General features: G+C 43.9%; 1 protein-coding gene across 19 annotated transcripts; it reads left to right on the forward strand.

Moving 5' to 3' along the window:
* Positions 1–551: 551 nt before the first annotated feature.
* On the forward strand, positions 552–228,845 carry GRB10 (growth factor receptor bound protein 10). Of its 19 annotated transcripts, XM_053260436.1 has the most exons (20): positions 552–1,094; positions 8,973–9,020; positions 44,859–44,957; positions 62,501–62,530; positions 82,008–82,098; positions 114,542–114,758; positions 116,545–116,686; positions 160,940–161,096; positions 185,788–185,903; positions 188,176–188,250; positions 190,832–190,969; positions 198,671–198,769; positions 200,368–200,478; positions 204,762–204,860; positions 206,153–206,230; positions 212,290–212,406; positions 215,224–215,290; positions 218,874–218,961; positions 220,910–221,003; positions 224,924–228,845. In XM_053260436.1, the coding sequence occupies exons 3-20, from the start codon at positions 44,907–44,909 to the stop codon at positions 225,068–225,070; spliced, it is 1,917 nt and encodes a 638-aa protein (XP_053116411.1). In that variant the 5' UTR covers positions 552–1,094; positions 8,973–9,020; positions 44,859–44,906; the 3' UTR covers positions 225,071–228,845. The 19 variants fall into 19 exon arrangements, with proteins under 19 accessions (XP_053116411.1, XP_053116418.1, XP_053116409.1 ...); XM_053260443.1 differs by lacking the exon at positions 62,501–62,530; XM_053260434.1 differs by lacking the exon at positions 8,973–9,020.
* The last annotated feature ends 23,235 nt before the right edge of the window (positions 228,846–252,080 follow it).

Raw genomic sequence — 252,080 nt, forward strand, 5'->3', positions numbered from 1 at the left:
TGAACTGAGAATTGGTCTGTAATGCAGCCATAGAGCTGTACACTTACGAAGCTATCGGAACTTCCGATTGATAGAGAACTGGATCAGGCTGTAGGACGACAATCTCTCTGCACACTTGCCTGGGAGTAAATCTCAGTCTCTCAACTCAGTGGGTTTACTTTCGAGCAAACAGGTTTAGGAGCGCGCTGCACGGCTCTAATCCTAAAGAGCCGGATCTTAAGAGCGCTTCCTTGGAAACAAAGTCCTAACATGTCCAGTGGAGACGACTGTGCAGCCTAACCTCGGATGGAACTTACTAGCAAATACTGTATATAGAGGATAGTCGAGCTGCTCACGCCCGACTCTGCTCCGCAGCTTAGCCGGGGAAGCCGGCAGCCGCCCTTCCCCCGCTTACTACTGCTGCTGAGGCTGTGTGGCTGCCGGCTTTCTAGAGGCAGCAGCGAGACCGGCGCATGCATGCCCGAGAGGCGGTGGCTTGCCTTGCGACTGCGTGCAACAGCACACAGGAGGCGGGGAAGTGGGAGGGTTTAAAGCCTATTAAAGGGGGAGGGGGAGGGCATGCCTCCTAAGCTGGGGAGAGAGAGAGAGTCAGCACAGCAGCAGAGTAATGAAGCAAGATCTGGCTAGCGGAGGCACAGAGCCCTAGGTTAATACCAGACACCTTGAGGAAGGAAGCCCGCGAACAAACACGCAATCGCGCAACACCCCAAATTTCCTCCCTCACGCTCCCCGCTTTTTTCAGAATTCACTGTGTTCTCCTCTGCGCTCCTCCGCTCTTGCACGATTATTTCTAAGGTTGGGGGTTATTTTGGCATGGGTGCCTGAAGTTTCCTCCGTGACTGCCTTCGCCTGCAAGAAAGAGTTATAAAGGAGGAGGCTCTCCCTCTTTTCTCTCCGCCTTTCCCGGTTCTCTTCCTTTACACGACATTCCCAGGTTGCCTTAAACTTGATCAGATCAGCGTGATCAGGAGGAGGAGGAGGAGGAGGAGGGAAGGGGGTCTATACCACTTGTTCGTGTCTTCTGGCTGCAACAGGAACGAGGAGGCCACGAGGGCGAAAAGAGCAGCCGCCGGAGTAAAGGCAAGATCTTGCAGGTAAGGAAGCAGCGGGATTGTAGGTTTGCCTGCAAAAGGGGTGTGTGTGGAGCTAGATTGTGCGGTCCCCGTCTCGTTACTGTCTGAGAAACGAGCTTCTAGTTGAGAGCAAGGCGGGTCGGCCGCGTCGCAACAGTCGCAGCCCAATAGTGGCTCTTTGCAGGCGAAAAGGAGAACTTTTGCCGTACTTTTCTGTGCGCCTAAGCACTGTGGTGGAGGGGAGGGGAAGGCGCTCCTCTGCTGAGATTGCGACGCTGGGCCGCCCGATCCTAAGGGTGTTTACTCGGAAGTAGGCGCCGTTAAGTTTAATGTGGCTTGGGTAAGTGTGCCTAAGATCGCTGCTTTCTCCTTTCTTCTAACTGTATGCGCACGCTTGTCCCAAATAGACTGTTGTGTGGGTGAGGGGATCTTAAAGCGTTTATACTTTGGAGTGCCTAAAAAGTTCAGCGCCGCTTCCTTGGTAACAGAATATTAGCTGTGTGCTTTAAAAATGAGAGTGAGGGGCGTGTAAACTTCACTTCTCCGGAGCCTCTGTCTATACCCTTTCCACATTGCATCATAAAAATCAGGGTGGAGCCACTCTCTCCTCTCTCTGCCCCCTCCTCCAAGTAACTAGATTTGAGGGGCTTGCCCAGCTCTGCCAATCACTTGTGGCTTGGTGCGCTCTCTCTTTCTTTTCTCTCCCCCTCCACCCGCCTTTGGGGAGTCGTTCAGTCCCGAGATCGGATGTCTGTGTTGTCAGAAAGTGAGAATATTTCTAAAGATTTAAGGAGGAGACAAGCCAGGAAGGAAGAGAGTTGGTATTACAGCGTTGCGGTAGGATCTAGATGCCTAGCTATTTTTAATACAGCATATAAAACTTAACTAGAAAGTCCCAAGATTAAAGGTTATGTGAACGTAGATCGCCTTGCCAGTATTGTATCTCAGTTGCGAAGAGTTATTTTCCAAAAATTGCACACATGGCACTGAAAATGTTTTGTGGAAGGAGTTGACACACTTCTGGTTACAGAACAGTTAAGTCTTGGAGGAGATGACCAATTGCTTATTCCATTGGGGCCAGGGCAGTGGCCAGAGGACCTTATCTTCCCCCACCCCTTAGTCAAAAAGCTCCTTTTTAGTGAAAATGGTTTTTTTAAAAAAACAACAACAACCCCAAAAGAAAAGACTGCAAAAGCTGCTTGGTAGCCCTGCACCGTGAACCCTTCTGAGGTCAATTTATTTCGTCTCCAGAGTATGGATGATTCTACTGAAAACTCTTGCATCTTATTACTTACTGTGATGTAGGAGCTGTTTACAAAAGCATGTCTTCCTCCTTTGGCAGCTGCTGCTTTCCTCTATATCTGCTTTTGGTGGTATCCATGGGGGTGTACTCAGAGCACAATTTTGCTGCATGTTGAATGTTAACTGCTTGGGTAGAAAGGAGAACTTGGCTTCCTTCTCTCTCTCCCTGTACGGATATTACAGCAACTCTTCTACCTTGGCACATGTTTTCTTGTAGCTTTATATATCAATTTTCACTGTGTGTGTGTCTGTGCGTGTGTGCTCCTTTTTTTGTGGGGGGGAATTAAAAGATTGTAAGAGCAGTCTGTACTGCAGTCAATCAATCTGACTAAGATGCTACTGAAAAAAAAAAGGGTATGATCAGAGTTGAGATGTTGACTTAAGAGACTTTGATGAGATGTTGACTTAATGCAGACTTCTTTACAAGTCTCGCTTAGTTCAGTGGGACTTATTCCAAAGTAAGTGTACATGAGATTACAACTGGAGCAGGTGGTTTACTGATTTCAGGAAGAAATCATGCCGCATCTGCTTATTTCCAGGGGTGTAACTACCAGTGTTCAAAGGTGTCCAAAGAACACCAGCTGCCACACTCATAGGGGCCCTGCTACTTGTCCTTTGCCCCTCCCCTTCCCCACTCCTACTGCTTGCTGCCATTGTGGTTTGCCGCTCCTCATCCCTGCCGCTCCTCATCCCTGCCTCGCACAGTGGTGGGGAGGGGTTCCCCATGGCTTCTTTCTTGGCTCAGACAAGGAGAGACACTGTAGAACCCCTCGGCACTGCATGAGCCAGCTAAGAAATGGAATGCATGCATGCACCCCAATGCCTAATCCAGGAACATGCGTACCCTCCATTTTGTAGCTAGTTGTGCTACAGTATGGGTTTCTATGGCTTCGCTCCGCATATGAGTGAGGAGAGAAACCATGGATACTCCCCCCACCACTGCACAAACTAACTACTGAACAGTGGGGGCGAGGAGTGGTGGGGCAGGAAGCAGGTGGTGGGGGCAGCAGCAGCAGGAGAAGTGCAGTGGTAGCAACAGTAGGTAAACAAAAGTAAGGTAACCCCTCACAATGTCTCTGGAACTGTGGGGAAAAAATTGCAGGGGGCCTGATGTTCATTTATTGAACACAGCCCCCCTGCTGACCTTGCTGCACCATTGCTTAATTCTTTCTTCCTCCAAATCAGGAGGATTTAGAAGTATTTAACTGGTTGGTGGACTGCCCCATATTTTTTCCTTCTATTTAATCGCAGGTCTATGAAGCTTTATTATACTGGTGCAGTAGTGCCAGTATAGTTAAGATGAGGAGTTGTTTCGGCATTCTACCATGATTTTATATAATACTGAATAGAGACAATGCTGATTAAACAATTAGCTGCATTGACTTTTAACTGCTTGATAGTCTGCTTCTGTGTATTGCAGGGGATTCTGGGAAAGTGTTCCAAGGTGTGCACAAAGTGCTGGCCAGGTGTGTAGGGTCTGTCTATTGCTGTGGATGAACTGAAAGTGCACCCTAGAGAACACCCATGTCTCTCTTTTGTGCACAATATAGGAGACACACAAACTGTGTTTTAGGGATGCTTGTCTGCCATGCCCAGTCTCCTAATTGAGGAGATTAACCTCCTAGGAATCCTGTGTTTCATTGGAAACAGTTGGAAAACTACTGGGCTGTAGAGGAGTTATTCTGCTCTTCTGTATTTCTTAGCAAACAACATTTTGTGAACAGTTAGTAGCACAAAAGAACAATGTGTTAAGAAGCCAAAATTTGGAAAAACTGTTCCAAATATTTTCAAGTGTAGAGGTTCTAGGGCTGCTGTACAGTATGGATTCAGCATTCTAGGCTTTTTCTGCACATCCTGATTCCTGCCTGAATGCATGTCAGATATATGAGCAATTTTAAATAATTTAGAGGCTTTCTATATTCATGGACTAGTCACATATTACAGCACTTGAAAATGTACCAAGAAGGGCAGCAAGGCTAATCTCAGGATTAGGAGTGAGTTATGAGGATGGACAAAAAAGAGGTGCAGAGATTTTCCTTTATATAAAACGAAAGAGGAGTGTGTGTGGTTGAGAAGCAAAACTTAACAGATGACTGCTTATTAACCTTCCCTTGTGAGGTATAGAAGAAAATATGAAGTATAGAAGAAAATAAAAGGAAGTTAACTTCTGATCACATGGCTTGGAAATTCAGGTAGTTTTACCATAGGACTCCCATTGGATTACTTGTAATCTAGACTGAAAGATATTTAGAAAGTCAGTCATTCTTCCAACTCAGACTTGTAGAACTGAGTATGATTTAAACAGCAACTTGATAAGTAATGGGTGTGTGGAAGGAGAACATCTGCTAATGTTTCATTAATAATACCTTAACATTTCTATAGCATTTCTGAGTGTTTGGAGCGCTTTGTATTTATTATCTATAATCCTTGAAGGTAGTTCAATACTATCCCCATATTGCTGTGGTTTTGGAGAACAGTAGCTTACCCAAGGCAACTGGTGAGGGTGGACCAACTGAGGATTTAGCCAGTATGCCATACCAAGTCTAAAAATTTGATGCTGTAAATCTGAACTAGTTTTCTTGACCTCTCTTCTTTCTGGGGATATGATGGTGTCAGCACAACATATTTGTTGACTTGAACCAAGATGTGATTGTGCTTCATTCAGAATCCATTATTTTAAATTGTTTTAATATTCTAATGTTGTGTTAATCTATGGTGTTTTATTGTAAACCACCAAGAGATATGAGTTTTGGTGGTATGAGTTAAATAAAAATAAAATTTGCCAGGCCTTGACAAATTTCCTTGGACTCTAGGAGCCAGTTCAAAAATGTAGGAGGCAGACAATGGACACTTGACAAATTTACCAGACCAGTGATGGACATTGTGGAGGGGGAGGGTAAATAGACTTCTTTTTATCCCCTTGACAAGTGATGTAGTTAGAAGAGAAACAGGGCTGCTTAGGACAAATAAACACTTTCTTAAATAACACTGCTCCTGAATATCCTAGTCTAGGTGCCATGACTCCCTGGCACCTAAGATTGTCAGCTTCTGGCAGTTGTAATTCTGGGGCAGCTTGTCAAACTCTAGACCAGGTCTCAGAAGTGATGACACTAACATGTAGTTTTCCATTTTGGTCCCAAACATCTGCAGTACTTTTGGCATGTAGTAGTAGTAATAAGTTTATTGTTGTAACCACTGGTCATAACACAACATTAAAAAAGAAAGCGGGAGGGGGGGGAGTTAAAATAAAACCCAGCATACAATAAAATTCATCAAATAATGATACAGAATTAGTTAAGCTGAGACCATCACTATAGTCTGGAACAAAGCATAACAGATGTAAACGTCTTTCTAAGTTTAAAGGAAAGCAAGGCAAACATGGCAACTTGGTAGCTAATGTATGGGATTGCATCTGCAAGAAGACATTCCACATCCGAGCCCTTGAATTTATCTATGATCTGCCTCAATGTTTCCCCCCTAATCACATCATAGAAGGGAAAATAAAAGAAATCTTCTATCTATATAATTTCACTAAGATGACAGGAAATGTGTGGGGATGTGGGGACACGTGGGGATGATTGGCGGGCGGAAATGCGGTGGAGGCAGGCCCCAGGAGCCTGGGCTGGGCCCGGTCTGGGTTGGCTGTGGTCAGGAAGTGGCTAGGCCTCCAGGAAGAGGTGGAGGCCTGGTGGGGGTGAGAGGAGGCGGGCAGCAGAGCCACACCCGAGAAGAGCCTGGCTGGCTGCGGTGGCAGGTCTGGGCCAGCCATGGTAAGGCAGTGGCTGGGCTGCCAGGAAGAGGAGGAGGGTGGCGGAGGCCCGGTGTGGGTCAGAAGAGGCGGGCGGTGAAGCCACGCCTGAGGGGAGCCCGGTTGGCCGCGGTGAGGAAGCGACAGCGGTGAGTCCGGGCAAGCTGTGGTGAGGCAGAGGGCAGCGGAGGCCCACTGGGGGTAAGAGGAGGATGGCAGCGGAGCCACGCCTGAGAGGAGCCCGGGCAGGTGCCAGAGCCGCTCTGCGCCCAGCTGGCAGGGAAGACAAGCAAGCTAGCGGCGCAGACCTGGGCAGAAGGTTGTGGGGAGGACAGGAGAGACTTGGGCAGAAGGTTGGGGAAGGGGAAACTGCCGGCCCCAAAGAGCACACAGATGCTCTGTGCAGGGTCGGCTAGTTGTGTATAATATCTTCCACTTGGCCAGCACTGCAAGGATGAAGGTGCTGTTCCACTGGAAGTTCACAGAAGTTTGTGAAAGCCTTTCTCAGTGATATGTGGGTAAGATCAATCAGGTACTGTGAGAAACTTCTATGTTTCTTATAATAGCAGTACCAAATTGAAAACCGTGCGAGCTGTACCACAGCGGCATCTCTGCAAGCATCCCATTCTAGGAGCCATTCTCTAATATTTTCTTTACTCTGAGATCTAAGTTCCCCCATAGAGGACAAGGAATTCAGCTCTAGGATATAAGACAGGAATTTAGACCATTGATTCCTGTCTTTATAGCGTAAAAAACAAAATTTAGCTAAATGATGTTCCGAGAGACTGTCTAATTTCTTGAAGTACCTTAGCAGTGCTAGGTGAACTCTGATGGAAATTGACGCAAACCTTGCTTCAATTCTTAGCCCTGCCTCAATCAGTAAAGGGAGTGCCCTGTGGGAGGCCCAAAATCTTCCTTAGAGGTTGTTCTGAACTGTTTCCAGCTAAGCAACAACCTTCTCATCCCGCTCCCAGATCTCAACACTGTACAACATCTGAGCTCTCACATTGCCTTGGAGTATTTTAAGAGCTGGGGCTATTAATTGTCCCCCTTTAGAGTAAGAGAACTTTAGAATAGTCCTTACAGAGCATCAATTAGTTACTAGAACAGCTTTGAAATGTGCCTTCCAAGTGAGGGACTTAACCGAAGGAAACGCCCAAATATTTAAAGTTTTGGCATGCATGGGACCTCTTGGCAAGATGATGTAGCAGTTTGGTTTCTGTAGTGTTCTCATGACACCCACATTGATCTCTTCATCAAATCCAGGTCCTGCAGTGTCTAGTTATCGTGAGAGATTGGAAGAGACTAAATAAACTGAAGCTGAATTCTAGCTAGAGGTACTGATGGCTAGCAGGCCTTGTGGACTAAAGTGGCACCTGTTGCTGGGGCTCATCTTTTTTCATTCATTGGGGTGCACAGCTTACCTTCAGCTAGGAATGTTTTTGTCTAGTCTCTGAGAAGAGTCTGGCCCAATCTGGCAACCAGAATTCATGCCTATGTATTCTTTAGCCTTGACTATTCTACTGTCTCTGGAGACTATTCCAAAGTGGAATATCTACTGAGCAGGTCTGCTGTGAGAGTGTATTTCCCCAGTTTTCTAGAGTCAATAGCAACAATTCAAAAGGCTGATTGTGGGCTGTAAAACTGAATGGCTTGGTTACTACAGATCTTGGGGATTCTCCCCCCTGCCCCATCTCCCTACAGTTTAGCATCAGTAAAGGAAGCGTAAGTGATTTGCACTTCCCATGTCATAGGTGAAGCAGGGTCTTGTGCTTCTCAGCTCACAAGTGAAACGTGAGATATTCAGAGGTTTGTGGCATCTTATTTGGGGCCTTACGGAGGCAGTGCAAGTACTTCCCTTGTTGCTTGTGTAAAGTTGTTCTTTTGTCTCATTGAAATCCCGAAGACTTATTTTGTGCACATGTTCCAAACATCAAGGCTCCCTGGAGCTATTCTTAGAAGTGTTCTACATTTATCTAACTCCTTTTCCTCGAATTCACTGGAGCCACTAGCCTGTGTATGTTGTAGAACTGTTGCATGACGTGTCTGTTTGGATGGGTATCTGGTAGCTAGGGTTAAAGGGGGTCAATGAGTGATACTTAAACATGTGGGGTGTGTGTGTGTGTGTGTGTGTGTGTGTATTTTTAAATTATGACCCAGAAACTCCTTAAATAGTCACACTGAGCAAACATACAATATTTCAAGGCTGATGGTCTAAGCACATTAACATCTATATAAAGCCACCTTATATAGAATTGGACAATTGGTTCATCTAGTTAATTATTGTCTACACTGGCTGGAAGCAGGCTTTCAAAACTATTTGTTCTGTTAGGGCTTCTTCACATAAAGATGGGCTAGCCTTGGGATTACTCAGGGATGAGAGAGCTTGTACATGTCTCTTGGTGGACTATGTTGTCAAGCTTTGGGTCCCAAGAACCTGTGTGTGTGTGTGTGTGTGTGTGTGTGTGTATACATACGCGCTTTCTCTTGAACACAGGCGTTCGTGTATATGTCAGGCACACCCTTCAAACAAGCACCAGCTTGGTTGGGACTTGTACAGTGCCAGGCAAATTTAAGGAGTACGTTTTGTGTAGCATAGCAGCTATAAGTATGAGCTGGGAAGTTCTTGGTTTAATTCTCACCTTGTCCACAAACCTATGAGGTGGTCTTAGACACACTGCTATTCTCAGCATCCCATTTGCAATATTGGCCTGCTTTCTAAGATTTTTGTTCAGATTACCAAGATAACGAGTGCCAAGTGGTTTAAAACTAAAACTCTTGAAATCCACTCCAAGTTGTGTTGGAGTGAAATTAAAGGAATGTTCTTTGTTTTCTTGTACTTGCTTTAGTTTCCTCCATGAAATCTGGATGAGTCACAGCTGGCTGGCAGAAATCAAGTAATTTCAGATCAGAAGAATCCTGGTGAATTTAATAATCAGAAGTACATTTTGGGGGGTAAGGGTAACGGTCCCATGGACACTTTCAGTGTTCTCTCTAATCTTTTTCATTTGTGTGGAATGAGTTTTGTTCTGGGCGGCAGTATTAAGGCAGTATGTGCACACATGCATTCAAAATGGGGCCTTCCTGATTCAACCTGAGCGGGATCTAAAATTTACTGAGTGCATCAAAAAAAAACTTGTGAGCGTGCACCTGTGTGCATGCCTTAGAGGGAACATTGGACACTTTGTCTTGAGTTATCAGTTTCAGAGTAAGTAATTCCGTTAACAGTGCCTTAAACATAGAAAGGGTTAATGGCTTGCTCTTCAGCTGACCCTTATAAAGGATTTCATGATAGAACTGTTCTTTCTAAAAACAGCATATGCATATACAATTCACTTAAGATGTTGAAAGGGATGCTTTATGCAGCGTGTACAAATATTTAATTCAGGAGATACTTGTATTTGCAAACATCTTGAAACACAATAGTTTCAAGTTCTACATTGTGTATGATAGAGAGAGGCCACTAGGGGCCCAATCAGGCCCCCATATAGCCCCTGATCCCAAAGACACTCCCTTATTAGCTGACCATTTTACAGGCAAAGGACTTCTAAACCCAGTCCTTTTAGTGTGGGCAGTAACTAGGGGTGTGCACGAATCAAAATCTGTGATTTGATTTGAGATTGAACTGCAGACTCCTGAATTGATTCGGTGAAAGCAGCTGGCTTGGCCAGCTGCCTCAAATCAGCCCCAAGTCACCCGATTCACACACCATTTTGAGGCCTGTTTTGCTGGACCTCAAAAATGGAGCTTCTTTCCAGGGAGAGCTGGTCTACCAATTGGGCAGCCCTGTCCTCCAAGGCAGGCTGACATGCTAAATTTGGAACAGAGGGCTGGTCTACCCGCTGATCCCAGTTGGTAGACCAGCTCTCCCCAGAAAGAAGCACCATTTTGAGATATCCCCCCCTCAAGCAAAACGGGCTGCAAAATGATGGTTGAATCGCCTGAATTGATTCAGGTCAAATCGGGGGTGATTCTCTTCTACCCTGAATCTGGCCATTTGATTCAGGGCAAATCACTGAATTGCCCCTAATTCTACCTGAATAAAATTGCACATCCCTAGCAGCAACAGAGTTGACCTTTAATGCATTTCAGGAAAGTTAAGTGGGACTGAGGATAAGGTGCATATGGGTAGGACTCTTCAGACTTGTGATCAGGTCATAACTTTAATGTTGTAACCACAGGTCATAACAAAGAAAAATGAACAAGTGCATACCACAATCACCATATATCACAAAAATAACCATCCTAATGAAAAAGAAATTATAGTTTAGGACAATGCCTTCTGCTTCTTATGACGTGAAGACTGTTGGAAGTTGTGTTGCTCACATTATGATCCACAGCCCCTCTACCTGTGAATGGTTGAATTTCACGGTCAGGGGAAGACTGTTAAAGCTCTCTAGCTTTTCCTGGTGGGCCGGAATGGACCTTTTGGCCTGTTTCCCCCAGTTCCCATGGGAAATAGTTGCTAGGGAAAACTAATACTGGCATACTTGCACTTGCTCGGTTCAAAACATGGTCCCCATTACAAAACCATATGTGTCACTGATTATCTTTAGTGCTGTATTGCTTTTGCCAGTGTATTGGCCCATTGTTCACTTGATTCTTAACTCTTTAAAGAATGATGGGGTAACAATTCATTTAAAGAGATACTTGTAGTCTTACAAATAACAAGTTACTAGGTTGCTTACCAGTGTGTGCCCAGGAGGCAGAGAACTGTATTCCCTAGGTGTTGGGTTGATAGTGGGTATGGTATTTTTGCAGAACATTGATGATCAAATTTTAAAGGGGGAAGAAGGGATGGGCATTGAGCCTTTAAGGCAGGGCTGCTCAACTTTGGCCTGCCTGCAGATGTTGGCCTACAACTCCCATAATACCTGGCTATTGGCCACTGTGGCTGGGGATTATGGGAGTTGTAGTCCAAAAACAGCTGGGGGGCCAAAGTTGAGCAGGCCTGCTTTAAGGACATACTGAAGGACAGCAAGGTTGTGTTTTCTATACGTTGGCCTGGTTTGAATGTTACATTGGGAACATGCTGCAGGTTCATGTGCTCCCTCCTTTTCTCTTGTGCATGCTGATTCTGTCCATCACTTCCTAGTTCACAATAAGATAACCATAGCTTGTCATGACAGCCAAATCTGGCAAACTGTTATGGCTCACCATAATTTGCCTCCAAACCAGAACTGGAAATACACTCTTCAAACTGTTGTTTTTGACTTTGGTTTGGAGGCAAATTATAGCTAACAATAATATAATTTTGCTCAATTTGACTGTTGTGGCAAATGAGGTTACCATGAGCCTGCAGCATCTTACCCGTGGCCAAACAATGGTTTGGCTGTGACGTCTCAACTGAGCCACTGTTTATCATTTTGGTAAATGTTACTGGTTTTCCTGGGTAGCCTCCTAGTGCAGTTGAAGCACCAGTGTGATATGACCAAAACATCCAGTCCTAGTTAATACTGAACAAAAAGAAAAAGCAGCAGCAGGAATAGAATCCTGTTGCAACTTTTTTGGAACAGGGGGACACACTCGTGGTAGGGATGCATGGAACCCCCAGGAACAGCCCTGTGAGAATGCCTACTTAATCTATGGCTGTCTCAAGTACTTCATGATGTAATAGGTCGCCATGTCACTTCCCTTTGACACACTAAGCAGCCAAGGTCTCAGGTACCATCAGTGCTTTGTCCAGAACAAAAATATATCTGGCAGGGTCTAAGGTATAAATGCCATCAAGGTTTTTTGAAGCTGCCAAGTGACTGATCTGTCAATAAATCTGCTCTCCTGTTCCCCAAAGATTAAATACAGGGAGGTAGTGAGCTGGTGAATATATATTGAAGAGGGTCTGAGCAACCATGTATTTGAGGGCCATCTGTCATCCCAGTCTGCATAAATTGTGGGGCTCTTTAGATGTTACCCTAGATGTGAGACCTATTTTTCTATGAGCATCTTCCATGTAGCTGCAATAATGTTAAATTGACCCAGCATGGGGGCTGATGTAGGAGCTGCTACCACATAGCTAGGGTAACGTTTTGAAGGCACTAAAGCATGTGTGCAAATTGAATTTATCAAGTAAACTCTAGATTTGGGGGCTTGGCTGTTCCTTCCCCCACAATCCTTACTCTACTGTCTGGACCCTCCTTTGATTAAGAAGGGGACTGATAGGAGGAAGTACTTGCTGCTTGCTTACAATTGGCATTGATGGGAATGGGGCTGATTCTTCAACAGATTTCTTGTACAATATATTTTTAAGCTGAGTTTAAAACAAAACCTTTTCTTGGCATTCAGTTTTTGGATAGGGTTTTCTAAATAAAACCACAGTTCTTGTAAAAGATCTTGATTACACAGGTCAAGAATGCACCCCCCACCCCGTAGGAAATCTTAAACAGGAACCTTCTTGAACTAAGACTTCTGAATAATAGCTTCTCATAAAACCATGCCCGAATACTTCCAGGTAAACCTAGTTCTGCCAAAGTTTTGTAAATTTTGTTTTAAGCCCAATTTACAAGAAACTAGTTGCCAGAAGACCTCTGGTCAATTTCTGGTGGACTATATAGGGCTTAGTGGTACTTGAGATTCTTGAAAGAAAGAGCACCTAGGTGATACAAGGTTGTGTTTTTAAAGTGAGAACTGGCATACACTCAGTCTCTCTTGACACAGATTAGTTATGCCTTAACTGTTCAGAAATCCCAAGTATGTACTCCTAATCTGTATACTTAACACACCATTGATGGACCATGGGGATTCTAATATTAAGAAGTCAAACACCCCAGCTCAGATACCAAATTTAAGCAGGCACTTTAAGCAGGTTGTGGTGATGGACTATGGCGTAGGGATGTGCACAAAGCATTTTAGCGCCTCTATTTCGAGGCGCCAAAATGCTTCGAGCTGCCCCAACTGAATCATTTTGGTGAGAATGAGCAGTTGCTTTAACAGGAGGGAGGGAGGTCTTACCTGCCCCTCCCTTGCTCCTCTGTTGCCTCTACACGGCACTGTTCATATTAAGCACTACTGCGGTCTGTTTATAAAAGCCATGCCAGGGCTGCTTCTTGCTTTGGAACAGGAAGTTCCCTGTTCCCAGCAGCCTGTGGCAATGTTGGCCAGGAAATGGCATCTGAGCATGTGTGGATGCCATCTTGAGTGGTTGGCAATCCTGGCCGTTTCCAGGCCGGTGCTGCCACAGGCTGTTGTGAACTAGGAATTTGGCATTCATATACTGCTTTTCAGGCAGACATCCCAAAGCAGTTTACATAAAAGCTTCAATAAAAAACCATACATCAAGCCACATGTTTTGATCTCCACGTGCTGAGCCCTTTAGGCTTTGTCATTTTTCTTCTCACCTCAGAGCAATATTATTATTATTAATTCGATTTCTATACCGCCCTTCCAAAAATGGCTCAGGGTGGTTTACACAGAGAAATAATAAATAAATGGCTCACAATCTAAAAAGAAACATAAGATAGACACCAGCAACAGTCACTGGAGGTACTGTGCTGGGGGTGGATAGGGCCAGTTACTCTCCCCCTGATCAATAAAGAGAATCGCCACGTTAAAAGGTTTGGCCTCTTTGCCAAGTTAGCAAGTGTCCCAATATGGCCCCTAGGTAGGCAGATTGAAAGGGAGGGGCCACCTCAATTAGAACACGGGAGCTGGATGGTGGTAGCTTTCCAGTCTGTGTCTGTCTGCCCTCTTCTCCCTTCAGAGCAAGATGGTGCTAGGTAGCTGGACCTCAGCTGGAATATGGGAGCTGGATGGTGGCAGGACAGATTTTTGTGAAACTGACATATCTACAGGTCTCCCCAGATCTGCCAGTACCTCCTACTTGCCTGTAGGAGAGAAGGATCTCTGTCCACAAGGGTCATGACTTTTCTTGCTCTTTTGAAAATAGACATAATATATTGATTAAAAACCTTGGTACCTTTTCAAAAAGTCTGTTATGACTGTACCAATATGTGCAACCTAATGTCCACAGAATGAGAATGGCCTGCCAAAAACCTTTGTGCTTTTAAGCTAATAAGCCTTCTCAGAAGGCTGTTTTTTCAGAGCGTCTCCAATTCTTGAAAATGAGAGGAATGTTTGCTGTGGCTTTGGAAGAGCATTTTGTGGTTTGAAATGGCCTTTCCCCCCCTCTCAGACTCGAGTTATCAACACACATGCCCCCCCCCACAATTTCTGTTGCTTAATAGGAGCAGAGTTAAACAATACTGAGAGAGCCTGACATTTAGTTCAGATATATGGCATGTACACTTGTGTTCAATATTGGAATTTTTTCCCCCTGGAATGGGAGAGTGACATATGTCAGCTTTTTTCTGTACAGGCTGTAGTCAGATACTTAAGTACCCTGCTAAAAATAACACATCTATTTTAGACAAGGGCCCAGTTAGGAGAGAATATCTTGCGGCTCTCCAGCCTGTAATCTGAAGGAGCAGGCTGGTATTAAACAAAATGCAAACAAACATTTTCTTGTAATTATGTCTCTGCCTATTTAGCAACCAGCTTTGATATGATTCGGCTTGCAGCTTTTAGAAGTAACTTCAGATATCTAGTGTGCTTCCTTTCTCTACGCTTTTTAAAAGGGGAGTCCTTTGTAAGTGTGGTGCGTTTCATACTTCGCGTGCTTTTAATAGCATTACAGTGTCTAAATCCTTTGGCAGCAATTTGCAAAATTCCTAGAAGGCAAAGGGTGAAAGCAATGTTGAAGTTGAGTAGAGGCCCTTGGTGTTTGAATTGAAGTAAATAAATAGTATTGTAACTTCTCCATAGCTGATAATACAATTATCCGCTCTAGTTTCCCACATTTCCTTCATGTAAGGTAGGTCTGAAGTTGTATTCCCAAACTGCAGATGTGTATGGAGCAAATGAAGGGGAGAACGTGCTTTGAGGCCGAGATAGAATGGTTGGACATTGCCCTCATCTTGTGGATATGACTGAAAGTCACCGACATGCCTGCACATGCCAGCCTGTCACACATGCGCCGGTGCGTGCAGGTGTACCAGTGACTTCTGGGCATATCCAGAAGACGAGGGCAATGGGGAGGCAGGGAGGTACGCTCCTGCCCCAATGGGCTTTAAAAGAAAAACTGAAGCTGACAGAGGGAATGTGGTGGGAGGGGTAAGTGCACCCTCCTCCCGCTCTTAAAGGGAAACCCCCACCACCTTCAAACCACCCCGCCGTGGTTCCGTGCACATCCGTATCTGGCACACCACCACACACACTATCACCTTGCCCAAAAAGGGAAGGTTAGAAACAGGTCTATATTTGTCCAGGTTGGAGGGATCAAGGGAGGGCTTTTTAAATAACGGTCTTACCATTGCCACCTTGAGGCATGGTGGTATCTTGCCTCCCTTAATGAACCATTGATTGTAACCTCCAACCATCTGCCTGTACCCTCCCTGGCAGATTTTATTAGCCATGAAGGGCAAGGGTCAAGAGTGCCCAATGTCTCACGCACACTGCCCAGGATCTTGTCCACATCCTCAGACTGCAGCAACTGAAAAGAATCCAAAACAGTAGGACCAGATGGTACCTGAGGCACCATCTGCTGGAACTGCCAAAACTCTGGAGTCCAAATCAACACAACAACTTTATCTGCAAAGTGATCACAATGGGCTGTAGATGGTTTCTCTCTCATTACCTGGGGGGATGTGTGGAGCAATGTGTTTGCTACACGGAACAGCTTTGTTGGTCTGCACTGAGCAGATGCAAAGGAGGTGGTGAAAAACATTTATTTGCCCCTCCCCCCCAGAATAGTCCTTAAAATTGGCTCTAGCTCACAATGGGCTGTAACAGTACTTCTAGTGACTGTTGCTGGTGTCTCTCTTATGCTTCTTTTTAGATTGTGAGCCCTTTGGGGACAGGGATCCATCTTATTTATTTGTTGTTTCTCTGTGTAAACCGCCCTGAGCCATTTTTGGAAGGGCGATATAGAAATTGAATGAATGAATGAATAAATGTTTGGTCAGCTTCATTACAACTCTTCCTTCAGTGTTGTTCCAGCCGTCCAAGTTGTTTCATTGCCCTAAGCTCTGAGGAAAACCAAGGAGCAGGACTGGCTCCACCAAGCCAGAGAGTGTGCTTAGGAGCGACCGTGCCAATAACCTGGGCTGTCTCCACATTCCAGAGATTCACCAGGGCCTTGACAGTGTCACCAACTCTGGACACTGGAAACTCCCTGAGGGCTGACTGGAAATCAAGCGGATCCATAAGCCCCGGGGGTGGACCATTCTAATTGGTCCACTACCCCTGCAGAGGGTAGGTGGAACAGTCAAACTAAACCCCACCAGATGATGATCTGTCTGTGACAAATGTCACGGACAGATCACCATCTCAAACTTTCCCACCTCAAGATCATTTATTCTCTGGCCAGCAAAAAAACTGATCCAGAATATGTCCTGCCACATGGGTAGGGCCCGATAAAATTGAGATAGGCCCATGGTTTCTATGGAGGCCATGAAATCCTGAGTTGCTTCTAAAAGAGGGGTCTCAGAGTGGATGTTGAAGTCCCCCAGGACAATAAGCTTGGGGGAACCCAAAGCCACTTCTGAGATCACCCTTGCCTGCTCAGGTAGGGAGACTGAAGTGCAGTGGGTTGATTGGTATGCCAACAGAATCTCCACCTATCTTGGAGGCCCACCATCAAGGACAAGCACTTGAAATTCTGAGATTGCCTAACTGGGCACCTGGAAAGGGAAAGGTCTCAAGGTAGATGACCGCAGTGCCCCCTCACCGACCCATAACATGGGACTGCTGCAAGATCAGAAAACCTGGAGGGCAGAGCTGAGAGAGACTGACCCCACCCGGCTCATCCAACCAGGTCTCCATCATACATACCAGGTCAGCATGCTCCACAATCAAATCGTGGATGAGAGATGTTTTAGCATTTACTGACCTGGCATTCAACAGCAGCACCCTAATCCAAGAGGGAGTGTTTCCAGAATTTCCTGGGGCTGCAAGGATAGGAGAAGAGCTAGAAAAATGAACAGGCCCCAGTTGCCTAGATTGTTTCCCCCTGTAATGGCCTGCCCTACTCCCACTGCCATATCTCCCACTGCCTGCTACCCATGAAATCACTGCTCTGAGACCATCCCCACTCTTCTGCTCTCCTAGACACATCTCCCCAGCCCAACCACCCCCTAATCGTTTCAGTAACATCAGGAACACAACTTCCTTAGTCATGCAGAAGAGCACTGTTACACTTGCTAACTCCTTGTTAAAAGCAAGGGAAGTTCCATCTTTTATTTCTGTTTTGGATGCCCCCATCTGCTCAACTCAAGACTGAGAGCTGAAAGGACGAGAGCCCTTGTGCCGTCACCCTGCGGCTCACACCAAGAGGCACGTTCCTGGCCCAGCCTGCTCTGATACAACAGTCACCTGGAGGGTGTGGAGCAGAGCTAACTGTCAGGGCTTCACCCAACAGAACTCTCTTTTTTAGTCTACTTTCCAGTAAGCTTATGAGATCACCCAGCATTCCGTGTGTGTGTCCCTCACTACCAATTTGGCAGTGCCTGGACAAATATGAACCAAATCAGGTTCAGTTGTAGGAACACATAGGGACATCTCAACGGCGTAGTTTGTGGTAATGTCATCCACCCCAATTCAAGAGGGTAGACACATGAACGTTTGGGGCACAAGAGGTCTAACTTGTGGAATACCTAACTGATTTGAACTGAATTTAGTCCATTTGTAGGGATAATGAAAGGAAAGTAGGCAGTTTTTACTAGAACAACTTGTTTGTTATATAATAAATGATGTGAATGTGTTATACTTGTGCTTCAAATATTGTATTGGCTACTGCTGTACTTCTGGGTGCAGGGTTCTGGACCTGGTTATATGGCACTATATACATATATCTTTCCCCCCTTCCCTTGTAACATGGCCCTAGAGATCTGTTTGGGATACTGTCTATATGCTATCATACACTGTTGATTGATCAAGGAAGCTCAGTGGTACTTTCCAGCTATGGAACTTCCTTCCATGGAGGCTTTTTTCTTTTCATTTTGTGTGGGCCAGGATGATTTCCAGAGGCAAAGCACTACTTCTGTTTTGGTTGACCTTTAGTGGTCATTGACTGTCTCATTAAAAAAAAAAAAGTATATTCACTTTAATATTTCTATTAGATATTGTGATGACTGCAAAATTCCCTTTAACACCCTGTTGGTTCTCCAGGTTACTTGAAAATTGTGAATTTGTGGGTATTTTGAAGAATTTCAACATAGTCAACCAAGTAGGATGAGTTGCTAAGCATACTTAATTGACTAAGCTTATGTGTTCAAAAGCAATAGAACTTCTTTTTCTTTTTTCTTTTGTTTGAGTACAATAAGTACAAATCCCTCCCTCATATCCCTCATATTCTTCGGATAGACAGTTTGGAGAGTTAAATAGCTGACCATCACAGCTGAGACCTATCCTTCTAATAAACTATCTAATAAACAGATAATAATAAACTTCTTCTAATAAACTATCTCTAAATACTGTTAACAGCCAACAAAAACAGTATGAAGACAGAAAGTCAGCCGGGGAAGGGGCACTTCCCAGTGTATTGCACAGAGTGCCACATGTATGACTATTTGCCAGATGGGCAGAAGTCATGGGTGTGTGCTTGGTGCAAAGAGCTCCTGGCTCTCAGGGAACAAATTCGTTCCCTTGAGACCAAGGTAGCGGATATGGAGAAGATCAGAGAGACTGAGAGGCATGTGGGGATGAGATAGAGGCATCTCACTCCAAGGCTGATAGCTCCTCTGCTGTCAGGGAGAATGAAGTTCTTGGGCAAGGAGGACATCAGTCTGAGGAAGAGGGAAATGCTCCTTTAGAAGGGACCCCTTCCATGGGTGATGAGCCCATATCCTCTCGCACAGGGGATACTCCTCTGGGGGGTGGGGGCCTCCTTGTAGTGGGTGATTTGATCAATAGAGGTATAGAGAGATGGGTTTGTGACCCACTTGTTGACTGCACGGTGACTTGCCTACCTGGTGTGAAGGTTGCGGACATCATGCAGTGTCTAAATAGGCTGTTAGGCAGTGCTGAGGAGGAGACAGCTGTCATGGTGCACGTCGGCACCAACAATGTGGGGCAATGTAGTTGAGAGGTCCTGGAAGCCAAATTTAGGCTGATAGGTAGCGTATTGAAGTCCAGGACCCCCAAGGCAGCATTCTGAGAAATGCTACCTGTTCCACGCGCAGGTACAGTGAGACAGGCAGAGCTGATGGGTTTCAATGCGTGGATGAGACGTTGGTGCCGGGAGGAGATGTTTTTATTTGTTAGGCACTGGGATACATTTGGGGGCAAGCAAGGCCTGTACAAAAGGGACAGAGTAGAACCACAGAAAGAACAGACAGAAGCCTGTGCCAGCTGAGCAAAGAGTGAAAAGATAGCATACATCAGGTGAGAAATTCAGCGTATAGGTGCTTGTATGCCAATGCCAGAAGCCTCCGAGCCAAGATGGGTGAGCTGGAGTGCTTGGTTGCTAACACAGAAATAGATATAGTGGGCATAACAGAAACATGGTGGAACAGTGAGAACCAGTGGGACACTGTTATCCCTGGATATAAACTCTATAGAAAGGACAGGGAGGGGGCACCTTGGAGGAGGGGTAGCACTGTATGTTAAAGAAGGGGTAGAATCTAACAAGCTAGAAAACCTTGGTGGACTGGAGTCCTCCACAGAAACCCTGTGGGTGACAATACAAAGCCTGAAAGGGAACGTGCTACTGGGAACGTGCTATCTCCCTCTGGATCAAAATGCTGACAGTGACTGGGAGTTGCAGGAGGAAACCAGGGTGGCATCAAGAAGAGTCAGGGCAGTAATCATGGGTGACTTCAATTACCCACACATAGACTGGGGAAATTCACAGTCAGGTAATGACAAAGAGGTCAAATTTCTAGATACGCTGAATGACTGTGCCCTAGAACAGTTGGTCATGGAACCAACCAGAGAGAAGGCAACCTTGGACTTAATTCTGAGTGGCACCCAGGACCTGGTGCGTGATGTCAGTGTCATCGACCCTTTAGGGAATAGTGACCATAGTGTGATCAAATTCGGCATACATGCGGGGAGAGAATCGCCAAAGAAGTCTAACACAGACATTTTTAATTTCAGAAGAGGAAACGTCTCCAAAACGATGAGTATGGTGAAAAGAAAGCTGAAAGGGAAAACCAGGAGAGTCACTTTGCTCCAGAGTGCATGGAGTTTATTCAAAACCACAATACTAGAAGCCCAGTTAGACTGTATACCCAAAAGGAGGAAAGGTATCACTAAGTCCAGGAGGATGCCAGCATGGCTAACAGGTACCATCAAGGAAGCCATAAAAGGGAAGAAGACTTTCTTCCAAAATTGGAAAGCCTATCCAAATGAAGAGAACAGAAAGGAACAGAAACTCTGGCAAAAGAAATGCAGGGTGACAATAAGGGTGGCAAAAAGAGAGTTTGAGGAACATTTAGCCAAAAGTATCAAGGGGAATAACAAAAATGCATCAGAAGCAGGAAACATGAATGCATCAGAAGCAGGAAACCTGCCAGGGAGGCAGTTGGACCATTAGACAATGAGGAAGTGAAAGGGATTATTAAGGAGGATATGGAGGTTGCAGAGAAGCTAAATGAATTCTTTGCATCCGTCTTCACGGCAGAGGATACTGAGCATATACCTGTTCCTGAACCAGGCTTTTTGGGGATGGAGGCTAAAGAACTGAGTCAGATAGAAGTGACAAGAGATGATGTTGTAAACTGTCTGGAAAAACTGAAAACTAACAAATCCCCAGGGCCGGATGGCATCCATCCAAGAGTCCTCAAAGAATTCAAATGTGAAATTGCCGACCTCTTTGCTAAAATATATAACTTATCCCTGAAATCGGGCTCTATACCAGAGGACTGGAAAGTAGCCAGTGTAACACCGATTTTCAAAAAGGGATCCAGGGGTGATCCGGGAAATTACAGGCCAGTTAGCTTCATATCAGTTCCAGGCAAATTGATGGAAAGCATCCGCAAGGATAAAATTGTAAAGCACATAGAAGAACAGGCCCTGCTGGTAGTGAACCAGAATGGCTTCCGCAAAAGTAAATCTTGCTTCACCAGCCTTTTGGAGTTCTTTTAGAGTGTCAAGTGTGTGGATCAAGGTGATGCAGTTGACATAGTCTACCTGGACTTCCAAAAAGCTTTCGACAAAGTTCAACATCAAAGACTCTTGAGGAAACTTAGTGGTCATGGGATAAGGGGACAAGTACATGTGTGGCTTGCTAACTGGTTGAAAGACAGGAAACAGAGGGTAGGTATAAATGGAGAGTTTTCACGATGGAGGGAAGTAAGAAGTGGGGTCCCCCAGGGATCTATACTGGGACCAGTGCTTTTTAATTTATTCATAAATGATCTAGAAGTAGGGGTAAGCAGCAAGGTGGCCAGATTTGCAGATGATACCAAACTCTTTCGGGTAGTGAAATCCAAAACTAATTGTGAGGAGCTCCAAAAGGATCTCTCCAAACTGGGTGAGTGGGCGACAAAGTGGCAAATGCGGTTCAGTGTTGGCAAGTGTAAAGTGATGCACATTGGGACGAAAACCCCCAATTTCAAGCATATGCTGATGGGATCTGAGCTGTCGGTGACTGACCAGGAGAGGGATCTTGGGGTCGTGGTGGACAGCTCGTCGAAAGTGTCCACTCAATGTGCGGCAGCTGTGAAAAAGGCCAATTCCATGCTAGGGATCATCAGAAAGGGGATTGAAAATAAAACGGCTAATATTATAATACCCTTATACAAAACTATGGTGTGGCCACACTTGGAGTACTGCATACAATTCTGGTCACCACATCTTAAAAAGGACATTGTAGAACTGGAAAAGATACAGAAGAGGGCAACCAAGATGAACAGGGGCCTAGAGCACAATTCTTATGAGGCAAGGCTACAACACCTGGGGCTATTTAGTTTAGAAAAAAGACTGTGGGGAGACATGATAGAGGTCTATAAAATCATGCATGGTGTGGAGAAAGTGGAAAGAGAGAAATTCTTCTCCCTCTCACATAACACTAGAACCAGGGGTCATCCCATGAAATTGATTGCTAGGAAATCTAGGACCAACAAACGGAAGCACTTTTTCACACAACACAAGGCCCCCTCCAGGGCCTTGCCTCCGTGGCTGGGCCGGTCCTGCCGCCTCTGGCCTCCATGGCCGGGCTGTGGCAGCAACAAATCCTCCTGGGTGTGCCTCAGCCAATCAGGCGCCTCTGCTGCCCAGCCAATCAGCTGGGCGCTGGGACGCACATTCCAAGGCACACGCAGGAGAATTAATAATATAGATGTACAATATAATCATAAGATACAAAGCAACAGCAAAGAATGTGCATTTATTTTTACTTTTTTATTTTACATTTATATCTCGTTCTTCCTCCAAGGAGCCCAGAGCAATGTACTACATACTTAAGTTTCTCTTTCATAACAACCCTGTGAAGTAGGTTAGGCTGAGAGAGAGGTGACTGGCCCAGAGTCACCCAGCTAGTTTTATGACTGAATGGGGATTTGAACTCGGGTCTCCCCAGTCCTAGTCCAGCACTCTAACCACTACACCACGCAGGCTGCATTTAAAAGCCTGGGCAAAAAGGCAAGTTTTTACTTGCTTTCTAAAAACTGTGATGGAGACTAGAGAACAGAGGCCGACTGGTAGAGCCTTCCAAAGTCTGGGGGCAATGACTGAGAAGGCCCTGTCCCATGTACATGACAGGCGAGCCTCCCTCATTGTCGGCACAGAGAGCAGGGCCCCCTCTGATGACCTTGTTGAGCGGGCAGGCCCTGGTGCAGCCTGGTTTTTATAGCCAGCAAGGATCACCTGGAGAGGTAGAGCAGAGGCAGACCATCAGGCCCCACCCAAGATGACTTCACTCCCTTCCCTTGAAAGTGTATTAACCTGAAAACATTATTTATCCTGTTGCAGTGTTTGAAATTGGTTTTCTTGGACATAAGACAGCTCACTGAAGCCAGCCAACTAGTTTAGAGTTGGTGGGAGATCAGATATTTAACTTGAAGCATAACAGACCTATCTACTCGTTCTTTAGAACCCACTGTCCTAGTGACCTAATGCTCTCGGCAGGCGAGGACTCGTTTTGGGTAATAATGGTATCTTCAGAATTCTATAGAGGAATCTAAAGCCACAGTCTGTTTTGTATGTGGTGCAAGTATTATGAGTGGCAAGGCCTGGCTTCCTAGCTCTGGTCTGTACTTTCAGCTTGGTGTCACAGGTTTTTCTGCACAGCTATCTAGACAACATTTAAGACCTACAAAACACTGGAGGAGCTATTGTCTGCTGGCTCTGTGTAGTCTTGTTAAAGGTGGCATTATTTTGTAGAGTCTATTTTAGTATTTAATTATGTAACTTGAGTAGTTGTAATGATCTCATAGGTGCAACTTGTGGAGTTCTTGCGCTTGCTCCTTTAACCTTGTTTTGAAGAGTTGCTTGGTAGGCAGGTTTGCTGCTGTGGTGCCACTGAGATGGGGCCTGATCTTGGTAGTTCACATGTGTGTGCAAAATCAGGCTGGGCTCCCTTAACGTGGTTTTGCACGCGCCTCAGTATCTAGTAATCATTAGTTTAACAGGATAGTTAATGTGAGTCAGTTTGTTGTTCATAATATAGAAACTATGGAAAGTGCAGGTTAATGGAGTGACCTTTATTTCCTGGTATATAAACAGGAAACACGTTCTGAACTCACAAATTTTTTCCTTTCAAACGTTATCCTTTACCTACTACATTTATATCCTGCTCTTCCTCCAAGGAGCCCAGAGCGGTGTACATGGTTATGTTATCCTCACAACAACCCTGTAGGTAGATTAGGCTGAGAAATAGGTTTCTGGTCCAGAGTCAACCAGTGAGTTTCATGGCTGAGTGGGGATTTGAACTCTGGTCTCCCCAGTTCTAGTCCAACACTTTAACCACTAAGCCACAGTGACTCTAAATAGATATAACTTATGTCAAGCCTCTTACGTGTATATTACATTAACCAGGAGTCTACTGAAATATTGAGCATCTATAACTTCAAGAATGATTGGATATATTTGATACTGCTATAGCTACTCGATGTCTTTTCTGTGCTGTCATACTGGAGAAGGAGGGGATTTCTAAGCATCTAGACCCTCCTTTTCCTGCAGTTGAAAGCATCAACTTTTGATGTACCAAGTAGGAATGTGCATGGAACTGGCGGCGGCTAGTTCGGCGGGGGTGTGTGTGTTACCTTTTAAGAAGCAGGGAGGGTGCTCCTTCCCCCTGCCGCATTTTCCCCACCGGCATTATCTTTAAAAAAAGGTTTCCATGGGGCGGCAGTGTACCTCTTTCCCACCCTGGTGCACGACGGACCGGAAGTGCCTGGTATGCGTGACATGAGTGCGCATGATCATGAACGTGTGCAATGTCTGCACACGCACCAGGCACTTCTAGTCTAATGTGTACTGGGGTGGCAAGAAGGTATGCTGCTGCTTTGCAGGACTGTTTTTTAAAATGGCGGGGAAAACGCAGCAGGGATGGGGAGAGCACTCTCCCTGCTCCTTAAAGATAACCTCCCTACTATCAAACTGGCGGAACCATTGGTCCTCCAAACCGGTTCGGAGGTCCATAACAGGGCCTCTGAACCGGTTTATGCACATCCCTAGTACCAAGTACTTGGCCGCTATTTGACAGGTCAGTTTCCAAGCTTACTCCCTGCTGTTTCCACTTACCCAGTTTGCAGGTCTGGTCACTTGGTTACAGCCTGCATTGAAAGCTCTCCTTTCACAGCACCCTTGGGCTTTCCACTCAACATTTTTTTCTTGTCACCAAGCCTGGAGCTAATTGACACTAACCTATCTGTAGGTTTTTTTAAAAAGTTATGACCACCAAATATTAGAACCTCCTAATAAAAAAAAAAAATCCACCTGAAGACTTTAGCCCAATTCAGACATTATACTGTATGCGTGTACAGACATCTGTATACATGTTCGTGTGAATGATTGTACCTGTGTTCATTTAAAAAGTGGACCTGGATATTGATTGTGTAAGATGTCCTACTTAGAGGGATGGGGCCACTCTGGGAAAAGCACCCAGAGACTCTGGCATAGGACCTAGTGGTCCAGTGAAAAGACTGGTCCATGTCAGAGAACTGTTGGGTCCAATCTGATCTGGCTCCAATAGTTTGGGGAGGGCAATGTCTGCGAAAAGGCTAAGGCACTGAACATCAGACTGACAAATACAGCCATTTGCTTCACCAGGTGTACTCCAAACACTCCCTCAGCCCTAGATATCAGGACCTTTTATTACCAATGTTTCATACAGGCCACAAGTGCCCAGAACCGAGACTACTACCATGTCCATTACATTGATTTTGGGAAGGAGAGGGGCCTTACAGGTAAGCTGGAATTCCAGCAGGGTTCAGAAATGATAATGGGGAGCTTGGTTGGGGGTTCCACCTACTGGATCTGAAATCATTCCAGTAGTGCCTGTTTGAGGGCATTTTGGGTCTGACATGCCCGCTGGGCTGACGTGACTGCACAGCCCTACCAAACACACACTCTGTGGCTTCCAAGTTGTGGAGCTGTATGTAGTAGCACATGACTGCATTTACACTTCATAGCACAAAGGTTTCACCCATGTCTATTATCATTCGAATGCACCTAGCACTTTTCATGTGTGTGTTACAATGTAACAGAAAAACAGCCAGCTTAGCTGGCTGGAGCCCACCCCCACCCCGCCCCCTTTGGCTTTGCATTCTCTAATTCTGGCAACTGGCCAAGACTAAAATTCTGGCTAGCTGGCAGCCTTAGAACTGCACCACAGTGATAAAGTGTTCTTTTGTGTGCTTGCTTCATGCTTCCCCCAGAGGTCTGTGTCTCTGTTGCTGTTCAGAAATGGCTGCAGCTACATCACATGGCCAGCAGGAGAAGGCAGGCTATCTGGTTTAACTGGGAAAGGGGATAACTTTAGGGAAATAGCAGGAGTGTTGCTTCTAAATGATGCCGGGGAGCAAGGGGCCCTCCCTCCTGCCATTGCTGTTAAATCGATCTATAATTCTGTGTTTTGCTTTTTGCTTTTTAAAAAAGTTGGCTGCTGCTCACTGTTCCCTTTAAGGCGTGCACACATTCACAAGTTTTTGGATGTCCGCTCAGTTCATTTTAGATCCCGCTCAGGTTGAATCAGGAATGCCCCATTTTGAATGCAGGTGTGCACACACTGCCTTGATACTGCCGCCCAGAACAAAATTCATTCTGCAGAGAGATGAAAAAAATTAGAGGGACTGCTAGTGCTGCTGCTTACTGAAAGTTGTACTTGACTTCATTGAATGTTTGAGTGTGGTCAAGCAGAAGATCAACTGACTGACATTACAGCACTCGCAGGGAGTAAGGAAGCAGACAAGCTTGGGCTAACATCTTTTTAAAAGAGATGTGACTTGTTCTACAGTTCAGCTGTCTGGCAGAACACACCAGCTTCTTTGGGCTTTGGAGGGGTGGAAGTACCCTCCTGTTGGAAGTTGCTGAGGTTCAAACTGGGAATTGATTTATGAATTTGTGTGCTGCTGCTGCCCCCCCCCCCAATGTGGTGAGGCACCAGGGCTATACAGGTCAGAGCATTTCCTGGGCTCTGGAGTGACTCTATCCAGGCTGGCCATTGGCTTCTTCTGACCAAGAAGGACACAAGATTTCCTGTTCAGGTTGGGACTCTGCCTAGGCAAGTACAGTATTGGCAGGCTCCTGGCTTGTGCTTTTTGATTCCTTTTTGCCATAGCAGCTGCCTATGGTCCAACTCTGACACCTCCACTTCCACACCTGACTGCTTCAACTATTAAAAAGGAGTTTAGGCTCTGGAAGTTGTAAGGCAAACACAGTGTCCTGCTCATTAGAACTCCCTTCTCAAATTCAGCCAGTCTTTCTCTCTCCTTTTGAACATTGATTTGTTGTGTATACTCGTGTTGCCTTTAGGTAGGTTGCCAGATAGTCACACTTCTCCCTCAGTAGTTGGATTTATTTATTTTAATACTGAGTCAGACCATTGGTCCATCTAGCTCAGTCTTGTCTACCCTGGTTGGTAGTGGCTACCCAGGCTCTTCAGGATTTCAGGCAGGAATCTTTTTCCAGCCTTATTTGAAGGTGCCAAGGGATTGAACCTTTGATTTACTGCATGTAAGCCATGTGCTCTAGTATTAAGCTATAGCTCCTTTTAACCCTGTATTTTGAACCATAAATGACAAATAATGGCTTTTTTTCTGGCAAGAGGTTGACACAGGTCAGCACAAGCCTGTTGGAGAGGTGACTGTAGTAAGGTACTGCCTATACTTCAAGGGTGTGAAAGAACTTTAACAAGACTGCCACTGCAATGGAATTTGGAAATGAACTTTTTCACAAAAGGTAGCAATGGGGAATGCGTTAGGAGCATTGAAGTGAATTCAGTGGCAGCACTTTCAGCCAGGGAAGGGGAGAGAGCCTAGTTGCAAATGCAAAATAACTAGATGTAGAGTTGGTTCCATGGTGTTAACTTCCAGAAATGGCAGGTGCAAGCCACCTCACTTTGACTACAGATTCTTGGACTCTGTAGGTTTGTTGCCAGACCCCATTCTGAGGCACTCTGACAAAACAGGAAATTAGTTCCTCTTTAATGTAGGTGGTTTGGCAAAAAGTCATAACTGTAAGTAAATTATTGGCTCTTCAGCCTGCCTTTTCAGATGTGTGCAGTTTTGGGTGCTGCCAAAAATACCATTCTAATTTAAATTGAAGATAATCTTTAAAAGGCTGCAAACTATTACTTCATCCTCTGTCAGTTTTGCTTTGCCCTTTGAAAGGCTATTCACTGTGTGAGGAAGCCAAAAACATTTTTGAGACTTGGTGTCTTGCCTGACTGTGAGTTTAAGATGGCAAGCCTGAGGAGTGGGGGCAGGGAAGTGACTGTTGCCAGAAAATGTGAAACTACCAGATTTTCTCGTAACCAAAATTGGTGGGAAGGTATAAGTAGCAACAAGTAAAATAACACTTAAGCATATTAAAGTATCATAAACTTGAAATGCTACACATAGGCACACCAGAGCCTAATATTTATCACTGAGAGATATTGGCAGATTCTGGCATTACGAACTCTTAAAAATAAATTTATTGACCAATATATGCGCTTTCTAAAGCAGACCTTGACAGATTTTCTTTGGCTGTAGGAGTCAACCACAAAAATGTAGGATCTAGACTGTCCTTTGTTCCATGGGGCGAGCAGACTCACCACTCACTCCCCCCCCCCCCCGTCCTCTGCTCTGTGGGGTAGCTTGCTCATTCCTCCTCCAGGTTGCATCTGGCCATTGCCTGGCTCAGGCACCACACTTTAATTTCCAGCCGCCGTGGTGAGGTGACACCTGGCTGTTGTCGACAAATGAGCCAGCATGGTGTAGTGGTAAGAGTGCCAGACTAGGACTGGGGAGACCCAAGTTCAAATCCCCATTCAGCCATGATACTTTCTGGGTGACTCTTGGCCAGTCACTTCTCTCTCAGCCTAACCTACTTCACAGGGCTGTTGTGAGGAGAAACTTAAGTATGTAGTACACTGCTCTGGGCTCCTTGGAGGAAGAGTGGGATATAAAATGTTAAAAAAAAAAGAAAAAGGCAAATATACATGGGCAGGTTAGGCTAATAACGTCGGTGGACCTCTTTGGTGGCAGATGGTCTTTCCAAAGCCAGATTTTTCTTCTGGAGTGGGGAGAGGTGTGTGGGGTGGTTACTACCCAGGGAAGAATATCCCAGAACCTACTATGTGGGGGGGGGGGGGAATGCTTTGTCCATGTAGATTAGCTCACTGAAGGTGAGACCTTGAACCCATGGAACTCTGTGTGTGTACCATTTAACAGCCGTCTGAGGCTGGAGTATAGTAGTGGGAAAGCTTCCTATTACATCAGTGGCAGAGAGGCTTGTATGCTGCATCAGTTGTATCAGACTAGTTTGGGCCAAATTAATCATCTGGGAGCACTTAGTCCTTTAGCAGTGTTGGAACAAAAGAAATGTGGGTCTAAAGATTGCTTGGATGGTGGGAGAGCCATTTAAAACCTTTTTTTCCCCCCAAAGCAAGTTTGGATAGGCAAAGAACAACAATTCAGAATAAGTTTGAGCATGTGTCTTTTAACCTGATTTAAAGTATTTTTTGAAAGGGTAACTTTTTGTTAAAGTAGACGTTTGGAACATTTTCCAAGGGGGCACTGGCAGCATTCTGCGTTGGGCTTCAGAGTCAAAGGAGAACTTTTGGTGTTGGAGGTCTTGTAATTATTTTGTGGATGATGGCTCATGACTGGCGGATAGATTAGTGGAGTATTTGGTGCAACATTGGAAAGGTTCAAATAATTCCAGCTCCAGCACACGTGAATAAAGAGGACATGCTCCAAAACGGTGTCCACTGGGATATCCTCCATGGACATCGTGATGCCACAATTGTGTGTGGGCTCTGTTCATCTGAATGCCCCCTAAACACATGCTACAAACTTGTCAGAAGGCCTTCCCAGTGGTCTTGCTCTTGGTACACAGGTTCTGGGACCAGTATCGTTTGTACTGGCCCTGAAACCACAGTAAGCTAAAGTTCTGAACACTTCTGTAAAAGTCTAGTTGTATGTGTTTATGTACCATTCCTGCAATATCAACAGATGACATTAAATATGAAAATTAGCAAATCCTGATATCCGTATTTGGATATAGATCCTATATCAGTAGGAGAAACACAACTCTATAGTGCCACTCCAAGCTATGTTGTGTTGTATGTCTGCTGCCATTCTAGGCAGCATCTTGGCTGTAGACATAAGGAGCTGCCTAGTGCAGAGTCAAGTCAGTGATTGTGTAGCCAAGTACTGTCTACTGTGGCACCACCACATGATTTTAAGGACAGGCTGGTCTCAGATCTTGAAATGACAGGGATTTGACTCAGGAGCTTTTATTGGCAAAGTTCGTACTTTACCTTGGGACCATGATTCTTCCTCTGTGCACCTAATAAATGGCTTTACCTTTTCCAGAATGACTGGAAAATGTAAAATGCCATTCCCCACCTCCTAGAATGGAAGGGGTGGGGAAAGAGGGAGATGAGTGCAGCATTACCTGAGTTCCCACTTTACTTTTTTGTGTGTTGGTCCTGGAGGGATGAAGCAAGGGGTCATTGTTCTCTGGGCTGGAATACTCAGCAGTAGTAATCTTAATATTCCCATCTATACGGTGACTTCATGAGAATGGAAGCTGGCATATAGAAGCTTGCCAAATCCAAACAATTTAAAGAATCTCCAGATGCAAGTCTGCTGAATAGAGAAGATATTTGATCACTGCTTGTCAGGAATTCCAAACAAGTTATGCTTTGGCTGGTCTGGAACCTTGAAGAATACATTTTTGCAAGGGGACTTCACTGATATTTTGGCTCAAAGAATATTGCCTTTTGTTCCTATAAATAGGTGTCCCCTGTTGTATACAAATATACTTGGTGTGGTTTTGGTTCTGAATATAATGGCTTTATGAACCTAAATAGGTCTGCATGCTTTTAAACAGTAGATTGGGACTTCGGCTGATTAGTCAGTAGCGATCAACTATAATTGTTGGGGCCTCTGAGAGGTGCATGGTAGAGGGAGAGAAACAATTAAGGAAACTTTCCCACCCCAACAGTGCAATAATGTGAGACTGATGAGCTCTGGGACTAGATTAGTAGCATCCTTCTCATCTAGCTCTGAACACTTGCAATGTAGCACTATAGCACAGATTTCTGAGTGTTGGCATCAGGTGAATAGGAAATGAGCTGCTCAGCTAGCCTCAATCATGAATGAAATCGTTCAGAAGGGGAAGTATTACTGCCTCCTTATGCCAGGCCTTGACCAATTTTCTTTGGATTTAGGAGTCTCGCTCCCAAGTTTTGGGGCTGGCAATTAACTTCTGACAAAATTACCAGATGTAGTGATGGATACTAAATGTCCATCTAAATAGATTGCCTTCTCTTTATCCCATTTACAGGTAACAGAAAAGAAGCAGGGCTGCTTTGGACAAATATTTTCTTAAAATAGCTCTACATCTGAATATCGTAGTCTAGGTACCATGGTTATTTTTTTAGGCACCATGGCTCCCTGGTGCCTGGGATTTGTCAAGCCCTGCCTTATGCAGTATGGAAGAATGGATGGGGGTGGGGAGTTGGAGTCAGGATGGCACAACTGGCATTGTGTTCCCACAGCCCTGTTTTTTACCTCCCTATTAAGGATCAGTTGTGAAGAGGGTAGAGTGTCTAACAACTTAGTCTGGGGTGGCAGCAGTTAAGTGGATCAGAGGAAGCTCTCTTTCTTCAATCCTAAGAAATCCTACTCCCCAGGGCTCTTTTGTTTTAAAGGAGCCAGAGGCTTTAAAAGAGTTTATCATTCCTGATGTGAGAAAAAACCAGGATTGAGGGATGTATGCCTCATGCCATAGACATTTCTCCCACCTTTCTGAATATGTACATTCTTTGGGGTTTGGATTCTATCCCCCCTACCCCAGATGTTCACTTTGACCCCCCCCCCATCTCCAGAGTTTAGGGCTCTTGGAAACCAAGGATCATACCAAGCCCATGTACTTTAATATTTCTGCATACCTTGGGCTTTTCCTCATTGTCTTTCAATATCAAACTTGATGATATGGCAGTGTTGTTTTTTAAGGCTTTAGCCAGCTTGGAAAAGTGGCCTGGCAGCACTATCTGCAGTAAAGTACACAGGTTTGGGACTGACTGCTGGTCCCAAGCCCAAGCAGTTAAGCACCATATAATAGCATAATGTGAGAGACTGAAAGGGAAAAGATGTCATTTCTTCCCTCTGCCTCAAAAATTCCTCGTATAGTTTGGGAAATTGAGTGTCTTTCTCCACTCTCCAAACTATGTTCCTCCAGCACATCCTCTGACCTTAGTCCCTACCTCCAGGATCTTTTCTATAAGCTATTAGAGGCATCTTCTCTGTTCCATGTTCCTTCCCCCTCCCAATAGATATCCTCAACATTTCATAGGCCCTGGAAACTTGGTGATCCTTGTTGGGCTGTTTGTGGGGGGAACAATTTATTTTTAACTTACAAAAGAATATACTTCATACCTGGAGTCCCTAAGCTTATAGAAACCAGTACTTCATTTTAGTGTGGCCCAGTTTTTCTTGCAAACTGATAGGCATTTAACCACCAGAGTACCTTATTAAAGGGGGGATAACTTGTGATGCTGGTAAAATGCTCCAGGAATTTTGGGTGTACAAAAGAACTTAAAAGAGAGATGAGCTCTTTCAATATCTATGATTCTTCTCCACTCACAGAGGTTTCCAAGCAACATACTCACCACCAGCTCCTCCTTTAAGAACCTCTTCCATCCCACACTTTACTTCATGGTCTTCAGGATGGCGAGTGGGAACAGCAGCTGCTGCTCTTCTCTGTATTAGCAGCCTCCCTGTGTAAAAGACACAACAGTAGACCTTTTAAAATTTGATTTGATTTATATACCACCCTTTCTCAAGTGGTTCAGGGCAGTTTACACTAAAATTCACACAAATTTTAAACTTTGCTTCCTCCCCATAGGCAAAGGAAAGAGAGCTGGTCTTGTGGTAGCAAGTATGACTTGCCCCCCTAAGCTAAGCAGGATCTGCCCTGGTTGCATACGAAAAGGAGACTAGAAGAGTGAGTGCTATAGATATTCCCCATAGGGGGTTGAGCCGCTCTGGGAAGAGCATCTAGGCTCTTAAGTTCCCTCCCTGGCTTCTCCAAGATAGGGCTGAGAGAGGTTCCTGCCTGCAACCTTGGAGAAGCCGCTGCCAGTCTGTGTAGACAATACTGAGCGAGATGGACCTATGGTCTGACTCAGTATATGGCAGGTTCCTATGTTCCTATGTTGGCCTATTGAGATTACTAGCCTTTTCTACTTTGGGATTAGTAGTCTTTTCCTACTGTCCCACTTACTACAGTAGGAACCATAAATAAAGGGTGTGGGGAGCAGGCAGAGAGGGACTGAATTTTTCTAAACCTCTGACTTGCTCAAGAAACCATCCAATACTAGCCAACCTTGCACAGAGCATCTCTCCCCACCCCAACCTTCTGCCCCAGTCTCTGCTTCCTAACCATGGTCAGCCCAGCGCCTCTCCTTCCCAGTGCCACTTCTGCCCCCACCACTTTCTTTCCCTCCTCCTGGGCCTTGCCTCCGTGGCCGGGCTGGGCCTGCTGCTGCCTCTGGCCTCCGCAGATGGCTGCCGCTGCCATGGCAAATAATCCTCCTGGGTGCGCCTCAGCCAATCAGGCGCCTCCGCCACCCAGCCAATCAGCTGGGCGCTGGGACGCACATTCCAAGGCACACCCAGGAGAATTAATAATATAGATATCTCCCTCAATTTTGGGGGGAGAAATTGGATAGTTCTTAAGCAAATTGGAGATGTTTAGGGTCAAACAAAACATTGACCTGTGATTGTGTTTGACCATAAATAGTTCGCTTTTGGGGACTGGGAAATATCTTCCAAGAAGCCCTTTTACCTTTTTGTGAATGCTCACTTTCTTTTTTGAGCCCATGTGGTGTTCATCCCCCCATCTGGTGATATTCTAGTGCTGTTATTTCCCTCTCGCTTAGTGATTCTTTCTCCTTCATGGAATGATTGTTGCCAACCAGGGGATATAACAATGCTTTGTACCCAATCAGGTTTGGCTACATGTTGAGATTAGAGGACAAACAAAACTAATTTAGTTAGGACAATGCTTCCTTGATTAATTATGTGGGTGATACTAGTCAATCAGAACTATGGTGATGTCACTGAGGACAAACTCGGTGAGGTCTATTCAGAGCAGTACATTGCGAATAATAGGTGAACATGTCACCTCCTTTTGCAGTGATTCCTGCCTTTCAGCCCTGATGAAAAGGCCTTTTCTTCTAACAATGAGCAGCAGCTTTGGTTTATTGAATTAGGGTACACATCAGTATCTTAAAGACTTCTAGAGGCTTTGCTGAATTTGTATATGGATTTAATCTGTTACAAGGTTGATTAATCAAATATAACTCCTTTAAAAAACTTATATTTTTCAAAAACATTTATACAGTTGTAATTAAAATAACATACAAAAGATGCCTAATGAATACATTTCCAGATTAATCATCAAATTCTTAAAAACCTTTGGAATACCTCCAGCCTTGCCAGTAGGTCCACAAAAACTGCTAGCCTGCAACATGTTATTAGCTATCTGCTCTATATATGCAGTGCAAGTCATTTTTGGCATTCATTTTACAGAAACTTCACTGCATCATTTTCTTGGTGATCACTCATACTCAGGCATGTGGTTACCATTGAGCATGGGTGGACAAGCGTCCTCTAGCCCCTGCAGCCCTGGTATTTCTGGGTGCCACCAGAGGCTTGTCCCCTGCTCCTCCCCATACCATAGAGGGGCTGCCAGATGCATGTCCACCCCCACTCTTCCTGCACTGGGCACGTTTGTTTCACTGGGCTTTTTGTTCACTCACCGTTGGAGTTGGGTCAGGTTCATTCTTTCTCTGCTCAGAGTGGGGCAGAGAAAGAACACATCTGACCCCAGTGATGCATGAATGAAGTGCCTAGTGCAAAAGGCAGAAGGGCCGTGCATCCAACTTGCCACTAGTGGCCACACCCCCTTGAGTATGGTGTCATATGAAGGGGTGTGGCTAGTGCATGCTAGCATGCACACAAATCAGTATGGGAAGCCACCAGTCAAGCAGATCCCTCTGCCACCAGTGAACTCTTACGCCTCTGCTCATACCCGCTGGTGGCAAGTACAGTAACTGTTTATAAACATGGATTATAATACAGTCATCCCTCATCCCTCACCACGATTGGGTTCCCCAATAGTGTATTTGAGTATCCACGACTGAAATTGTGACAGGTCTCACCAACTGCGACCTGAGTATCCGTGGTTTGGTGATTTTTCTTTTTGAAATTTGGGGGTTTGGGGGGCCTTTTCCAGGGGTCAGGGGGGTGATTTTTGGGAGTCAGGGGATTTCTTATATTTTTTTTACTGTATTTTTCTGTCACTTCGCAACCACGATTCTTCTAATCCTCTGTTTTCAATTATTCCCTATTGCTTCCCAATTGCAAATTTGCCAGCCTTGAGGATTTCCCAGAATGGAATCCTCATGGTTGTCGAGGGATGACTGTCTTTCCTAAAAGCAGTCGCTGGAGCTATTGTTTCACTATATTAGATTGGCAAGGTAGTATCAGTATAGTGAAGATGAGTTGTTTCAGCATTCTACTACTATGGGAAACACCTATATTGGGCAGCAGTGATATAGGAAGGTGCTGAAAGGCATCATATTATATTGTGCAGGAGATGGCAATGGTAAACCCCTTCTGTATTCTACCAAAGAAAAACCACAGGGCTCTGTGGTCGCCAGGAGTCGACACCGACTTGATGACAGACTTTCTTTTTCCAAACTGAACTTCACATCCAGATACTGCCTTGACTCTTGTTTCCTGCTGTTACTGGATCATAATTTCCAGATGAAATTTGGGTGCTGTTTAAAAACTCTGTCATAGCATCCTTGTCCTTCATTCTTCATATAAAAAATTGAGCAAAAGGTCTGTATCTAACATTGCACACTTAATGATATATACATTTGACTTGGAAAAAAGATTTATTTTATATTATGAAGTATAAATGTTAAGACTACAACACACTAGTAATTTGGAGGCTGTTGCTACAACTGCCAGCCTTCACCATTTCCTAATAAGGTAATTAGGCATAATTATAATTTCCTGAGGTGCCATTTGCTACAGTGGCACCTCCAGGCTGAGGGCTTCAGAAGAAAGAACAGCATGAGGTAAACACTCCTTACCTCTGTGCCGCAATCCCAATCCAGATTGGGCCCTGAGTTGATGCTATTTTAAAGTAAGGTTAAGCACTTCGCTGAACTTTAACATTCTGTCCAGTTTGACCCTAATTATGGACAAGTGTCTTTAAAACTTGAAAAAAATTACAGAAATGCTTGCCTAATTAAAAAAAAAGGCATGAGAAGGAGACCTTGAGTCTCTTTGTCAGGGCTGAGAACTGTGGTGCCATCATGTGTTCCATCTAGGACACTTGAGCAGAAAATCTCAGAGGAAAGATCTACACAGCAAATCTATACTAGTACAAAAGTGGACAACTCTGGCTTTTCTCAAAGAATCCTTGGATTCTTGTGGAGGCTCTAAGCTATGTAAAGCTTGAGGCCCCATAGCATTAAAAACAAAATAGCAACATAAAAGATAATACAAATAGAAATAATAAATGTTTGGGTTTTTTTATACATTCGTGGCAAAGATGCAATAAAAAACTTATCATCTAAGCAAAACAGCTATCTTGCAATAAGTCTATTTGCATTAGCAATATCTTTAATTAAAAATGCTTTATGATTTCTTAAATCTTTTGAGATGCCAATGTACAAAAACACAAGAGCAGTTATACAGTTCAGCATTACCAAACTGAAAAAAAGCAATGGGGAGAGATATCCCTGGGTCTGTGAAGCACCCCCCATTCTGCATACCCCATTCTTTGCTTTCCCCTCATACCTCTCTGACTCAGTGGCAAGCTGCTGGCTCCTAAACAGAGTGTGAAGAGTGAATGATATTATTTGCACTGGAGTGAGAGAAAGGGCATGCCAAGAATGCTTCCCACCCTCAAGTCTATCTAGGTCTTCTGCAGCAAAGACATGGGGTGGGGGGGAGAGAGAAGGAGGCAAGGGACAGAGGGGCTCCATCCCCACTTCTTCCCCCAGGGCCCACTTCAACCTTGCTGTGTCCCTGATACACGGAAGTTCAGTGTTGTGCTTGCCAAAAATGTATGTATGGTAACTAATACACACTTTATTTACAGTTTCAGTCACCAGACTGTTAAGGCCTCTGTGTTTTTAACCAACAGACTGAACACTCTTACAGTCTTCTGTCTCCTGGCCTTTGTCCTGTCTCCCTCTGCATACCAGGATGTTTCCCTCCTAAATGTAACATTATCTCTTAAAACAACACTACCTCAAACTCACAGTAATAAAGCACACCCCCTTGAATGCTGTTTTTCCCCTTTCTCGTTTATTTTACAACCAATTATGTAAAACTTGCATTTTTAGACATTTTCTGTATTCAGAAGCCCCTCATAAAGTGAGGCCCTAAGCTGTAGCTTACTTAGCTTGTGCTTAAATCCGGCACCGCTTGGAAGTGTTTGACAGTGTTAGATCCGTCGCTCTCCTCACAGGTCTACATTTGTCTGCAGTGTAGCTGAGCCTAGAGCTGAGTTTTGCCAGTTTAGTAACTTGGTCCACCACCTGATAAGAGCTTGTGATGTTGCACTGATAAGAAAATGGAAATGTGTATTTTGGATGTTTCCATCACATTTTGTCTTTTGAAGTAACTTAAATTCTGTAATGTTGAAAGACTGTGATATGTGTGTGCGAGTGGTGGTGGTGGTGGTGGTAGTAGTAGTAATGTCCAGCATGTAAGATGTGAGCTAGTAATGTTATAAAAATGATTACAGCCAAAGGAGGAGTGAATGTCCATGTTGTGTGAGAAGTCATTGTTTGTATGACAGATATAGCAACCTGTTAGAGTCCGAGCTCCTATGAAGTTTCGTTCAGCTTCACATTTCTGGACCAAAGTTGTGGTAGGCAGGTGAGTGAAAGGCAATAATCTTGGAGAGGAGAGCTGGCCTTGTGGTAGCAAGCATGACTTGTCCCCTTAGCTAAGCAGGGTCTACCCTGGTTGCATATGAAAGGGGGACTAGAAGTGTGAGCAGTGGAAGATATTCCCCTCAGGGGATGGAGCTGCTCTAGGAGGAGCAGAAGGTTCCAAGTTCCCTTCCTGACTTCTCCAAGATAGGGCTGAGAGAGATTCCTGCCTGTAACCTTGGAGAACCCACTGCCAGTTTGTGTAGACAATACTGGGCTAGATAGACTCAGATAGACTGGGCTAGGTCTGACTCAGTATATGGCAGCTTCCTATGTTCCTAATGCTTAGGATTATATTCAGATGCCAGGTTTAAGGACAAAACAAAAATGGAACAATCCTATATGAAAACTACTGGCACTCAGAACCCAAACATTTCATCTGACACGGATGCTTGTGATATAAGCACATATTGTTGCAGTGTTTGTCATGTACTTGCATATCTGTTAGTGTGCTTGCTTGCTTGCTTATTTATTTATTGATTTATTTGCATCTCTATCCCATCTTGGGATACTGGGTTATAGTCATATATTTTCTCTCTTTTTCTTAAAAATAAATACAACTCTGAGGGAGGTAAAGTTGGGAGAGGGTAACTAGCCAAACATGGGGCCGTTCACATGTGGGTGGGGAAGCTGCTCCAACTCTCCTTCCCCCACCCTCCAGCAGAATATAAAAGAAATGCTGCTGGGAGTGTGGACCACATTCCCAGATGATCCACACGGTGCTTGACAGCATGGAGCTCCAGAGGCCGGGACAACGCACCCCAGCCTCTAGTTATCCCACAATGCACAGCACCATGAACATGATGCATTGATGGGATCCTCTGTAGGAAGGGCGCTCTAGGCGCCCATCTCTGTATCTCAACTGGCTGTGTGCAGCCAGGTTAAGGGAGACCTCACTCCCTTTAACTTGGGCTAAGAGCCAGGCTTAGGAGTGGGGTTAGGCTGGGTGGGAGTGCTGGGATCTGCATGGATCCCAGCACTCCACACGAGCAGCCTTGCCCAGGCTAGGCTGCTTGTGAGAACAGCTTCATGAACTTCTGTTTGAATATTTATATATTCTTAGTAGTAGTAAGCTTTGTGGCTAAATGGGGATTAAAACAAAGATGTCTCTGATTCAAGTCCAAACACCTTTGCAGCAAGGCTGGGAGTGCAGTTCCTCACATGCTTCCTAATGATAACCTAGCTTGGTGTATGCTAAGGATGTGCGCAAACTCTGGTTCATGCACTGGTTCAAATATGAATCTGTTCGTGGTTCTGCTGACGCAGGAACTGGTTTGGCGATTCAAGTGTGGCACCAGAGGGTGGTAAGTAGCACCTTTTTTAAAAGTGAGCAGTGCAGGTCATCCATGTGCTTGCACTACACATGGGTCACTGGGAGGGGGAAGCGCTGCTGCCGCAGGAAGCTCCATGGAGTAGTGGGCATGCAGGTAAGGACCTGCACTACTCACTTTTAAACATGCCGCTCGCCCCCTGCCACACTCAAACTGGCTTGTGGGTAATTCGAACTGGTTCACTGAATCATTAACCAGTTTATATTCGAACCAGTGCACGAGCTGTGGTTTGCACATTTCTAATGTATGCTCTCTGCTTGGACCTGTCATTGGTTGTCATCTGACTTCCATAATTAAATAACTTTGTATATATCCTGCATTTCGTCAAAGGTGGCTGCCAATAATTGACACAACACTTATTATACTTTTAAAAAAGCCATACTAAAAGTCAGTGCAAATTAGGGGAAATCTACAGACAAGTAACATTTTTCCTTTTTTAAATTTACGTGTCAAGCACTTTTCTGTTTGGAAAGTTGGGTTACTTATTGAGCAACCATATAGAATACAGTTTGAACACTTAACTCTGCAAGTTAGAGGGTAAAGATGTTTGACTTTTCCAGGCTTCATTCCATTTCAAAAAACAAGATCTGGTAAGAACTAATCTGTCTACTTTCCTATAATATTAATTGATGATTACCATCTTCACAAGTTAATCCACTTCAGCTTTAAATGTCCACCACATTGAATTGGGGTGGATGACCTCACAAACTACGCCATTGTGGTATCCCTATGTGTCCCTACAACTGTACCCAATTTCATTCATATTGGTCCAGGCATTGCGAAGTTGGCACAGGCAATGCTGCCCATGTAGACAGTTCTGAGCTAGATGGACCAGTGGTCTGATCCAGGAGAAGACAGCTTTGTATGTACCCTCCTAATGCTATGACCCATAATGCTAACGCTATGACCCATCCTCTTCTGCTTGTCTCTTACTTGTGTGGGCTAAAACAGCTGAAGACACTCTCTGCCTCCCTCTTTCAGTAACTATGGCTTTCTACAAAAAGCAGTTGAACCAGAGCATTGTCAGGAGCCTAGTGCCAAAGAGGAAATTCGTTTCTGATTGGACAAAGCAGCAGTGTTGTGTGGAGAATGAACCAGTACCAAAGCTGCCTAGCAAAAGGTGATGCACATACACTGAATTCTGTGCTTTTTTAGGCTACTTTCCTTAAGGAAAATAAGCTTATGAAATTGTCCTGCAGTGTGTGGGTGTGTGTGTCCATGTGATCCCCCTATTAACTTTGCGACCACATCTTGAGTACTGCGTACAGCTTTGGTCACCATATCTTAAGGATATTGTAGAACAGGAAAAGGTGCAGAAGAGGGCGACCAAGATGATCAGGGGCCTGGAGTACCTTCCTTATGAGGCTAGGCTACAGCATCCGGGGCTCTTTACCTTGGAAAAGAGGTGACTAAGGAAAGATGTGATCGAGGTGTATAAAACTATTCATGAAGTGGAGAGTATGGACAGAGGAATTTCTCTATCACACACACAACACTAGAACCAGCGGTCATAAGAACAGCCCTGCTGGATCAGGCCCAAGGCCCATCTAGTCTAGCATCCTGTTTCGCACAGTGGCCCACCAGATGCCGCTGGAAGCCACAGACAGGAGTTGAGGGCGTGCCCTCTCTCCTGCCATTACTCCCCTGCAATTGGTACTCAGAGGTCATCCAATGAAACTGAAGGTCGGGAAATGTAGGACTGACAAGAGGGAGTACTTTTTCCTACAGCACATAATCTATGGAATTCTTTGCCATGGGATGTGGTGATGGCTATCAGCTTGGATGGCTTTAAAAGGGGCTTAATACAAATTCATGGAGGACAGGTCTATCAGTGGCTACTAGTCTGGTGGCTGTGGGCCATCTCCAGCCTCAGAGGCACAATGCTTCTCAATACCAATTGCAGGGGAGCAACAGCAGGAGAGAGGGCATGCACATAACTCTTGCCTGTGGGCTATCCAGAAGCATCTGGTGGGCCACTGTGAAACAGGATGTTGGACTAGATGGGCCTTGGGCCAGATCCAGCAGGGCTATTCTTATGGTGGACACATGTGTGTTTGAGGTTCAAGTGGGCTAACCTGTGAACTGCTTAACCAATTTAAACCAAATTTACTGCAGCAGTAGGGACACATAGGGACAACTCAAGGGCATAGTCTGTAATGATATTATCCACTCCCGTTCAATTTGGCACTTACGTGAACGTTTGAGATGCAAGTGGGAACCTATTTAGACCAAATTTGGTACAGTTGTAGGGGTGCATAGGGACACCTCATAGGCATAGTTTGTGATGTCATCCATCCCAATTCAAGATGGCAAATGAATGAACATTTGAGGTGCAAGTGGGAAAACTTGTGAAATGTCTAACCGATTTGGACCAAATTTAGTCCAGTTTTATTATTACATTTATATCCCGCTCTTCCTCCAAGGAGCCCAGAGTGGTGTACTACATACTTGAGTTTCTCTTTCACAACAACCCTGTGAAGTAGGTTAGGCTGAGAGAGAAGTGACTGGCCCAGAGTCACCCAGCTAGTTTCACGGCTGAATGGGGATTTGAACTCGGGTCTCCCCGGTCCTAGTCCAGCACTCTAACCACTACACCATGCTGGCTCCCGTTTTACTTACTTACTTTACTTATTCGATTTCTATACCGCCCTTCCAAAAATGGCTCAGGGTGGTTTACACGGAGAAATTGTTGTAGGGATAGTGAAAGGAAAGTAGGCAGATTAGTTCTTAACAGAATTACTTGTTAATTAAACCAGAATTCCTATCTCAGCAAAATAACCATTGAAGAGCATGTGAGGCTGAAGACCCTTTAGGCACTCAAACCAAGAATGCAGTCAAAATGCAGATCCCAAGCCAGTTATGTAGATTTGGCATAAGAGACCCCTTTTGTTTTGCACTTCCACTGATACACCCATACCAGAATAGTCCAGAATGGCTACTGAGCTAAATCACTATCCTTGAGGTTTGTTGCATGGGTCTGCTGTAGGAAGACTTGAACTGGACTGCCTTGGACACTCTAGGAAACCAGAATCCTTTGGTCACTCTCTGCATGGGCTTGCCATGGGACCACCCCTGTGCCTGATTGTCTGAATGCCTCTAGATTTCTGAGTGGAACCCTAGAGAGATCTTGAGGCTGGGTCATTCCATATATGGACTTGCTGTGGGCAAATGTTGGAGCCTGGCTGCATGGTCACCATGCAGGTAACCACAGTAAAATGATACAGTGTTCCGAAACACCCAGTGTTTCAGTAAAATGTGCATGGGGGGGGGGGGGACTCCTCAAAATGCTTAGGGGGATCTGCACCCCTGAACAACATATTGCTTTTTCTCTTGGCATTCCTTGATATTGCTACCACACTTCCTTTCTATGCTTGCAATCTTAGGACTGGTTCATATACATAAAACACTTCAGGGCTCATCACTTGAAGACTTGCAATACAATGTATAAACCAACATGAAAGAAACATTATATTTGAGTCAATGTTGGGAGCTATGAAAGCTGTGACTGGCAATGGTTCTGTGGCAAGTGTGTTCAACTAATTGGTGGCTACTGCAATCAAGTAATGAATATGCATGTGTGAACTAGTCTCTTTGTTGTAAACCACCCAAAGATGGAAGTTTGGGGAGGCCTACAAAATTTGAAAGATAAAATAAAAAATAATAATACCACACCATCATTACTTAAAGATCTTGGCCTAGATCCTCCTAAATTAGAAAAGCATAAATCGTGTAGATTGAATCTTAATGCTGCAACTAGCAGCAAGGGGAGAAAACAAGATGCGGGTTCAGCATTTTAGACTTTTAAAGGCACAGTTTTTCAACCTGTTAAGTACTAGTGAACGTATGGAATCCTTTTTGGAGGGCAGGGTTTGGGAAATGACCACTGCTACTTGATGATATATAAGAATAAGTACATAAACACACACCCTCTCCCCTCCCTCTGCTGATTTAGTTTCAGGCCCTTTTACTACTGGCACTGTGGTGCTGAAGTGTACATAAATCCTAGCCAAAAGAAGAAAGTTTAAGTGGGGAAGGATCCGCCAATAAGAAGCCATCTATAAAATGCGTTGTGCTCTCACTGGGGAGATGGGGCAGGGGAGCAAACCTTCTCCCCCTCATCTTGTCGCACTTTAACCTAGTTTAATGAATAGTGCATCTCCTTTTGCCACAATTCTGTAATCTTGTTTTATGTGTGATGTAATTTTAATGGTGTATATATATATTATAATGAACATGTGTATAACAAACCTTCTCCAACCAAACCATTCAAAACCCATGAGCATTGTTAAGCAAATATTAGGCACAATAAACATGCTCTTTAGGGGATTGGCAGAGCCAGGGCCTGGGTGAAGTGTGGTCCATTCTACCCATGAGTGCCCATAGTTGAAGCTTTTCATAGTTTGGTAGTGATGAAGAGTGGAAGATGCTCACTCTACTTATTTTGAGTTCTTTGTCTCTGAGGCATTGTGATATGCAATACATTAAACTGTGCATCCAAAATATATATTGCTTTTTAGTGTCTCAGGGGTCTTGTAACTCTTGAAATTGATATGGGATCTATACTGACCGCTTTCTGCAGCAGAACAAGGCTACATCTCATGTGTGACACATTGCTGTCACTGAAAATGGCAGCCTCGTATTGTCATTTCCCCCCACCCCTGGCACCAATTAAATGGACTTACCATTTTGTAATTCCTTTGTATGCATTTCCCCACTCCCCTATGAAATTGAATATATGCCTGCATGTTACGGGCGGGGGCGGGGAGTGGGTTTATTTGATACTGGGCTGCCATCTTCAGTGGCAATTCTATGTCGAATGATATGTAGTTCTACCTGTAGTGCTTAAGACTGGAGGATACTGTTGACTTTTTAGTGACGTGACCCTGGGTGCTCTTTTGTTCTTTCTTCATGTGGTGGCTGTAAGTCATAATGACTACTGTGCTTATGCTTCATACATAAAGCTCTATAAATGTTTGTGGCTTAAGAGGACTGAATTACTTTCCTCCACTTGAGGAAGATTTATTCAGTTGAGAGCCATGCCAGAGAAATGGAGAAGTGTATTCCTCTGTGCCATAATTACAAGCTCAGAAATGACTTGCTTTTTTAAGCAGAGAGGTGAAAAGCTGCTGAGGGGAGTTTGTTCCTTAGAGTTGATGATCGGCCCAATCAAATATGTTTATGTTCAATTTTGAATGCAGGTAGTTAACAGATACCATATGGTGCACAATATGCTGCCAAATAACCTCATTTTTACTCTTCACTAGCTATGTGCACAAGCCAGTTCAGTGCCTCCTCTGGGAAGCGCCAAACTGGCTCAGACGCTGGTGTTCCAACTGGCTCAACGGAGCAGGGAACAGTTCCTCAAAAAGCTGGTAAAGAGCTCCTTATCCCATCCATCCCACCACTTTCCCACTGGCAGCGCCCACTCTCGGGGCTGCTGCACTGTCCCCTGCAGCCTCTGTTGCATGGAACACAGCACAGGGATGTGGTGTGTGTGTGTGTGTGTGTGTGTGTGTGTGTGTGTATCAGTTGTAATACTGAACTTTTATACAGGATGGTAATTTTCATGGGTTTTGTAAGGCATACTCCAGAATGGCTGTTAGAGGATGCCGTAGAACCTGAATGGCATTAACCTGCCCAGTAGACTGCCAGTACCTCTGCAGTAGGACTGCACAAGTTCTCTCCCCCCCGCCCTGCCCTCTGTTCCTCTATCTGCAAATTGTTTGCCATGCTAACAACTGTAACACTTCCAGGATGATTTTTCTTACAGTCTTGTTTTTATACTGCAGGTGCTGTGAAGCAGTAGATGTAATTGGGAAGCAACTCTGAAGGCACAAATGGCTTTAGCCGGCTGCCCAGACTCCTTTTTGCATCATCCTTACCGGATAGTAAGTTTTAACTAAATTTGTATTTAAAATATATATGGAATTTAGCTGTGGTTGTGGAATAAAATATCTTCTCTGAGTTGAGTGCCTGTTTACTGTTTGGGCAACGCACTTGGCTTGATTCAAGTGAGCACTCAATTGAGTGGAAAGTTGAATTTGTTGTACTTCATAGCTGATGCTTCTATTTAATTCATTAACCATCCCCTGTAGCATCTCTTGCAAATATCATAAGTGAAGGCTAGATATGTGTGTTAGCTAGTGTAGCCTGGTATCTAAGGGACTGATCCATGAACCAAGATGTCTCACCTCTGCCATAAACTAACTAGGTGGCCCTGAGCAAGACACTGGTCCTCTTTTCAGGAAGCCCTGCATTCAATAAATGTGGGAAGTAGGACCTTGCCTGCTGGCCACAGATCACTAATGTTGATACAGCTGCTGGTCACAGCCCTGGCTGCTGTGTGTTTAGCTTTAATGAGAGAGGGGCTTTGTACACCCCCAGGGTGGGAACTCCTAATTATTCTATTCTTCTTCTGAAGTAGATGTCCACATGTGTACAATTCAGTGGGTGCTGAATTGGGGTGGGAGGGCAGAATTAGAGATGCCCTATCTAGTACAGTTGTTAGCTGCCTTAGTGATAAGATGCAGTAGAAGGTTTAAAAAACAAACAAACTTCGGGGGTGGGGTGGGAAAGTGCTCAGGGGAGTCGCAACACAACCTCCTTCCAATATTCTGTGGGTGAGGAGTGGATGTGATTCCCTCAAGCTTCCTGAATTCCCAGTAGCAGAGGGCGAACACTAGCATAGGGGTTTAGAAAGCTGCCATAAACTGAGACTGACTAGCTCAGAATTGTCACTGTCACCAGCTATCTGGGATTTCGGGGGGGGGGGTGTCTTGTCCTACCTGGAGATACCAGGGATTGAATCTGAGACTGCATGCACAGCACATGCTTTAGCATTGAGCTGCAGCCCCTCCCTTCCCATTTGGGACAGGGAAGGGACTGCAGAGAGACAAGGGCCTCCCTTTTGTTGTCACTGCAGTTGTGAGGGAATGGATGGCATTGGGCTCAAAGATCATGCCCTCTTTTTGCTGTGTCTGAGTTAAATTCTCCCCTCCTTTCAAACGGTTAATTTATTGCAGGGGAAAGGAAAGTGATAGTTCTCTTTCCCCCTTACCTCTGTAACTATTTGTGGGTTCCAATTTGTAAACCCTTGGTTTCTCCAGTTAAACCTGTCTAGTATACTATAATTCCTTTAGAGCTTGAGAGAAGTGCAGCATGGCATGCCTTTGGAAAAACACTGGATTGTTGCATCCAGTGCCAATAGATTACTCGTGGTGGTAAGGGTGAGGCTAGTGGAATGCATTTTTATTCTTTGGTCCTATAAATACTGAGTAGCTGTTTTCTATCTTTGCAAATGGTACAAATTAGTTTGAAATTAAGAGGCTTTAAAAATACACAAGTGGTAATTAAAGTTGCCAGGTTGGGGAAATGCAGATCTGGACAACTGTATTTCCTTGTTATATGGATAAAACCCACTTTGCCTAATTTAACAAGCAACAAATGCCTCACATTCTGCTTCTGTTGAACATCAAGAGGTGACATGACAAGGCAATATACTCCTGGATCACTCTTCAAACACACACTGCCTGCAGTTCACAGAACTGGCTACAGACAGTGTTTTTAAGTGGTAACAGGGGGTTTGATTTAGCCACAGAAACATTCCTGTGTGCACCTTGGCAACCTATCACTGTGGCTGATAACTTTGACTGTACTTGCAAGATGTGATCACTCCTGCAAGGGGCAACATGGGTGTACAACTGCAGTCTTAATTAGAAGAGAAAAATGTCGGCTGCACAATCCTGTGTAGTGGAGAAGAGTGATGGAAATCAAATGGAACGGTCATTGACTTTCCTCAAAGGCAAAGGAGTACATGGCCTAATTTTTTAATGTTAAAAAGTCCTACTGCTGATATTTGAGACGTTTGGATTTTTTATATATGATCCTCAAGACAATGAGGAGAGTTGGGAAAAGTCTCTGTACTGTCTTCCCCAGTTACATATCATCTAGTTTTGGCTTCTTAAGCCAGGATGCAAATGTAGTGACAATAATGAAACATTCCAGAGTTTGGGGAAAAAAGACTGAACTTGCTGGAGAGAAGGACCCCCAATCTCTCCCCCCCCCAGGCCTATTTTTAATAAATTTGAATATTATAAAGCTGCTCTTCTGATAGTTTGGGATTGACTCATGATTTTTAAAAGCTTGAAGTTGGCAGCTCTGGACTAGGTTCTGTGCCAGGGAATGCTGTCTAAAGTTCACGATGTGCTAGTATTCCGGCAATCAACATATGAAACCATAATAATGCCTGCCTTTGGGAAAACATTTACAAGTAGCATGCCTTACTGTGGTGGTGAATCTTCTTTTCTTGCTTTAGAAAAATTAATTTAACTCTCTCCCAAACTCTAACCGCATGTATCTGGTGGCTCTGATGTGCAGTGCAGTTTCTATACAAGTGGAAGCGACTGCCATTCACTTCATGGCTGGAGGAAGGTCCACATGTGCTCTCTGTATCTATATATATGTGTGCAAAGCATTACATAACATTACACTGGAAGTGAATGGAGCAGTCTCTGGTTATGTGAAGCTCCGCATGGGTGTTGAGTCCCAGTGGCTTATGCAAAAACCAGTCTATGGAAACCAGTGATATTTAATTCCATGCAGTGTGCTTAGGCTTCCAGCTGTACATCTTCTGTCACTTTGCTGACTCTGCACTTTCCCCCCTAGTGCTGTGCAACTCAAGCCTTTGGGATTTCTTTTCATAGGAGAAGGTTTCCAATTGTTTCGAAAAGTAACATACAAATCTTAACCAAATTCACTCCATTCCAATGGCGTTGATGTGTACACAATTTTTCACACAAGTGCCTTCATTTGAGAAATTCACCAAGGACTATGGATTTATTGGTTGCATCTTTGGAGTGGTGAGTGGAAGGCAGAAAGAAGAAAACCACCAGGGTTTGGCCACATGGTGTGCTTGCTCTGCAGATGAAAAGTGGCCTTGGCTCTCCCTCTTGGCACAGTGCCCAAAGCTGCATAACGCCTGTGAGGCAGCATGTCAGAAAGAGCATGTTGCATATATCCTATATGTGAAAGATGAGTATCTCTTTTTCTGATCAAATATATGAAGGGGAAAGGTTTATGTAGCTGCTGTGACTAGAGGTGGCTGCCTTCATGTTTTGGATTGAAAGGGTATCTAGACTTGTGCTTTTTACCCCTCTAAGTGTTATATGAATATCTGTAGTAGCAGTAAGAAGCTGCCAACAATTGCCCAGTAGTAAAGCTGACTCAAGAGATCTCTGAACTGGATCAGGCAAAAGACATCCCTTCTGAGAGTTTTGTCCCAGTGCTAGGACTGCCTGTTTGCCAGATTTCCGTGCAAATATTAGGCCTGTGCTTTGATGACTCTGAAGTTGAATAATCTGTACCACCCCTTTTGGAACCACACAATCAGCTGCTCTCTGCATGGCTGTCTCCATGCAGCACTACACACTTCTGGTATGGGGGTGGGGGTCCTTATACAGCCTCAGTACAGCTGGGGTGGCACGCAGGGTGCAGCGAGAAGTACTTGTGGGGAGTCCTTTCAAGCACTTCACCCCAGAGCTCTATGGGGAAAGTGCTTGAAAGTAGTAACCCTATTAATCTTCAAGGCAGCTGTTCCCTGCATCCAACCATTTTATTTTTTTTTAAAAATGCATAGAGTGCATGTGCCCACATATGTGGATGTATCTCAGGCAGTTAGGCCTAATGTGCTGTGACAATGCCCCAGCAAAATCAGTGGTTTGCTCCTCTGGATTATGATTGTTCAGCCTCTTCTGTTTTGATGGTATGCTGTGCTTCAGTTGACTTGGGGGGGCATAAGTCAAAATTCCCGAGTCTCTGAATAGGATCTTCTTGCTAAATAGTTAAGGGATAGTGGAGGAAAAGTGTGTTGTCAAAGGATTTTTTTTTTTTAATGAAAGTTCTGTCTGTTCACTCTAGGTCACAGTGGCCAACTTGTATATTATCTTTTTTTCTGAATAGTTGTTTGAGGACAGAAGTGTATTTTGCCACATTGCTGTTTGACCGCTCTTGGAAAGGTCAGGCTCTATAATAGTTACCAGCTGAGGCATTAAACGTATGTTTGTTTTTTAAATCCACACTACATTCCCCACAACTTCACTTATGTTGTTGCATCTTGATAACATTTAGTAAAGTTATATATGTGTCTTTGGGGGATTGATTTGGCTGGCAGGTTGCCAGTTCACCATCCCATGATCTTTAACTTACAGACCAGTTCAATACATATTTACTTAAAAACCCCATTTTATTCAAGCAGTCTTACTTGCATGTAAGTGACCATGGGGTTGAAGTTTGGTGCGGAAATGCTATGTACACTTACCTGGGAGTGAGCCCCATTGAACACAGTGGGACTTGCTTCTCTAGAAGTATGCATAGAATTAGGAAGGAACATAGGAAGCTGCCATATACTGAGTCAGACCATTGGTCTATCTAGCTCAGTATTGTCTTCACAGACTGGCAGCGGCTTCTCCTAGGTTGCAGGCAGGAATCTCTCTCAGCCCTATCTTGGAGAAGCCAGGGAGGGAACTTGGAACCTTCTGCTCTTCCCAGAGCGGCTCCATCCCCTGAGGGGAATATCTTACAGCGCTCACACTTCTAGTCTCCCTTTCATGTGCAACCAGGGTGGACCCTGCTTAGCTAAGGAGACAAGTCATGCTTGCTACCACAAGACCAGCTTTCCATGTCTTGCTGTTCCTAATAATTCTTGTTCTCACCTGCTGTAACTAATTTGTTTGCCTTGTTTTTTAGTCAATACAGTACTGCAAGTTTATCTCCGTGGTTATGGTACACACCTCTCTAAGTAGTCAGCTGAACCATACAACTTGCTACAATGTGTTGTCAGATGGGATAGTCCTGTGTCTTAGTTAAACATAGGCTGCCAGTTAAGAGTTGAAAACAGTGTTGAGGCTGAATCCTAGTTCTAAGTGAGTCCTTGAGCTAACTTCTGTGCATACTAGTATGTGCTGCTCTTCCTAATAGCCTTGCTTACTGATCCAGGAACTTGCACTTAATCTGTTCACTGTTCAAATGCATTCCCTTGGAAACTATCTCTAATCTTGTGGGGGTGAAAAAATAAGTCTTTTGCACTACATTTTTAGGAGACCTTTCCAAAAATTCGGACTCTTTTTGTTTTGTTTTGTTTAAAAAACAAAAACAAAAATCCAGCAGTGAGAATTGGCAGTGCTTATCTTGTGTTCCTGGAAGTTCAGAATAGAGTTCCAGAATTTCTCAGAAAAAAGGGATGACTTACTGTTTGTGCATTCCTATTCTTATGCAATTGGGAGTCACAGAAGTAATCAAGTACAGTCACTTGAACTCGTCGTTCAATTAAGATGGAAATAAAGATTTTTATGTTCTGCTGCTAATGAAATAATCCCTGGCTTTCAGACTAAGTTACTCATAAGTAGTTGCACTGAAAACAATTGCAAGTTAATCAAGACAAACTTTGTCTATTAATTTCAGTGGAGCTACTCAATATAAGGATTCATCACAAAGCTAGTAAAACAAGCCTAGAGGGAAAGGTTCAAAGTTCAGTTGGTCTGTCCCTTCTACCCCATGCCCCAACACTGCTAACACAGAGGAAGTACTTGAAAGCTTACTGTTTGGTTTTGAAAGTTTGATGCTTTAGAGTGTGTGTGTCGATGGTGGCGGGGGGGTTGGATTTTGGATTTTCCTTCTAATTCAGGGATTGCCAGCCTTTTTAACCAAGTGTATCCCTTCTGTTGCAAACCTTCACCTCTGGTATCCCATAGAGATAGTGTGTGTGTGTGCGTGTGTGTGCACACACGTTGCAGTTAATGATGCAGGCTACTCCGGTCACTGGCTACCATCCAGACTGTTATTCATGAGTACTCCTATTGAAATTAATAGGACAAGTAAACATGTCCCACTAATTTTAGTAAGACTACTTATGAGTAACTAAATCTGGATGTAAGCCAGTAACAGAAGTAGTCCATCTCATTATGTAACATTTTAAATTGGTGTGGGTATGTGTGCGCTCATGTGCATATGTACACACACACATCACACCCAAACATGGATCTGGTACAGTTCGGGAGAACTGCTACTTTCAGTCACTGGCTCACATCCACACGATTACTCATAAACCAGTCTTATTGAAATTAATGGGACAAGTTTACTTGGTGGGGGGGAGCCAAGATAGTGACCGGTTAACAGCTTAACTCACGAGCTCCTGCCCCAACCTGGGCTTCCCTCCCTTCCTGTGGCATGTCTTCCAGGGGCTTGGCTCTCCCCAGGGGGGGGGGAGATCTTGTAAGAGCACTGCCAACAAGAGTCTGGTCGATGATAGTGGAGGACGCATTGGAAAGAAGAAACAAATCAAGATCAATGCCTTCCCTCCCCCACCCCCCAGAGGTGGCTGCGGGAGAGGCGTACACTGCGAGTACCAAGAATAGACTTACAGCTCTGGGCATGGACGCCCCCTCCTCCTCAGACAAGGAGGCTGCTTCACACAAGCTGGCTATTAAACAAAGTGCATCTAAGCCATCTTGGAGGGCAGCTCCCCAGATTGGAGAGATAGGGGCCCCACACTTTCCAGCTACACATCTTGCCCCTCATTCTAACCTTTCAAAATGTAGCACTGGTGACAAAATTGATACGCCAGCCAGGTTGCTTGCTTTTTTATGCCTACAAACTTATTCTTTTTTTTTCTTTTTTTTTTTTGGGTAGACCCTGTAATTAGAGATCTTATCTCTGGTCAAGAGATTTATAGCCCTACCATTAAACCAATTAGCCCCAATGACAATAAATCTCCTAGCTGTGGCAAAGCCAAGCAAGCTACCACCAGTTTGATTGGGGAATTCCAGCTGCATAAAACCATTCAGGCTGAACTGAATCACCTAAAAAATCAATTGCTTAAAGTAAAAAACTAATACCGTACTAAACCTCTGTTGGCTTTAACGTTGCAATCAGGGCAGAGGGAGAATGTCGCACTCACAGATTCAGACTCCGACATGGATATTCAACTCCCAAAAGCAATATCTTTTTTTGCATTTTAAAATTTTATTGGTTTTTACAAAATCTTAACAGTCCAATTACATTTAATTAAGTAAATGTTGACTTCCCGCTTACCAGTCTGCACGGTTCATATTAGCTATACAAATCTACCATTGCTATAATAATTCAAAACACATATATTCCACATTGCAAACTCGATTTTACCCTACCCAATCTGCTGTTGTTACTAAATTTCAAACCCTGTTGAAAGGTCCGTATTGGAAAAATAGTTCTTTAGGTAAAGTAAGAATGGCTCCCAGTCTTCTTTGAAACATTCCAAGTTTTCATCCCTTTGAGTGCTGTAAGTTTTGCCATCTCAGCATATTCCAAAATTTTTATCAACCAATCTTTTGAGGGCATTTTATTATCTTTCCATTTCTGCGCATATACTATTCTAGCTGCCGTGGTTGCATACATAAAAATGTTAAGTTTCTTCTGGAGAACTCTCCTTGCATTATTCCCAGCAGGAAGGATTCTGGCCTCTTAGGAAATGTCATTTTAAAAATTTTCTTCAATTCATTATATATCATATCCCAAAAGGCCTTTGCCTTCCCACATGACCACCACATATGAAAAAAGGTTCCTTCACATTGTACACATTTCCAACATTTGTTTGGAACATTTTTATGCATTAATGCTAATTTTTTTGGTGTCAAATACCACCTTTACATCATCTTATAATAATTTTATTTTAAAATATAATTTGCAGTGAACTTTAAATCAATTTTCCATAATTTTTCCCAAGCTGCCATATCTATATTATGACCCACATCTTGAGCCCATTTTATCATAGTTGTTTTAACCACTTCATCTCTTTCAAACTATTCCAGCTACTCAACTCCAAAATCACACCACGCTTCAGCTACTCTCACACATACTCAGATTAAAAGAAAATTGTTGGTGCATTTGTCAGACCTTTGTTCATGTTCTGAAAGTGGTAGGGAAACAGATGATGTAGGGCCCTCCTTCAACAAGCCCGCCATGGCTTGCCGGAACTTGTGGGTTAGCCTTACAGACACCTGACATTAGGGGTGTGTCCGAACCGGTCTGGAGGCCATTCTAAAGGCCTCCGAACTGCCGGACCGGTTCGGACCTGGCCGGTCCGGGTCCGGGTGGGGGGGTCTTCCTTTAAGGGCGGGAGGGCTTGCTTCCCCCTCCCGCCTCTTTGCCCCCGCCAGAGGCTGTATTGTACCTCGTAAATGGGGCGCTGGAAACCAGCTGCCCCCGCAGCCCCCCCCCGGGAGCGGATTAGGGCCAAAAATTAGTAAAGTACTGCCACCGTCCCGCCCTCCCTCCCTCCCCCCACCCCCCGAATGCTCATCGCATTGTTTCCAAAAAAAGAGAGGAGCTCGCGAACAGAGCTCCTCTCTCGGCAAAGTCTGTGGCCCAACTGGGGCCTGGGGCGCGCGCGCGATACAACGTCTAAAGGAACTTCCGCCGGAGGCCCGGTCTACCCAGTGGGACCAGGTAGACCGGCGGGACCGGGACCATTAAAAATAATAATAATTTTTTTTTTAAATGGCACCCCGCCTTCAAGTGGCACCCAGGCCACGTGCCCTGCCTGCCCTACCCTAGATATGTCCCTGCCTACATGGCTCGCTACACTCATTCTCTGTTGAATCAACTCTCTTCTTTGTTGAACATCCACCTCAGAAGGAAGCTGCCCAGACCTTCATCTCTGAGGGATTGAGGATATCAAGACAGCAGCTACACTCAGACAGTCTGCAGGTTGTGGTGCCAGAGCTGTTGCTACAGGTGTCTCGCTAAGAAGATATGCCACAACATCAACTCCAGAAGTCAGATCCAGAATTGAGAATCTCCTGTTTGATGGAGACATCCTCTTTGGAGAGAAGACCAATGACACTTTGGAATGTGTCCACAAACTTTGTTCCTGTTAATTGTATAGTGTGGTTAAATGTATGACATACAGGCAAGCCTCATTATACACGGAACCGCTATTCACGGTTTTGTGTATCTGCGGGTAGACACCCAACATCCATGGATATGAAACCGTGTTTTTTAAAGGGTTTTACCACATTTCCTAAGTCTAGGGACCTAATCTCTGCGATCCAATTGCCTCATTATCCGTGGTTTTGTTACCATTGCTAATTTGTGGGAACGGAACCCCCATGGATAATGAGGTCCACCTATACCAACCCTCGGTGCCTACTAAAGACAAACAATGGTTTTGACCGTCCACTTTAAGACAGCAGTCTTCATTACTCCAGGACTGATAGCATCCACCCAAATACCAGCCATTTCAGAAGCCTATGATGTCGGCTTCCACTAAGACACAGACAGAAAACTTCAAGTGAAAGCCCTCATATACTAAACTATCCTGAGTCCACCTTCATCAGTGGCGCAACAACCTCAAATGCATAGTTACTTTCTGTTGTCTGATACAATACAGAATTTATCAATCCTTCTGAGACATCCACACAATTCCCTCTACCTCTGTTCTCTACACCCTATCATCCAAAGACACTATCCAACCTGTTTACGCAAACTTTCACTCAGGATTCTACTCCAAGTATTTTATTGTCCCAACCGGGATGGAGGCTTACATCCTCTACTCGATCTCGGGAACCTGAATGTTTTCGTTCATTACCACTGCTTTTGGATGCTCACCATTTCCATTAATTCTAGAGCTCCTTTCTGAGGGTTTTTAGTTTCCCTCCCTCGATCTACATGACACTTCTATTCCATATCCCCATCTTAATAGTCAACTCTACCTTTCAGTATACTAACAATGTATTATTAATAGGGTGGCACTTTCAGTACACTGTTCTCCCACTCACATATTCAGCCTGGCCTTAGCATTGAGGGTCTTTACCAAATGCATGTCTGTAATCACAACACATCTTTGAGATCAAAGGAACCAGGTCTTTCTGGCTCCTTGTACAGCAACTAACCCCTCCCAAACATCAACTTGTTCAAGACATTCCTTTCACTCTAGCACAGACTCATCAGGTAGTGCAGGCAGTGTCGTTGAACTGTGTCCAGCAATGCGATTCTCACAGCTCACTGGCTTCAAAGAACTCTGGGCTTCATGGCTTCCACCATCCCTGTCCTTCCACATGCATGTCTCTGCATGCGTATCATCCACTGATGTTTTCTAGATATGTTCTGCCCCCGCTCCAAGCCACAATCTTGAAGACGACACCTACCACTCCGGGTACATTGCATAACCCGGTGGTGGCAAAATCTAAAACACTTCCAGGTTGGCCGTCCTTTTATCATTACCACTGGCACATCCATGATGGATGGGGTGCTCACTACAAAAGTCTCATCCTCTCGGGAACCTGGACCCATTCAACTGCAATGTGGTTGTCACATAAATTACTTAGAAGGGCATCTTCTGAGCCCTTCAGGATTTCTGTCATCACTTCTTAGGAAGGCACATGCTGATCATGACGGACAACTCTACAGCTGCTGCCTACATGAATCGCCAAGGTGGCATCAGGTCAAGACATATCTTTGTGCTTGTGATCGGAATCTGGGAGTGGTGCATCTGCCACAGTATATTCATCTCGGCCATCCATATTTCTAGCAAGGAAAATTGTTGGTGGATACCCTAAACTGCTATCAGTTCCTGGCTCATGATTGGTGTCCCACCCTGAGACTGTACACTACTTCAACTTCTGGGGGACACACTTAATAGACAGCTTCACTAACATTACCAACCGGCATTGCCATTGTTTCTTCAGTTGGGGAGGGACTCGCACAGAAGGAAGATTCCCTTTTCCAAAGCTGGACACTCTACCTGTTCTTTCCTCCTTCTACTCATCTTGAGGGTACTCACAAGATTTCCCTTGACAGGGCTAGGTGCATACTCATTATCCCTTGGTGGCCCAGACAGGTGTGGTTCTCCACCCTCCTCAATATGACAGATGGGGATTAATCCCCCTACCTCATCAACCAGACATACTCTCTTGGGAAGAGGGAAACACCTCCATCCTGACATTCCGGGCCTGAACTTGACAGCATAGAACCTAATGCCAGCCTGGTGTAGTGGTTAGAGTGCTGGACTAGGACCGGGGAGACCAGAGTTCAAATCCCCATTCAGCCATGATACTAGCTGGGTGACTCTGGGCCAGTCACTTCTCTCTCAGCCTAACCTACTTCACAGGGTTGTTATGAAAGAGAAACTCAAGTATGTAGTACACCACTCTGGGCTCCTTGGAGGAAGAGTGGGATATAAATGTAAAAATAATAATAATTATAATAATGAACCTGAGTTAGACCTTCCATCAGAAGATATAATCTCCTTAACTCTAGGAAACCTACTACCCTTCTCTCTTATGCTTTCAAGTGGCACCGTTTTTCTCTATATGCCACTTGTCACTCTACAGACCCTCTGAGGTCATCAACTAACTTTTATTTTTAAATTTTATTTATTTTATTTAACATTTTTATACCTCCCAAAACTTACGTCTCTGAGCGTAACTTCATCCTCACTTGCTAGACCTTCAAAAAGGGGGTCTTTGCATTTCTGCACTGAAGGTTCATTTGGCTGCCATTTTTGCTCATCATAGCTGAGGCTTCTTACAAGATTAAAAGATTCTTCAGGGATCTAGTAAGACTGTATCCTTTGCTACCCAAAATTATACCCACCCTGGGACCTACCACTGGTGCTCACCCATAGACCTTCTGAGCCCCTTGCCACCTTGGGCCTTAGATTTCTTTCTTTCAAAACAGCATTTTTTGGTGGCAATTATTTCTGCCCGCTATATAGGGGAGCTCAGCACCTTATGCTGTGGTTCCATGATCTTCCATGAGGTTATTCTCAGACCTGATGTAACGTTTCTCCCCAAGATTGTCTTTATGCTCCATCTCTCTTCTGGTTGTCTTTCTATCACTTACCTCACTGGAAGAAAGAGTATGCTATTGCCTAGATGTTCGCAGAACTTTGTCTTTCTATGTTCACTGTACAGCAGACTTCCACAAATCGCCTTCACTCTTTGTCACTCAGGCGGTTCTAAGGGCTACCCTGTAGCCCAGCACCTATCCACATGAATTTTGTGTATCATCAGGTTGGCCCACAAGCTTGCATGGAAAACCCTGCTGATGAGCCCCTGGTGGCACAGTGGTAAAACTGCCGCCCTGTAACCAGAAGGTTACAAGTTCGATCCTGACCAAGGGGTTCAAGGTTGACTCAGCCTTCCATCCTTCCGAGGTCAGTAAAATGAGTACCCAGAATGTTGGGGGCAATATGCTAAATCATTGTAAACCGCTTAGAGAGCTTCGGCTATAGAGCGGTATATAAATGTAAGTGCTATTGCTATTGCTATTCTGTACTGCACATTCTACATGAAGCATAGCCACTTCCACTGCCTTTCTCAGTGGCCTCTCCTTTGGACACTATCTGTAAAACTGCTTTGTGGTGGGCAATAGTGGCAGAGTTTTTAGGAAGAGAGAATGTTTGCATTTAAGCTTCAGGAGTGTTCCTTTAGGCAGGATGGAAAAGCTACAAATCTGCTCTGCTTCTTACTGAAATGGTAAATGTTTGCCTTGTCTGCATTCTTTCTGACTGTGGTTGAGGATTCATATGACTGACTGCTCCATATTATTGTAGTTATTAATAATAAATAAAACAACATTGTGAAAGACCTACTGTAGCTGTAACCAGTTTGTCTCATGAACTATTCAGGAAGTTATCAACTTATAAATGGGTTGTATTCCAAAAGTTTATCTGCAAATCGGATGTCCATAACTTGAAGCACATGTAGTTCCCAAGTGCAAAGACTTGTTTGTATGTGTGGGTTGGTGTTTGTAAACTGGGAACTTCCATTATGAAATATGTTATGTTTTGTAAGTTGGATGTTTGTAATTCGGGGAATACCATAGTACAACTATGACTTTAATATTGGAAATATATATAGGTTCTGTCCTGAAGCTTATAATGTTGGCTTCTGGCTGGTTCATGTATCATGAAAAGTGGCAGTCTTGTGTTCTGCTAGTGAATAACTAAACTTCCTAGAACGGCCACTCTGAGAAGTGAGCAAGGGCCAGCTCCTCAACAACAAAGAAGACGATAGAACAAGCTGTTGCTCTAACTAGACCTGTTAAGTGGTGAGCATGGACCCACAAGATCACCACAACAAGCTTTTGAGGGTGGAGCTCTTGGCTTCTGCAGTCCTACTTTGCATATAGAATGTATACCCTAATGAGTAGCATTTTCTCACTAATATACTTGATTATATTTAGCATCTGTGTTGGCATTAAAAAATTTTTTGTTGCTCTTCTGTTACAAAAGGAAAACCTTCCCCTCCTTTTTTTAAAACAAAAGCCATCAACCACTTGATATCTTCCCTCAGCAGGAGTTTGGTTTGTGTGGTGTAAAATAACCCAAGAGATTAGAAGGCAGCCTTTCCAAGTCAGGATATGGTTTTTAACTAAAGCTGAAATATTACTGGGATTTCCCTGTCATAAACAAGGTCGGGAATTGCTGTGCTATATTCCAGTGGCTTACCAAGGTGGAATCTAATTGCATGATTTCCTTTAGGACTGTATTGGGAAATGCACTTATAACCTGATCTATCTGAAAGGCCCTTGGGGTTCGGATGCAAGGCAGCTTCGCAAATGGGAATTGAGAGAGGTGGTAGTTCATCTCTGCCCTCTTCTCCCCTGCTTGCCTTGGCAAAGGGACACTCTGTAGTGCTTAGGTTTGAAAGTGTGTAGACAACATCTTACTGATTTTCCTCCTTGGCCCTGGCTTTTGAACAGAATTACTGTTGGTCCGGGAAAAGGATTTTGGAGCCCTTAGGGAAGCAGAACAAGCACTCCATGTAATAAGTAGAGGTAATTGTTTGTAGCATAAATCAGTATTAGTGTGTTAATTTTGCAGATGAAGTGAGCTGAGACAGAGTGGATACTACCTTTCCTAAAGCTACCTGGCAAGTGTTTGGCTGAAATAGGATTTGAACTGGAGCCATTGCATCACACTTGGTCTGAAGCCTTGGCAATTGCTTAACTGCCCAATTGGAGACAAGTGCCCAGGTGCCTTGGCTTCTGGTGACCCTTCCCTTTTTTCCTGGGCTGTGCTGCAACAATGTGAGAAGAGTGGAAAGCATCACTTTCTTACCTGGGCAGCAAGGTCATGCTTCCCTCTCCCTCCAGCACAGTTGCAATCTTGCTGGCTGATGTAGCCAAGTTATCCCAGGAAGCTGGCTTTCTTAACCATACTGGTTCAAGAGGAGTCTGCAACTTAGGGTCAAGTTGCAGCACAGAGCTTCCTAAAGTTCTGCTTGCTTTTGATGTGCCAACCTTGATTTTCCTTGCGCTCTGTACAATCTGAACTACCTTAAAGCCGTCAGATACTGATTTTCGTGGTTTTCAGCAGCTGGCAGATACATCCCACTGCTTGTATGAGTTGTCTAATCATATGAGCAACATGATGTTGGAGAGCACCTATTGGTCAGGAGATCATAAGCTGTCTGAATTGAGATCTCTATTGATGGAAGCTTACCTGCAGAGCCTTGTAAACTGCCTTCCTCCAATGTTAAGACTACTTCACATGAGCAAACTGCTTCCATGAGCAGTATTGTGCATATTAGCAGGTAAAAATATTTGAACCAGTTCAGTCTCTAGATCCCCAATACTCCCAATGCAGCCCTAATTTGTGCTGGTTATTGCGGTGGGGCTGTGTAAAATTAATGCTAGAAGCAGTGCCTGCAAATTGAGAGCAAGCCCGCCTCCCACATCCAGAGCAAATTATCTCTTCCCTTCCTCTCCTTGTCTGCGCTTATCCAAGCTTTTACATTGTGTATGACGTTAGCCAGGGCTCCTTCTTCCAAACATGGTTTTCATGTACATTTCAAATTGTGATTTATGAGGGAATCATGATTAGTGTTGGCACACAGATAATGTGGGTTAACTAGCTGATCCGCACAGAGCATCTGTGCACTCCTTGGGGCCGGCTGTTCCCACCTCCCTCCTGCCCCACTCACCCTCTCCCTCCCTACCTCCTGCCCCACTCTCTTGCCCCCTCCCTACTTCCCCACTCTCTTGTCCTCTCTCCCCCTCCCACCCCATTCTCTCCCTCCTGCCCCCCTCCTGCCCCGCTCTCTCTTGCCCTCACCTTCCTGCCCCACTCTCTGGTGTGGCCCAGCCTCTCCTTGGTCCGGTAAGTGCTGCCACCTGGCCTCTGCAGCCGGGCCCGCCGCTGCCCGACAATCCTCCTGGGTGCGCCTCAGCCTATCAGGCACCTCCACCGCTCAGCCAATCAGCTGGGTGCCAGGATGCACATTCTAAGGCGCACCCAGGAGAATTAAATATATAGATGCTGCTGACATGGGAAAGGTTGTGGGGGGGGGGGTAGAGGGGAGAGAACTGGCTTTAGGATAGGGGTTCCCAACCTTTTAAAACAAGTGTACACCTTCTGTTGTAAGCCTCCAGCTCGGGTACCTCATGGAGATTGTGTGTGCGTGTGCACACACATGTATGTAGACACAAATTTAAATGTTACAGTTATAAAACAGGCTATCGCAGTCACTGGCCCACATTCACACTAAGTTACTTTACAGGCATCTTACTGAAATCAATGGGGCAGGTTTACTTGGGAGTAAAGGTAAAGTGTGCTGTCGAATTAGTGTCGGTCCTGGCGACCACAGAGCCCTGTGATTTTTCTTTGGTAGAATACAGGAGGGGTTTGTTTGTTTGTTTATATGATTTATATACCACCCTTCCAAAAATGGCTCAGGGTGGTTTACAACAAAATAAATACAATTAAAACCAGTTAACAATTAAAATCAAAACTATAAAAACAGAATAAAAGCAATTAAACATTCAAACAGATTAAAAACCCTGGAAAACCAAGCCAGACAGATAGGTTTTAAGGGCTCTCCTGAAAGACAATAATGAACTCAAATTACGAATTTCTGCTGGGAGTGCATTCCACAGCCAAGGAGCACCTACAGAGAAGGCCTGCCTCTTAGTCGCCACCAGAAGAACCAGTGGTAACTGGAAATGGACCTCCTCAGATGACCTTAACGTGTGGTGGGGATCATGCAGAAGAAGCTGCTTCCTAAGGGGTTTCCATTGCCATTTCCCGTGCAGTATGAGATGATGCCTTTCAGCATCTTCCTATATTACTGCTGCCCGATATAGGCATTTCCCATAGTCTGGGAAACATACCAGCAGGGACTTGAACTGGCAACCTCTGGCTTGCTAGGCAAGTCATTTCCCTGCTGCTTATTTTCTGAAGCCAACCAGGCTGAGGGGAGAGATATGCTGAGCTTCAGCATATAGCTAGCCAATCAGGAGTAGAGGAAGAGGGTCATTGTCCTCCCTCCCCTTTGCTGAGGATGCATCAGCTTCAAAATGGCGGTCCTTAGATGGCATGGCTGCAGCATGGGGAGACAGGAGGGCTCTGAGTACCCCCTGTTGGGAGCCCCTGGCTTAGGAGATAAAGAAGGAAATTCCTGAGGCTGGTTTCCAGAGAGAGCGAGAATATGCATGCATGCTTTGGAAGAGATCTGGGCAACCTAGGGGCCAATGCATTGCATGCATTTTTCTTCTGTATTTTATGAAGCTCTGTATGCCAGTGCACAGAAATGCCTTAATCTGCTATTGGCATTACTTTAGGGAAGGAAGAAAGGTTATAATTGTCCATCCTTTGTTTTGTATGCAGTAATACATTTGTAACTACCAACACACAAGAAAGCATCCTGTCCAATAACATGTTGGCAATTTACAGGAGCTTTTTGATCCTAGAGGACTCTTAATGCAGTCTAGTGTGTTGGTGTACTTGCACAGTACTAAAAGAATCATTGTAGTTTGCTTCTGCAGACATGCTGGAATGTACTTCCCCCAAAGCACTGCAGTAATTTAATTTTGTTCCAAGAATGTCAATAGTACTGGTTTGAGGGGAAAGGAACAAAGATATAAAATAAGCTGTTGGGTATTTTGTTATTCACACTGTAGTGGAGTAGAAAATGGAAGCATTCCCTGTGAATTTGGAGGTGACTGGCAGAGGGAAGGACTTGTCTGTCAACAGGAGAGGATGCCAGTTCATTAAAACTCTCTCACCCTCCCCCTGAACCATGAGGACTTCTGGGGATGAATTGTAGTTTTCATCTAATTTTGGGCAGTATTTTAGATGCAAACTTTGCTGGGCCTTTTTGACAGGTTTTTCTTCTTTGGAAGAAATAAACCATTATAAAATGATTAGAATAAACCATTATAAAAGCACTCTACTAGTCTGTGCAATGTTTGGTAGGACTTCGGCCTATAGTTGTTAGATCTGTCTTGAAGAGAACTTCCTTCAAAATACATGTTCATAGAATTAGCAGGAAGTATTGGTTGTGAAGCTCATGAAGTATTGGTTGTGAAGTTGGAGACTGGCCCGGTAAAATGTAATGCTGCCTTGTGGATTCTAAGGGCTTGCCTGTTTTTTCCTTTTCTCTTCTCTCTCATACAGGTCATTTCCCAGGGATGGCATTTCCATGAGGTAAAGTGTGGAGCTTGCCTCAAATGTTGGGTTTTTTTGGGGGGGGGGTGGCGGCAACTTAGATGTTCCTGGCCCCTACCTCATCTGCTTCCTTCTGCTGCCCACCACCTTTGGTGCAGTCCTTCACTGAGCAGTGGCACAGCTACCACTTGGCAAAGAGCTGCTTCCAGACAGTTTTCTTCTTCCTTCTTGCCTCTGGTGGTACTTTGACTTAGTGTGCACCCTTCGCGACCTCCCCTGCCCCCCTTGTATGTCTCTGGGTTAGTTAGGAAAAAGAGGAGGAAGAGCAAAGAGGAAATGTGGAAAGGACTGTTTGACACATTCTTTCTCTCTTCATTACTAGCCCAGTGGTGCACAAGAAGATGGAGGAGGGTGTTCTGAGTTGGATTGAGGCTATTGCCACTGTGGAGGAGTGTGCATGTGACTTCCCATGTGTGCTGAGTAAAGAAAAATTCAAGTGAAAGAGGAAGGTGTGCATGAAAGAGAAGATGGGGTCACATTTGTTGCCCTGTCTTGGGCTGTCACTGGCTGCCAGTCCCCACCGCCTCCATTTTTCTGACTAACTCTGGGGCAGTGATCAATCTGCACCAGAACTCTTGCTAGCTAACATGGCTGTTTCCACACTACAAGGCTACAAACAATGGATTGGAGTGATCCATGGCAAAAACATGGTGCTGCTGTAATAGTCCACCCCAGTGGACTCCAAGAGCAAATGTTGGGGGGAATTTGCACCCCATTGATAAGGAGAGAACATGAAAGCCTCAGAGCCTGTATGGTGTTCCTGATCTCCCCCTAATCTCAGTTTGGAGATCAAGCATCTTTGTGTCCGTGTTGTGTATGTTCCTCAAGACAGAAGCTTTAGCGATTAACAGTTCTGTTCTACAGATTATACCCGGGGCCTACTTTTCACTTTCAACATTCAAGTCAAATTAAGGGTTTAAATTGAGATTCACTTGATAATTTTTTTATTACTGTTTTTTATAATTAGAGTTTGTCGGTGTGTGTGTGCTCAATTCCTTTTTTAAACATGTACCTATTATGCATGGCTGCCATCTGATTTCAAAATGTAACAAAATGTAACAATAGGACCTTCAGCAGGTTACCTCAGGACCCCCCTTTAGGTGCTGTGAATTTGGCTTGCACCAAATATAAACACAGGCATTTATTAGTGGGATACACCCAAACGCAGAAACAGGTACATACCATGTGCAGGCATACATGGGCACACTGGAACAGAGATGTGCACAGACACCCAAATATACATACAGATAGCCATGGTGACCTCATAAGCCTTCTTTCCTTCAGAAAGCAAAATAAAAATGATGCTGGAGCAGTGTTCCCCCAAACAGGGATTCCCAGATATTGTTCACTACAACTCCCAGCATCCCCAGCTGCAGTGGCCTTTGGCTGGGGGTTGTGGGAGTTGTAGTCAACAACATCTGGGAATCCCTGTTAGAGGGGACACTGTTCTGGAGCAAGGAACTCTGAATCTGAATGTGGCATGTGCTGCAGATAAATAAGCTACAATGTTCTATAACTGCTCTATGTAGTTTCAACGCTTTTCAGGTCAAGTCAGTTTATAAAGTCTCTCCTCCACTCATCCCCTACCATCCCATATTTCTCAGATGCAAATGCTGGGCAGTCACAGTGCTCCTCTAAAGCTTCAGGAAAGCACTCAGCAAAAATGATGAAGGAAGATACCTTGACTTCAGGGTAAAGATGCAGAAAACTGAACTTCACGCCAGTACCATGTAGTGGTTACACCTTCCAGATCCCCTGGGAGGATTGTTAACTCTCCACTTAACTGAACTCACAGGGCTCTTGTGAGAGGGGAGAGAACATTGCACTCTGCCCTGAGCTCTTTGTAGAAAAGGAATAGAAACGTTATTAATAATAACAAATATGCTTGCTGAGACAAGGGAAGAATATAAGTTCTACTTCCAGGAGAAAGATGTCAATTCCTGCTCTCTCACCAGAAGCAGAATAGGTGATTTTGTTGGCTGAGGATTTGGGAAAGCAATTCCCCCCCCCCTCCCCTTGCATTGCCAGCATCCAGTTAACATATACTCTCCTGCATAGATCAGGCCTGTGCAACTTCTGGTCCATCCAGCTGCAACCTGCCAGCCATGCACTGTGAGCTGCCAGGTGGTTGACAACTCTCCTCAGGTTTACAGTTTCAGGGAGGCAGCAAAAGCAGGCCTCCTGGCAGTTTATCAAGGCTGTGTGACCATGAGTTGCAAGCCATTCAGACAGCTGTAGATGGATTTTATTGTAAAAATAGGCTAATAGTTTTCACATTCTGTGAAAGGCTTTAATTTAAGAGCACCTACTGAGAGCTTGTAGGGGAAGGAAATGTATTTACAATATGTGTGTTAATTTTGCGAGTATGTACAGAACTAAATTTCATGTTTAGCTTCAAGTTTTAGCTCAAGCACATGCATCTTTTTAATGCAGTTCAAATTGCATTATTTTCCTGTTCAATTGTTTGCTTAAAGCTGACCCTTCTTCTTGTATAGTGCAGTATTTTTGTTTAAGCATTGGTTAGAAGTGAAGCTATTTGTCTGCTGCCTGAGCCACACTGATCAGTTTGGAACATCATACAGTGATCACAGCTATTTATAGGAAGGATTAACAAGCATAGATAATGCTGACAAGAAGGATGCAGTTTTAAACTAGTTTCTGTAACTACCTTGAAGGTTTGGGACTAGAATAGCTTGTTCCTTCTCGGACCCATCCATATATTTTCTCCTAATTTTAAATGTGTTTTTAAAATGTTACTGTATCTGCTTTTTTTGGTCTGATCAGAGGAATTATTTCTGTCTAATGTACTACTTCATGTACCCAGCTTCAGAATAATGTTCATAGGGGCCAGAATCCATTTTCCTGAGGAAAAATTTATTCCTTCACCATGTCTTACACTTGTAAGATCCTGTTGGATACACTAGTGTTACAGGCAGCTGGTCATGAATGCTGGGCATTAGTTCAAACACCAGACTAATAGCTTAATGGACTGAATTTGGAGTAGGTAGGCCTGGGTTCAAATTTCTGACTGGCCATAAAGATGATTGAATGCTCTTGAATCATTCTCTCTCTCTCTCTCTCTCTCAGCTTCATGTACCTTGTGGGATTGGAAGGTTATTTCATGTGTACCACCCAGAGCACATTGGAGGAAAGGAGGCAGATTAATGTGATGGCAATCTTCTCTCCCCCTCCCCTTTTGGGAGGATCCTACATCTGTTGATCTGCACATCCTAATTGGAATCTGACTCTGGTTTTATTCTTCTGGTCATGTTCAAGGTGCCCTGGAAATCCAAGTAGCTACAATCTGTCCTCTAATCCTTCTGGATTTGTAAAGTAGCAGGAATATTCTTTACTAGCTTAACCCGTACAGAGCATCTGCACGCTAGTAACTTGATTTCTCCCCTCACCTGTCCACCCTCACCTGAGCCACACTCCTGTTCCTCCTCCTCCGTCCGGTTGCTTCCATCCCCTTCACCCCTCTTGGTCGCGGCTGCAGCGTTGCTGACACCCATTGGCCAAGTTGCAGCCTTGTATCCCCAGAGACCTCTTCACCCAAGCCTCGCCCCTGCTCCTCCCCACAGAAGCAGCAGCAGTTGACCAGGCCCTTCCTCACTGCTGCCATTGCCATAGCTACCTGTTCACCTCAGGCCTCTGACAGGCCCGGGCCTGTCCCTTGCCTGCCTGCCTGCCTGCCTCTGCCAATGGCCTCAGTAGCCCTAAACAGCAGCAGTAGTTGACTGGGCCCTTCCTTGCTGCCGCTGCCTCCGCCATAGCTGGTCTCTCCCCCCCCCCCGAGTTAACAGATCTTGTTCATCTTGTTTCTTCCTCTAATTTGCTCAGTGACAGGCTCCTTCTCCTGAAGGGGCTCTTTCCTCCCTCACAACCCCTCTCTTCGCAGACCCCTGCCCACTATCCTCCATATATATATGTGTGTGTGTGTGTGTGTATGTGTATATATATATATATATATATTCTTCTCCTGTACAATCAAGAACATCTTCTGACCAGTAACAGTTGCATTCCAACTGACCTTAACCATCACAGGCTGCTCATCTCTATCAGCATATGGAATCCCCACTGCCCAATCACCATGGTGCTTCTGCTCTCACAGGCTCCTCCTCCCTATCTGCATATGGAATCTCCACTTCCCAATCAGGTGCTTCTGCTCGTGAACTCTTGAGAGAGCTGCCACACACGGGATTAGCCACGGGTACGCCTTAGAGAATTAGATAGATAGATAGATGTTTCTCAGACTAAGGGAAACACCTATATCAGGCAGCAGCGATATAGGAAGATGCTGAAAGGCATCATCTCATACTGCATGGGAGATGGCAATGGTAAACCCCTCCTGTATTCTACCAAAGAAAACCACAGGGCTCTGTGGTCACCAGGAATCAACACTGACTCGACGGCACACTTTACTTTACTAGTACCAACAACTATATAAAGGGTTCTTCATAGTAATATATGCACTCTATCCCTGAGTAGCTTATCTAAATAAATATAAGAAACATAGGTTTATCTTGCATTGCAACAATTAGAGGTGGAGCCAAGCTCTGTGACAGAGCACATATTTGACAAAGGTAAGGCTCAGTGTTATATTCCTGGAATCTAAAGTAGCTGAGACCCAGGAAAGCTGTTTCTAGAGAGACAGTACTGGGCTAGATGGATGGAGTGGGTATAAGGTGCATTCTTATAATGAACCATAAAGCTGAAAAGCTTTCAAAAGAAACATGGGGTGGGGGGGCAGTAGAAAGCCTGATTCATCCTTTAAAACAAGTTGCTACTATAGAATATGGCGGGGAAAATGTGGTCCTGTATTTTAGCGCTGTAAATTTCCCACTACAGTTAGTGAATTTATGTGGATAGCAACTTTTGGAAGCATGGCATCAGTTGGAAATCCCAGGGACTTTCCTTTCAGAACGGAAAAAAGGTTCTATATTATGGGGCCTACAACTTATTTACCAATATTTTATTGATTATAGTTGCTTTAAGAGGTCCCTAAGGGTTTAGTTCAGGCCTGCTCAACTTTGGCCCTCCTGCAGATGTTGGCCTACAACTCCCATAATCCCTGGCTATTTGCTACTGTGGCTGGGGATTATGGGAATTGTAGTGCAAAAACAGCTGGGGGGCCTAAATTGAGCAGCCCTGGTTTCGTTGGTGAGTTGACATCAGACTATTAAAAGTGAAGTATAGTCTAAGATGCTCATGCAGCCCTGTACAATTCTCTTCACAATCCACCAGTCATGTACTGTACCTTGCCAGGTAGTTGATGACCCCCTCCTATGTTTGCAGTTCCAAGCAGATGTTGCTAGGTGGGGCTCTGGTGGGCTGTGCTCAGTTTTGTGGATCACAAGTTGTACAAACCTGTACAAATCTATGGGTGCCTTTTCAGACCATAGTTAGAACTGTTAATCTGGACAAGATCAATATAGTATTGGTAACTTTCTGTAATGGATTGGTCTTGTACAAAAGGGGCAGAGGCTTCGATTAGTGTGGACACATAAGATGGGCGAGACCAGTAAAGAAAGTGACGTGGCTGTGGCTCTGATCTGTTTGTATATGTGAGACAGGAAAAGAAGAGAGAAACTCAACAAAATTCTAATAGGTAGAATAATCAGTTTTATCAGAAAACTGATAAAGCTAAAACCTGCACAGGCCCTTGTTTCAGACCTGTTATTAAAGGTGTCTTGTATAAACAGATCAAATAGTTAATGCAAACAAGTTTTATAGCGACTAGTGCTTAAGATAGTCTAAAAATAGCATCTTGCTTATAGCAATAATAAGGGAAGTCAAAAGCATGCCTTGTGTTTTGGACTGAAACTCGTTCGTTGGAAGACAGTAAGGGGCCAAACTAAGTGTAAAATATTAAAAGCATGGGGTGCATGTATGTGTACAAAGTGTTCTGTTGCCTTTACCAGGACAGAGAATGACATAGAACACTTACCAATCTTCTGACCTTGTTCCCATGTCCAGCTAGATTGCTGTTGCAGTTGGCAACCTGCCCTTATTTGTCTTTAAACACCTTGTATAAATAGACAGTGTAATGATATGTGACTTCAAACTGCACAGTGACTGCCTCCCTGTCTAATACTGCTTTTAATGGTGCAATTGCCACTTAAGCATCTGTATCTCCCCCTGCCTGCACACACTCCTTTTTTTTTTTTTTACTGCTGTGAACGTTTGGTACAATCAGGTCTACTTTGGCTAACGTGCAGGTGAGTGTGTAAGCACCACACAACTTCTTTGGCAGAAAGCTTTTGTTTTCTGACAACAAAATGAGGCCCATTTCAAATTAAAAGTGGGATTTAGGGGGTCAGGATTAGGCTGTAAATTGACATGTGCCCCTTTCTCTTGTTCATTGTGATCACTGCCAATCCAGACTAAAACAAAACAAATCAGGCTTGTCCTGTAGGCTCCTCCCCACTCATGTTTTATTTCTTCCCCCTTTTATTTTTCAGTGCTTAACCATGGCTAGCTCAAAATACAGTTTGCAAAAGCACTTTTTATCGTGGGCGTACCGTTAATGAGACAAAGGGAGATGCATGTCTCCTGGCTCACAGCCTCTGAGGGGGCCCCCAAGGCCAGCCCTTGACCTCTCTACAGCCCTGTAGCCAGGAGTGTGAGCTGCAGTCCCCACCAAGCAGGTTCTCTGTGACTCCCGATTTCCCTTTTGTTATTCAGAGTGGAGGAGAGCAGCAGTGGCTGTAGCAACATCAGCAGCAGCAGAAAGGCTTTTTGAGCTCCTCCCCTGTTTGGCAACTGAGTGTAGTTAGGAAGGATCTGAGACTGGGAGCTAGCAAGCTGTTCAAGTGGAAAGGAAAGTCAAACAAACCTTATGTGTGTGTGTTTTGGTTGTGATTTGTTTGTTCTCCTGCTTCCCACATTTATGGAGGGTGTGTGTGTGTGTGAGTGAGTGAGAGAGAGAGAGAGATTGCGCCTGAGCTGTTTCTAACTTTTAAAAAATGATTTTTAATGATTGGATTCTTCCCTCCAAGTCCTGATGACCCATGTGAAGTGATCTTCCAACTTGTAATGAGTCATTTTCCTCTCTAAGGAAAGGGTGTGTGTGATGGCTGGGGGTTTATTGATTGGTTCTTTGATGGTGCCATGGCTGTTGAAAGTATGTTCAATTGTGTTTTAACCAAACACATTCTCTTGCTCCCAGAATGGCTCACAATACTTGAGGGTTGGGGAAGAGTGGAGCTAGCCAAGCATCCTTCTTGATTGTTTATTAATTTTTAAGCTGGTTTGCCGGGATATCCCTTCACCTGCCTTTTCCAAATGAAAAATATTGTTGTTTTTTTTAAAATCCCGCCATGGTACAGCCCTGACAAAAATCGTTAAGCTTGGGACAGAAGCTTCCTTTGGAACCCACAGAAGCGGAGGAGAGCTGGTCCTGTGGTAGCAAGCATGAATTGCCCTCTTGTATTTCACAAAGGTGATACTGTTGTATTAATTGGTTCTGCTTTTGTTGACACCTTGTAAATGTAGTCTCATGTCCTCTGTTAATCTGCTACACTATATTGCACATATCTTTAATGTTCTTCTACAGCAGAGACATGGGGCCAGGTGAAGGAGAGGAAGGCAGTGAGGGGTCTATTTTAAAATCTCCTCTCTGGGCCCACTCCAACCTTGGTACGCCCCTGCTTTTAGCCATCTTATTTGTTTTATTTCTCTTTGTAAACTGCCCTGAGTCATTTTTGGAAGGGCGGTATAGAAATCGAATTAATGATGATGATGATGATGATGATGATGATGATTGTAGCAAACTATTCAGCACTATTATTGAGAGGAGGAAGGAGCGCATCAATCTGTGAGACTGTTCCTGGTCTTTCCGCCATAGTTAATGGGGCAGCATTATGTCTACATTGGCCTTTGTTCTTTTGTTGCATGCACGACGCTAGCACTCCAGGCTAAACCTGACTGTGGTGACAATCTGCTGCCTTGGATGTTGGGCTGCTTGCCTGAATCATACATCCATAAAGAAAGATGTAGAAGTTGGGCAAAGAGTTCTGAATGGAAGTCAAATGGAATATGTAAAGTTGTAAAACTATGCTTGTGTAAACTTCTGTGATGTTTCATTGACCTCACTCCTGCTTTTGAGAAGTTAGGGCTACATTTACAAACTTTGGACTGTAGTAGACAACTTTTATTCCTTATCTATGGTCTGGAAGAACTGCAATATTGGCACTGTAAATGTAACCTGGTTTTTGTCAGCAGAAGTTGCTTTTATATAAATACTAGAGTTCTACATTACAAGTTTATAGCTAGCTCCTAGCCTCCAGTATTTTGGAAAAATACTTTTCCAGTGAGAGAGAAAGAGCGTTTGGGGTGGGTTATTCAGTCTATCGACAGCAACTATAAATTGCAACTGCATTTGAGGAGTTTGTTCAATGAATATGTTAGTAAGCAATTCTTAAAGCATTCTTGGAGAACATTCTATTCTGTTCTGGAAGCCCTTTTCTCCTAATCCCAGACAACTGGTGGCAGGCTGTAGTTATTCAGTGGTGTGAGAAATGCATTCAACGTATGCTTGGATCCCTGACCCGCTGGGACTTAGCCTTGGCATTTCGAATGGGTTCCAGGGACTGAGTCTGCACAAACTGTTAAATGTTGGGAAAGGCCTGTTTGCTTATCGTCTAGGGCAGAGGTTCTTAACTTGGTGTGAGTGGACCAGGTCCAGGTAATCCATGGAAAATTAAATATATAATTAAAAAGTTACAAAACAAGTTCTTTAATGCACAAAAACAGGAAGTTAAAATAAACTTAGAAACATGTAAGAAAAGCAGGTGTTTCGGTATAAAACACCATAATCAGTGTTCTTTTCAGCATACCAGTTGGTAACACTTCAAGCCTTAAATACAGTAGCCAAACCCAAAGTAGAAACAAATGTGGGGTGGGGGAGAAGAAAATGAGCTAACGAGCAAACCTTTTAATCCTTTCAGTGACCAATATATCTCATGGCTTTTTTCATCTCTTCCTTTACATTAATATTGGCCTGCAACTGATCTATAAATGTTCCTTCTTTAATCTTACATCTCATTAAATTTCATTCAACTGCCAGTATTGACATTTCTGTTTGTGTTACTTCTTGATGTTTTCCCCTTAAGTGCATCGCCCACGGTTTTTTTAAAATAATATTCTTAGGATTTATAACACTACAAGACCATATCCCTTCCAAAACTTAACATACACATACAATGTAAAATTTAAAAAGGTTGTACCATCCAAGCTTCCATAAAGAAAAAAGGAAAAAAGAGAGATTACGTATGGAATATAGGACTATTGGACCTACTTGGACTATTCCCCTCTACTTAGTTTTCATTTTCTCTTGGCTAGCTGAAGTGACCATCTTTTAAAGAAGTAACCATATAATAATTTCTCATGCTATTGGCAATATTGTTTCGCTCAAGTTTTCTTGTCTGTACATATTATTCCAAAACTTTCTAAACTTATTCCTCTCAGTTTCAGATATAGTCATAGCTTTAACTTTGCCATTTTTTATTTTAATGAGTGCACTTATTTCCTCCATAAGCATAATCCACCATAGCTTCCTATGCCATTTTTCAATGCTTGGCAGTCTGCTTGACTTTCAATATTTGGCTGTCAGTAGTTGTGCTGCAATCAGTTACCTACCATCCTTCAATTTACTTTTTTTTACTGAGCTTCTCAAATCCGTTAAAAGTAAACATTGGGGTTTACAGTCCAATCTCCTGTGATTTCAAATATACTTTGTATTAAAATTAGCCATTAAAAAAACCTGTCTTAATGTCCCACCATATATGAAGAAATCCTGCCCAATGTAATTGGCAGTGATAGAGCCAGGAAACGGAGGCCTGGGTTCTACCCCATCCCCAGCAGTCCCACTCACCACTCACCGTGTGTGCCAGTTATGCCCCTTGTATGTGATGTCACACTCATTTGAGTGTAGCCTGATTGCTAAAGGGCCTGTGCAAGCCCTCTGGAGTTCATTCCCAGCTGCATTTATTTCTCTTTCTCTCCCTCACTAGAAGAAGAGGAAGAGAAATAAATGCACCCAGCCAGGAAACACTGGCTGGGGATGAGCTTCGGTGGGCTCATGTGGGCCCTCCGGAGACTGGGCCACGCCTACGTGCATGTGATGTCATGTGCAAAAGGGGCATGGCCAGGGCCGGATTAAGCTAGTGTCGGGCCTGTAGCATATGTTATGAAGGGGCCCAAAATTTTAAAAATGCACATAAATATTGGAACATAAATTATTTACTTGCATAGTAAAGTAATTCAATTCACATAAATATTGAAACATAAATTATTTACTTGCATAGTAAAGTAATTCAATTTTTTCATTTGCCTAGTGTCCCCCCACCAACCACCCCATGCCTCCACTCAGCTGAGCCAGCCAGTCAACAAAATTTGCAAAACACCCCCCCACACACACACACACACTTTTGTGACTCCTGACCGTAGGTTCTCCTCTGGAGTTATTTTCACAAAGAGAAAGGGGGTGGGGAACAAAACTCTGCACGTTTAAATTAAAAGGTTCTTAGGAATTCTGTACTTTGAGAAATCTGAACCTATTAGCAATTTTGGCACACAACAGTGGATGTTTGATTCCAATGTGTGCAGAACATATTGGATCCCAGCAGCCATCACATTAAAAGGGCCATTTGACAATATTAAGAATATACGTTTAACCTCTTGTGCAAGCCTGACAGGAAGTCAGATGTATATTTAAAATAGTTGATGCATTGCAAATGAATGTGATTATGATGAGGTGCATTAGCAACTTCCATGAAAACAGAAGTATCCAAAAGACAATCTTTTTGCAGGAGGCACAGCCTCTTTCAATCTAAATTACACTAGCATGCTTAATATTAAAAGGAGGAAATGTACAAATCATTCAGTGCAACCCTAAGCATGTTTACTCAGAAGTAAGTCCCACTGAACTCAATGAGCCTTACTCTCTAGTAAGTGTATTTAGGTTTTCAGCCTCCGTTTATCTTTGGACAATTTCAACGGGCATCCCAATGTAAAGCTAATGAAGTTGGCAACGCAGCAGTAGTTATTTCAGTTCTAGAGGAGAGGAAAGGAGCTCACCTTAAATTTGGCAGTTCATTGAAAAGCAATGATCACAAATTCCCTCCCAACAGCACTAGATACTAAAGGAGGATATAAGTGACCTTACCCAACAAGACCATAATATAATCTCCCTCCAAGCTCCTCTCAATTGATCCACTAAACTTTGAGACTCCTCTTGCCGTGCATCTGAGTTACTTCCAGCTTTCTTTTTCCTCTTAAAAGTACACGTTCTCATTGTTTATCTTTACCCTCTCCCAGTCAGTCGGAAAACGCTGGCAACATTCAACTAGCATCTTCTTTAGCTTCCTTTCTTCCGCCCGGCATTAAAAGTTAGTTGTTTTTTAATCTAAACTGCTTTTATTTCTTTTACTCTCTCTGTGTATGTTTTTAAAAACTTTTACAGTTTAAACAAATAAGGACCAACTCCCTGGCGATTAAGTTATCTTTGAGACCCCTTTGCAAGCTATCTGTTCCTATTGTTGTTCTTACTACTTCCTCCCGTGCAGCTTAACATAATAGATCACCCAATCAACACCATGGTGCCAGGAAGACCTTGCTTAAACACCCTCGAGCGAGGCGAGATGAGAATGGGCAAGAGCAGGCAATGAGGAGAGTCAGCAGAGAGCACCAAATAGAGAGCAAAAGAAGGGGCAGACTTTCAAGCCAGGCGTGCGGGGCCCTAGAAAACGCGGGGCCCGTAGCAAATGCTACATTTGCTACTATGTTAATCCGACCCTGGGCATGGCCTGGTCTCCGGAGGGCAAACGCAAGCCCTCCAGAGCTCATTCCCAGCCAGTGTTTGGCTGGGTGCATTTATTTCCCTTTCTCTTCTCCAGCAAGAAAGATAAAGGGAAATAAATGCACCATATATTTTCCCCTAGCTAGACCCCGATATCTCTGCATGGTGGGACCTGTATAAAAACTTTGATTTGGGTTGGGTTTTAGAGAAGGAAAGTATAAATATTCCTTTAAAATATGTTAAAAGACCAAATATACTGTATATATAGTAAGAAATTCTATAGAACATATATGGGACAAATACACAGTAAATCTCATTCAGGGCAATCCATTATTGCATCATTTTTGTAACACAAAGATTTTGCTGTGGCCAAACAGGTATCTGACATTTCTAACTGGGAACAAGTGGAATATGTTACATTTGAAAAATTCTGGAGCAGGAGTAGGACTCTTGGCCTTCCTTCAGTTGAAGAAAGTAGCCCCCCAGATAAAGCTAACTTGGTTTCAGTACTTGCAAGTATGAAATCTTTTTAAAAGAGTGGCACAGAGAACTGAATTAGGTTGTAGTAAATCCTAGTTAGGATCATTATTAATATCTTGGAACATATGCAAAGGGGATTTATCAAAAGTGTATGGATTGCTCCCTCCCTGTTGGCCCCTTGGAGTGAGGGAGATAATGAAGGAAATAGGGAGGGGTGGGGGCCCCTCACTAGCCTGGGTTCTTTGAACCCATCTGCTCAATTATAGCTATACCCCTGCAGACATAGCTGTGAGAATAGCTGCATGGTAATATTTAATCCAATCAGTAATTCCCACCCACCCCACCCCTACATTTAACTTCTGCTACCTAATACTTACTTCTATCCTTGGAGGTTTATTTTTCCATATAAGTTGAGGTGTACATTTTTGTGTTAACCCTAACTTTTTCAGTGGGATCCTTAATGGCAGATCTAGAGAATAATATATAAATGTTCGAAGAATATTCATCTTAATAGCTGCAATTCTCCCTATCCAAGATAAATTCTCCCAGGGGTTGCTGCCCGCTTGACAAGGTCATCTGAGGGGGCTCTGCTCCGGGTGTTGACAATGAGGGAGGCTCGGTTGGCGTGCACGCGGCACAGGGACTTCTCTGTTGCTGCCCCCAGACTCTGGAATGCTCTTCTGGTGGCTATTCGCTCCTCAGTTTCCATCACAGCTTTTGGAAAAAATGTAAAATCTTGGCTTTTTGCCCAGCCATTTATTTGATTCTCTGCTGCTGTTCTTTATAATCTTTATTGCTTTTTTGCTTTTTGTTTTAAAATTTTTAATCAGATTTGTTTAATATCCCCCCCCCTTAATATTTTAATTGTGTCTTTTTTACCATCTTGTGTTAAAAAATTTTTTTGCTGCAAACCGCCTTGGGATTGCTTTAATGAAAGGCGGTATATAAATTTAACAATAAATAAAATAAAATAATTTTTTTTAATTTATCTCATTTCCACTTGCATGATGTTAAATTAAAGGATCTATATTTTCCTTAATTAAGTTTTTAGTGTTAATGGAACTGCTCCGAAGTCTAGGCTAAACACTCCAATTGGACTTTTGGGCTAACATGGGGAATCAGCTTGACTATATGAAACAGTCCACCACGGTTACAATTTCATCAAAGTTTTGGTCTGGAAAATGAGGAGGTGGACGTGCAATGCAATCAGATTTATTTAAGGGTAAAAGGGGTAGGGGAAGGGGAAAATGTGATTAGGCAAAGCAATAAAATTTTAACTGGCAGTAATAACAAAAATTTCACATAGAGCTGTTTTAGCTAAAGATCCAAATTTTCAGTGTATCAGCTTAAATCTTACTGGAAAAAGGACTAAAATGCAAGCTTAAAGGAAGAAAGAGAAGAGGGAGAAGAGTTTTAAGGGATAGGAGGTTAGTATTACTGGTCCCAATCCATTGGTGTGTTTGCTGCACTTTCAGGGAAATACCCAGGCAGACCTCTTTGCAGGGGTAGAACAGAAAGGCAGGAAAAAGAAGAGGCAAGTGGTGTAGTGTGATGACCTGCGGGCTGAAGAACCAGCATGGTGTAGGTCTGTGTAAGTGTGAGAGCAGGGTTCTTTCTCTTTGGGTCCAGGATAGATTCTGAAAATTCTCTGGTATCTTTATTCTAACCATTTGACTGGATCTGGGGCACTGTTCTCTCTAAGGTGTGCGTGTGCGCACTCCCCCAGGCTCTCACACAGCAGTTTTGCCACCGCCACCCAATCCCTCTCCCTGGCCAGAAAGCACTGCCCCATTTTCCCCTCTCCCTGACTGCGCCGCGCCACCTCCTCCCTCTTTGGCTGGGCTTCTCCTTTTCTAGTTCTGGCTGGCGGAGGCGGGCAGGAGGTGCGTGGCGGCCAGAGGAGGATGAGAGGTGAAGGTGGTGGCAGGAAGGGGATGGAGGGAGGAGGATGGGAGGCGGCAGCGGCAGTAGGAAGAGGAGGACGGGGAAGATTTATTTAAGTGGGCATCAGCCCTACAAATCATGAAAAGATCCATTTCCATGTAGCTGCTCAATATTGGTTAGTATTTTCACAGCACTCAAAAAATATTGCTACAAAGAATCCTGCACAGTTGCTGAACCTAAATTTCTCTGTGAGACCCTTTGGAGCAATGCCCGAAGGAACGCCACACATCTGAACTATGTATTTGCTTTCCCTTTTGCCACCTTCAGTGCAGGTCTGCTGATTCAGGATTCATTTATTGTTCAGCAGGTTACTTATGCTGCCATCTCAAGTTACGTGACTTTTTAATGAGTGTCTTAACTTAAATCAGTTTCAGATCGCCAAGTCTTAACTAACTGATAAAATCTTGATTTTTGAGTAATAATTTCAGAGTGATCAGACACAAGTCTTACATTTAACTTAAATGAACAAGTCTGATTACTAGAAGGAAAAGGTTAATGACCATGGAAGGAAATGGTACAGATTAGATTTTTAGCATAGGCATCCTTTGTTTTTGGTGCAGTTCAAGGTGCTATGTATTAATTGCACAGCTTTAAATAGCTTGGGACCAAAGTACCTAAAGAATAGCCTCTCTCCATATAAGATCAGAGGTGGAGCCACCATTGGGCAAACGGATTCAAAGAACCTGGGCTGCCACCAATCGGGCCGCGAATGTGGCCCCAGGCACCCCCCCCATCTGAGGTCGGATGTGGGAGCATTATTTCAGTCCCAAACGGGGCTGCATGGCAATGCAGCATGAGCTGATCTCCCTTCCAAACGGGGCTGTGCGTCCCCGTTTGGGAGGGAGACCATGTCTCTTGTGTCTGATGTCCAACATGGGGGCGTGGCTAGCTGGGCCTCCGCATCTGATGTCAGATGCAGGGGGCAGGGCCAGGGGACCACGGTGGCAGCTGCATACAGGCCGTGGCCAGCCTCCCTATGCTGCTGTATAAGATGGCCCATCCCCTAAGATAAATAGGTAAGGTAAACGCTCTTGAATTTTCCACTGCCTTTAGAGGTACTATAGGCAGCAACAAGCGAGAGGACCTTTTCCATGCAAGCACCTTGTATGTGGCACACATTGCTATTGGAAGTTAGAATCATCCCTTTTGTGACCTATTTGCTATTGATTCTTGAAACTTTATTCTAGCAAGCATCTTAATTGGTTTTGCTGCTCTATCTTATCCCAGTGATTGAGTACTGATGTATTGTCCGTTGATGCAGTATTGCTTTATTAATTTGTTATTTTTAGTGTGTTATTGTTTACAATTTGATTGTTAGCTGCTTTGGACATCTCTGCTGAAGAGAAAAAGCGATGTATAAATATTTCAAAGTGGGGGTGGGGCATTCGTCATGAAATAGTTAATTTTGAACATATAACCAACAGGAAGGAAAGCATTACTCAACAATACAACTGAGCTACAACTTTAAAAGGAGCGGGGGACCATGGAAGTTAGAGTTACTGCATTATAGCACGATCAGAAGGAATATATACATCTGTATTAGAATGAAACGGTGGATGGGAGGAGGATGGGAGTGGCGCAGTGGCAGCTCTCCCTGGTGCAGAATGTTGGGTGGGGGGCAGCTAATCTTTGCACACTCTTTCAGTGTATATATCTGTGTGTGTTTGTTAGTGTGATGTGTGCACACTGACTTGATACTGCCACCCAGAACAGTAAGAGGGTGATTAAAAAATTAATGTAAACATTGAACAGAAAGGGAGCTAGAATACATCCTTGCTTAACCCGCTTCTACATAGCAACAGGTTCAGACAGGTGGCCTTTATTATTACACTTTACTCTCACTCAGTGAGGTGTTTTCGTATAGCATACGGATGAGGAAGAGTAATCGTGGGTCTATGGAGGTATTGGCCAATTTGCTCCAGAGTCGAGATCTAGGTATAGAATCAAAAGCAGCTTTGAAATCAATAAATGCCACATATAAGGAGGAGGAATTGTTGATATATTTTTCCGCTAAGTGTCTTAGAACCAGGGTCTGATCCAATGTAGATCGACCAGCTCAAAAGCCAACCTGTTCGTTTCTAAGGAAGTTATCTTTCTCTGCCCAATCAATAAGCTTGTTACAAAGATGTCTAGTATACACTTTGCTAATTATGCTCAGCAAGCTTACTGGGCAAAATTAGATGGATTGGAGTGCTGACCATTCTTATGAATAGGGACAATAACAGCTGTGTTCCATTCTTCTGGTATACAATCTACCCGATCAATATAGGAGAAGAGATTTGCCAAAACTGCGGCCCACCAATCAAGATCTTCTTTTAATAACTCCTCAGGGATCAGGTCCATTCCAGGTGCCTTGCCTGGTTTTAGTTGGGCCACTAAACTAGCAATTTCTTGAGAGGTGACCGGAGGCCTATTGGGAAGCGCATCCAAATGTCATTGTACCCCCTAATACAGTTGGCCAGATATAGAGTCTTAAAGTATGTCACCTAAGTGTCTGCCGAAATACAACTTCCCAACTTAAGGGAGCTCCCTTTGGGACTGGCCGACATGATCCTCCAGAATGTTCTCGAATCTTTCATTCTGGAGGCAGCATACAACCGTTCCCAGGCTTCCTTTGTTGCAGTTCTCTTCCCCACCTTATCAATGTTTTCTACCGCTTCTTCCAATCTAAAATTTCTTGGGCTGTCACCGCATCTGCATTGGCGGTGACAGAGTTTAAATTTTGTAACCAGAACTTTTTGGGCTAGAATACAATCACGATCAAACCAGCTATGGGATTAGCATCCTCTATTGGAGTCCATTTTAGCAGCCTGGGCCAAACAATGCTGAATCTTCTGGACAAGGGTTTGATAGTGGGTAAGGATGCCTGCATTTGGGGGCTCTGCCAAAATAAGTGTATAGAGATAGATGTAAGGAGTCATCTGCTGCCAAAATATCTTTGATTTACTTTTCTATCCGGGGAGACCAATTGGCTCTTATTAACCGGGAACCTTCACAATGGTCAAACTAGGGAACCTCCTTAAGGTGAACTCCTGGTTTCTCTAAGACAGCAGGAGATGGTCACTATCCATTCGTCCCTTGATGCTAAATTGAATCAGAGACTTAAGCACATTTCATGATACAAATACATAGTCCAGAACACTCGCTCTTAGCCCAGACCAGCAGGTAAACTCACCCACTGAATTCTTATCCATCGTTCCATTTAGCCCAAACATATCTAGTACGTTCCTTGTATGAGCCAAATACAGACCCGCTAGGTTGCAAACCTGGTCTTTAGACTGCCGTCTTTGTAATGGCGGTGGGCAATCTTTTTCTGGAGGATGACTTGGGCAAGTTGTATACAAACAAACATCATTTGTCCCCATTCTAGCATTAAAATCACTTCCAGTTATACAATAAAAATTTGGGAATTGCGCCAAGAGGTTATCAATATAATGTTTAAGGACTTCCCAAATCTCCTTAATACTAGCATGCAATTTCTGTGGTGGAATATACACACTTATAACCAGAATATTATATTCTTTCATCTTAATAGCAATAGATTTGGCAAAATGGAGATATGATGCCAATTTATCCATCTCCGCTCGCAATTTGGTGGAGACCCCCTTTGGCTCTACCTTGAGGTGGAACAAAGGAATTCATGTTTGCATGAATTCATCAACTTGGGTGTAAACCCACTGAACAAAAGACTGAAATGACTTGCGTGAAGTGTACATGAAGGGTTTGAATGGGTGAACTTAAAGCTTATCTACCAACCAAGGTTTCTCCAGGTGGAGAGAGATGGTTCTTTTTAATTTTAATGACTTCACTTCTGGTCCTTGCCAAATCATTAGCATGTTGATGGTGGGGTGTGAATGCGTCATGCTTATCTGATTAATGAAGCTACTTCTCTTTTGCAAGAAGGGATTTAACAGTTTCCCTTTTGAAGGTCTCCTTGACCTGGGGTCTACTTCACTAGCTTTCCTTCTTTTTTGAAAGAGTCTTGTTATTCTGACCTTGGGTAGCATTGCCCCATATGTGCTTGTGCTAAGCGACCATATTACATAGTTTGCCAAACATGGGCATGTGCAAAGTTCACAATCCCATGAGCTCAGGTATCCAAGATGGAGGCTGTGAGCCCACAGTTCCAAATCACATAGAGGGGTGCTGACTGCCACCCCAAAATGGGCTGTTCTGGCAACAGTGTTCTTAGAAAATTTAATTCCTAAGTATCTAACCTCCTTATCTCTCCACCTTGCAATGTGGAGAGAGAGCCATACGTTGCCTACCCCAGCTCTAGGGACACCACTGGCCTACTAGCCACAAATGATGGTGGGACTTGGAGCCCCTGATAGAAAAATGTATTAGGCTGCAGTCTTGTGCCTAAATCCTGTTGGATTTATATCTCTCATTGGAACTATGTATGTATGACCATTCACTAGGCTGCATTCGTAATTCTGTTGTGCATCTCTTTACAGATGATAAGCTGAGGCTATTGCTTAGTAGGGATTGGCCACAATGGCTTTTAAACTAGCTCTGTTCTGTGGAAATCATGTTGGCTTTGCTGCATACATCTGCTCAAGTGGTTTGTGGATCAGTCATTTAAATCTCCTGCTGCTAGAGAAATTCTTCTGCTTCCTGAAACAAGTGATGCCTGCTATGCCACTTGGCAAGACTAGACTTTGTAGCTTGTGTGAAAGCTTGTGGGAGAGCATGTGTGAAAATTAAGCAAAACTTCTAAGGAAGTTTTGAATGTTTTGGGTTCTGTTTTTTGTTTTTGCTCTAAATCATGGTTTCTCAAATGAGGTTAGCAGCAGCTTCCATGTGGTCACTGAGCAACCAATTTGCTCCATCTGCTTGTATGAGGTGTGTGTGTTCTGTGGCTGTCATCTGTGTTCTGTGGTTTTTGGCCACATCTAAAGCCCAGTTTGAGAACCACTGTGTTAGATCATTTTGATGGCTAATAATAGTGCAAGTTTGTATTTAGAATTGCAACCAACTTTCAGCTTTGGGACAGAATAGTTAATATTTTAAAATGTACACCAATATGAGAAGACCTTTTGGGTAACTGAAAATGGTTCATAACTCATGTAATAATTCCTAACTTTTGACTGTTGTGACGACTTTGCAACACTCATATTGGCAGTTATTGCTTTATGTTTGAACTGGAGAGCAGTTATCCTAACTTGAGGGACAAGGCATGTTCACATAAGTGCTGAACAAAATTTTCTGCTGTTTTTGTGCTTGTTATAGGACAGTGTAGATCAGACAACACACACTCGGCGGGATCTGGTGGAACCTGGATTCCAAGAACAATCAAGTCGCATCTCATTAAGTCACCAAGGTAAGAAGACAAAAGATGCAGGAGCTGTGTTGATCTTTTAGAAATAAAATATCCAAATATCAACTAAAAGGTTAGAGTAGTAGACAAGCTCTTATGTTCACCAGAACTTTTATTTCAACTGGATCTTAAGTTGTAAGCAGTGGTAAGAAGAGAATAATGTTGCTGAACTTGAAAAAGTCTGTAGTGCAGTTAGTAATAGTCTTTATAAAATGGAGATGTCATGCATACTTAGATCATGTCTGATTAAAAGAAAAAAAAAGACCTCTGGCTGCAGAAGGCATGCTGTGGTGATGGGGAATCTGAAAACAACAAAAGTCAGTAGTTAGAATATGTTTTGAGAGCTAAAGCCATGCTCTTCCCCAACTTGTGGCACACCAAAGCAAATTGGTGTGTAGTAACTCTTTCTGCGATCTGTTTAGAAATTGGTAGTTTGTAATCTGGGGGCCAAATAATTCTCAGTGATCGTTCCCCTATTTTATGTTTGTTGCCAACAAAACCTATACAAATGGAGTTAGGATACAATGCAAACACCTTTACTTGTCTTGAGTATGTAGGCAACTAGTTTGCATACACAGCTATCTACTTTTATATCTACTCAAAGTTACAATTGATTCATCAAATTTACACTTGAGTATTCCAAGGATAGATACACAATATGTATCCCTCCTCTGCTACCTGTGAACTCTAGATTTGTGTCTTCATTTTTTAAATAGCTAAATAGCAAGTGCTTACATATACTTGTATAAGAATGTTGTATCACATGGCATAAAAACATCTCCCAATTTAATGTTTAGTGAGCACTATTTGAACACTGGCCTTTAGATTTCTCATATTTATCATCTTAAAACGTTTCTCCTAACATTTGTACTGCAGCCTCTTCTAATGTTTGCATTGTTGATGGAGTTTTTTAAAAGCTCCTTTTGAGCTTCCCTCAGGATCTTTCTGTATATATGTAACTATTAATGCTGAACAGACAGTGCAATTGGGCCATTTTAAAATTGATTGCACATCTTGGCTTGTGAAGGTCTTACATTGAAATTACAGATGTGGGAAATGCAAACATTGATTCAGGTGTCGCTTGTAGACAATGGCCTAAATGTTTAGACATTTGCCATATGCTACTCTTTGGCCTGACCTGTGCACCAGTTGGAGAAACATCTAGAGGGCCTTGTGGGGGGTGAGAAGGGGTAAGCCCTGATAGAAAATAGATTGCACTGCATCACACTTTTTCACAGTTCCAGACAATAGATCAAGGTTTTTCCTATAGCTCTTACATGTAGTAGTTCCTCGTGCAGCTGACTGCATGAGATGGGAAGGCAAATTCTGCCAGGCAAAACAGTTCTCTTCTCTCCCTACTTCCTTTTTTCTGGTAACTGAGTGCAGTTAGGCAGCCCACCTCACATGTACTGTATAAAGCCCCACTTCAGACATAGTGACACAGAGTGCCTGCCTGGCATAAACCTGCAATTAAAGAGCATGGGCAGGGCATAACCTCACACCCAAATATTGGTTGGCACAGGGAACCAGGAACCCTGCTGTAGCACTACAAGGCACTGTGCTGGCTTCACTGGCACTATTTGAAAGGTCTGTGGGGGAAATCTTATGCAATGCTGTTTTGACTCACGACCAGTGCCAGACCACTGGCTATAATGCTTAATAACTCTGGGTTTAGCATAATGCAACTCATGACTTCAGATCTCTAATATATGTGGTGTTCAGTTGCAAGCCAGTCATTGTTTTGAATCTGGAGCTGAATCATCTCATACTTAAACTTTTGTAGTAAGGTCGTATGCAATTTTTGTAAAGTCTTGCTAGAATATGTTCTGCTCAGCTTACCAGTGCTGAATTAAATGCAGTCAAACACTCTAGTTCTCCTCTGCTCTGACTAAAGGTGTACACTTAGCTTGTGATCCTTGGTATCACAATGATCCAAACTTACTACCTCTTGCTATTGGGAATAAGTACTCACCTCCAGTGTGTAAACAAAACAAACTTCTCATCTTCCTTCTTCAAAGGAGTAAGTAGAGTTCTTCCACTAAGCTCCTCCCTACCTCTGAAACTCACTCACATAGACCTAGTTTATACCAGGCTAGTCTTTGGCCAAACATGAATTAGCCATGTTGTTGTTGTTGTTGTTGCATTTATATCCCGCTCTTCCTCCAAGGAGCCCAGAGTGGTGTACTGCATACTTGAGTTTCTCTTTCACAACAACCCTGTGAAGTAGGTTAGGCTGAGAGAGAAGTGACTGGCCCAGAGTCACCCAGCGAGTTTCATGGCTGAATGGGGATTTGAACTTGGGTTTCCCCGGTTCTAGTCCAGCACTCTAACCACTATACCATGCTGGCTCTCGTATATTCCATAATTTATCACAATTGTTCTGATAGCACAATAAATATAGAGTGAATTTCTGCAGCACACTTGGTGAGAGAAAAGAAAAATGCAACAACAGTTGTGTTTTAGAAATGCAAAAATATTCACACTCACACAGTTAGGAGTTAAAATGGAGTGGAATATCCAGGATTGAGATTAGAAAGGGTGTGATAAATATCCACTCTGTCCAGTCTGAGAGACTTCATCAGTAGTTATGCTGCTGCTGGCACCAGTCAAATTCAAGATACCTCTGTTTCCAATGGTGCCTTCAGCTGCTGGATTAGCAAATTGTCACTGACAGTAGTGGTCTTTCATACTTGAGCCTAGCAGGAGCAATATTTCATTTAAAAGAGGGTGTGTGGAAGAAGAATATCAATATATGAAACTATTTCAGGTAGTGTGCACCCCTTTCTTTGTTAGTCTACCCACACACTCCCAATATTCCCGAGTGTGATAAACATCTTTGGCTATAAGGTAATGCAGGAGCAGAGCTGTGTTGTGTAGATGTTCTAGATCAACAAGGTGTATGCAGCATTTAGTGATGCTGAGGTACCTCCCTTAGAGAAGCAGCTTATGTCACTGACTGCCAAAGGGTAGACATGCAAATTGCGTGTGAATTGTGAGATTGTGACTTGCAATATTTGATGGCTTATTCCGCATTGCTGATCAACAATAAGATCATATATCCTTTATTTCTTGTCTGTCTTGCTAATGAACAGACAAAAGGGGAGACAGTAGTGTGTGATTAAATTAATTTCATTTTGTACACTTGTCTCCTGCTTGGCTATGATTTGTACATAAGGCTCTGCAATGATACTTGCTGAAGGAGGAAAAACACCTCCCCCCCACCCCAAGGTGTTTACCTTGCAGTGTTGCTTTTAAAAGTTAATGAAGCTGTTCTCATGAGCAGCTAAGCCCAGGCTTGGCTGCCCGTGGGAACCACCGGAAGCCACGGGGCTCCTGGCGGCATCTCAGCTGCAAACCCTGCTAAGAAGGCGAGCAGTTAAAGGGAATGAGCACTCCCTTAACCCCATTTACTTGACCATGTGTCAGTGTCGGCTGTTTTCATCCAGTGCTGGAACACTGACAGGTGCCCATCCTTCACTGGGGGGGGATCCCCACAAAGCAACTTGTGTACTCGCACGTTGCATTGTGGGATGTCCAGGGTCTGGGATGACGTGTCCTTATGACCACAGCTCCGCAACTGTCTGAGGCAGCATCGGATTGTCTGGGCATGCAATTTGTGTGCCCAGCAACAACATGAGGATCATCTGCGGGGAAGGCAAGCTTTTGCTCTCTTCCCTCGATCTCTCTCATGCAATCATGAGAAAGGCCTCAAAGTTTTGCTGGAGTGTGTGTCCTGTTCATGTCTGTTTGGATTTTTTTTAAAAATTAATGTTTGCCATTTTTTCCTGCGAACTCTGCTACCTGATCTCCATGCAAAATATGGCCCTTGCTCAGTTGAAGACACTGAGTCTACATTACTATGTAGACCCAGTGTCTTCATCTATTCTCTCTCTCATACTCTCACATCTGTTTTTCCTCCTTTTAAGACAGTGAGACTTGATGAGACTTGATTGTTGACTAAAAGAAGGAAGCTGTGTTGGCTTAGAAAAGAAATTGAGACAACTGCTTATAACATATTGAACATTTTTGTGCAACATGGCCTAGCTGTTGTGCCATAAAACCTCCAATGGACCTGGACAAGAATCCAAGTGATGGTGTGGGAGCAGCAAAGCTTATGAACCATCAGTGACCAGGCTCAACTCAATTTGATCAAAAACAAAATGTACATTGAACCTATACTTATTTATTTAATTAAAAATATTTCTATCCTGCCCCTCTAGTACAATAGTGCTTGGGGTGGCTCACAACAGTAAAAGTAATATAAAATATAAAACACAACATAGAATAAAATCAACTGAAATGAACCCAATTAAAAATAAAAACCCAATAATTAAAAGATTTTAACATCCTCTTTAAGCAGGTGGGTTTTGAGAACTTATTTAAAAACCCTAAGGGAGGGAGCATGGTGAAGTTCTTCTGGGAGGACATTCCATCTTCTGGGAGGACATTCTCTTGTCCCCACCAACTGAAACTCAGTCAGTGATGGGACTGTGAGCAGGGTTTGAGATGATGAGACCTGGACCTCTGCATTAAAATCACTGGGATGGCAAACAACTCCAAATATCAGCCAGAAACAGTGACGAACTTTAAACTAACTCATTGCACATAATAATGTTCTGATTGTAATAGGATATGGATGATTTAACCAATGCAGAACTAAATGCTTAATTAATTGGGGATGCTCTGCAAGAAGTGTTTAGAATTTAAAATGGTTGTTGGGTTTGTTTTGCTTGGTAATCGAAAGAGGGGGTTCTTTTGGTAAAGAATTGGCCAATGCTATTATAGCTAACTCAGGTTAAGCTGTTTAGCTCAGACAGAGCTGGTGTAAAAATATCCTTTTCAACATATTAGCCCAGTTTCCTAGAAGCTTATTTTCTAGGAGACCTTGGAAGTATCAATATAGATGAGTAATGAAACTTGGCTATCAGCAGAATGGAAATAAAGCTTAAACCATTAACCTTAAGTGTGACAGGACACTAACTTCATAGTGGGAGCTTCCTTAGGAAGCTGCTTCAGAAATCCTTTTTAATATTAGCAACCAAGTAACTTTTTAATGTGTTGTAAATTTCTGCACTACTCAGTTCAACTTCAACTAGTTGAACTATGCTACTCATTTCATAACCTAGTGAATAGAAATTAAAAGCATAAATGGAGACTAACTTGTATGAAGAGCCCCACCTGTCTAAGGCTGTAGTTCTGTATATAAACTGGGAGTAAGTCTCGGTAATCCCAATGGGACTTACTTCTGAGTAGACATGCATAAGATTGCACTGTAAGATGTTTTAAACTTAAATTATGAAAGCAGCTGAAAACAGTATGGACCATTCAGTTTCAATGGAGAAAGTAACTTCAACTTACTTTGAATGGGATATCAAACAATAATGAAAGCTGTATCTTTGAAAATTATGTAAACTTAAAAAAAAAAATCATGGTAGGAGGCTCATGCAATTTGACTTTCACAGCTGCAGCCCAAAATGCTGCATTGGCTACCCTTTGTATAGAAATAATTAGGAAATTGACATAAACACAATGCGGATCCCAACTACTCTTCTCAATTAGGAATGTGCATGAACTGGTTCAGTGGTCCTTTTACGGACTGCTGAACCAGTCCAGTGGGCAGATGGTTCGGCGGGGCGTGTGTGTTTACCTTTTAAGGAGCAGGGAAGGTGCTGTTACCCTCCCCCAGTGCTGTGCCCCAGATTACTGTGCAGGGTGGCACCGTACCCCATTGCCGCCCCAGTCAGTGTCACACCAGAAGTGGCCGGTGTGTGTGTACATGGCATGCATGCACACCAGCCACTTTGGGCTGGTGTGCTGGGGTGGCAAGAATGTATGCTGCCGTCCCACGCAGCAATTTTGGGCATAGCACTGGTGGGGGAAATGCTACAAGGCAGAAGAGCACCCTCCCTGCTCCTTAAAGGTAACGCCCCCCGTCGCTGAACCATCTGCTCACTGGACCTTGCACATCCCTATTCTCAATAGGAAGTTCACAGTAGGATGATGGGTAGGAAGTAGGAATTCTTTTGAATTCCACCTTTCACATTTAAAAAAAAAAATCCCACAAGTTATTTATTCGATTTCTATACTGCCCTTCCAAAAATGGCTCAAGGTGGTTTACACAGAAATAACAAATAAATAAATAAGATGGATCCCTGTCCCCAAAGGGCTCACAATCTAAAAAGAAACATAAGACAGACACCAGCAACAGTCATTGGAGGTACTGTGCTGGGGGTGGATAGGGCCAGTTACTCTCCCCCTGCTAAATAGAGAATCATCATGTTAAAAGGTGCCTCTTTGCCAGGTTAGCAGGGTAATGCCTGGTGAACAGCATGTGCATAATGCCTGGTGAAATTTTTAAAAGGCATGGGCTGGTTTAGATGATTCTTAACATCCAGGCATGTGATGAGGAACATTTTGTGTACATCTTCCCTCCCCCACACTTGAAGCTCTGTTCCATTTTGATGTAGTCGCATGGTGGCAGACCAGCTAAATGACCTGTAATTGCACATTTAAATGCTACTTTAAAGTAGCTAAGTGTGCAGTTAGGGGTGTTTGTACATCTTCCCCATAACTATGAGAGGATGAAATGGCATAGTGGATGGAGGAAGAAGAGTGTGAACACTCTTGTCCTCATGTGACTGGTGGCCAGTTGGATTGTATCATTTGAACTAGCCCAAAGAAGTTGCTGAATTCCATTTCTGGGGGTTAAAGTGATGTATACAACGTCTTTACCTTTAGCCAACCTTGGCTAGCAGAAGCTGAATAGATTATGGTATGTAAAATAGTAAGATCTGCAAAATAAAAGTACACACAACAAGGGAAATAATGGAAATTTGCATGTTTAATAGAGGTTGCATAATCCATTCAGTTTTGTACACAATAGCATTTGGGTTACCTTGGTGCAAATTTCTGCCCCCCTCCCCTCAAGTACATCCATATAACCCTAAAAATAAGGATCCACAAGTGCCTGTTCTTGTAAAATGGAGTTACTTCTGCATAACTGCTTATCATGTTTCAGTTCCACTCTGGGTGTTCCAAAATTTCTTGATTCCATATTGGCTACATATGTACAGATTTTGGCATTGACAGGTCTAGTAGCTGTATTATGTTCGAGGAGAAATTTATAGTAAAGTAGGCAGTGAGAACAACAGAAGTAGTCGGGTGGGATAAGGGGCAAGTCATTGGAAACTGCACCAGATAACGATTACATTCTGCAAGATGTAAATGTTAATAAATATGCTAATAGAGAAAAAGTCTCAAGTTAGCAAGATTACCTAGGAGAGCTCTTTTGGTCTTGGACCATAATAAATCTCATCTAATCTTACCTAGGACGGCTATTATTGGGTGAACACCCAGGGAAAAATAGATTTTCTCACCTGGGAAAACAAAAATCCTTCTAAAGTAATCTATTGATGCACACATAGTATTATGGATTATTTTAGTCTTTAGTTACATGAATAAATGCATAAAACACTAGATTCATAATGCTTTAGATCCATATGCTTTAGGATTATGTAAAGTAAAAATCAGATATAGAGCTTTAGACAGTCAGTGGTCTGTACAACTGTGAGGTTGTCTGTATCTCTCTGAAGATGTCAAAAGTATTAAACCAAAATCATTTAACATATACAGTATAAACAATGTTTTTGATAAGCAGTATCTTCAGAGTCTAGTTCTGGTTGGTTTGTCTCTAGTTTGCAAAATCATTTTTCATAGGTCTGTTGTCTCATAAACTTCTTTATGTGTTGTTTCTGCATCCCAGATATCTGTGTATATGTTTGTATTTGGCTGCCAGTATCTGAGTACAAAACATGAGCATCACGTTGAACAAGGGCACATACTTGTATAAATATAATCATTTTTCTCTTTTGAAATTCCGTATAACCTGATCAATTCAAGGTTATGTATTTCAAAGGGCAATGCAGTGATCTATACATATTCCTGCACCCTTTGCATCTGACACAGTAGGGCTTATCCACAGTTGTATGCACATTGAATATAACTTGTGAACAGAATTAATATGTCCACAATACATGTATGTGGTACCTAGGTAAGGAAATTGAGAAGCAGTTGGAATCTTCTCCATTGCCTGTAAGAAATTGATGAAAGTATTTGTGAACTGGGTCAAGCAACCTTCACATTTTGCTATAAATGAAAATATTTGACTGGATTCACTGTACTGCTGAGTACAACTGCTCATGTTGTAATCCAAAAAATAAGGTTTAGCTCAAATTGTTCTTAAAACTGAAAACCAGTATTGTGGTTTTTACACTTTGCTTACTGTATTTGCCAGCTTGCAAAACATTTCAATAAGTATGCAAACTTTAGTTCTTCTCATTTCTGAAAACATTGCATTTATTATGTAAAGCTTCTGTCATCTACTTCTGGAACAGAAGCTTTCTTTTGAGATTATTACTTTTATTGGCCTGTTTAACACACACTTTGATATTTAGTTATTAAGTACTGAATTACAGTACACTTGAAGAATATAGTCTTGGATCTTGAGAATAACATGAATAGTAAATATAACTTTCAAAGCAAGCAGTGCCACCTACTGTTTTTGGTTTATCATGGCATACATTAAATTTAGTTTCTGTGTAGTCATACTGCATTGAAAGGTACTTGAGGTTTCTTGCGTGGGACTGTCTCTGAGGTAACAATTCCATTTAATCTAGCACATAAAAAGCCATTTAACAAGTAATACAGTGCTGTTTCTATATCTTAATTCTACCATTCTAGCAACGCTGTTAAAGGATAAGCAATGTGTTCTGTTCAGTAATGTGTGGCTGCAAGTGATGATCAGACAAATTAGGCTCTTTGTAGCCAGATGTTGCCTTTCTATTTCACATCCACATTAACTGCCCCAAAATAGATGAACTCAAAAATTCAACAAATAAACCTTCAGTAAGCAATGGTAAACCACTCCTGTATTGTACCAAGAAAACTACATGGCTCTGTGGTCGCCAGGAGTCGATACTGAGTCGATGGCACAACCTTTCCTTTAATCTCCTTTATAGACCAAATGATTGCTGCAAAATATGTATACTTATAGGTACACCCATTTTTGGTGCAGTTAATGTGGTTGTGAAAGAGGATAGCCAAGTTGGCTGTACAGAGACTGATTTTTATAGGCAGAATAATGTACAAGAATGTTTGAAGTGTGTTATGAGTGGGAAGTGAAGGTGTTGGTATGAATTCTTATGCTTGGTAGACTATGAGTAAAGGTGGGACTTTACTTGAGTTTTTTCTTAAACCAAAGGGTGGATAAACTTTATTACAGTCTTTGACCAGTACAGAAGCATAAAAAAAGAACACAGTGTCATACCTGTGCAACAATATAGCAACAACATAATTTTATGAATATACAGTGACGTAGTAAATTATTCCATTACATTAGTCATTGGGTGTTGCTGTATATTCATTGTTATGAAACAGAACATAGCCATGTTATAAGTAAGATTGGCTTGATAGTCTGACAGGAGAAATTATATATATATATATATATATATATATATATATATATATATATATATATATATATAAAATTTTCATTCATTCATTCATTCTTTGCCTGGTATATCCTTAATGAAAGGTAAAATTAATGACTCACATGAGTCCCTATTAAAAAAAAATTGGTATAATAAAACATGACCCACATTCAATATGGCCTGTCTTAAACCAAAGGTTTTTAGGGATTTAAATTTTTCTGTTTAAAAAAAAATAAACACATTTGATGGGATTGTCTTCACATAAGTGTTGGAGGTTTTTTGTGTTGCCTACATTTTACAACTCAGGAAACAACAAATCCGTGAAACAGTCTAGAACAGGAATCCCCAAACTGTGGCCCTCCAGATGTTGCTGAACCACAATTTTTTTGTGGCTGGGTATGCTGGAAGTTGTAGTTCAATGTATATGACACAAACATATATGTAAACATACACTTTGTATGAAACTGTATGCCAAACCATTCATAAAACCAGCATTTACAATGATGGCAAAGATGGAACATTTGGCAAATATGAATGTTCAACAGGCATCCTAGGTTATCTTCGCCAGTTTCGAAAACAATCTTCCTCAGAAATGTGTCATATCTTCTATCCGGAACAGCCTTAACAAGTATCTGCACGAGCATGCTTGCTTGACTCTTCCATCTAGGTCCTCTGTTCCCAGCTAGCTGGTTCATTCACCCCTCTTAGTGTTGCTGGTAGCTGCATTGGCGGACATTTGGTTTAATCTCATTATATCACAGCCCTGAGTGAGTCTAAATTTTATTGATGCAGTGATGGAGGAATGGCCTCTTCCCCTTTACTACCTTTTTGATGTTTTTTCCTCTGCATCAGGAATAGCCTGGCATCAGAAGAAGAAGCTTCCTTCTTCCTCCCATCCTGATTGTGGCTGTCTTGCAAACTGGATACAGTCATGTCACATGGCCAGTGTGCCAAGCTGCATCTTGCCCCATGCTTTGCTGATGGGGGACAGGATGTAGGAAAGGGGTGGCATTCTCACCATTGTTGGGTGAGCAGAATTGCAGTTTCTTCTGGTGACAATGTTTTCTGAGATATTGTGGGCACAGTAGTTAAACACTGCCTTTGCTACGTGTACTGTGATCGGTTGGGGTTTGCCTAGACACTGACCCTGAGGAGAGTGAGTCCAAGTAGGTGGGGAGTCTGCCCCAGCCTGAATCCCCACCTCTGATGGCAGTACTCATTCATTCATTCATTTGATTTCTATACCACCCTTCCAAAAATGGCTCGGGGCAGTTTACACAGAGAAATAATAAATAAATAAGATGGATCCCTGTCCCCAAAGGGCTCACAATCTAAAAAGAAACATAAGACAGACACCAGCAATAGTCATTGGCGGTACTGTGCTGGGGGTCGATAGGGCCAGTTAATCTCCCCCTGCTAAATAAAGAGAATCACCACGTTAAAAGGTGCCTCTTTGCCAAGTTAGCAGGGGTAGTCCAGAGACATTGGAATTTGACGAGTCAGATTTGACTGCTCCCTTGGAGAAATCTTGATGCTCTGGGGACCCAGCACCCCTAGTGGGGTTTGGGCCCTTTCCCTTGAGTCTTCTCCATTGTCTTCAAGTCTCCAGGAGCAGAGGCAACAGCAGGCCAGGACCAAGTTCCAGTTCTGCAAAGGGAACATATGCTTGGCTTCTCAGGCTCTCTCGCTAGGAGGATTTACATACAGGGCTTCTATCCCAAATCTCCTTCAGGAGAGAGTGTGTGCGTTCACACACCAGCCAAATTTACCTTGAAGTCCCTTCAAGATCCTTGGACCCACTCCACACACAACTTGGGCTTTGTCTTGCAAATTCTAGCTTATCTCAAGGTATTTCTGCATTTTTAAAATGCTGGTTTTAAGCTACTTTTTCTGAAAATGGGAGAGGCATTGCTGTAGAATCATTAGCATGATAAGAGGGACACTCTCTTTGAAATGCAGATGTAGCTCTTTAGTAATCTCAACCCTCCCCCACATTGGTTAGAAGGAAAACACGGACGCCTGCCATGTGAACCTGTAAAAACAAAACCTGAGAGCAGAGGGGGAGGGGCTGCTTCCCTCAATGCCATGAGTGTGATTCGACGTGGCTTCGCTCAACATTTACCCCGCAGCATGAAGCCATGTGCTAATAACTCCCTGATGAGCCTGCTCGGGAGAAGGGGCAAACCAGCCTATCCATTTCCTTGAGGGGAAGGCTGCCCTTAAAAGTTCAAGAAAGGGCAAGGCCCCTACTAGCTATAAAAAAAAGTCCCCAGTCTGCTTCTTGCTTGTGCAACAGCTCTCCTAAGAGCTTCTGCCTCTAACTACTTGCCTTGCCTGACCTGGGTCTGAACATGATGTGACTGCCCACAATTTAATGAGATGTTTAATGGGGAGTAGTAACTACCAAAATAGTGAAAGAATTGCTTTCAAAAACACAAAAATACCTATTGTATGATGCACATGAATCTTTGAGTACAACCTGGGGGATTAAATGAGGAAGGGATATACTATGTAAAACTGATGCAATTTTAAGTCGCTTAAATAGCAGAAAATTTAATTTGCAATATCGCAACTATTTTTTTGACAACCAAATTAGGGCACATGATAGGGCTTGTTACCTACTGCATCTCTACCAAGGTGCAAGACAATTAGACTGAGAGTGTAGATCTTAGCATTAGAATGTGAAAAGTTCAGCAAAATTAACATAGGAAAGGAGCCCCTTTCTCCCCCTGCACTTTAAGTATAGAGTGGAGCTTGACTAATTCCAGACACTAAAGAGCCATGGCACCTTTAGGCACCTGTGATGCCTAAAGTAGGGTATTCAGAAGCAGAGTTGTTTAATACAATCTATATTTGTCCCACACAGCCTTTTTTCTCTTAAAAGTAGGTTACTTGTAAAGTGGAAGCATATCTGCCCTCCCCCACCCTCTGTCACTAAGTCCAGTTTCAAGAGTCCATTGTTAGGCTCCTAAATCTGGGTCCGATTGCTAGATTCAAATAAAATGTGTCAAGGTCTGGTAGAGAGGAACTTCTATACCTCTATGATACCCTTTCCTTTTTGATATGAAACTTTATAACTGTCAGGGAGAATTCTCTTTTGGGGTAGGGAACAAAATGACTACCCCTGACCATATTGCGGACTCTCGAAATATATATAGTTTTTTAGATAAATTCAAAATGGATATTCAGTCAGATAGTGACCATCTGCCAATGGAGCTTTCAGACCTTTTGATACACTTGTTAACAGAGTCAATAACATACCCTGAGTTAATATCTGAAACTGGCCCCCTATGCCTTAGGTGGTCTAAACTGGATAACTCTGCAATTGTCTTAAAATCTGACAGTTGCCTCCAAATTTGTTCCTTACTTATTTTAAATGATCCAGAGAGTAATATTCTAGAACATTATAGCAACCTTTTTCAGGCCCTCCAACTTGCTTTAATAATATCTTGCTCAAAGAAACCCACCTCTCAAGTATCTGGCTCACAGTACTGGTTTGAGCAGGAATGCCATAATGCGAAACAATCACTTGTTAATGCATATGCTAATTATAGAGAGAACCCCTCGTCAGCCCCCTCTCAGACAGAACCTTTTACATTTAAAAAAGCAATTTCTATACTGCCTTTCATTAAAAACAACCCCAAGGCGATTTACAAAAGTTAAAAACATACAATAAAAATGACAATTAAAATGTTAAGCTAAAAATATAAAACAAATCTAATTTAACAACTATAAAATACAAGCATAAAAACACATAGACACAAGAATAAAAATACATAGAAGCAGCATAGAAACGGTCATGTAAAAGCCTGGGTAAAAAGCCAATAAATTGCTTCTGAAATCCAAAAGGAGCAATGCTCAGAGAGCTGCATGACAGCGACTGATAACTACTACCCAGTCCAAAGATTCTACTCTTTTCTGACACTATGTTGCCCAGAATTCTGTTTGTGGTTCGTCATGACTGGATTGCCTTATTACAGCCACAACATGGGAGAATATACTTCCGTATGCTTTATGCTAAGGAAGAAGACCAAGATTTTGACTTGGAGCTGACTTCTGATTCCCTTCCAGAATGGCTCTGGTAACATATGTTGAGGTTTCTAATTTAGTTATGTCACTGCTGGGAAGGCCCCCAGAAATGTATCTTCCGAACTTATAAAGAACTTCCTCTAATGGTGGGCACCAGTTTTAGCTTTGCTGTTTATACATTTAGATAGGACTGCACGCATACCCAAAGACTGGGGTACAGCTGTCATAATCCCGATCTACAAAAAGGGCAAGAGGGACATACCTGTAAATTACCGCCCTACAAGTCTCCTGAGCATTATAAGTAAGCTTTGTGCAAGACATTTATACAGGAAGCTGTTAGATTGGTTTGACTCTCAAGATATTCTTGCACCAGAGCAGGCAGGTTTTAGAGCTTGCCACTCCTATAGCCCAGGCTTTAATTTTGTAATATTTGGCAGAAAAAAATACACCTCCAGATCTAAGATGGCCCTTTATGCAACGTTCGTTGACTTTAAGTTTGCCTTTGGCCTTCTATTAAGGGAAATGTTATGGTGTAAACTGCAGGCTTCCACAGTTGATCGCCGTTTACTTATTCTATATATAGTCTGTATCAGAATACCTGTTTGAAAGTAAGGTGCTCTGCAGCAGGTCATTTCTTTAAGGCAGGCCTGTTCAACTTAGCCCCCCCCCAGCTGTTTTTGAACTACAGCTCCCATAATCCTGAGCCACACTGGCCAATAGCCAGGTATTATGGGAATTGTAGGCCAACATCTGCAGGAGGGCCGAAGTTGAGCAGCCCTGCTCTAAGGCAATTTTAACATAGAGAGGCGTTAAACAAGGTTGTATTTTAGCAGCACTCTTGTTTAAAGTTTATAGAACCTCTCTTGTTGCCTTTTTAGCTAATTCTGATTTCCACCCTTCAAAAGTGGCCTCCAAACCTGTAGTGATACTCCTTTATGCAGATAATGCCATAATTCTATCCCAAACACTAATTGGCCTGCTGCAACAAGGCTGTTTGAAACCAAAGGCCTGGCTCAACTGCTGTATGGTGCCCAACTTGGTCCATATTTCAATTTCTCAGTATAGCGGTGCAATCTAAATTCTTTAGGAAGCTATTCCAAACAGCTCACAGTGCCCCAGTGCAGCCTGGTCTTCACAGGGTAGAATCCAAGGTTTGGCTTTCTATGTTTAAGTTCTTGCTTAAGTCAAATCTTTATCCCCTGGGGCTGACATCATTGATGCTGGTGGGTGAATTCACTTCTTCTTCTTCTTCTTCTTTTTAAAATATTTTTATTATTTTTCCAACAAGATAACAGAAATAGGAAAGGAACATAGAAAAAGAGGAAAGATAAAAGTAACTTTACAGTTAACATCTCTTGGACATCTCATAATTACATACATTAATCGTGGGTTCAGCAGCCCTCTGTTCTCCACCTTCCAAACACACACACAGACACACACACACACACAACCACCCTTGCCAAGGATTGTAAAAAACCCCAGAGATAACACTTTAATTGGTCATCTATTCTTGAAAGAAAAATCAAATCTTGGATGAGGGTGTTGACCCTGTGCTAAATTGTAAATTATGAACGGTTCCCAAATAGAAATAAATGTTTCATTTGAAGAATTTCATAAGAAAGCAGTAACCTTAGCCATAGAGGCATATTCCCATAGCTTTAATAACCACTCTGCAGTCGGGATTATTTGTTGTCTCCATTTAGCAGCATATAAGATCCTGGCTGAAGTAATCAGATACAAAGACAGCTCTGTATACTTGATAGGAATATAGGATTTAGTCATACTTAACAACAACAACAACAAACCCCTCTGGAGAATAAGGGAAATTTATGTTTAAAATTCCTTGCATCTTACGGTTATCCCTCCTGCCCCCGAATTGTTGCACTTTGCTACATGTCCCCTACATATGATAAAACGTCCCCTCATGGCTCTTATACTTCCAACAATCTCCAGAGTAATTAGTATCCATCTTTGCAATCATCATGGGAGTAATATACCAGCGAAAATACATTTTATACCAATTTTCCCTTAAGGTGCTATTTGTTGTAAATTTAATGTTCATCTTCCATTGATATTCCCATTGAGGAGCCAGTGTGGTATAGTGGTTAGAGTGCTGGACTAGGACCGGGGAGACCCTGTTGGAGATGAACTTCCAGTGCATCGACCTTTTGTACCAATTGTCCTAATGTCCACTAGGGGCATTGGGAGTAGAGACAGTAAGGGTCTCCCTATCTGTCCCTATTCTATGACCCCTGAACTGACTCTGCAGCACTTCCTGTGCTGAATCACAATCCTTCCTTTCTTCCTAGAGAGCAGATGAAAACATCTCTCTCTCTCTCCTTACCTATCCATTATGTAGTCCTTTAGATTAGATATAGGTCTTTCCTATCTAAGTGTATTTAACCAATACATATTTAGTGTGTGTTTGTTTGTTTGTTTATTTAACATATTTTTATATTGCCCAAAACTTATGTCTCTGGGCGGTTTATAACAGATAAAAACAACATTAAAACATGGTTAAAAACAAAACAAGAAATTTAAAACACAACAATTTAAAATTTTTTAGAACAATGCTCTAAAACATTAAAAACAATATCAGTTGAAAGCCTGGGTGAACAGATGTGTCTTTAAAGACTTTTTAAAGGTTAGTTTTTAAAGGTTTAGTTTTTAAAGGTTTTTAGTCATACAAGGATCTCCATGTGTTTTCTCTAAATAGCTGCAATATCCAAACCATCCTCTGCTACCTACTCTGTAACTGGAGTGTGTGCTCATTCCTTAGTGCTCTGCTGTTTTACCTGTTGTGGGTAAAAATCAACAACCTCTAACAGACCGAGTTCAAATCCCCATTCAGCCATGATACTAGCTGGGTGACTCTGGACCAGTCACTTCTCTCTCAGCCTAACCTACTTCACAGGGTTGTTGTGAGGAGAAACTTAAGTATGTAGTACACCACTCTGGGCTCCTTGGAGGAAGAGCAGGATATAAAATGTAAAGAATAATAATAATAATAGCCTATATTCTCCGACGGTATCTATAACAACAGCAACAACATTGACAATAAAATTCAGCCATCCCAGGTCCTTGGGAAGGACTCGATGTCTGGATAAAACAAACCAGTCAATAACACCTGTCTGACTGTGTAAATAAACAAATAAATAATAATAATAAATTGTTGCACATCAGTTGTCCTGTTTAATTTTTGCATCCACTTAATCATATACCTGTTCTGTTTCTGAATCATATTTCAATAGCAACTTTTATATCAATCCCAGTAAATGATCAGTATTTTTAGTAACTAATACTTCAAATTCTTATTATGTAATTCAAATGAATACTATAAAACAAAAACAGGCTTAGGGTGGCAGAAGATTAAATGGATACAACATTCTGCCCAGGCAATTAACGACTGGTGCAATTCAGAATTAGGGATGAGGATACGTGATTTTTTAATGGGACATCTGGTAACTGTGGAATGCTCCCCAGGTAAATCTGCAGGCTATTCACTAGTAAACCATACAGGGATGATTTCTAACTATGAATCTTTAATTTCCCATCTTAAGCCCTTATTGGCGAAACCGAGTATGAGGAGAGCGGACAGTCAGGCTAAAAATGACAAGAAATGGTTTGACCAGGAGTGCATTCTTGCTAAAAGAGCCTTAGTTCAACTTTCAAACTGCCTCAAACAAAATTTTTCACCATACCTAGAGCAAGAAATGGCACAGTGTAAAAGAGAATACAAATCGCTCTTAAGATTTAAACAGGAAGCAGCCATGAAAGAGCGCTGGGCAGCGGTTATAAATGCTGTCAAAAACAATGACTCGATTGGCTTTTGGCGGTTAACCACGCCACATGCTTACCCCTATAGACATATTCCCATTTCGGCTGATCAATGGGAGAACCATTTTGCGGCATTGTATAGTGAACCAATACCTTCCCTGCCATTGGATATCTCATTGACTTCTTTGTCACACTGGCCCTCGGTCACAATTCATGAAGTTAAATGTCTAATTACACAGCTAAAGAGAGGGAAATCACCGGGTAATGATTTCATTTCCCCAGATTTTTTGTTATCTAATATAGATTGGTGGGCCCCAATTTTGGCAGCTTTGTTTACATACATAGACCGTATGGCCCATATTCCTAAAGATTGGGGGCTTGCAGTTGTCGTCCCAATCCACAAAAAAGGAGTATGGGACGACCCTATGAACTATAGACCGATAAGTCTGCTTAGCGTAATTAGTAAACTTTACTCAAAACATCTCTGTGTTAAACTTTGTGAATGGATGGACCAGGAGGGCATTTTAGAACAGGAACAAGCAGGGTTTAGACCAGGTAGGTCAGTGTTGGACCACTGCATTGTGTTGCAGTATTTAATCAAAAAATATGTACATGTAAAGAAAACCCCACTGTATGCTGCTTTCATTGATTTTCAGATGGCATTTGACTCTATTTCAAGAGGCATTCTTTGGGCAAAACTGTTTCAAACATCAATTGATAGGAGGCTATTGTTATTAATCCACAGACTTCATAAAAACTCAACTCTCTGTGTACGCCTTGATTACATGGGTCATCTCTCAAAGAAGATACTCACAAAAAAGGGAGTCAGGCAGGGCTGCATATTAGCCCTCTTTTTATTTAATTTCTATGTGAATGGCTTAATCCAGCGGCTACAAGGTACGGATACACCTGCCCCCAAACTGGCTGATAAGTATCTATCAATTCTTATGTAAGCTGATGATGCGGTGATCCTGTCCCAAACCAGAATAGATTTAAAGAAAGCTCTGGGAGTGCTGGCTGATTACTGTAAAGAAGTGCAGCTAGTAATAAATTACACCAAAACTAAGATTCTCCGTTTTAGTACAAAAAATCGTAGCTTCAACTGGTCAATCGATGGCCGTAGAATAGACCAGGTAAAGCAATTTAAATACCTAGGGGTAGTTTTTCAGTTCAATGGCCATAAAACTGCCCATATGAGATCTGTTGTAGATAAGGCCAAACGCAGTACTACAACTATACTGAGGTTTTTTTGGTCTCAGGGGGGACATTACATTCCAGCTGCCATTAAACTTTACATGGCCAAAGTAGTCCCTCAACTTCTTTATGGGACACAGTTGGGGTCATATTCTAACTTTAACGAACTTGAAAAAATCCAAACGGGTTTTTTGAGAATGCTATTTGGTGTACCTAATTGTGTGCCCAATGTGGCAGTCCGCTGGGAGTCGGGCATACTCAAATTGGAATCCAGGGCATGGCTAATAAGAATATTTTACTGGATTAAACTCCATCTTTACCCGATGGGACTAATTCCTAAATTCTTATCGGTTGAGCCGCAATCATCCTGGAGTAGGAAGATAATAGACAAACTTAGTCAAAGTGGACTATCTCCTGCCCTACTGCTGGAGGCCGGTGAAAACATGGCCCGTAGACTGGTGAGACAGAGATTGATAGACATAGATTTACAAACTGAGAAGACCAGCTTACCGCTTTTCTACAAATCAATCTATGCTAAGGCGGATTTTACTCCGGCAGCATACTTATTTACAATCACCTTAAGTAAATTTAGATGGGCCTTCTCTAGGGCTAGGTTCAACGTTTTCCCATCGGCTTTACTGTATGGGAAATACACAAAATTACCCTATGAAGAAAGGAAATGTCCTTGTGATCAGGCGGTCGAAACTATGGCCCACATTTTATTGAAATGCCCTATATATCAGGACATAAGGCATCAATTAATTGGTCCATTATTAAAAGATCTGAATGGAAAAGGCGATGACCTGGTGGTAACGTACTTATTAGATGACAAGGATATATCAACTTCTGCCGCAGTAGCCAAGTTTTGTTATGTGGCCTCAAGATTACGGCCTTCAAAGGAATAGAGTCTCTAAGGCTTCTGGGAAGCTACAATATGCACATGTACTCCATTTTAAGTGATTAACTGGTTTTTATTTAATGTTTCAAATTTTCTGAAAGTATGTTTTGTTTTCTCTTTTTTGTAAATGTGTTGTATCATTTGGTCAAAGACCGTAAATAAATACTAAACTAAACTTCAAATTCTGTTAAGTCTCTAAGTTTGCCGCCTTGTCTCTGTATTTCTTTCTGTACTATCGTACTAATTTGTAGATATTGAAACCATGAGGGCTTATTGGACCATCCCGAAGCAAGAGTCTGGATGGGTTCATTTATGTTTTTCCTGTAGTTAAACTTTTCAAGTTGTATGCCTTCTCTCTCCAGTGGGCAAAATTTCTAGAATTTTCTTCTCCATGAAAAAAGATGTTTAAGATAGATACCAAAGACGATAGCTCTGGACTTATCCTGTTTTTATATTTGTCCCAAACATGTAATACACTACTTCTAATTGTATGGGATTTTATGTCATGATATTTCCTTTTTATATTAGTCCATAAATACTTATGTAACCCTTCTGGAAGGTCAGACCCTTTCATAGCCATCATCAAACCATATGATTCTCTAATCCAGTCTGAAATCCATGGCAAGCAACTGGCATGATGATATAATTTCAAATTAGGAACATCCAGTCCTCACCATTCTTTTCCATCTTGCATGACCCTGAACCTAATTCTTGGTTTTTTATTGGCCCAGATAAATAATGTATATACCTCTGCCATATATTCAATGTCTTATCCTCAATTTTAATAGGGATAATTTGAAATAAAAAGTTCATTCTTGGTAAAATATTAATTTTGACAGATGCTATCCTTCCCAGCCAAGAAAGATTTAATTCTTTCCACCTGGTTAGATCTGCCATAATAAGGCTCCAAGACGGTAAATAATTATTCTTAAACAGGTCTTTGATATTTGCTGTTAAATTAATCCCCAGATATTTAATTGGTTTTTCTGTCAGTTGAAATCCAGTCTTGTCTTTCAAATATAATCTGTATCTGTCAAATTCCATGTAAGGATCTGTGTTTTGTTTTTATTGATCTTATATCCTGAAACCATGCTATAATGATTTATATGCTCCATTATTGAGTCCAAAGAGTCCTTTGAGTAATTGTAAGAACCACATGATCTGCATGCAATTTTATTTTATGTTCTTGCTCCGCCATTTTAATTCCAGAAACTTCTTGTTCTTGCCCTATCTTCATCGCCAATGGTTCAAGAGCTAGGATAAACAACAATGGTTAAAGGGGACACCCTTGTCTAGTATCTTTTGTAATAGGCTATTTTTTTGATATCGTCCCATTCACTATTATCTTTGCTGATTGTTCCTGGTAAATGCTTTGAATTCATGAAAGGAAATTCAGACAACAGTTCATTTTTTCTAATAGTTTAAACAAGAAAGACCAGTCAAGATTGTCAAAAGCTTTCTCCACATCTAAGAAAATCATCGCTGCTTTACTCGTATTCTTTGAAATGTCATCTATTGCATTCAATATATATCTCAGATTGTCTTTCATGTATCTCTTTGGAACAAATCCTGTCTGATTCAGATGTATTATATCAATTAAAAAACATTTCAGCCTTCCTGCCAAAATCGCCACAGAAAGTTTGTAATCCACATTCAGCAGAGAAATTGGTCTGTACGATTCTGGTCTAGTTGGATTCTTCCCTTTATGAATAAGAGGTAAATTCACTTCTAAATGGGAACGCTTACTTAAGCAGAATTTGCTTACTTATGGCCTATCACCACAAGCATTAATAGTGATGGGCTTTGATCAGGCCAAGTTGGTATCTTTTTTACCAAAGTGTCTCAGATGTAGAATGGTAGACTGATCAAAGCCTTATCCCAAGGGGAGTAGTGTTGGGAAATCAAATTTTGATTACACGCCCGGCCAGATATCTTAACTAGATCATGATTGCCAAGTATTGCAGGGTGTTTACTCAGGCATGGTTCAGTGTGCTGCATACTGCAATGCTCGAACAGATTTAACAAAGTCGCCTTTGAGGAGAGATTCTGCCCCTGCAACTCCAAGAGCTATTGAAACAGTGCATGGGTTATTATATTATAGCTTTTACAGGGACATTCACAATGTGTGTGTTACTCCACATTTATCAAATCTTCTGGGCTGTTCTGATGCTTTTTATATGTTATCTTTTGTCAGACCATGATGATAAGATTTCCTAAGTTCTGCCTAATTGCCAATAGAATTTGTAAGACTATGTTATATAGTTGAATGGTTGAGTATTACTATCTACTGAAGATAGTGATTATAAACTGTGTTTTTAAAATGTTTTAAATGAATCTTATGTATCTGTTTCTCTCTGTATTTTTGCTAGTCAGTGCCCGAAAATAAACTACTCCTACTACTACATCATCATCATGAACCTTCCTCGTTGTTTTTGTATTTATTCTCTGAATTATAATTTCAAACAATTTTTTAGTCTTCAAATTCTTAGTAACAGTCATTGTTCTCTTCTCCCCACTCCCCTGTTTTATTCCACAAAACTTTAATGGACTGGTACATATTCTCCCCTCACCCCACTGCAAATCAGCCTATGTGATTAGGAATGGGTGTGCTGAGAGCCAGACATCCTCTTCTTTCTGTATCATATTGGAGGGTTGGTTTCCCCAAACCACCATTCTACATGTAACTCAGATACTGGTATTAGAGTAGCGGTTTGGACAGCCCCTCCTCCCACCTCTGCATACGGTAAGCAAATGTGTTGGGATATCTGGGAAAGACATTGGAATGGGCATGCTCTCAATTGCCTCATTCAGACATTATAAAACTGAGGCTGTACTCAAGTACAGCCTCTAAAGAGAGTCGAAAGTCCCGCCCAGCATGTCAGCCACTCTCCTGCTGCTCCGTCAGTTGCAAGTCCATCACGCAGCCTTGTCTGAAGAGGCTAAGGCTTTAAGCATGATAGAAGGCATTTCCATGAGCAGGAGGCTCTTGCGCCCAAGCCTTTCACTCATGGAAGAGCCCTCCATCACACTTACAGCCTTTGCCTCTTCAGACAAGGTTGCAAATGTGATTAACCCACCCAGCAGGGGAGAGTGATTGACACATTGGGTGGGACTTCTGTCTTGTTTCAGGCCCATGTACTCTTGTCGAGTACGATCTCAGGGTTTTTTTATAGTGTCTGAATGAGGCTAATATATCCCGCTTGTGTGGGCTAGTTGGGGTGGGTGAGGGAAATAGGCCCAAAGTCAGCCTGTCTTGTATTGTTAATTACTGAATTCCCCTTCCTTTTAATGTATATAAGAACAGCCCTGCTGGATCAGGCCCACGGCCCATCTAGTCCAGCATCCTGTTCCACAGTGGCCCACCAGATGCCGCTGGAAGCCACAGACAGGGGTTGAGGGCATGCCCTCTCTCCTGCCATTACTCCCCTGCAACTGGTACTCAGAGGCACCCTGCCCTTGAGGCTGGAGGTGGCCCACAGCCCTCTGACTAGTAGCCATTGATAGACCTCTCCTCCATGAAGTCATCCACACCCCTCTTAAAGCCATCCACGTTGTTGGCTGTCACCACATCCTGTGGCAGAGAGTTCCACAAGTGGATCACGCGTTTGCTTAATACATTCCTGCTTTTTTGGTAGGGTGTGAACAAACTTTTTTTTATTTTTTTTGTATCTACTTTCTGGTTTATTTCTCCCAATTGTTATACATTTTGTTTGCGTCAGGGATGTAGATATAACTGAGCAGATGGGTTCAAAGAACCTGCCCCCGCCCAGCTCCACCCCTCCCTATCTTCTTCATTCTCCCTCACTCTGAGGGGCCACTGGGGCAGAGGGGCAGACATGGGCCTCCTCTCCCCTAGCTATGTCCTAGGTTTGAGTTGCTAGTTGTGCCTTTTATTTCAGTGTGGATAACTTCTACCAGTATTCTCTTTACTCACAGGATTTCTGTTCTAGTGCTTGCATTCCTCCCAACTTTTTTCCTGACCATTAACTGCTACTCTAAGGTTAAACGCTTTCATGGTTTTCCAGCTGCCAGTGCTTTATTTTTCCATCCCTGTACAAGGTTTCTATCTCTTATCATTTTGTTCTTTCCTTTTGCCCCCTATATTGTATCACTCTGCTATATTTTGTTCCCCCTCCATCTCAGAAATTTGTCTCTGGTTCAGAGAGAAAGACAGGGTGGGGGGCGGAGAGGGAGAGAGAGAGACCGGGGTGGGGGGCAGCTGCAAAGTCTGACTTGGTTATGAATGGTTAGCTGCAGTTTTTCAAATATGTACATGTCTCTCTACCCAAATATCCCAACATTCTTCTTTTTGCCTGAACCTCCTTTGTGCACTTCTGAATACATATGGTCACGTGCATCTACCATCCCCCCCATTACTGTTTCCCTTTCTCCTTGTTAAAAAAAAAAGTCAGTAGTTCAAATATTAACTGAGGAGAGTGTCACAATACTTGTTCCTGTGGTAGCTGAGTGGAATGCTTACTTTGCTCTCATTGGAGTCAGGCCCCACCCCTCCATTTTGTGATGCTTGGCAGAAGCATTGCTTGGCCTGTCTTTTATTTATAAACTATCTATCTATCTATCTATCTATCTATCTGTCTATCTGTCTGTCTATCTATCTATCTATCTATCTATCTATCTATCTATCTATCTATCTATCTATCTATCTATCTATCTAATATCCTGCTCTTCCTCCAAGGAGCCCAGAGCAGTGTACTACATACTTAAGTTTCTCCTCACACCAACCCTGTGAAGTAGGTTAGGCTGAGAGAGAAGTGACTGGCCCAGAGTCAACCAGCAAGTATCATGGGCGAATGGGGATTTGAACTTGGGTCTCTCTGGTCCTAGTCCAGCACTCTAACCATTCTAACCAAATATATGCTGCTGCTTCGGTCAGAAAGTACCCAATGTGGCTTACAATTTTAAAATATATATAAAAAATAATTACAGTATTGAGTAGATATGTTTAATAGGAATATAGCCTCAGAAGGAAGGGGACTGGCTGATGTAAAGACGTCTGCAAAAGCAGCCCCCGTGGAGTCTTTTGCTCTCTGAAGGTTGGTGGATTCCAAGCTCCCCCTGCCAGAGCAACGAGAGAAAAGGAGCTGCTGATGGGTTCTAGGGTGGCTGACATTAAATATGATTTTTAGTATTCCCTCTCCCCCTCCCCCACTGTAATCTCTGTCCTCTGAATACAGTCATCAACAGCTTGACTTTGGAATCCTTCAACTGCACAGTGCAACTTAAAGTTTCCCCCTTGTTTGATTTGAACAATGGGACTCCTTCTCCACCTTCCCTGCTCCCCAATCCGTGATTCTGCTGCTTATCTAGAATATCCCTCCCCCTGATAGGAAGACCTACTCCTGTTCTTGCCCTTGGCTCACTTTGACATCAACACATAGGGTGCTCCCATCATTAATATTAATTAATTAATTTATTAATAGGGATAATGATGATTTTTAGAGTATGGTTTATTTCTGAAAAATTGTTCGTGTTTGTCAAAAATATAAAAATAGATACACTTGTAGAACACCTGTTCACATGCAGAACAAAGCCACCTTCTCTTGTGCCAACCCAAGCAAAAATCCATACCCCTGGAAGCTTGCCAACTTTGATCCTGGCAGGTTTCCCATGCATTTTTAAGAGCTGAAAGACAAGGAAAAACCTAAACAAGTGAAGCTTTTTCTTATTACTGCATGAGGCAGACAAGGAAAAGCTTCAGTGGCTAAATTTCTGCTTCTCTTGCAGTTCTTAAAGGTACACAAAGCCTGTCAAGAGAAAAGTTGGCAAGCTCTAGCCTTTGAAGCATCTATATATCATTTTTTAACAATAACAAAAAGTCACAAAGTGGTTTACATAGAAAAAGAATATTCACCTGTAAAAACCTGTGATTTTTTATGAGTTTGCTTTATGTCCTTTTTGAGGGAGGAAATCTACTTTAGATTTTGTTTAGCTTCTCCATTATTAGATGCCAAATGTCACTTGGCAGGGGAAGAGGGGAAATCCTCAAAGCTTATTTTTCCTCCTAAGGTGCACCCAAGACACTCTTCTGTAATGTCAATGTAAAAGGCCTACAAAGGGCCATCTGGGGAGTTAAGGGAATGGATTAGCTGCTTAGCTTGTATGCAGGGGCATTGCTATAATTGAACAAGGTGAGACAAATATCCCTGTGCCCCTGAGGGAGCCCCCCCCCCCCCGCTGGCCAACAGTTCACTCTTTGCTCCCCGCCTCTAACAACTAACATGTTGCTGGCTCCTGCCAGACAGAGAGGGACAATAGTCCTATTCAGACATTACTTAAAGTGACAGGTAGGAGAGCTGGTCTTGTGGCAGTTGGTTGGTTGTGCCATCGAGTCCTTGAGGACTCCTGGTGACCACAGAGCCATGTCGTTTTCTTGGTATAATACAGGAGTCGTTTACCATTGCTTTATCCTGTGCAGTGTGAGATGATGCCTTTCAGCACCTGCCTGTATAGCTGCTGCCGGATATAGGAGGTCTTGTGGCAGCAAGCATGAATTGTTCCCCTTGCTAAGCAGGCTCTGCCCTGTTTTGCATTTAAATAGGAAACTACGTGTGTGTGAGCACTGTAAGCAGAGTTCCCTCTAACTTTTTTTTCTTATGTGTGCGGAATGATTTTTGTTCCGGGCAGCAGTATCAAGGTAGTGTATGTGCATGTGCATTCAGAGTGGGGTCTTCCTGATTCAATTGTGCAGGATCTAAAACTGAGTGAACATCAAAAACCTTGTTTCCGCACAGACATGTGCGTGCCTTAGAGAGAACACTGACTGTAAGATATTCCTCTTAGGTGATGGGGCCACTCTGAGAAGAGCATCTGAATGCTTGTATGCAGAAAGTTCCAATTTTCCTCCCTGGCATCTCCAAGATAGGGCTGAGAGAGACTCCTGCCTGCGACCTTCTAGTCCGGCAGTCCCACCCAAAGTATGTCTCACCCCTCTTCATCACACTGCTCATGGTTATCTTGCCATTCATTTGTCACGGGAAGCTCTGGAATTATCATGGCAAGTGCTTCTGTGATCTGCTCAGGCACCAGTGTAACCATGAGCAGAGCAGCAAAGAGGTGTGAGAGACATGCCAGGTGGGACTTCCAGACTGTCTTTTGACAGTGAAATCATGCACACAATCACTTTAAATAGCATCTGAATAGGGCTGGTGTGAACAGATGAATAAGAAAAATAGAGGCATTGTTAATACTCTATGAATTTGAGGTTATTGTAGTAGGTATATGGTTTTTTAAAAAGTTTCTAAGCCAGGGGAATGTATGTGTGGGTTAGGGATCTGCACAAAACTGATTCTGTGTTTTCATTTCAAGCTCAAAGTGCTCAAAACATGTGAGTAAATTTTGAATGTTTTGGCCATAGGGAAGAATGGGGAAACTCGAAACACCCCATTGTTTCCCATGGATAGCTCCTCGGGACACCAAAGTGGATTGTGTGTTAGGGCATGATGGGCATTACCTATCACCTAACCCACAAAAGAAATGGGCAAGTGGGAGATTAAAACTTCTGTTTTAATTAGAATCCCTGCTAACTTGGCAAAGAGTCACCTTTTAATGTGGTGATTCTCTTTATTTACCAGGAGGAGAGTAACTGGCCCTATCCACCCCCAGCACAGTACCTCCAGTGACTGTTCCTGGTGCCTATCTTGTGTTTCTTTTTGGATTGTGAGCCCTTTGAGGACAGGGATCCATCTTATTTATTATTTCTCTGTGTCCACAGCCGGCCACCTTGAGCCATTTTTGGAAGGGCAGTATAGCAATTGAATGAATGAATTAATAAATCAATATTTTTAACCTTTCCCCCAAACCCCCCATAGGATTCTATGGGGAAAGGTTAAAATTGTGTTTAAAATCACCTGCTTGCCAATTTCTTTTGTGGGTTGGGTGGTAGATAGCACCCATTGTGCCATACCACCCAACCCACTTTTGTGTCCCTAGGAGCTGCATATGGGAAACAATGGGGTGTTTTGAGTTCCCCATTGTTCCCTATGGCTGGAACAAACAGAGTGCATAGTTTTGCAACCCTGCCTTGAAAAACACTGCGAGCACACAGTAAAAGGGGATCTGTCCCTCCTGACATAGAGCATGCATTTCAAACACAGTCCCAAAATGGCCAAAAAAGAATCACTGAACCAGAATCCACAGCCGGCCACAGTTTTTGCTCTACGGTAACATCACTGGCACTCACACACAATTTTGATGCCTTAATTCAGCATTGCAACAGCTGCCACAGCACAGCAGCACCCTTAGCATCAGCAAGCATAGCCATAAACTCAGTTAAAGCAATGTCTTCAGTCACATTTTGACTGAGTACACCTTGCAGTGCAGATTGTAGACCAGAGCAGTGAGTGAAGCACAAGTTAGTCTTAAGGTCAGATATGGCGCTCATCTCACAGCAGTCACCAATAAAATATTGCGCAGGCACCAAGTTCTGCCTTTGTCAGTCTGAGATCCAGCAAAAACAGTTATAGCAGCAATGGCACAGCAAGCATATTATACTTAGTGGTGAGAAAACAAATGAATGAAACCAACTTCTTTCCATCCTGCCTGCCACAGAGAGACAGGAGGACAGAGCAGTCATGGCCTGATAGACCAATGGTCTGACAAGAAACAAAGCTTCTATACTTTGCTTGTGAGAAGAACTTTTTTCTTCTCTAGCATATATCCTTCCCTGCCTGCCTGTATCTGGATAATTCCATGGCCCTTGGATTGGTGCTGGGGCCCAGCTGACACCCTAAGCATTGCCTCAAACTGGATTTGCTCCATCTCCCGGCTTGCCACTGGCTTCTGCAGGTACTGCAGAACACACTGCTTTGCACTGCTGCAGGGCTCAGTGGACTCCTCCTGTACTCCTGGCAAGACGCCAAGGAAGCCCTCTGACCAGATGGAATGCTCAGGTGTAACTACCGGCTCCCTTGGCCCTGCCAGGGATATTATGTTGCTGGACCAGGAAGTGATGGTGATGCTGCTGCTAGGGGTAGACTGTGCACTATTTATTTATTTATTTGTGCGTGCATGCATGCATGCATTCATTCATTCATTCATTTGGTCAGTCCTCCAGCATCCTGCTCCTGGTTGTGTCCCAGTGTCCTCTCCTCTGCTCACCTAACATCTTCAACCAGGAGGGATTTCCTACTGGTCAAGGGTGACCACATTGCTCTTCATCCTTGGGTCACATGAGCAGGACAAAACATGCACTGCCCATGCACCCAAGGGTGTCCTGAGCCAATCCATCACTCCAGGCATCAGCTGACCTGCAAAGGTGATTCTTTCCTCGATGGTCATCATGGAATGGAGCTCACCCATTGTTTTCTTGAGGAGGAGAGTGGTGGGCAAAGCCTGGCTCAGCTTTGCTGTCTCGGCACACAAGCTGTTCGTAGGAACAAAGAACGACTCGAGTGTCAAGACAACTTTGGAAATGAGAGCCTATTCCTGGTTGGATAGGTTGCACACTCCAAACCATGCCTCCTTGCCAGGGCATGGATGGCCAGCTCTTGTTCTTGCAGGCACTGGAGCAAGAAAAAGATGGTGTTCTACTGGGTCGGAACATCCTGAGGGATCAGGTGTTCAGGTAGCTGCAGCTCGGGCTGCTCCTTGAGTATACATCCTTTTCACTCCAGTGGAAGAAAGCAGCTATCTTATGGCACCTGTCCACAAGGAGCATCTGTGGCAGCAGCAGACTGAGACCCAGCACCTTCAGTGGGGATGTCTCACCTGGCCACAGCCCTAGAAAGGCCAAGCACATCCCTCATGACCAGGTTGAGAGTGTGTGCCACACAACGGATGGATGCAAATTGAAGCTACTTGGCTGTCCTCTTTACATCCACAGCATTGTTGGTCACCATGAACCCATGGCAAAGGTCTGGCTGCCTGGACAGCCTGGCGATCCGTGACCACTCACTATTCATCTGCCCTGTGGTTACTGTCCAGCATCTCTGCATGCAGCAGAACCCACCTGTGCTTTGCTGTATGGGAGGGGCTGGCCACAACACCACCAGCAGATATCCCCTTGCTCTCCTGCCCCCACCAGTGCACTGTGAGGGACAGGAAATGTTCCTCACAGAAGTGTGCCTTCCACTGCAGCTGGTCCAAAGATCCACAGTGAATTGCATGCTTGTGTCAGGCATTGCTGCATGCAGCAGTCCCAACACAGCCTCCCTGCATGGCAATCCAGGCACCCAGCAGCAGCGAGGTGCAGCTTAGGGCTGTAGAAGAAAAAACAGTCAGCATAGCACTCAGTTTTTAAAGCCACTGGTGGCGGACAGGCTGGCTGGCTAAGAAGAAGAGAAGAAAAGAAAAGAAATCCACAGTAGCAAAAAATACTGAAAGCAACACCCAGTTAAAGCCATTGATTGGTGCTGCTGGCACAATAACAACAACAAAAAATTAGAAAAGGAAAAGAAAAGCATTTCTTGGCACTGCAAATTAAAAGGAGAGAAAAAAGAGAGATAAGCCATAGGCACTCTCAGAGGTCATTCACACAATCAAAAATTGTGTCCTACCCAGGTTTGGGAGCCGTGCGTACTCCCAATTTTTGATTGTGTGGAAGCAAGGAAACATGCCCTTTATTTTAAAGGTGTTTAGTTTTGAGTTTGAAACACTTGAAATGGCCGTTTTGAGCTCGAATTGTTTCGAACTCAAATAGATTTGTATATCCCTAGTGTGGGGTGTGTGTGCATGGTATCTGTAAAAGAAAGGCATGCCAAAAATATCTTTTTGTTCACCATGTCCTCACAGTTCTTCTGCAGCTATGACATAGTGTGGGGGGAGAAAAAGGAAGGAGGCCCAGTGGCCCATATTCACTTATTGTCCCAGGGCCCACTCCAACCTAGCTATGAGCCTGCTTTTAGGCACCTCTCCTGGGAAATTGGCGGGCTGCTAGCCAGGTCAAGTGCTCTTTTATTCTGGTACTTGTGGCTGCTAATAATAATAATTAATAATAATAATAATAATCTTTATTTTTTAGCTGCCACATAACAAATTGTTCTCTGGGTGGCATGGGGAAAGAAATCAAGGTGAATCTTGGGTGCAGCCTCTGGGCTATCAGCTGGCCTTCTCTGGTGGCAATTCAAATCTGTTTTTAATCCTGACATCTCTTGGATATAGTAAGAACAGCCCTGGATCAGGCCCAAGGCCCATCAAGTCCAGCATCCTGTTTCTCACCCGATCCCACCAGATGCCGCTGGAAGCCTACAGGCAGGAGTTGAGGGCATGCCCTTCCTCCTGCTGTTACTCCCCTGCTACTGGTACTCAGAGGCATTTTGCCTTTGAGGCTGGAGGTGGCCTATAGCCTTAGTACCCATGCCTTTTTTAAATGGACAGAAGCATTGTGTCTTTCATAGTTATGTAGCTGACTGATCAGGGAGAAAGTTGCACCTGTTTGTTTGTTATGTAGCTTTGAAAGACATGGGGACCTTGACAATCAAAGGTGACAACCCTCCTTTGAATACAAAGTCAATTTATGGAGGATATCCAGACAAGAGACACTCGAAAAAATATTTTAAGACCTGTGCCCTGCTAAACTTGGCTCCATAGAGCCCTCCTGTAGACAAGAATATAAAACAGTATCAGTTTTTAAACTACGTGAATAAACAACATAACATATAAATATGAACTGGCAGCAGCAGAGTGAAATATTAAAAAAACCTGTCTAGCCGGTTATTGAAAACATACACCAGTTCAGCCAACAGTTTGCTACTTATTTTAAACGGTATTAAAACAAGCACCTTTCAGTGGTTCTGGGCAGTGCTTGACCTTGCTGAATGTAAAAAGCAGTTAATAAGTGCTACTTCACGAGTTTCATCTTTTTAGATTATGTGTACTTCTAGTAATGGAAAGTGGCTGAGGCAAACTCGTTAGAGCGCTAGTGTGGGAACTCAGTGAATGAGGTGTACAGTACAGCCAAACCCAGTTGCTAGTGTGAAATGGCCTTTAGCGGTTGCATATTTTTGTTCAGGCTTTAAATTTTAAATGCCAGTGTAAGGATTTAAGGCTTCTTCTTGCTTAGCATGTTACAAGATCCCGCCTGTCCCCTTTTTCCTTTATGGGGCTGCAGTGAATATTGGACTTCCTTAACAGGACTAAAGTGAGCTGAATTTAGCTGAATTGCAAGGATCATTTGCTTGTTTGCACTTCATCAGGGAAAGCGAAGCTTATAGGAAAAGGGGATTGCTGGTGATTATGTAACAGGCATCCTGTATCTTTAGTCCAGTGGTTCCCAACCTGGGTTCCTCCAGATGTTGCTGAATTACAACTCCCAGAATGCCCAGCCATAATAAATTGTAGCTGGGGATGCTGGGAGTTGTAGTTCAACAACATCTAGAGGAACCCAAGTTGGGAACCACTGCTTTAGTCTTTCAGCAATATCTGCTGCATGTTACTCCCTCCTGGGTTTTATAAGAAAATTGCTCTCCTATCACTCAGTGATAGTGTCCTTGCAGTGACACCTAGTAGCCTCCTGGATGTTTGTGAATGCATGAAACTATGAAAAAAGGTTGATTGCTCTTAGAAATATAGAGGAATGTCTGGTTATCCTATTTATAAGTCCAGGGTTTTTTTTTTAATATCTAAGGGCCGGTTCCCATGCTTACCTGGCCAGTTGCCATCTTTGTATGATGAAGAAGCAGCCAAATGCCCTTCTCCCTGCCCACAAACACTTCAGGTAACTTCTGTGATAGGTATAGCATCCAGAGACTTGTTGGTACAAAGGCAACGATGCACAATTTCTCCCTCACACATACACTCTTCAAAGGAAAAAGGATGGGAGAACAACATGTGAATTGAAGCTCCATGTGGAGCCTCCACTTGATGAGTTATTTTAGGTGTGAAGGTGGTGGAGGTGGAGATTGAGTGCCAACTACTCCACTACACAGAGAATTGTCAGCTGGGTAAGTGCATGAACTGATCTTGTGAACTGGTTCACACAATGTGTATTTCATCCAAGTGTGTGCTTTTAACCTCTTCCTCCACTGCCAAATAATGCCTGCTTCTGGCAAGTTACGTTGCTTCTGATCTTCTGTGTGTTTATCTCTTCCTTGTATCCTTTCAGATGATGATGTGGACTTGGAAGCTTTAGTGAATGATATGAACTCCTCATTTGAAAGTCTTTACTCCACCTACAATATGCATTCGGAAAGCACACCACTCCTTCAGAATGGCCAGCTTGATCGCAGTCAGCTGCCAGCCTCAGGAACAAATTCACTTCACCCTGTGTCTCCTAGACAAAAAGTACAGAGGTCTCAGCCAGTACGCATCATGGCAGTCAGGTATGAAAACAGAAAAGCAATTATCCTTTCTTCCTTTCTTCTCTTCTTTTTTGATGATCCAGGATCCAACTGGGCAAGTGTGCGTGTGGTGGAGAAATTGAAAGATTGCTATACTTGGACCTGGATTCTGATTACAACCAATAACTCAGTGGGTTGCGTCCATTTCCTCTGGTTCATTTACTTGTTCTGTGAAATGGAAATAATATTGACCTTCATGGGTGGTTATGTAGCTGAAGGGATGCAGAAGATGCCATTTTGTGACTGGCTCTGGCTCCCCAAGCCATCACTTTGTGACTGACTCTACCTCCCCAAGCTGCTGTTTCATGCTAGTAGTTCTCTAGGCTTTGGCAATAGTACAACAAATGCTTGGAAGCCTCACCCCTGCCCAAGCATACCATTTATAACCACTGACTCCAAAGGTTGTAGTCCTAACCGCACACACTAGGGAGTAAATCCCATTGCACTTGGAGAGGTCTGCTTCCAAGTAAATATGCTTAGGGTTATACTTTTAGCCTTTATGTAGTGCCTTTTAAGTGTTCTGAGCACTTAGAAGTCAATCTGCCAATTAAGTTAAACTCTAAATAGTCATGTCTGCTTGTTAAAAGTAAGGGCAAAGCCAAGCCAACTATTATTCATTTGTGAGAGTGAATCATTTACAGGAGATGCAAAGAAGGCCATGTTGCATCAGTTTTCTTTAGAAAGGTGGATTGTTAATCCAGGTTATCAGGAAAAATCAAGATCACAACTAGAATATAAACCTTGTTTTTGCTGTCTCTTTATAAACTTGAAAGTACCAAAGATTATAAAATAAAAAGTATAAGTACCTTTACACCAATCTAGACTAGAGGGTGTACTTCTAATAGCCTCTGGGTGTTGCTGGTTATAAATGTCAAGCTGATCATAAACCTATTTAAAAAGGTTGCCTTGTGCCATACTCTACCGGCAGCAAACTACAAGCTCTGAGTAGCCCTTGCCTAAAGGTGTTTTGCCACAGTGCAACCATTTAATGGCCTTTTGATATGGTCCAGCTTTATAATATCAAATTAGCAGGGCTGTGGTTAGTTCAGGACATATAGATCTTATTTATTTTATTATCTTAAATAAGATTACCATCTTATTTATTTATTTCTCTGTGTAAACCGCCCTGAGCCATTTTTGGAAGGGTGGTATAGAAATTGAAAAAAATAAATAAAATAAAATAAATAAATAGAATGTTCATGTCAGAAGTATTCCCTGAGATAACTGAGCCTAGATGATTGTGTTTTGATACACATTTAGTGTCTTTGTATAGCCATGTGGTCCACGTTGAAATCATTGCTTATAAAGTGCCATGTACACCAATGGTGGTATATGAATAAATTTCATATATGTATTTGGTAAAGGACACTTGCAAAATGTTTGTGTATGCTTCAGGGTTCTTACTCTTGTGTTAGACCAGTTACTTGGCTCCATGGATATTCACAGTAGTGCTCACTAAGTCTCTATTCCAATGCTTGTTTTTCTTTTCTTGCATTTGATGTCTGCCTGCTGGTTTGAGCCTCACCTATTATTTGGCAAAAGTTTCTCTTAACTCCAGTGAAGATGTAATGGATCAAATCTCTTAACCATGGTTAAGAGATGGAGAGCAGGCCATGGGATGCAGTGCTCTATCCTGTCTAGCGCATGAATGTATTCTCCCCTCTTAACCATAGCTGGATTTCATTTCCACCAGCCTTAAATAAGATCAGTGCTGAACAAGTTCCATCTTAGCTGGTGTTTCTATCTGAAAATTCTCTCTGTTCTGTAGACGCCTACAAGAAGAGGAGCAACAGTTCAGAACTTCCTCTTTGCCTGCCATACCAAATCCGTTTCCTGAGCTTTGCAGCCCCACAAGCTCACCTGTGCTGGCACCTGGATCTCTACCTCAGAGTCAACCTGCAAATAAACAGGTAAATCTTTCCTCCCTGTTGCATTTTTTGGAAATTATTGGATGTTTTTGTACTGCAGAATTCCTGTTTTTGGAGTTTGGCAGTTGATTTCTTCATCACGACAGGGCAAAGAAAAGCCATAACATTTTATTAAAAATAAAAATCTTTCCCCCTTGAGCCGTGTAAAAACTCAAGAACAACAGTCTTCAGACAGACTTCAAAGCTTTTGAAAGGCTTATAAGTATAAAGCACATCAAAATTCTTCTTCCAGTTAATGAAGACTGCTTGTAGTGAATGGAGCAATAAAAGTTCTGATCTCCTTTGAATTTTATAACTGTAGGCAGTGACTCATTAAATCTGAAAACTAAAAAAGTGTTGCTTAAAGTGATCAGTAACCTGTCTGTTTATAGAGCATATCTAGAGTCCTCACCTTCACCGTGCTGATTTTAATGTTAAGCTTCTACAGTGTGTGTGTAAGTGTGTGTGTGTGAGAGAGAGATAGAGCGCTGCCACTGTCCATTTCTTGCTACAACACTGTCTCACAAACAAAACAAAACAAGCCTGTGGGCTTCCCAGAGGCATCTTGTGGGCCACTGTGTGAAACAGGATGCTGGACTATATAGCCTTGGGCCAGATCCGGCAGGGCTTTTCTTGAGGCTCTTCACATGATTAGTGTGAAGAGTTGTAAGGGGGCTTGCGGGGCACCCTCTCTCCATGCAGATGATCACTAGCCCATTGCTGGGTGGGTGGATCACCCGCCCAGACGAGTAGCAGCTTCACTCAGGCGCTCCTGTGCCCGAGGCTCTGAGGCTCAGGCAAAGGGAAGCGCTCCACGCAGTGCCCCCCCCCCCCCCGGAGCCCCAGGAATGAGATTCATAAGAGGGTCACTTAGAGACTGGTCAATAAGCTGTTGGTGGTGGATGTTGGACAGTGGCTATTGTAGAAACTTGACATTAAAGTCTTCAAGGGGCAGGTGAGGACTCAAGGTATGCTGTATTAATCCCCTCAAAAGGTATTGGGCAAGTACTTCTGCATAAGGAGGATGGCAAGAGGAAGTCCTGCCCTGGTGACGCAGTGGTAAAACTGCCGCCCTGTAACCAGAAGGTTACAAGTTCGATCCTGACCAGGGGCTCAAGGTTGACTCAGCCTTCCATCCTTCCGAGGTCGGTAAAATGAGTACCCAGAATGTTGGGGGCAATATGCTAAATCATTGTAAACCGCTTAGAGAGCACCGGCTATAAAGCGGTATATAAATGTAAGTGCTATTGCTATTGCTATTGCTAAGTGTTTCCTCCTGTTAGTGTTTTCCCATGGGTATGGAAACGACTAGTTTGAACGTCATCTTGTGTACCTTTTCCTCCAGCTTTCCCCATATTTTTATAGGCCGAGGGTGGCTTTGCCAATGTGGTAAAACATGTGTGCAATTTCAGAAGTCTTTGTCAGATATTGTGTGTTGAGCATTTTAAGACTATTTCACATTTTGTTGTAAACCGCCCAGAGACATTGGGCGGTATAAAAATGTTAAATAAATAAATAAATAAATGTTACTGATTTCCTGCTTAGAAACTGCTCCCATCTAGGAAATGGTATACAGTAGAACCTCATTATCCATGGATTTGCATATCCACAGTCAAAAAGGCACCCAACATCGGCATATGGGGAGGAAAGAGGGGAAAAACACATTGACCTTGCATATCCGCGGGTCGGGTGTGGCCAGAAATGACCACAGAGGTAATTTCCAGCCGCCAGAGCCACAAAATGGCTCAGTTTGAGTGTGAGAGAGAAATTGGCAGTTTTCAGCCCATTTTGGGCTGATTCGGGGGCATTCCAGGACACAGCGTGATTCGGGGGGAGCAGCAAGGCAGAGTAAGGTGCCCCCCCCACCGTTTCTTCCCAAAAATTGGCCGATTTCCAGCCTTTTCCAGCTGACCGGGAACCTAACCCCTGCAAACCCATTGCTTTCATGCCTCAATATTTGCGGTTTCCATATCCGTGGCTGTAGCTGGAACAGAATCCCCATGAATATCAAGGTCCACCTGTAATTGCCATACATAGATCATAATGCAATACATTTCTAAATGATTTCATGTACATAGGTTGAGAATCTGTGGCTGGTGCTGGCTTCCAAGTGCATCAACTCACATACAAGTAGGACCACTACAATACATAATCTAGATGGATAAATTGTACTATCTCCTGTATAAAATTAGGTAATGGTGTCAAGCAGCCCTGATTTATCAGTCTTATTGGTTATCTGCTATTCCTTATTATATGTTCTGAAAACTAAGCAAAGCAATTTGAGAGCATTTAATGTCTGGATACAACTTTCTTTTTCTTTTTTTAACAGTGTGTTTCCTACAATAGCACTTTGATGTTTGCAAAGTAATATAATTTTCAGAAGCTTAAACTACACTATCTAAATGAGCAGGGCCTCAGCATACCGAGATTCTTGGGGAGGTTAGAATTACACAAGAGTTCCTTGGGGTGGTTCTTAAAAAAAGAAAAGAAAAGAAACAACGGTGACTTGAATGCACAATCTAGAGCTTGAGGAATGTGTGAGCTGCTGGAAAGCTTGATCAGCAACTTGAGGGATCCTTTTTGTAACAGCAGACAAAGCTGCAAGCGTGAACCTACTGAAACAAAGCTCGTCTCTGTCCCAAAGCTCTCAAGGCTTGGAAGGGAAGCCAACTGAGGGCAGCCTGAAAAGCAGATAGACACTGTAAAAGGAGACTGCAGTAAGGTCAGGCAGGACGGCAACTCGGGTGGTCAAATATTTGATGTGTCAGGGACGAGCAGAACTGACTGGTAATTGGACGGACATGGTTCCATGGAGAGTCTTTAGTAATGATGTAATGTTGGCGCTTGGTGTGCTAGATGGGAGAGAGCAGGCAACTTCTTTTGAGGAGAGCGAAATGGTGTGAGGTCCCTGATGTAATGGAGAGTTTCCATAACAAGTCTAGCACAACAAAAGGTTTGGTGAGCAATTAAAGTTGTGAATATTAGGGTGGAGTTGAAATATTCCCCCCTCCCCCTATACTCCATAGGTTTGCACTGTGCGTGTGGAGGACAGACAGGTCCAAGCTAACAAATATTTAGGAAAACTGCTATTTTGTCATAGACATCTAGTGTGCTGGATTTCTATAACTATTATACATGCTTTAACATGTTTGCTCATTGATTTGTATTTCAAATGCTATCCTAAAATTTTGGCATACATTTTGGTATTGAGTTAGACTTTATTCCCATGATGGTTCTTTTGAGAATGCTAAGCTAACTGGCCTGTAATTTCCTTGATTCCCTCTGGATCAAGGAAAATAGGTGTTACTTTGGCTACTTTCCAGTTCTCTGGTACAGAGCCTGATTCTGGGGACAAGAAGTGGTTGGTATCTAAGCTCCCCTCCGTTCAGAGCTCGCCAAGGTCTTTAATTCCATTTTCTTCAAATGTTATACCTTGAGGGGAAAATGAACTGTAGAATGGGATGGGTAGTGGTATGAAAGCTTTTAGGTAAATTATGTCTAATAGTGTTAATGTGTGTCCAGGAAACTGTAACCAGAAACTGTAACCACCAAGACCAAACATTCATCGGGGTGGGGGGGGCGGGATTGTTTTCATTAGCATCTAGACTACCATAACTGAAGTCTGGCTTTTCTGTAAAAGGTATTAAACGGAAGTTTAACCAGTTATGAAAGCTGTAATTTCTGGTTGTGTACACACATTTTGGAAGAAGCTTGCAATAATTACATGTAGGTCACTGTGATGCCACAGGATATTAGTCGAAAGTATCTTGTGTGAGTCAATGAAGCTTTCAGCTGTAAAAATAGGGCAGACTTCTTGCAACCTCACTCTAAATAGCTCCAAAAAACTTCAGATAGCTGTCTCATGTACCCAACCTAGTTCTTAATAAATTCTGTGAAGTTATATGTGCTAATGTCACCCTTGATTTTTAACGTAGTGGTTTGAAGCAAGTCCTGTAAACTAGTTCTCTGCTCCAGGTGGTTAGTTGCAGCATAGCATAGAAAGACTTAAGGCCGGGGTTCCCAAAGGCCTAGAATCCATATATATAATTCGCTTATGGACAACCGAATTGAGGACTACGTCCGAAGGCATCCGGAGCCGTGTGGATGCCTGAAGCCATTGCCTTGGGAAGGGAGGGGCAGCGAGCTAGGGAGGCAGGGGGAAGCGGCAGACTCAGGAGACAGAAGAAGAAAGGAGGAAAGGCAGAGGGGAAAGGAGGAACCATTGCCTGGGGAGGGAGCAGCAGCGAGGGAGGTGGGAATCGGCAGACTTGGGATGGAACAGAAAGGGAAGGGAAAGGAAAGGAAAGGCGGAGGAAACCGACCACAGAGAGGGGGCGGCTGGCGGGTAAATGACTAACCAAATGAAGCCCAAAATCACTGGGACAAAAGGGGCCGTAAAAACTGGGACTGTGAGGGAGAGGGAGGGAGAGCGGCACAGGGGGGAGAGGGAGGGAGAGCGGCGCGGGGGGAGAGGGAGGGAGAGCGGTGTGGGGGGGAGAGGGAGGGAGAGCGGTGTGGGGGGGAGAGGGAGGGAGAGCGGTGTGGGGGGGAGAGGGAGGGAGAGCGGTGGGGGGGAGAGGGAGGGAGAGCGGCGCGGGGGGAGAGGGAGGGAGAGACGGAGCGAGCGAGCTGTGGGGTCGCAGCAAGCAAGAGAGCTGTTGTGGGGGGACAGAGCGAGTGTGAGAGCTGTGGGAGGGAGAGCAGGGAACAGGGTGCAATGCACGGCTACAAAGGGAGCACCAGCCAAACAAATTCTCCCAACTAAACTGAAAAAGGAATTAAACTACCGCACAGATGCTCTGCGCGTGTTCAGCTAGTCATCTATAAAGCTACATCTCTCGTGTGTGTGCGTTCTCTCTCTCTCTCCCCCCCCGTCTCCCCCCAACCTTGGAGAAGCTGCTGCCAGTCTGTGTAGACAATACTGAGCTAGATGGAACTATGGTCTGACTCGGAATATGACAACTTCCTATGTTCCATGTTTAAAGCTACTGGCTGACATCCTGACTAATGATGTGTAGACCAGAAACATGTTGCTGAGGATCAAGCAATGTGTTTCCAATCTAGCAGACAGGGGCGTAACTAGGTTAGAGTGGGCCCTGAGACAAGATTCTTAAATGGGCCCCCAAGGGAAATGGAGCGGCAGTTCATTTTTACTTATAATGAGATAAAACTGGTGTTCATGATCACCAGCTTTATCTCACCATAAGTAAAAAAATAACTGGTGTGATCTGAGCTATAAATTCCTCCCATTAATTGAAAATAAGGGACAAACGGCATCTCATAAGGGATAGACAATTTTGGGATGAAATAAGGGACGTCCCTGCTAATAAGGGACGACGGTCGCTAACCCTATTAGTGGGGGCAGGAGCTAAAAACATCTCCCCAAGCAGTCCCGCACTCCAGTGTTCCCTTTAAACTACTTTTACAGCAAAAAAAAAAAAAAATTCCCGAAAGATATAATAGTTTGTTCAAAAAAAAACCCCAAAAAACCCTACACCGACAGCAGCCAGCCTCTTTACATTCACGCCCCTGCAAAACCTCTGTCTGTGTCTGCTGCAACAAACATGCCTCCCTGCAGAGACGTCCCTGGCTAGTTAAGTCTCCCGAGACATCCGGGCTCCGGCGGATTCTCGTCGTGTTTCCTGCCGTTACGGTAGCGCGAGAAGGAGAGACCCAAGTGCCGCGTGTTCTTCCTGTGGACCCCGGGAGGGAGGAACAAGAAGTCGCGGCTGAGAAGAGTCCGGGTGACTTTCTTTTACTGCCCCCTGCCCTGGCAAGGAGTCACAGCCCCGGGTTGCCGCTTTGTGTGGGAGGGGGCAAGCAAGCGCCGGCAGCCCGCAGGGTGTGTGTGCACCACCCCCGCGAAGGGCACCTAAGTTAAGAGCTGTGCTCGCTCAGGCTGCGGAAGAAGCAGAGCTGCCGCCGCCGCCCCCCGCCAGGTACACGAGGAGCCCGCCGAAGAGGAAGCTGTCTTCCGCGCTTCTCCCTGGGCTCGGGTGGGGCGTCTCTCTTGTGCACGCTCCTGTCCACGCTCCTAGCGGCGGAAGATCGGGTAGGCGGGAGAGCCTCTGAGGGCCCCCCCCAAGGTGGAGGGCCCCTAGATAACGGCCTCCCCCTGCCTAATTGTAGTTACGCCCCTGCTAGCAGAGCACTCCTGGAGTGCTCCTAGAGCACAGACAAACTCTGAAAAGTATTTGTGCTCTTGCACAAGAGTGGAAGAGTGTGTACGCTTTGGAAGCATGGCAGATCACCACAGGGGCTAGTGCTTCATTGATGTTAGGAGCACACACACTTTGTTAGTCAGGATGTCAGCCATTTAAGATATTTCTATACTGCCCAAAACTTGCATCTCTGGGTGGCTTACAATTTGATTAGGTAGAGATAAATAAAGCACATTTACCTTTTTAAATGAGGATGACTTTGTTTTCTGTTACTTAGTTTTTCAAACTTGGGTTTTATGGCGGAGACTGCCAATCTAATTTTAGATTCCAAACTATTTTCAATAGGTATTTGCTTGTTATAGCAGCAACTGCTGAAAACTCTGATACACACAAGTAGGAATTCAGCAGTCAGTATTTCCATGGCTTTCTCATTTAATGCTTTGTACTCAGCTTGCACATTAATCCAAAATTCAGGAAGAGATGCTGCCGAGAACACAAAGCAAAGAACTGCTGCAGCTTCTTCGAGACATGAAGAGGTGGACAAGGGGACAGGCGCTGAAAACCCCCTGGATCCTTCACTGCTCACAAAGCCAAGGGCAGCACAGCTATGGCACTTCTTTGGCCACTCACTAGAGGAGCTCTAGCAAGTGTCTCCCAAGAGGGAACTCTCCCCTGGCCTGTCAGCCAAAGAAGTGCACTGCTGTGCCTGCCCTTGGCTTTGTGAGCAGCAGAGGAGCCCAGTAGTTGTTGGCTTCTGTCTCCACCTGCCTCTTATTGTCCCTATCTCCACACCTTGAATAGTATCTTTCGATACTATTGACAGTAGTATCCTTCTGGTGTGTCTGAGGGGATTGGGGGTGGGAGGCACTGCTTTGCAGTGGTTCTGCTCCTTCCTCATGGGCAGATTCCAGATGGTGTTTCTTTGAGACTGTTCATCAAAATCTGAACTTTAGTATGGTGTCCCTCAGGGCTCCATATTGGCTCCGATGTTGTTTAACATCTAGGGATGGGCCTGGACCGGTCCGGAGGCCAATAAAATAGCCTCCAGACCGGTCCGGACCTGGGTGGTCCGGTTCGGGTGGGGGGTCCCTTTAAGAGCGGTTTTACTTACCCCTCACACTGCTTTCCCGCTCTGGTGTCCGTAATCCATAGAGTAATTGGGGCAGCAGGACACCTCCCTGTCGCCCCTTCCCCAATGTTGCTTGAAATCCCAGGAGTCCTTTGCATGCACGCGCAGGTCACAGACGAGCGCGCGCACATCTCTGTGACGTGCGCGCGCGCAAAGGACCGCAGTTGGCAGTTCCGTGCACACCCCATTAACATCTACATGAAACCTCTGGGAGAGAGCATCGGGAGATTTAGTGCAGGGTGTTATCGATATGCTGATGATGCCCAAATCTCTTCTCCGTGTCAACATCATCAGGAGAAGGCATAACCTCCCTAAATGCCTGCTGGGAGGGAGTAATGGGCTGGATAACTGAGGCTGAATCCAGATAAGATGAAGGTACTTATTGTGTGGGGTTGTAACTCGGGAGATGATTTTGATCTGCTGGTTCTGGATGGGGTCATGCTCCCCTGGAAGGAATAGGTACGCCATCTGAGGGTGCTTCTGGATCAGAACCTCCCCCTGGTGTCCCAGGTTGAGGCAGTGGCCAGAGGTGCTTTTCATCAGCTTTGGCTGATCCAAACGGCTGCATCCGTTTCTTGAGATGAATGACCTCAAAATGGTGTAATATATGCTGGTAACCTCTAGGCTGGATCACTGCAATGTGCTCTATGTGGGGCTGTCTTTTGTACATAATCTGGAAACTGCCATTGGTCTAGAATGCAGTGGCTAGGTTGGTCTCTAGGTCTTCTAGGAGAGACCATATTACTCCTGTGTTGAAAGAACTACACTGGCTGCTGATATGTTTCCAGGCAAAATACAAGGTGCTGGTTATTACCTATAAAGCCCTAAACAGCTTAGGCCCTGGGTATTTAAGAGAACATCTTCTTCACCATGACTCTCACGATCTGTTAAGATCATCTGGAGAGGTTTGTTTGCGTTTGCCGCCAACTCATTTGGCGGCTAATTGGGAACGGGCCTTCTTTGTTTCTGCCCTTGGACTTTGGAGTGCGCTCCCTGTTGAAATAAGAGCCTCCCTATCTCTGGCAACTTTTTAAAAGGCCCTGAAGACACATTTATTCACCCAGGCTTTTAATTAGATTTATGGTTTTAATTTTTAATGTTTGTTTAGATGATTTTAATGTTTCTTTAAATAGATTTTAATTGTTTAGTTTAATGTTTTAAATGAATTTAATTGTAAACCGCCAAGAGACACAAGTTTTGGGCAGTTTAAAAACATGTTAGTTAGTTTATTAATTGCATGTCAGGTAAGGCCCATTGCTCTCCTGACAGCTCCCTCCTGCGTTCTTTGGGAGTCCTGATCCCCTGGGAATCCTTGAATTTAGGTTTTCTTTGATCTCAATGGGTGGTGGAGTTCATAACGAAGAAGACGTTCTCTTAAATACCCAGGGCCCAAGCTGTTTAGGGCTTTATAGATTATAACTAACACCTTGTATTTTGCCAGGAAACATATCGGCAGCCAGTGTAACTCCTTCAATACAGGAGTAATATGGTCTCTCCTAGATGACCCGCAGACCAGCCTGGCTGCCGCATTCTGAACCAACTGTAGTTTCTGGACTACGTACAAGCGCAGCCCCACATAGAGCGCATTGCAGTAATCCAGGCTGGAGGTTACCAGCAGATGTACCACTGTTTTGATGTCATCTATCTCAAGAAACGGATGCAGCTGGCGTATCAGCCGAAGCTGATAGAAGGCATCTCTGGCCACTGCCTCAACCTGGAACACCAGGGAGAGACTTGGATCCATAAGTACCCCCAGACGGTGTACCTGTTCCTTCTGGGGAAGTGTGACCCCATCCAGAACAGGCAGATCAAAATCGTCTCCTGAGTTTTGACCCCACACAATGAGTACCTCGTCTTATCTGGATTCAGTCTCAATTTGTTATCCTTCATCCAGCTCATTACCGCCCATTGTTATCCCTCATCCAGCCCATTACAGGCATTTAGGCAGGTTATGCCCTCTCCCGATGATGCTGACATGGAGAAATAGATTTGGGCGTCATCAGCATACTGATAACACCCTGCACAAAATCTCCTGATGCTCTCTCCCAGAGGTTCCATGTAGATGTTAAACAACATCGGAGACAATATGGAGCCCTGAGGGACACCATATAAAAGTTCAGATTTTGAAGAACAACAATCTCCAAGGGACACCATCTGGAACCTGCCCGAGAGGTAGGAGCGGAACCACTGCAAAACACTGCCTCTCACTCCCAACCCCCTCAGACGCTCCAGAAGGATACTATGGTCGATAGTATCAAAAGCCGCCGAGAGGTCCAAAAGGACCAACAGAGTCACACTCCCTGTCAATTCCCTGTTGGAGATCATCCATCAGGCCGACCAAGGCAGTCTCCACCTCATAGCCAGCCTGGAAGCCAGTTTGAAATGGGTCTAGATAGTCAGTTTCCTCCAAGTCTGTCTGGAGCTAGGAGGCCACCACCTTCTCAGTTACCTTGCCCAACCACAGAAGGTTGGAGACAGGCCTGTAGTTGCTCAACTCTGAGGGATCCAAGGTATGCTTCTTCGGAAGCGGTCTAGTAATTGCCTCCTTAAGACTAGGAGGCATCCTACCTTCCCACAGAGATGCATTTATAATCTCTACCAGGCTTTCTACAACAACCGCCCTGCCAGATAGTATAAGCCATGTCAGGCAAGGGTCAAGAGAACAGGTGGTAGGCCGCACTGTTCCAATCAGCTTGTCCACATCCTCAGGAGTCACAAACTGGAACTGATCCAACCTAACCAAACAAAAGGAGTCGCTAGACACCTCCACATCAGACACTGAAGTAATTGTGGAGATGGAGTCTAAGTTGGCCCGAATACGAGAGATTTTTTACACAAAGAATTTTTAAAAGCTTGTGAACACTAGGGGTATGCACGGAACCATCTGGCCCGGTTCGGTTCAAGGCTGGACCAGCCTCGAACGGAACTGGGCCCGTTTAGTCCGGCCCCCATCGAACAAGTACCTGTAGCCCCTTTGGGGGGGGCTTGCTGTAGCCGCAGGGGCAGGGTCCACGCTGGTTCCCTCTCCCCCCGCCAGCCTTCCTCATCGCTGCGGCCGGGTAAGCAAAGCCTTTTTGGCCCTTTTGGACCTCTGTAAAAGCGAGCGGCCACCATTTTGGTGGCCGCCGCACATGTGCAAATGCCCTCTGCGAGGCTACGGCCCAACGTAACCGGGGTAGTGGTGGTGGTTCAGTTCAGTCACGAACCCCCGGACCGAACCATTGGACTGCGGTCCGCCAGACCGGTTCCGCACATCCCTAGTGAAGATACATTCATCCATCCAGGTTTTTAATTAGATCTATAGAATCCATCACTGTTCTTAAATTTTTTAAATTTTGTTTTTATCTGTGGTGTTTTATTGTAAACTGCCCAGAGACATGAGTTAGGGGTAGTATAGAATTTGCTAAAATAATTAAATGAAAATCATATTGCCCCGTGTAGAGCACGTTGCAATAATCCAGACGTGACAAAGGCAGGTGACAGAGGCCAGACCAGCCCTCTGAAGCAAGGGTCGCAGCTGGTGCACCAGTTGAAACTGAGCAAAGGCACCCCTGGCCACAGGTACCACCTCATTTTCTAGAAGCAGCACTGGATCCATGAGAATCCCCAAACTGCTAACCTGCTTCTTCAGTGGGGAAGGAGGGGAGGTCTTCTACAAATGCCTCATTTCCTGTCAGTTGTTTCCTGGCTTTTCCCTCAATCGTCTTAGAAGGCATGGGGGGGGGGGAATTATAAGGGGAAACTGGCAGGGATGATAAGGGTTAAGCAGCCCTCTCTACCTCTCCTCCCTGCATGCATCTCCCCCACTTTACTTTCTTAGCAAACATACATTATCCTCAGGAAGAAAAATCTGGACTTGAAGTTCAGTTTCAAGACTTGGAGCAACTCTAAATATTACCTCATTAGAGTGTTAAGGTGCATGGTGCTCTCTCTCTCTCTCTCTCTCTCTCTCTCTCTCCTTTTTATTTAAGTTTTTCAGAAATATACAAAAGAAAACAATGACAAAGAACAGATATAACTCGGTTCAGGGACAAATATAACATTTCAGGTTTTTTAAATTATTACTTCAGTCCATTCAGAATATTTTAAAATACAATCATAAAATATAATTTTAACCCTTTCAGAACTTGTATATGTGATGTTTTGGGTTTTTGTTTTTGCATTAATAAAAATGTAAAGATAACCAACACTAAAACAAACGACACAATAATAAACCACTTATAATTGGGCTGAGCAGAGGCTTTTTGTTGGGAAGAGAGCCTGTCTTGTATCAGCAACTCCCAAAATTTTTATAAAACCAACATTTAATTTTTGAAGGGTTCCTCCTTTTCCAGTTCTTGGCAATGAAAAATTTTGCTGCCAATAATAAAAGTATAATCAATTCCCTGCATAAAACACACTGGTGGATCCTCAAATTGTTTAGCAAAATTATTTCAGGTTTCCGTGGCAACAGTTCAAATTGTAACTTCTGTAGCATATGGAATTACTCTATAACAAAATAATTTAAGTTGTGGGCAGGGCCACCACATATGAAGATATGACCGTGCTTTACCACAAAGTCTCTCAATGCTTATTTGAATATTCAGGAATCATATGGGAAAGTTTTGCTGGAGTTCTGCTAGGCATAACCTTATAAGCAGATTCCCTTACATTTAAGGAAGAGGAAGAAAACAAACCACATATTTTCTTATATAGACTCATCAGTCTCAATCCTAAATCTGTTCTCCAAGCTCTCACATAACCATGTGGAGCTTTTTCCCATTTTAGCATAACCAGAGTTGTAAATTAGGAAATAAAACCCTTATACCCTTATGATCCCTCTAGTAATTTTTCAAAATCTCTTAAAGCTCTCAAACTGCAATAAGATGTTATCTCCTAAAAGATGTCTAACCTGGAAATACTCAAACTAGGGAATATTTTTTTTACCTACCTTTTCCATCAAAGCACCTCTAATTAGAAACCATCTTTGTCTATATTGGAATGAAAACCATGTAAGGAATTATGTCTATAGGACACAAAGGTTTTTGGATCCCTTCCAGGTGGAAAGAAATGTTGATCAAGAAAAGTTGAAGTGACAGACCATTTAAGAGCAAGCAAGTTCTTCCATCTATCCCAGACCCATAAGATTGAAGAAAGAAAAGGGTTTTTACATACATATGTCTCAACTTTTTTTTAGTTTGTCACATTGATTTTTCTAATGCAGGATTGCACAATCCTGCAGATTTTAATTATAACTCCCATCATCCCTGACTATTGGCCATTATGGTTGGGGATGATGGGAGTTGTGAGAGCTGAAGCTGTGCAACCCTGTTCTAATGAGTAGCCTCCTGTGTAATGGAACTCTGTGTCCAACCCTGAAAGATTCTTCTCTTTATGATCAAAAAGTTAAAATTTCTCAGTTGACATGAATCATAATACAGTTGTGAATCAAGAACTCGCAGATCACTTGTTTGGTATGTCTTCTCACTAAACTAGTAGCACTCCTGGTGTGTGTTTCCCCATACAAAATTATCCAGTATAATCTGCCAGTTTGCAATTAAAGATGTTGGAAGCAATATGGAAATAGTCTTGAAAAAAGATAGGAAGCTTGTATAAAATCAACATTGCTAGTCAAAATAGATGAAGTTTTGACCAATGCAAGAAATCTTTCTTCTTCTTTTAAAATAACTCTAAAATTATCTGAGACCAATTGAAGCATCAGTGAGGTAAAGTTGATGCCTAAGGATGTCCATGCTCCTTCTACCCATTTGATTTTAAATGCTGTGTTTAATAGAATAGAAGATGACTCTGAATTTAAGATGACTCCCTTTAAAAAATACAGATTATACTATATGTACTTGAAAGGAAGAGGATTCTGAATTTAAGATGACCCCCTGATTTCTAACATTAAAGAACTTGGAAAAAGCCTCATTTTGGATTCAAGTAAATACAGTAGTGAGATTATGTTCTTAATGACATCTTGGGACAAATTAGTTGTTGCAGACTCTGGTTTTGAATAATTTATTTTAAATCTCGACACCAGCTGGTATATCTGGACAATAGCCTCAATTTTAAAAAGTTCAGAAATTGGATTTGATAAATATGTAATTAGCAAATACACTGATATGATGGGAAGTTTGTCCAGTTCTCACTCTTTTTAATCCAGGGGGGTTTCTTGTCAATACTGCTAGTGGTATTGATGCAAACAATAGTGGAGACTCTGGACATCCTTGTTTTGTCCCCCTATGGTTTACAAAATCCGGAGACCTGTAATTATTGACTTTGACATGTGCTTTGTTTGTGTAGCTCCTAACACTCCAAGACAAACACTCCCAACTTGCATTTTCTCTAGAACAGGAGTTAGATGTTGCTGGACTATAACTTCCATCACCCCCAGCTACAATTTATTGTAATTCAGCAATATCTGGAGTACCACAGGTTGGGAACCCCTGCTCTAGACATTTAAATAAATAGGAATGATCTAAACCCGTGGTTGCCAACGGGGGCCTCCAGATGGTGCTGAACTATAACTCCCATGAGCCCCATCTACAAATTATTGTGACTGGGGATGATGAGAGTTGTAGTTCAGCAACATCTGGAGGCCCCCAGGTTGGGAATCACTGCTTTAAACCATCAAAAGCCTTTTTGGCATCCAGTGCTGGTATCATTAGTGGGCTGTCCTTAATTTTACAAACACACAATTTGTTTCGCCTGTGTCGGACATTATCTGATGTGGTTCTTCCCATGACAAAGCCACTTTGATCTGTAGATGTATGCTCTAATGAGTGAGTAACTAGCATGAAATGACCTTTTGGCTTGTGAAAGTAGGCTGAGGGTTGCTTCAGTTCTTGGCAAATTGCCCATTTCATCTTCTAGAGATATATGAACAAGCATGCACATTCTTTGCTTATGCATGTGGCAGTCTGAAAATAGGAACCATTTGACTCTCTTAATAGGCATTAATGCCTGTCTGACCTCTTAAATCTGAGCTATTGTGAAACATTATGTCCACATAACAAATCTGGAATGAGGTATCATGGGTCAGGAATTTTGTACCTTCCTAAAAATGTTAGTATGATAGACCATGCTGAAAGACATATTAGGACACTTATACTGTAATGAATTTGCTTTTTCATGTTAATTTTGTAGGCTGCCAACATTGTAGATGATTGTGTGTGTGTAAGTAAATAATACATATGAATAACACAACCATTCTTCAAATAAAAGAAAGTCATCTAAACGTGCAGTTCAAAGTGAACTAGCCACACTGGTGGTTTTGTCACTCACTTTTCACCTTTTCCACTAGACCACCTCTTTACAAAATGGCTATATAAATAAAACCATTTTTAAAAAGAGCAAATCTTTAGAATCAATGTTTTCTTTAGGTGAGATAGATGTCCAAATTGAAAATAGGCCTTGTACATCTAGGTTGGTAACTCTTCTTAGAACAAAATTCAGATAAAGGAGAAAAATTAACATACTTTGCTTACGTAACCTCTCTTTTAAAAAACAAAAACATCTAATGTTATGTGTGAAGGGAGGATATGTAAATGTGTGGAGACGGTAACAGCTAAAATTGTCATTCAGATGGCCTTATCTGGTCCTCAGGGTCAGTCAGTTTGAGCTCAATGCTGTTTAGGGATGTGCATGAACTGGCAGACAGGGTGTGTGTGTTACCTTTTTAAGGAGCAGGGAGGGTACTCCTCCCCACCCCCACCCCCGGCTGTGTTTCCCCTGCCAGCACTTTGCCCAAAATCACTGGTGTGGGGTGGCAGAGTGCCCTCTTGCTGTCAGCATCAGTCCGGGAGTGGCTGGTGCACGTGTGCATGCGCACAGGCTACTTTTGGGCTGATGCTGACCAGGGCAGCAAAAGAGCACACTGCTGCTCTGTACCACCGATTCTGGGTACAGCACCGGTAGGGAAGTGGGGGTGAAGAGGACACTCTTTGTTCCTTAAAGGTAACCCACCACCAAATCGGTTTGTGCATATCTCTAATGCTGATTGCTGTGTAGTTGAAAAGATGAATAGAACTAAGTGAATTAACACATTAGGTAAGTAATATCTATTTGTGTTTGTGTTCCCACCCACTCACCCATCTTGGAGACATCTTAACAACTCAGTATTCTTCAACATGCCCCCTTGGTTTTCTAGTATCTTGCTGATGTTGTGAAAACTTAAGCAATTTTTCCCCCACAATGTTGCCATTTACTGTGCAGTTCAAGTTAGTGTTTACTCTCCTGGAATTTAGAAAAACAGGATTTTAATGTCCTGGGCATCTTAAAATTTTATGCTGGCATTTATGTACATGAAGATTTGGTAGACCTTGTGCCTGAAGTACTGAGTAGCAGGGGACAGAAGAAGACTGTGCACCTGAATATTGTTTCATTCATTTTCAGAGAAAGGTGACTTAGTGATATTGGGCTTATTCTTTTCCTCTTCTCTCCCCCTCCTCACTACTTTGGAAAACAAACATCTCATTGGCAGTACTATATCCTCTTGTGACCATTGCCTGACTCTTCAAGAATTCTATGAAGTTCAGTTACTATATTGATACAGCTACAGAAATAAAAGTAGAGCTGTAATCCAGCATAGTTTTCAATGGGCTTTAAACTCATTGATTCAGTTTGGTTTTAGCATGCTGCAAAACTTTGATGGAATGTGGCCCAGATTTTTTTCTCTCAAAAAAGAAAAATAGTTTTTTTTCCTGTTTAGGGTCTGGTGGTTCATTCACAATAACAGACTACATACACACTATTTTAAATATAGTTATAACATATGTAATAATAATGCATACTAGCTGGCCCAGGTGCAGAGCATCTGCGCTTCTAGTTCCCCCTCGTTCTCAGCCCCTTGTTCGCAGCCCTCCCCATTCCTCTTCCCCCCCTCCAATGTTTTTTCTCTCTAGCTGGCCACCTGGCCAGCCGCTTTTTCCAGCTGCCTGCTGCTTTCTTCCCTGCTGCCACTTATCTGCCCCGCCGCCGCCTTTGCTTTCTCCCCCCCGCCACTTTAGATTTCTCTACCCCACCATTTTCGCTTCCCCCCCCATTTTCGCTCCCCTCCCCACTGGCCACCGCTTTCACGTTCTCTGCCTGCCTGTCCATCCATGGTCTGTCCATTGGCCTTATGTTCCCCGTGGCTGTCATTTTCCTCTTCCTCTCCCCTTGTTCACAAACTCTCGCAAGAGCTGCCAAGCATAGGATTAGTGACAGGTATGTCTAAGAGAATTATATATATATTCAGTGATGGCGAGGGAAAACCAGGAACCTCCATTTTCATCTACCTGCATTCTCCAAGTTACAAACATCTTGCATACAAACAAAGCTCCACACATATTATATTAATGAAGTCGCCACCTTTCAAATACCAACCCACACATAGAAACAAGATGTTGCTCTTGAGAACTAATATGTGCAGGGGTGTAACAAGGTTGGTGTAGGTCCTGGGACAAAAAGTGAAGATGGAGCCCCTGTCCACCCCACTTACTTTTTCAGAGAGCCACCAGGGAGAGAGCAAAGCGCAAGCTGTCACCCAGCAGGCTGCCCCCCCCTCAGGTCCCAGAGGCATTTGTTCCCCGCTGCTCACCCCTGTATATGTGTTCCCTCTGAGTTATGAACATCTGACCTACAAATGAACCTTTGGAACACAATCCATTTGTATCTTAGGGACTTCCTGTATACAGGTTTGTTCAAGAGGTTGCACAACAATTGCAATATGTTGTGCTTATGCAAGAATTAGTCTGGAGCAGAGCTGAATTTCTTTGCGCTATGTCCTTATGCTTTATGCTAACACAAGGCTAGTCTGGATGCTACCCAATATATGTTTTCTAGGCTGAATAAAACAAATTTTTGTTTTGAAAATGTTGTAATTTCACTAAAGAGTTTTTAAAAGTGACCATATCTAGTTTTAAGCTATGTTGAAAGATGAGATAAGAAATTGTGTTTGTCTCATATACTGCAGTATGTAGTATACACTCAGGCTATTTTTTGTTTTAATGTGCATACTCAAACCTCAGGTGGTTTGAGGTGGATGATAATGACATAAAACTACCTCAGCCAGTCTTAGTCAGTTACTGATATCTGTCACAGATCTATTGTTCTCAGCTTCCTAAGAATCATTGCAAGATTTTCAGTGAACTTAAGTGGTTTCTGCACAGTTCTTAAGATGAGTTTCTTTGTGCCAAATTACACAAAGCTTAGCTATTTTCTTTTATTCATAGCACACTTGTGGGCTCTCCAAAGTAGATCAGGACTGTGATGTGATGTGGTGGTTGCACTTTGTCCCTGCTGTGGTTCTGATCTAGTTTGGATCCCTGAGCATCAGTGTTTGCTCTAAGGCGTGCGCACGCTCACAAGTTTTTTTAATGTCTGCTCAGTAAATTTTAGATCCTCCTCAGGTTGACTCAGGAAGGCCCCACTCTGAATGCATGTGCGCACACACTGCCTTGATATTGCCGCCCAGAACAAAACTTATTCCACATACAGATTAAAAAAATTAGAACACTACTGAGCATGTGCTACTTACAAAAGCAAACAGCTCTGGTGTGCTTGCAGTGACATTAACATTGCATGTCTTCTACTAATCTTGGCCATAGAAAACTAAAAAGGCCAAAGATGCAAGAAATACTGTACTAGGTACATAAATGCTGTTCAGGTGCTGCTTTCCCCCCTAAGCCTCTCTGATACCATTCTCGTCTGCTGTGTGGGGAGATTCCATGTTTATTTGAATGCAGGATCTCCCTGACCTTGCAACACAAGTTCCAAAACAATCTATCTAGTAGTTCTATGCAGACAGGGTATTTTAAAGTATTATTGCACAGCTCGCATTCCTTTCAGTGGGGCTTATGTAGAACAGCTTTCCAGTAGATTGTGCAATTAAGTCAGCTTACCATCACCATAGTTGGTAATACTGTTGAGCACCATGTGCAATTTCATAGTGCTTTACAGAGTCAAATAAGCAACAACAAAAATATTTCCCTGTTCCACTGAGCTTTCATTCTAAACTTTTGACAGAGAGGAGAAGAAGGGGAAACAAATGACGAATAGCTGGAAAAAATTGTTACGATGTGCTACTTAGATTGGGTATCCATTAGAAGTCTGCCCTTGATGTTGAGTCTTTTGGCTGCAATCCAATACAATGTTAAGCGCACTTAAGCCTATTGATTTGCAATCATAAACAGGATGTCCTTCATTCTTTGCCCTTTTTTCTCGTTGATTTCTGATTGTTCCAATATTGTGGAAAGCTAGACTTCCAAGATAAATGATAATGTTGTCTAATAATAACATTGATTTCAATGAGTTTAAACTTTAACTCTGGGTCATGGCCGTTATGTTCGAGAAATGTCTTCAAGATAAGCATCACAGGGAACTGGATAATCTGCACTGGGTTTGGCCTTCTGTTGCTTGGTGTCTGATAATATTTCAGTGTCCTAGTCCCCTCTCCCCCTCTTTCCAAAGTAGTCCTTCAGAAAGGACCATGCTGCAACAGTAGTATCTTCAGAATTCATTGAGTAGTTGTTGCCAGGAAAAGAATAAAGTTTCCACATAATGAACCGTGCCTCCAACTTTCTGGCTGTTGCCTACAGGTAGGGAGGCTTGCTATACTGAAGGTCATCTTACATGCTGTAAAAAAGTGCATTGCTAAAGAGCAGATCGAGTTTTGCAGATTATAAAACAAAACCTGGCCACTATATTAATAATTTTTTCATCTGGGTTAAGTAATAAAAACTTCCAAAAAAAATAATCAGTGTGTCCTAAAAACTTAGACAATAAGGGGGAGATTAATCTCAAGCAGGCTTCCTTTAAAAAATCACAATGTAAAATTGAATGTGTACTGGTCTCCAAGTGGCCAGAACCGCAGGCGGGGAAAGGGTGGATTTTAAAATTTAAATCCAATTTTTAAAATGCACTAAATTTCAAATTTTCATTTTAAAAAATAATTAAATTTTATCACAAACAAGCTACACTAACACTTTATGGCGCGGTTCAGACATAGCATGGAACCACGGGCCCAGTGGACCCGCAATTCTACCCCCCGCCCTGACTCACTCGCATCCGCATTTGGACATTGGGGATAGCAGCCTGCCTACCTGCCTTTCCTGAAGGACACCCCACACAGCCAATCAGGCCAGTGTGAAGGAGGAGCTTCCTCCCTCAACTCTGGTTCTGTGGGGCTCAAACTGTGGTGCCAGCGTTTGGATGTAATGCTGGCACTGCAGAAATGGAGTTTATAGTGGCAAAACTCCACTCTGACCAAAGGTTGAGAGTGGAATTTGGCAAGGGAAACTGCGGGTTGCTTTCCCCCTCAAACTGCATTTCCCTGAATTTAGATGTTCAGGTTAGGAAACCAGAGGTGAAGGGATCTCCAGTTTCCTGTTACGTCTAAACCGGGCCACAGTCTCCTAAAAATGAATGAATGACTCTATCACACACATTGAGTTACCTACCAGTCAAACATGGGCATTCATTTCATTTTCATTTCATGAATGTGAAAATGCCTCTAGTCTGCCCAGTAACTACTAGCTCTTGCTTCTAGAGAATTCTTTGCTTTTAGTTTCTAAGCAGACTAAAGTCACATATGTAATGGCTGGATGGCATGGTTGTGTTGTGCTTCTGTGGTGGTGAGGACTGGGCCAAGGGCAGGCAGGCAAAGGAGTCAGTTGAGAGAAAATAGAAAAAGAGGTAGAGTAGAAGAAATAAATAGTGGAATTAAAAAGGAAGACAATATTCTGTTCACACTTCCTATATTGCCCCACACTTTGCCACAGAAAAACTGTCATGGCTGTGTAAGGGAGACCCTGACTGGGAATATTTTGAAGAAATTCCTTCCCTATGTTAAAAAAAAGTATCGTGTAAATAGTGCAACAAGGAGATGCAGGGCAGCTTTATGCAGGTAGACACAGGTAAGGAGTAAAGGTATCCATTACATAAAACACCGGGTATTAGGACAATTTTCTAAATTAGTAAATATCCATTTATCTAAAAGGTTGAGCTCTCTCTCTCTCCTCCTAGATGCACCATTGTTTAAGAAACACATTAAGAAGCATCAGTGGGAAACTTGATTTAAATTAATGGTTTTAATAGAGGTTCTTTTGATTCTTTAAATCATAATTTTAAATTGATGATTTAAATAGCCTTGATTTGAATCAGTCCACTCAGGGCACAAAATGTTCACAGAAGCAAAGCAGAAATGTGAAAAGCAGGATGCACTTCCTTCTTGGAAACCCTAACACATACCAGCCTGCATTTCAGGAGTTCTTTCAGAAGGGGCTACCTCTACCTCCAAGTGAAGCAAGGATCGAATCATCTAAGCAAAACAGAAATGTGAAAGGTGGGGGTGGTGAACCTGGTTTTCACCTCTACATGAAACTGAGGTGGCAATCAATCATCTTTATTACAGTTCAAGACCAGCATAAGATAGAACAGTAGGGCATGATTCAAAATTTTAAAAGTCAAATTATGGAACCATAAAACTATATTATTTTAAAATTACTACTCTAATAACATAAAGCTATATTATCATACTATAAAGCTGCTATCCTTAGAACAGAGGGTAGTTATGAGATTATTAAACAGCTGTATTAAAAATATGAGCATATAAAATGTGAAATATATAAAATGTAATAAAATAAAATAAGGCATCTAAATAGGGACACTAAAAAGATAAAATAGTCAGCAGGTTAATACTATGCAGGGCAATGGAATGGCCTGACAGTCATGACCCGGCATATCCTACATGTTGCCTGCAGAACTTGGTAGTGTTATACATGAAGGCCGGGTGTTCGTCCAAAAGCAGCAACCGGGTATAGACATGGGCAGCCAGGGTACTTGCAAACAGTGTTCCCTCTAACAGGGGTTCTCAGATGTTGTTGACTACAACTTCCAGTATCCCCAGCTGCAATAACCTTTGCTTGGGCATTATGGGAGCTGTGTAATCAACAATATCTGGGAATCCCTGTTAGAGGGAACCCTGCTTGCGAAGTAGTGGAAATATAAGCTTGGCCCAAATGTCTCTGTAAAAGGGGCAAAAGAGGAATGATTTTTCTATATTTGCCTTCCAATATAGTGGAGGGAAGGGCATGACAACGGGCGAGGGTATAAGCCCTTCTGTGGCTTGGGATTTCTAGCTGTGACAGGTACGCAGCAGGGGAGGCAGAGTATCTGAGCCTTTCCAAGGACAGAAAGGATGGAACCCCGCCTAGGTCACCCCTGGTGCTCAGTGTCCATTATCCTCTGTTTGATTACTGGTTTTGCCTGGTCACAGTCCATAGCAAGGGGGGTGGGTGGGTAAAGCCCAGGATCATCAATTTAGTACACTGGCCCCTTTCCAGGAAGATGGAAAATTGTCTTGTAGGGTCAGAGGGGCCAAGCCCTGAGGGTTGAGGGATAATTTAGGCCAGAGGTTGAGAATGGACAACCACACTCTGGCCTCAAGCCTTTATTATGCCTGTTTCCAAGCGTAGTGTGGCATTTGAGACACAGTGAGGCACTTGGAAGGCCACTCTTAGAAATTTGGAGTGCACCTGTTCCAAGGGGGCAAGATTGGAACCCCCCCCCCCCGATTAGGCACCATAGAGGAGTTGTGCCAACATCTTGGCCTCAATTAATTTGAGCGCTGCTGGTACATAATGGCCATAGGAATTTTAGGATGGCAGTGGAGCTCCTCTGAGCGGTGAGGGTGACATGGTTGCATTAGGCCTTTCTTGAGCCAGAGGCATGTAGGGCCACTCCCAGATAATTTGAAACAAGCTACCTGTTTGACCATGAGGCCAGTGTTCCCTCTGAGACGTGCGCGTGTGCACGTGCTCACAAGTTTTTTAAGGTCTGCTCAGTAAATTTTACATCCCGCTCAGTTGGAATCAGGAAGGCCCCACTCTGAATGCATGTGTGCACACACTGCCTTGATACTGCCACCCAGAACAAAACTCATTCCACACACAGATGAAAAAAAAATTAGAGAGAATACTGCTTGTGGCCATTTATACTCCAGGGACGGGTCTTGGGTCTTCTGGTGAAAGCCATAACTTTAGTTTTTTGATATTTGGTTTCTAGTTGAACATTCTTTCAGTACTGAGCTAGATCCATCAGCACTCTTCTGAGACCTATAGGAGTCCTAGAGAGGATTGCAGCTTCGTCGGCATAGAGCAGGGAGGAAATGCTTCTATCCGCCAGCTTGGGAGGGTGAAAGTCTGAGCTACTAAGATGTCTCACCATGTCATTGATATAAAAGTTGAATAGGAGCGGGGCCAGGATGCATCCTTGTTTGACTCCCTTCTGTGTTGGGACAGGGTTCATGAGGTACCCTTGTGGGTTTCACCTTACCTTGAGGGTCGTGTTGGCATAAAGAATGTGGATCAGATAGAGCAGACATCGGTTGATCGAGGAGGCTTCCAACTACCCTCATAGCTTGACTCGGGAGATGGAATTTGAACCAAATTTGGTACAGATGTAGTGATACATAGGGACACCTCAAATGGTAGCGTGTGTGAGGATGTAATCCACCCCAATTCAAGATGGTGGATGCATGAACATTTTGAGGCAGAAGAGGGCTAACTTGTGAAGATGGCAATTATCAAATAATATTATTGTGAAAGGAAAGTAGGCAGATTAGTTCTTACCAGAACTACTTCTTTTAGTGCTCATGAGAGTGCAATTCTGTTGAAGTCATGCTTTTATATTGAATTTCTATTATATATACATTCTTGTCCACTTTGATTTTGCACAGTGTATAAAAACAGTTCCTATTTTCTCCCAGTGTTTCTGCAGTTGGGAAGAATGTTCATACATGCCCTACCAGCATTTCCCTTCTTTCACAAAATGACTGGAACTTCAGTAGTTGGCTATTCAATGGCTATTCTGATGCTAATTCATTCCAAATGACAGGCATGAACCTCAAGAATATTCATCAATGAATATAAGACCTGGAACACGTTTTTCATTCAACACCATTCACCAAAGCTCAATACCTAGAGTCCCACTGAAATCTGTGGGAGAGCTATGCATCTGCCTAACACAAACGTGTGTACACACACACACACACACACACACACACACACACACACACACACACAGAGAGACTCTTACTTACTTCATGGGTCCTAAAAGCATGTAACTTGAGGGTTAAGGCAGCTTGATTAACCCACATTCTATATGCATCTGAAGCTTAGTGCCACACTTGGAATGCATACAGAATACATTTTTAACTGAAAATGTGCCTGCTGCAGCTGGGACATATTGCTCCCAAGAAACTCTTCATTCTTTAATTTATTTCTTATTATCCTGGCAATTCTCCACTTAGTTTCAATTCATGTAACACGTGAACCCTGTTCACATATTGTGTTCAATGCATGTACAATTTGTACACTGTGTACACAGACATACAGATAATTGCACATTGTTCAGTGCACGTACTGATACTTTCTACTTGTACCCTGCATTTGGAACATAGGAAGCTGCCTTCTGCTGAATCAGACCATTAGTCCATCTAGCTCAGTATTGTCTACACAGACTGGCAGCAGCTTCTCCAAGGTTTCAGGCAGGAGTCTCTATCAGCCCTATCTTGGAGATGCCAGGTTCACTTTTTAAAATGAATGTATGTATACTGTAATCATACATACAAACACCTATATGCACATAACATAATGTGTGATTAGGGCTTTAGTATTTTCCTGGACTTCCACACCTCATGGAGAGCCCCAAGGGAGCAAGTTGATCTCAAGGAGTCCTAGCTCCAAGTGAGCCCTTTTATGGCTCTTGGCCTGATGTATCTCCTTCAGTCTCCATCCCTTTGATGCAGAGTGTGGATACTTAAAGGTGTGCTCAGTTCCGCTGGGCATGGAACTGAGCATTCCACTGTCTCATGGAGCGGGCACTAAAAGGAAAGAGGTTTCTTGTATGGCCAGGTCCAATCCCTTGGGTAAAGCTAACTCTGGAGGAACCATCCCTGTGAATTTGTGTAACAGCAGCATAGTACTGGAACTCTCATCTCCCTCTTTGTCTCATCAACATGGGGTACAATCCAAAATGGATCAGTTTCAATACTAGCCAGACTGTTTCTGTTGATATCACCAGCCATATTTCATCAGGTTGGCTATTGTGTAACTTAGATAACATCATTTTCAGGTCTTCTTAGTAGGAGACAGAAAAACTATATATCATCTGAGTAGGTCATATGGTTCTTCCGCCGCTTACTAAGATAGGCCTGAAAAGGATGTTATCTAAGTTCAGTAACTATTGCCAATGAAAGAATTAACAATAAATTACTCAAGATAGAAGTGGTTGCCTTTGACAAAAGAACCCAAACCATAAATGGCTTTTAGATGGCCAGGAGATTAAAATGAAGGCATTCCTTTAAGTACTGGGGTACACATCTATCTGTTTGTCTTTCTATCTATCTATCTATCTATCTATCTATCTATCTATCTATCTATCTATAAGGCATACCCGTGGCTAATCCCAATGCGTGGCAGCTTTCACAAGAGTTCGCAAGCAGAAGCACCTGATTGGGCAGGGGGGATTCCATATGCACATAGGGAGGAGGAGCCTGTGGCACCATGGTGATTGGGCAGTGGGGATTCCATATGCAGATAGGGAGGAGGAGCCTGTGATGGTTAAGGTCAGTTGGAATGCAACTGTTACCGGTTGGAAGATATTCTTGATTGTAGAGGAGAGGAATCTATCTATATATAAGGACTAGTGTTTTCAGGCCCGTTGTAATAACGGGCGCTAGTAGGGGAGAGTTTCCCCCCCCGCCCCACTCCCTCTGGCCTTTGCCCTCCCCCCCGCCCTCCCAGCTGCCCGAGACCTCCTTACCCGAAGCAGCCCGCGACAGTCGGGCGAACTAAAAGCAGTTTTTGCGAAGAAGAGAGGAGCTCCCGAACAGAGCTCCCCTCTGTGCTAAGCCAATGCCCAAACTGCTGCTATGGACGCAAAGGACGCAATAGGTGTCCTTTGCGCCCAAAGCACCAGTTTGGGAAGAGGCTTAGCACAGAGAGGAGCTCTGTTCGGGAGCTCCTCTCTTCTGCGCAAAAACTGCTTTTTGTTCGCCTGACTGTTGCGGGCTGCTTCGGGTAAGGAGGTCTCGGGCAGCTGGGTGGGCGGTTGGTGGCGGCGGCGGCAGAGGCATTCTCCTGGGCCATTTTGGCCCTTAATCATTTGGGGGAGGGAGCGGGGAAGGAGAATTTGGGCAGCTGGGAGGGCGGGAGAGCGGGCGGCGGCGGCGGCCGAGGCGGGAAGCATTTGGGCAAGGGCCAGGTCAATTTTGGGGCCGGGCTAGGGCTCCATAGTGTTCAAGCCGCCCATCCTCGGCAGCTCTGCTGCCACCTTGGCCGGCTTCCCCGTCCCCCGTCTCCCCGTCCCGGTCTCCGTCTCCTCCGGCCGAGGCGGCGGCTCTGCCGCCGCCTCGGCCAATCTCTCCCGCCGCCTCTTCCCTGGCTTTTTCACAGCGGCCGCTTCTGGCCGCTCAACATGGCCGCCGGGTGCTGGCGGTCGTGTCTCCCTCGGACTGTTCTGAGCATGCGCTCCGCGCATGCTCAGAACAGCCGAGGGAGGCACGGACACCAAGCCTTTTATTAGAGAGGATAGTGGGCAGGGGTCTGCGAAGAGAGGGGTTGTGAGGGAGGAAAGAGCCCCTTCAGGAGAAGGAGGTTGCTGTTGTGTGAATTAGATGAGAAAACAAGATCTGTTAACTCAGGAAGGGAAAGAAAGAATGAGAGAAAAAGGGAGGGGAAGAGAGAAGGAAGGAAGGGTGAGGGATGGGCCTGACTCTGTCAGCAGCCTGAGTGGAATGAGCGGCCATGGCGGTGGCAGCAGCAAGAAAGGGCCCAGTCAACCACTGCTGCTGCTCCTGTGGGGAGGAGCAGGGCTTGGGTGAGGGTGGGGAGGTCTCTGGGGATAGGGGGCCGCAGCTTGGCCAATAGGCACCAGCAACACTGCAGCCGTGACCAAGAGGAGTGAGAGGGATCGTAAAGGGATGGAGGAGTGACCAAGAGGGGCGAGGGGGATGGAAGCAATGGGCTGGAGGAGGACAAGCAGGAGTGTGGCTCAGGTGAGGTAGAGAAGAGATCTCTGAGGTGAGGGGGGCTGTGGTGGGGGTGAGGGGAGCAATCCAGTACTAGCGTGCAGATGCTCTGTGCGGGTTAAGCTAGTTCTAATGAATGTCTTTCCTGGAATACGAATAGATCAACAATTGTCTCAATTACCAAAGCATTGCAACAGATACTTAGATTTTTAATGCCAAATGCAAACAACTTGTTAAGTCCGTATTTTAAAAATGTATATGGAGAAATGTATGTGGTTCAGAGAATGAGGTGTTAGGAATAGGAACTAAAGATCTGGAGATGTTAGAGATGGGTTTACCATCTGTCTTGGCAAAGACCGAAACATCTGTTATGCAGTATTGTGGAAGAGTGATCTGGAAGCCAGATCTCTCTCTTATGTTATCAGATTGCTATTTTATGCAGCCAGGTTTTTGTCCTACCTCAATTAGCAGCTGGGTAGGACAAATCTCTCCTACCCATCTGCTGCTTCCCACATGATCGCTTCCTCCCCCTACAATCCTGGTTTTAAGTTGTAGATGACTGGCAAATGGGAGCATGCTCAGTCCCCAATTTAGAGTAGAGGTTTCTCCTAATCAGGGGTGGATTAATCTCTTTGCCACTCATAGGCAAACAGGCTTTTGCTGCTGCCGGGGGGGGTGCGGGCGCAAGGGGAAATCCCCCCCTTCTGCCTCTAAATATTGCTGCTGCTGGAGGCGGGATGAGGCGTGGTGTTGGCGATTGGCTGCAGAGAGCAGGGGTGAGGAGGGAAGAGTGCCCCCCTTTTTAACCTTTCAAAGCACCAGGAACAGCAGTGGCCTGTCTCTGGCCCTCCAATGAGGGATAGAAAGGGAAATAAACACTGTTAGGCAGCAAACGCTGCCTGAAAAGACAGGGAGAGAGCTCGCTCGGCTCTGGAGCCTGAGCAGTGAGCCATACTCCTGTGAGTGGGAAGTTACTGGAGGGGCCACTGGCAGGGCCAGAGACAGGCCACTCCGGGTGCTTTAAAAGGTCAAAAAAGGGGACACTCTTTCCTTCTACAGCCAGCCGCCGACACTGCTCCCCATCCCACTGCTGGCTGCTGCAATATTTAGAGGCAAAGGAGGGGGGTTTCCCCTCGCACCCCCCTCCCTGAGCTACCATTGCCTCCAGAGAGGTATGGCAAAATTTGAGGAGTGGCAAAAGTTGCTGCTCCTCAAATTTTGCTGCTGTAGGCAGATGCCTCCTCTGCCCCTGCCTTAATTGACCATTGATCCTAATCCTGATCGTGTGAACAAGCCTTTTGGCTGACATTCACATTAGGTTACTCGGTGGTACTGCTCAAGAGTTATGCTGAAGGACTACTTTAGTAATTTAGTCAGCTAATTATTATTGAACTGCACTAAAAAATCATCGAAAGCAGACAAGGTCTTTACAAATGGCAAGTCTAGGTTTATTGTAGGAATCAGGAGTGGATCTTGCTTGACCCATAGAATGTTAGCTGGGGGCTGAGCAAGGCAAACTTAATCTAGCGTGCACACACACACACACACACACACACACACACACACACACACCCGATGTCTTGAGATACATTCTCCCTATGTGGGGAAGATGAAGCCTACAAGAATTATCATTCACATGCAAATGAACCAAAAGACTGCTCACTACTACCTTTGCCAGCAACATGCATACATAGGGGAGTGTCTGCTTTAGGGGTTCATTTTCAGTTTGTGGGCTGGTAGTAAGACTCAAATGGCCAGTACTCTAGCTGACCTGAATGTGCATTCTAGGACAGTGCTTCCCAACCTTGGGTCTTCCAAACATTGCTGAACTATAACTCCCAGCATCCTCAACCACAATAAATTGTAGTTGGGGATGATGGGAGTTGTAGTTCAACATCTCGAGGACCCCAGGTTGGGAAGCACTATCCTAGAATATTCTTCAAAATCCTCTGCAACATGCAGGGGTTTCTCTATGCTTGCCAGACTGACATAGAAAGTGTTTCCTGGACGTGTAGACAGTGAAAGCTACTGCCCTAAATAAACCAGCTCTAGAATTTTCATTTGTGTTCCTTAAAATAAACTTGCATTTTTAAAATGGAACAGTCTTTGCCTGAAAGCAGGTGCCTTTCTTTTTCTCAGCTTGCTGTTGGAACACTTACCACAACAGCCAACTAACTTTGTATTCCTGATGGCACACTTCCAGGTATTGCATCAGAAAAAGGTTTCCACTTAACTGCTTCTTTCGAGATAGAATTGAAAGAGAACCAGACAGTGTGCTCCGAGTGATTTCTTTTTAAGCCACCCGGCACAAATCATTGGAGCAGTCCTATTTGGACTTTTCAGGTTAATGAAAGGCCTCTTCCATTCTGGTTAACAGGAGGAGTTGGTGGCATCCTCAGTAGCTCAGTTTGTAAAAGCTTTCACACATAAAAGCTCTCATTTCCATTTCAACTTGGAGACCACTTTGGGAGCAGAATTGAAGAAGGGAGCTGCTTGTGCATCATCTGGGCATGTTGTCATGGATACCTTTCAGCTTGTTCATCCTGATGACATTGACAGGCTACTTGGGAGAATTGAGACCAATCACATACTTGATCCTTGCTGATTAGAGGTTGATCTTCCTGACTGGGTCCTAAAGGTGACCAGTGCCTTGTGGAAGGGCATAACTCCTATTCCTCTGAAACAGGCTGCTTGGCAGGCATGTTCTGGATCCAGGCAATATAAATAATGGGGATTTCCCCTAAATTTCAGCATTCAGTGTGTTGTCAACTGTTACTCATACAGCAGTGTATAAAGTGTGTGCTGTCAAGCTGATTTCAACTCCTGGTGCCCACAGAGCCCTGTGATTTTCTTTTGGTAGAATACAGGAGTGGTTTACCAATGCCGCCTCCTGCGCAGTATGAACTGATGCCTTTCAGCATCTTCCTATATCGCTGCTGCCTGATATAGTACCAGTGGGGATTCGAACTGGCAACCTTCTGCTTGTTAGTCAAGCATTTCGCCAGTGTCTTATTACTCATACAATACCTATAGGAAAAAGGAATAATTGCTATACCTGTTATAGTTTTCCTTTAAAAGTACTTTAAAGTTAGCTGAAAACAGCAATCCTGGGAAGAAACTGAAAGCTCACCATTGGCTGATGTGATTATGACATTACTCGCCTGTTCACAGAGACACCTCAACTTATTCTTCTGGTTTTTCTCTGCTGTTTCCTTCTAACTTTGCTACCAACTAACAGGCCCCAAAGTTATTAACGTGAACAAACTACATTGGGGCAGGGGGAGTTGGGGGATTCATCCAAGTTTTCTACCAACTACTAAGGAGGTGGTTGCAGCTCTGATTTGGGTGGGAGAACTCTTTCCGATACTACAGTTTTTGGTATATGAGGCAGTTGCAGCACTGATTTGCCATTAAGTTTACTATTAAGGTCTATTTCTTTTGAGCTTCAAGTGAAGTGTCATAAGGAAGAGATCTAACCTGAAATTTGCTATCAGGCAGAGCCCAAGAATAACTAAGAGTGGTACCGACACATCTGCAGAGTGTCTTTTTCTTTCTACTACCATTAACTGCAGAGTGTATTTCTTGAATTACTGTTAACTGCAGAGTGCTCTCCCTCCATATACTAGGGATGTGCACGGAACTGATGCCCTTTGAGCCAATAGTGGTGGGGGATAGCTTTAAGGATGGGGAAGGGTGCACTTAGCCCCCCCCCGCCTGCTTCCCCCTCCTGCCTGCTTCCCCCTCCCGCCTGCTTCCCCCTCCCGCACTCTGTGTAAAAAATAGTCCAGCAGGGTGGCAGCATACCTCCACACCACCCTGTTGATCCCCCCCAACTGGAAGTGCGTGCGCCGGTCACTTCCGATTGGGGATCATCGGGGCAGCAAGGAGATACTCTGCTGCCCTGCCAGACTATTTTTACACAGAGTGTCGGAGGGGGAAGAGCACCCTCCCCCATCCTTAAAGCTACCCTCCCCCATCCTTAAAGCTACCCTCCCCCTTCAAACCAGTTCAGAGGCGCATAAAAAGGCTTCCGATCTGGTTCGTGCACATCCCTACCGTATACCCATGATTAAAGAGCAGAGATTCCTAGGCAAATGGAATCTTCCTTGGCAGGGGTGATAGGGATGCTTTTATCCCTACCTTAATTTAAGTGGTGACACAGATCTCCCTGATATGCCTTGAGCTGAAGAACAATAAGATCAGGGTCCTGTCCCCTTGCCCCCGCAAAAAAGTAAAAGGCACATTCATCTCCCAATTCACAGGATCACTAGAGATGGGGATAGAGAGTGTTCCTCAGTCCCCCTCCCCAGAGTATCCCCCAAAATCAAAGCAGCAACCACCTCATACACCAAAGGCCTGCTGTATCAGAGAAAAAGAGAGTTCCCCTGCCCCAGTATCCCACCCAAATAAGGGCTGCAACCTCCTCAATAGTTGGTAGCAAAACTGGATGAATCCCCCAACTTCTACCCAACCATGTAGTTTGCCTGTTAGTTGGCAGCAAATCTATCTATATATAATACACTAAGGTCATACGTGGCAAGCCACACCCACACCGTGCTTTACTGATCAGAGGTAGCAGAACAGAAGCACTGTGGTGATTTGGCAGGAGATTTCATATGCAGATTTGGAAGGGGAGCAGGTAGCAGACGAGTGAGTGAGCGAGTGGCAGAGAGGGAGCAGGTGAACAGTGGGGAGGGGTTGAGCATCAGGGAGGGGGCAAGTGAGCGTGGGTGGCTGACACTGAGCAATAATCAGAGGCTGTGGCAGGGGACAAGGAGAGCAACAAAGTCTTTGCATACAGATAATCTGTGTTGGTTCAGCTGGTATATGTCTAAAAGGCTTAAGTGGTCTATGGCAAATGGTGCATGGCAAGCCCCACCCACTCAGTGCTTTACCTGTCGGAGGTAACAGAGCAGGAGCACTATGGTGCTTGGGCAGTGGGAATTCCATATGCAGATGGGGAAGAGGAGACTGTGATGGTTAAGGTCAGTTGGAATGCAGCTGTTACTGGCTGGAAGATTGTAGAGGAGAGAAGAATCTGGATAGTGTATCTGGATAGTGTATCTGGATGTATCTGGATAGTGGGCAATAGTCTGGAAAGCGAGGGGTTGTGAGGGAGGAAAGAGCCCCTTCAGGAGGAGGCTGCCACTGTGAGAAATAGATGAGGAAATAAGATGAACGAGATCTGTTAACTCAGGAAGGAAGAGAGAGAGAAAGAAAGAAAGAAAGAAAAAAGGGAGGGGGAGAAAAACAGGGGAAGGGCGAGTGGAGGAGAGAGAAAAATAAGAGAGGGGAAGAGAGAAGGAAGGGCGATGGAAAGGCCTGGGCCTGTCAGTGGCCTGAGGGGAACGAGTGGCCATGGCGGCAGTGAGGAAGGGCGCAGTCAATCGTTCCTGCTGCTTGGCGCTACAGAGGCCATTGGCGGAGGGCGGCAGGCAGGCGAGGGACAGGTCCGAGCCTGTCAGCATCCTGATGCGAACGAGTAGCCGCAGTGGCAGTGAGGAAGGGCTTGGATCAACTGCTGCTGCTACTCCTGTAAGGAGGAGCAGGAGCGGGGCTCGGGTGAAGGTGGGGAGGTCTCTGGGGTTAGGGGGCTGCAGCTTGGCCAGTTAGCACCAGCAATGCTGTAGCCACGACCAGGAGCAGTGAGAGCATGGAGCAACGGGATGGAGGAGCAACCAAGAGGGGTGAGGGGATGAGGGGGATGGGATGGAGGAGGAGGAGCAGAAGTGCAGCTCAGGTGAGGGTGGAGAGAACTCAGAGGTGAGGGGGCTGTGACGGGGTGGTGGTGAGGGGAGCAATCTAGTACTAGCACGCAAATACTCTGCACAGGTTAAGCTAGTTTAGAAGGAAACAGTAGAGAAAACCAGCAGAATAAGCTGTAGTATTTCTGTGCCGAAGGACAGCCAATGATGTGCATTTTCAGTTTTCACTGTTGCTAGGCTAATTTTTAAGTATATTTTCTTAAACTATAAACATTACAACTTGTTTCTTGTTTCTCTACCAACTGATTATGTGAGTGAATGTAGTTATCGGCCTGATACAAGAATCTGCGAGTTAGGAAGAATCCCCATTATCCTGTTACACGTTTTGCCTTATTTGGGCAAGGTGTTTGAGCAAGTGGTGATGTCTCAATTCTAGGTACTCCTGGATGAAATCACTACATTCCAGTCTTCTTTTAAGCCCAGTTTTAGATCTGAAGCTGCCTTGGCTACCATGGCTACCATGGCAGATGATGAGGAGTCTACCTATGTTAATTCCCCTGGGCCTCTAAGGGTTTGATGCCATTGACTATGGTATGGGCTGCCAGGCTAGGACAGGAGCATAGAGCACCAATAGTTACATAAGAACAGCCCTGCTGGATCAGGCCCAAGGCCCATCTAGTCCAGCATCCTGTTTTGCACAGTGGCCCACCAGATGCCCCTGGAAGCCATAGGCAGGAGTTGAGGGCATGCCCTTATTCCTGCTGTTCTAGTCCTTCCTGGAGAGTGTCATATGTGGGTGGGGCAGGTGCATCAGGAAACACAAAGTTGGGGCAAACCAAGCGAAAGTCACCACAGCCAAGAGCCAGGAATCAGTATCAGGATTAAGCAAGGTCAAGGTCACAAGCAACACGGGTTCAGAAGCCAGGAATCAATCCATCAAGAGAAGGCAAGATCAAAACAAGCAGTGGGTCAGAAGTCAGGAGTCAATCTGTTAGGAACAAGGATCCAGAAAAAGGCAGAACATATCCACAACAAAGTTGCTTCAGCAAGGAGCAAAGGCAAATGCAAGCCTTAAGTCGTATCTGGAGATGCAGCCCTGCCTGCACCTGTAATGTCTCTGGCCTTAAAAGGGCCTGTGTCCTTTTTTCCAGATCTTGGCTGTGGCAGAGCTGGGTGGTGGATGTTGTGGTGCCTCTGCTTCATTCTCTGAGTCCACGGACATGGATGGGGTGGGTGTTGAGGGGGTCAGCAAGCCCAAGGGACCCTGGTGATGGAGACAGAGACCTCTTGAATCCTACCTTATCTTGTGAGTCCTCTGTGTCAGACTCTGGTACCATGGTGTCAGGCTTGCGGTTCATGACAAAAAGCTGGCTCTAGAAGGTGGTATTGGGAGACTGCGGTTTTACCCTATAACCTTTGGCTTGTTGTATGCCCCAGGATCCAGCTTGTCATGAAACTTTTGGGACAAATCAAAGGTTTGGGCTGAGGTGTCATAATTATGCTGATAACACAGCTCTGTTTCTAACATTTGATCATAGGGAGGTAGTAGAGATGGATGGGGAGAACAAGTGGAAACTAAACTTGGGAGTCTAGTTAAGGTAGAGGTTCTGTTGGTTAGCAGTACAGTACTGGTTGTGAACTGAGAGAGGTTGTACAACGTGTTCTATATGGGCTTACAATCCACCCCACCGAAGGAGCAGGTATATAGTTTGGGAGTGTTCCTTGATCTGGTACTTACTTAGGATATTCAGGTTGTGACAGTGGCAAGGAATTCCAGCTACGACCTTTCAGGTGGTTTGGCAGCCCTTCCTGGAGAAAATAGATCTGGCTATAACTATCCATGTTACTTTCAGGCTTGATTTTTTGTTTTTTATACCACGTAAAACACAAGTCTCTGGGCAATTTGCAACAAAACAATAAAAACAGATAAAAAGATTAAAACATTACAACAGTTAAAATGTAACACATTAAAACTATTAAAAACACAATGAAAACTATCTAATTAAAAGCCTGGGTGAACAAATGCGTCTTGACTGCCTTTTTAAAAGTTGTAAGAGATGGGGAGGCTCTTATTTCAGCAAGGAGTGTTTTCCAAAGCCTCAGGGCTGGTATGGAGAAGGCCATACCTTCTGTTCCAATTCTTCACCAGGGCATCAATAGGATCACCTGGAGGCAACACTAGCTTCTTGGAACCCTATTGGATCCAATAACTTCCTTGGGCGGACCATTCTAATAGGCCCCTCGCCCCTGCGAAGGTGGGTGTGACTGTGAGTCCAACCTTAACCAGATGGTGGCCTGTCCATGACAATGGGGAAATCACAGGAGTCCTCACCCACGGAACACCACCCTGATTAGAGTGAAAGACCAGATCAAGTGTGTAACCTGCAATGTGCGCCGGTCCCGAGACCCTTTGTGATAGGCCCATAGTTGTCATGGCTGCTATGAATTCCTGAGCCGCCCCAGACAAATTGGTCCCAAAGTGGACATTGAAGTCCCCCAGGACCACAAGCCTGGGGGATTCTAATGCCAAACCTGAGACCAAGTCTGTCTACTCAGTTAGGGACTCCATCGGGTAGCGGGGCGATCGGTACACCAAGAGAAGTCCCAGTCCATCCCTGGTCCCCAAATTTAGATACACACATTCAATATCAAAATCAATCAATCAATAAGGTCAGACATTTCAACAGGGATCCTGGGCAGGGAGAGGTTATTTTCATACACCAAAGCCACTCCATCTCCCTACCCATGTCCCCGCACCTGCTCCTCAACAGAGTACCCTGGAGGGAGAAGCTGGGACCAGACTGGGCCACCAGCCTCCCCGCAACCAAGTCTTGTAATACATACCAGGTCTACCCCTTCATCCAGAATCAAATCAGGGATGGTTTCCGACTTATTCTGGACAGACCTGGCATTACAGAGGAGCAAGGTGAGGTTCTGTGGGAGATTGGCACTGCTCTCCAAGGTCAAAGAGCTTGCAGGACAGCCGGAATGGGAAACAGCTAAGAGATTTCTGACTTCCTTCCCCTGTAATGACTCACTGACCTGCCAGCTTCTTCAAATCCCCACCACGACCAGAATAGCCACCCCACAGTCAGTGGACACACCTCCCGTCTCCCCATCCTCAGACAAACCAAGACACATCTGAAACACCTAGGACCTAAAAAACAGAAGCCAAAAAATACGACCTGGCCTTCGCCCTTGCCCCCTGAAGTGGCTCCCCCAAAGGGGCAACCCCCTTTGGTGGTGGGCCTGCCACCACAGGGCAGCAGCCCTTTTATAAGCCCAGAAAGGTGGCTAATCTGGGCAGCTGGTCCTCAAGAACTGCTGACTCACTCCCTCTGGCCACGATCCCGCACAGACTCACCTACAGGGCAGCAGCCACAGCCCCAACCATTAGGTGGCACACAGGCTGGCAGGTTGACAACAGCAGATGGCAGCTACACAGGCTCTCACCATTGAGCAGCAGCTGTCTCTGGGAAGCAGATGTTAAACATCCTCCTTCCTGTAAGGCTCCTGGCAACTGAGGCCAGAATTATTGCAATATTCCCTACATGGGCTGTCTTAAAAGATAGTTGAAAACGCTGTTATCAGACCTTTTTTTAAGGGCTGAAAACCCAGATCACATAATGTATCTACTTGAATCTGACTAGGTTTCCCCCAAGTTCTTTGATGTTAGAAATCAGGAGGTCATCCTGAATTCAGAGTCCTCTTTCTTTTAGGTAAATATGGGTATAACCTGTATTTAACCTGCTAATTTTTAAAAGGGATTCTTCTCAAATTCAGAGTCCTCTTGTATTCGGGTAAATAGGGTAACTTTGGTTTTGTACCATGTTTCTGGCTGTCTATTTGTTTCCAGAGCTGTGTTTAGCTTTTAAAGCTCTGAATAGCTTGGGACCAGGATACCCAGGGAACCATCTGCTCCCACATGAACCTGCACAACACTTAGTAACAGCATCAGAGGCCCTGCTCTCTGGATCTTGCCCTTCTTTATATCAGATTGATGGGGGGGGCCCTTTCAGTGGTGGTGCCAAGAAATAAAGAATGCCTCCTCCTCCCCCGCCCCTGGTGGAGATCTGCCTGAAGCCATCTTTGGATATTTTTTTAAAAAGTCACTCCTGTTCTAGTAAGCTTTTGATTAGTAGCTTAATACATCCTGCATTTTTGTTTTAAAATGCTGCTTTATTTATTTGTGAGTTGTTTGATTGCTATTAGGGGTGTGCACGGACCGGTCCGGGGCCATGCAAGAGGCCTCTGGACCGGTCCGGAATTCGGCTGGTCCGGCGGGTGTGTGTGTGTGTGGCTTTAAGGGTGGGGGGGTAGTACTTACCCCCCGCCCCCGCCGCTCTTCCTCCTCCGGCGCTGGACTTTGCTAAAATGTTTTTGGGGCAGCATAGTTCCTTCCTGCCGCCCCTGCCCCCGTCGTTGTCTGCAGAGTTTGCAAGCAGTAGAAGCTGCGCCACGCATCGCACCTCAACGGGCGCATGTGTGGCGCCAGCTTATACTGCTTGCAAACCCTGCAGACAATGACGGGGGCGGGGTGGCAGGAAGGAACTCTGCTGCCCCAAAAACATTTTAGCAAAGTCCAGTGCCGGAGGGAGAAGAGTGGCGGGGGCGGGGGGTAGGTACTACCCCCCCCGCCCTTAAAGCCACACTCCCCCCAATGCTGGACCACGCCTCTGTGGTTCCATGCACATCCCTAATTGCTATGACTGCCAATAGTATTTCTGTTATTTTATCAGCCTTATGGTATGTTTTAAAAATTTGTCAGATGCTTTGCAGAAAAGTGAGAATGAAATAAAGAGGCAATTTCTCAAAAGTTTGCACTTCTGAATAGATGGTCATGTCAGGAAAATTGGGGTGGGAAGAGGGAAAGGTCATGAAATTGGAAGAAGTCAGTAAGGAAAGTTTGAGAATAGTACAGTACCATTACCAATATTGAAGTTACAATTCCCAAGATGAACTGGAGAATGATCAAAATGTCTATATTTTACCAGATGTTTGTGTCTGGCATTAGGGAGATGGAGTGTGGAGAGATGCCTGTGTGAGTGCAGTCATGAAAATGTTGTGTACAGTTTAAATAGCTTTGGGTCCTTCTGATATGGTTCAGTAGAGAGATTCTGCATCTTTCATCTCTAGACTGGCAGCACTTGTTAAGAGTGATACAATTATGATCCTTTTGTAGTTTCTATGTTTCCCCCCAGACTGCTGCATCTGGATTTGGCATAGTAGAGGATAATATTGGGCCAAGAAAAAGTGTAGCCATTGGACAAACCATATAAGAGTTCCTTAGTTGTGTAACTTGATGCATGGTACAATAGCAGGTGCTCTGCAGGGCAATGGAGCTTCTAAATATTAAACAGTCTTATTCAAAATGCAAATCTGGGGCCTATATTTGACATGGTCAGGAATAGAAATGTAATGATTTGACACTCATATTTCAACGCTTATCTTCTTAAGCCACACTTGATTTTGGCAGAGCAATTTTGTAGGAAAATACTACTGTTTTCAGTTTAGAAATGGGCTCCTACAGCTAGTGCAGTGTAGTGACTGAGGTGCATAGCAAGAAACCCTCTGTTTAGATTTCTACTCAGCCATGAATTTGCTGAGTGCTGCGGACAAGCCACACTCATTTGCTTTGGTGCCACTCCCTCATCCTTGTAATATGGACATATAATGCTCAGATAATAATACTTTCTTGCCTACCTTCTTGTTGTTGTTGTTGTTGTTGTTGTTGTTGTTATTACATTTATATCCCGCTCTTCCTCCAAGGAGCCCAGAGCGGTGTACTACATACTTGAGTTTCTCTTTCACAACAACCCTGTGAAGTAGGTTAGGCTGAGAGAGAAGTGACTGGCCCAGAGTCACCCAGCTAGTTTCATGGCTGAATGGGGATTTGAACTCGGGTCTCCCCGGTCCTAGTCCAGCACTCTAACCAGCCCTAAGTACACAGAAACCCTCTTCACATGTTATGTTCTGTACATATATAATCTGTCTACAGTGTATGCGTGCACAGATCGATTATTTATACGTTATGTTGAATGCATGCACAACAGAACACTTCCTTTCTGTATCATACATTTCAGAGACCTGTACCCAGGTTCTCTTTTTAAATGAACTTGTGTACAATTATATACAAAACTGTGAACCTTTGTACAGTCACATACAAAACAGACACATTACAAAACTGTAATGTCTAAATAGAACTGCATTGTATGTGTTCAGTGTAAATGTATGTCTAGGACTTTGTTCACATGTTCAATGCACATACAATCTGTTCAGTGTACACACACATGTCTTGCATTCAGTGAACATTCAGTAGTAAATTTCCTATCTCTAATCTACATTTGAAGGGACCTAGACCCAAGTTCACTTTTAAAGTGAACACATGTACATTAATTCACATTAAAAATGTGCATATGTACAGACATCTGTGTGCACGTACAACTTAATGTCTGAATAGGATTAATGTATGTGAAACAACTGGAACACACTCTAGAAGCACTATATAAAGGCCTGCTATTCCATGAGGCCTAAAGAACGTGTTCTCTACTGGCCAAGGGTGTGAGCCTGGGAGCCTCTGATTCAAATCTTGTCTCCGATGTGAACTCACTAGGTCATCTTGGACTAGCTGTTACTACTGTCTAGCAACTGTACTATAGAGAAGCTAATGCTGACTGACCATACAGGGCTGTTTTATTAGGATTATTAGATGTATGTGAAGCATTCAGATTTATATACTGCATTGCAAGCATCCCAAATAGTATTACTTAAGAGTACTAGGGATGAGCAGTAGCCACCTAATGGTGGAGTGGGGAAATGACCTGCCTAGTGAGCAAGAGGTTGCTGGTTTGAATCCCCACTGGTATGTTTCCCAGAACATGGGAAACACCTATATCGGGCAGGAAGGTGCTGAAAGGCATGTCATACTGTGTGGGAGATGGCAACGGTAAACCCCTCCTGTATTCTACCAAATAAAACCACATGGCTTTGTGGCCGCTGGGAGTCGACACCAACTCAAGGGCACAACTTTACCTTTAGGGATGAGCAACTAGTAGGCTGAGTCAATTTCATCTGACCCTTGATGGCCATTACCATATCTTAATTAAAGTATGGTAGAAAACCTCACTTCTTTTCTTTACTAGTGAAATTATAATCAACTAGTAGGCGAGGTCCATCATTGACCAGGCAAAGTTGTTTTGCGTAGATTATACTTCTAGGAAAGTTCAAGAAATTAAATATATGTAATATAATTTGTTATTAATGTGCTTGCAAAAGGGAAGTAAAAGGACAGTTTGGAATTTGTAGGATTTCAACTTCAAACGTTATACATTGTATGGTATATGCAATATGGTGTGTGTGTGTGTGTGTGTGTGTGGTAAATTTGAATCTGAGAAACATCTGATTTTCTTGGGCATTATGGTGTTTTGGAATTATCAATTTGATTATTGAGTGTTAAGAATATATTGAAAACAATAGTGGTTAAATTTTTATTTATCATATTTATATTTTGCCTTATATATACATCTCTAGGTGGTATACACAATTCAAATTGCAATATAAAAACAAAATAATTTCACAGGATAAAAACAATTAAACAGTTTAAAATTTTAATTAAAAGTCTGAGAAATCATTTGTGTCTTAAGGATCGTTTTAAAAGCAGTAAGAGATTGAGCTCTTGTTTTGACAGGGAATGCATTCCATAGCCCTGGGGCAACCGCAGAGAAGGCCCAGCTTCAAGTCACCCCCAGAAGTCTGCAACCATAACTGGACCTTCTCAGATGATCTTAATATTTATCAAACTTGTATACTGCCCCAAACTTCTGTCTCGGGGTGGTATCACAACAGTAAAAACCTTAAAACAATTTAAAACCATGGTTAGATTATAAAACTTGGGTGAAAAGACAAGTCATATTAGGAACTTTTAAAAGGTTGTCAGAGATGGTGTGGTTCTTATCTCAACAGAGAGTGCTTTCCAGAGTCTCAGGGTAGCAACAGAGAAGGCCTTTCCCTGCGTTGCCACCAGATAGGCTGGTGGCAGCTACAAATTATTATTATTATTTATTATTATTATTATTATTATTATTATTATATTTATATCCGGCTCTTCCTCCAAGGAGCCCAGAGTACTACATACTTGAGTTTCTCTTTCACAACAACCCTGTGAAGTAGTTTAGGCTGAGAGAGAAGTGACTGGCCCAGAGTCACCCAGCTAATTTCATGGCTGAATGGGGATTTGAACTCGGGTCTCCCCAGTCCTAGTCCAGCACTCTAACCACTAGCCCACGCTGGCTCGCCAGCCAGCTGGATGGACCACTACACCAGATGATCTCAATGGACAATGGGGTTCATGGCAAAAGAAGACTCTCTTAAATACCTAGGGCCTAAGCTGTTTAGGGGTTTATAGGTTATAACAAGCACCTTGTATTTTGCCCAGAAACTTATCAGTAGCCAGTGTAGCTCTTTCAACATAGGAGTAATATGGTCTCTTGGAGATGACTCAGAGACTGACTTGGCTGTCTCATTCTGTACCAACTGCAGTTTCTGGGACACGTACAAAGGCAGCTCTACATCGAGTGTGTTGCATTAGTCAAGTCTGGAGGTTACCAGCATATGTACCACTGTTCCGAGATCGTTCATCTTGAGAAATGGATGCAGCTGGTGTATCAGCCGAAACTGATAGAAAGCACCTCTGGCCACCGCTTCACCCTGGGATACCAGGGAGAGGTGTGGATCCAGAAGCTCTCAGGCTGTGTACCTGTTCCTTCTGAGGAAGTGTGACCCCATCCAGAATGGGCCGATCAAAATTGTCTCCCGAGTTCCAACTCCACACAATAAGTACCCCCGTCTTATCTTTATTAAAAGGCGGCAGGGTTCACAAAGAAGGTGGTCTCTTAAATACCCTGGACCTAAGCCGTTAAAGGGCTTTATAGTTAATGACCAGCACTTTGTATTTTGCTCAGAAATATATAGGCAGCCAGTGCAGTTCTTTCAGAATCAGTGTTATATGGTCCCTTCGTGTTGTCTCAAAGACCAACCTGACTGCTGCATTCTGTACCAGTTGTAGTTTCTGAACTACATACAAAGGCAGCTTCATGTAGTCAAGCCCGGAGGTCACCAGCATATGTATTAAGGTTATTTACCTGCAGAAATGGGTGTAGCTGGCATATCAGCTGAAGCTGATAAAAAGCACTCCTGGCCACTTCTGGAGAAACCAGAGAGCGCTTTGAATCCAGGAACACTCCCAAGCTATGTACCTATGTACCAGGAACACTCCCAAGCTATGTGCCAGAATGGGCAGATCTAAACCATCTCTCAGGTCTTAACCCCCCACAATCAGTACCTCTGTGCTTAAAATGTAATTATTATTTCAGAATTTCTGGGGGGGCCCCATTATTTAAATATGTCCCCAAGCACATTTGGGTATTAGTAGTGCATCCAGCTAACTTCAGTGACAGGATTGTGTGTGTGCAAAATTTGGTATCTATAAGTCATTGGGAAGTATGGCTTTATTTTGCACAAAGTCTTAAAAATACATAACAGATGCACCTTTGTGTGCATTTCATATACAGCTGAAAAGAAAGTACTGCTGCCTGCTAAGCTCTGTCTCTGGAATGGCTCTTTCAAGAAACACACACTTGTTCCTCAGCCCCACCCACACCAGTGACCTCATATCATCCGGACACACGTGCTTCATACCTGTGAGGGAGACGAGACGCTGATGTCACTAAAGGAGCTGGCGGTATGAGATGGAGCTGGATTATTCTAGCATCTGGACTAACAGTTAGCAAATGGAGCGCTTCCCGCCGCCCCCGAGAATGCAGAAGTTGGCTATCCCTGACGTAATGAAAAGTACTTGCCTAGGGATACATAAAACGAGGCGGCAATAAAATAAAAGACACGTTTGTCTCCAGACTAGGTTTTCCGTGGCTTGCTTGCGCCTAGTTGAGCAGGAGTTTGTGTGCCGCTGGGGCATTGTGTGGACCGCACACCTTCCAGAGAGCTACAGCAAGGATTTCCCCTCTCCTGTCTACTTCTGAAAGAGCTGGCTCATCTCTGCTGTCAAAAGAAGCCATTTCCTGAATGCACCAGTTTCGAGTCACTTTTTTTTTGCTCCCCTTTGAGTTTTAACTCCTCCCTATCCGTGTCCGTGCCTCTGTGCGGGTACGTAGCTGTGGGGCGAGGAGAAGAGCGTAGACGGGGGAAGAAGTGACTGGGGACCTTAGATTAGTGCAGCGGCTGCACCTCATGGGCAATATGGGGTGTCGGGTTCTTAACTGCAGCACAAGAGCCGGCCCTTTTCCGCTCGTAGTCGCACTTACTGAAATTACCGGTCTGTTTTAATGCGAGCTCCTAAGCCCTCAAAAGCCAGCGCTAAACTTAAAGGGAGCAATGGGGGGAGGGGGCAAGCCTGCCAGAGGGAAGGAAGTGGCGGCGGCGGCGGCGGCGGCGGCAGCAGCAGCGAGCTTCGAAGAAGTTCAAGTGCTTAAGTTGCTACGAGATGACATCAGCCGCTTCCGTGAGGTGGGCTATTGAGAGAGATTTGGCAAAGAAACCGGCAATCTAAGGAGTGTGCCTGGTTTGGGCTGTGGGATTTCTCTCTCTCTTCTCCCCGTTTTCCTTTTGAACTTTTCAGTACTAGAGAGTGCTTTCTGAGCGGGTGTGCTTTGTGTGAGCGTGTGTTTTTAACGCATGTGGGTGGTCATAAAGCAATTTTTTAAAAAAATCTTCCTGGGGGGCATAATTTGGAAGTCTGTGAGTTGTGTGGGAAATGATTACATCAGTCACAGGGAGGGCTAGGATTGGTCTGCACCGTGTGGTTTGATTCACTACCTAAAAGATTGTGTGTAACCCTTTGAGTGAAGCTCTGGGAGAGTTCTCTGCCTTCCCCAGAAAACGGTGCGCACACAACAGGAGCTGGGTGGCTGGGTCAGGTACAGTGATCCACTGAAACAGCAGAGCAACCCAGGCGTTGCAGCTTGGAGTTGCAAAGGATTGGAAGAGGCATAGAACAAACTCTCTCAAGAGAGGGTAGATCTATATTTTAAAATGCCATCTTGTTCTTCTGACTGCTGCCTCTTACATGCTGTTGAGGTAAGATTCCTTTCCTTTTCTCTTCTCTCTCCCCCCCACCCCCATCACATTACCGCCATTCCTTTTCTGCTGAAATAATTGCCCTATCTTGCTGGAAAGTAAAATGTGCCTTTTTAATATGAGGTTAACATGGGGTTAAATCTTGGCGCTGTGCATTTGATCCTATGGGAATCTGTTTTTGCAGTGAGAATACTGTTTTAAGGCCAGAACAGGGACACATCTACCTCGTTTATTAGGGTCATGGAGAGCTTTCTGACCATAATCCCCTCTTGTTAATATCAGAAGTATACAGACTATCCATGTTTAATTGCAAGATAACATTGGATGGGGGGGAGGGGCTGCACTAGGAAGTGTGAATAATACTAACTGATCTTTTGATTTTTAAGCTTCAAGTGGAACACCCAAAAGTGAAGCAGTCAAAAGTTAGTGACAGACAAGGGCTATATTTGCAATAGATAAATCTTTAGCTGGGTTTTGCTATGAGATAATGAAAGGCAAAAGGCTCCACACTGAAGGCTGTTAGATTAATTCCTTCCCCCCTCCCCAAATGTTTCTAATGCCCGAGTGTTAGCTGTAGTTTGTGCTACTACTAAAGTACTTTTTCCTTTTCATGCTTTTTTATATGGCTGCATAAGTCCTGTCTGGTCTTCCTGGTGGTCAAAAGCAACAATTTTGCAAAATAAACTATATGCTGGAAGCCTTGGTAACTAAGGGCTGTGGAGAATAATCTGTGGGGCTGTATATAGCACAATGATTCTGTGGGCACACAGAAGAGATGCAGAAATGTTGGTGTAAAGAGCACAGACATTCAGCTTCCTGAGAATCTTGGCTTTTGAAGACACATCATGTTTCTAGCCCTTACGGCTGTAAAAATATTTGTGTGGGCAATACCCTCTGTAACCTGAGAAGTTAAGAGGAGTGTCTGAATAAGACTTCTAGTGGTTGGGAGTGGGGTATCAGTCCTGCCTAATTTCTTACCCTTTGGCATTATCTCAAAAGTTGCTAATTTTGTATAACTTATACCAGTTAAGGAATTCAGCTGATTCTGGTGCAGAATTTAATTGTCTTCATGTAGACAGCCCTAATCACGTGTAGTAAATATCCAGTTTCTTTATTAATGTTGGGTGGGGAGGATTATAAGGCTGGTGATCTGTAAAGTTGTCCTTTTTGTTGCAGGATGTTAAAGTCTTTAGTGAAGATGGGACATGCAAAGTGGTCGAGATCCTAGCAGATATGACAGCCAGGGACCTCTGCCAGCTTCTCGTTTACAAAAGTCATTGTGTGGATGACAACAGCTGGACTCTAGTGGAGCATCACCCTCTTCTAGGATTAGGTAGGGAGCCTTCTGAAATGGAACCTGTTCAAATTTGAACATTTAATATGCAATAACTATCATGGACCCGCTTCTTCCAGGTGATCTGTTATGAATAAAATTATGAATTTTTGTCTGTAAGAAAAAGGGGGGAAAGTAACTTAAATGATTCAGTGCAACTATTTGGATGCTATTTGAACTGTTTTAAGTAAAGGGAAGGGCAAAGTTTGATGCTTATAATTATATGTAACAGAAGATGTCCAAAATCAAGGGCACCTTGACATTCATGTCCATTCCATGTGACTGTTGTGAGTGCCTGAAAACTGGTATCTATGTCTTGTCTTTTTTGGACATACAGCAAAGTAAATGCTGTCAGACACACTGAAGTGACAATATTCACTGATTGTGTGTGTGAATTTTGGGAGAGGTGCACAAAAATAACCTGGAATTGATAAAAATTCACATAAATATTGCTATTGATCAGATTTCAGACATTCACTGTAACATGTACTATGTTGTTGATACAAGTTGAGTTGAACTCCTAGCAAAGAATTGGCTTCCTCATCAGCTTAGCTGAACACTAGCTGATAAGCCCAAGTATATTGCATCATTACCATCTCCTTAAGAAAAGCATGATATGGATGAGGGATGTGCTTCCTTTGTTTCCAGGAGGTAAAAATGGCAACACCACTTCACTCTGCATCATGGGCAATTTTTGCACAAACCTTGCCATCTCTCTTTCCTAGGCAGCAGCTCTTACACCTGATTGAAATTAAAATGCCATGGTTACAGTTGGCAAGAGGTAGAACCGTGGGGAATTGGTATAATGACTTATACCTGCAAATATCTTGCTACTGCTTGATGTGTCTCTTCCTTATATTCTTTCAAAGTTAATGGTTAGTGCACAATACAACTTCAGCCTTTTACTCTGAAAACATTTTAAAGGTTACAGAATATGGCCTCTAATATGGGATTTTTAAACATTAATAGTGAATTTATTTTGTATGAATGCTACTAAAGTGGCGAGGGGAAGCTGTGATAAGACAAGGGGGAAAGTAGGCAGGGTGTTAGCAGATGTCTTGATATCTTTGTTAGTGTAATAAAAATATATATTTTAGAAATCAGGACCGTTTGATACAGAACTTTTACCATTTTCTATAATTTTGGTATCCTAAATGAACATCATTAAGTAAAAATCAGTTGGACGTAGCAGAATTTATATACTTAAATCTTGCAAATTCATGCAAGTTAAAAATTCTTCTGATCTGGTTGGACTTTGAAAGAAATAGGCGACCAGTGCAAAATAAATGTTGTCAAGACACTTGTAGGGATGTGTATATATGTATCAATACAAAAAGCAGTGCAGCAGTTGTGTTCTGTATCCAACTAACTTTTGAATCTGCTATATTATATTCCTATCAATGTTTTCTTTCCTGATGTTCATTTTAAATTCTAGAACCTCTTTCTCTAGGCCCTTTCCCATCCGAGATTACGAAGGTATTGTGTAAACAGAGGCTTTTCTTCTTTGTGCCCAACATCCTTCTCCTGCCAGTTTCATTCAGTGATGCCACAATTCAGTGTCTGTGACATCACAATAGCTTCCATGGTGACTAATTGTGCTGTCAAACTTTGCTGTGTGACATCTCTGAATGAATTGGGCAGGAGGCTGATTAGGAAATCAAAAGCTTCTGTTTACACACAAATAACTTGGTAATTAACAATGATGGGAAAGGAGCAATATACTTATCAGTCAGTATTTTATTTCAACTGCATCTTGAATTTAGGAGAAATCGATTTTGATGGCAAAAAAGGCAATGCAGATCCAAGAGTCATATAATGTGTAAATGAGAGCTGTAGTACCAGTAAAAATTTCCTTGTGGGGGTGGGAAATGATCATTTATTGGTTCCATGATTGTCAGTACCAAATATCTGTGGCAGTTCTCACTGATTTAAACTGAATGTGTGATTAAATATTCCACCAAAGGCATATTAATTGTTTTATTTTCTGTTTTTATTTTGTTGTAAACTGCCCAGAGATGTGAGTTTTGGGCGGTATAAAAATATGTTAAATAAATAAATACATAGAGTGTACAAAGCAGTTTATATGTATTTGTCTCAATAATTCTTATAAAAATGAGCTCTTATAATCGCGACCTTATGTGGCTCCATATTGTAGCAATTTCCATATTGCACCACCCATAAAGTGGTGTTTCCATATTGTAGCAGAGGGCTGATGCTGAGAGATATGGCTTGCTTAAGACCACCTGGTGAGGTTAACCTAAAGACAAGTTTTGAAATAGGGACTTCTGGTTCACGAGCAAAGTCACTTAGCTGCTATGCTATATCAGCTGTCATTTGTAATAAAAGGAAGATAGAATGTAGGAGTAAATGACTTGTGTGTCTAGCTGTTTCCCTCCTGCAGTCATTCTTCAGGAGAACTGCTTCACATGTTGCTTTCCAATATGCTTTAAGAGGCACGTCTGCCATGGCCAGAAAAGATAAGTCTTTGTCACTCTTCAAATTCATATCTTATCTCCCAGACAAACATTCAGCCAACTGGCCCCTAGGAGGCTTGTCTCCTAGGTGTCTGCAAGATGTCATGACTATTCACAAATTAAGAAGATGAACATTTGGCCCTTTGGCTTCCAGCAGGTTTGCCAAGCATAAGGATGCTTATGACATGGAAGAGGGGAATCTGCTCCTAGAAGGGACTATGAGGGAGAACATGTGTCCCCCAGTTTGTTGAGAGGAGCCAGTGTTACCTCTGCGCCAGTCCATTTAGTTATAGGGATGAACACTATACGTTTCATAGTTACTCTGAGCGGCAGCCAGTACTTTTGGATATGGCTGGCACAGGAAAGGTTCTATGAATGTGATGCAAAATCTGCCTTTTACGTTGGCAATCCATTTTTATTTGTTCCACCCATTTGATCATTGTGACTCCCTGTTTAGAGGCGTTAAGACTGGTAACCAATTTAGTAGGGAATATGTTCGTACTGAACTCAGTGATTCTTGGCAACCATGTGAATGAGTTTAGGATTAAGCTGTTAATTAGCTGAGCCTTTCTATGTTCACCTTTGGTGATGGAGGCATGAGATTTCTTTTTATTGTTGTTATTTTGTTTTAAAGTTTACAGATCAGTGAACTGGTTCACTGAGGCATGGCTAGCAAAATGATTTATTTTGAAGTGTTCATGCAAGCTGCTTTACTATTTTGGTTAATATGCCTCCCTTCTTCCTGAGAGAAGACTTGAGATTTGATAAGCAGAGCTGGTATCCTTGGTCTGTGTGTGTGTGTGCGTGCATGTGCATCTTGGCAGCTGTAACATGCATTAACCTTTCCTAAACTTGTAGGAACACTTCTGTATCAAAAAAACCTAATATGAAGAATTATCCTTAGCATGAATACTCTGCATGCCCAGATATAATCTAGTCCACGATCTGTTATTGATCCGGGTGGGGGGATGAGATGTGCAGGGAATCTTGAAGTTTAGAAGCGTTTCAGGTCCATGTAGGAACACATTTATCTTGGGTAGACATACCTATTCTGCTGCATAATTTTGTAGCCACCATTTTCCAAGATGGCTGATATATGAATGGGGATATGTGGTAACTCATGAACAAATGCATTAGAAAGCTCATTTTGGTGACAAAATTTAGGTTTTGTTAGTGAAGATACGTAGATACGTAGAAGAAATATTAGTCGTTACTATTACCGGCTGTATGATTTAAGGGATAGAATACTGAATTAGGAACAAAAAGAGCCTGGGTCATATCCCTCTTCAGCTCTGTAACTTATCAGATGCCCTTTGGTCACTCATGGTCACTTGGCTTTGTCTACCTCAAAAAGATTCTTGTGAGGATAAGAGGAGGGAGGAACACATTCTCTGCTCTGTGTTACCACAGTTGTACAGACTCATGTTGGCTATCTTGATCTGTGACTTTGCTTTTGCTTGAATTTGAGGATTTAGTTCTGAAGCTAATTTGCAAGTGTGAAATAACAAAAGATTGCACTCCAGACACAGGGAATATTGGCATTAGAGTACTCTTATAGAAGCAACAGAGTGAGAGACTAGGCTTATGAAAACAGAAATGGAGGTTATTGGAATGACGTGGCATGCCCACGTTGGAAGGATTCAATCTCAAAAGAGTTCTTTCTGGGTTTTCTGCTCAGGGAATGCTGGGTTTCTTAGCCAGTCAAAACACAAGTTAAGTCTCATAGAAGCCTAGTACTGAGAGTTCCCAACCAACCACAAACTGTGTCCTGACCAGAGCTTCTGAGCCACTTTAAGAAGGGTGATATAGGAATCAAATCTAATAAAATAAATAAATTGTCCAAAGAGGGACTGAATCTTTTATATGGTTTTGGACTTGGTGCAAACCTAATTGCAGGAAAAGCTTGGAGGTTCAGTCCCCTGCTCGGGTGCCAGGGGCTGGAAAAGATGGGGACCCCAGTGTCCATTCAGTTGATGACCACAACAGGACAGTATTGTTGCCAATCAACATACTTAAAGAGAGTTCCTAAGGCTGATGATGATTTGAAGCTTTTATGACTAGGCAGGGAGGTTCTTATAGCCTTGAATGAGCTTGGCACATCAACATTTCCTTTGACCATCGGAAACTTGGCTTTCCTCTAGGAGGCAACTGATTCAGCAGTGGGTGAGCCTCCCATTTCCCGTGGACTTTCCACTTGGCCAAGCTCCCACTGCCAAATAATGTTTATCTGACCCTATCCAAGAGTAAATTTTTCAGGCACCAAATTTTTCTTCACAAAATTTTGAACTAAAATAATGGACTTCTTGAACTTCCTGCTTGTCGCTGCTTTTGTGTATTTCTGCAGTGACTTGTTACTGAGGTTCAGCATTTAATTGCTTACGCCAGGGCTTGACAAATCTCAGGTGCCATGGCACCTAGACTAATATAGTCAGAGGTAGAGTTATTTACTAAAATCTCAATTTACCCCAGGCAGCCCTGTTTTTGTTCTCCATATGTTACTTGTAAAGGGGATAAGGAGAAGCCTATTTATCTCCTGCCGCCTCAATGTCCGTCACTAAGTCCAGTAATGTTGTCAAGAGTCCATTGTCTGGCTGGCTCCTAGTTTTGGGGTCAGCTCCTAGATAGAAAGAAAATTTGTCCTAGCCTGGTTTACAGGCAAGTTGTTGCAAGATATTTGGACAAAAATGTCTGTTTGGACAAAAATGGGTGGATATGAATTGATACAATTTAACTCAGTAGTGAGCCAGTTTGGACAAGAGTCTGCTGGCACACATGTTCAGGGTGGGGACGTGCCAAGGGTGTACCCGCCCTGATGTCACTAAAGGACATCCTGAGGAATTGTCAGGGAGTCCTTTAATCATGTGTGGGGCATTTAAATAGGTGTTTGAAGCATTTAAATAGGTGTTTGGGAGTGATTTGGATTATTGCTCCTCTCATGTCATTAAAGGACATCCTGACAGCGTGTTGAGATGTCTTTTAGTGACATAAGGGCAGGTGCATTCTCAGCACATACCTGCCCTGATCTCACGATAGGGCCATTGTGCATTTGAACTGGCTCAGTGCCAGTGTTGGCTGCTCTATGAAGTCTTTCTGATTCCTTGACTGAATGGAATAGCTATCAAAGACAATGAGCATCCCTTGTGGGTGACAGACTGATTTTGAGCTTCAGACCATTGTGATTACTGCTTGACCAAAGGTTGGTTTTTTAGAGCTCTTATGCATCATTCTAATTCGTTACATGAAATCAATGAGGACTGCAAAATGGAAGGAGGAGCTGGAAGTGTAAATGGGCCTTCACAATTGCTGTTGCCTAATGTAACCTCTTGTACAATGCTGTGGAGAGGGTGGATAGAGTTGTTCTCCCTCTGTTATAACACTAAAACTTGCTGCTCCCCAGTAAAAGTGACTGACAATAGACCTGGGACAGACAAAAGAAAACCCTTCATGCAATGCATAATTAATTTATGGCATTGGCTGTTACAGGATTTGGTGATAGCTAAAAAGCTTTAAAAAGAGTTAGAGGATATGATAACTAACTACCATGATAACAAAATAGAATCTCAGGTTTTGAGAAAGTATACCATCAAACAGCAACAGAGGGCAATTGCATTACAAATGGTGATGGACTGTGGAGCAGATCCACAGGTGGGCAGATTTTAATAGGTGGGCAAAATCATGTGTGAGTAGGGAATCCTTTTATATACCCTGATCCCAATTTAGGGCTTTAAAAGATATAACTAGCACTTTGACTTGGGCTCAGAAACAAACTAGCAGCCACTGCCAATCAAACCATAACAGAGCTGCATGAGTCATGTGCACACGGCGGCCTGGCATCAGCATTCTGCACCATTCATATTTTCTGAACACTCTACAAAGGCAGCCTGCATATAGCAGGTTGCAGTAGACTAGTTAGGATGTGACCAAGGTGTGTGACTGGCAAGATCTGCTTGTTTCAAGAAAGTTTAGGCAACATCTGATGCGTTAGCCCCTTCAGGGGAAAACCATAGCTCTGTGGAAGAGCATCAGTTTTGCATGCAGAAAGTTCCAGGTTCAGTCCCTGACCTTGCTGTTAATATTATTAAAATATTTATACCCCGCCCCTCCAGTACACTACTGCTCAGCGCAGCTCACATTATTAAATGAACAAAATACAAAGTAAAAAATTAATAAATATTATTAAACAAGTTAAAAGACCAAACTAAGACAACATTTAAAATTACCATTTTAAAAAGTTTAAAATTAAAAGTTATTAGTAAAAAGCTAAGAACTAAAAAGCTAAAAACTCTCCAGATGGGCCTGTGTGAAACCCCGGAGAACTGCTGCTAGTCATAGTAGTAATGAGCTAAATGGATCAAGGATTTGACTCTGTACTGCAGCTTCCTATGGGAATATTTCCCATCTTAAAAAGGACATTGTTGAACTGAAGAAGTTACAGAAGAGGGCAACCAAGATGATCAGGGGCCTAGAGCACCTTTCTTATGAGGCAAGACTACAACACCTGGGGCTTTTTAGTTTAGAAAAAAAGACAACTGCGGGGAGACATGATAGAGGTCTATAAAATCATGCATGGTGTGGAGAAAGTGGAGAGGGAGAAATTCTTTTCCCTCTCACACAACACTAGAACCAGGGGTCACTCCATGAAATTGATTGCCAGGAGGTCTAGGACCAACAAACAGAAGTACTTTTTCACACAGCGCGTGATCCACTTGTGGAATTCTCTGCCACAGGATGTGGTGACAGCCAACAACCTGGATGGCTTTAAGAGGGGTTTGGGTGACTTCATGGAGGAGAGATCTATCAATGGCTACTAGTCGGAGGGCTGTGGGCCACCTCCAGCCTCAAAGGCAGGATGCCTCTGAGTACCAGTTGCAGGGGAGTAATGGCAGGAGAGAGGGCACGCCCTCAACTCCTGTCTGTGGCTTCCAGTGGCATCTGGTGGGCCACTGTGTGAAACAGGATGCTGGACTAGATGGGCCTTGGGCCTGATCCAGCAGGGCTTTTCTTATGTTCTTATGTTCTATGTATCTAAATGTGCTAAATAATAAAATTTATATACCCTGCGGGTGTTCCTTCAGGATCCAGCTTTGCTTCTGGATGGTCTGGTGGCAGTTGTAGCCAGATATAGATATAGATATATCTGGCTACAACTGCCACCAGACCATCCAGAAGCAAAGCTAGATCCAGGAGCACCCTAAAGTTCTGCCTTGTCCATAATAGCTTTGCCCTGATACAAACACAAGCGAAAAATTCAAATATAGTAGGGATGTTCACAAAAAGGATTTTGGTAGAAACATTTCATCGAAATAGCGGTTAAACCAGCTGTTCCGATGAGACAGACTTGAAATGTTTCGAGTGTTCTAGCCATAGGGAACAATGGGGAAACTTGAAACACCCCATTGTTCCCCATGGGGTGCTCCTAGGGACACCAAAGTCGGTTGTGTGGTAGGGCATGAAGGGTGTTATCTACCACCCAACCCACAAAAGAAATGGGCAAATAGGAGATTTTAAACAAATTTCTAACCTTTCCACACACACCCACCCAAACGAGCTTGAAATGTTTTGCACATCCCTAATATACAGGTCGGAAGGGTATGTACAACTTTTCAAATTTATAGGCAAAACCCTCCATTTTCCCCCAGTGTCCTTCGGTTTTCTTCCTCAAAGAAACAGGTTGAATAAACTGAAATCTTGCACAAGTTATTCTACTGCAGATCAGTGTAGGCATAATGGGGACAACCAGCCACAATTAAGAAACTGGTTATAGGTAGTGCAATTGTGCATCCCCTTCTTTGGCACAAATGCACTGCTATCCCTCAACAACCATAGTTAAGGCCAACCAATTTTAACTGTGATTTTGAAATTATCTTCAAATCCTATTTATGTAGGGAACCTGGTTAGCTTTATGAAGCCAACTATGGTTAAAGCAAGTGAGGGAGAGGAATACATAACCTCGTGGATCTCTTACCTGTGGTTATGAAATTGGCCTATTAACCATGAACCAGCCCACTGAATATTTAACTTGGTTATATCCTTTGCAACCAGAAATAATCAGCACTACTCACATACTTATATTGTAGGAAGCTTTAGGGGTTCTGTCTTCATTTGAAATATTGCCTATATTTGGCCTAGTCTGGTCCCAGATCCTCCCTCCAGGGTTCTCTGTTGTAGAGCAGGTGCGGGGACGTGGGTGGAGAGGTGGAATGGCTATGGTCTACAAGAATAACATCTCCCTGACCAGGATCCCTGTTGAAATGTCTGACCATATTGAATGTGTGTACCTAAGTGAGGACCATAGGGAACAATCGCCCTGCTGGCCAATTGAGTCCCTAACTGAGCTGACAGACTTGGTCTCAGGATTGGTGTTGGAGTCCCCCAGGCTTGTAGTGTTGGGCAACTTCAATGTCCACTTTGAGATCAATCTGTCCAAAGTGGCTTAGGAGTTCATAGCGGCCATGACAACTATGGGCCCATTGCAATTGGTCTTGGGACTGACACACATTGCTGGTCACATGCTTGATCTGGTCTTTCACTCTGATCAGGATGGTGTTCCATGGGTGGGGACTCTTGTGATTTCCCCATTGTAATGGACAGGCCACCATCATGTTAAGGTTGGACTCACAATCATATCCCACCTTCGCAGGGTGAGATGCCCATTAGGATGGTATGCCCAAGAAGGTTATTGGATCCAACAGGATTCCAAGAAGCCTTGGAGGGATTTAGTATTGGCTCTGCAGATGATCCTGCTGATGCCCTGGTGGAGCCCAGGGCAGTAGACATGATCGCTCCTAAGCGTCCTCTCCAGCTGGCTTCAAAATTGGCCCCTTGGTATGCGGAAGAACTAACAGGGGCAGAAGCAGCAAGGTAGATGACTGGAGAGCAAGTGGAGGAAGACCTGACTCTAATTCGACAGATTACAGCATAGAGCACATTCGAAGATATATGCTCTGGCAACACAGGCGACAAAGAAGCAATTCTTTTCATCCTGTATTGCGTCCGCAACTTCATGTCCAGTTGTTCAGGGTTGTGAGAGGGCTAGTAATGTGTCCCTCCTTCCTTGAATCAGAATTTGGAACCATCTATTACCTGCTGTGATGTGGATTGTTGTTGTTGTTCACACAGTCAGACAAGTATTATTGACTGGTTTGTTTTATCCAGACATCGAGTCCTTCCCAAGGACCTGGGATGGCTGAATTTTATTATCAATATTATTGCTGTTATTATTATAGATGTCATCGCAGAATATAGGCTGTTCCCAGTAAAGTTGCTTTTTGTAATTGGCTGGTGGTGATTTCTGTGGCCCCTATGGTGTTGAGGTGCTCTTCAAGGTGTTTTGGAATTGCACTTAGGGCGCCAATTACTACTGGGATTATTTTGGTCTTCTTCTGCCACAGCCTTTCAATTTCAATTTGTAGATCTTTGTATTTGGTGTTTTTTTAATTATTAACCACCCCCCCCCCCACATTCTGCTATCACCTGGTATTGCTGTGTCAATTATTTTAACTTGTTTTTCTTTCTTCTCGACTACAGTTATATCTGGTGTATTGTGTGGCAGTTGTTCGTCTGTTTGTAGTTGGAAGTCCCATAAAATTTTGCATCTTCATTTTCTACAACTTTTTCAATTTTATGGTCCCACCAATTTTTGGCTACAGGTGGCTTGTATTTTTTGCAGATGTTCCAGTGTATCATCCCTGCTACCTTTTCAAGCCTTTGTTTGTAGTCAGTCTGTGCGATATCTTTTTACAACAGCTGATTAGGTGGTCCACTGTTTCATCTGCTTCTTTACAAAGGCGGCTGTTCTTAGTGCCTGTTCTTGTGCAGCCAGTATTAAACCCTCTGTTATTTTCTTCAAGTTGCCATTCTTAAGCCATTGCCAGGACTTGGTGATGTCTGATTTTCCACGTATATTGTGCAAATATTGACCATGCAGTGGCTTATTTTTCCATTTTTCTGCTCGGTTCTTTACTTATTCTTTCTTGTAGGCCTGCTTTCTTTCATTGGTGTTGAATAGTTTCTCATTATTGACCATTTAAAGTGCATCTTCTTCACTGTCCTTGATATATTCTTCAAGGCCTCTTTTCTCCTCCTCCTCTACTGTTTGATGGACTTGCAGCATTCCTCTTCCACCTGAGCTGCGAGGGAGATATAGCCTATCTACATCACTGCGGGGGTGGAGAGCATGATTGATGGTCATTATTTTCCTGGTCTTACGATCTAGCGCAGTGATTCTCAACATTGGGTCCCCAGATGTTGTTGGACTTCAACTCCCATAATCCCCAACCAAGGGCCACTGGGGCTGGGGATTATGGGAGTTGAAGTCCACTAACATCTGTGGACCCAACATTGAGAATCCCTGATCTAGCATCTCTAGCTCTGCCTGGGTCTAGTCTATTATTCCTGCAGTGTATCTGATAACAGGTATAGCCCAGGTGTTTATGGCTTGTATGGTGTTCCCGCCATTGAGTTTGGACTTGAGGATTTTTCTAACTCTCCTGATGTATTCACTCCCAATTTTTCTTTTAACTTCAGTATGTGCAATGTTATCAGCCTGGAGAATGCCCAAGTATTTGTAATGTTCTTTCTCTTCCAGGTTCTTGATGTTGCTTCCATTGGGCAGTTCTATTCCTTCCATTTTTGTTGTTTTTCCTCTGCTTATTATTAATGCAGCACACTTGTCTAGTCCAAACTCCATTGCTACATCGCTACTGAATATACGGACAGTGTTTAGCAATGATTCGATTTCTGATTTGAACTTTCCATACATACAACTTCAAATCGTCCATGTAGAGCAGATGGTTTATTTTACTTGATGTTTAAGATGTTTGGTATCCGAGGCCTGTTTTGTTTAGTAGTTGTGAAAGTGGAGTCATGGCGATTACAAACAACAGAGGGGAAAGTGAGTCTCCTTGGAAAATACCTCTTCTAATGCTAACCTGTCCAAGTGTCTCGCCATTGATTGTTAACTGTGTACTCTATGCTCATTGCTTTTTTATATAAATATCTGAATGTTTTTGCTGACACCAGTTGTTTCTAAACAAGTATCTATTTTAGTATCCATGTATGAGGCAATGAGTCGAAGGCCTTCTTGTAGTCAATCCATGCAACACTTAGATTTGTTTTTCTTCTCTTGCAATTTTCTAAAATCATTTTATCAATCAGCAGCTGGTCTCTGGTGTTCAGATTTCCTTTCTGTTAAATTGGAAGCTGCTTATTAGTTAATAAGTGTTGCATTAGTTCATCTGCTGTTATTCCAGTTAATACTTTGAACATGGTTGGCAGGCAGGTTATCAGTCTATAATTACTTAGAACTGCACCTTTTGCTGGGTGTTTCATTTTGAGTTGAGTTTTGCCAGTTGTTAACCATTATTCAATATCACCTCCTTGCAAAATGTGATTGAACTGTTTTGATAGTTGTTTATGAAGGCTTGTTAGGTGTTTAAGCCAAAAGCCATGCAGTTCATTGTTTTGTGGTGCAGTCCAATTTTTAATTTTCTTTGATCTTTCACTTATTAATTCTGGTGTTATTATTAGATCTTGCATTTGTTGGTTACATTTTTCTACCACTTTTACCCAGCCTGCTTTTTTTATTATAATCTATTGGATTGTCCCATAATTTCCCTCAGAATTGCACTGTTTCTTTATTTGGTGTTTCTATGTTTCCTGCAGTTTCTCCTTGTATGCTTTGGTAGAAACATTTCTGATTCGACTGGAATTGGAGATTCTGCCTGTGTTGTGTAATTATGGCTTCATATCTGCTAATCTTCTTTGACACTGCTATTTGCTGCTTTATTGTTTCCAGTACTTCTCTAATTTTTCTTGAATCTAGGTGGTATTTTTGGATCAGATACTGTTTTCATTCTGCAGCTTCTTGTCTTTCATATCTTTCAGTTTACTAGCATCTGATCTAAGCCTGGCGATTTTATTTTCTAATCTAATCTTCCATTTAGGTGATGTACTACTTTCTTTTTTGACAGGTCCACTGATCTTATATCCAAGCTCTTGTGTTGTTATTGTTGCTGCACTGTACATTAGTTGGTTTGTTTCTTGCAAATTATTGGTTGTTATTTCTGCAAGTGAAGCATTGACATCTTTTAATGCCTGAGCAAGTTGTTTTTTGGCATCTGTTTTTAGAGCTGGAAGTCAAACCCTGGTGTTTGTTTGGTTCATGTGCTCAGTTATTTTTTGCTTTAGTTCTTGTTGCTTTTCTGTTAAATGGCATTCAGGTTTTTGAGGTGAAGGCAAAAGGGAGGTTGCCTCCCCCTATCATCATCATCATCATCATCATCATCATTGTTTGTTAATCAGATTTGTACACCACCCTAAACTTTTGTCTCTGGGCAGTTAACAATAGCATAAAACAAGTTTAAAACATATACAATTTAACAATTTAAAAATAAACTAGAGATTAAAACCTAAAAAATTAAAAAAGCTGAGAAAGCTTGGGTGGAGAGGTGGGCTTTCAAGTGCTTTTAAAAAATTGTCAGAGATGGGGAGGATCGTATCTCAGTAGGGAGCTCATTCCACAGTCTCGGGGCAGCAACCGAGAAGTCCTGTCCCCGTGTGGCCACCAGCCAAGCTGGCGGCAACTGGAGACAGACCTCTCCAGATGACCTCAGTGGGCGGTGGGGCTCATAACGAAGAAGACATTATCTTAAATACTTTGAGTACTTTGTGGATGAGTACTTTGTGTATAAAATCTCGTGTATTTGGGCCATCTCAGATTTAGACCCCACAATTACTATGGTGTCTGATGCAGAGGTGTCCAGCAACTCCTCCTAAGTGGTTAGTATGGATCAGTTCCAGTTTATGACTCCTGAGCATGTGGACATGCTGCTTGGAGTGGTGTGGCCTATCACCTGTTCTCTTGATCCTTGCCCAACATGGCTTATACTATCTGGCAGGGAGGTTGTTGTAGAAGGCCTAGTGGAGATTGTAAATGCTTCTCTGAGGGAGGGCAGGATGCCTCCTTACCTTAAGGAGGCAAATATTAGATCTCTTTTGAAGAAACCTGCCTTGGATCCCTTGGAGTTAAGCAACTATAGGCATGTCTCCAATCTTCTGTGTTTGGGCAAGGCCTCCCAGTGCCAGGTGGTCTTGGATAAAACTGATTATCTAGACCCATTTCAAACTGGGTTTCAGGTGGGCTGTGGGGTGGAGACTGCCTTTGTCGGCCTGATGGATGATCTCCAATTGAGAATTGATAGAGGAAGTGTGACTCTGCTGGTCCTTTTGGACCTCTTGGTGGCTTTCAATACTATCAAACCATAGTATCTTCTGGGAGCATCTGATGGGGTTGGGAGGCACTGCTTTGCAGTGGTTCCACTCTTACCTCTCAGGCAGATTCCAAATGGTGCCCTCGGGGACTGTCGTTCTTCAAAATCTGACTTTAATATGATGTTCCTCAGGGCTCCATATAGTCTCCGATGTTGCTTAGCATCTACATGAAACTGCTGGGAAAGAGCATCAGGAGATTTGGTGCAGGGTGTTATCAGTATGCTGATGACACTCAACTCTATTTCTCCATGTCAGCCTCATCAGAATAAGGCATAATCGCCCTAAATGCTTGCCTGGAGACAGTGATGCTAGATGAGGGATAACAAACTGAGACTGAATCCAGATAAGATAGAGGTACTTATTGTGTGGGGTCGGAACTCAGGAGATGATTTTGATCTGCTTGTTTGGGTGGGGTCACACTTCCCCAGAAGGAACAGGTATGCAGTCTGGGGTGCTCCTGGACACAAACCTCTTCCTGGTATCCCAGGTTGTGGCAGTGGCCAGAAGTGCCTTCTGTTAGTTTTGGTTGATATGCCAGCTGCATTCATTTCTTGAGATAATGTCCTCAGAATAGTGATACATCTGCTGGTCACCTCCAGACGTGACTACTGCAATGCGCTCTATGTGGCGCTGCCTCTGTACATAGTCTGGAAACTGCAGTTGGTCCAGAATGCAACAGCCAAGTTGATCTCTGGGTCGTCCTGGAGAGATTACATCACTCCTATCTTGAAAGAGCTTCACTGACTGCCCATATGTTTCCGGGCAAAATACAAGGTCCTGGTTATAACCTATAAAGCCCTAAATAGCTTAGACCCTGGATATTTAAGATATTTAAGGATATTTAAGAGAACCATACCACCCATTGAGATATCAGGAGAGGTCTGTCTGCAGTTGCCACCGGCTCATCTGGTGGCTACTCAGGGACAGGCATTCTCTCTTGCTGCCCCAAGGCTTTGGAATGCGTTCCCTGCTGAAATAAGAGCCTCTCAATCTCTTACAACCTTTTAAAAGGCAGTCAAGACACATTTGTTCACCCGGGCTTTTAATTATATATTGTTGTAATAGTTTGTTGTTTGTTTTTAATAGTTGTAACATTGTTTTAAAATTAAAAATAGTGTAATGGTTTAATATTTTCATTTTGTTCTGTGAACCACCAAGAGACTTGCATTTTGGGCCGCATACAAATATGATATATAGATAGAAAGATAGATAGATATTTCCCTAGAAATATCTCATAAATTTTGGCAGCACATACTGTAAGTTTGAAAGTGAAAGAGAGAGAAATTATTTTACAAAATTGAGTCTGAAAGCATTTCTTGTACTGTACAGCTTCCGACCTCAGGTAGGAGTTTGCATAATGTTCCTTAGGGGAAACAGCATGTTGATGAGCAGAGTTCAGCCTAGTCTCCTCTCTGATATGCTATTTGGATAATCTCCAATTAGGAATTGACAGAGGGACTGTGTCCCTGTTGGTCCCCTTGGAACTCTCGGCGGCTTTCAATACCATCAACCATGGTATCCTTCTGGATCGCCTGAGAGGGTTGGAGGTAGGAGGTACTGCTTTGCAGTGGTTCCGCTCCTACCTCTCAGGTAGATTCCGGATGGTGTCGATTGTTGCTGTTCAAAGCAAAAGCTATTGTATGGAGTCCCACATGGCTCCATTCTGTCTCCAGTGTTTTTTAACATATATATGAAACCACTAGGAGAGATCATCAAGATAAAGAGCCCCTGGTGGCGCAGTGGTAAAACTGCTGCCCTGTAACCAGAAGGTTACAAGTTCGATCCTGACCAGGGGCTCAAGGTTGACTCAGCCTTCCATCCTTCTGAGGTCGGTAAAATGAGTACCCAGAATGTTGGGGGCAATATGCTAAATCATTGTAAACCGCTTAGAGAGCTCTGGCTATAGAGCGGTATATAAATGTAAGTGCTATTGCTATTGCTATATTTGGTGCAGGTTGCTATTAATATACAGATGACACCCAGATCTATCTCTCTAAATCAATTTTGTCAGGAGATGGCTTAACCTCTCAAAATGCTTGCCTGGAATCGGTAATGGAAGGGATGAGGGAGGACAAACAAGTTGAATCCAAACAAGACTGAAGTACTTGTTGTGGCAGGCTGGAACTTAGGAAGTGCTTTAGATCTGTCTGGTCTGGATGGGGTTACACGCCCTCTGAAAGATCAGGTACATAGCTTGGGAGCACTTTTGGACCCAACCCTCTCCTTAATATCTTAGGTTGAGGCAATGACCAGGAGTGCTTTTTATCAGCTTCTGCTGATACGCCAGCTACGTCAATTTCTTGAGACAAATGACTTTAAAACAGTGGTGCATATGCTGGTAACATCCAGGCTTGACTACTTGAATGTGCTCTACATTGGGCTGCTTTTGTACGTCGTTCGGAAACTGCAACTGATACAGAATGCGGCAGCCAGGTTGATCTCTGGGTCCACCCGTAGAGACCACATTACTCCTATTTTAAAAGAACTTCACTGGCTGCCAATTAGTTTCCGGGCGAAATATAAAGTACTAGTTATAAAGCCCTGAATGGCTTGGGCCCAGGGTATTTAAGAGAGCACCTTCTTCTTCATGAGCCCCACCTCTTACTAAGATCATTGGGGAAGGTCCAGTTGCACTTGCCACTGGCTTGTTTGGTGGCGACCCAAAACCCGGCCTTCTCTAAGGTTGGCCCAGGGATCTGGAACACACTCCTAAATGAAATCAGCGTCTCCCCATCTCTGGTTTGTTTTTAAATGACTATTGAAAATATACCTGTTTTATCAGGCTTTTTAGTTTATGAGGTTCTTAAGTTTCATTGATGGTCATTTTAATGTTTATGATTTTTAGGTTCTTTTAGTGGTCACCTGTACTTCTACACAAATGGGCTATGCGCCTGTGCAGAGACCTCGTTGGAACCTAACAAGATCAATTCTCCTGCTTTGGGTGGGAACCCCGCTCACAGCCACTATATGCGGCTACACCACTCCTCATCCCCTCAGTCTTTCATCGTCCACGCTTCAGTAAGCATCGTGGAGTCTGGAGCTTGACAACGAGTAGGATCTATCTATCTCCTTGTAATTTTTTCTCCCTACATTTCCATTTTCTTTCTTTCTTTCTTTCTTTCTTTCTTTCTTTCTTTCTTTCTTTCTTTCTTTCTTGTAGTAGTTGTTTTTTCGTGGCATTTTGGTTTTTTGTGGGTTTCCCTCTTCTTCGGAGCTCAATCCCGGCCGGTATGGAGCGTGGTGGCCTGCTGGCCTACGACGTTTATGCCGGGCACGACAAACTTCAAAAAATGTGTTTGTTGTGGATCTATGATCCCTTCCCACGATACTCATACTGAGTGTCTCCTGTGCCTGGGGGAATCCCACATTGCTGAGACCTGTCTTCATTGTCAGAAGTTTACGAAGCAGGCATGCAAAAATAGGGCTTCTCGCCTGCATGCAGCCCTGTGGTGGCTCTCCATTCTTCGGAAGCCTTATCTGTATCTGCTCCTGTGGAGGCCGGAAACCCAGCCCCGATACCAGTTTTGGCACCTCCTAGTACTAATCCCTCAATGGCTTCGAGTGAGCTGGTGCACTCGAAAGACCTCCCTGAGCATTTTGCGCCCATGGTACCGAAATCTTCCCTATTCCCTTGGTGTCGATATCAAAGAGGAAGAAGAAGTTGAAGTTGCCTTGTGATTTGCCAGTGGGTCAACACCTTCTTCCCATACCAAAGAAGAAGAAGGTTCCGTCGGTTCCTACATCAGAGGCCTCTGTGACCAAGAAGCCTAAAGTGGATTCGGATCATCCTACACCAAAGTCGTCGTTTCAGTTTGGCTTAGCTCACCTTTGGCTGAAAATTCGTTGGACTTGGCACCTGATCGGGCTCACTCGAGTAGTGAACTCTTGGTGGCATCGGATGAACCTGGGTACGCTTCCTCAGAAGAGGAAGCCTATTCCCCGGCCAAGCCCACAGAAGATGCATTGTGGCTGCCTAGGCGTCGTTCGCCCCCTCGGAGGCGCCAGGAGCACGTCCCTCTTAGGGACTGAAGTGCCCGTTGGGACTCGGAAGAGTGCTCCTCTGATTACAAACAAGATCGGGCCTGGGACTGTCGTGAGCCCGCATATTCAGATCAGTACCGTGCGTCAGAGCACCATTCTCTGGATAGTCCTGTGTATGGGAAACCTGGAGCTGTGCGGGGTTGGTGTGATCCTCCCTCACACTCGGAAGAGAGGCCACGTTTCTGCTCACTGCAACACTTCCCTTGGGATCGAATGGAGCGACACGACCCTCCCTCTTCAGCGCCTGTGCTGAAGTTGCCTACTGTGTTGCCTGTCCAGGTACTGCCAGCAGAGCTTCCCACTTCGGTACTGGACAACCCAGGAAGCAAACTGGGCTCCCGTATGGGTTCGACACCCTTGGCCCAGGACTCTTTGGCTCCTCCCAAGTCGGACTATGAAAGTAATACTAGATCTCAGAAATCTGAAGGTGTTTGCCGGGGGTCATGCCCGCTCAACATACAGTCGGATTCCAAGCCCATATCCCCATTAGAGGACCTTAAATAGTACTTTACATATGTGGCTGCATAGCCCCGCATGGCTTTGGCCCTAGGCGTGAGCCTTGGTATGCAGCAGAAAGGGGAACTGGACCCACTGTTCAGCCTTGTCGATGCAGAGGCCAAGGTACTGGCCACTTTACCCCGCAACTCAGCATTGTTGGGGGTCATGCGGGGTCATTGGAAAAAGCCAGCAACTCTTTCTCAGCCTAATAGGTGCCTGGAGAATTTTTATAGGGTGCAACTACAGGATGATATGGCCTTTCTAAAGAATCACCCCACCCCTAATTCAATCGTCATAGAGGTGTCTCTGCAAAGGACCAGGGGTCACAGCCAATCGGCACCAAGTGACAAAGAAGGCAGAAAATTGGACTCCTTCAGGAGAAGGCTTTACTCTGCCTCAGCTCTCCATTTAAGGGTGGCCAACTATCAAGCTGATAATGCCTGCTATAACCACTTTCTGTGGGGAAAAGTGGGCCCATTTTTGGACCTCCTGCTGCAGGACAAGTGGGATCCGGCTAAGGCATTCCTCCGTGATGCTATTCAGGTAGCCAAACAGGAGCTCTACTCGGCGAGGCACTTGGTGGAGTGCGCGGCCAAGGTGATGACCACATCCATGGCTCTCAAACAACATGCTTGGCTGCGTTCGTCTGGACTGAACTATGAGGCCCATGCTATGGTCGAGGACCCTCCCTTTGAAAGCTCTAGCCCAGGGATTCTCAAACTTGGGTCCTCAGGTGTTATTGGACTTCAACTCCCATAATCCCCAGCCTCAGTCGCCTTTGGTTGGGGATTATGGGAGTTGAAGTCCAATAACATCTGAGGACCCAAGTTTGAGAATCACTGCTCTAGCCTCTCTGTGGAGCAGACAGACGACATGTTCCAAAAGGTTCAAAAGCTGAGGAGCACAGCACGATCCATGCCATATTTGCCTGCGACCACCAAACCACAGAAAACTTCCAGGTGGTCCCCTTATCAAGCACAGAAGACCCCTTCTCAACAGCAATCTCCATCCGAACGTTCCTTTCGTGGCAGCAAGTTCTAGTTGAGATACAAGTCGTGCCTCCAGCCTAGTAAGCAGCCTTTCAGAAAGAAGCACCTGAACACCTTCCAAATGAAGTAGTGATTCGGGGCGCTTCCGGACTCGCCTGGCCTCATTTTCTGCGAGCTGGGACAGAGTGACTACGGACCAGTAAGTCCTTACAATCATACGTTTAGGCTATGCCCTCGGGTTCTGCAGGACTCCACCCGTGTTCGGGGTCATAACTACTTCATGCACTCCAGAGTTGGACCAGGAGGTCGCCGCTCTCCTGTCGAAGGATGCAATCGAGAGAGTCGCCAATTCAGAGAGTCCCGGTTTTTATTCCCAGTACTTCATTGTGCCAAAACCAGATGGCAGTTGACATCCTATCCTGGACCTCAGGGCCCCGGTGTACAAATGCTTCTGGATGCTGTCGGTACCAACCATTATGACCATCTTAGAAAAGGACATGTGGATGGTCTCCCTAGACCTGAAGGACGCGTATTATCACGTCTTGATATATCCTTCTCATTGACGCTTCCTGCGCTTCCAGATCGGGGGGATCCCCTATCAATTCAGAGCCTTGTCGTTCGGTCTCACGATGGTGCCAAGGGTTTTTACAAAATGTCTGGTCCCAGTGGTGGCTTTCCTGCAGGAGCGAGGGTTGCAAGTACTACCATATTTGGACAATTGGCTCATCCTGGCGAGCACCAGATGGGTGGTCCTGGACGCCCTCGAGACGGTCATGGATACTCTGCAGGTTCTGGGTTTCCAAATCAATTTTGAGAAATCTCAGTTCGAACCGACCTACAGGATACAGTTCATAGGGCTGATATTCGATACGACTTTGGAAAAGGTCTTCCTTCTGGAAGCCTGCATGCGTACTCTCAGGAGGCTGGCCATTGCTTTCTTAGCCAAAGGCCTACAGACTATGTGCTTAGTACAGTGCCTATTGGGGAATATGGCGGCCACCACTTACGTGCTGCCTCAAGTGCGCCTTTAAATGCGCATTATTCAAAGGTGGTTCTTGGATGTATTTTATCCCCTTCGGAATCCGGGCCATTTGGAGCGCACGCCCCCTCGCTGGGTGCGGGTGACTGCGGCATGGTGGGCCGAGTTTCGACATCTAAACATCAGGGCCTCCTTCCAGGCTCCCCAATCTCGATGGGTGATTACGACCGACACATTGGAGCTCGGTTGGGGGGCGCACCTGGAAGGGTTTCGCCTGAGTGGGCACTGGTTCCCCAGGGAGAGGATCCAGCACATCAACTGTTTGGAGTTATTGGCCATTTTCAATGCTATCAAGAGGTTCTTGCCCGTGATTGTGGGTTGCTCAGTGACTATCCAAACGGACAATATGGCGGAAAAGACCTACATCAATTGACAGTGCAGCACGTCTTTGAGGACCCTTCTGTTCCTGTCTCTGGACCTTTGGCATTGGAGCATGGCACATGTGGTGTCACCTCAGGTGGTCTATATGTAGGGTTATCTGAATGTCCAGGCAGACACCTTGAGCAGGATGACAGTGGTCTCCCAGGAGTGGGCCTTCAACCGACATGTTCTCAGGGACATATTTGTAAAATAAGGAGTCCCAACACTAGACCTTTTTGCTTCCCGTGTCAATGCTCAATGTGTCCTCTATTGCTCCAGGGGAGAGGAAGGCGAGGGCTCTCGAGGTGATGCCTTTGTCCTATTTTGGACTGGCCCTCTACTGTATGTGTTTCCCCTGTTTCCTCTCATTATGAGGGTGCTGCACAAACTGAGGGTAGATCGGGCCAGGGCCATCCTGATAGCCCCATGGTGGCCCAGGAGGCCCTGGTTTCCGGCCCTGAGGCGGCTGGTGGTGGATTGGCTGCGCCTTTCCACCCTACCAGACCTGCTGTTGCGGGAGAGGGGATGGGGTGCCTGCCCAGATGTTCGGCCCCTTCATCTGATGGCCTGGAAGGTCCTGCCAACTTCCCACTGAGACTCAAGGAAGTTTTGGTCACAGCCAGAGAGCAGTCCACGCAGAAGTCCTGTGATCACAACTGGACTCGTTTCTGTTTGTTTGCTTCTTTGCATGAGTTTGAGGCATTTAAGCCTTCTGTACAAGATATATGTACATATCTGCTGTCCCTTAAGGAGTCTGGATTAAAGCTTTCATCCCTTAACATACATTTGGCTGCCATTGTGGCACATTCCCCGATGACCAGGGCTTTGTGGTTTAAAGACCCGGTGGTTAAGAGTTTCTTGAAGGGTTTGTCCCATTTTTTTCTGGATGATCCTGTCATGTCACCAGCCTGGGATCTGTCTGTGGTTTTGGCCAGTCTGCTATGGCCCCCCTTTGAGCTTTTGGCTTCAATTGAGCCCCATCTCCTGACCTGGAAGGTCACCTTTCTGGTGACCGTTATCTCCGTTAGGAGGGTGAATGAGTTGAGGGCCCTGAGGGTTGATCAACCATACCTTCTGTTCTACAAGAACAAGGTTGTGCTCAGGCCAGATGTCCAATTCCTTCCTAAAGTGGTCTCTATGTTTCAACATTTATCACCACTTACTTTACCTGTGTTTTTCCAGAACCCTTCCTCTGATGCGGAGCGAAGGCTGCATTGTTTGGATGTTAGGAGGGTGTTATTCTTCTATGTCCAGAGGTCCGCTGAGTGGAGGAAAACTCCTTCCCTGTTTGTTCTTTATGATGGGCCTCGTAAGGGTCTCCAGGTTTTGGCCCAATCCATGTCTAGATAGATAGTTTCCACAATTGAACTTTGCTGTCAATTGGCTCATGAGCAGTTGCCTGCAACCGTTAAGGCGCACTCAGGTAGGTCCATAGTGGCCTCTTTCGCCTTTGATCGTGCGGTCCCATTGGACACTATCTGTCAGGCAGCTACCTGGGCTCCGCCCCACTCGTTTATCCATCATTATGCTTCTGATGCCAGGGCACGGAATGATGCTGTATTTGGCAGGAGTGTCTTGCAGTCTATTTTCAGTTGATGTACTTGTTTCTGAAATAAATACTTCTGGCAGATTATATATTGCCTCTGTTTCTTCTCTCCTCCTTGGGTGCTAGCTTGTTATGAGCCCATTTGTGTAAAAGACAGAGACCATGTCGAAGAACTGCAGGTTGCTTACCTGTAACTTTGGTTCGTCTAGTGGTCATCTGTCCTTTTACATGCCCTCCCATCCTCCCCACGGGGTCTACTGAAGCTAGACTCCATGACTGAAGGGATGAGGAGTGCCACAGCCTCATATAGCGGCTGGGGTCAGGGTTTCTGCCCAAAGCAGGAGAATTGAGCTTGTTAGGTTCGACAAGGTCTCTGCGCAGGCGCATAGCCCATTTGTGTAAAAGGACAGATGACCACTAGAAGAACCAAAGTTACAGGTAAGCAACCTGTACTTTTGGTTGTTTGGATTATAAACTTCCCTGAGATTTTATACAGGGCACTATATAAATGCAACAAATAAACTAACTAAATATTTTTCTGTATCCAGGGTACACTTTTTGTGCTGGAGCATTTAAACCACTTTAATCCCGCACTTGCTGCGTACCACTTCTTTCCCAGTGTCTAATTCAATAAAAGCTGTTCTCCATATGCTTAATTGATTCCAGTGTGATTTGTGCAGTCGCAATTTTCTGTGGCTTGCACCCAAATATTTTTTCCAGTCCCTACTACTTTTATATCCCAGATTGCTGGGATCAATGGCTTAAATAGTTTGTTGGTTGAGGTTTACTCCCCCTGCCAAAACAAAAAATCCACCTGGTAGTATCATTGAATTTCACTGTACAAAATATTCATATCCTGACTTTCCTTTCTCTTAGTGCATCTTGCAAGAATTAAAATCCCAAAACTAATTGTCAAAAAACACAAACAAAATACCTAATTAATACACATCAGCAAAAATAAGAGCCCCCCCCCGTAAAGTTTGTTTTTTAGTGTGCCCCTCTTCCACTCCGGACACTGTACATGGTCACTTATCCTCACAACAACCCTGTTATCATTTAGGCTGTGAGAAAGTGACTGGCCCAAGGAAATCCAGTGAGTTTCATGGTTGAATAGGGATTTAAACCTGAGTCTGCCAAGTTCTAGTCTAATTTATTTTATTTATTTTATTGTTAGATTTCTATACTGCCTTTATTAAAACAATCTCTAATGCTCTAACCATTTAATGCACCAGAATCACAGCTCATTCAAAAGTCTGGTCTAAAATCCAACCTGTTCCTACTGCCAAAACTGTACAAGAAAAAGAGCTTTTAACTTTTTTTCTGAAGGCCTGGAGTAAGAGACTTACACTTTCTCTAGGAGGTCATTCCAGAATCTTGGGGCTACAGCTGTGAATGACTTGTGCCTCCTTTCAGATTTTCTAGATTAGCTTGTTTATATTCAAAATAGGTTTTAGCATTGTAGTTTTAAAATATATTTTCGTCATAAGACCAAAGGGACTATCCAGCCTGAGCGAAGAACTTTAAAGTCTATTGTTTCACTGCAAAAGAAGTGAGTACAGACTTATTTCTTCCATTGTAATCAGACTGCATCCCCAAACACACTAGTACTGTACGAAGTAAGTCCCATTGAGCTCCATGAGATGCACATCTGAGTAAATATGCTTGGGCTAGCACTGCATGTATGATTAACCTTGGGTTGGATTATGCCTAAAATATTTACTAGTATAGACAAGGCAGATGTATTAATTGACTTCCAGTATTCCATGGTCACTGTATGTCTCACATGCTATTCTTTGTCCACTCTTCCCCCTGCTACCCCCAAATGCTTATATTTTCATAGATTTCAGGAAAGCCACATCAACATATGTAGCTTGACACATTTCACATATATGCCCATTTGAAAAGTGTTCACATACGTACGTATTTATGACCTTGGAACTCTTCATATTTCATTTCCCCTGAATTCTGAAAGTATGTAAAAGGGAATTAAAATAATTTTGAGGTGTTAGTTTATTTAGATTTTTAAAATTATTGAAGGTTCTTCAGAACTGTAGAAGCTTAACAGGGCTTCAATGGAAAGATGAATAATGGATGAGCTTCCCTGACGTACAGCTTGCTCATTGTTGCAGATCGTGTTCAGCAGTGCACAGAGGAGAGTGCTGTGTGCATTCCACTCTGTCATGTGGGTCTTTGGTGAAGCCCAGCAGGATGAGGCAGCATGCATCCTCTGCATGAACTGAATGCAAGTTTTAGATCATCCCCTACAGTCCTATGCAACATGGACAACAGATACATACATACAGGGGTTCTGCAGCAGATGAGTTGATGTGGAAAGCTACCTTTGCAAGCAGGAAGTTTGAGAGCCATTGGTTTAGAACATGGATCTATCCTCTTTCTCCTGCAGATTCAAATACACATCTTCCCTCAGCCCTTTCACTAATTTGAAAACATCTGTTTTATCTTTTGTCTCTAGAGAGGTGTTTGGAAGATCATGAACTTGTTGTTCAAGTTGAGTCTACGATGGGAAGTGAAAGTAAATTTTTGTTCAGGAAGAATTATGCAAAATATGAATTTTTTAAAAATCCTGTGGTGAGTATTGGTGCTTTCCCCCTTTATAGCCATTAAATCTGTGGTCTTGAAAAATCTATGTTTCTGTCTGTGGTTTGAAAAGTACATGAAAAGCTAAGCTGTTGGGTTTTTTTTTTAAAGATTCTAGCTAGTATTGTGACACTTCTATTGAAAGGATTCACTTGGCTGTACATGTGGAACAACCCCAGCAGCAGCCTGAAAATGGGATGGGGGGAAAGCATGAAGCCCTTCTGCTCCGGTGTTGCAGTCCCAGTCTGAACTGGAAGCTGCAAGGCTGCATTTAGTTGAAAACAAGACATGAAATAATTCCAAGTATGGGATTCAAAGACGTGTTACATGTCCTATCCATGGTCATAGGTTCACAAGTCTACTGTGTACCTAAAAGCAGCTTGTGTTGCTGGTGTGCTTGGTATATCTATTCCCTATGTTTGTCCCTCTGGAAAGAAAGTCTGTCTTGGATAGTGTTTGCTCAATATTTTATTATATGGGAAGTGAATAATTACATAGAATTTTTTTTATTTTACATTTTATATCCCGCTCTTCCTCCAAGGAGCCCAGAGCGGTGTACTACATACTTGTTTCTTCTGACAACAACCCTGTGAAGTAGGTTAGGCTGAGAGAGAAGTGACTGGCCCAGAGTCACCCAGCAAGTATCATGGCTGAATGGGGATTTGAACTCAGGTCTCCCCGGTCCTAGTCCAGCACTCTAACCACTACACCACACTGGCTCTACATAGAAGGCAAATAGAATTAATCAAAATCTCTCAGAATGAAGAAACTTGAGACATTTCTAACAGTTTATTCCTACAAGTTCGTTCTAGTTATAGCAGTTAAATAGATATGTTCTGGTTAGTGAGCAGGGGGATGGAAAGCAATCCTGCTCTACAGCATTTTCTATTGAAACCTGTCAAGATACACCCACCTTCAGTTGCCTAAAACCACAGATGCAGGCCTGTCCAGATTAAGGTTTTGAGAGTCACATAAGATGTCTCTTAGAAAGTTTATGGGACCCTCGCCAGCCCTAGGCAAATATCTGTGTGGCACTACAAGTTGCATCAGGAGCAGGGGTCACACATTGCTTGTGTCTACGTGCTGGCACTGAACAAGTCCTACGAGCTGCTCTGTCACCACAGGGAATGCAGAGTATTAGGCTTTAAAACCTATGCTTTAAAACCATGCTTAACTTCTTAAACTGAAAAATTCTAGGATTCACATTGTGTACTCTATGTATAATACTCCAGATACTCTGACCTAGAGGCCTTTTCCCCTGACCCCCTAATCTGTCAGTATTGGTTGTGGTTAAGTGAAGGCACTCTGCGTATGCTCAAAGGCACTCATCTTGTTTATGCCTTGATGTGTTCCAGGGCTGAACTTTTGAGGAACTCTGATTCACGTTAATCTCTGCTCTTTTTGATAGTTTCCCATTTTTCCATTAATGTGTTAATCCATGATGGACTTTGTTTATTCTGAACTAGGTTTAAATGGTCTTGTATCCCTTTTGGTCTTGTATTTGTACAAGCAATTTCTCTCAACTTAACGCTCTTATAGGACAACCAGATTTCACTTTGTGTTAACAAACAATCTTAGATAAATCGTATCATGCTTTAGATTGTTGGTTGTTTTTAATAACTGTTTGTGAGCAAAATTTAAGTTGCCCTTCAAATACATGCATTATGAAAAATTTCAGTATCTCATCTTGGGGGCTGCTTTGCTGTGGGTTCATTCCATGGTGTTGTGACATTTAAAGGCTTGTGTAACCATGTAAAAAGTAAAGTGTGCCATCGAGTCGGTGTCAACTTCTGGCGACCACAGAGCCCTATGGTTCTCTTTGGTAGAATACAGGAGGGGTTTACCATTGCCATCTCCTGCACAGTGTGAGATTATGCCTTTCAGCATCTTCCTATATTGCTGCTGCCCAATATAGGTACATGCGGGGATTTGAACTGGCAACCTCTGGCTTGCTAGTCAAGTCATTTCCCGCTGCGCCATTAGGTGGGGCTAATTGAACAAGTCCTTAGGATGAAATGGTTGCCCTTCAGTCTCAGCGGAGCAACATTTTTGTAGTAAGGACCACACAAGTGGCTCCATACATGTTGTTGCAGGTCCTTGGAATGTTACAGCAGCATTATTAGATGAACCCTTAGGAAAGTGACTCCCAATGCTGCTGTAACATTCAAAGAATACCTCGGCCATGTACACAATAGGTTAGATGTATCCTAATGCCAAATTGTCATATTTTATGTCTTTCTCTTCCCTCCTCTGGACACAAAAGAATTTTTTTCCAGAGCAGATGGTTGCTTGGTGTCAGCAGTCAAACGGCTGCATCCCACAGTCACAGCTTTTACAGGTATGCATGTGTTGTATGTATTTTTATGTATTAAAATGTCTATCTTCTGCCCCAAGGTAGTTTATATTACATTATAAAACACTCAGTTTAAACTTGTTAATCTTTATTTTTAGATTACATTTCTAGAATGCCAACTTATATAAACTTGTGGTAGTTTACAACAAAATCAGTAATAATAAGAAAACAAACAATTACAACAATTAATTAAAAGAAAACTTGTAAAATGGCAAAAAACAAAACAAACAAGAAAACCACCAGCAACAAACAAAATTAAATGCACAGCTTCTCTCTGCTTGCTAAAAGACTAGCAATGAGGTAGCTACATGGGTCTCCCTTTTGGAGGATGGGGCGGGGGTAGTCAATGTCTCTCTATGGCAGATAGGAAAGCCCTGTATTGTGTGCCCACTTTCAGAATTTCAGACCAGGATGGGGGGCACAAATAAGCTCAGCTGTTTGAATGGAGAGCCCAAACAGGCTCATACAGAATGAGATAGTTCTTTAGATGTGCTAAAGCTGAATACAGTATGTAGTTTCCTTCCATGTTCAGCAAAGGAACTACTATGTGACTGAACAGACTGGGTGGAGAAAAGCATACTTTAAGACTAGCCCACCTTTGAATAAATATGATGCTGAACACTAACTTAAATCAGTGTGGTGCTGGCTTTTTATTAAATCTCAGTATTTCTGTTTAAAACCTGCTAGACCCATTCAAATGTTACCATTTCTGTTCTGACTGTGTTTTACTTTCTTTATAAAGAAAATGGGATATGATCAAGTCATTAGTTTTCCTGGGGGCTGGCAAACCTACAAAGCCAGTAGAACAAGGCCCCATTGCTTAACTGGGGCCATCTAAGGTTTCCAGATCTCCTGAGCCTTGGAGAGGTGGAGCCTGGGAGCTCAAGGGTGATGCCTTCTGGTGAAGAGGGCTGAGCCTGCTGGTACATGATCTCCTCAAGCCAGTGCTGCAATATTGCTCTTTTCCCAAACTATATTCGTTATCTCTCTGGAGCCTCTGGATGGGGCGGGTTATAAATGTAATCAGTCAATCAATCAATCATAATAAATTAGTCTTCTGCAGAAACAGATACCAAGGCTGAAAATATATGTTGGAGAAATAGACAGTGAGAACAGGCCTGGTGGAAAATATCTTGCCCTTTTGTTTCTGTCTTCTGAACTTGAGGTTTAATATCTTTTCCTGAGGAGTCTGAAACTTGGGGCCATACTGAGCAATACACTTACTGCAGATGGGGCCTGTAAGCTTGACTTTTCTAAAATAAATTTCACACACAGAGAGGCTAATCTTGATTTGGGAAGTAGCTGAGGGAGCGGAGTTAATCATACCACTCCACAGTCCGTATCCAGATTTGGGAGCTTTGCAGCTGCTATATGCTTGAGGAGCAAAGCTCCTATTAATGCCAATGAAAACTTTTTCCTCTGGGGCAAACAGCCACAGGGAAGGTGATCAAATTGGGACCATGAGAGGCAAAGGACAAAGCTCTAGATAAAACTGTTAGATGCCCATACAGATTTACTATAATTATTGGACACATTTTTGCTTCAATATGAATCCATACTGTAAGAAAAATCGAATCTGGAATGTCTGTGTGCATATATGTATGTAATATTTTTAAAAACCAATAAATGTTGTCTTTAGTGATATATTATCTTCTCATTCTCCATGCCCCATGATTAGTTTTTCTAGACTTCTCTGTAGGGATGTGCATAGAACCGGTTTGGCGCTCCTTTTCTGGAGTTGGAAATGCCAGCATTCAAGCCAGTTTGGAGGCGGGGGATGGTTGCTTTAAGGCACGGGGGAGGTGTCCTTACCTCCCCCACCTGCGCTGCTGCCAAAGCCGCTGATACAGCACAGCTGAGTACCTTCTCGCTGTCCCGGTCCGCGTTAATACTGGAAGTGGTCGGTGTGCATGCCACTTCTGGTATTATGCTGGCCGAGGCGGCAAGAAGGTACTCAGCCGCCCCATGTCAGCGGTTTTGGCAGCAGCGCAGGCGGGGGAGCTAAGGACACCTTCCCCACACCTTAAAGCAACCACCTCCCGGTAGTGAATGGAACTGCACTCTTGAAACTGTGCAGCCAATGCATGGGGCAGTGGAGGATGCATGTGCAAAGATGTAAAGTGTGAATGCAACAAACACGAGTATCATACAGGTGCACACAAGGCAGGGGCCATGACTTGCTGCAGCTTTGAGTCTTTCTTTGGTTGCAAACCCTGCTCTGCCCCTCTTTTAATTAATGCAGTGGTGTCATCTCTGTCCACTGTCGGTGCAGATTTCCTCCATATTGTGATGGCAGTTCTGAACTGTGAACTTCTGGAGCTGCTTATTCTCATCCTCCATCTTTTTTCCCCCTTGATACAAGTGGTGGGCAGATTAGAAAGTGTCACTTTTCTACAGGAGTACTTGACTATCATTTTTAAAAGGTGGCACTTTTTTAACAAGACTTGAATTCCTACCAATGTATGTGAGGCACAAAGCAATTAGTAGCCCATGCTTAGTGCTCCTGTTGGGGGGGGGGGGCGGTTTGCCTGTAAAATTGTTTTTCATTTTGTTTAATCTCCAACAGAATTTTTTGAACTCAAGTAGCTGTCCTGAAATTCAAGGGTTCTTGCATGTGAAAGAACTGGGGAGGAAGTCGTGGAAGAAGCTGTATGCTTGTCTGAGAAGATCTGGACTTTATTGCTCTACAAAAGGATCTTCAAAGGTAGGAGAGGGTCCACAGCTCATTCCCAGATTCAGTCTCTGGCATCTCCAGGTTGGGCTGGATAGCCACTCCTTTAAGGGATGTGCAAGCCGGCTTGCATCGGTCTGGGCTCGACATTGAGCTGGCCCGGTTTGGGCAATCCAAGTTCGAACCGGACCACCCCCCTGGTTCAAAGAACCAGCTCAGGAGGTTATGCTTGTAAAGGGGGATTCCCCAGACTAAGAAGGGGGGGCAGCAGGAATATTTACCTTTTAGTTTCCTGCAGAGGCGACATCGGAGGGGGCAGCCCAAATGATAGGCTGGGCCGAGCAGGGGTGGTGGTGAAAGGGGGATATTTTCCTTTTAGTTTCCCTCCACTCCTCCAGCAGGGAAGGCTGTGGTGACATGGGAAGTGGCGGTGGGGGCTCCTTCAAGCCCCACCCACCCCCCAAATGACAGGCCGGGCCGGCTGTACATGCACAGAGGTTGCTTCCTACCCCTCCGCTGCTTCCCATATCACTTCCCATATCACTTCCCATATCAATTCCTATTGCTTTTATTACCATTATTTTTGCACGGTCTCACCCATTTTGCTCCCATATCACTGCGGCTATCCCCGCTGGCAAGAAACTAAAGGTAAATATCCTCCTTTTGCTGCTGCCTTCTTAGTCTAGGGACTTTGCCTTTACAAGTATATCCCCCGAGCTGGCCCGTGAGCCGATTCGGCCAGCTTGATGGCCAGACTGGACCCAGTTTGGCTGAGCCCGGGCCGGGTTGGTTCAAATCTGGTCCAGATTTGAACCAAGCTGGCCAAACTGCTGGCTCACACACCTCAACTGCTGACTATCCCTCGACAGCACTGGATAGCTACTGTAGATGATACTGAACTAGATGCATCAATAATCTGACACAGTAGAGTGTGTGTGTGTGTGTGTGTGTGTGTGTGTGTGTTTACGTACACACACGCACACGCACACACACGTGTAAGCTTGCTTTTAGACTTTTTAGCCATTATTACTGCTTTCTTTATTGTATTTAGGTACACTACACAGACAAGATCTGGTACTGGATCCGTTGATACGCATTAGAATGGGTTCTGCGCCTGCGCGGAAGCCTCTCAGTGTCGAGTTTATACAGCTCCTTTTAGGCGCCTGCGTCCCCGCCCCACGTGACTACGTGGCTATTTACGGCAGGAGAGAGCGCAGGCCGCTCAGTTCCTTTGCGACCGCCTTGGAAATCACTTGGTTTCTGCGGCTCCTTCGCGCTTGTTTCCTTGGCTACTTTCGGTTTTGGCTTCATTGGATATTTGACTCGGACTGTTTTTGACTACTCTTGCGGCTTCCTTGAAAACTTCGTTTTGACCTGGACTTGGACTGTGTTTGGCTTCTCTAATCTCCTCTAACTTGACAAAAGATCGGACTGTTTCTCTGGCTACTGACCTCGGATAGTGAGTAACATGGATGCCCCGGTGGGAAAACTGAACTTTAAACGCTGCACGGAGTGCAAGGCTAAATTACCCTCCCAAGATCGTCATAGCTTGTGTTTACTGTGCCTGGGGGAAGCCCATAAAGCTCCTGCTTGTAAAATTTGTCAGTCCTTTTCGAAGCAGACCAGAAGGAATCGTGAGCTCCATTTACGAGCTGCTTTGTATGATGATGCTCTGGCGGTGCCTTCCTCGAAATCTCCTCAGGCGCATGGCTCGAAGGACCTGGGTTAGGCCCAGTCTAAAACTTCGAAGCTCTCCGTCTCCGTGAAGTCCCCTAAGTCCCCCAAGAGGCTGGGTGAGAAAATGGCTGCCGCGGGTGTTCCCGCCAAAAAGGCACGGCATTGAACCCAGTCGGAGTCGACGCCCTCTCCAGGCACTGCCCAAGACGTGGTCTTCGTCTCGGCGTCAAGAGCGCCAGTTCCAGGATACTCGACTGCGACCTCGATACCGACGCAGCCACCAGTATCGACGGCTCCTTCGACATCGGGGGCTCTGCCTAGACCTTTGTCGACACCGAAACCTCCATCCCACTTGATGTCAATGGCTTCAGTATCGACAGTCTCGATACCGACTGAATTCGTAGAGACTCGTGTGACACTGGGTGCCTCGACGTCGAGACAGGCCACCTCTGCGTCGATATCGACGGACACTCAGGATGAGCCTTTGCATGCACCAACCTCGGCATCAACAGTGCTGCCAGCTACTTTTTCGATATCGGCCACCAGGGATCTGGTGCCGGCACCTACTCCGATCTGCTTGCCATCCACCTCGAGAGATGAGGACCGTATATCCATGCTAAATACACCGACAAATGTTACCGCTGTGACCCCGCGATTCTGAGCGCCGATGACTTTCGCTATGGACGGGGCCAATGCGGAGGACGACCCACCACAACTAGATCCTCTGCTGAGAATGCTGGACTCCTCTACCAATACGCTGTCTACTTTCAGAGGTTTTCTGTGTTCTGAAGAGGATGCTTCCACCTCTGACCCGTGTATGCTCACTGCTGTGCAACTGGCAACTCCGACACCTTGGCACACTTGTGGGGTTAGCCACCGGGCATCGCCTTCTGTGGAGACTGCTTTGCCAGGCACCGCATCCCCTGGTGCAGAATATGACTTGCAGGAGCACTGTGCTTGGCAGGGTGTGTTGGCCTTGAGACAGACTCCTGCCTTAACAGCGGGGACAGCTCCGCCTCCACAGGATAGGCTGTTTACTAGTGTGGGTACCCAAACGAAGAATCATTGCACTTCGGCTCAAACTCAAACAATTTCAAGGCATTACGCTAACGCCAGCTCACAGACTGACCCCTTACCGGCACCGTTTGAGCGGAGAGAGATGTCTCCTAGGCTTCCGTCGCACCACTCTATTTCGGACCTGGATTCAGAAGAAAGTCATCATGGATCGTCTGATTTCGAGTCAGACACAGAAACTGTGGAATTGGACCCTTCTCCAGATGTGGCAATGCCTTCCCATATGTCACCGACGGAAGAATTAAAGGCATATCATTCCCATGTAAAACGCATGGCCAGTGCGCTAGGTCTGGATCTTACTTCACAACTTAAGACTATAGATGCTCCGGTCTATAATTTTATGCAAAGGTCACAATCGGCGCAGCCTGTGGCGCTTCCATTGTTACCGATCATTTCCAATGCTGCCCAGTGTGCTTGGCAGGTTCCCCATACTTCGACACCGACATCTAAGAGGCTGGAAGGTCTGTATCGGGTTCAGGAACAGGATAATACCTACCTGTTTAAGCACCCTGTCCCAAACTCTTTAGTTATCGATTGTGCTACCTCCTCCAAGTCTAGTCGACGCCACATGACTCCTGCTGACAAAGAAGGCAGGAAATTGGATGTTATGGGGAGAAAGTTATATTCTACTTCGTGTTTATCTGTGAAAGTCGCTAATTACTTGGCTTGTATGGCTAAATACAGCTACTGTATTTGGGAGGAACTGGAGAAGGTCATGGATACGTTGTCCCCAGAAGAGATGAGACTGCGATTTCGAAAAACTTTGCAACAGGCTGGTGACCTTACCTGTCAGCAGTTGAGCACGGCGAAGCACTTAGCGGAGTCTGAATCCTGCTCCATCACAACGGCAATCACCCTACGTCGTCATGCCTGGCTGCGGTCGGCCACCCTGCAATAGGACATGAAAGATAAGATAGAAGGTCTACCGTTTGATGGTAAAGGTCTTTTCTCAGAAGAGACTGATGCCACGATGGAAAAGTTAAAGAAATCTAAGTTTACCGCTAAGACCTTCACTTCAGCGGCCTCCCCTGCTACATCTTATGGGGGAAGACAACGTACCTCTTACCGTCCCAGGTCTACGTACAGACAGCAAGAACGAAGGGACTTCCATAAACCTTACTACCCGTTCACAAAACGAGCAAACCAACAGAAGGGAAAATTTTCCTCAGGTCAGCGCACCAAACAGGCTGACGGAAATAAACAGCGTCTTTGAAGTGCGGAGCAGCCCATCGCTCCCACATGGTACTTCCCACTACTTCTACTCCCCGAACACCAGGGAGAATTTGAGCCCGGTTAACACCACCACGCAACCGGACTAGCCACCAACACCATCAGGTTGGCAAGTCATGCGGACGCATGGCGCAAACATAACATCGGATCAGTAGGTTTTAAAGATTGTTCAGTCAGGTTACGCGATAGAGTTCAAGACCCGACCGAAATTCAGGGGCCTGCGTTTCACGAAGGCTACACCAGCCCTTCTCCAAGAAGTTCAGGAACTCCTGCTCAAGAAAACAATAGTACCAGTGCGATGGGCAAATCGACGGGAGGGTTTTTACTCCCGTTATTTTCAAATTCCGAAGAAGGATGGTGGTATCCGACTTATCATGGACTTGAGACATCTAAACAAGTTCATCCTTGTGAAAAGGTATCGAATGACGATGTTACAGGACATTCTACCTCTTCTCCATCAAGAGAGGTGGCTTGTGACGTTAGACTTAAAGGATGCCTACTTTCACATAGGAATCCGGCCCTCCTTTCAGAAGTATCTACGGTTCATGGTCGGGACGTCCCTATACCAGTATCAGGTGCTTCCCTTCGGCCTGTGCACGGCTCCCCGTGTTTTTACCAAGTGTATGGCAGTAGTAGTCGCCCACCTGCGGACAAGGGGACTGAAGCTGTATCCGTATCTGGACGATTGGCTTCTGTCCTCGACAAGCAGAGAAGAGTTACTTTCGCAGATAGAGTATATGTTGTGACTTCTCCAAGACTTAGGCATACAAGTAAATTGGAAGAAGTCAAATCTGACGCTGGTTACGACCATATCGTACATTGGAGCTCAACTCGATGCTACACTGGGGAGGGCGTTCTTACCAGAAGACCGTTTTCAGACCATAGCTTCGCTGGTTCGAACGTTTCAGACTACACCGTCACAAACAGCGTGGCATGTCCACCGTCTATTGGGTCTGATGGCCTCTTGCCGGACAACGGTGCGGTATATGCGCCTGAAAATGAGGAAACTGCAATTATGGTTCCTGTCCTCTTTCAATCTACTCAGGGACAACCCCAGGAAGTTGCTGACGGTTCCGCTTCCAGTTCTGCAGTCCCTCTCCTGGTGGACAAAACGCTCCAATCTGCTCAGGGGGGTTCTGTTCCAAGCCCAACTTCCGTCGGTTTGGGTCACGACGGATGCCTCTCTTCGGGGCTGGGGGGGGACACTGCAATGCCGCCACAACTCAGGGCCTCTGGACCCGCAAACAAAGTCTCCTACACATAAACTTCCTGGAGCTGTTAGCTGCTTTTCAGGCCATGAAAGCCTTCCTTACCATGCTACGCGGAAGGGTGGTCCACTTGCAGTTGGACAACACCACTGCCATAGCCTACCTCAACAGACAGGGGGGAACAGTCTCCAGGTCGCTCTGTGCACTCAGTATTCAGATCTGGCACTGGTGCATCAAGAACAGCATAACGCCTATAGCAATACACATAAAGGGATCAGACAACGTTTGGGCGGATGGCCTCAGCCGCTCGTTCTCCAGAGACCGTCACGAGTGGGAACTGAACGACCTCTACCTTCAAGGGATCTTCGACCTTTGGGGTCATCCGGAAATAGACCTGTTCGCCACGACACAGAATGCGAAATGCATACGGTTCTGCTCCAGGGCGGGACACGATCCGTGTTCTGTGGGCGATGCATTCCAAATCGACTGGTCGCTTCACCGTTCTTATATGTTCCCCCCCTTGCCGCTTGTGGGCAGGGTGGTAGCTCGTCTCCTGCAAACTCCGGTGGGATGCATCATGATTGCCCCGTGGTGGCCACGACAACCGTGGTTTCCACATTTCCTCAAACTGACCTCACGAACTTACCAGAGACTTCCGAACTGCCCGGACCTACTAATTCAAGACGGCGGGAGGGTGTTACACCCAGAAGTTCTCACGTTGCAGCTGACAGCATGGCTGATCGACTACTAAATAAGATCCTGCTGAACGAACGTAAACCATCTACTAGGTGAAACTATGACAGCAAATGGAAGAGATTTGCATCCTACGCGTATACGCATGGGTTCCATCCTAAACGTGCTACCATACGGGAAGTCCTGCTTTATTTGACGAATCTTAAGACGTCCGGCCTCTCTAATGTGTCCATAAGAGTGCCTCTAGTGGCCCTTACGTCTAGGCAGCCTGGATGGGACGGCAAGACTCTGTTTTCTCATCCGGCCTGTAAGAGTTTCCTGAGAGGACTCACGAATCTCTATCCTCCTGTACGCAAACCATTTGAACCCTGGAGCATCTCTCTGGTCCTCTCTACACTATCAGAGCCGCCATTTTAACCCATGAGTGCGGCTTCTCTTCGACATGTTTCCTTGAAGACGGCCTTTTTGGTGGCTATCACCACTGCCCGTCGGGTAAGTGAGCTGACGGCTCTCCGTATGGACGTACCTTACACCCGCTTTTATGCTGATAAAGTTCTCCTGCGTCCAGACATCAGGTTCACGCCGAAGGTGGTCTCAGTCTTCCATGTCAATCAAGACATAGTCCTACCCACCTTTTTCAGTGCTCTGTCCACTCCCTTAGAGAAGGTTCTCCACTCTTTAGACGTCCGCAGAGCACTTCTCTATTATCTGTCCAGGACCAAACTGTTCCGGAGATCCAGGAAGTTACTGATATCGTACAAAGGATCTTCTCGGGGCCAGGCTCTGTCTAGACAACGCTTGTCACATTGGCTGGTCGAAGCAATTCGCCTTACCTGCTCAATCCAGGGGATACCAGCGCCAAAGACTATTAAAGCACATTCCACCAGAGTGTCCGGAACTTCTGCAGCTTTTTTGTCAGGAGTGTCCTTTCCAGAGATCTGCAAGGCTGCTACTTGGTCCTCTGAGGAACCCTTTATAAAGCACTACGCTATTGACCTGCGGTCCGCTGCGGATGCGAACTTTGGGAGAGGCGTTCTTAAAAGGGTGTTGCAGTAAGCACTGCTCCCTCCTCCTTCTGGAGCTAACTAAGCACCCATTCTAATGCATATCAACAGATCCTGTACCAGATAAACAGGTTGCTCACCTGTAACTGATGATCTGGTAGAGATCCGTTGATATCCATTAGACTCTCCCGAGCCTCCCCTCTGCAGTGCACCTTAGGTCTTTAGAGTTCTATTGGCCATATCTTCGACTGCCTCAGCGGTCTCCAAGGAACTGAGCGGTCTGTGCTCTCTCCCGCCTTAAATAGCCAGGTAGTCACGTGGGGTGGGGACGCAGCCGCCTAAAATGAGCTGTATAAACTCGACACTGAGAGGCTTCCGTGCAGGCACAGAACCCATTCTAATGGATATCAACGGATCTCTACCAGATAATCAGTTACAGGTGAGCAACCTGTTTTTCTTCACCACAGTCTCTAATGAAACATTGCATGGATTGAATGGGTACATATCTCCTTGAGTTCAATATCCAAGTTTTATTAAAACAAAATGGAAACTTGAGACCCTATCCACCCCCAACACAGTGCCCTCCAGTGACTGTTGCTGGAGACTACCTTGTATTTCTTTTTAGACCCTGAGCCCTTTGGGGACAGGGAAGCGTATTTTTCTTTTTCTATGTAAGCTGCTTTGAGAACTTTTATGTTTAAAAGTGGTATGTAAATAGTAGTAGTAGCTTACAATCAAGTAAGATTATTATATTAATTGGCAAAAACAGCCAAATGGAATAGTGTTACACAACAATTAAGCAACTTATTTTTATTTTGTTTAACTCATGAGAATTTCCTCTGAAACAGAAAGGAATTTGCAGCTTTCCAAAAAACCTACAGAGCACAGGCCAAACAATGGAACCCATTCCACAACAGACATTGCCCTGCTCCTTGTTATCAGCTGAGGTATTTGAAACAGGACCTCCTCATATTTATTTAGCACATTTTTATACCTCCCCATACAAAATTCCCTGGGTGGTTCACAATCTAAAAACAACCATTAAAACATAACACAATTAAAACAATTTAAAATACAAATAAAACCTCTAAAACCTGACGCTTCAAAACTATACATTAAAAGCCTGGCTAACAGGTATGTTTTCAGGTCCTTCTTAAAAAAACTCTAATTTCGATAGGATGCGCATTCCAGAGTCCCAGGGAAACTCTGGAAAAGGCCTGGTTCCAAGTCGCCACCAACTGAGTCAGTGGAAAACGCAACCAGATCTCCCCAAATGGTCTTAATAGGTGGAGGGGTTGATGAAGAAAGTGTTCTCCTAAATATCTTGAACCCAAGGCGTTCAGCACTTTGTATTTTGCCTGGAAACCTATTGACAGCCAGTGTAGTTCTTTTTTTCTTTTTTTTAATGTGTGTAATGTGATCTCTTTGGGCAACCCTGAGACCAGCCTGGCTGCTGCATTCGGTACTAGCTGCAGTTTCTGAACTACGTACAAAGGCAGCCCATCATAGAGCGTATTGCAGTAGTCAAATCTGGATGTTTCCAGCATATGCACCACTGTTTTAAGGTTCTTTATCTCCAGAAATGGATGTAGCTATGTACCTGCTTTTTCCAGGGAGTGCAACCCTGTCCAGAACAGGCAGATCTAAACCACTTCCTAAGTCTCAACCTCCCACAATGAGTTCCTCCATCTTGCTTGGATTCAGCCTCTGTTCTCAGTTTGTTCTCCCTCATCCAGCCCATTACCACCTCCAGGCAGGCATTTAGGGAAGTTAGGCCATTTCCTGATAAAGCTGACATGAAGAAATAGATTTGGGTGTCATCAGCATATTGATGACACCCATATTGATGACACCCTGCACCAAATCCCCTGACGATCTCTCAGCAGTTTCATGTAGATGTTAGAAAGCACTGGAGATAGAATGGAGCCCTAGGGGACCCCATACAATAACTCTTGTTATGAAGAGCGACAATCTCCTAGGGACACCATCTGGAAACTAACCGAGAGGTAGGAGCGGAACCACTGCAAAGCAGTGCCTCCCACTCACAACCCCCTTCAGGCACTCCAGAAGGATACTATGGCTGATGGTATAGAAAGCTGCCAAGAGATCCAAAAGAGTGTGTGTGTGTGTGTGTGTGTGTGTGTGTGTGTGTGTGTGTGTGTTTCATATGAGAAATGTGTTCCTTCTTTGTGCACCCTAAAGTACATAGAGATTGATTGGGGGACGGAGGAGATTTTACAGATAATAAAATGCCTTATATTGTGCTTATATCTAACTGGCAAGTGAAGACTACAGATGTTTAGGTCTGTTAAGTCAGAATACCTTGAGGTTTTGTTTTGTTTTAAAATAATTGTGATATGTTGGATGGTCTGTGGTTTGAGGTTTTGTATAATAATTGTCCGAAGCGGCTGGAATAAAGAGATGTTTGTGCTCTCACTGCCCTCTTGTGGCTGAATTCTTACTTTTCGAGAATGCACAAGTTAAAATGATGCAAAATCTAGTGATTTAATGCTGTATCTTTAATTGTTGTAACCATCCCCAATAGGAACCAAGGCACCTGCAGTTATTAGCTGACCTTGAAGACAGTAATATCTTTTCATTGATGGCAGGCAAGAAATTGTACAATGCTCCTACAGATTATGGCTTTTGTATAAAGGTAATACTTTACTTTTTAAAAAAAATTCAGCAAAGAATTGCAGCTCAGAGACCTTATAACAGTGGTGATGAAACTTCTTGTGGTATCTCATGCAGTCTTTTAAAAAACTAATGCTTTAATTTTATTAGTTATTGGATTTTCTTCCAATGGGCAAGATTATCTAAGATCATTGACGCAATTTAAATGCATTCCAACATAGTTCCTTGATCCCTTGTCAAGTATGAGTGGCGGTTGTTAACCCCACCAACTATGTATTTGTGCTGTGATAGCTCCTCCCATTAAAATGTGTTGAAGAATTAATGGAAAGCCAGGGTTAGGTGTTTCCAGTTTTACAGTCCTCTCCCTTGAATTGTGGCATAATGTTCTGTGTTTCTTCTCTTCCTCTGTAATGAATCTTGGGAAGTCATTTTGGGTTAAGAGCATCAGGCCTTCTTATAGAAACATAGAATTGAAAATACTTCGATTAAGAGATACATTCACTCAATAACCACAGAGAGCTGATGTAGCATAATGACTGAAGTGTGACCTGGAAGTCTCATTTGAAATCTTGTCTGAATCATAAATTTACTAGGTTAACTTACGGAAGCCACTAGTTTCTTGGCCACCTTACCTGTACTATGCTGCTGCAATCTGGAGGATACTTATTGCTTTATTTTCTGCAAATAAACAGTAAGCTAGCTAATCCCACACAGAGCATCTGTGCAGCAGTCCCCTCCCCACAAGCCTTCTGCCCCAGGTTGCTCCCTCCTCCATTTTCCCCTCTTTTTCTCTCTCTCATTTGTGCTCCCCCCCACCCGCCGCTTTTTAGCCTGCTTGTGTTTTCCCCACTGGCCGTTGCCACCGCCTCCTTCCTCCAGTCCCTGGTGCATCGGGCGGCCAAGCATTCAGCCGCTCCTTTCTGCACGGCCCTCCCTCTAGCGAGCATCTTCTGAAGCGCCCAGCCATTTGTCTCTGCCCAGCCAGGCTCTGCCGCTTTCTCTCCCCGCAGCTTCCTCTTCCCTTCTGCCCCAGTCAGTTCAGTTCTCCTCTCTGCTTGCCCGCTTTCCTTCCTTTCCTCCTCAAGCGGCCACTTCCCTACGCGGCTAACGGCTGCCCAGCCAATCCACTGGATTGCCGGGACGCATCCCCATAGAGGCATGTCTACGAGAATTAATACTTCCCTCACAAGTGGTCATGTAAATATTTTTGACATCTTATAGGTGAAGTGCTCTGAACATACTGCGAAGCACTATAAAAATGCTAAGCATTTGTTTTGTTGGAGAAGAATAAATATTCAAGGTGGTTCAAATAAATAAATAAACCTAACAAGAAAGAAAAAAATAATCTGTTACAATCATCAGTAAAACAGCCAAAAGAGAGAGAGAGAGAAGTAGCAAGGGGAAAAACCATTAAGGAACCGATAAAGAGTAATCAGTTATTTAAGCAGAAAGCAAGTTAACAGTTTGCAGAAAAACTAAACTCTTCGGGTGGTAGCAGAACCTTGGCAAAAAAGGAGCCAAACATACCTTCTGGGGCAGGGAATTTTACATTTTGACTCCACAACAGAAAAGGCCTTTTTGCACATCCCAGCCAACTGTACCTCAGAAAGTGGCATTGTATGTATCTTATTATATTTTACACTTGTACTATACAGGTGAAACTTGAAAAATTAGAATATCGTGCAAAAGTTCATTAATTTCAGTAATGCAAATTAAAAGGTGAAACTGATATATGAGATAGACGCATTACATGCAAAGCGAGATAAGTCAAGCCTTAATTTGTTATAATTGTGATGATCATGGCGTACAGCTCATGAGAACCCCAAATCCACAATCCCAGAAAATTAGAATATTGTGAAAAGGTTCAACAGTCTAGGCTCCAGGTGTCCCACTCCAATCAGCTAATCAATCCATAACACCTGCAAAGGGTTCCTGAGCCTTTAAATGGTCTCTCAGTCTGGTTCATTAGGAATCACAATCATGGGAAAGACTGCTGACTTGACAGTTGTGCAGAAAACCATCATCGACACCCTCCATAAGGAGGGAAAGCCTCAAAAGGTAATTGCAGAAGAAGTTGGATGTTCCCAAAGTGCTGTATCAAAACACATTAATAGAAAGTTATGTGGAAGGGAAAAGTGTGGAAGAAAAAGGTGCACAAGCAGCAGGGATGACCGCAGCCTGGAGAGGATTGTCAGGAAAAGGCCATTCAAAAGTGTTGGGGACTTTCACAAGGAGTGGACTGAGGCTGGAGTTAGTGCATCAAGAGCCACCACACACAGACGGATCCTGGACATGGGCTTCAAATGTCGTATTCCTCTTGTCAAGCCGCTCCTGAACAACAAACAACATCAGAAGCGTCTTACCTGGGCTCAAGAAAAAAAGAACTGGTCTGTTGCTCAGTGGTCCAAAGTCCTCTTTTCTGATGAGAGCAACTTTTGCATCTCATTTGGAAACCAAGGACCCAGAGTCTGGAGGAAGAATGGAGAGGTAGTAGTGTGCCCGAACCGGTCCGGCGGCCATTCCAAAGAATGGCCAAACTGCCGGACCGGTCCGGCCCTGCCTGGTTCGGGTCCGGGTGGGGGGTATGCCCTTAAGGGCGGGAGGGCTTGCTTAGCCCTCCCGCCTCCTTGCCCCCGCCAGCGCCCGTATTTCCTAGTATAGGGGCGCTGGAAACCAGCTGCCCCCCCCCCCCGCCGCCGCTGCGGCGGCGAAAGAACTCCCCATGCCAGCCCTCCCTCCCTCCCAGCTAGCTGGCCGCCCGCCCTCCCGCCCGCTCGCTCACCGTTCACCGGATAGAAAACGAGAGGAGCTCCGGCACAGAGCTCCTCTCGTTTAGAAGGCCTCCCGCAGAATGGTGTTTTGCGCGCGCGCGCGCCGCAAAGCACACCGTTCGCCGGAGGCCCGGTCTACCCGCCGGGAAAGGGCCGGGTAGACCGGGCCTCCGATCGCTGGGTAGACCGGGCCTCCGATCGCCGGCGGCCCGGTCTACCCAGCGATCGGAGGCCCGGTCTACCCGGCCCTTTCCCGGCGGGTAGACCGGGCCTCTGATCGCCGGAGGCCTGGTCTACCCAGCGATCGGAGGCCCGGTCTACCCGGCCCTTTCCCGGCGGGTAGACCGGGCCTCCGGCGAACGGTGTGCTTTGCGGCGCGCACAAAACACCATTCTGCGGGAGGCCTTCTAAACGAGAGGAGCTCTGTGCCGGAGCTCCTCTCATTTTCTATCCGGTGAACGGTGAGCGAGAGGGCGGGCGGGCGGCCAGCTAGCTGGGAGGGAGGGAGGGCTGGCATGGGGAGTTCTTTCGCCGCGGCGGCGGCGGGGGGGGGGGCTGGTTTCCAGCGCCCCTATACTAGGAAATACGGGCGCTGGCGGGGGCAAGGAGGTGGGAGGGCTAAGCAAGCCCTCCCCGCCCTAAAAACAAGGCCCCCCTTCGGTGCCGGTCCGGACTTCTCCGGACCTTGCACATCACTATGGAGAGGCACACAATGCAAGATGCTTGAAGTCCAGTGTGAAGTTTCCACAGTCTGTGTTGATTTGGGGAGCCATGTTATCTGCTGGTGTTGGTCCACTGTGCTTCATTAAGTCCAGGGTCAACGCAGCCGTCTATCAGGAGATTTTGGAGCACTTCATGCTTCCTTCCGCAGACGAGCTGTATGGGGATGCTGACTTCATTTTCCAGCAGGACTTGGCACCTGCCCACACTGCCAAAAGTACCAAAACCTGGTTCAATGACCATGGGATTACTGTGCTTGATTGGCCAGCAAACTTGCCTGACCTGAACCCCATAGAGAATCTATGGGGCATTGCCAAGAGAAGGATGAGAGACATGAGACCAAACAATGCAGAAGAGCTGAAGGCCGCTATTGAAGCATCCTGGCCTTCCATAACACCTCAGCAGTGCCACAGGCTGATAGCATCCATGCCACGCCGCATTGAGGCAGTAATTGCTGCAAAAGGGGCCCAAACCAAGTACTGAATACATATGCATGCTTATACTTTTCAGAGGTCCGATATTGTTCTATTTACAATCCTTGTTTTATTGGTTTCATGTAATATTCTAATTTTCTGGGATTGTGGATTTGGGGTTCTCATGAGCTGTACGCCATGATCATCACAATTATAACAAATTAAGGCTTGACTTATCTCGCTTTGCATGTAATGCGTCTATCTCATATATCAGTTTCACCTTTTAATTTGCATTACTGAAATTAATGAACTTTTGCACGATATTCTAATTTTTTGAGTTTCACCTGTACATCTCTTGTCCTTTGCTATGAGGGAATAAACTTTTGTCTTTTATATTGTAGCCCAACAGAGTGAGAAATGAAACTAAAGAATTAAGATTGCTGTGTGCTGAGGATGAGCAGAGCAGGATGTGCTGGATGACTGCCTTTAGACTCCTCAAGGTACTGGTTTCCCTCTTGTCTTGGGGTCAATGCGGTTTATAGTGATCCCCATACAAGGGCCACTACTGAGCTTGTGGATAGGCTCCAGTCACATGGATGCACCATTTGTGAGAACTATCTGCAGTTCTATATGAGTGCTATGCATATGTCCCCTGCAATATATGCAGCTGTGGATTGAAAAGGGTATTCTATCTACAGAGATCATGCCAGTTGCACTTATAATCCTTATTAGGAGCTCTGTTTCTCAGAAAATAGCACCTCTGCTTTCCAGGTACATGTGTATGGAGACCAAACGTAAATAGGGCCTAATTCAGATAGATATGGAGGCTATTCACATGATGGGATGGAATCGGGCTAGCCTCCGCTAGCCCAGTTTCGTCCTACCGTGGGAACCACAGGTCTTGGCTGCGAGCCTGGTGGTTCCTGAGTGGGTAACCTGCTCAAATAGCCCACCCCTTAAACCGGGTTTGCAGAGCGAGCGCAAACCTGGTTTTTGGGATCGTGAGTAGCTGCGGCGTGGCTCTGCGCCACGGCTACTCACGAGTAGACCCTCGGCGGGAAGCTGAAAAACAGCCTCCCGGCTTGGGGGTCTCTCCAGTATGCCCTGTGCACTCACGCAGGTCATACTGGAGCTTCCGGGGGCTGTGCAGATCCCGAACTCCCCAGCCCCTGCCGGCTCCATCACGGAGCCAGCAGTCGTGTGGGTGGTCGATCCGGCCACCCAGGCAGGTCTGCTCGATCGTCTGTAGGGAGAGTGGACTTAGCACGCTCTCCCCGCAAACCCGGCAAAAGCGGGTCTCACTAATTGTGAGACCCACCTCATGGTGTTTCTCAGTCTTTACCGTACCCCACAACCCGTTCCTTCTGTTTTCATATAACTTACTGGGAATATATCCTCTGGGGTGCTGTTGGTTGGAAACCCAACTTGTAGCCCTGTTGTACATTGATAGCCTAATAAATCAATCCCTAAATCCCAGTGACCAGGCCAATGCATCTCAACGGCTGTTTCTCAGCAGTTACATCTATTTTTAATGTGTATGCCAGGGCTGCACAACTTTGGCACTCCTGCAGATGTTGGACTACAACTCCCATAATCCCTGACTATTGGCTACTGTGTAAACTGTTTTGAGAGCTTTCGTTGAAAAGCAGTATATAAATACAGTATTAGTATTCATCGTATCACTTGTTAACATTCTGACTTCTCTATCTGCAAGCATCGTTACCATATAATCCTGACTATTACAGTTGGATCAAATTAAGTAGGGGTGTATCTTTTTCTCTCCAATCTGCAGTACGGGATGTTGCTGTACCAGAACTACCGAATTCCACAACAGAGGAAAGCTCTGCTTCCACACTTTACCACTCCTGTAGTAAGTCTGGAATTTAAATATGAACGTATTTATATTGCAGCCAGTTCACAGTTCTGTCAAGAAGTTTCTTCCTAGCAGTAGTGACTTTGGAGTCACCAAATGATGAATGGAGGAGAATAATATTTCCTGGAAATGGCTGAATGAGCAGTGGACTGTAGCTGACGCCCATCTTTTGCTCATTAGTAGTGCTGAAACCATGAAGCCATGTACTTAAAGCCTAATTCTATTTGATTTCCACCACTTGGTGTCTGTCACAGTCAAGGCTCTTTCAGGAAGACTTGATTCCGTGCAGCCATATAGAACTAGCAATTTATTCATGATTAACTAATTTTGGAACTACAGTTGTACATGACATGGAGGGCATTGCAGGCCCAAAGAACATCTGTTTCTTCAACGTGGTCTCTGTCTTCTACACAAATGGGCTATTTGTCTGCGCAGAGACCTCATCGGAACCTAACAAGCTCAATTCTCCTGCTTTGGGAGGGAACCCTACCCTCAGCCGCTATATGCAGCTGCGCCACTCCTCATCCTCTCAGTCTTTCGTCGCCCGTGCTTCAGTTAACATTGTGGAATCTGCAGCTCAGCAACGAGTAGGATTATTATCTACCTCCTTGTTTTCTTCCTGCTTTCCTTCTTATTTCTTCCTTCATTTCTTATTTTTCGCGTACTAGTTTTTTTTAATTCTTGGTGTTTTGTTTTTTACAGGTTTTCCCTCTCTTTGGAGCTCCGATCCCAGCTGGGACGGAGCATGATGGCCAGCCGGCCTATGGTGTTTATGCTGGGCATGACAAACTTCAAGAAATGTGTCCGTTGCAGATCTAAGATCCCTTCCGCCGATACTCATACCGAGTGTCTTTTGTGCCTGGGGGAATCCCACATTGTTGAGACCTGTCTTCATTGCCAGAGCTTTACAAAGCAGGCTCGAAAGAATAGGGCTTCTCGCCTGAGCACAGGGGACTTGGCTCTCCATTCTTCAGAGGTCTTATCGTTGAAGAGGTCGATTAAGATGGCTTCTTCGGCATAGTTGTAGCGTTAGAAATCCGCTCCCATAGAAGTTGAAAACCCGGTCTTGATACCGGTTTTGGCGTATCCTGTCATTGGTCTCTCGATGGTTTCAAGCGCTTTGGTGCGTTCTGAGGACTTGCCTCAGTGTCCTCTGCCTGTGGGGCCGGATCCTTCTCCAACTCCTTCGATGTTGAAGCCGAAGAAAAAGAAGAAGCCGAAGTTACCTCATGATTTGCCAGTGGGTCAACACCTCTCTCCTATCCCGAAGAAAAGGAAGACTGCGTCAGTTCCTGTGTCAGAGGCCCCGTTGGCCAAGAAGCTTAAGTTGGACTCGGGAATGGACCATGTGTTCCTGGATCGCCCAGCAAGGGCTTCAGCCCCACCGGTACCAAAGTCGTTGGTTTCCATTCAGCCTAGCTTACCACAGGCCAGGGACTCTTTTGCCTTGGCACCTGAGCATGCCCACACAAACAGAGAACAGTCGGTGGTGACTGACAAACCTGGATATGCTTCATCCGAGGAGGCGGCGTATTCTCTGGACAAGTCCTCTGAAGACACGCCATGGCTGCCTTGGCGTCATTCATCTTGACATCAACAAAACGTCTCCCCCCTAGGGATTGGAGTTCCCATTGAGACTCTCCTCTGAGTATAGACAGGAGCAGGACTGGGACTGTCGTGAGAAAATGTATATGGATCGGTACCATATGCCAGAGCGACATTCCCCCTTGGATGAGGTTGAGCCATCCTCTTATGGTGCTTAGTGCTGGGACTCTGGGACATATGGACGTTACCAAGTGGACTATCATTTGGACTACTCAGACTATGCTAAGCCCCGTTACGGCTCTTGATACCTGGAGAGCCTCACATATGGGAGACCTGGAATGGGAGACTAGGTGCTTAGAGAACCTCTGTAGGGTGCAACCACAGGATGATACAGCTTTCTTAAATAATCATCCCACGCCTAATTCTATTGTCGTTGCGGCGTCTCTGCAGAAGGCCAGGGGTCACAGCCAGTTGACGCCAGGTGAAAAGGAGGGCAGAAAGTTGGACTCCTTCAGGAGGAGGCTTTACTCGGCTCTCCACTTATGGGTGGTCAACTATCAGGCCTACAATGCCCGTTATAACCACTTTCTGTGGGAGAAGGTGACCCCCTTTATGGATCTACTGCCACAGGACAAGCGTGAGCCGGCTAAGGTATTCATCCGAGAGGCAACACAAGTGGCAAAACAAGAACTCTACTCAGCTAGACACTCAGTGGAGTGTGTGGCCAAGGTGATGGCCACGTCTGTGGCTCTCAGGCGGCATGCCAGGCGGCATTCCTCTGGACTGACCTACGAGGCCCACATTTGAGGGTTCTAGGCTCTTCGCGGAACAGAAGGATTCAAAAGGTTGCTTCAAAAGGTCCAGAAGCTGAGGAGCATGGCGAAGTCTTTGTCTTATTCTTCTTTGACCCCCAAGCTGCAGAAGCCTTCCAGAGGGTCCCCTTATCAACAACAGAAGGCCCCTTCTCAGCAGCAGTCTTTGTCCAAATGTTCCTTTCGTGGCAACAAGTACCAGTCCCAATACAAGTCAGGCCCCAGCCTAGTAAGCCAGCCTTTCAAAAACAGAGCCCAAACACCTTTCCAAAGAAACAATGACTTGGGGAGCTTTAGGACTCACCTGGCCCCATTTTCGGCAAGCTGGGACAAGGTGACCACGGACCAGTGGGTCCTCATGGTCATACATTTGGGCTGTGCTCTCGAGTTCTGTGTGTCCAGGGTCATGACTACTCCGTATACTCTGGAATTGGCCCAGGAGGTCTCCACTCTTCTGTCGAAATATGCAATAGAATGGGTCACCAATCTGGAGAGTCCCGGTTTCTGTTCCCAGTACTTTATCGTGCCAAAACCGGATGTTGGTTGGCATCCTATACTGGACCTCAGGGCCCTGAACAGGCACCTGGTGTACAGGTGTTTCTGGATGTTGTCAGTACCGACTATACTGGCCATCTTGGAAAAGGGCATGAGGATGGTCTCCCTAGACTTGAAGGACGCGTATTATCACGTCTCGATACACCCTCAGCATCAGTACTTCCTGCGCTTCCAGATAGGGGGGATCTCCTATCAATTCAAAGCCTTGCCATTTGGTCTCACAATGGCGCCGAGGGTTTTTACAAAATGCCTAGCCCCGGTGGTGGCTTTCCTTCAGAAACGAGGGTTACAGGTCCTGCCATTTTTGGACGATTGGCTCATCCTGGCGAGCACCAGATGAGCGGTCCTGGACGCCCTCGAGATGGTTGTGGATACCCTGCAGGGTCCGGGTTTCCAGATCAATTTTGAGAAATCTCAGTTTGAACCGACCTGCAGGATACAATTCATCGGGCTGCTCTTCAATACGGCCTTGGAAAAGGGCTTCCTCCTGCATACGTATTCTTGCCATGGTCTTTCTAGCTGGGAGACCACAGACTATGCACTCGGTGCAGCACCTTTTGGGACATATGGCTGCCACAGCATATGTGCTCCCTCAAGTGTACCTGCAGATGCGCATCATTCAGCAGTGGTTCTTGGACATTTTTGACCCCCTTCAGGATTTGGCCCATTTGGAGCTCATGCCCCCCTCAGCGGGTGCAGGCAGCAGCAACATGGTGGGCTGAGACGTGCCATCTGACCTTCGGCGCCCCCTTCCAGGCTCCCCAGCCATGATGGGTGATTACGACTGACACGTTGGAGCTCAGTTGCGGGGCTTACTTGGACGGGTTTCTCCTGAGCGGTCATTGGTCACTCAGGGAAAAAGGCTGACACATCAACTATTTGGAGTTACTGGGAATTTCCCATGCACTCAGAGGGTTCTTGCCCATGATTGCAGGTTGCCTGGTGATGGTCCAGATGGATAATACGATGGCAAAAGCCTACGTCAATCTGCAAGGCAGCACATCTTTGAGGAGCCTCCTGTTCCTGTCAGTGGACCTTTGGAATTGGTGTGTGGCACATGCAGTGTTGCCTCATGTAGTTTACATGCAGAATTCACTAAATGTCAAGGCAAACACGTTGAGTCAGATGACGATGGTCTCCCACGAATGGACCTTGGGCCACAGGGTCCTAAGGGACATATTTGCAAAGTGGGGTGTTTCGGCTCTGGATCTATTTTTTTCCCGGGACAATGCTCGTTGTGCCCTCTATTACTCCAGGGGAGGGGAAGGCAAGGGCTCTTTGGGCGATATCTTCATCCTGTTTTGGATCGGCCATCTACTGTACCTGTTTCCTCCATTCCCTCTCATACCGAGGGTGCTGAGAATACTGAGGGTGGATCGTGCCAGGGCCATCCTGATAGGCCAATGGTGGCCCATGGGAACTTGAATGTGCCTCCCTGCCCTACTGCATCTGCTGTCATGGGAGGGGGGATGGGTGCTCCATCCGGATGTTCAGCCCCTGAACCTGATGGCCTAGAAGGTACTGCCAACTTCCCATTGAAACTTAAGGACATTTTGCTTGCAGTCAGGAAGCAGTCCACATGAAAATCCTATTACCATAAGTGGTCTCACTTCTCTTCCATCTCTTCCCTGCATGGGCTCGACGCGTTTAACCCATCTGTGCAGAATGTATGTACATATCTGCTTTCCCTTAAAGAATCTGGTTTGAAGCTTTCATCCCTTAAGGTCCATTTGGCTGCCATTGTGGCTCACTCCCTGACTACCTGGGCTTCGTGGTTCAAGGACCCAGTGGTTAAAGGTTTCCTGAAGGGTCTGTCCCATGTTTTTCCAGACGACCCTGTTATGTCACCAGCCTGGGACTTTTCTGTGGTTTTGGCACGCTTGCTACAGCCTCCCTTTGAGCCTTTGGCCAACATCGACCCCCGTCTCCTGACCTGGAAGGTTGCCTTTCTGGTGGCCCTCATCTCCACTAGAAGGGTGAGTTAATTGCAGGCCCTGAGGGTTGATCTGCCATACCTTCAGTTTCACAGGGACAAGGTTGTGCTCAAGCTGGATGTCCAATTCCTTCCTAAGGTGGTCTCTAAGTTTTATCATTCTTTACCACTCACTCTTCCTGTGTTTTTCCAGGACCCTTCCTCTGACACAGAGCGTAGGTTACATTGTTTGGACGTTAGGAGGGCTTTATCCTTCTATGTCCAGAGATCTGCTGAGTGGAGGAAAACTCCTTCGTTGTTTGTTCTGTTTGATAGGCCACATAAAGGCCTCCAAGTTTCTGCTCAATCCATGTCTCGGTGGATAGTTTCAACAATTGAGCTTTCCTATAAGTTGGCTCATAAGCAGTTACCTGCCACCATTAAGGCCGATTCAGTTAGGTCCATGGTGGCCTCCGTTGCCTTTGATCGTGCAGTTCCCCTGGATGCTATCTGTCAGGTGGCTTTGTCCCACTCGTTTATCCGTCATTATGCTTCTGATGCCAGGGCATGGAATGATGCTTTTTTTTGGCAGGAGTGTCCTGCAGTCCATTTTCAGTTGATGTATTCATTTCTGTAATAAATATTTCTGGCAGATTACATATTGCCTCTGTTTCTTCTCTCCTCCTTGGGTGCTAGCTTGTTATGCGCTCATTGGTATAAAAGACAGAGACCACGTTGAAGAACTACATGTTGCTTACCTGTAACTTAGGTTCTTCTAGTGGTCATCTGTCCTTTTACATGCCCTCCCGTCCTCCCCACGGGGTCTACTGAAGCTGGACTCCGTGACTGAGGGGATGAGGAGTGGTGCAGCCTCATACAGTGGCTGTGAGCAGGGTTCCCGCCCAAAGCAGGAGAATTGAGCTTGTTAGGTTCCAACGAGGTCTCTGCTCAGGTGCATAGCTCATTGGTGTAAGAGGACAGATGACCACTAGAAGAACCAAAGTTATAGGTAAGCAACCTGTAGTTATATCAAATTAAAAATCTGAGAAGTTCTAATGCATCCAGCTTCTCTATACCATTACAAGGATGTGTTCCAGTCATAGCTGCTGGTGAACTTCAGATTCAAAAACTAAAGTTCAGCTATTAAAAAAAAAAGTCTGGAAATTCGGAAAATCTTGGAACTTTTGAAATAATAAAAATAACCAGTAGTTATTTCTTTTTTTCTTCTTCAGAGAAGTGTGTCTGAAAATTCCTTAGTAGCAATGGATTTTTCAGGACAAATAGGAAGAGTTATTGAAAATCCAGCAGAAGCACAGAGTGCAGCCTTGGAAGAAGGGCATGCTTGGAGGGTAAGGGAGCTCCTTCCTATATGGTACATCAACCTTTATTTTGTGACCAGAAATAGCTTGTAGTACTGCAACACCTAGACACTGCCACTGACTTAAACTTCATTATTCATGTAGGTCTGATGAATGAAAAGATGGATATGTTATCTGCAGCAGTATAGGATCTGCTGTGATATGGCTGCTTTCTTGCTGTTGTTGTTGTTGCCAGTAATCTTTGAATCTTAATCACATGATGGGGGTTACTTCCCATGCCAACACTGCTGGACCCTACTAGCACGCTGGTGCTAGTAAGGAAAGTAACCACATCACTGGTCACCACCCACAGGATACAATTTTCTTCAGATACTGCATGTGAACAGTTGCATTGCATCTGTTCCCACAACTCCCACAGCACCCTCGGTAGCATCTGAATTGCCTCCGGACCCAAGGTCTAGCTTTTGCATTTACAACTTCTGTTCAGCAGTGTTCATAGGAACATAGGAAGCTGTCATATACTGAGTCAGACCACTAGTCTATCTAGCTCAGTATTGTCTTCACAGACTGGCAGTGGCTTCTCCAGGGTTGCAGGCAGGAATCTCTCTCAGCCCTTTCTTGGAGAAGCCAGGGAGGGAACTTGAAACCTTCTGCTCTTCCAAGAGTGGCTCTATCCCTTGAGGGGAATATCTTTCAGTGCTCACACTTCTAGTCTCCCATTCATATGCAACCAGGGTGAACCCTGCTTAGCTAAGGGGACAAGTCTTGCTTGCTACCACAAGACCAGCTCTCCTCTCTTCACGGTACAGTGGATGTGGGTGTGTATAAGGTGGCTATGTTTAAGGAGGCAATAGGGGCGCACTCTCGCATATGTTTCAGGCTGTGTGTATTCTTCAGGAGAACTTGCACCTCTAGCCAGCTCACGGTTTCTCTAATACAGATGGAGTTATTGTTGCTACTAGTTATATACAATTTAAATTGGCCTACAATTCCAGTATGCTGTAGTGGTTAGAGCGTTGGACTAGGACCAGGGAGAGCAGAGTTCAAATCCCCATTCAGCCATGAAACTCATTGGGTGACTCTGGGCCAGCCACTTCTCTCTGTCTAAACTACCTCACAGGGTTGTTGAGGAGAAACATTACCCTGTACACTGCTCTGGGCTCCTTGGAAGAAGAGCAGGATATAAATGCTTAAATAAATGTAAAAGTATGCATGCCAAAGGCTCTCATTCCTTTACAAGATGTCAGTTTGTATTGTATTCATAACATTGTTATATTTATTGCTTCTAAAAATGTAGCTTTTTTGGAAACTTAATCTTGTATGTATTCAGGAGTGGCCTTTGCTGAATCGCATACCTCACCCACCCCAATAGAAATCACAGATGGGGGATGAAGTGACATGCTCTGCAAAAACAACTCAGTCTGAGGAATATCAATTTTTGTGTGCTGGATGTTTTAATTCTTCTCATTCTCCAGAGAGCTCAGGGCAGTATGTGTTGTCATCAACCTACCCACCACTTATTTTCGGAATAGACTAGATTGAGAGACAGTAACTGATTCAAGATGGCCCAGCAAGCTTTCTAGTTGAGCGGGGATTTGAACCGGCATCCAAAGAGGATGGTCCATGGCCTTGACTGACTCATGACTAAGGCACATAGCTTGTGTTGTGTTTCATTTCTCTGTTGAATACCCAGCAGCTCCTCATGTGATTAAAGCAAGTTTCATCCTGTTATTAATCCATGAGGACCAAAGGTGATCCCCCCCCCCCGCCCACCATCTGCATCTCATTCTTTGAGGAGGAGAAGTAGTATCTGAAGCCATTGTATCTGAAGCCATTTGGCCTCTTAGCCCTGTGTGGTCCCTAGTTTTGGCATTGGTGCTTTTTTCAGATTGACAGAAGGATGCCAGCAATGGCCATTCTGATACTGTCACTCATCTTTCAAGAACTTATTTTATATGAGCGTCTTTGAACACTTGTTCCCCCTCCCCTTCTCCACATCATTGCAAGAACCTTGTGTGATCAGTTAGACTTTGATAGTGACTGGTTACCCAGTAGGGATGTGCACAGAACTGAGCGAGGATGGCTCAAAGGGTGGGGTTGGACTTTAAGGGCAGGGGAGGGTACACTTACCCCTTCCCCTGCTTTCCCCCCCGCTGGCGCTGGAGTTTTGTAAAATGCCTCAAGATGGTAGCATACTTCCCTGCCGCCCCTTCTTCTTTGGCCAGAAGTAACTGGAAGTACTGGGCGTGTGTGTGTGTGCACCAGGCGTGTGTGTGCACATTGCACGCGCACTCGTGCCCATCAGATGGGCTTGTGCATGATCACAACGTGCACATGCGCTCGACATGCACACGCGCTCCCGGTACTTCCGGTCACTTCCAGCCAAAGGAGGAGGAGGGGCAGCAGGGAGGTATGCTGCCACCCTGAGGCATTTTACAAAACTCCAGTGTGGGGGGGAGCAGGGGGAGGGGTAAGTGCACCCTCCCTCGGCCTTAAAGACCTACCCCCCGCCCTTGTAGAATGTTTGAACCAGCCAGTGTTCAAACCTGTTCGGAGGCCCATAAAAGGGCCTCCAAACAAGTTCATGCACATCTCTATCACCCAGTGTGGTTCATGGCTGAGTGAGAATTTGAACCTAGGTCAGGCATTTAGTACCAATCTTAAAACAAGTGCCAGCAGAAAGATAGCCGAAGTACATCACCCCTGATTGGAAGATATGCCATTTTCCTTGCATGGCATCAGGAACCTGGAACTAGAACAAGCTTCATTACATAGTTCTTGTACTCCATATATCCAGTAATATTAAGGGTTTGGCTGGAATTAAATTCTGATACTTTCATTTTGTAGAAACGCAGCACAAGAATGAATATCCTAGGCAGCCAAAGTCCACTACACCCATCCTCACTAAGCACAGGTAAGAAAAACTGCAGACAAAAATTGATGGGTATTTGGACAGCTAGATTGTACTATTCATTTCAGTGGGAAAATTTAAGCCTGTGCTTCTTGGTTCTGTTGAATTCAATACAGCTTAAGTGCTTAGGTTTGGCTGCATTATGTCCAATAATTGATTAAAAGTGATTGATTAAAATTAACCCAAAACTGTGTCAAGCCATGGCCACTCTTTAATTACATTAAACACATAGTTTGGCCCTACATGATTGTTTTTTGTAACTTAAATAGCAGCCTGGGGAGAGATGTGGTCTGCATCAGAACCACAGTGGAGAGGAAAGAGTTAAAGGCCCTCTCACCACATGCTGCAATTTTGATCTAGATCACCCTAGGTTAAAAAAAAAGTAGGCATACTGAACCAAACTACATGCATAATTTAACTTGCAGTTTGGTCCTCAGTAAAGTTCAATTCTATCTTGGTGGCCTTAAAATTGATAATTAGGATTTAATTTGAGCCTGGCTTAGCCTCAGAATTGTAGTCAATCCACTACTATTACTACATGGTGTAGTAGTCATGATGAAAGAACCTTTCATGTTTTCAGGGCTCTCCTCCACACTCTATGGATGTGTGTGTGTGTGTGTGTGTGTGTGATTGTGTAAAAAATGTGTATTTGTTTAACAGCTTATGCTCCCAGAAGATAACACTTCTGTTGCACTGATACTGTATTTTTGAGCATTCAAAGCCTACTTTGCACCTAGAAAAATGCAGAACATCCCGTATATAGTCCATTCATGTGCTATATGAATATGGTTGCACGTGGTCATGTATTGACCATGTCATATTGAACATGTATGTCCTTGTGTGCTTTTTCAGTTCCTGCATCTCCAAGCAGAACTGGGAAAGACCCCATTTGAAACTCGGGAGAACTGCCTCCAGTTAGCACAGAAAATACTAAGATAGATGGCGTGTTAATGTGTGAGTTAGTGACCATGGCAGATTCATCTGTCTCTCTATCCCCACCCCTCAAATGTGCTTCTATCCTTTTCTGAATATTTGTCTTAGTTTGATTTGCAGGGTGTTTTTAAATTATTGGGAAGTTCTGTTTTAAATTATTGGGAAGTTCAGGAAGGAGAATAAAGAATGTGTTAAAAGGTGACAAACAGCACCATCTACTACACCAGGTGCCAGAGGTGTCCTGGTGGCAGTAGAGAACACTTGTGCTTGCACCAGGCATGCACCGGATTCTTCACATCTTGGCACCTGACATGCAGTAGAATGTTTAGGCCATTGTAACTGCAGAAAAACAGGGCTGTTTGTTTATTTGTTTTCACACTTGTATACCGCCCCAAACTTGTGTCTCTGGGCGGTTTACAATGATAAAACAGTTAAAAACACATATAAAACACATAAAAGCAATTAAAAACTAACAATTTTATGGCTGTTTTTAAATTGTTGCATTGTTTTAACTTTTATATTTGTTTTTATTGTTTTTATGTTAACCGGCCAGAGAGGGAAGTTTGGGCAATATAGAAGTTTAATAAATAAATAAATTTAAAAATCAAGCAGAGAATTAACATATACATTATCAAGAAGCTGAAAAAGCCTTAGTAAAAAGATGGGTTTTAAAATGTTTTTTAAAAATTGTCAGAGATGGGGAGGATCGTATCTCAATAGGAAGTGCATTCCATAGTTCTGGGGCAGCAACCAAGAAGGCCCATCTCTGTGTGGCCACCAGACGAACTGGTGGCAACTGGAGACGGACCTCCACGGACGACCACAAAGGACGGTGGGGCTCATAATGAAGAAGACGTTCTCTCAAATACCCAGGGCCTAAGCCATTTAGGGCTTTATAAGTTATAACTAGCACTTTGTATTTTGCCCGGAAACCTATAGGCAGCCAGTGTAAGTAAATGAATAAGCCATTTACTTATTCATTTACAGTAAATGAAAAAGCCATTTACAGTGGGTATAGGAAAGAATCACCCCCTTTGATAGACCTTAAATTCTGGTTCCCTTACATCCTGAAATGAAAACACAAAGAAAATTCCCTTCACCAGCTGTACTTATCCAATGCAACCTATAACATCCAACTGAAAAACATCACAATTACAGTCCAGAAAAAGTGTCAGAAATAAAAAACAAGAATTACTGAGATCGAAAAAGGATCACCCCCCCAATGTCAATATTTTGTTGAACCACCTTTTGCTTTAATAACAGCTTTGAGTATGTTGGGATACTTCTCTATCAACCTTGCACATCAAGACGGAGCAATATTTGCCCACTCCTCCATACAGAACTGTTCAAGTTCGGTCACATTGGATGGTAGGTGTTGGTGGACTGCTATCCTCCCTGGATCCGGTAGGCCCTCCAAACTGGATGGAAGAGCAAGGAGGAAACTGGTAAGAGAGGTTACCAAGAGGCCAATGGCCACTCTGAAGGAGTTAAAGGACTTCATGGCAAAGAGTGGTTGTTCTGTGCATGTGACAACAATTTCACGAGCGCTCCACAGATGTGGCTTGTTCAGGAGGGTCGCAAGGAGAAAGCCACTTCTCAAGAAAGGCCACATTAAAGCTCATTTGAGCTTTGCCAGAAGGCACCTTGAAGATTCTGATTTCAAATGGAAAAAGGTCTTGGTCAGATGAGACCAAGATTGAACTATTTGGCCTCAACACCAAACAGTACACCTGGCGTAAATCCAACGCAGCTCACCATCCACAACACACCATACCTACAGTGAAGCATGGAGGTGGCAGCATCCTGTTGTGGGGGTGTTCCTCTGCCTCAGGGACTGGGGCTCTCGTTAGGGTAGAAGGAAAAATGGATGGGGCAAAATACCGTCAGATTCTGGAAGAAAACCTGCTACCCTCTGCCAGACAGTTGAGGATGGGCAGAAGATTCACCTTTCAACATGACAACGATCCGAAGCACACAGCAAAATTGACCACACAGTGGCTGAAGGAGAAAAAAGTGGACGTCCTCATGTGGCCCAGTCAGAGCCCAGACCTAAATCCCATAGAAAATCTGTGGAGAGATTTGAAGATAGCAGTCCACCAACACCTACCATCCAATGTGACCGAACTTGAACAGTTCTGTATGGAGGAGTGGGCAAATATTGCTCCGTCTAGATGTGCAAGGTTGATAGAGAAGTATCCCAACAGACTCAAGGCTGTTATTAAAGCAAAAGGTGGTTCAACAAAATATTGACATTGGGGGGGTGATCCTTTTTCGATCTCAGTAATTCTTGTTTTTTATTTCTGACACTTTTTCTGGACTGTAATTGTGTTGTTTTTCAGTTGGATGTTATAGGTTGCATTGGATAAGTACAGCTGGTGAAGGGAATTTTTGTGTTTTCATTTCAGGATGTAAGGGAACCAGAATTTAAGGTCTATTAAAGGGGGTGATTCTTTCCTATACCCACTGTACTTATTCAAATAGTTATATCTCCCTGTTTTGAGGGGAAATGCTCAAGGCAGCTTTAAGCACACAGTCATTAGAAGGGTTGGAAGTAAGTGTGTGTGTGTGTGTGTGTGTGTGTGTGTGTGTGTGTGTGTGTGTGTGTGTTTTGAACCCTATATAGTAGAATCTATAGTGTGTATTTTTTCTTCAGTTATCCATAGGACACAGCACTGGTTTCATGGCAGGATCTCAAGAGAAGAATCACACAGGATTATTAAACAGCAGGGTCTTGTGGATGGGTATGCTTTTTTCATTGATTATTTAATATTTATTACTGTGCCTGGGAGTTCCAGACATAACCATGGTCCAAGTATCTTCATACATCTGCACCTATTTTATTTAGCCTGAAAAGCCTGTGTGACATTGGGTACTTAGAAAATAAACTGTAATAGCATTTTGTTTTAATGAAAATATATTAATTTTTCTATGCGGATGTTCAAGCATACCAATGTTCAGGAGAATGAGCATGCATTTTTGTGGTTACTTCTGACATTTTGAGTGAACCAATAGGGAAGGCCCGGAACACACACTACGGAGCCTTAAAAACTTGTTTGGTATTTTGCCCTGAGCATTTGCAAGGTCATCACAATTTCATTTTAATTGTGACTTTGACAGGAATCCACAAATTGAGCCCCTCACAAAGAAAATTAGTGACAGCTAAGTACCATTTAAACTGATGATACTACTACCACTTTTCAACAAAGTTTCCAAAGTGGATTACATATAAAAATAACTAAGATAGTTCCGTTTCCAAAAAAAGACTCACAATCTTAAAAAGAAAGATAAGGTAAATACCAACAACAGCCACTGGAGTTATGCTTTGCTAGGGTTGGATAGGGCCAGATGCTCTCCCCCTGCTAAATATAAGAAAATCACCACCTTAAAAGGTGCCTTTTTGTTCAGTTAGCAGAGATTCTGAACCAATGAGACAAGTTAGTTGTGACTAATTTGAAGGTCATTAATTTCAGTGTGACTTAGTCACGACTTGCTTTGGATAAAGCCCAATACCTGATTCTGCTAAGGCCTGTCTATGGACTTGATGGACCCCTTCTGATTGATTCATTTATAGTGTGTCTGGTTGCAGGGTGTTCACAGGTTTTTCTTTTAATTTCATCTTGCAAAATAGCTCTACCCTTCCTCCCTAATCATTTGTGTCTATCTATGTTGTCCATGCATCTGGAAAAGTAGGCTCTTCCCTACAAAATCTCATGTCACAATAAATTTGTTATTTCTTTAAGTTTCTAAAAGATGCTTGAGTTTGACTTTGAATTGGTTCAGAAAGGTACTGGTATTTGCTTCCATATACAAGGGCACAGAAGCAAATTTCAAGGATAAAATCCTGCTACCAGCTACCATTTCAGTCTAAATAAATAATGAAAATCATCCCACACTATCCTGAAGGCAGGAAGTGTTCTAGTATCCAGGCTCACATATTTACACACTATACCACCTTGATGTGCTCTCCCTCCTTACAGTAAAGGCCCTCCTGATCACCTAATCCCCTCTTCTCCTCTTTCTAAAAAGAAAAAAAAAAACTACACTGCAGCTCAGAAACTGTTCTCACGTGTAGGCAAAACCGGGCTGAGGAAGACAAGCCCGGTTTTGGTGTGTAGGAGAACTGCTGAGAGCCTCATGGTTCCCAGCTGTGGCAAACCCGCCAAAGAGCCCCGCCTGTCAGCCAGGGTCAAGGGTGTGAGCGCACCCTTAGCCCAGACTAAATGATCTTGTGTCAGTGCTGCATGGCCTCACACTGTGTCGGCACAGCAGCAGCCTCCTTACTAGTGCTGGTGGTATCCCCATAATGCACCGCACACTCGCGTGGTGCATTATGGGAGTTCCAGGGGCCGGGGCGATGTGTATGAGCCCCCACCCTCCGCACTGCCAGAGGAGGCAGCTGCACGTCTGGGCAAGCGATCTCCATGTCCAGCACGGATGGAGGGATCATCTGCGGGAGAGGTAAGCTTTTCAAGGCTTCCTCCTCATGTGCCCCGAGCCCGTTCTCACTGATCATGAGAAAGGGCTTTTAGTGTTTGCAAGATATCCAGAAAACCAGTCCAGATTAGATTATTATGAAAAGGCCTAGATTCTGGCATGCTGTGATGAGATAGAATAGAGTTGCATTTTCATCATTTGTCCAAGGGTGTTTTTTTTGTTTTGTTTTCACATCAGTTTTACTTTGTCTCCTAGACTCTTTCTTCTCCGGGACAGCCAGAGTAATCCAAAGGCATTTGTGCTTACACTGTGTCACCATCAAAAGATTAAACATTTTCAAATTCTGCCGGTAAGTAATACTCTTTTAGTTATGGTACAAATGTTATTTATTTATTTATTATATTTATAGAACCACCCTTCCAAAGGCTCTGGGCAGTGCACAACAAGTTTAAAAAGACATAAAACAAACAGCATCTAAAACACAATATAATTTTGTATATTACCTAAAACAATATAAAAACAATTTTAAAGCAATTCAAAACCATTTAAAACACCCCAAAACAATTTAAAAACCTTAGGCCATGCCAAACAAGTACTTTTCCAGGGCACTCTTAAAGGCCAACAGCGAGCCTAAACTGCGGGTATCTGCTGGGAGTGCATTCCATAGGCCAGGAGCAGCTACAGAGAAGGCCTGGTTCTGAGTCGCCACCAGACGTACCAGTGGTAACTGGAGATGGACTTCTGCAGATGACTTCAACGTGCGATGGGGAACTGTTTTAAAACAGGCATAATATGGTCTCTCCGGGTTACCCCAGAGACCAGTCTGGCTGCCATATTTTGAATTAACTGAAGTTTCTGAACTACATACAAAGGCAGCCCCATGTAGAGCACATTGCAATAGTCAAGCCTGGAGTTTACCAGCTGATGCATAGCTGGTGGTGTTGTCATAGAATATCTTAGTTTATCAAAGACTTCTTAGGAATCTTTCGGTTGATTCAAGGTAATGATAGCTTTCAGATACTGGATTTTCTCCTTTTCCCTAGAATGTTACGTGAGCTGAATTGCACTATATCTCTCCTTGATCTGGCCCTTCACGCAAAGGGATGTGTCTGCCCTGCCTCTGCTGTCCCTGCACACCTATGTGGAGATGTAACATCAGAATACAGCCTGTGTATTTACACCAAAATCCCCAGGAGAAAAGTGGTTAATGGACCATACAGTTTTGACCTCTGTGCATTGGATTTTACACAAGAAGACCATATTCAGATGTTCCATCTCCATAGAGATGTGGCAGGTGTCTACTTGCATCTCCTCACACAAAGGGCCAGACTGGGGAAGAGATATGTTCAATTTGACTCTAAAAAAAATAGATGAAAGCAAAAATATCTGATTCATGCTTCTAATAGCATGTCAATTGGGTGTAATGTCTTCTGTCATTCTTTGTGATAACAGTTCAGGAATGTTAGGAGAACTGAGACACACTGTTCTGAGAATTTAAATCTATTTGAAAAAACAGAGGCTTGAATTTTAGAATGTAACCCTTATGTGTATAGTTGGGACAAGGCATTTGTGTACCCTAGCCAACATTTGAAAATTATGCCCCCAATGAAAGTCTGAAGTACAGAATTTTACCTAACTGATTCCTGTGCTGATTCCTGATTTCTGCCAGAGATTCTCCACTCAACTTGTCACCAACATCTGAAGTTGGGTGGGGAATCTATCTATATATCTATATTTCTCTTAGGCATACCATTCGCTAATCCCATGTGTGGCAGCTCTCGTGAAAGTTCACGAGCGAGCTGCCGGCAGGGAAAGAGGAAAGCAGGGGCTGTCTGACAGGCAGGTGGGCAAGTGGGGAGAAGATGACAAGCGGGGAGAAGATGGCGGACAGCAGGCAGGGGGAGAGAATGGTGGGCAGGAGAAAACGGCAGTGGCAGGGGGACAACTAGAGGCGCAGATGCTCTGTGCCCGGCCCAGCTAGTTTTGGGGGAAAGGCAAGCAGAAATTGGGAGCCAGCACAGGAAAGGAGGTTAGTGGGTTCCTGCAACATGCCTGCCAGAAATGTGTTCTCCCCATCTTTCTTTCTTTTGGGTGGTTGTGTGAACCAGACACACACACACTCCTGCTTTCCCTTTCTAACATAACTTTAATAGCTTTCTTGAGAAGCAGTTGTATTGTGCATACGTTCCAAGCTGTAGGATTAGTGATTACTATTGAAAAGAGGCTGGGAGGTTTTGTTTCACACTTTAGCCATGTCTGGTTTCCTTTTGTAATGGTTCAGGTAACCCCTTCCTCCCCCACATCGCTAGTTGATCAAATATCTATGTGGTTCTGTCCACTGAAAGGCTTTGGGCCTTCATTTTAATGACCACAGTTTGAAGCATTACAAAATATATGCCACCAAGGGAGGAGTTTTCCAATATTTAAAATAAGTTTATAAAGTATAACACTTATGTAGCGGATTTAACCCAGCCTTTGTCATAGAGCAAACTCACGTGAGGGGAAGAAAAATGCTGAATCATCCTTTCTCATGCTTTCACCCACAAAGGCTGTTTCTTTAAACTTTCCTATACCTAGTAGCTGATTCGCTGCCACCACCACCCAATTATTACAGAGATTTTTTAAAAACCCTGGATTCAGGTGGAATTCCAGGGAACTCTCCTTCTCTTTACCAATGGAAAAGTACAAAAAAAACCTTCCACGTGCAGCCTACATGTGATGAGAAAACTTGGTAGAGTTGCTGAACAATCAAATTGAGGGGTGTTTTCCCCAGAGTAAACGCCTTTCTAGCCCTGCTTTCCAGCGTTAAAAATCCACTCAAAGAGGCTGGTTAAAACTGCAAAGAACAAAAGAAAAATGAAAAATGAACTTATTCAAAATGCTACTGTTTCTGTCTGAGGCTTTCCTAGCTTTTAGTTACAGGTACAAGGAACACTCAGTAGCTGCAAGAATACTTCTAAAAATACCCTCATATGATATTGGGGAGGCACACTTTAAAAATTGTGGTTACGCAGTCACAAAGTACATAGATGTAAGAAAATACAAAAGTACTCTTAAAAAGCTTGCAAGGTCTCTTACAACGTCCTGTTGGATTAGTGCAGGCTCAGTTTTTCTTAGCTTAGTTACATTCTAGATAGACAAACTTAGAACAATATCAGGGATGAACAATGCACACAGAAGAAAGATATGTTTCTAATGCCACATCTGACTCACAAACTGTTCCCTAGTCTAAACTCTCTCCAAAGCCAAAAGCCCTGGCTTCCTTTGCCTTGAATTCACCAAAACTATGGTAGAGGATTCAAGTTTCCTTCTCTCCTGGCTTCCCCAGATTTGCAGAGAAATCTTCCTGCAGCCACACCTCATGGCCACATCTCCTGCCCTCCAGCCAGCTCCTTCTTGAGAGAAATCTCCAAGCTAGCTTTTGACCATGAGGGAACAACATTCCATTGCTCCTCACTAAGCCTTTCTTTGCCTGTGCTTCCCTCACCTCCCACTGCTCCTTCTGAACAAAGACATGCTTCTCTTCCTGCCTCATGGCCCTCTAGGTCCCACCCACTGTGTGCTGAGTGGCTGATGCCTAGCCTGTCAGTCAGGAGAGGGTATACTTCTGGTTCACTCTTTAGGGGAAAGGAGGGGCTGTTCAATACAACTTAATTAAAATTGTCTTTTGTTGCACCCCTTAGATTGCTGTGCTCTAGCCAGCTGCCTTGCTCACTTCCCCCTTGTCCAGGGTCTGCATACAGGCATGCTGTCTCAGATGTGTGGCTCATCGTTCGCAATACTTGTGGGTTTACTAAAAGCTTGCTCTCTATAGTATTTTCCACATGGGCAACAGAAACTCCTTTATTTCTTTGCTGATACCTTGGACACCAAATCACATTCACTTACGGCTGGTCTTTAGAATTTTAACTTTTTTTAAAAAAAAATTTAGGTACCAAAGGTCATTATTTCGCTGTAGGGGAAAAGGAAAGTGTGCAAGGCACACTTTAGATAAAGTTCAAAATGTCAGACTGACAGTGGGGTCCAAGTGGGAGGGGAAGACATTCTGGCAACACTTTTTATAGTTGTGGATGTGGACTAAGGGGTTGAGAAAAGGTAGAATTTTGTTTTGCCCTACATTTGGAATTTCAGTTTTGTTGGAATTAAACACAAAATAGACAATGAAACTTAGTTCTGGACTGAGATTACTTCTGTTAAAACTTCCTCCTTTGATATTGTTTGCTACCTAACTTGGAAAGAATTTGAATTTTTTTCTTTTGATTTCCCAAGTGTGAAGATGATGGACAGATGTTTTTCAGCCTGGATGATGGGAGCACCAAATTCACTGATCTAATACAGCTTGTTGAGTTCTACCAACTAAACAAGGGAGTGTTGCCCTCTAAACTCAAACACCACTGCATCCGTGTGGCCTTATGACCTCCATTCTGATCTGTGCGGAAGACTGGCTTTGCTCGAAGACTGGAGTTTCTAGAGAAATATTGTAAAAGAAAGTTGACACTAGGAAAATGGCAGACTTGTAGGTTGGTGGGTTTTTTGTTTTTTGTTTTGTTTTTTTAAAACACAACATTTTATTTTGTTTTTTAAACACAAGCGTTATGCACCTTGGGGACTCGGAAAGGGATGGATTGAGCTGGTGCCAACAGACCAAGATTTTGCTGGTTTGTGTAACACCTAAGCGCAGTTGTTGCTGAGTGTCCCAGCAACCCCCCAAAATCGGGAAAGGGTACATAAAATTAGTAGACAAATTTGGAACAAAACTGGAAACTGTCCCTTGGCTGGTCCACTTAGCTGAACCAAGTTTGTGAAGCGAAATGATTGAAAAGAACTCTTGCCCTGGAATAATCTTGACAATTAAGACTTAGTGTGTTTACTTTTTTGTATTGATCTCTCTGTTTTGTTTTTTGTTTTTGCACTCCTGTTTTTGGATATTGCATACAGCCTATATTAGGAGCTGATACAGCTTTTACATTTATGCAGGATTTGGGTGTTTATTTCAACCCTGTAGTGCATGAATTGCTTCAGCCTAAGAAGGATCTAGAAGACAAAAATGTGTGAATTATCTGGAGACCAGAGGCTCTGTCATGTTCTGACATTCTTGAAGAAACATAATATGGATACAACTCTGAAAAAACCACACATACTCTCTAGTGTTGACTTTTTGACATAAAAGGCCGTAGCTTGTGTGCAGTATATTAGTGAGATACCCAGTCATGCAAAAGACTTGGATTCTATGCACAAATGTCTTCAATCGGTTTTATTCTGGATGTATGTTTATTTCTCTATTTTTCTCCCCAAGTTTGTTAATCTTCCACTCTGCTCCCCACCCCGATAAAATCCACTGTCAGTAGGCAGAGCAGGGCTGAGTGACATATATGTATTTGTACCAAGTGGTTTCAGAGTTTTGTGTGAGTCAGGTGAAGGGGTGGTCAGTGGTTTCATCTACCTAATATGACACAAATTCAGTGTTTACTTTAACACAATTTTATTTGAATCTTCAGACTCTTTATCACAAAGCCACAGTGCAGATGTCCAATCCCATAACCATGGTTAGGAGCTTGGGAGTGCTTTTTATGTTCTTGTGCTCCTTGGCCCCACCCCAGGGATTTCTGTGACCACCAATAGCACCAAACGATAGTTTGGCACCGAACCACACATGCAACCAGGATTAGAAGGTTGTGTGCAATGCGCTTAATAAAATTTGCAGTGGGGATGCAACACTAAGTGTAATTGACTGTGAAACTGAAAGGGAGGGGGAAATTCTCTTGAAGTACTCTCTTAGCTGTGGCTAAGAGATCAGATAGTATTCCATCTGCAAGACTGAGAGTAGTGTTTGTGGTCGTGATATCAATGAAACAATGACTCCAACCAAGTTAATTTGGGAAATAACATCTACAATTGAACTGTATCCTCCTTGTATTCTGAAGGATTGCCAAAGCTTACAGTGTGAGCCTGTACAAAACTGTAGGCACAGTCAATAAAGCACTGCCATGCAGCCTCCATCCATTCAATCTGGCTGCAAAGGAATTTGAAGGAAGTGCCACCGGAATAATTTGATGATGATGATGTGCTTGATGGCTTGCAACATTTATTTGGAATTTAGATGTTCAGCCATCCTTGCCATGGTTGGATTTACCATTGGCAATTAATCCTTGGGTATAATATGCATTTAAATATTTGTGCCAGTATCTGTTTATCTTGCTTCAATTCTGGTTCACCATCTGACTATAAAGTCTGGTTTAGGCACTTTTAAATCTTTCCATGTGGAACATCCCTGTGGATACAGCTGTTTGGAACCAACTTTGACCCACATTGATAGGTAAGTTTAAAAACAAAAAATGGGAAAGTGGAATCTGTCAGTATAGTCATGCTGGGTCAAATAATACTTGCTCCATACCGCTGTGTCAGCGGGGGCAGTTTTACAACATTTGAACCAAAACAATCTCATATTATCAATTATTCCATGTTTACACAGTAAGGGCTTCCTCCTTCTGGTGATAGCTAGCATTAAGGTAAGGTCAATGTTACTTTGGTCTCCCGTTGGACTGCCATACTGCTCATGACTCTTGGATTTGGGGGATGGTTGAGTACATACAGGAAGTACTTCATACAGTACTTAACACGATTTATAAAGCAAGAAGTATATTCACCCTAGGATTATTTAAGATTACTGTTGCAAGTTGGGTATCTTCTGTCTTTGGAGATCTCATGAAACCATTTTATACAGATCAGATTATACTGATTATCTCATTTAACAACTAGTCTATCCAAATGGCTGAAGTTGGAAACACAGTTCTTTATTCATAAGGTTATTCATATAGTGTTGAAAGTAGTTTAAGATAATGTAACCAGTGAAACATACATATCAGCTGAATTTATCAATGGTATAGAAACACTGTATTTTAGTTTACAGGATACATTTTAATAGTCTCCCCCCCCCCCCCCCGAACTGTTGACATATACAATGAAGAAACTTGATTTAGTTTTTACTAGGAATTCCTTGGTTTTAAGTGTACATATTAAATTTAAGTGTGTTTGTCAATATTTTTTAAAACATCAGATTAGGCAAATGTGTCTCTGACTTCACGCTGCATGTTTCTGTTTATTCCTTCCTAGATTTAAATAAGTCTTTCGTTAATTTAACATTCTTATTCTCCAGTTTCAGTTAAGACCATTTAGACTTAAAAAAATTAAGATCCAGTGTTTACGTAGCTTAGTTCCAATAATGCATTTCCCCAGCAAAATTAAATAAATCATTTTGCATTGTTCCATATTTATAAAATTTGCATTTTTATTTAAACTGAGAATAAAAGTTTTGACTATGAATTATGATTTTGTATGTAGGTGGACGACTATTTTGTACACCCATTCCCAACTTTAAGATGAGCTGTTTTATGAAAACAAGCCCACATCAAAGTGGTAGCTATGTTACTTGAGCACATTATTATTGCTTTTTCCTTTTTTGCTGGAAATACAATCAAATTCATCCCCATCTGAAATATTTCCAACAGATACAGCTGGCTGGCAGCTTAGAATCCAAGGACTGAAGGATATTTGACTTTTTATTTTATCTTCTTTTGGTATTTAAATGACATGAATGTAATGAGGGATGCTCAGGGTTGTTTCTGGAGCCTGTTGAATTTTTATCTTTTTTTCCCCCCTTGCCTGTGATTTTTTTCCCTAAATATAAATACTTCATGTAGCAATCTTGGAATATGTTGAGAAGGAAAATGCCAAACCATTTTGGTTAAATAAATAAAAGTTAGTACATATTACAGTAGGTGTTTTTTAAAAGTACAACTTTTTATTTTTATTTTTTTGAATTAATCTTGAAGAAACATGTGCCTCAGTTTTTAGATGTTTTGTCTTGTCTTTTCTGCACTAAGTACCTGACCATTTTGACCAATCAATGCACCTTTCCAGTGGCAAGACTTGCTTATCGTAAATTATATTGTCACAATGCAAGACTTTTAGTGACTGTAAAATGGAATAAAAGTTAAGTTTTCAGGGAATGCAAAAGGTATTAACTTAAGAGACAAAACCTCTTATTCAATATGTGTTGCTTCATACTGTAAATAGCTTTTTGGGGGCTAGTAAACCTAATTGTAATCTTTCAGGTATTTTTGTACAAATGAGGGACTGATTCTGTTTCTTGTAATTAGAAATAAACATTAATACAATTGTATTCATTTTATATTGGTAGTCATGTTTTGTTTTTAGCTTTCCTGGGTGGCTGGCAGTGTCAAGTTAACAACCATTTTAGGAATTGGGGACTTGGAAACAAAGCTCGTTAATATCACTTTTTTAGTACCCAGTTCTGTAGACCCAACATGGGTGGCATCAATATCACGCATTTGTTCAATAGAAATATGTCACTTTTAAAAACTGGAAATGTAGAGTTCTACTTCTTTATCATAGCTGCAGTAAATTATCTATTTGCATGAACAAATGGTCAGCATTTCTGGCTATGTCCCAATAAAATTAATGGGGCTAAAGTTAGTTATGATTCACTTCTCATATTGCTTTCAATGATACTTACTCATGACTAAATAGTCTAGATGTTGCCCCATGATAATTGATCTTGCTCCTATAAATAGTGCTGCCAGTTTAATTTTTTTTTTTTTTTTGAGTGGGGGGACATTTCTTTTAATAATAACAAACTCAGGTGGATGAGTGCTTTTCAGTTTGGAAGCGAAATGGGTCCACCTAACAATGCTGCAGTGGTGTCCACATACTCTGAAAGTTCCCCCAATACACAGAAGTATATACATATGTTAATTAGTGCAAGAGATTATAGACGAGATTATATAGGCAACACACATTAAATTCTAACAATTTTCTACAGTGATTTGGATCTCATAATATTGATAACATAGCTCATAATATTGGTGTTAGCACAAACAGCTTATCACTTGCTCCCTCACTCTGATGCATAATTGACTTTGCAAAAAGGATGAGAAAATGTACACGAAGACAGGTATATTGACATCTCTTGCCTATGATAACTAAATGAAACCTCCATGTCCAGAGTATACCTATGAATAGATACTGGGGAGAATCCAGGAGTGCCTTCAGGCCCTGCTTTGTGGGCTTCCTAGAGGCATTTGGTCATTGTTGGAACAGGAGGCTAGATTATGAGGCTGTTCTCACACACAACCTAACCCAGGCTAGGGACGCCCAGTCTGGGTTAGGCTGTGTGTGGGAACTCCTGGGATCGGGCCCAGTCCCGGTGGGGCAGTGCCACCTAGCCTGGCTTTTAAGCCCAGCTGTTAGCCGAGGTTAAGAGAGCAAGCGCTCCCTTACCCCTGGCTTTCTGCTCATATGTGAGCACAGCTGCTTCCAGCCTAGTCACCCACAGACACAGGGGCGTCTAAAGGACCCATCTCTTGGAGGAATCCCCCAGTGCATCACGCGTGATGCGCTGTGCATTGTGGAATTCACGGAGGCTGGGACAAGTTCCGGCCTCAGATCCATCCTCGCTACACAGAGCAGGGCTGATGGTCTGGGAGCCTGCAAGAACTGTTCATCTGTGGGGAAGGCACGGTTTGGGAAGTCTTCCCCCACCAACCAGGTCATGTGAATGGCTCCTCTATGGGCTCTTGGTGTGAACCAGTAATTTCATTTTTAAGGCAATATTCAGCAAGCTGGCCAGAGATAGATTGTCCTGAGCGAAAGGTATATGTGGCATTAAAAATGAGAGAGGAGGGAATTGTGCTCCCACTGTAGGCATATAGCTTCCATGGCCACATGCAATGTACTTATGGATCTGTGACTCAAATATGTGTGCATAAGAGTGACATGATTTGGTACTTGGGTTAAGTTAAATCTGGATTTTGAAGAATCTGCAGCGCTGCATGGTAGTTATTTCATCATCTCCCGAAGATCTAGTTTGAGCAATGGAAGAGGAAATGTTCTCATCAGATGTTCTGCTTCTGTGACCAGCCAACAATGATTGGCAAGAAGTCCTGAAGTCCTGCATGCCAAGATGCATATATTCTAGATAATTCACTAGTAGTTTCAACTATAGTATGAACTTAGCATCCACATTTTCATACAAAGTCCTACATCAGACCAATCCTATTTAGTATTCCAGCATATATACATGAAGCCTGATTTCTGAGACTTCTGGATATTTTATTTATTTATTTAACTTATTTTTATACCGCTACAAACTCACATCTCTTGATATTTGAAAAACGGGGTACAAATTTAATAGCCAGCTTTCCTCCTCCCTGACTCAAAATCATCCCACTGGCTTGCTAGCTGATCTAGTGGGAGAACAGAGAAAGTGAGGAGGATCTCACCCCTTTCTAGTGACTGCCATGGCTTTGAATGAAAAGCAACCATAATGCTGAGAAAACTACATTTGCCAATGTGCCTGATGCCAGGTAATGGAGGAGAAAACAAACCTTTCTCCATTCCACTGCTGCCAGAGCAGCAAGCCAAGTAAGAAGGGAGGGCTCAAGTTCTTCTCAGGCTCAAACTATAATCCAAGTTATGGAAGATCTGAGGGCTATAATATTTGCTTTGCAATTGAAATACCGTAAGCATTCCGAACTGATGAATTTTGTATATTTCTTATCCAGAAAGCAGGAACCTTAGCAACAACACTAGTCTGGATCTTCCAGGAACCGTCATTCCAAAAAGTTTCTTATTTGTATAACTCAGGACCTAGTTCATGTATTACCAGTGAAGGATGGGAATCACTTTGGAACTCCTGGCTACAGTGCTACCATCTATATTTGGGAAACATGTAGTGGCCAGATGTATTTTCCACACCAGCACCACCTCTGCTAGGACGCCAGCATGTAACCACCTTCATCTTCAGAGCCCAGTAGTGTTGCTGTAGGAAGTAACCATATGAAATCCTGTCCCCCATGTTCCCTACACAAAGGTTATTAATGTGGTGTGGAACTCAACAATGCGGAAGCAGCTCTTGTGCCTCAATAGTACTGCATGAACTGGCACTCTAGTAGAATTGTACGGAGATGCCTGTAGGACAAGAATATAAATTTAGTAAAACAAACCCAGATGGCTCAAACAAACCACATGTAGCTGCCAAGTGCTGGGCAAGTCTACAAGGGCAGCAGGGGGTGAGGAGCCATTTAGTTAATGTGTTAAATACACCATATGTACAGAAACATTTAGTGAATAAAATCTCTTTTAAGCCATGGGGACAGGGAATGAAATGACACTAGATATGTGACTAGAGAGCCTTTTCTGCTTCAAATGTTGAGCTGGTGGTAAATGGGGCAGAATGGGAGAGAGATCAACCTGGCAACCTGGAGTTGGCAAAAAGATGTTAGGGACTTGTGTGTGTGTGCGCACAAATTCCTGTTGTCACAGTCATTACTCCTCCCACACCCCAACACACACATCCTCCTCACCCCTAAGATTTGGTGACTGAAAAGCCAACTGGTGGCACTCATGCTCATGGCAGATTTGGCCTTAGGGCCTCTAGTTCCTGATCCCTACCATAATGAGTGAGTGCAGGCCAAAATTATCCCTCTTCAATCTCCCCTCCACTTGGCACTGAGATTCTTCTTGCATATATAATCTGAGCAGAGCTGGGGTATCGAAGGAAAAGATTCCACAAGGGATGGAATCACAGAAGGTTCCTTCTCTTGTGCTGCAGAAGAAATTTGGGGGCTATGCAATGCTGGAGTGAGAGAAACTGCAGTGCCCTTGCAGCTATTAAAAATGCAGGACTCTTGTCCAGCACTCCCATGGGCAAGTGAAGGGACTGCTAGATCAAGCCCGCACTGCTTGTGACCCACCAAGCCGAGCCATGTAGTTTAGCAGCCATGAATGATGGCCTGCCAGGTCTTAATAACTCTCCTCCTCTTGTAGCCCTGAGCAGGCACAGAATAGGGTGTTCATCCTATTTGATCACAATATGTGGCTGGTGGACTGTTTGGCCTGTTGAGTCAGGCCTGAAGGTTGCAGGCAGGAATATCTCTCAGCCCTATCTTGGAGATGCCAGGGAAGGAACGTGGAACCTTAGGAACATAGGAAGCTGCCATATACTGAGTCAGACCATTGGTCTATCTAGCTCAGTATCGTCTTCACAGACTGGCAGCGGCTTCTCCAAGGTAGCAGGCAGGAATCTCTCTCAGCCCTATCTTGGAGGAGCCAGGGAGGGAACTTGGAAACTTCTGCTCTTCCCAGAGCGGCTCCATCCCCTGAGGGGAAGATCTCATAGTGCTCACACTTCTAGTCTCCCTTTCATATGCAACCAGGGTGGACCCTGCTTAGCTAAGGGGACAAGTTATGCTTGCTACCACAAGCCCAGCTCTCCTCTCCTTCTGCATGCAAGCATGCAGGTGCTCTTCCCAGAGCGGCTCCATCCAAGGAAATCATAAGGCTGAAGCAGGACCTGAGACAAAAAGTGAAGATGAGCTTGTCACATCTATTGGAGGAGGAGGCTGGAGCTGCCTCAAAGAGAAAAGCTGAGTGCATTCTGGGCTGCGACTCACAGCAATACCAAGGGGATTTTAATTTGTATGGGAAATTGAGAATTCAACTTTGGAGAGGTGAAGAAAGAAATACACACTAGCACACCAATGAACCTCAAGTAGTTTTTAAGAGGTAGCACAATGGCCTTTGCTTTGCTGCTTAAAACTTTTCTCTCATTTTGTCAACAGAGGGAGCTCACAGAGTTACCTATCTTTATGAATAGCTAGAGATCAGCTCTACTGTTACAGCACATTGCAGCACAGTACACTGAAATCTTATCTGAGCAAATCTAGTGTGGTCTAGATTTTTGTTCAGGGCATTCGTCTTGGGCCTAAGAAAACTAAGACCAGCAAGTGGGTGAACCTGAGCAGATCCCTGTTTTTCATTTCTAGTTCATCATTTGTAAAATGGGAATTATAATTTCCACCCACCATAAAGAGAATAAACAAAGCCACTTGGATGCTGTAGAATACAGAAAAGATTACTAATGTGCAGTGTGCCCTACACGATTGCTAACTCCAATGAAGAAACAGGTGAGCAAATGGTAACTTTGATCAGGGGCTAGTAGTTTGCCATTCAGGTTTTAATGCCCTAGAACTTCCCTTTCTAGAGCCACCTAATGGTGCAGCGGGGAAATGCTTGACTAACAAGCAGAAGATTGCCAGTTCGAATCCCTGCTGGTACTATATCGGCCAGCAGCAATACAGGAAGATGCTGAAAGGCATCATCTCATACTGCGTGGGAGGAGGCAATGCTAAACTCCTCCTGTATTCTACCAAAAGTAAACCACAGAGCTCTGTGGGTGCCAGGAGTTGAAATCGACTTGACAGCACACTAACTTACATCATAGGAACATAGGAAGCTGCCATATACTGAGTCAGACCATTGGTCCATCAAGCTCAGTATTGCCTTCAGAGACTGGCAGTGGCTTCTTCAAGGTTGCAGGCAGGAAATATCTCTCAGCCCTATCTTGGAGATACCAGGGAAGGAACATGGAACCTTCTGCATGCAAGCATGCAGGCGCTCTTCCCAGAGTGGTTCCATCGAAGGAAATCGCAAGGCTGAAGCGGGACCTGAGACAAAAAGTGAAGATGGGCCCCTGCCCTTCCACTTTCTTCTTGGAAGAGGCAGGGACAGTGAAATCAAAGAGCAAATTGTTGCCCAGCTAGCAGCGCACACACCCCGGGACATTTGGACCCCACCCCCATTCAATTATAGCTATGCCCCATGTACATCTGTGTTTGCAATCACCCAGTAATGAAATTGTGCCAACTGCACAAACATGATCACACTGGCTAGGCCTATTCATTTACCAGAATTACAAACATATTGGTGGAGAAGATCATAAAATGTTAAAGCATCATCTAAGACACCATCTTGTTGATTTCAATGAAGGTGGCATGACAGAAATACTATGGCCATGGTGTATATACCATCCCATTATTATCTTCCATCTGTTTTGTAGTGCATCGCAAACCTGTGACATCATTTGGCCAAAGATGATAGAAGGACAAATGAAAATGTGTCCCTGTCATTGTCAGCAATAATAATTTTGTCTTGCTTTCTTCAGTTCTCCTAAAGTCTATTGTCGTTTCCCCCTCTTTGTGTATTTAGAACATGGAAAGCAGTTTTTATGTCTATTGAATACATTCCAGTCAATTTGAGATGGAAGTTTGTGGGGGTGTTTTCACATGCTTCAGAAAGTTAATGATTAAACTGAACAATGTGTAACTGAGAAGAATTTAGTAACCAAGAAGAATTATTCCTTCTAATTGAAAAGAGTTGTCCGTTTATTGAAGTCTGACTTGTTTGTGGATCAAGTACTCTACAGTGGGTGACCCACACTTCTAAAACGCCTAAAATTTTTAAAGAAAAGGTAAGAGAAAGGACATTATTGATCCATGGATCTGAACATTATCAGTTAAACTTTGTACCAGACTTTACTCTGCACTTTCATATAACAGACTATAGTATTCCAGTTTTAAATGAAAGAGGCAGAGAAGGTGAGATCAAAGAACAAATGGTTGCCCGGCCAGTAGCCCCCCACCCCCATGACACCCCACCCATATATTCTGATATTTTATTGAATACAAGCTGCTTTTTAAAGTTGCAGATCCTGATTGTAATCATTAGTTTGCCTTTTTAAATTACATCATGGAAAACATGAATCTCCACATACACAATTTTCTACATGAGAGAAAATTGTCCATGGTAGGGTGAGCACTTCTTCCCACCTTCTCTTCCTGAAATGCACAATTTCAAGAAATACCACTGGAAACCTGACTGTGAAGAGAATAGATTGTACTGGGGAATCCGTGAATTATTTCCTGTGAGAGAGCTCCCTGCAACATCCTTCCCCTTTGAAGCTGCATTGTGGGAAACAATCAGCAAGGCTCAGGTTGTCTCATGGAGGTTTTTCACACATGGCTTTATGCCTTGGGGTATCTGAGGAACGAATCTACTTCGCAGCTGCTTCTATGCAGTTTAATTTGGGGAATTAGTTGGACAGTTTACATAGCCATATGCAATTTTTCTCCTTTGTGCATTCTCACTGATTGCTCTGGGGTTTTTCTCTGTTTCTTACATGACTGGGCTGGGGGTGGGTGATGTTTGGAGAAGCCGGCGGCGCTCCTGCTCTCTCTCTCTGGCCAGGCAGGTGAGGCAGGGGTGTTGGTGGGGGGGGTGATGGCATGGACAGGGAGCGGGTTGCCTGGCTGAGAGGGCATGCCCGGGACCCCCAGCAGCGAGAGAGGATGACTGTAGAAGCTTCTTTGCTTCCGCTTGGCACCCCCCCCCACTACTGCGGCTGCATCCCTGTGCTTCTTGCTCGGTGTGGGGAGTCGATCCTCAGCATCCTCCTGGTTGGTGTGCCCCAGTGGTGATTTTCATCACTGCTGCTGCCACTGCTCCCCAGCCCATGATCTGACACAGCAGGCGGCCAGTAAAACAAAACAGGTACACACTACGAGAGCGAGGAAGGGAAGGCAGGCAGGCGGGTGGGACACAAGGAGGTCTTCACAGCCCAGAGGCGCTTTGCTCCAAAGGCATCGCTCTCCCCCTACAAGGGCGAGCAGTGAAAGGGGTCACACGGTGGGGGGAGGCTGGCTTTGCTCCCCATAGCAGACCAGAGATGCGGGCAGGCAACTTACTGACCCTCCAAGGCAAGGGGAGGCTGTGAGGAGTATCAGCAGATACTCCAATCACATCAGAGACAGAGGTGGAGGTGAGAGAGCTTGACAGCTGGTTACAGAAGAACCAATTTCACCGATCTGCCACAACGCCGCCCCCGCAGCACTTGCAACTGCAATTGCAAATCACTCAGAGCAGACCATAACACAAATTACTGACAATGGCCAATCTACACATTATTATTATTATTATTATTTTAAACAGTCAGACAGGTGTTATTGACTGGTTTGTTTTATCCAGACATCGAGTCCTTCCCAAGGACCTGGGATGCCAGAATTTTATTGTCAATGTTGTTGCTGTTGCTATAGGTGTCGTCGCAGAATATAGGCTGTTCCCAGTAAAGCTGCTTTTTGTAATTGGCCGATGGTGATTTCTGTGGTCCCTATGGTGTTGAGGTGCTCTTCAAGGTCTTTTGGAACTGCACCCAGGGTGCCAATTACCACTGGGATTATTTTGGTCTGTTTCTGCCACAGCCTTTCAATTTCAATTTGTAGATCTTTGTATTTGGTGATTTTTTCTATTTCTTTTTCTTCGATTCTGCTATCCCCTGGTATTGCTATGTCGATTATTTTGACTTGTTTTTCTTTCTTCTCGACTACAGTTATATCTGGTGTATTGTGTGGCAGATGTTTGTCTGTTTGTAGTCAGAAGTCCCATAATATTTTACATCTTCATTTTCTTCAACTTTTTCAATTTTATGGTCCCACCAATTTTTGTCTACAGGTAGCTTGTATTTTTTGCAGATGTTCCAGTGTATCATCCCTGCTACCTTGTCATGCCTTTGTTTGTAGTCAGTCTGTGCGATCTTTTTACAACAGCTTATTAGGTGGTCCACTGTTTCATCTGCTTCTTTGCAAAGGCGGCACTTGCTGTTGTGGTGGATTTTTCGACTTTTGCTCTTATTGCATTTGTTCTTAGTGCCTGTTTTTGTACAGTCAGTATTAAACCCTCTGTTTCTTTCTTCAAGTTGCCATTCTTAAGCCACTGCCAGGTCTTGGTGATGTCTGATTTTCCACTTATACTCTGCAAATATTGACCGTGCAGGGGCTTATTTTTCCATTTTTCTGCTCGGTTCTTGACTTCTTCTTTCTTGTAGGCCTGCTTTGTTTCATTGGTGTTGAATAGTTTCTCATTATTGACCATTTGAAGTGCATCTTCTTCACTGTCCTTGATATATTCTTCAAGGCCTCTTTTCTCCTCCTCTACTGTTTGATGGAATTGCAGCATTCCTCTTCCACCTGAGTTGCGAGGGAGGTAGAGCCTATCTACATCACTGCGGGGGTGCAGAGCATGATTGATGGTCATTATTTTCCTGGTCTTATGATCTAGCGTCTCTAGCTCTGCCTGGGTCCAGTCTATTATTCCTGCAGTGTATCTGATAACAGGTATAGCCCAGGTGTTTGTGGCTTGTATGGTGTTCCCGCCATTGAGTTTGGACTTTAGGATTTTTCTAACTCTCCTGATATATTCACTGCCAATTTTTCTTTTAACTTCAGTATGTGCAATGTTATCAGCCTGGAGAATGCCCAAGTATTTGTAATGTTCTTTCTCTTCCAGTTTCTTGATGTTGCTTCTATTGGGCAGTTCTATTCCTTCTGTTTTCCTTATTTTTCCTCTGTTCATTATTAATGCAGCACACTTGTCTAGTCCAAACTCCATTGCCATATCGCTACTGAATATATGGACAGTGTTTAGCAGTGATTCGATTTCTGACTTGGACTTTCCATACAACTTCAGATCGTCCATGTACAGCTGATGGTTGATTTGACTTGATGTTTTAGATGTTTGGTATCCGAGGCCTGTTTTATTTAGTATTTGTGAAAGTGGGGTCATGGCGATTACAAACAACAGAGGGGATAGTGAGTCCCCTTGGAAAATGCCTCTTCTAATGCTAACCTGTCCATGTGTCTCGCCATTGATTGTTAACTGTGTACTCCACATGCTCATTGCTTTTTTTATAAATATCAGGATGTTTTTGCTGACACCAGTTGTTTCTAAACATTTTAGTATCCATGTGTGAGGCAATGAATCGAAGGCTTTCTTGTAGTCAATCCATGTAACACTTAGATTTGTTTTTCTTCTCTTGCAATTTTCTAAAATCATTTTGTCAATCAGCAGCTGGTCTTTTGTGCCTCTGGTGTTTGGGCAATTTCCTTTCTGTTCAACTGGAAGCTGTTTGTTAGTTAATAAGTGTTGCATGATTTCATCTGCTATTATTCCAGTTAATACTTTGAACATGGTTGGCAGGCAGGTTATCGGTCTATAATTACTTGGAACCACACCTTTTGCTGGGTCTTTCATGATGAGATGAGTTTTCCCAGTTGTTAGCCATTGTTCAATATCACCTGCTTGCAAAATGTGATTGAACTGTTTTGATAGTTGTTTTTGAAGGCTTGTTCGGTGTTTAAGCCAAAAGCCATGCAGTTCATCGTCGCCTGGCGCAGTCCAATTTTTAATTTTCTTTGCTCTTTCACTTATTAATTCTGGTGTTATTATTAGATCTTGCATTTGTTGGTTACATTTTTTGACCTCTTTCATCCAGCCTGCTTTTTTATTATAATCTATGGGATTGTCCCATAATTTCCCCCAGAATTGCACTGTTTCTTCTTTATTTGGTGTTTCTACGTTTCTTGCAGTCTCTCCTTCTATGCTTTGGTAGAAACGTCTCTGATTCGACTGGAATTGGAGATTCTGCCTGTGTTGTGTAATTCTGGCTTCATATCTGCTAATCTTCTTTGACACTGCTGTTATTTGCTGCTTTATTATTTCCACGACTTCTCTAATTTTCCTTGAATCTAGGTGGTATTTTTGGATCAGATATTGTTTGGTGTTTTCATTCTTCAGCTTCCTGTCTTTCATATCTTTCAGTTTACTAGCATCTGATCTAAGCCTGGTGATTTTATTTTCTAATCTAATCTTCCATTTAGGTGATGTACTGCTTTCTTTTTTGACAGGTCCACTGATCTTATATCCAAGCTCTTGTGTTGTTATTGTTGCTGCACTTTACATTAGTTGGTTTGTTTCTGGCAAATTATTGGTTGTTATTTCTGCAAGTGCAGCATTGACATCTTTTAATGCCTGAACAAGTTGTTTTTTGGCAACGGTTTTTAGAGCTGGAAGTCGAACCCTGGTGGTTGTTTGGTTCATGTGCTCGGTTATTTTTTGCTTTAGTTCTTGTTGCTTTTCTGTTAAATGGCATTTGGGTTTTTGAGGTGAAGGCAAAGGGGAGGTTGCCTGGTTTTGATTTTGAAACAGTTCAGCAACAGTGGCATCCTCTGTTTCCAACACCTCCTCTACCTGCGCCTGAGCAACTGCTTCCGTTGGTGGTAATTCTTCTTCCATATCTTGAGCTTGTGTTGCTCTTTGCAGTTCTTCCAGCTCAACTCCTGTGAATACTTTATTTCTTATTATGAATCTTCTCTGGTCTGCTAGCCTTTGTTCTGTTATTTCTGTATATGGATGCTTCTCCTTCCAAATTTGGTACATTCTTTTTAAATAACCTCTTCTAGTTGGACTAGACTTGTAATAGCAGGTCATTATTTCCTTGTTGGCATTTTTCATATATATTTTTTGGTTAAGCGACATTTCTTCCAGTAACTTTGCAGTCTTCAGCCCTGGTTGCTCAACTTAAGATCCTGAGTCCTGTTGCCCACTTGCCACCAGATGTCCAGGGACTCCAGCACCTGGCATGGTCCTTGTTGACCCGGGCGACGACTGATCCGGTATAGATTTATTAAAGTTACATCTCACCATATTGTTGATGGGAGAGGCACTCTTTGTCTGGCTCCTCTGGTGAGACCTGTCCAGTATGGTTGGACCTCTGGCATAGCTCTCACCTTCCTCAGAGCACACAAGCCCCACAACCACGCCAAGGTAGTACCTCACTGGGGGATCATCATCATCATCATCATCATCATCATCATCATCATCATTTATTAATTTTGATTTCTATGCTGCCCTTCCAAAAATAGCTCAGGGCAGTTTACAAAGAGAAACAATAAATAAATAAGATGGCTCCCTGTCCCCAAAGGGCTCACATTCTAAAATGAAACATTCTAAAACGAAGTACTGTGCTGGGGGTGGATAGGGCTAGTTACTCTCCCCCTGCTAAATAAAGAGAATCACCAAGGTAAAAGGTGCCTCTTTGCCCAGTTAGCAGGTTAGCATCAAAGGAGAAGTCCCACGGCATTCAAGAAAGCCCAGGTTTTCAAAGAAAAGCTGCTGCAACTAGAGGATTTTTTTTACCCAGACATAATCTGGGCCAAGCTAGAATGCACAGTAATTTTTAACAGTAATTTGGAGGAAGCAGAGTCAGTTGTGTACTGGTCCCTGATAGCTTGCAAGGATTAATGTGGCCCACTGGTAGAGAGAATGCACTATTGCAAGAAGCTCAAGTCTGGTGAATTTACAGCAATCTCTGACATCTTTGATGGAGGCATCTAGGAGAATATGCAGATGAGCTTCTACCTTTAAAAATCTCCTGAGGCCCTCTGGGCTTTCTTCTTAAAGAGGCAGTACATACCTGTCTCCTCTTGGTGGTGGTTTTAAACGTGAGCAATTTATCCCAAACTACAATTTCCCCCTCTCTCACAGACTTATTTTTCTGAGGAGGCTCTGCCTACAATGAAGGAGTTGCCTACAATGAAGGAGGCTCGTCTGTCATGCACTCGGGGCAGGGCCTTCTCTGTTGCTGCACCCAGACTTTGGAATGCTCTCCCAGGGGCCATTCGCTCCTCGGACTCCATCACAGTTTTTAGAACACTTCTTAAATCTTGGCTTTTTGCCCAGGCTTTTACACGACTGTTTCTACTGCTGCTTCTATGTGTTTTTTTTACTCATTTATCTTTTTTATGCTTGTATTTTATCGTTTTAAAATTAGATTTGTTTTATATTTTTAGCTTAATATTTTAATCGTCATTTTTATTCGATGTTTTTAACTTTTGTAAAAACTTGGGGTCGTTTTTAATGAAAGGTGCTATATAAATTCAACAACAAAATAAAATAAAATAAAATAAAGGCTCTCAACGTGAGCAGTGTGGAGAGCTGGATGGGATTTGGTGGGGAGAGCGGGCTTGCCACTCTCCCCACACATGAGCACTCTGCCCTCCCTGGGTGGCCGGATCGGCCGCCCACATGATAACAGTCTCCATCACGGAGCCAGTTGGGGCGTCTGGGATCGGTGGCTGCCTGGCCCTTGGAAGTCCCAGAATGCCCCTTGAGAGTGTGCGTTCCACTAAACTCATTTAAAGGGGGGGTGGATTTAGTGATGTTTGATGCTGGGAGCCACACACGACCGCTGGAGAGTGGGCTGGGCTCCCTTAGCCCGCTTTCCAGCAGTCATGAGAATAGCCTCTTTACTTGATTCTGCATCATGTCATTTCTTCTGGCATGAACTAGTATTCTTTCGGTATTCTTCCATTTCCTAATTTATATTTAATGCTGGCATCTATTCAAGAATCTCCTCTCCCTTTCTAACAACTAAGGCAAAAGATTCATTTAATAATTTAGCAATGTTTCCCTTACCATCCTTGTTGGAAATTCCAGCATGTACTCTGCTGGGATTTGAGCATGTTATTTTACTTGTCACATCCCTTTTACAATTCTGGCTTCCCCCAAATCTGTATCTCAAGTTGCTGCTTATCTTTGTTGCAAAATATAACTATAGCCGCATGATTAAAACAAAAATATAGTAAGCATTTTGCACCGGACAATTTACCTACTGGTAACTTACCACAGTGCGGTCAGGGGTCACTCCTGCCAGAGGCAGATCTAGGGGAAATAGCGCCTGGGGCAAGCACTGAAATTGCGCCCACCCCCACCCCGTCCAAACATCTGACACCCATCTTTCAGATAACTAATTGACTGTTCTCAACTTCTCCCCAACATTATTATTAATGTTGGCTGGCATTGTAAGGCTGACATTCTCATTGCATGCAAAAAGACCTAGTCTGCCAAGCCTCCCCCGCTCACCTAATGAAGCAGCTTTGTGAAATCTCTCCATGTGCTAATATCATTGTTGTTGTTGTTGTTTTTACATTTTATATCCTGCTCTTCCTCCAAGGAGCCCAGAGCGGTGTACTACATACTTGAGTTTCTCTTCACAACAACCCTGTGAGGTAGGTTAGGCTGAGAGAGAAGTGACTGGCTCAGAGTCACCCAGCAAGTATCATGCCTGAATGAGGATATGAACTCAGGTCTCCCCGGTCCTAGTCCAGCACTCTAACCACACCACACTGGCTCTAATGAAGATCCTCCAGCACAATTAAAATCACAGCCAGTGGCTGAAGAGGAAACACAAAACAATAGCATATCTCTAGATGTGCATATTATTTTGATGTTGCAACCAGCTTTTGTTCTGGTGGAATGTTAAAAACTTTCATATTTCAAATGGCCCTTGACAGTGGAAAGCATTGCCAGCAACTTACATACTCCAAATTCAGAGTGCAAGAACACATCCTCTTGCAATCCTCTTCACACACACACACAACCCACACATACATTTCTAGGTAAAGTGTGTTCTTGACTGTATTTTAAGCCTTTACTGTTATAGTTTACAGGAAGGAATTCTTTGTTTGCAGAATTCCTTCCTGTAAACTATATTCCTTTTGCAGTGTGCTTTAACCCTGATTTAACTTGACTTTTACGCCAGAGAGAGAGAATAATCACATGTATAGCAAACTACTGAATCAGATCAATGCTTTTTCTTTTTACAGATCACACACAGAGATATATTTCATTTTTTAAAGTCATACTAGCAGTGGATCAAGAATACTTTCATATGCAATGACAAAACTCTATGATCCCAATTCTAATCACATTTCCTTCAAGTCAGTGTAGTCTTACTTTTAGTAAGTGTTCTTTGAGTATCACTGCAATAAGTGACTTTCTTAAAGCAATCCACATTTTAATATATTTAAAACAAACCAGTTATTTTCTATTGATTTCTTTGGGTGTCATTTTCTTCCAGTAAGGATGATGTGACTTGAGTGATGAAAGGGACTGTTCTAGTTGGTGGGTAAAGCGTTGCTTTTCATAGCAATGCCTCCCCATTCTACTTTTTGAAGCATTCTGTGTAACTGGACAGCTTACACACTCCTACACCAAAAAGAGGTGGACCTGAGTCTATTTTCCATTGTTCCTGACTGTTAATACTTAGCTTAAACATAAGTGGTCATTTAAGAGTTGTGCTCATGAATGCATGTACTTTCCCACCCAGCCCAAGATTATCATTTACAGCCCCGCTTCCAAACTCAACTTTCTTACAACTTGAGGAGACGCTCTCCTAAGTGCGTGAGTGTGAAAGAAAGGGTGGACTTGGAAGAGCAGAAATGTCTTTGGTTCTTTTGCTCCGGTTTCTTTAAAAAAAAAAAAATCTGAAATGAGATAGAGAGAATGAATTGTTTATCTCATTTCAGATTTTTTTTTTTTTTTAAAGAAACCGGAGCAAAAGAACCAAAGACATTTCTGCTCTTCCAAGTCCACCCTTTCTTTCACACTCAGGAGAGCGTCTCCTCAAGTTGTAAGAAAGTTGAGTCTGGGAACTCACTCACTCTCTCTCTCTCTCCCTCCCCCCCCCCCCCCTTCCTAGCTTCTTTAACATCAACTTTCATTGTTAGAAAGAGAGGAGCAACTGATTCACTCTGGCAAAAACCTCTCTGTGCATGGAAAAAGCTCATGTCACAATAATCTTTATAGTAAGTAGTGACACAAAGCTCCCATTTTCTGTGTGTTGTGCGTGTGCAGACTAACCCCCCACTGGAAATGTGTCACTTTAGCAGGAATTAGTGTGCCTGTTATTCCTCCCCCCACTTTTTTTAATGGATATGTTTGCTGATGCTGTAAAAGCAGAGGGAGAAATATGTATTTTTTGCTTGTACAATGTTCAGGAGTCCTCGGGCGGGCACTATGTAGACCAATGGTCTGACTCAGTATATGGCAGCTTCCTGTGTTCCTATATGTGTGTACACGGTACACAGATTGTACTTTTGCTAAACATAATTTATGAATGGCACTTACGTTGGTGTGTTTTTCTGCCTTCTACAGGGCCAGTTCCAGGGAGTTATTCACACATGGTTTCATTCTGTGGGGTAAATGTTGAGGGAAGCCACGTTGAATCACACTGGTGGCATTGAGGGAAGCAGCCCCACCCTTCTGCTCTCATTTTTTTGTTTTTACAAGTTCACATGGCATGCCTTTGTGTTTTCCTTCTAGCCAATGGGGTGGGGGGAGGGGGAGAGAGATTACTAAAGAGCGACATCTGCATTTCAAAGAAAGTATCCCTCTTATCATGCTAATGATTCTACCCTGGTGCCTCTCTCTCTTTGCAGATTAAGTATTTTAAAAGCAGCATTTTAAAAACCTGGAATACCTCGAGATAAGCTAGAATTCATAAGACAAAGCCCAACTTGTGTGTGGAGTGGGTCCAAGGATCTTGAAGGGACTTGGGGGTAAGTTTGGCTGGTGTGTGAATGCACAAACCAGCACACACTCTCTCCTGAAGGAGATGCGGGGTAGAAGCCCTGACTGTAAAGCCTCCAGGTATCTGGCGTGTGTGTACTGAAGAGCCCCCTCTTTCATGGGCTATAGTTTGCTGAAGTGATGCTGCAGTGGCTTCTCCCCTTCCCAGAATCAGCATATGAGGGGATGTGGTGATGGCAATAGCAGGTTTTATTTATTTATTTATTTATTCAACTTCTATTCCACTCAAACCTTTGTCTCTGGGAGGCTAACATAAAAACAATTAAAACACATATAAAAGTTAAAACAATGCAAAAATTTAAAAACAGCCATAAAAATAAAAACAAAGAATTTTTAAAAGCTGGGAAAGCTTGGGTGAAAAGATGGTGTTTTTTAAAAAAAAAATTGCCAGAGATGGGAAGGTGTTTTTTTTTTAAAAAATTTCAGGTGTTGTTTTTTTTTTAAATTGCCAGAGATGGGAAGGATCATATCTCAGCAGGGAGTGCATTCCACAATTTCGGGGCAGCGACTGAGGAGGCCCGTCTCTGTGTAGCCACCAAACGAGTTGGTGGTAGCTGGAGACGGACCTCCTCTGAGGACCTCATCATCTACCGAGCATATATTGTTGAAATGTAGTTTCTATAGGGATCTCAGAGAAGAGTTAATTACCCCTGTATTAAGTCAGTGTGGGTCAGCTTCAGAGCAAGTGAAAGTAGATTTTTTATTGGCGGATTTGAACGATTCTATTTCCTTGAGAGTTGCAAAGTTCTGCTTTATAGCAGGCAAACTACGGCAGAGAAGGGTCGAAAGGAGTGATGCAGGGTTTGAGTAGCAGAAATTTGGTGAAGGTTTACTGTATTAGTATTTGCTTTCTTTTTGTTTTATTGTATTATTATCTGCTTTTACTCTGTAACCTGATTGTATTATTCTGTAGTTGTTTTATTTTATTTGGCCGTTGACCGTAATAAAGTGGATGGATGGAGGACCTCAACGCACAGTGTGGCTCATAGTAAATAAGATGCTCTCTTAAATACCCAGGGCCTAAGCCATATAGGGCTTTGTAAGTTATTACTAGCACTCTGTATTTTGCCCAGAAACCTATTGGCAGCCAGTGAAGCTCCATCAGGAGAGAAGTAATGTGGTCTCTCCAAGATGACCCAGAGACCAGCCTGGCTGCTGCATTCTGAACCAACTGGAGTTTCCAGACTTCATACAAAGGCAGCCCCACGTAGAGCACATTACAAAAGTTACCAAAGTCAAGTCTGGAGGTTACCAACAAGTGTACCACTGTTTTGAGTTCATCGATCTCGAGAAAGAGGTGCAGCTGGCATATCAGCTGAAGCTGATAAAAAGCACCTCTGGCCACCGCCTCAAACTGAGAAATCAAGGAGAGGTGTGGATCCAGAAGTACTTCCAGACTGTGAACCTGCTCCTTTTGGCTTACCATGTGACCCCATCTAGAACTGGTAGATCAAGATAGTCTCTGGAGTTCTGACCCTGCACAATAAGTACCTCCGTCTTATCTGGATTAAGCTTCATTTTATTCTCCCTCATACAGCCCATTACTGCTTCCAGGCAGGCATTTAGAGAGGCTATGCCAGCTCCTGAAGAAGTTGACATGGAGAAGTAGATCTGCGTGTCATCAGTGTACTGGTAACACCCAGCTCCAAATCCCCTGATTATCTCTCCCAGCGGTTTCATGTAGATGTTAAAAAGCATTGGAGAAAGTACGGAGCCTTGAGGGACACCATACTTAAGCTCAGATTTTGAAGAACAACAGTCTCCAATCAACACCATCTGGAATCTGTCTGAGAGGTAGGAGCAGAATCACTGTAAAACAGTGCTTCCCACCCCCAACACCCTCAGACATTCCAGAAAGATACTATGTTTGATAGTATCGAAAGCCGCCGAGATGTCCAAAAGGACCAACAGAGTCACACTTCCTCTGTCAATTCCCAATTGGAGATCATCCATCAGGCCGACTAAGGCAGTCTCCACCCCATAGCCCACTTGAAAACCAGTTTCAAATGGGTCTAGATAATCAGTTTCCTCCAAGATCGTCTGGAGCTGAGAGGCCACCACTCTCTCAATTACCTTGCCCAGCCATGGGAGGTTGGAAACAGGCCTATATTTGTCTACTCTGAGGGATCTAATGCAGGCTTCTTTAGAAGAGGTCTAATGATTGCCTCCTTAAGACAATGAGGCATCCTGCCCTCCCTCAGAGAAACATTTATGATTTCCACCAGGCTGTCTACAACAGCCTCCCTGCTAGATAGAACAAGCCATGTTGGGATAAGGCTCAAGAGAACAAGTGGTAGGCCTCACTGCTCCAAGCAGCTTGTCCACATCCTCAGGAGTCACAAACTGAAACCAATCCAGTCGAATCTCATAGGAGGAGTTGCTGGACACCTCCAGTTCAGACATCAAATTAACTGTGGAGTCTCCATCTAGATCGGCCCGAACCTGAGAGATTTCATCTGAGGATCTGAGACAGGTTCTTGTTCTCCCCTACTCCAAGGACGATAAGAGGAGGAAGAGTTGTTGTGGTTCCTTGCCAGGGGCATAGTGAGCTCTTCAGTGGCCAGAGTATGTAGTCTTGCTGGTGGCTCCCCCACCCCCTGTGACTTTTAACTGATGCATGCGGGTGTCCCAAGCCACACCCTGCCCCTACCTCTGATGTCAGATGCATGGGATGTGTCCAGTATTGGGTACAGGGACAGTCAGTCCCTGCAGAGCTTCCACAGTCAGCAGGGAATTACCTACTGGGAGCGCCTTTCCCTGCCTGCCTCACAAAGACTACCACCTCCATCCTCCATCGAACTCCTTCCCTATACCCCTGCTTAAGGGGCTAGGTATAAACTGCTAAATCCAAATAAGTTAATTACTGTGTGGAGCTGGGGACACCTCAGGAGTTGTGGGGGGGGGGCTGGTTCTTTGAACCCATCCGCTCAAGTATAGCTACACCCCTGAGACAGACCAATGGACTGACTCTGTTTAAGGCAGCTTCCTATGTTCCTATTTTTTGGTTGGTTGGTTGGTTTCATCTACCAGATTAATGCAGATTTTTATCCTTGCTTGGAACCTAGATTTCTCTTTTCATCTTTATTACCACATGAAAAGAGGTTTCTTTTTTTGATGTACTTGTGCAAGCTTTGTTCAGTGACCACATTGTCATTTTCTCTCCTTTATACATAATTAATAATTAGATCAACTCAGCAACACATCAAAAAGGGGAAGATTTTCCTTGAAAGGCATCCTCATCAATGCTGAATTAAAATTGAGTGACTTCCCCCCCCCATTTGGAAAAAAGTAACTAAGGGTGGCATGATGCAAAAGTACAATATTATAAGATCCTCTGGTTCTGATCTAGCTGTAGTTGCAGAAAAAAGTATGCCTCAAAACTAGGGATGTGCGTTTCGTTTTGGATACAAAACGTTTTGTGAACAAAACAGGCCGTTTCGGCTGTTTTGTAGCCAAAACAAAACACCCAATGCTCAAAACAGAAAATTTTGTAGCCAAAACAATACGTCCCTGTTTCAGATACAAAATGTTTTGTTGTTTCGGCTGTTTTGGAACTCCATTTTGCAATCGCAGAAAGTCTTTCTCCTTCAGTCTCCATTTTTAGTTTTGACATCTGTTTGAATTTCCAGTCCTTCCAGCCCACAGATTGGCCAGCGAAAGCATGGGCTGATCTGCTGGCAATTGCCTCCTTATTCCTTTTAAGCAAATTTAAGGGTAAATTTTACCCTCATTGGCCAGTGGGGCAGTTTGCATTTCATTGTTGTTGTTTCACACTGTTGTGTGTAGATCAATTGCATTTCTGGCAGTTGGTGGGGATGTGGATGTGCATGACCTTTGGAAATCTGCCTGATTTTCCCCAAAGCTCTGCTGTTGTTGATGTGTGATGTTGATGTTATTTGGGGTGGATTGGGGGCAGAAAGGGGGCTTTAGGGGCAGAAGAGTGGTTCAGGTGGTAGTGCCCCAATGGGTGCCTGCTGCCACCCAGATTCCAAAGGAATTGGGAAAAGGGCTGATTTTTTAAGAATTTCTGAAGTTGAAATGTCTTTGGGGCAGATTCGGGGCAGAAAGGGGGCCTGAGGGGCAAAACAGTGGGTTGAGTGGCAGTGCCCCAAGGGGTGCCTGCCACAACCCAGATTCCAAAGGAATAGGGCAAAGGGCTGATTTCTTAGGAATTGTTGGAAGTTTACGCTTCTTTAAGGTCCCCCCCCCGGAAATAATGGAGGTTTCAGCAGACCCATAACTCCACCTGGGGGGCACTGGGGTGGCCGGGAGTGAGTGGTGGTGTAGTGCACATAGGGTGCCATCCTCTCCCATGGGTTGCTAACCCATGGGGTGCTGGGTTCTGTTGTTTCTGAGGTGTTCTGAGTGTAGATTCTCTGGTAGCATATGAGATTTTCAATGACAAACCATGAATCCACTCTCATATGCTACCAGAGAATCTGAATCTATACTATATACTATATACTGAATCTATACAACAACAACAACAACACATATTTATATACCAATTTTCAACAAAAGTTTCCAAAGTGTGTGTGTGTGGGGGGGAGAGAGAGAGAGAGAGAGAGAGAGAGAGAGAGAGAGAGAGAGAGAGAGAGAGAGAGAGAAGTAAGATGGATCCCTGTCCCCAAAGGGCTCACAATCTAAAAAGAAACATAAGATAGACACCAGCAACAGTAACTGGAGGTACTGTGCTGGGGATGGATAGGGCCAGTTACTCTCCCACTGCTAAATAAAGAGAATCACCACATTAAAAAGGAGCCTCTTTGCCCATTTAGCTCCAAAGCGTCCTCTCCGACCTGCTTCAAAATTAACTCCATGGTACATGGAAGAGCTATGGGAGCTGAAGAGGCAAGGTAGACGACGGGCGCACAAATAGAGGAGGACTCACCTTGAATTGGATAAGACACAGCATAGATGTCAGTGAAGGCCTATGCTGTGGCAATACGTGCAAAATGGAAGTGGTTTTATTCTGTGCATATTGTGTCTGCAAGTTCTTGTCCAGCAGAGCTATTCTGGATTGTTAGGGGTTTAACTCAAGCCCCTTCTGTTACAAATCTGTTTTCAGAAACAAGGTCTCACTGTGACACATTCAATGAGTTCCTTGCAGAGAAAATATCTCATCCAACATTTTGGCTGATCTGGACTCTAGTATTTCTGCATGGCCTGTTAGGAAGGTGTCTGGCAATCCTTCTTGTAATATTAAATTGGGTCAGTTTCAGTTTGTGACTTCTGAGGATGTGGACAAACTGCTTGGAGGGGTACAGCCTACCACCTGTTCTTTGGATCCTTGCCCAATATGACTGATTTCTTCTTGCAGGGAGGTTGTTGGAGCTGGCCTGGTTGGTGTAGCCACCTAGCCAGCATGGTGTAGTGCTTAGAGTGCTGGACTAGGACCGGGGAGACCCGAGTTCAAATCCCCATTCAGCCATGAAACTAGCTGGGTGACTCTGGGCCAGTCACTTCTCTCTCAGCCTAACCTACTTCACAGGGTTGTTGTGAGGAGAAACTTAAGTATGTAGTACACCGCTCTGGGCGCCTTGGAGGAAAAGCAGGATATAAAATGTAAACAATAAAAATAATAAATAAATAAATATCATTAATATTTATTTAGCATATTTTTATACCACCTGATATGTACATCTCTAGGCGGTATACAAAATTTAAAATATTTTAAGAATCAGATTGGTATCCTGGAGAGACTACATTATGTCTCTTCTTAAACAGTTGCACTGCCTGCTGAGACATGCAAGGTATAAAGTGCTGGTTATTACCTTTAAAGTCCTGAATGGCTTAGATCTGGGTTACGTGAGAAAGCACCATTCTCTACAAGATCCCCACTGCTCACTGAGGTCATCAGGAAGGGTCCATCTTTGGGTGCCAGCAGGTCATCTGACCGCAGCCCTTCTCAGTTGTCACTCCTGTGTTGTGGAACACACTCCCTGTGGATATAGGAGGCTTCTCTTCCTAGGAGGCCTTCAGGAGAGTCTGGCTTTTTAGTCTGGCTTTTAATTATATCTAGTTTTAATTTTAATCTTAATCAGGTTTAAATGTTTTCTAATTTTAATTGGTTTATTCTGTGTTTCTGATTTTAATGTAAACAGCCCTGAGCCACTTTAGGAAAAGCAGTATATAAACTGAATGAATGAATGAATGAATGAAATAATCACCAGTGAGTTATTCAGGGCTTTGGCCAATCCATTAGGAGTATCATAGCATCTTTCTGTATTGATCTAATGCCAGGCTGACATAAAAGGCACCATTTACTACTGGCAAAATAACCATCATCTGTTGTGCTTACACAATTCATTTTTTCTCTTGAGGGAGAGGGAGGTAAATATCTGCTTCCCTCTTATTACGTACCATGTTTGCACACCTTTTTTGCACCTTCCAGCACTGCACAGCTGAAAATAAGGACACTCTCATATAAACTCCTATTCACATATCAAGGTGCTCTACCTGAGTGCCAGTCTTCTGATAATAGAAGAGCCAGCTTAAAGCAGTGGCCAGAATGGACAAGGGCACAGAAGGTTGATGGGCACTGAAAAGAGCGATGGCATGCCCACAGCCTGTGTCCCTCTTGACCTCCTCCTGCACCCAGCCAGCAGGTTCACTGGCTAGGAGTATGCTCACCTCTTCTCCCAGATTGGGGAGGGATGGGAGATCATCCAAACAGACTCTCTCGGGCAGTGGCCTCGGTGGCATCTGATGTCAGATGCAGGGGGCAGGGCCAATACCAAAGATGGGCTGCTTTCTCTGCCTCCCAGGGAGGGAAAGTAGCTCCTGGTCAGCAATTCCATGAACGACTGACTGGGAAACATTGAGGGGCTGGCAGACCTCGCCCCCTGCATCTGATGTCAGATCTGGGGCTTGGGGCATGTGCACTCATTTTAAAATACAGAATGCAAGGGACTATTTTTGCCAAGAGCTCCACAGCACCTTGAGCTGGCACTGGATAATGGAGGTATGGGGTCTGCGGTAACCCAAAACTTATTTTGGGGTCCAGTGCCTTGAAAACCTAGTCCCTTATTCAAGCTGTCATAGAACTCTTTGTGTCTGTGTCGAATAAGATCTGGCAAGTAGGAATCAACTTCAGCTTCATCACTTTGGTGAAGATACTCCTCTGACTACTGAATGATCTATTCATTTCCTCTGCAATCCTCTGCCCTGCCCTGGCTTCTGAAACATGTGTATGATCATAGTAATTTGTTTTTCTATTTTCTAACAACATTTCTAACAATGTTGGATCTGATGGTACTTGTAGAGCAGTGCACTTAAACACACCTTTATGGAACAGGGTTGGAAA

The sequence above is a fragment of the Hemicordylus capensis genome, chromosome 6 (genome assembly GCF_027244095.1).
Source record: "Hemicordylus capensis ecotype Gifberg chromosome 6, rHemCap1.1.pri, whole genome shotgun sequence".
In the NCBI taxonomy this organism is placed as follows: Eukaryota; Metazoa; Chordata; class Lepidosauria; order Squamata; family Cordylidae; genus Hemicordylus; species Hemicordylus capensis.

Bases quoted from the DNA above. Each gene is read 5' to 3' on its own strand.
- GRB10 (XM_053260436.1), top strand. From the start codon at position 44,907: ATGGCTTTAGCCGGCTGCCCAGACTCCTTTTTGCATCATCCTTACCGG. The intron at 116,687-160,939 runs GTAAATCTTTCC...TTTTTGTTGCAG, and splicing joins GTCAACCTGCAAATAAACAG to GATGTTAAAGTCTTTAGTGA. The intron at 188,251-190,831 runs GTATGCATGTGT...AATCTCCAACAG, and splicing joins CACAGTCACAGCTTTTACAG to AATTTTTTGAACTCAAGTAG.